We start from the raw sequence: 278,480 nt of genomic DNA on the forward strand, positions 1-278,480 counted from the left end.
TATTAACATAAGTGTGCAGATGTGAGTGCGGGTTAAAGTCTTGTAAATAAGAAGTTAGGGTGTTTATGTTTGTATTATATTGAATACAAATACTTTCTGTTATAATGCCCACTAATTTTTATTTTCCCCTAACATTTCAAATGCCTGATGCTGTACATCCAAATGGTAGTAACCCATCATAAAGGAACGTACAAGCCTTTTAAAAACAAACTGTAATTCAGTGTGGCCTGTAGTGAAACACTCACGTCGATGGTTTTGTCACTGAAGTACTTGATGTACTCGGGACCCATGTAGAGTGGAGGCTTACAGGTCATGGTGAAAGCTGAAGAGAAGGCACAGAGAGAGAGACTGATAAGTTAACATTACACAGGCTTGTGGTAAAAGAAAGAATTATTAAATGTAAGTTTTACATTTATTAAAACTATGAAAATATCAGCTAAGGTTAATAAATTGCATTTAAACCCTATAAGCTTCGTTTGACACTAAACATGTAATGCAATTTAGCAAAAAAAGTGATGTGCCAATCTACAAGACTTCAGTGGAAGAGTAGTATAAAATAAATAAAACACTGGAATCAGAATTCATTTAAACTTTAGACACGGTGTCCTGAGGAATATCCACGTTGTGTTAAGAAATGGGTATCTACTGCAATTTGCTGCTATTTTTTTTTGTAGTCACATAAGTCAATTTCCCCTAATGTTGGATGACATTACGGATATCTACCAGTAATTCTATAGAAACTCTAATGTTGGATGACTTTACGGATATCTCCCAGTAATTCTATAGAAACTGTAGGGAATATATAGCTCCAAGTCAATATGAAGCCTTAGAAGCCCTATTTAGAGGGTCTCCTGTAGTGTTCTTAAGTTTCATTATACTCAAACATTATTAATACTTATACACGTTTATCGGAAAAAGAGCAGATGTGCTACTTTGATTAGCGCATGTTACATTTTGAGTTTTCTAATGTTTATTTACAAAAAAAAAGCAGATTAAACACCAATACGTGTGAGAAGGTGTAATGTGACCTTTATGATAGACTGCTTATAATTAATATCCCTTCAAATAACTTCAATATGTTGTGGGTGGGGCAGAAGTTTTAAGACCACTGACCAACACACAATATGAGGTAAAAGATGCCGAGCCGGATGTCCAGTCTGAAGAAGAGGATGACGTTGGCCACTTTACTGAACATGAACAAGTTGCCCACGTGCTGCTCCATTGTGACTGAGGAACAGGGAGAGAAGAGAGGAGGAACAATGAATGGAGCACATGGAAAACCTTCAGGTTGTGGAAACAATGTCAAAAGAAGGTGGGGTCACACTGCATGTTTATACAACAAAGCAATGTTTTGGGGGAAGCACTTCCTGTATGGCTTGCTGCAAAGCTTCTTCTCTGGTTTCAGGTTAACAATTAGAAAATAGTTACACATTAAGTCATACATAGCTATTGAGTAAAAGTTTGAAAGTTACACATTATAAGATAAAAATACATCAAAGAATGTATTCGGAAATTAGGACCAACAAAACAAGACAATAAAATACATCACAACACCAGGTTGATTTGAGGGGCAGGAATGAATATTTTTCACAATTCTCTGACATTTTCAGACCAAAATATTTATATTTAAAAATAATTGTTCGATTAATCAATTGTGGAAATAAGAGTTAGTTGTAGCCCTAGATAACTGTGTATACCGTTTGTATACAGTACAACTTTAATAAGAAGACACATTTCTCATGTTGGTCCACCCCTCCTCCCAAATTGAGTATCTCATCTGCTTAATCCATGGGGCCCCCTTTGAGATGTTTACAATGTAAACAATATAAATAGTTGGTTTACACATAAACAAAGGGGGTTGTGCGTGCGTGTGTGCGTGCGCGCGCGCGCGTGCGTGTGTGTGTGTGTGTGTGTGTGTGTGTGTGTGTGTGTATATACTTACTTGCTCTTCTGTTCTTCATCATCACTATTGCACCCAGAAACATAAGAATCTCCAGTTCTCTCTATAACATAAAATACAATATTAAAAGAGTAAATTAACTTTCTCCTGTAGCAGGGCCGTCCATATTTAGCAGCAGCATGTCTGCAACACTATCCCCAGCATGCTCACCCAGTCAAAGTCGCAGGAGTTGCCGTCCTCGCGCTGGGTCGACAGGTGCTCGCACAGACCTGGAGCCTTTCGGATCAGCAGAAAGGCGACAGTCATAATAACCGAGGCGATATAATACGGTTTTAGCAGCCATTTGTAAATCTGAGGTAAGTGGTACAAGAAAGAGAAAAGTCCTGTGATAAGACCCATGTTGGCAAAGACTACAGTCCACCTCGAGGGGTATGAGGGGCAATGACAGCTGAGCCTGAGGAACAACTGGCAAGACTTCTACTACATCCGCGCATGCGCAAAACAAAACCGAGTTCGTATGTTTTGGGCTCAGCGTTTCTCCGTAGATTTGGCGGGTACTGCAAAAAACGTAAATAGACGAAGCTGAAAATGGAGGAAATTGCAGACCCAACAAAAAAGCTGTTTGAAACTCAAAGTAATGAATCTAAAGGAAACCTTTCCTCAAATCTGCCCGAGACTGAATCAGTTGATTCAACTTCCGACGAGCCGGTAGCTCGTTATAACAGGCTGAAGCTGTTCGACAAAGTAATTCAGAAAAGCCTGGAAAAGTTCATCGAGCAGGCCAGGTAACGTAAAGAGTAATTTGTGTTTATTGTGGAAACATGTCCCAAAACGACAGTAAAAAGCCTTGTATGCAATATTTAAAGTTTTTAGCGCTCTTCGAGATCATTATTTTTCGCTAATTTACAGTGTAAGGTATAAAATGAGATGAGTGAGAGAGGTATGCTTCTGAAGTTGCAACGAAGCTAACATGAAGACAGATGAGCGACGAAAACAGTGTGTAAGTGCAAATGATGATCATGGCTGTGTAGCATTCTTTGAAACAATTGTCATTTGAGTTGCCCAAGATTAAATACTTTATTGTCATACAACTTAATTATGAGGGACCTTTCTCGGTGTGTTTCTGACCAAAAGAAAAGTCAAAACTACAATACAAAGAATCCCCAAACCTTGTAGAAAATACCTGCTTTTTAGAAGTTATTTTACTCGAGTTAATGCAAGACTTGTGTTTATTGATTGACAAGATTAGACTTTTAATTGTTTGTAAATAATAACTGCTTAATTTTTTTTAATGGAAATAGTATGGCATCAAAAATTCAGTATATTTTCATTATGTCAGCGTTATTTTAGTTAATCCATCAATAGATATTTTGTCTTTTTGTTTTTATTTCATTTAAAGAAATATCCGAAAATAGTGAAATATGCTCAGAAAGGTTCCTTAAGTCCAAGGGTACTTTTATTAAGTTGATATGTCAAATGTACAATGCAACACCCAGATATATATGCCTTGAATTATATAATAAAGAAAAGCAAAAAATCCTCACATCCGAGGCCATGTAAAAAGTTGTAACTTTCTCTTGATAAAATAATTGAAAAGTACTCGGTAAATGGAACTGCTGTCATGAATAATGTTCTGTCTATCAATAATAGATTAATATATCCTTTCAGTACTTGATTAGTTAGGTGAGAAAATGTTTGTTGTTTTGGAAAAGCCACTGTTCGCTGACACTGCTTCCACTCACAGTTTCAACAGATTCGCCAGCACGTTTCGCCCGTTGTACAAGAAGAACCCGCAGAAGATGGAACGCATTCACAAGCAGTTCATTGAGGAGTTGAGGAAAAATATACAGGTATGTAGCACATCACATTTATGAAAATAATTATAACAAATGTAAGATGTACTGTCTTGTTGTTTGTATTAAACATGTGTATGCACTTGCTTACCTGCCTGTGTATCATGTGTAGGAGGACATCAGCAGATTGATTGAAGAAGGCCGCTTAGAGTTCAAAATGAATGAGCTAGACGAACTGGAGAGCGCCGCCCAGAACAATACAGCTCCTGCATGGTGAGTAAAAAGCATTAATCTTCACCTTCCAGCACCTTCTGCAGACAACAAGCAAGTAGTGAGTCAGTGGGTAATCCAGACCTTCTGAGCTGCATTTTGATCTGATGTGTTTCTGAATGCAACAGCTTATAAAACATGTATATGTAAACTGTAGTTAAATAAAAATATCTAACTGATGATTGTTGTAAGATTGGAAATATAGTCATGATTGAAATGTTAAGAATTCCTAAAAGTAGATACATAAAGGTGGATACAAAGGGTAACAGTACAAAGTATTTGCCCCAGCATTGTTGTGTTAACCAGTATGGATTAGGTTATTGTCTAGGCACTTGTATACACTGTATTTGAGGCTTTTTGTCCTCACCAAAAGGACCTGTAATTAAGGTACATTGATTCTATGCATTGTGCATCACCTCTGTAATATTTCCATTTTGCAATGTGATTCAAATGCAAATGTTAATTTTTAACCCTGTCCCTTGTTCATTCAGGCGGCCGAGCGGGGTTCCTGAGAAGGACTTTTGCAGCTTTTTGATGCCATTCTATAAAAAGCAGGAGGCCTACATGCGACTGGAGCTGAAAAAGATTCAAGCCGAGAATGCTGCCCTGGCACAGAAGGTTCTGGCTGGCAGAGAGAGCATTTCTCAGACTGGACAACTTGCTTCTACCGCTGTGGATGAGTGGAAGGTGAGAGAGAAAGACAATATAGCTGTACAGGATAATACTCAGGAAAAAACATAATCAAGATGTTTGTTTTTACACTCAAAAAGAGGATGCATGAGTAGGAAATGCTAAATTACTTACTCTAAAATGTATATTTAAATAAAATATGTACATTTGTATAGATTAAACTATATATTTTCAACATGAGTATCATCAATTATAAAAGCTGCATAATTGGAAAGTATTTATCAAGACGCATAAATGTTTTGTAAATAGGACTGATGTGTTTTAAAATGATGTTGCAACTGCTCACAGACGAAATGTGCACTATGAAAAATGTAGGATTATAAAATGGAAGTTTGCTTTAAGTCTTCTTTTCTCTCTTCCTTTTAGGCGACGGTCACAGAGTTTGAAAGGTTGACATCTTCTCTTGGCCCTGCTGATGTCTTCGATGTGTGATCATCTAATTCATTGACCTGAATGTATATTTTTTAAATTAGCTGTACATACTACATATATATTGTTTATTACTGTTTTCTGAAAATAAACTTAATATCGTCAAAACTAAAACCATTTGGTGAGCTCATTGATTATTTCCATGAGGGCCACCGTACAACAATCATTATGGTAACGTGCGTGTTGTCGACTGGTATTACGGTAATCGGGCCATGAAAAATAATGCCACAAAGAAGTGAAGAGTCGAGTAGTTCTCTGGTTGAACCACAGATGGATTTGTCGTGAACATCTCAGCAAACAACAGAGCACTTGCTTGTAGAAACGTGGTATAGATATGACGGAAATGTTTTCAACTCTGTTCGGGCAAAATGAAGCCCAGGGACCGCCCGGCTCTTCGTCTCTGGGTTTCGGACCGGGGAAACCTCCGCCGCCTCTGCCGCAAAACCAAGCCTCTATGACGGGGCAGATGCCACCGCAGCTCGGGGATGAAGGGCCTGCTCTGCGGAAGCCCGGAGCCATGAATGAACCTTTCTACTTACTGCGGGAGCTTCCTGGTACTGGCATACAGTTATATCTGTTTTATACTTTGTATTATGTTTGTCTGTTTATTAGAACACATAGTTTAGCTGTCACCAAAGGTTGCCAAGCAGTGAGTAAACAATGCTAGCTAATGTTAGCCAACAAGAGTGAAACCTAAAATAGTGAGTTAGCTCTTTAACAGAACAGGTATTAGCCTAACTGTTTTAATAGGTATTCTTATTTTATGTCTTATGTTACACTAAAACATCCACTTGAGATTTCTACGCATTACTTTGCATCTGTGTTTAACGTAATATAAGTCATTATATATGTGGCTAGCCGAGGTTTTAAAAGTACAAATATCTTGTACTTGAGTAAAAGTAAAGGTAGAAGTGCCAGTGTGTCCTGCTATCAAAAATGTTACTCAAGTAAAGGTACAAAAGTATTGTCATCAGAATATTCTTAAAGTACCAAAAGTAAAAGTACTCAATATGCAGATTGGCCCATTTCAGAATCATATATCATATGTTTTGATTATAATTATTGATGCATTAAAGTTTTATCAAAGATTACAAAGGTGCATCTAGTTTGAATGACTTACTGACTTTTAGGTAAAACTAAAGTTTGATTTAATATTTAACATAATTATTGCCTCTGAATTTTTATTGGGTAGAAATAAAAACTCAAGCAGAGTACCAAGCTCTCAAAAGTCATTACTTGAGTAAATGTATTTAGTGGATAGACCTAGGAATATTTTTTGCTGATACTTATTACGAAGAAAATGAATTACATATTACATGATTTGTTGTTTTTGCTTAAATGACCGTGATATCCATCTGTGTGTTTAGTGGGAAACGAGTTAACGGGCAACACCAACCTCATCACACACTACAACCTAGAGCACGCATACAACAAATTCTGTGGAAAGAAAGTGAAGGAGAAGCTCAGCAACTTCCTGCCAGAGTTACCAGGTGGGTTATGGTCTGACTGTCAAGGGTTGATGATAAATGCTGCCCAAACCTTAAAGTAAATGATATTCCATAAGTAGATATTGTATAATAATTTAGGATCCATCATTGTTCTGATCTATAAACTCGCCACATAAACAGGTGTAGAGAAAATTATATCAGCTTTCATGTCGCTCAAAGCCACCGATTATAATAATCAGTATTCCTATACAATCTACGCATGTCATTCAACACACATTAATTACATATCTGTAATACTGTCCATTTATTGGACTTTTGCTGGTGATGTTTAGTTGTATTTGATGTTTTTGTTATATTATTCATTTTTATGAATTGCACATCTTGTCTTTGCCATGTTGAAAAATAAATCTGGAAATCCTTTATACGTTACAACTTAGTTGCTCACGTTCCAAATGAAGGACAAACTTGCTCTTTTATTGCTTATATTTTGATGTTTCTCACATTAAATCCAACCTGTCCTTTTTCTCTTCTGCTCTGCAGGTATGATCGACTGTCCGGGCGCTCAGGAGGGCAGCTCGTTGCGCTCTCTGATTGATAAGCCTCCAGTGTGTGGGAACTCCTTCAGCCCGCTGACAGGCGCCCTGCTTACAGGCTTCAGACTACACACAGGACCGGTACTTACTGCATATATTAACAACATTATGGCAAAGTTTATTTAATTTGCAAACCCTGGCCTACAGGTTTCTTTAATCTCTTAATTATAGTGTTCAGATCATTCTTATATGCATCCATGTTTTCGTGTTTCTTTTCCCCAGCTACCAGAACAGTACAGATTGATGCACATACAGCCTCCAAAGAAGAAGAGCAAACACAAGCACAAACACCATCGACAACAGGACCCATTACCGCAAGGTATAACATCAATTATACATTTTTACACCAAGGCAAAGGAATGTTTTTCAGTCGACTAAGCTGCTTCTTTCTTGCCTTCACAGAAACTCCATCAGACACCGATCCCAAGAAGAAGAAGAAGAAGAGGGACGACGATCCGGACCGCAAGAAAAAGAAAAAAGACAAGAAAAAGAAGAAGGTAAGAAAAATATATCAAGCACCCAGTAACTATAAAGTTGACCCATAGGTTTTGTTGTGGGTCTTTATGTTTATGGACAGAGACATAGTGCGCTGACCCTAACCAAACCAAACCCATAATTAAACTTAATTTAAAAACGTATATCAAATACCAAGTTTTTCAGCAAATACATTTTTAGGTATTTTCAGGTTTCAGGATGGTAAAAGAGCTAAAAAAAAATGTTGCTGGCAGACAACAGCATCTTACTGAATATGGCTTTATAGAGGTATGCCTTACCTGTTCACAAACCGTTTCCAACACATCCAAAGCCTTAATCGGATATCTAAAACCATATTATTGACTTTGTGATCGAAACATTTGCATTTGAGTTTTTTTTTTAACGCCCGGGTGCATAGTAGTCGCTGGGGAACGACAGTTCACATCCCCCTAATATATTAAATTGTCACAATGTCAGATTTTCACCACAAGATGAATATTTGGATAAAAGCATCTAACAAGTGACATGTGATCTAATTATTGCCCATAACGTATTATTAAAGCAATATGTATGGATAGTTGGTCAGTTTAACTCATCTCTAATCTAAAGCAAATTTTTTCCCCTAAATATGGTACTAAACGGTAAACTAGATCCTGCTCTAATGTCAATTCCCACATCAGCCAGAGACAGTGAACACAACAGCTGTGTGCTTGGCTCAGTCTTGTTTAAATAAGCATGTAAACAGTGTGTTGCTGCTCTCTGTCTCCCTCCAGAACCGCCACAGTCCCGACCACCCCGGCCTCGCTGGATCACAACCCAACAGCAACAGCCTCAGATAGACCGGAGCCCACTGTGTGCACGAGTGTGTGTGTGTGTGTGTGTGTGTGTGTGTGAGACTGTGCATTTTGTAAGAGGATGCGTGTGTGTGTTTTTCAGATAATTGTATTATTGGGAGTATGTTTAATGAGAGAGGGGATGCAATGATGTTTGGGTGAATGAAAGGAGCAGTGGTTTTGTGTGATGAAGAAAGTCAACGTTACAGAACAGTGTCAAACGCAGAAAGATGCTGATGTTATGGATGACTGAGCGAGCTGGCACTGTATGAATGTCCCTCTTTGATTTTGTTGCGATATCTTTTGACCATAATGCCAAAATCCAATAAACTTTGGTTATTATCTTTGCTTGTGCTTCCTTGTAGGGCATCTTGTGGGCATTTAGATGTGATCAGGTTCATAGATACATGGTTTACTCTGCAACAGCAACAACAGTCATTCAATGGAAAGCAAAACGATATGTTTACAATTATTATTTTATTTGTTTAACAAATGCAGAAGCTGGATATAGTTATGGAAGGAAAGAAGACACACTTTTACACTTCAACCCCCAAGGGTAAGGAAATAAGATACGCCACTTTATGTGTTGGTCTTAATACAGACAAGGCAAAGGATGTTTTGTTGTTGTAGTAGAGGATATCAGAGATGTTGACTAAACTTCAACCCAAGGATTCAGACAGCAAATTACTGTTGTCTGACAAATTATTTATTGACCTTTATGGAAACTTGCAGAGGTACAGACAAGTCAGTAGTTGCTGGAATTGCTGGTTCATATGTTTCAAACATTACAAAATACTGTACAAGAGGAAAGTAATGACATAAGCCAAACTGGAGAACCTCACCAACTCTTATTGTAATGCACTCAACATATCAAGCTACTCATTGGCTTTGGTTCACCTAGAAAGATGTTTGGCAGAGGCATTCATCTTACATTCAAATCTGTTGAAATAAAGGCAAGATAGGAGCAAAGGCACAGGGTTAAAACAAAACACAATCTCCTTCATGGCAAGTGAGCAGGAATTCAAAAAGCTAAAACGTTTTATGTACGACAAAAAAATCAGGAAAGAAATGCATCAGACCAGGACGAAAAACATCCAAAGCACACTTCACACTGAAAATAATAGTCAAAACATTTAAAATTGTACAATTGATTCAATAACTCTACACTTTACTGTTGCTGTGTTCAGATCAAACATGTATACACACATTTGTTGTCACTTTGGGATAATATATATTTTCTGTTTTGATCTACTGCTGGCTGAAACAGTGTCCTTTTGATGTGACTTTGGGAATCCAAGCAGAACAATCAAATTTAAAAAGCATGTTAAACCAAAGCCATCGGTTGATATACTGTACACACCCATATATAGTAAAGCAAGCAGAATATGTGATAAAATACAAGGCGCACCTCAGTTATATTTACAAAAAACTATTTGATGGAGGTTTGTTTACAAAAAAAGGCGAACGCAGAATACACAATCAATCATCTAAGCTTCATTTATGATAAGCACACTACAAAAATAACTGTTGATGAAACAAACGCTTCCCTTTTAAAGCTAATGCAGCTAGAGTAAAAAAATACACTTAAATACATATTTTATACACACACTAGTTCATTTCTGTGCATAAAGCAGTACGAAGTGATCAAAAACATTGACACTGTGTGCCAGAATTTTAAGTCAGTCATATTATTCCTTGTGAATGTTCCATAAAACAAACTTTTCCTTTATATAAAAAAACATTTAAATATAAAAATCCAGAAATGCAAGGGCTGACTAAGCAATACCTCTGTGATGAATGCACAATAAGAAATGATGTACTTGGTTCATTTTTCATTTCAGGTATTTAACAATAATATGATTAATTGTTCCTAATGCGAACAAAACATTGATGAACAGATGAGGGGGTCGGTTGCAGAGAGACAGTACAAAAAAAATGAAACAGAGGAGGTAGATATGGTGTCTCTACAACCAGCCTATCTGTGCGTTTGCGTGGTGTGTGTGTGTGTGTGTGTGTGTGTGTGTGTGTGTGTGTGTGTGTGTGTGTGTGTGTGTGTGTGTGTGTGTGTGTGTGTGTGTGTGTGTGTGTGTGTGTGTGTGTGTGAATAACTTGTGCTCTGAAATGACCTCAAATGCTTCTTTACATGTACAGAAGTCTGGTATTTAGATGTTCAAACGCTTTATATTGTCTTTGATACGCTTATGATCTGTTTTACACATATATAAGTATAGTTTTCTTTAACCGGAGGGTGTACAGTAGAAACAGCACAATACACAAAAAGTTTGCTTCATTAAGCACACTTTTGAAACAATACTGAAGTAAAAAGTGCAACTTTCCAAGTATTTTCAAGCTGTTCTTTGGTTTTAGCGAGGATTGTAATGATTATCAGGCGATTTCTAAAACTATATTATAGAATTTCAAGTACCATGATATTCACAACCTAACACACAGTCTGTCAAAGGGCGTGTGCACGTTTCTTTGTGTGTGGTAGATATTGAAATCTATGGCTTAAAATCACAGTAATTTGGCTATTCGACACTTATTTCCAAAATAAATAAATAAATGATGATGACACATCTACCGAAATCACAAGGAACTGAAAGACATAATGAAACATGAGGATTCCTATTTTCTCTGTGGTTTGGTTTGTAGTGAGCTAAATGTACACCAGCAGTGACCAAAACACAACTAGAACAACGAAATATACACTCACCGGCCACTATTTAGGTACACATTGCTAGTTCCTGGTTGGACCCCCTTTTGCCTTCAGAACTGCATACATTCTTTGTGGAATAGACTCAACAAGGTGCTGGAAACGTTCCTCAGAGATGTTGGTCCAGATTGACATGATAGCATCACGCAGTTGCGACAGATCGGTCGGCTGCACATCCATGATGTGAATCTCTCGTTCCACCACAAAGGTGCTCTATAGGATTAAGATCTGGTGACTGTGGAGGTCATTTGAGTAAAGTGAACTCATTGTCGTGTTCAAGAAACCAGTTGGAGATGATTTGATATTTGTGACATGGCGCGTTATCCTGCTAGAAATAGAAACTAGAAGACTGGCACACTGTGGTCATAAAGGGATGGACATGGTCAGAAACAATACTCAGGTAGGCTGTGGCGTTTAAACGATGCTCAATTCTATCATTTTTAACCAGTCTGGCCATTCTCCTCTGACCTCTGGCATCCTTCGAGAACTGCCGCCACTGTTCTTTTCTCTTTTTCTGAGCATTCTCTGTTAACCCTAGAGATGGTTGTGCGTGAAAATCCCAGTTGATCAGCAGTTGCTGAAATTACTCCAAGACCAGCCTGTCTAGCACCAACAACCATGCCACAATCAAAGTCACTTAAATCACCTTTCCTCCCAATTCTGATGCTCTGTTTGAACTTCACCAGGTCATCTTGACCATGTCATGTATACATGCCTAAAAGCATTGAGTTGCTGCCGTTTAATTGGCTGATTCGATATTTGCGTTAATGAGCAGGTGTACCAAATAAAGTGGCCAGTGAGTGTATATGGATGCGTAGATTACTGGTGCTCATTCTGAAGGCACCTACAAGGCCCTCTGTGCTCTGTGTGGCCGCTCTAAGCCTCTGCAGCATGGAGCCCGTTAGTGTGAGGTTTGTATCCGTTGGTCTCATTCTCGTTGAGCGCCTGCATCTCCTGTCCGGCCGCCTTCTTGTCGTTGGCCTTCTTTTCCCTGATCAGCTGTCTGCGGTGGTAGTACAGATAGCCCGGTAACAGGAAGCCAGCCAAGGAGAAGAGGATCAGGCCCAGGTTTATCTGATGGAAGAAAGTTACAGTTTCAGTCACAAAGTTCATTTATTTTGTAACTCGCTGCAAGTGTGTGGAGTTAGAGAAGAGCGAATGTCCTCACCCAGTAGGGGTCTCCTTTCAGTGGTCCGACCATGGCGATAAAGAGCGGCTGCTGCAGGAGAGCAAACAAAGCGCTGATCATGGATTGGAGGCCTGTCAGCGTGCCGAAGTGGTTGGACGGGTATCTGTGGGAGAGAATCACGTGGTTACCAAGAGTTTGAAGCACCTAATTAAATGAGCCCCAATTTACAAAAGAAAAGGTTAAGTAACAAAGACACTCCATTAAAGAAGTTTACCTTTTTAATGCCATACTTTCCTAATTGTTGTCAAAATAATATGTTTCAGTGGTGTGAATGTTTGACACATATAATGCAGCATCCCCTTTGTCAAGACATGTGGCTCAAATATCATTTAATAGAAATATCTTAAATTGTAAGCCACTTAGAACTATTTCGTTTGGCGTGCACTTTGTGAAACATCCCCCCCTAAGGTTTGCTTTTCAACTTCTTTTTGGCTGTGAATGTGTTTAACAGGGAGTTAGATGTAGTAGCTTGATGAATTAGCAGTGCTGCACTCACACAGCAGCATAAAGTCCTCCGCAGCAGGAGTGGATGAAGCCTCGGACCATCGTGTGGAGGATGAAGGTCAGGATCTGAGGTAGAGAAGGAGAAAAGAAGCCACACAATCAACGGGGACTGTTTATCTTTACTTGTTTACTCTGTCTACCATAATGTGTAATTATGGCACTGGACCGCAGACACAGACTTTGTAGTGGTTTTTTAGTTTTAGAGATAATCCAGTGTCTTTATAATAGTGTTCTGTACATGGACAGTAATGTGTGTCTTGGTAGATGTTTGGTGGCTCACTTTTTGGTTAATTTGTGATTTTATGGTGTAGTTTGGTGTCTCTGTAGTTATATTATACCACTGTAGTTTTTATATGTCTCTAAAAGTAACATTTCTTATGTCTGACACTATGGGCCCATAGGTTAGTGCCCAGTAAGCCATCCATGATGTGTTTTGAGGTGTTTGTGCTACCTGTAGAGGCATGTTGTCGATGAGGCAGCAGATTCCGAAGGCGAGCAGCAGCAGGTTGGTTAAAATGAAAGCCCTCATGGCGTTGGTCACTTTCTGGATCTTACGGTCTCTCGTGGGTAAACTAGTCTGCCTGATGGGGAACAGACAGAGAGGGGTTTTAACATTATTGTTATTCTCGAAGACACCATCCAATATATATCGTTGAGAATACAAACTAAAGAATAGGAGGTTGACTACCAAAGATGTCAATGTATTTCTCTTTTGAAAAGGGCATTCTCAATTGTTAGTCACCTTTGTGTTTTCTGTTGGTAATTATTAGTTTGATTTGATCTCAAACATGTACCTCTGCTCTGTGCCTGGGGGGACAGTCTTCTCATCGGTGCAATCCTTCATCCTCCAGTCCATGATGTATCCAATCAGAGGACATGTGAGCAGGCACAGCAGCTGCAGTGTGCCGAAGATGGACGAGTAGAAACTCACTGAAGAACAAGACATTCAAGCAAATAAGAATAAAGAAAATAGAAGGATATGCCGGAGAAATTATACAAATTAAAGCCGTAGCATTCCATTACTAACCTTTCTCTTCTTTCGCGAGCTTGTCAGATGCTGAAATGTAAAAATAAACACCACTCTGTCAGTAAATGTTTTTTTTTGTTCTTGATAACAATAAAATGGCTGGGAAAGTGCTTAGCGGTTCGAAACTCACAAGACTCTTCACCGTGGGAGACCATGAACTCCAGCATCTTGTTCATCGCTCCCATGAAGAAGATGATCCTCAACTGGGACATCCCCATCGTCACCAGACTCCACAGGAAGATGGGCGAGAACACAGACCGGCGGAAGGGAGGAGACTCTGACAGACGAGACGCAAGTACATTTATTTACATTTATATGCATATTAGAGATTACCTTTCTTATCAGAGTGTAAACGTTGTAAAACATTGAGTCTGTCAGTCTTTCAGGAAAGCAGTTTTATCATACAGTATAAATTGGTGGTTCCCATCTTAGGGGTCACATCCCGACGAGGGGAACAGCCTTCCTTTCTTAGTGACCCCTTCTCAGATATATCTTTAGATCAAAGGTCAAAGGGTCTAATGTAGGGCTGCTCAATTAATCCTATTTTAATCACAATTACGATTTTGGCTTGCAACGATTATGAAAACAACATAATTGAAATAAAATTATTTTTTTTAATTATTTTTAAAATATTTTTTTTATTGGTTTTTCAGTTGAATTATACTTAACGTTCAGGGTAATCCACTGTTAAAAACACACTGTTGACAATAAATTGATGTTTTCAAAGTAAATGGATAATCGTTTTTAATAATCGTGACATCAATTATTGATCCAAATAATCGAGATTATGATTTTTGCCATAATTGAGCAGCCCTAGTCTAATGATATATCAGAGGGATAACTAAATGATTAACAATGTAGACAGAAGTAACTTAAGAAACCTTCTGTAAGAACTTTTATTATAAATGGCCATGTGAGCCTCTAAAACGTATTTTAAAGAAAATCTGAAGGGAAACAAGCACCTAATTTTACATCCATATGTAAAATATATGGGCTGTCTTGACTCTGGACAGTCTTTGTATCCAGATGTAGTATGTTCTTTTGACAAGCAGAGGGCAGAGAGCTGCTTTGTGTGAGCCGGGGAACACAGACTCCGTGAACTGTTCCTGCCCCTGGCTTTGCACACACTTCTCTCTCTCCCCACGAAGCAGACTCATTAAAGAAAAATTTGTTTCCATGTCGTGAGGGAACAAGAAACAAAGCCATGACCCCGGTTGTGTCCTCAGTGACCCTGTCGCTCAAACACAGACTAAGCTACCGTCTTTCTTCTAGCATTTTCTTTGAGCTAGGATTAAAAATGTGGGAGCTAATCTACACCCAGTTTTGATGTGAAGGAGAAATCATGAGGACTTAGGACTTCTTTGATTGTACTTTTACTAGGCTACATATTATGCTGCTAGAAGGAACTGTGGGACGGCATTATCTTCTTACCTTGTTACAGAGATTCAGAATGGAAACACTAAGGCAATAATTAAGTATCTGGAAAATTCAACCAGCTCTTATCTTAGCTACAAATGTGATATTTCCAGGTCATATTACTCACTAAAGAACCTTCATAAGTAAAACCACAAATTTGACCACAGACTGGCAGGCGCTGATATAAAAGCAGAGAGAATATTAGTTGTGTTTGTTGACTTACTGGGTGCAGAATCAAAGTCAGTTCCATTAGGGAGTTTCTCTGTGGAGCGTCGGATATCTCCATTTTTCTCGCTGAGTCTCTCTGCGACAATCTTCTGGTCAGAAGAAGGCGTCTCTTGCAGTGTGAGGATCTTACTGTTATTATTAACACACAAACACACACACATTGAGGTTGAAGTAAAGGTCCGCTCTTCTGATGTACATGCTTGTGCCTTGGTATCTCCAAGAGATAAGGCGATCAACTGGCGTTCACACTCACCTGTAGTCTACCTCGTCGGGGGTTGGGAAGCCTTCAGTGGGCCAGTTGAGGAAACAGTTGAAGAAGACAAACCCGGCAAGGCCTGCCCAAACCCACATGATCACGCTGAAGGACACACCTGCATCGTAGATGAGCTGGTAAAAAGAGAGTGGAAGGGTCGTCAGATTGTTTAAGCATCTGGAATTTGCTTTGAGTTGTTTTTGTTATGTTTGCTTGTTAGGTAATGGGGAAAGTGTGAATGTAGCATTCACATGGTTAATTCACTGAAAAACACTTAAAGCAACATGTAGAGCTAAGGGGAGTGGCAGTCATGAGATTTGTATCTGTGGTTTTATCACTACAAAAGACCCTTTTCAATTCGACAAGTGTTAATGCTAATGTCTTAATTTAAGCAGCTGTGAAATGTAAAGGCACAGAGATTTACATTGTGTTTGACTTCAAGGAAACATCTAAGAATGTCAGAACAAGAAGTAATACAAATAAATGTGATAATTTGTCTTTATATTGCAATAATGCTCTAAAATGTTATACATCCCAAAATGCTCTTCAATGTATTCTTAAGGGTCAATACAAGTGTCCATTTATGTTGTACAAAGTGATCTTTAACATATGCTTTGTAATTTACCTTGACTCCAGGGAAGGTGACAGCAGAGGAGGCGTAGGAGCCGATCATCAGAGACAGGATGGTGGAGCTCAGAGAACCAAACATGTTGGGCAGCTGCAGGGGAAACATATGTTAGTTATTGATCAATCATATTCACCTCACAATAGGAAATACAATACTGTGGTATGCAACATTGATGGGCTGACGCAGTATGTTATTTTGACCAGCAGAGGGCAGAAAGCTGCTTTGTGTGAGCAGGATGAAGCAGGCGGGAGTTCCTCTTGAAGGGTTCCTGCCTCTGGCGTTTGCACCTTGTCACACTTCTCTCGCCCCACAGAGCAGACTCATTAAAGAAATATTAGTTTCCATGTCGTGAGGGAACAAGAACCAAAACCATGACCCAGGTTTTGTTCTCACTGACCCTATAATTCAAACGCAGACTAAGCTTTACTTAGACACCCTTCCATCGTTTTTATTCCTGCTTTTTCAACCCATTCTTTGAGTTGGGATTAAACACTTGGAAGCCGATCTATAGGCAGCTATCAAAGAACTTCTGAGGGTTCAGTGGACCCAGCCAGGGGGCACGCATGACACACAGCAAAGGAAACAAGGTGGTGGGCACCAGGCACTAACGCATCATATATTAGGTCGACCTATTTACAGTATTAAGAAGCTTAACAATGTAACAATGACCTATTGTGCTGGCGGCCCACTCAGTGTCCTTTGATTCGAGTTGTAAAAGGGTCAATCACGATTATAAAATCACATGTATGGGATTTTTGGTGCGCTGCATGACAAGCTCACTATTCTCTCTCAACACTGACCAGGTTTTTACAAACGTCTACTGACGTCACCTAATCTCCCCGCTGGGTCAGAGTTCATCCTGTAGGGTCAGTGTGCCTCATTTGTCCTCCCAGTCTGCCCTTTCCTCACTTACTGACGCTGGACCACATGATGGCAAGTCAGAGTTGGGAAATTGGGAACGCTGTGACAATAATACACTTTAAACTAATTTAATTAACTAAAACATGGGGAAAGAGGAATTCAGCCGCAGCATAAATCTGCAGCTTGCTGGTATGCATCCTGACCCCAAGGTCACCAGGACACAAGTCTCTGGGGAGCCACAAACCATTAAAATAACTTACAATAAAGGCTTTCCAGGAATTGTATAACCCCTTAAGGATTTCTAGAGTTGTTCTGCCTCCTACGTCCAGTAAGATCTTAAGTGTTAAATGACGGTGAGAACTAATGTGTACTTTTCTTTGTAGAAGTTTTGGTGTGTGGTGTCCATGCTGTTGTTTGGAGATTAGGCTGTGGTGACTGTTTGTGGCTGGCAGACTAATATGTTCGTGTGTGTGTTTTTGTCGCAGGCGGAAGAAAGATCTACTCTTAAGTCTGACACAAAGAGGTCTGCAGGTAAACAGGAAAAAAAAAAAAGAAGCTTTCCTGAGGATGTTCAAAAGCGAGCCCAACTGTCAGGGTGAGATGAGAAAAACATCCCGCTGAACACCCGTCCCTTTCAGCGCTTCTGAGAATCCAAATACTTCACGGTCTAACTGTGACCATGAGATGTAAAGCGCTGGACTCTCTGGCTGCGGAGGTTTATTGAACGTAGCCGAGAGGAGCCTCTGAGCACACAGGACAGTATACATATCTTAAAGCAAAGATGTTCTGGCCATGTGAAATGTCAGATAAGTGATATTTGCTTTCAGAGGTGCAGTAGTGTGTCTGAGAAATCTGTATGTGAGGTGGAAAGTAAAGAAAAAGTGTGAAATGTGCGTCTGCATGTGTGTTTGCACGTGTAGTGTGCATGTGCCAGCAGCAGGCGGGACTGTCACCACTGGTGTTTGGGCAGTTTTCAATAAATATATTTTTCAAAAAGAGCCTTGCAGCACATGTTCTGCATGCTAATGCCAACGAGACAAACACGTGGCCTTTGTGGAGGCAACAATAGGGTCAACCGAAGTCAGGAAGTCACACACAACTGGAGATTTGGCCTTTCGCTTGTCACGACAAATCAGTTCAGGCTCTACTCCTGCTGTGCTCGCTCACTTGGGTGTTGTAAGACTTTGACATCGGGTTTAATTAAGACTTTAATCGCTGAGAGAACAGGCCAAATGGTAGCTTAATGAGCAGTGAGATTTTGATATGGGGAATGGGAAGAGAAAGGGAACAGGAGAGAGTGAGAAAGAAGAAGAGCCGTGCATGAAAATAAGCAAGGATAGAAATAGCAAAAAACAGAGGTAGTGGGAGAACATTTTTGTAGATTTGACTGATCTCCCCAAGCTGCAGCTGCACCCCCTCTCTCTATGGAGATCCCAGCATGAAACACTCAACCACAGCTGATTAGCACATGCTTCTTCTCTCCACCTCAATCCTCTGCAGCCCTTTCACACTGTTCATGGATTCAAACCCTTATTCTTCACAGCGCTGGCGGAGTGTCCAGCTGCAATACACTTATATAACACAAAATATAATAGTCCAATGTAAAGATGGCGGTGGTTCAACTGCCCTGTCTGGAAACTTCAAACTACAACGTGGGACTCATGTTTGACTGGTTTCTTGTATTTGTCCCAAACTAGTATACCAAATTCCCGGTAATGGGCTCCATTTGTCGAGTACATTTAAAAAGAGCCTCTCTTTCTAGCTTAGACCAAAGTTAGCATGCAGACGACTGACAGCCCTCGTAACAAGCAGTGAGAAATAGCCTAGAGCACTTTTCTCACTAGCATGTGATCAGACAGGCCCCAATGCAGATGAAGGGCAACCCTAAATCATTTAGAGTAAGAGCAGGAAGACTGTCCACCTTCCTTCATTGACAAAGGGAAATACACGATAAAAGATGTACCGTACATAGTTAACATGCACCATTAAGGGTAGTTAAGGGCTGTGTGTGACAAGGAAACCACAAGGGTGTGTTCGCACAGGTGAATGAGTCTAGCACAAGATTTGGACATGTATCAAAGGTTTTTTTCAGAATTTCCAGTTAAGGAACGCCTTTTAAATTGCCATTTCCAGTAGATTGAACATCACTGCGCCTGCATCAAAGTCTCTGATCCCTCTTTCAGTTAGAGACTGTCAGTGTAAGAATTTACAATTATATGGACCTTTAACAAGATGATAATTGCATCTTATTAACATTTATAAAAAATGTAACCCTCTATTATGTTGTTCTATTTAACATTTTTACTTTCAAATTTTTTCATCCATTCCTTCACAAAAGCACACAAAATAGTTTTTAAATCGTGTCACAAACTGAACTTCTGTATGATTTTAAAGAGGGCTATTTGAGCTCTCTAGAAATGTTTCGTTGTGTCCCCTGTTCAGCTGAACTGCTGGTGTGTTATTCATTTAACATTTTCATCACTGCCTTATTTCAGTAAAACCCTTCGGCCTTTTTGCTGTAATTCATTTCGAAATATATATTTCTCTGCCAATTAGTTACAACATAATTTGATATGTTATTATTAGTACACACAAATGAATGTGCACATAACACCAGTGCTCTGTAGGGTAAGGAGGAGTTGACTACCTTGATCAAGGTCACACAGGCAGATTAATTCATTATCAACATTCAAAACTTTCCTTTAAGCAAAAGCAATCATGATGTGTGATTTCTGCCGGAATTGGAAAAAGATTATGATTGTTCAAATTGTATTGTTCTATATTATAAAGTGCTACATTCTACCGAAACAGATATCATAGCATCTGAATCGGGAGGTTTGCCCTCATTAACTGACTTGGGAAAGTGTTGTCCTTATGCAGTAACAGAGATTATTGTGTTCTGAGCTATTTCTGTAAAGCATATGATTTTAATGATGAGGGTATGTGTGCGTATATCTCTCAGACTTTAAACCATGCCATCATTTGTTTCAGAGCAACAACAACAACAGTGTGGAGGTCAGTCAATGCCGGTACACCAAACCCAATTAGAGATACAGAGGTCGTACAGGGACACAGAGGAGGGAGGAGTTGGAAATTACTCAAGTGTGTGTGTGGGTGTGTGTGTGTCACATGGTGTGTGTGTCACATGGTGTGTTTGCCTATGAAAATGTACTGGTATCAATACAACCTTTGTAGAACTCTTACAAGCCAATTGTTGGTGGAAAAGGCACCACCTGGATAAATATATACAGAACATATGATCCACTTGGTAAAGCTATGAACTTAATTCCATCAACATGCCATTTTTCCATCCTTGACATTTATGTGAGATTGCACTAATAAACATGAATACATTGTTGAGTAAGCCCATAAAGTTTGTGAGCTCCCAGTGACCTCGACCTTTGAAGCCATCTTTTCTAAACAGATCATCCGTGAGTTTAAGTAAATTTTTGCACCAAATCTAAAGAAATTGTCTTCCTTAGCGATAATGTTTGAAGAGATGGAACGCACGGACAGACAGATGGATAACCCAACATAACGCCTTGGCAAATTATTTCGTTTAACAACGTTGTTGGGATTTCAATTCTCTCAAATAAAAAAACTAACATAACTTGTGACACGGTGCAAACAATTCCTTATATGTTTCTTTAGTTAAACAGCCCTTTCAGATTCACATTGAAAACCGTCTCAGTGAGATATATGGTAACAGTTGAAAGGAGCAGAATATTTATTTAAAGGTATCCCCAGACTGAGAGCCTTGCTTTCTTTTCCACAGAGCGAGGCTACAGGGGGGAAAGTCACCGGCAAGGGTCATCTGTCTATACTCAGCTTCCTTATCTAAACATGTTTCATGTCCGTCTCCTGTATGTACATAACCAAGCCACCACGTGTGTACATACGCACAGTCATGCAGAGTTGAAAAGGTTCTGCATTGATTTTCTGCTGACTGCTGTGCAGAACAGTGGAATATAAGAGAGTGGGAACATGGGAAAAAAGAACAAAGGAATAAGAGAGAGGTAACTGAGGAGACTACAGAAAGCATGTCCTTGAGTGTTTTGAATAGAGGTGCAGGGGCCGAGCTTCGGGGAGGGTGTGTTATCATTAACGGGCCGTTATTGGTGGAAACACAACTGGGAGTTTCCATTTTGGAAAGGTCGTGTGCTGGGACTCTGGGACATGCACACACATACCGGAATACCTGCCATGACACAGGAGGCGGCAGCAACAATAAAAACACTTGATAATGTTGGTACCAGCTGACACATCACACACAAACACACATGCCTGGCGTGAGTGTAAACAAACACAGCTCCCAGTCGCAGCATATAATGTTTCCTCAGCTGACACAAATATAGGCTCCAACCACGCTGAGACTCTCAGCTACTAAAACTTTCCTGCTCATTTATTCCTGGAACACAAATTACTACTTTCTCAGAATATGAGTTACGTAACTACAGCAAAAGAGAAAGGAAAAGGCTAATTATGGAACAAATTGTGATTTATATCCTTTAAAATAACCCTCTCACGCAGGGCCGGCTCTAGATAATTTGCAGCCCTAGGCGAGATTTGAGTTGGCGCCCCAGCCAGAGAATCGTACAATAGAAAAGATAAAGATCAATAGAGTATCCAAGGAATACACAATAGAATGGGGGGTGGACGTCACATCCTCTAGGGGGGTCCGGAGGTATTCCCCCCAGGGAAGATTTTTTTTAACATTTTAAAGGTCACATGTCATGCTTTTTCGGTTATTGCCCGTCCCCTTGTGTTTTATGAAGGTTTTTCTGCATGTAAACGGTGTGCAGAGTCAAAACCCTCAAAGTACACCCTGTAGCGAGTAACACTCTAAAACAGAAAATACCTCCCCAAAACGCCTCGTTGGTGAAACTTCATCATGACGTCATCATCCATTTAATTATTCCGGGTACGTGCTTACGAAAGCACGTACCCGGAACTAAATGGGCCAATCCGTGGAGCCGTTACGTTACGTCCGCGGAGCCGTTACGTTAAGCCCCCGCTGATTGGTCCAAATTGACCAATCCACACACACACACTCAGTGCAGGCAGCCCTGCTGATTTCTGCTCGTGCTGCAGGCTGATAAAAGACAGTTGGGATCGCGCGAAATTTTCTCTGCAGACCCATTCTCACAGCGTTTCTCAACCTATAAACCTTTTTCTTACTCAATATCAAGCCACACTTATTGTTTTTATTTCGGCTGTGACTTTGTGTGTGTTCAGGTTGAGTTTGGCTGTGTTTGGCTCTGTATCGCTAAACAAGGAAATCAGGGAGGGGCGGGGGGGGGGGGGGAGTGAGGAGCTGCAATGAGCCGTTTAGTGGAGAAAGTGAATACTGCTGAATACACATACTTTACAGAGATGCTGTATGCGAAACCAATGTGAGTTTGGAAAATTGCACAGTATTTTTCTATTTTAGTATACCTCAACAATGGAATTATGATCAGTGGAAATGGCCATGACATGTGACCTTTAAAGTAAAATGCTTCAATCTGGTGCACTTTAAGCAGAATTACTACTAGATCTAGGGGGTACAACTCTAAACACCCATATGAAAAAGATTGGTTTACATTTTATTATCAAATAAGTATGTGAACATAACCAATAACCTACCATAGCAATAACAAATAAATGTAACTTATTTTATTTTTGTTGTTCATTCATATCTTATTTGACCTATTACCATTTATTTATTCGTGCTTTTTTTTTAATCTCTCCAGTTTAAAACAATATTTTTGGTTTACTGTCCTATAGTATAAATTGAAATGATTTCAAACCTGTTTTATTCCAATAATTATAAAGGAGTGCCTTGTAAATATTTGTTTACATAAATTGTGACCAAACCGTTTGAGACCCACTGAGATAACTTAGACTAAAGTGAACTATCTAAACACTCAGAGTCCTTTACCTCACTGAGCTGTAGTCATCAGCCTCTCAGTCTGACTGGAGAGGACTCTCCCTCCACATAAGAATTATGTAAGTAGAAACGTCTTCTTCTAATATCCTTTAGAGCAGCTAGCACCAGATTCTAATAACAACAGCGCCGGTACCGGTCAGGTACCGGTGCACCCTCCCTCTCTCCCTCATTCGCTCCCAAGCTCACTCGCACTTTGGCTGTGAGCTGCGGGCGCCAGATAAGCCAACATCCCCCATTTTCATCACTTACAGCGCCCATCGTACAGGGCAAATGAAAAGTGTAACCGGGGTCAAAAAAGGGTGTTACATTTACTTAATTATGAATGTTGTTACATCAAGGCCGAAAATTAGGATGAGCACCAACGGTCAAAAATGTTTTTCTACCAGCGCAGCGCCTCCCCAGATCTTGCGCCCTAGGCGAAAATCTATAACGCCAGTGCTGCGGGCCGGCCCTGCTCTCACGGTGCTGATATCTGGAATTGTTTATATATTCTTGATCAAATAGACGAGTTCACATTTTCTCACACGCGATGGTTTGTATGTTTAGCAACTCAAACATTGACAGATGGAGGAACAGACAGATATTGACGTGTTTCCTTTTGGCTAAGAGTCTGGAATTATTATTACGTTTAAAGATTTAAACCCTGGAGCCAATTAAAGCACCTTTAACGACTGTCCGTGTTCTTTTGTGGCAGCTTTTCAAGGACAGAAATAAGACACACTCACAACATTACTGAAATTGGTCAGGGACACATACAGTACATACTGTAGTGTAAAAACATGTGCAGCCTCTGAGTCTGAGACGACCGTGTAATGTTGTTTTCCTGAAATACAATCCATCCTAGAGGTTAATGTAATTTCCTTTTCTTTTTTTCCTCTCTATCTCATCTCTATCTTTCTTTACAATGTCAGCAAAGGTCCCAACAGCCGTCAAAATACAGGTATCAATGAGCAGGACCTTGTCTACCAAAACAATGTGAGCGAACACAGATGAGCGACTGTCTCTTCCAAAATTCACAAGAAATATGTTTACTATCAAAACAAGATAGACACATTGATAGAAGCCAGCTTTTGATTGTTCTTGAAAAAACAACAACACCGGATCTGTTTTAGCAACAACTAACAGTAGTTATAGTTAGAAAGGATCAGATTTGTACCACAGGTGAAGAATATAATTTAACTCTATGCAGTGTACATATACAATGATGAATCTTGAGGATCTGAAAGAATTTGCTACTGATTATGTAATCCATCTCATTTTAAAACATTGGTCTTATAAGTATCGGTCTATTATTGTGTCTCACCGTGAGTGATGTGAAGGTCAGACAGATGCCTCCGAAGCCATTAAAGGAGAGAGCCAAGAAAATGAGCGCTGACAGGTCTGCGTTAAAAAATAAAACAGAAACACGGAAGAGTTCAAATCAACTCTCTCAAAATAAAATCAGGACATGTCTTCAACCTCATCCACCGAAGTTTTTAAAATCCTTTTATTGACTGCACTTGAAGATTAAGCAAGAAGTTGAAGTCACAATTAAGGTAAAAGTAAGCATTTTTTTTTTCCTGCTATATTTTTGCTTGTTTATGTTATGTTTGTACAACCGCCCTTCAAAGTCCATCTTTATGAACTACCTGGTTTAGTTATAGGACATTTAATAATAGCTTCAAGAAAAGACATGTGACACTACAGTATCAGTTTGAGTTAAATAAATAGGCTTCAGGAAGTAAATATAGCATTTTTCGGTAGCTCACGGGCACTTCCTGGTGTGTATTTAATACCAGCTGAGTAACTTAGTTTTATAATGTGTATAGTGTGGTAAACCTGATTGAACCTGATCCTGATTTCAATCACATCTGAAACTTAACTACCTGGTTTCCATTGCAGCCGGAGGCATCGGTTAGATCAAACAGTGAGATGGACATTTGTGAAGAAAGGAGTGTAAAGAATGTGGATAAAATGAAATATGGATTGTTTGGTCTATTTTTACATCTGTCCAATTACACCTGCTGTAAGTGCTCAATTGCCTTGTTGAAGTTTACTAATGGGTAACTTTGACCACACACAGATCACACTTTTTGACCTTTTGTGTCACTGCTGAGAAAATGTTTGTGGTAATATATATGGAAATGTAATACCCTGTATATACTCTTCTTCCTGTATGTTCTCAGTGCTTTATTTCTTATATTCTTATCACATTCCTGCTTGTCATTACACTTGTGAGATAATGTTGGATCAACTTGTACCTTACTCTTGGACTAATACATATGTTCTATGTATGTAGCGTTACGCTGCTAAATATTATACTTTATTTATACCTCACTATCATTTTTGTCATTTCTTTTTCAAAAATGGCACCACTTATATCAGTTTTATTTGTTTTTTAATGTTTTTATTTAGGGCATGCTTCATGTAGCCCTTATTGTCTTAGCTGTGAGTGAGTTGTTTTATTTATTAATAATTTGTAAACGTGAAGATGTTGCTCTTCAAGACAAGCAGCATGTAATCATGACCACAGATGGTGTGCTAAAAGCTGACACTCAACTGAAAGATAACTGAAATAGATCTAAACATTTCTTACTTCACATTTTGGATCTGATTCATCGATATCCGGCACATGCATTTTTCACTCTATGTGTTTGTACTCACCCTGAGGATTGTAGACAGACCCTGCCATTATAACACAGGACAGGCCGAAACAGAAACTGTAACAAAAGTAAAAAAAAAGAACATAATAAGCTCTTACATAGCACATCTTATTTTCATTAAGTTGCATTTAATTATTTTAAGGAACAATGTAGGACGTATAAAAACTCCCAGAGGGCCGTGTTGGAAATACCACAGATTACTCAGCACTATCTGTTGGAGTAAGTGTCTTCAGTCATACAACTGCTACGCTATTTAGTGAAAGTATGATTCAAAATAGACACTGTTCAGTATGACAAAGAGAAAAAAAAGATAAAGATAAAAAAGATAGACTGGAATACACTTTACCATATTTCCATACATGGAAAACATTAAAAGTAGGATTCACAGAACAGCAGTTATTTTGTTAGTTATCTGCCAAAGACTAAACTGTCTGTGGTTAAACCGATAAACTTATCTTCTACCACATTTCATCTGCTCTCAACTTATTATCAAAGCATATGGCTACTAAATTCCATTCATAGCTGCCGAAACAGAGAATGAGTGAAGGAGGAAGTGAATGTGTGTTTGCGCGTTTAACATTTTACAGTAACACTTTGAAGATACCGAGGGCAAATTATTCTGAAAGTTTATGTAAGGTCGGACGTTTCCACACTCGACACACCCACACCCACACCCACACCCCTACACACACAACTAAATGTATTCATTCTCGCACAACATTTTAGGAATGTGAGCCGTCAACTTTTTTCTCAGTCTATCACCTCAGTAGTAGTTGAGGAATTTACTCTCCTTCCAGATTTCAGTATCGCAGAAATGTATAAAGGAAATCGGAAGTTGTCAAAAGGACAAATTCAACACCTTTTCAATAAGCAATTGTGAAAAAACGGATTTAGGTTTTTTATCAATTATAATGAAACAAGTTAACATGGTGAAATGTCTCTGACTATTTTACAATCATTACCTGCCCACCAGGCGAATTGGGCGTGGCCCAAACCTGTCCATCAGGATCCCGAGTGGCAGGGTGGTGGCACTGAGCAAGAAGGACCCAATAGTGAAGCCCAGATTCAGCATCTCTTCCTGGTCCAAGCAGTAGAGCCACTCAACGTCACCTTCAGAAGAGTTACCCAAAGGCACGACTAAGGACTCATTCACTGTGGGGGCGAGATAAGACAGGGGAAAGTTAGAATATGAAAAGAGAAAGACCATGCGTTGGGTCTACAGACGGTGTAGAAGAAAGTAATCAGGTACCAGATTTGCTACCAAAAAATGTTTCCTCCAGACTTTTCTCTAACCTTTGCCCTTTATTGGGTATTGGAAGAATTGTCTATCTCATGTCTCTAAAGAGCTACAACAGGTAGACATATGCAATCAGTGTCACAGAGTTTCCAAGTAACGCTGCTTCCAAACTGAGGGATCACAAGCCATACACGTTGGAAATCACAGTTGACATTAGCTTTAAATAGTCATTATGTAGGGTCACAGAGACTCTGAGTGCAGTGTACATTGAACAAATATAAATAATAATTGCAAATTGCCATTTCAAAACAAATTAAATACATGGAAAATAGCCTTTTTCTTTGAATTAGCTTGCACATTTGATAAAGATATCAAAATATAGAAAAGCTAAGACAACCTTTTAATGATTAACAAGATATAATGGCTACCTATAAACAAAAATATACTCCTTTGAGTTGCTCAAGTCATTCACTTGTATTCAAATGTCCAGTATGTTATCTTAATAATAGTATTACTCATGTTTGAGGTCAACTAGACCCAAGTTAACAAAACTCTAAAAAAGACTTGCAGCATACAAATGACTATAAACACCAACACAGATATACAAAATATAACATTCCTCTGTAATTCTTCTGTAAATCAAAAAGTGTCACAGTGATTTAAGTATGACGAGTATGCTTTGGGAGCTGTTTAAGAGAAACACATCGAGGGTTAAGTAATGGACAGCTGCTGGTTTTACCTGAGCACAGGTGAGAGTAGAAGCCCTCTCGCTTCAGCATGATGAGCAGCGAGCCCCATCCCAGCAGCACGGCCGAACACAGCAGGTTCTCCAGCACCGCCGTCACCGCCATCCACCAGCGCCTCCTGTACGCCTGCAGGAGAGAGGGCGCCATCGCTGCTGCTCTGCGAGGAAACACATGTGAGAATTCATTTAATGTAGAACAAGCATTTTCCGATGTAAGGCCATTTTAGTGGGTAAATGATTGTCCAGCAACAAAGTATATAAAATGTATCACTTCCACATAGGCTCCTAGATTAGCTTTTATCCAAATACACAAAACTCAACAAGAAACTATTTATAATCAGCAATCTATCCATTTCTATTCAACTATTGTAAATAAAATCCGTCAGTCAAATATACCATTTAATTTAAAGGTCCCATGTCATGCTTTTCCAGTTATTACCCGTCCCCTTGTTTATTATGTAGCTTTTTATGCATGTAAACGGTCTGCAGTCACAAACCCTCAAAGTACACCCTGCAGCGAGTAAAACTCTAACACAGAAAAAAACCTGTCCATACTGCCCCAGGACGCCTCGTTGGAGATTTTTATTTTTCCATTTTTTTCTTCCGGGAACCAAGTGACGTAACGACGACCCAATGGACCAATTGGTCCAAATGGACCAATCCGTGGAGCTCCTGCATAACACGACAATCCCTTGGTGTCACTATCAAACTCAGTGGGGGGACCTTTAGCGTACATTTTCAACTATCAGGGAGTCCCATTGACTTGCATAGAGCTTTTCTCAGCCGCAGCTACGTGGATCTCCACTCACAGTACACCACCAACGTGCTCAGGCTAAGTTCAGGCTGAGTTTTGCCGTGTCTCGCAGACCCCACGTAGAAACCAGGAAACGACACCAGGAAACGACACAGCTCACACTGTCGGCTCCTCGAGTCTCAAAGGGCGGAGCAGCAAGCCCCGCAACGTCCCGCCAACACGGCACCCAGACCCCACGCAGCATTCTCATCTTTTTGTCATTACTGGTGTATTTTTCTGGTTGCTAACAAACGCCGTTGTAACACATAAACACACATCAGAGCACAGTGGGCTCATAGGGAGGGGGGGGCAGGAGCTCCAACAAGGCGTGTAGGACAGAGAGTGAATACACATACTATACAGAGATGCTGTATGAGAAACCAATGTGAGTTTGGAACATTGAACAATGTAAATATATTGTAGTAGACCTCAACAATGGAATTATGATCAATCGAAATGGCCATGACTTGAGACCTTTAATAAACATTCATAAAAAAAACAAGAAAAACTATGAAACGTAAACGTTTTGCTACTTTTGATTAACACATGCTTAGTTCTGCCTATTTTGTTGTTGATTGACTTATGATTGAACCTCAAGAACAAACAGAACAGTAAACAAACAATATTGCCAACAAAATAAAAGGAAGCATTAGATAATTCATGACGATCCTCTTTATGAGAAGTTGATACAACTTGAGTTTAAAAGGATCCATTTTGAGTAAGACGCTCCACATATATGACAAAAACAAAGATTTACAAAACAGCATCTATTTACTCTCCATTGAAAATCTGACATAATTATTATGTTTACTTCCCTGGGGAGACCTAATGAAGCCCCTTGAGACGGGACATTCTTCTCTCGGTTTGCCTAATGAGTGCCCATGTGACCAGTCATTGTTTTGTAAATCCCAGTTGGGTACCTGACACCTTGCACTGCATTGTCCTCAGAAATACTCTCACTGTGCTCTCAGCAGACCAGCTATTTCTCCCAGAAGAAACAATGCCGAGTGCTCAATGTGTCTGCTTTTGTTCTAGAAATAGGGATAGCATCTTAAAAGGACGACATTTCAATCTGAAAGTTGGATTCAAGGAGTCTTTAAACAGCATGTAACCACAGCTTAGTTTAGGGGATTAACTGCCTGGGATTAATGGGTAAAAGGTGAGTGGTGAGGCAGTTTATAGAAAAACCGACCGCATTGATACTACAAACAGACAAACACAGACACATACATGTATAGACATAAAGACACAGGTCAGGTCATTGGTCACTGTAACCTTGGACTCGGGTGACCAAAACACAGAGTGAAGTCATGCCCACTACCCTGACAGGATCATAGACTGTATAAATCAAATAACACACACACACACACACACACACACACACACACACACACACACACACACACACACACACACACACACACACACACACACACACACACACCACACACACACACCACACACACAGACACACAGACACACACACACACACACACACACACACACACACACACACACACACACACACACACACACACACACACACACACACACACACACACACACACACACACACACAGTAACCAGCAATTCCATTTGGCGGGAACCAGAGAAGAGGTGGAGAGAAGCAGTGCAGGGGCGGATCTAGAAAAATATTCATGGTGTGGCAAGAGGGTGGCAGGAGAATTTGAGGGGTGGCATCCCCTGGCAGAAGTATATGCTGATTTAATCGCAGTCATATCAATCAATGTTAACTTGGAAAGCCACAATATTTATTTTAACTGAATAACATTTGGTGACATTATTGTGGCACATCAGTAAAGCCTTAAATATAAATATATAAGGTGGCAGACTTAATTTAATGAATTTTAACTGAACAATAACTGAATGAGTTTTTTTCACTCTTAGACCAGCAGACTGCTGCAATAAGTACATTAATTAACTGTCTCATCGATGTTTGTCTGAATGAATATGATACTATTAACAATCATATTATTCCTATCAGCTGTCAATCACTGTTATCATTCACATATTCAGTGTTATTATTAAATAAACTATATTTTTTGGAGGAGTTAATGATGAATGTTCCTCAAGATGCTTGCTCAGCCTCCTTAGTAAGTAATGACTATCATATATCAAAAGATTCAAAGGAACAGTTCAGCGCCCCACAACTTCATTGCAAACAGTTACAACCTGGACTTTACATCAGAAAGAACAAACATTAAAGAAGCGACTAACTGCATCAGTTAGGGTTAAAAAACGTGTATTCAACTAAAACATATACATCGCTGCAGTAAGTTATTATCCAGTGGAAAGCCCTTACCTACTGGCCTAGTTCAATCAAAGTGGTTACTTTTTTTTGGCTGGGCAGTGAAGTTTTACGTCTTATTTGACTTTCTCAGGACTTAAAACTGTTTTTTGGGGGCAGACCCCCACAAAGAAAAAAATATATGAACACACGTAAGGTCATCATCTAAACAGTTTGTTATGTTCATCGAGTCACCCGTGAGCAGAGCATCAAGTTGGCATGCCTATAACAGCTGAATGTGGCGATTACCATCTTGTTCAGCAAAACGCCTCACAAACTTATTAAGATTTAAAGCTATGGTGCGTTTTGATTCAATGCTGAGTTCAGCCTGAAGAACATATAGAGGATTAAAAAACTAATGTCACAACAGGACTTAGAAAAGCTTGTCCATGCTTTTTAATAGACTCGACTACTGCAATATAGTGTATTCACAGGGCTGACACAAAAATCCATCAGAAAACTGCAGCTGATTCAGAACGCTGCTGCACGTGTCCTCACTTACATTAAAAGAGTGGATCACATCAGTCCGGTTCTGAAATCTTTACATTGGCTTCCAGTCGGCCAAATAATTGATTTTAAAGTACTATTGCTAGTTTTTAAATCATTACATGGTTTAGGACCAAAGTATATTGTTGAACTCCTACATAATTACGAGCCATCAAGGTGCCTCAGGTCTTCTGGGACGGGTCTGCTATCGGTTCCGAAAGTAAAAACAAAACATGGAGAGGCAGCATTTAGCTATTATGCCCCGACAATCTGGAACAAACTACCCAAATCATGCACGTCGGCAGAAACGCTTCCTATTTTTAAATCGAGCCTAAAAACATTTCTCTTTGGCTGCTTTTAATTGAGCTGCTCATATTCACACTACAGTAGGCCTATGCCTTTTAAACATGTATTGTATACCTGTGGTGTTTATTTTTATTATTTTATTATTTTTGCTTTGTAATGCCTGTTGTAAAATTCCATTATATATGCCAATGTGTTTTTACTGTATGTATTCCTAAAAAGTATTTTCAATTGTTTTGTAAAGCACTTTGAATTGTCGCGTACAGAAAAGTGCTATATAAATAATCTTGCCTTGCCTTGCCTTACAGCCAAACTTGACAGGCTCTTCTCTGTCATTGTAGACCGCAAATACCTCATTCCTTCCGTCTACTTGGATCCAAAAGGCTTCTGGTTTTGCGCTGTCCCCCCGTTCAAATGAAATCGCCGCCAATCATATTTCCAGGCTCGTGCCAGGGCCAGGGGAGGGGTTACAAGGCTCGCGTCTTGTGCTGCATTCACTTGCACTCGGACATCAGATATTTTCTCTCATAAATGTCCGATGAGCCACAACTTTTCTTTCAAAACGAAGCTGCCAACTGGGGTGGCAAAGTATTTTTCTGAGGTGGCAGCTGCCACCCCGTGCCACCCCGTAGGACTGCCACTGGTGGGAGGTAAAGTCAAACCACTGGATTTGAAGAGAGACGGGGGGAAGGGCTGCAAATCAAGGCCTCAAACAGGAAACACAAAGTAGTTACTAATGAGGGTGCCTCTTTGGTGTCTGTGTGTGTATCTGTGTGTTTGTGTGTGTGTGTTGTACGGAAGAAGTCAGGAGGATCTACTGGGACAGATTTGTCTCTGCGTGTGTCTACCAGTCTATGTGCTCGCGCTGGTAATGCGATTATCTAAAGCACACTGAACTGCCTTTGTGCTGAAAACAGAGTTTGAAAAGGGGGGATTTCTGTGTAACTGACACCCAAGTCTGGAAACCCCTTTAGTACACACACAACTCCCCAACTCTCAATGAGGCGACAGAGCAAGGCGGCGCTCATTCAGTCCTGTGAATGCTTAATCCACAAATGAACCTGATCATTAAACCACAAGAGTAGATTTGCACAGTAAACAGGCTAACTTGTGGCCCATGGGTGTCTGAAATCAGGGCTAAGGCTATAGCCGATAAGGACAAGTAACGATTGTCTTCATGATGGATTACAATTCTCAAATAAATGTTTGGCCTTTAATAAATCAGAAAACCTTGACAAATGGCAGAATAAGTGACTATGAAAATTGTAAAAAAAAGTGAATTTATTCAATTCGCTTTTGAGATTGCTTTTTGAGCATTTCTTAAGAAAAGTGCAGAGGTGTAGTAATGTAAAGAAAGACATGACATGCAACAAAGGTCCCACGGCTAAACGCTTGGAGGCCTGAAGCAGAAAACAAGCCACAGAAGATGCATCAATCAGAAAACTGCAAGAAATTGATTGATTTTATGTTTTGTATCTGTTTGTTTTGATCTGTTTTGTGTTTAGCTTTTTATCTTATTTATTGATGTGTGTCTTGTCTTTTTGTATGTGATATGGACCTTGAGTCTGAAATAAAGATTGAATATAGAAATATAGAGCATTAAAATGTCTGATGCTGCCATAAGATTCAAAAAGTGCACAGATTTGAGGGTGCGGATGCTCTTTCATCGGGTTGATAAACTGTCTTTTTTCACTTTGAGTAAATGCAGCAGAACGGTTGGACAGACCAGGATTTCAAACATGAACAGACACAGTCTACTGAAGACCTAAGTAGAGGCTACTGTCACATGGATTTGGATTTGCTTTGCTGTGGCTGCAACACACAATAAACACACATAACATTCACACTTATAGCACAGAGAGTCAACATATTAAATTCAATATGGAGCAATGGCTACTTGGTGTCACAACAACAGAGCATTGGTCTGCATGTAAGGTATCAGTTGCTCCTTTCTATTATGGTTACCCAGAGATTCCTTCGCTCTGTTTACCTGAGCACCAGTAGCTGATGCAATGTTGCCATGAGTGACTCCACTGTCTGAGGAAAGTTTTTGTAGGCTATGTGTAGAGCTTTTACAATAAAGGCTATGGTGGATAAGGACGATTTCTTTTTAACTTCTTCTGTATACCAATTTGGCTTAAACATGATAGTCTTCAGTCATTACGTGAACTGCTTTCTTTCAAGTCTTTCTGTTAATGCCCCCATCCTGAGTTGCTCTTTTTTCCCTGCAGGGATGTTTCTGACCTTGACCAGTTGTGTTTATCAACCTCTGCCGGACATAAAGGACTGCAGGGCAAACTCTTTACTCTCACAAGTTTCCAAGAAAATAAACCACGCGCCCTGGGAGCCTCTGTTCCTCGTGGAGTCCAGCAACGAGGCTGCCCGGCCGGCGAGCAGCTGTCTCTCCGCGGGCATGACCTCAGCCCGGGCTCTGGTTACCGGGAGGACTGCTGAAAAGACCTGTCAGTGTCCCGGAGCAAGCCCCCCCCCCCCCCCCCCCCAAACAAAGTGGTGGATATAACTACGTGTTTCCAGTTTGCAGGTGACAGTGAAAGAGGCATGGAATCAAATGGGATTGGTAGTAGTGCTGGGAACAAGAACGCGACGATGTCCATTTATGTAAATTATCACAAAATATAGTTGCCACAAGGAAAAATTATGTCACAAAACACCTTTCAAATGTTTAGTTGTTGTTGAAGTGATTCATCAAAATGAAAAAAAAAATCTGTTTTGTATTTTATATATTTTTTTTTTATCTGACTTTAAGGGGCATCCATTTATCTAACCCAAACACTCCTGCGATCACTGCTTCTGGTAATTACCTTTAAATGATAGGCTATAATGAAACATGTGTCTAATTTACTAAGTGCACTTTATAGGATTACACATGAGTAAACATGACAGCATTTGAGGTTTTCCACTCAATGAAAGGTAAACACAGAAACAGTCATTTGGATGGTCACTTCCCGAAACATCTTCAGGTATGCTACTACTTCTAATTTCCTGTTTTCTAATGACACTCTCGCTTTCTGTGAACGCGCCAAAAATTGAATCAGCCTTATCAGCTTTAATGTCTACAGACTGTGTAGGCAAACGGACTGTTTTATACTATCTAACGTGGGCTAAAAGTTTCAGTTTCATGCCACGTGTGTGTTACTGCCTGTTCGTCATGCTGCCGCGTCACTCCCCGAAAACGCACACACACGTTACTACAGTTTATAAGCCTTATATAGACACATTATTGACCAACATACCAACAAAGTGTAAAAACTCATATGGGCTACTTACGTCAGTTGTGGGTCTTCTCAGAGGGAAAAAAGTAAAAGTGTTTGTTGCTCACTGAGAGGAGAAAATAAGGAAGACAAAGTGCTCTCAGATGAGTGTTGTTCTTGTAGGCAGTGAATTAAAGCGTTGCCTCTCTCTGCTTCCCTTTTTTGTGGAGGAGGATCCCTTGTAGTCTTTAAGAACTTCCACACTTCTTTCTCTAGTTTTACGCAGACTCCCCCTCTTTTTCTAATTTGACTTTTAATTCCCTCCCTCTTTCAACGGGTGGAGTGGAGTCATTCCCCACCTAATGGGACAGGACTGAAGTCGTTTTTACTCCAAATGTGAAACATGAAACAAATGATAGAAATAAAACGTTTGCTATCTATTACAAAATTAACTTTAATATGTAATAACATTACTAAACAAGGAAGCAGTAGTAGAATAATAATTCAGATATTTTACTTACTGCCAAGTAAGTTAAAGTGTAAAATAGATATTTTATTCAAAAGGAACTTTTTTGAATCTGAATTGGGGTGGAGTCTACATATTAAGTAACAAATAAAGGAAATAAGATTATAAAAAGTCATAAATAAAAAGCTTTGAAGCCAACATTGAAATCTGGCGATTTGCCATTGCATCAAGACCCTCAGATTTATGAGGGTTTTGCATGATATTTGGCATCCAAGATTCCCAATTCACAACACCCTCCAGCTCATAAAATACATAATTGATAGAGGCTGTTGTTAATAAAGCACAACATATCTAGAAAATGATTTCCTGAAAAGTGAAGGTACAAAAAGAGAAGATCCAGCTTAACTTCACGTATGAGTAAGACTTTCAAGCATGTAAGCATGTATGTGCAGCTCAGCTCTTGTAATTCTGGTTCCCACACAAAAGCATTAGTCTTTTCATTCACTCTCACTGTGCTCCCTCCGCAAAGGGAAATCTGCTCCCTGCTGGGCTCTACAGGGAACTGTCCAGTTTTCCATGTCTAAGATAAAGAGCATTTGCCATAGTTGGCTCCTGACAGTCACACCTTTACAGTTAGTCATGAAAAATGTGTTCCAGCTGCGGGGACAAATTTAGGAACTCTGGGCCCCAATTTCTTAATAAAATAATCCCTTTGGAATTTGTGTGAGCCCTCTCCAGCTGCGGACACCTGGAAATGTCCTCTCTGACCCCACCTGCAAACTGAAATGCAGTCAGTCAGGTCAACTTACACTCAGGTTGATAATGTTGTTCTGCACATACCTCAGAGCAGGGAAGTCGGGTAGAAATGTTTAGCTGAGCAATTTTAGAGTACAGAGTAGAGTAGACACGATGCAGAAAAAACCCTTGTGAAACTCTCATGTACAACTTTTGACATCATCATGGATATAAAGTAGAGACAATAAACACTACGGACTCAGGGCTATTACTAAGTGTTTTAACTAGTGAAAAAGATTCAAAGCTCAATTATAAGATTATGAAGATTTTTACTTCATAATTGTTGCAGTTTTGGGATGTTACTACACATTTCAACACCTTTTATACGTTACCAGCTAATTATTCCGATCCAAACTAGCTTAAGTTCCATGGATCTATTTATTAGGTGCAACGGTTCATCAAGATATTGTCTTTATAGCATTCTCCCAGTGTGAAATGAATCCTTATGTTAATATAGGGCTTAGAGTAGTGACTGCGTGCTGAACTGACCGAAGTCTCAGCATTAATGAACGTTTTCTTCACACAGGATCCTCTGCTTTTATCCAAATTTGGTTTGTTAGGTTCCACTGTGTACAAAGATGGTAACTCAAGAATCCATGCTTCAAAACATGACGTCAGTCCATTTCTAACTACAGTCAGTTCAGTCAGATAGTGCAGACAAGGCCTTACTGCTACAACAGATCATAGTACAGATATTAATATTTTGGTAATGTTCCTCTTTTTGGTTTGTAAGTGCCAAAACTGATTCTTCACACTTTTCTTTTTATCATTTCTTCATCTACATATCAAAATACTTACCACACATTAAAATAAGAACAAGGAGTGACGACAGTGCATCGGTTTTCTTTACATGTAAGAAAAAGTTCTGTATGTATTCAGAGACCGATCTGTTAAAATACTTCATATTCATAGTAGAAAATGTGCAAAGGATGCCACATTTGGACTCCTGGTCGAGAGCTCCACCTACTGGACTGGCAGCGGTACTGGAGAGGGATTCAGGCAACAACCAGAAGATAACATTTTGTGAACCATGAACACATATCCAGTTTACTTTTAGTTATGGAACAGCCTGAAGACTACATGGTAAATGGTTAATGGACTGTATTTAAAAAACTCCTTAAATCGCTTTACATCTACAATTCATCACTCATCCATTCACCCCTCATTCATACAGAGCAAAGTGCCATTTCCTCAACTACGCTAACATTCACACCATGCCATCATGAGCAATTTAGGGTTAGGTATATTGCCAGAGGAAACATTGACATGTTGACTGCAAGGGCTGGGATCGAACCCCCAACCATCTCGTTGAAAGTGATGTTTTTGTTGGCATGATTTTTTTCTTTTTTGCCTACATAAAAAAAAGTTAAGTTACACAGCCACTGAGAGGAGTCAGAGCAGAACTTTAAATTCTTTAAATAACTTAGCTAATAGATAACACATTCAGGAAAAAGAAAAGGAAATAAATGTAATTCAAAATATATTAATTAAAGTCTCTAAAGCCATCGGTATTTAACTCAGACATTCAGAAATGTTTATCTCAAACAGTTAGGGTGAGCAAATGGAGAATATTGTTATGATTACATTTATATTCGTATTAAAACAATACATCAAAGTGGGCTCATCAAAGACAATTGTTTCCTGATATTTAGTCTGCCTGCACGGCCATGGAAACACTTTCATTCTTCTCAAAGACGTCTCATTAAAGAGATTAAATAAATTGTTTTGTCACCATTAGCGACGGGCAAACTTTGGACAAACAGTACACAGTCGGATGAGTTCAATGAAGACATCTGATTACCATGAATGACAATAGGGAGATGGACTTTTCCGAGAGAGCATGTTTATGATTTGAATCAAAGACACAATTACATTACATTACAAGCTGGAGTACTGGGACAGTACAAGCTGGAGTACTGGGACAGTACTCCAGCTGTGGGAGAAAACACACTTAGTAATAAAGTGGGCAAGTATTGCAAATATATATCAAAAAGTACTTTGCAAACGAAGAAAGGAATCTCATGGCTCAAACAAAATGTGTGCATCTTCAACCCAAATGTACAATAAAATAGCTGGTATTAAGAAATGTCTCTGCCAGGGGTGTCCAAACTTTTTTCACTGAGGGCCACATACAGAACAATATACGAAGGGCTGTGCCGCTCACTAGAGGTGAGGTATATTGCCTCATCAGTTAAGTTATAAGTTAGCAAAATCAATCAAATAAATTATGCTTGATACTTGAAAATGCTTAAGAAACACAACAGCCTATTCATCACAGCTTACCACAGGGTTTCATTTATTTTGTTGTCAGCTCATTATTTAAAACAGAAGATTCAGGTTGCTTATAAAAAGAGGAAATATGAAGGGTAGATTTCAAGCTTGTTATGTAATTAAGTTATTGGGATTTTTTATCAACTAAGATTTGTAAGAATTTTTTTTCAACTTCAATAGGCTGAATTTATTTGAAAAGTGGGCTTATTAACACATGAATACTGTATTATATATTTTTGTTGGTTTAATTTGTGGGCCATATTTCGTTATTCTTTTTGAATTAGATGAGGGCCGTTTCAAAATGGGCTGCGGGCCGTAGTTTGGACACCCATGGTCTATCTATGCCACAACATTATCACTTCTCCACATCATAACCAATGCCCTACATTCAATCTTCAAGTGTGTGTCACGATCTGTCTGTGTTGTGTTTTTTCTTGTCTAGATCTGTCTTTTGTTTTCTGTCTGCGTTGTGTTTTGTCTTGTTTAGATCTTTCCTTGGTTTCCTGTCTGGAGAGGTTTCTCAATACTCAAATTTCCCCTCCTCGACTCCTATCCTCGACTCCTCTTCTCGAGACTTGGTGCCGCCCACAGGAGATGCGAGCGGAGGACTGAGGAGGGGAACCGAGGAGAGAGGAGTAGAAGCAGCAAGCGGTTAGAGAAATGAGAACTCCTTTCCTCTGAGCGGTCATTTTAAAGAGACGTCCATTAATGATGACAGGAGGCACAGCAGCACTCTGATGGACAGATGTGTTCATGACAACTTATATATATTTACTTTTAATTCATTGACAGTGCGGTATAATGAGACAATAACAGGCTACAGATGCGGACATATACACACACACATATATTTATATAAATATATACAATTTCAGAATCAAACAAGTATGAGAGCACTCTCATAATAACGTAACACCCCCCCCCCCCCCCTCTCTCTCCACACACACACGTACACACTGTAGGCTACCACACACACCTACAGCTCCTAAAGCATAATCAGGCTACAGCCGTTGTGTATTTTATTATGTGAAGCACTAAATGCTCTTAGAAAAATATCGACTCTTTGTTTGTAGATATCTACTAAACTACATACAAATACAGAGAGTAATGTAGGCCTGTTATACTGAGTGATATATATTTTACACACTGCTCTGCTTTCTGCACAGACCTCACAGCTGTTATCACTGTAAACATCGCGGAGAGCAGTTACTAAAATAATATCCAAGGGATGCATGCAGAGCTGTCATTGGCTGAGATAAGTCCGGCCGTGCGTCATGCCTCCACCGTTCCCGGAAATGCATCCGTGGAGGACCCATCATTGTCTCCTCGGTTAGAGCTCCTCCAGAGAGCCTCCTCGATGCTCGATGCTCGGTCCTCGAAGTGCATTTAGAGAAATGAGATGTCCTTCAACATGGCGCGCTGAAATTCATTTCCGGGTCACTACCGGAGGACCGAGGAGTCGAGGAGTCGAGGAGGGGAAATTTGAGTATTGAGAAACCTCTTGTGTGTGTTCCCTCCTACATGTACCTCCTACCTGTTTACTTGATTGTGTTCACCTGGTGCCTCTGTGTTTTCTCATCCCTTCTCACCTGTCTCTTGTTTCGTTGATTAGTCTTGTGTGTATTTAAGTTATGTTTTTGCTGTCTGTCATTGTTGGTTTCTTGTTTATCTGTGACTGTGTTCACAGGGTAGTGTTCTGTTTGTCTGCGTTAAATCTTGAAATAAAGGTATTTTCTCTGTTCAATCTGCATTTGGGTCCTGCCTGTTTCACTCACCCTAACAGAAGAAACCAACCAAGGATGGGCCCAGCAGATCCTTTTGAGCTGGAATTACTCTGGTTTTCCTTTTCTTTGGCTGGCTGCTCTGATAAGTGGAGGGGAGCGTCCGGAGTTCAGCAGCGAGAGGCTGCTCTGTCTGAGGCGCACCAGATGGCTATGGAGAAACCAGGTTTAGTGAAATTCTTACCTGGCTGGATTTTAGACTTCCTCTCATTGTGTGATTCCCAGCCTGCTAGCCCCAGGCATGCTAGCTCCCTGCCTCCCAATTCCCAACCTGACACCATACGCCTCGGTGTGTTCCGTCTGGAGTCAACCTCTGCTTCTTCCCCAGTTCCTGCTCCTTTCCAGGAGCCGTTCTCTGGAACTCGTCTGGCTTTTGGAGGTCCACGGAGCCTCCAAAAGGCTCCTAAGAGAGGGAGTCGCAAGTCCAGGCTAGCAGCCCGAGCCCCAAGAGCCATGGTTCCAGCCTCAGTTCTGGCCCCAGCAGCCATGGTTCCGGCTGTGCTCCTGGGCTGTCAGCCCAAAACCCGTCCTCCAGACCCCCTCCACCCACCCTGGTGGCCCTAGTTTCTTGTTTATCTGTGACTGTGTTCACAGGGTAGTGTTCTGTTTGTCCGTGTTAAACCTTGAAATAAAGGTATTTTCTCTGTTCAATCTGCATTTGGGTCCTGCCTGTTTCACTCACCCTAACAGTGTGATTTTTTTTTTCAATGAGAGACCTAGGAAATGAAATCAGTTCCTGATCAAATATGACAACTTTTGACTTTGCCTACCTCTAAAAAGCACAATGAAGTGACAAACTAAGGATGTTTTCTTTAAATCTAGTGCCTGATACAGTATGTTCATCTGCAAAATGCCTTGTCTCTTATGGATGTCAAACAATAACCTATCATTTTATCCAAAAATGACTATCATCCCATTTCAGGATAACCGTTGCAGCCAAAAACGTTCTCCATCTCATGCCTTCTCACAGTGAGAATTCCTCAATGGGGTCTCAGAGAATGAGATGCTTGTTTTATTGACCTCCATTTTAGTGAATATGACAAGGTCTGTTAACACCATACATTTTCACTCATCATAGCAGGAAAAACATGGGTGAAACACATTTATGTGAACCATATCTATTAATTTTAGGTTCAATACCATTTACATATTTATTTAGTTTTATTGCACTTCTGTATTAGTAGGCTTGTCGCAAATCCAGAGGCTATATCAGAACATCTCCACCCAAAAAGATCCAAGATGTTATTGAAATTTAGAAGTTTACATGAACAAAGCAGAGTTTTTATCAGCTCCAATATCTGCAGTAACAAATACTGTGCTTTGATAATAGCCCATTACCTCATAAGCAGTTGTAGATGTCTATAAAAGCTACTTAATCCTTTGCAAAAACTTCTGCTTTTCTAACTGCGCGAATAATAAACAACTCTATTGATAACAACAAACTTGAAAACTGAGTTAATAAACTAGGAAGATACATTCTTAAAAAGATGACTTTTAGACTTTCTGTTCAGCTTAACACAAGCCTGCTGAATCCAAATTCATTGACAATTCAGCAAACAATAAAGATATTTCTCAACATCATTTGTAATGCCATAAACAGCAGGGCTTGGGTTATGAACGTTATGAAGCATACTGTATGTGTGTTTGCCAAAAAGCTTTAAGATCACTGAAGTTTTTTGGCCAAATATAGACAAGCTTTCATTTTTCTTCCCATGGAGCAGTGATTTCTGTCTTGGTACTCTGCCATGAATCTCCTTTTTTTTGGTGGACTCATGAACAGTGACTGAAGCCAAGGACAAAAGGATCTTGTAAACCTCTGGACATTGAAATAGGCGTTCTGTTTGACCTTCTCATTTTTTATACTTTGCTTTAAGAGATATCTTGGCAGGATGATCACTTCTTATAAGATTCACTACTGTCTCACAGTTTCTCCATTTGTAAAACATGCAGTTGGATTGGATTCAGAGGAGCCCTGGAGCTTTTGGCACGACTTTGGAAGAATTTAAAGACTGACAGGCATCAACATCCCATCTCTAGAGACGTTGATGGATTGTGTTTGATCCCGACGTGGCACTGTTTTCTCTCATGGCCAACTTTTCTCAGAGGTGTCAGTTCTGCTCCAAATCAGACAGGATTTAGCTGCCACGTTTGAGAACTGAGAGACTGCACTAACAATATAGAAAAGAAGCAATGAATAATGTTATATTTTCAACAACTCCCACTGATCTCACAATGTGAGAAAGTGCTGAGAAAATGATATTACTATTTTCACACCTGGCTGTTAAACTTGAGGCTAATGCAAACAGATAGGAAGCTTACATTAGCATGAAGAATGGAAACAAGCTTCAAAGTTAGCCCACTAATGAACATGTTATATCTTGTTTGTAAAATGACTTTTGGCTTCTTTTATGAGAGGTTTTTACTTTGTTTATAAAGTGAGCATTCTCTTTTTGGACTCTGCAGCCAAAATAAAGGTCCAAATGTTCTTAATTTGACCAACGTAATGTAACACGGTAAATAGAGAGCTTGAGAGGTGCTGGCCGATTGTGTTACCTTTAAGCTGTATGCCTCTGCTTCCAATCTTTGAGCAAAGCCAAGTAACCCGGCCGGTATACTTTAGTTTCATATTTACCATAGAAAGACTTGAGACTGGTATCGATTTCCTCATCTAACTTTCCTTCAGCTATAATAACCATATTCCCAACAACATATTTCTCTTCCCCAACTGCTCCTAGCACTAGCACGGGTTAAATGCAGAGGTCAAATGTCACTGTGTGTGCTGTGTGCATGTATGTGTGACAATTAAAGAGGGTTTCATCCTCCAATTCTAAATAAACTTAGCATAAAGTTGGGGGAAAAACTTGCCTCGGAGCACCCATCAAAGTCAATATTTATTACATAATTATTATCTTGATTGTTTAATCTGTAGGCCTACTAAAACTATACAAGTCAATTAACAAGTTATGTTTTTAGAGGGAGTTATGTTAGACTATTTCTTGGTTAAGCGCATTGACTTTGTGACGTGCTGGTACGCAGGCTAGCTGTTTCCCCTGAATCCAGTCTTTGTGCAAGGCTAAGCTAACCCAACACAGTCTCACGGAATTTCGTGTTCACCAACACGATTTTTAATCTAATGATTCATGTTCACCAACACGATTTCCCCCCTTTTTTTTGTGTTGCACAGCACGATTTTAAAACCAATGTAAATGATAACAAATTAGAAGGAAAAAGAGATACAAAAAAATACAGATTTCAGTATTCTGACACAGAACGATTTTAGAAGCAATGTATTTCTATTGGTAACTACATGTTTCGTGCCTGCACCAAATAATAACAACTTAGAAGGAAACAAATATGACAAAAAATACAGATTTCAGTATTCTGAGGCTCTGAGCCATTTATTTTCCTCGCGCAAGGCAAAAAAACTCAGACATTATACAATTTAAAATAAAAGGGTTAGGCTTAGAGTAAGATATTGAGTAAGAATATGTTTTTATGAACCACACAGCTTCTAGTATTCCAAGACCCGACGTGACAAAAAGACGTGGTGCACACGAAACATACTACCAATAGAAATACATTGCTTTTAAAATCGTTCTGTGTGACACGAAAAAAATGCGAAAATCGTGTTGGTGAACACGAATCAATAGATTGCATTAATTTCGTGACTATAACACAAAATGCCGTGAGACTGGGCTGGCTAACCAGCTGCTGAATGTTGCTTCACATTAACCGTTCACTGATATGGAATCAATCTTATTATTAATAGTTTTTTAATGAAGAAAATATCTCGCCCAAATGTTGAACTACTGCCTGAGGTTGACATAACATAAAACAGTTTACATAAAAAACTATTTTACGATGGAGAAGATGACAGCAGAAAAAGGCCTCATATCCTCATATGACGTTTTGTGCTAAGGATAGTGTGTATGTGTGTGTGTGTGTGTGTGTGCGCGTGCGTGCGTGCGTGCGTGCGTGCGTGTGTGTGTGTGTGTGTGTGTGTATGTATGTGTGTGCGTGTGTGTGTGTGTGTGTGTGGTTCCAATTGACCTGAATTTCCTTTAAAAGCAACCCTGTGATGCGGCTGCTGTTTGACATAGTTAGGGAAATTCCATCTTATTAGACCTAATTATCATTCTTCAATCTGTTTCTACTTAAATAAGGTCCAGACAGCAATCAGCGAATGCACACACACCCTCACAAACTCAATGTGGTCTTAATTTTCATTAATGTGAGGACGCTTGTTGGGTTGGCAGGGGAGAGGGCGAGTCTCACGGTACCTGAAACATATCTAATCCTGTGATTCCATTAGCAGGAGACCTTAACACATCGCTCTTCTCAGCTCAAAACTACACACAGGTGGTTGAACACACTCACAGCTCCTGAAGCGTCATGATCCACTAATAGTAATGCTTACTGCCTGCCACAGGAGGGCAACAGAGCCCAATAAAACAGCATGGGGCTACTTTTTACAAGAGAAGTCTATTTAACCTTTTTAACTACTGGCCAATCATTTAGGAAACTGTTCTGTGGGCTGAAACAAAAGACTTTCCAGTGAGGTTATTTACCCTCTGGTAAGATTTAGAGCAGGAGCTTTTTCCTTAATGTAATCCAGTGCTGTGTTCAAGAAAAACAGAGCGTGAATACATCTTTCGCCTTGTTTCCAGCCTTTTGTTCCCTTGTGTTACTCTGTGGCTTTTCTACTTCTTTTCATTCCTAAAGCCATCTATTACTATTGCATTATTCAACTTGGAAAGTATTTCCCCATTAACCGTCATTGAACTTATTCTGCCCAACAACTCATCAGACGCTGTCTCATCTTCCCTCAAGTGGCTGCGGCCAGTTATCCTGTATATGAATGGATTTACAAAAAATAAAATCCTACTAGCAGCCCCAGCAGTGTTTTCAACACCTTGAAGCCCACCTGTTATTCATTTGTTTAGTCAATAATGAGCAAGGAAACAAGAAAACGGTATTAGGAACAGATTAAAGGATGTGGCCTTGCTGTTTGTTTTGACTTAAATCCATTATAATCAGAAAACTTCATATTATTTATTTATCTGATGTGATTACAATCTTATAGACAATTTCTGTACTGGAAGTTTGATTATAGGTTGCCACTATAGTTACACTTTTCTTTGTTTCCAACCGCCAAGGCAGTAAACCTGAAGTTGCCACTTTCATGTACTGCTGTTTAAACTTTCATTACAAGCAGCAGAGTTGGAAAAACAGAATTTCTGATATTTCACTCTTGGCTGCAAAACAACCACCATTGGCAAAATCAAATATTGGCACTGATACATTAGATTCCCTTGGAGCTATCTGCTGTTTGTGTCTGGTTTCACTTGCTAATAAATCACTACAAACACAACAAGGACAGTCAATTTAGGCTATTTATTTGGTGTGACTACAAGTGCCTCACAGGTCACCACCACAGGTTAACATATGAGGTGCTACAAAACGCTGAGTGGGGCTCCCACCACATCAAGAGACCCCTTTCTTTGCATAAACCATACTTTATATTAACTTAATGTGCAAGAGGCTTAACATGGCACTCAGCAGGAGATGAAATAACGAAAGGTAATGTCCAGTGGGAATCAGGCTAATTTGGAAGCCAGTGGAAGTTATCAGAAATACAAGCTTGGTCCTCCAGAATGTTGAATGTTGTACAGGCTATTTGGTAAAGGAGAGGGAAAAATTAAAAATCGACTACAGGGCTATGACTGTAGTGGGCTAGTGTACCACTTGTGGGGGAAACTTCTGAAGCAATTGGAGTCAGGACTCAAAGAGAGACACGATGGAGAGCTGGAGCTTTGATGGCAAACACTGACGGTTTATTGGGAGCTTCGGCCAGAGATTTCACAAGACATGTCACTGGCCACGGGTTGACCACACGGTTGAGATGCCACAATCAATTCTGAAGAACTCTACCCCAGACCCATGTATTTAGCTAGTTCAGAGAGAATAATTAACATTCTGCATAACAAGATAGAATCATAACACCTCTATCAGCTGACGCCAACAGGCAGGAACAGGGAGACAAACCACTGAGAGCACAGCAGCCAAAGTTGCAGGTGGGTGTGCTCAGTCAGGACAGTATGAACTGATAAACTGGGTCAAAGTTATGGGCCTTGGAAAATATATCCCCAACACCGCTGACATCATGTCTCCTTGCAATGTTAGACATAAGATGTCACTCTGCTGCAAAACTAAACCAAGGCTTAAAGTGTAGCAACTACTAACGTACAACTTCAACGTTTATTTCCAAAAAACAGGTTTATTCTCTTTTGAAAAATCACACAATAGCTGCATAATAGATTCCTTATTCAAAAATTGAAAACCTTTCTGCATTATCCATCATTAAAGCACAAGCAGACCCTGGGAGTTTTTTTGGAACGAAGAGCCAGGCATTCTGGCAAAGAAAGATGTACTAAGATTTATTATAAGCAAATAAGACTTTGGTCAGAATTGAAAGAAGATGTGAAAATGGAGTCCAGGTTGAACATGGCCTGAGCCACAGTATGCTTTCGGGAGGCTTTTGGAGCTTCAGGGCATCGGGTGTAGTTTGTGATTACCCTGCCTGCTGTTTCTGTGCACGCTCCTGCTCTGAAGCTCATGGGCAGAGCATGGCACCAGCCGTGCTGTGGTTATGGGTTAGACTCCCAGCGTGGCTCCTCAAATTGAAACTGTATGTTTTCACAGTACGGAAAGACCAATAATAAATTGTATCCTCCGGATTGCTTGTGGTGCATTTATGCCCTGTTAGGCGAATAGATGCCTATAAGTAATTTAGCACATTCATTGTTTGTCTGAAAATGACAGCCCCCACTGGGAGTGGTGAAAAATCAAAGAGATCCCGCTGTGCCGTTGGGCCTGTGGGCCAATCAAACGTCTCCTTCTGGCTTGAATTATGACATGAAGCTTTTAAAGCCAAGGGCATGGAGTCAAAGGAACCCTGAGTGTGCATAAAACCAAGCAGCACTAGTACAGAACAAGCATATTCACATAAATATGATAATTACACGACAGCATCACAACCGCTGGCGACAGCACATGATGGATGAGCCAGGGAAAGAAAACATGAACAAGCGACAGGGCTACTGGTGTAACACAAACTGTGGACGGAGGGATGGGAGTGAAAGGCAAAACAAAAGATGGATTGAGGGAGGAGGAGAGAAGAGTGGAGGTCTTACAGTCTCAGGCCTCAAGTATTGCCCCTCTTCTATTTCTGCCTTTTAAGGAACTCCATAACTTCAAGTAGATAATGAGTGCCTTGAAGCAGGCTGAGTAAATCAGACAGAGGGAGAGAAAAGGTGTGTGAGGGGGGGTGAGGGTGGACTGAGCAAGGCAGTGGGAAACGGTGGAAGGAAGAAGAAGATTAGAAGTGATAACAAGTGAAGCGAGAGAGGAGCTGAGCTGAGTGGAGATGCGTGATAAGATCTTGCATTAACTTAAAAGCATACTTTAATGAAACTTCCCAGAGAGCTTTGGAGACTGGGAAGCAAAGATAGGTCCCACGTAGGTTAAGAAAATACATGTTTGTGATAGAAGTTTTTGAGTTCCTGATTTTGCATTTAACTCCCGATGCCCTTCAGACAATTATTTACTATCCTCATGTTCTCTTTTTACCTAGCCACAGTTCCGATCTTCCTTTACCGCATTATAAAACAAATTGCAGCAAAGAGAACACTTTTTTTAAATCCCAAGCTTCAGTGTCTTTGTAGAAATGTTGTGACTCGTGAGGAGCCACGAGAGGGCAAAGCAAATTCAGGAAGAGGCCGCAACCTCAGCCCTGTGTTCAAATCAACAGTGATTGAGTCAACTTTAAAGTCTTCTTTGACCCTTATTGGAATCATATGTGCCAGAGAAGGGCTTCAAACACAGTGCTTGTCAGGCTGTCTTTTCCAGCCTTTAAACATGTATGTCTACATCCAACAAATAAAGTTCAGAAAGTTCAGTATACACAAAATACAAATGTGTCTGAAAGCGCTTCAAGATACGATGACTTGGTTTGGATACTGAAAGAAAACCCTTATAAAATCACTTAAAAAGCAGAAACAAAGAAATCTTAGGCAGGGCAACAAAGTGGAACCCCTCTTCCTGTACAAACAAGACTACACACATGTTGTATGTACTACTGTCACCTTTTGTGTGTACATCCAAGTCCAAAACAATTAGATGGTGAGAATTGTCTTTGCTGTTATCCCAATTTGTAAGATTCACTATGTCAAGGCTACAGAGACGCACAACATATTCAGAATGAAAAAGAGCAGGGAGGCAGTGTGATGTAGCCGGGCAGACGCTACGATGTCCTGCCTTTGAGTTTGACCAGTATCAAGACTTTTGTATTTAAACGCGGTTTAACGTTATTCAACATGGTTTGTTTCAACCAAACTGAGTTCTTAAAGTTGCTCTTATCTATATTTTGTATGTCAACAATGGATCCGATGATGTGTAATGTTAAAGGGGGTCACTTCCCCTCATCTTTACACACAGTTTTAGTGTATTTTAGCTCATTGTTGTGCTTTTTGTGTCGGTGCTTCACATACGCTTCTTCACATGGGATCTGAAACTACGAGCACAACCTGTTACATATTCATGTAAAAAAAGAGAATAGACACAAAACTCCTTTCTTGCAGGCTTGGATGACTGTAGCTGCTGTGGATTGTGAGACTCTTATCGATAAGAGCATCCTGTGGTAATGTTCAATTTCCCATTTTTCAGTCACTCTTCCTGTTAAAACAACGACAACAGTCAGATTACAAATAGCATCCTAGCTCTGAATTATAATCTCATGTGACGTCAAGAAAAATAATAATTCCTATTTCAAGCTCTGTCTCTGTTTTACTCGGTTCCTCTGTATTTTGCTTTCCCATTCGTTCGGTTTTCTGTCCCTAAACCACAACAGTTGTGGGAAATCAGTCCCAGCTGTCCGCACTTTGATTTGATTGTAGAAAGTGTCAATCACGTCGGGGCACGTTGCGCAAAATCTAATTCTTGTCATTCGTTACTTCAGCTCCCACTGAGATATTTGCCCAGGGACAAACATCGACTGTCACACAGAACCGAGGAACCCAGGGTGAAACTGACCAGCGCCACTGATCTTTGTTCCATCTACCAAGCAAACCCAACATGAAAGCACAAACTTATTCAAAGCAACTTGTTCTGGATCCTTTTGAATGTTCTTGCTCCTAGCAGTAAATACTTGCATGGCAGCTGTGAGGTTTTTCTTTCATTCAAACTGCCAGCACTGAGAGAAACAGAGACTGTGGGAATCTCTCCTTTGGATATCTGTGCAGTGGTTCTGCAGGTTTTATATCTCTGTCAAACATCAAACTATTGCCACAAATAGAATGTGAATCAAAGCCGCTCAGAGTCATTCATCCATCTGGTCAGGAAGACAAAGAATCCAGACTGTCTTTATTTCTCTAAACGTTCTTCCTTGCTCATCATTGTCTGTCCTTCCAGGCAAACACAAAAAAGCCTTGGTGGGTTGTTTTTGGTCCAGTCTTGTCTTAATGTGCTCAAATTGTGAAAGACCAGAAAGGAATTAAAGAAAAGAAAACTCAGACAGCGTGACGGAATGAAGAAGTAGCATCGTATTACCTAGGGTCCTTAAGAGGACCGTAAAAAGATATGCACTGTGTACTTTCCAGGCTTGGAACGAGGACATATTTGGTTCTGCCATTTCCTATGCTTTTGAAATGGTGAACTGTGGGTCAGGAATAGGAAAAAAAAGTCCAGCGTTTGTGAGAATTTTCGGAAAAAAGAACAGGGAAGCCTTGAACGAGTCTTGTGAGTCTGAGGGAAATGTGTGTTGTGTATTCAGGAGTGTACAAGTGAAGGGGGTGGGTAATCTGCTTATGAATCTCTTTCTGCGTATTCCTTTATGCCATTTTTTGTTGGAACAAAATAAGGTTTCTTGCAACTTTAACAAAAGTGAAAATATAATTTGTTTTTCTGCCCTGAATTTCGGGTTCTGTTCCAAACGTAAATGCATTCTAATTTTAATGCATTCTTCCTTGTCCATGGCCCCAAGTTTAATAAAAATCAGGCCATTAGATTTTTCTGTAATCCTGTTGACAAACAAAACAATCCTGGAGGGATTGTAACGAACATTTATGTACATTTATTTGGTTTAGGTTTCTGGTTAAAAGACTTGCAATATTTTGTATTTTATTGTTGTCTTCAAAGCCCATGAAAATACCAGAAATCAACAGAGAACTAACTGTCTGGCTCCCCAAGCCCGGATGGTCGCTCCCAAATATGCAAATGTTTTTTTTAAGTTGTCTCAAAATATACGTTTTAAAGATTTGAATACATTTCTTCGACTTGCATTTGTAGGTTGTTTTATTTAATTTCCGTTAACAAAACCGACAGCCCATGTTCATCATAATAAAGGAACCCAACGCAACAGTGGCGGATGGATGCTTGTTATTATTTTTTTATTGGAAGGTTAAATATATAGTTTATTGACAATGAGAAAAATATCATTATACTTATCTTTTAGGTTTAAGGTGGGGTTGTGGAATGTAGGGTAAAGATGATAGGGTAGGTCTCCAAGAAATGAATATAAGTCAACGTCTCTTACTAAGTGACAATAACAAGTGTGTGGATGTGTGTGTGTGTGTGTGTGTGTGTGTGTGTGTGTGTGGGTGTGTGTGTGTGTGTGTGTGTGTGTGTGTGTGTGTGTGTGTGTGTGTGTGTGTGTGTGTGTGTGTGTGTGTGTGTGTGTGGGTGTGGGTGTGGGTGTGGGTGTGGGTGTGTGTGTGTGTGTGTGTGTGTGTGTGTGTGTGTGTGTGTGTGTGGGTGTGGGTGTGGGTGTGGGTGTGTGTGTGTGTGTGTGTGTGTGTGTGTGTGTGTGTGTGTGTGTGTGTGTGTGTGTGTGTGTGTGTGTGTGTGTGTGTGTGACAGAGAGAGAGATTGTCGGTAGTTCTTCTATAATCTCCTGCCTTTGTGTGTCCCGCAGACAGTTTAAAAGCTTTCTATTTACCTTTCACACCATTCTCCCATTTTCAGGTCACAGAGTGGGATGAAGGTGAGTGTGTGTGAGAGAGAGAGAGACAGACAAAGAGTGAGACAGAGCTCTGTAAGTCCTCCTGTGTGGGTGGACAGCTGGTCCAAAACAGGCGTTTTAGTCTCTAACAAACCGTGACACGTCAAACATGTAATGTAGACTGCTACACAGCAACATGTAAAATGCCTCATTGACTCCCACCCAAGGCCTTGGGGAAAAGAAGAGAGAACAAAAACCGTCTTTGCTCACTCACAAGGGATGGGGAGGAATATGATTGTCATAAATTGAGCAAAAATAAATGCACAGAGGCAAGTTCCTGGCTTTAAAAACCGGAATCACCTCAGGATAGCTTGGCTTGTGGAACAAAGGTGCAGAGATGTAACCTGTGATGGATGAATGTGTTTACCTCGCTCTGTCTCGCTTCCCCCTCTGTTTTGAATTTATTCTTCTGGGCTTTTGCCAGGATGCATGTCAGTTATCAGACTTTCTAGATGCCATCATACGTCTGCTCTTTCATATGTCTGTCATCTGGATCTTCTTTCCCTCTGTGTTTCCCTTTAGTAGCTTGCCTGTTTTCTCTTTCATCACTTTCTCCCCAGCATAGGTTGAACGCAAACATTGGCAAGACTGACAAGCAGAAAAAAAGAGAAACGGTGAGTGCGGGGGAAAGAAAAGCACAAGGAAAGAAAAACAAATGTTTTTCTGAAGCTATAATGCCTGATTTGAAAGATTAGACGCTGAAGTCTTCTTCTTGGTCTTGTAATATATAGGGGATTTAGGTTTGAGCCTGGTAACCGGGCCTCAGAAAAAACTGAGCCTTAACAATTTCATCAGCTTTTCTTTAGTCCAATTTTAACATGATAGGAACGTTTTAGGTGATAAAAGAGGGACATCTCCACTCTTGTCCTACACATTAATTTGTAATCATATTTTACATTATCTCTCATCATCATATTGGGCAAAGTTTCAAAGGGCGAAAAGCATCAATGCAGTGGGATGTTACTGCGAGTTTGCTGGCAGTGTGTGAGTGATGTTCGAAAGTTGTCTGCTGTCACATCCACCATGTGAAGATGATAAGTTGACACAGCAAAACAAGGCTTGAGTTTGTTTCCGAGGCCAACATTTTAAAACCTCTAGCGCCATGTCACTACTTTCCATGGACAGGTAATACTTTTGTGAGATACGCACACAAACATACTCAACCATACAACCCATTCAACCATCAGATGAATGAACACCCGGCCCCTTTTTCTCCCTAATTGCTTTTGAAAACATGTCAGGGAGCTGAGCAACATGGGGAATGACAGCTCCCAGTGTTTTCCTAAGGGACTAAGTCAACATGATGAGACAGTGACATGAAAGAGCTCACACACCTCTGCGGTTTTGCTCACTCACACGGACGACCGATTGATTAACTCATAAATCAAACTCATCCCAGGCCCCGGGCCCTGGAGTGCCTCCCCACTAACCCCCCCCAAAATAAAAAACAACGCTGAGAAGCTGCAGCCCAACCCTGCACCCTCCAGCTAAGTAAGTGGAGGCGGGATGTTTCAGCTCATGGCAGAAACCCAGCAGCAGGGAGAGGCCAGGTGGGGCAGGTAAAGTGGGCGCTATGGAGTCAAAAAAAAGGGTGGGTCATGGAAACGACAGCAATAGGATTAGTATGTGTTATTATAAAGACAGTGAGGGATAGAGAAAGAAAACATAGAGGGGCTTAAAGAGGGATACAAATGTGTTAAAAAGACAAAAGAGAAGATCTGAATCAAACGTTGTGTAGTGCTGCCAAAACCGAGAGAAACACAGAGAGACAGATATGGAGAGAAAGAGGGAGAGAAAGCATAGAGGAATGCAGTAAATCCCTAAGAGACTGAACAATCCTCTGGAGAAAGAAAAGAGGAATTTTTATGTGCTGCAGGTGAGCAGAACAGAGAGGGAGGGAGGGGAGAGGGAAGAGGAGACGAGGAGATAGACAGATGGAAAAAGGCAGAGGGAACACGGGGGTGGCCGAGGGAATTTGAGGAAAGCGTGAAAGGGTTTGATTGTAGCAGAGAAAAGGGGACACATGGGGAGAAAATGAAGCAAAAGTGACACAAAATGGCTACTCGTGCAGTTTGAGACAGGATGGACACGGTGAAGGAAGTCAGAGAGACATATGGGAAAAAGATTGGGAGACAGAGTGTGACCGAAAAAATGATAAATAGGAGAGTGTAGTGAGAGACAGACAGAGAGGAAGAGGAGGTCCATAATGACCCGACAAGAGCATCTGCCGATCTTAAAGGCATACACAGGTTTTTGGGAGATTGGTCCGCCATTAGATCGCACACACACAAATCCTCAAATGACACATATAATGTTAAATATTATAGAAAGATAACGTTTCATAGTTTTAGGTTTGTAATAGGAAAATATTTTTACGGCGGATGTTACTGCATTGAAACAAGGCAACACTCATATAATTTTGACAGATTTGTAACTTTCTATATATTTGGTATAGATATTTTCTTGAGTTACTTGAACAAAGAACAACAGCAAGAGGAAGTGTTAACAGGTGTTTTACACCTCACATCATGTACAAGCATAACTGCTTTTAGCAACCTATTTAAGGATTCTTTTAAGGGATATCTTCAGTGTTCAGTGTTAGTTTAAAGTGAAGCTTAACGACAGTATTTACATTATGGCCATCATTCTTAATTATATATATTTTAAAAGATTTCCCTTCAGGAAAGAAGCCATTCAGTGGCATGAATCAGAGCTGTAACCAATTTAAAATATTTAATTGCTGCAATTAAAAAAATAAAACTCTTTGACACCGTTGCTGAATTCATCCAAAATGGACTCAGTGAACTGCTGCTCAATTCAGTTCAGTCACTTTATTATTCCAGATGGAAAAATTGCATCCAGGTGAACAACATTCAAAATGGTTTTATGAGCGAGTCCAAACATATAAGAGATCTGAAGATGTGATACAGTGGGTGAAGACACAGGCTCATCATTGCTATAGAGCTGGAGCATCCCAATAGTTCTGTGTTCATACATGTATAAACACAGTTAAATTGGACACAAAATGTGTATACGAACACCATTTTCCTTGTTTTCCAGGAACAATTACTATTTGTCATTACTACGATTGGTTACAACCATCGCAATACACATCTATCAGATCCAAAAAGGTGCTCTCTGAAAGGAAATCAAAGTTTTTCAACAAGTCGTAGGTCGAAGGTCTTATAATCGGTTGGCGCCTTGCTAGATGGCAGCTTTTCATATTTTTTTACCACTTTATTCTATTATTTGTGCATTTCCTTTCGCAATTGTTCATTCTCTTTTCCACTTTTTAAAGTATTTTAAATATTTGTATTTTCTGAACACACATCTGCTTCTGTAACGAAATCATTTCCCAAATTGGGATCAATAAAGTATCATCACGGCCTGCCAGTCGAACATAGCTCTTTCTGCCAGCAGCTGCCTGATAAATCGAACAAGCCAATAATGTTGATGCTTGTCACTCACAGTATCAGTTATATCAAAGACGTAGCCGTCTGACTCATTCAAACAGGGCTCAGCAATCCTGTTACGTATTAGTTACAGCAATTTGTCTCTGCTTCGCTGGAAGAGAGAGAGAGACAGAAAGAGAAAACGAGAGGTGACGCTGAGTGATGGCTGTTACATAGCTACGCATGACGAGGCTAATTCCAACAAACTTCTGAAACATAGAGATAATGATTCACACACGAGCTGCACTTGCGAGCCCACACTCGGGCAAACAATACACACACACACATACACACACACACCACAAACACACACAGACCATACAAAGCTTCCTTTGTTGACTACTCGCGGACCCTCAGTCTTTGCTTACTGAATGTAAAAAACATACAGCATCTTGTGTATGTGTGTCAGCGTTAACCCTTTCCCCCACTTAGTGAGAGTGTGTGTGATGTGTCAGTGTTGACTACATCGACATCCCATAAAGGTCACATCCTGCTCAGCTCATGCTGTGTTTTAAGGTGTGCACTTATTTGTCAGCATATGGTCCACATTTGTGTGTGTGTGTGTGTGTGTGTGTGTGTGTGTGTGTGTGTGTGTGTGTGTGTGTGTGTGTGTGTGTGTGTGTGTGTGTGTGTGTGTTCATGGCGGGCGGTGTGTCGTTGTGTGCAGGTGTGTACCTCGGAGGTAATGGAGGGGATATTCTCATTGATCCTTTAATATCTGGCCTGGGGCAAGAAGGGGAGCCAGGGAGCTGCAGAGTATGTGGGAAAAAAGCGTATTCGGGAGCAATAAAACCAAAATAAAAAAAGAGTGAAAAATGATAACAGGTAAAGAAGCTGAACAAAGAGTATGACACAAGAGTACACATTATAAGAGTGACAAAGATTGAAGACACAACAAGAGAGCCGGCGGTCGGGGGGATTATGATGGGCTGTGTTTTACCTGTGCTTGTTTCATGTAAGTCCCTCACTGTCACAGGTCAGAGGGATGTTTTTTTGGGGAAGAGGATCTTCGTGAGATAGCGTGATGAGAAAAGAAAGCTAAGTAGGAGGAGGGTTGATGCAGTGGGAGGTGGGAAGACAGAGATAAAAGGAAAAATGAGAGATCGTAAATTTTCACCAGGGCAGACAAATAAAAACTCTCTCATACCCCGCCTCTCTCGCTCTATTTTTTTGTCACGAATGTAAGCTGTCCTTTGTTTTCCGCCCCAACCCCAAACTCCTCTCCCCTTGTGCCAATCACCCGAAACCATCCCCATAAAACTGAAACCATTGCAAACTAAAATCCCATAAGTATTTCTTTTTTTCCCTCCTCCCAATGGGCCCCCCAATGACCAATAACACTGCGCTCTGTACAAAAGCTATATTTATTCTCTCTTGAGTTACAATACAGTATATTCACAGTGGAGAAAAATAAATAAACATCTTTTTCAATAAATATTATAAAGATATAACCTTTAGCCACATCATCTAAGGCACATTGTAAAGACAGAACAATATATTGTTTCTGAAAAACTAATTAAGCAAGCTGTAATTAACCAACAGAAAAAGTAACCGGTTTCATGTTTTAAAAAGGAACAAAAACTACACATCTAATGCTTGGTATCTAGAGTGTGGATTTACTTGTGGAGGACAAGTTTGAGACTTTTGCTTTATTTCTGAGAATCGGAAAAGATCAATTCCAATTATAATTGATATATATTCCGTACACAAACATAAATGCAAAAAATATATTTTGTTTAGGAAATCTCATGCCACCTGCCCACCGCAAGTGTAAATGACCACATATTCAAAGTTTCATGGTTGTATGTGGCCGACGTTAATTTTACATGACTTTTGTGTGCTTTACATTTTTTGACATTATGTGGTAAATAATTATCTTTAGAGATGCTGGGAGGTGGATTCTGCCTCCTTTGGAATGAGCTGAGCTAGCAGTTTCCCTCTGTTTCCAGTCTTTGTGCTATGCTAAGCTAACGTTCTCCTGCTCTAAATTTTTAGTGAGTGATCTCTATCTGTTCTCAGCAATAAAGCAAATAAGTGTATTTCCCAATGTATGTCAAACTATTTCCTTATAAACTGAACACAGCAAGTGTTATTTTCTTACTGAAATGTATTCTATTCTATAAGACTTTAAGACTGTATTAAATATGTGTTGCTATGGACTGAATTCAATAAAAAAGTGTACAAATAAGTGAGCACTTAATCAGAAGCAGCATAAAAGTGAATGGTTTGTTAAGGCACAAAATACAAAAGTAAGTGTGTGTGTGTGTGTGTGTGTGTGTGTGTGTGTGTGTGTGTGTGTGTGTGTGTGTGTGTGTGTGTGTGTGTGTGTGTGTGTGTGTGTGTGTGTGTGTGTGTGTGTGTGTGTGTGTGTGTGTGTGTGTGTGTGTGTGTGTGTGTGTCGCTGTTGTACAGTTACTGTAACTGACCGGCTGACATCAGATTACTCAGCAATACTCCTCAGTCAGCTTTTTCCAGCGCTCATCCCCTGCCTGACTCACGTCTCATCCCGTCTTCCTCTCTTTTTCTTGCCCTTTTGTCTCCTCCTCTTCATCGCTCTGGTCATTTCCTCCTCTCCCTTTGTCTTTTACCCGTTCCGAAAAGTTCTTCCTTTCGAGAAAATGAATGTTTGCTGATTCATACATCTGGTGGTCACCGAATCCGGTTTCCCTCAATGCACTGTTTGTCTCTCTGCCCGTCACCCGGTGTATCTGTGTGAGTGTGTGTGTGAGTGTGTGTGAGTGAGTGTATCCACCTACAGTGGTATTTCTGTTGATCTGTTTCTGTCCGGTAACCCAGCTCAGTCTCAGTGTGTCTCGCTCAATGAGCTGTTGTATATCAGGCGGGTGACAGTGCTGGTAATGTGTTGGCTTTGTGTGTGTTATATTCCATTAGCGCCTCTGGAGACCTGCCAAATAGTGCTTCATTGACTTATTCCAGTACAGTATGAATGAATGTGTTAACCATGAATGTGTTTATGTGCTTTTGCCTGTTAAAGGAACGCTTCAGCCTCAAAATGATTATTTGAATGTCAGTTACTTTTCCCGTGTGCATGCCTCTAGACTGAACATAGAATCCAAAAATGGTTTCAAAGTCTCAGAGAACTTGTGCAGAATACATTTCCAGTTTTAGTTGGATACAAGAAAATGTGATTAAACTGTATGAATTTTGTGAGAGTTTGTAAATGAATGGTTTGATATAGTTTTGCTGTTGTTAAACACAGTCCCAGTTTAACTCAATTCATCAAGATTTTTCTCATTTTTTTTAGATTCTGCTTTCAGCATAAAGGCATGCAAGAAGAACTAGGTTTTCTTCAAGTATTTAAGGTACGGGGTAAGTTATTAATTACAAATGGTCATTGGAGTAGTCCTTTAAAGCTCTCGATGTGGATCCACTCAGACGTTGGGCAAACAACAGATCTCTTAATGTACTTCTGTGTCTCATTGTCTCAGCCTCTGAGTCTCCTCTTGAGGCGGTTAAAGTCCTTCGCCGACCGCCACAACCAACTCTGCAGCTCTCTCAATATCCAAAACCCCTCCACCTTCCTGGCAAAGTCGTTCATCGTGGGCCGCACCGACAAGAGGGAAGCGGAGGCAGAGGAGGTGGAGGAAAGGAGCGGGGTCAGAGGAGGCGAGAGGAGGGACGTGCCCCTTTGTAACGAGAGAGGGACAGGCTGGGAGAGGAGGGTGTGCTCCTCACCCGCTCCGAACTGGTAGAGCAAGGAGAGGGTGGACAGGGGAGGTTGGAGGGAGGGGGAGAGGAGAGAGCGAGGAGGCCGACGCTGATGATGGATGGTGGAGGAGTACGAGATAGCCTCCATGTTTGTTTGCTTCTCCTCCTCCGCCGTTGCTCCTCTGCTTCTCTCTACAATAAAGCCATCCTCCTTCCTGAGTGTGTCCATGTGAGGAGAGTTCATGTTGTAGCTGTATTGATGGTCAGTGTTTTCTGTGCCAGGCGACTCTTCCCCCCTGGGTTCAGACTTCCAGTCCTCTCCATCCTCATTGACACTCAGCAACCTTCTCGTCCCCCATCTCTCCTCACCTCCGTCCTGCTCCACCTCGTCCACTTCCTCACTGTCGATCTTTTTCCCGTTCTCCGGCTCTTCCCTCCTCCCTCTCCTCCCTCTTCCTCCTCTTCCCCTCTCCCTTGATCCACCACTTCTTCCTCCAGCGGCGGTCGTCTCTGCTCTCCTCCCCTCTTTGCTTCTCCTTTTCCCTACCAGGTCTACGGTGACGCCATCCTCCCTCTCTGCTGTCACCGCTCTTGTCCCGCTTCTTCTCTGGTTGTTACCACGACTAGACTCTGTCCTGGTCCCGACTCTGGCCCTGTAGAGGCTCTGGCTCATCAGTGGAGCAGGTCGGGAGCCCGCCCTCTGAGGAAGCCCCAGCTCTCCAGCATTAATATCCATGTTTGCAGACGAAGGAGGTAGTGCGTAACCGAGGGTGGTCATCAGTGCGGATATGGAGCCCAGCAGACCATCCAGGCCGGTGCAAAAGTGCAGCAGGGAGGTCTTGAGGGAGGGGCAGAGGGTGGAGCGGGCCAGCTCCCTGACGGCTGCCAGCAGCACAGAGTAAGCCCTCTGGTTCTGGGCCAGCCGGGCCTGGTTCTCCAGGCCGTGCCACAGTTCCAGGCGGGTGGCTGCGCTGGGCAGGGTCAGAGCGGTGCTGTTGGGACGGGGGGGGGAGAAGTCCTTCTCGTTGAATGGAGGGCCTAGGTAGGTCAGCTGGAGGAGGTACACCAACAATCAGAAGAAGGAAGAGAAGTTTTAACAGATGAATGACACTTTATACAGCTTCAGTGCTACAGTGACGTATAACAAACCAAGTAACATAACATGGATAAGGCTGTGAACAAGCCAAAGGTTAGAATACTTCATTTTATTTGGAAGTTAAATGAGTGCTGATGTTGTTTCATTGATACTCTCTCAACAGACAGGGAAAATGTCTGTGCACAAAGTCGAGTAAAAAATGTGAAATTTGAACCAGGAGGTAAACTTTTGAATTATCATTGTAACAAAAATCACTGTTTGGCTTTGATTCTTCTTACAAATTGGTTTGGCTAGGTTAAAAATGCACTCTTTTCTTGCTTTCTACCAAACTCTGAGGGGATTATCTAGCTCTTTGGATGCTAAAGGCTGCTCTCTGTTCCCCTGTTAGTGTCTGACTATACAAATAAGGTTCTCTAAACAACTGCATATCCACTTTCAACACTAGGTCTTCAAGAAGAATAAATGTTTAATATCATTTTAGCTGTAGAGTGCCTTGATTTGTCAGCACTTTAAAAAGGTTTCTCGGTCCTGTTGTATTATTACCTGCCCTGCAGCGCTTCCTTTTTCTATTGTAATCTGTCTCTCAGCTTAGTATAGTCAGTTCTTATAGCTTCTTCTCATAAAACAACTTCCTGCTGCAGTCAAAAACGATACTCTGAGAGCGCTGAGAGTCAAGTTGACAGAACTCACAAGCCCCATGAATTCGACTGAAGTTGCCGATTCAGGGGATAACTCTCCGTAGGTTGACCAGGAAGGACCTTTCAAATTGTCAAATCGTTTTTTACGTTTGCCACAGTGATAGCTATTCTTATAAATATTGCTGTTTATAGTTTTTATGATAACCTTTGTTGCAGTGAGACATCATACCGAAACAAAATCACATAGAAAGACTCACATATATGTCTTTGATTTCTTTGAGCTGGTACTCCAGGTACTTGGTCAGCTCGTAGGTGCTTTCAATCGAACTCCTCTCATTGGCCAGGTTGTGTGAAGAATCAAGGGCCGTCGCCAAGGCAGCAGCCAATAGCAGGACAAGCTGGTGTTGATGGACTGTGGAGACATTATAAAGTTAGTTCACACCGACAGTTTGAGGTATTTCTTTAGGGACACACAACATGGATGTCCAAGTGATAATCAACACACCGCCCCGAGGTATTTGTAATCATAACAATGAGGTGAAATCAATCTCCGACATTATTTTCTCAGACATTTTGTGATTATTTAACTTGGATGCTTGGTTTTTAATGAATCTGATGATGTGAGAGCTCAACAGACTGAAATCACCTCCAGCTACAGTTTCCAGTCAGTGCACCTTTACACTGTTTATAGTATTTCTTTTTACAATATTCTGGTTTATTTCTTTGTCTCTATGGCGATGGCCTCGTCTGTTTACATATTGCCAGGTCAGAGTCATCTGACACTGCCAATAAAGCTTTTTCCGTTTCCAATCTAATTTTAGAGGTTTCTGGCTGTCGGAGGTTTATTCTGGCTTCAAATAAAACCTCTCTTAATAGCTTCAGACAGGCAGACAAATGGCTCCTATGTTCAATGCACCAGCCGCTTTAACACACACACACATACACACGCACGCACATACACACACACACACACACACGTTCAGCACCGACATCCCACAAACAAAGACATGTGGCTTTACAATCACAAACATTAATGTGTTTGTATCAGTTGTATGTTTGCTGTGGACTTCTTGTTTAGGTTTCAGCGTGTTTGTGTAGGTGTTTTATGTTACTGTGTGAGTGTTTGTGAGAATGTTTGTAGTCTTAATTATATATGTGGATAAAATTCACATTGCTGTGAGTGTATACAATCATTTTGTAGTGTGTGTGTGTGTGTGTGTGTGTGTGTGTGTGTGTGTGTGTGTGTGTGTGTGTGTGTGTGTGTGTGTGTGTGTGTGTGTGTGTGTGTGTGAGAGAGAGAGGGGGGTGTAACACTGAGAACCTTTTAGTGCCCCTGTCTCTGGTTTCAAACAGAGAAAATTGGAGCTGAAAGGTGGTTTTCAACATTAAGGAACTTCATGTACGTCCACTTCTCTTCGTCCCATGCTTGCTGTCTCTGCACGCTTATGCTTTCAAAGCCTCTCCAGACAAATCTACAGCACTTCGCCCGAGTGCGGCACACATTTCTTTCGTTGTCTCTGCTCTCCGTCATCCTTTTCCATCCTCTCTCATCCTCTTGACACACAGACGGTAGGCAGTGATTCATGCTCGCAATTATGGGCAAAGCATGCTGCTGTTTAGCAGGAGTGAATTATGTATTGCACAATGTGTCAACTTTCTATCTGTCTTTCTCTGACTCACCTCGGCATCGCATTGCTCCAACAATGTTATCCCTTTTTCCTCTTAAAACTAATCACACTGCACTTAAACTTGCCTTGCTTTCCCAGCATACCTTTCTCTTTCCCACTTGTCCTCCTTCTCTCAACACTCTTATCTCTTTTCTGCCTCGGGTCAAAATAACAGCAGCCAATTAACCCCGATTAGCTCTCCTTCTCCCCTTCTGTTGCTTTTTCTTTTTTCTTTCATCTATCCATCATGACAGGCCCCACAGGATGGTTTAAACACTCACAAAACATTACCCTCACATGTTTTTGGTGGTTTTAAGAAAACAAGTTCTGACCTAAAACAGTCAACACCTTTTTTCCTCTGACTCAACCGCTTACGTATTGGTATGCACTCCCCAACAAGGGTTGGGTAGAAACCTAACGATGTTATCCACTCTATACTCAACACACACAAATGTGAAGTTTGCTGTGAAACCATAGTCTGCTTAAAAAAATAATATGCTATAATTGCAGTGACATTTGTTGAAATATGTATTTATTTTTTGTTTTCTGTGCCTAACCCAAACATGTGAAACAGAAATCAAATCATTGGAAAACACTGACAAGTAAAGTTCATTCCTTACAAATTGCAGCAGTAAATCAAAATGTCTTTTTAAACTAGCCTCACAAGCTCCGGCTTGCCGAAAAAGTTGTTCAAATTAATTAGCTTGAGTTTTAGAGACAGATTGAGTGACAGATTGGGAAACTGTTTGAAATATAAACTGGATTAAAACTGCTTGTCATCAGAGTGATAGAAAACAACCTAACAAACAACTGCTTATTTTAAAGGGAAAACCCCCCTTCTTGATTGCTGGTAACTCTTCCACGGTTGACCCTGAGTTGTCGGCTACATCAAAGCTTCTTCCCATTTTCTAAAGCACTGTAGTTGGGTCCAGGCAACTCCCACTTGCTCCCACACACACCTTGAAATCAGTCAACTAGAATAACCCCCGTCAGCCAAGCCTTTCGATCTCATCAACCGCTAAAGCCTCATCACCTGTCAGAAGCAATAAGCATCTCTCAGCGACGCGTGAACATTTGGAGCTCATCAAGCCACGGGCACCTCCCACCGTACATCCCCCATTAGCATCAAAACACTACGAAATCAACACGACATCGCTGAGTAAACAACCCTGAAGGAAAAGGACACACAGCTTGTAAAAAGGGTTGCATTCAGAAGGAATAAACAGGTATTAAGAAAAAATGAGCTTGAGACGGAGGAAGAAAAGTCTCCATGGCAAAAATCTGACGGTTCCAAACCGTTTTTCTTTTGTCTGCAGCCATATGCTCGAAGATGATTGCCAGACGTAAGAGCCTCTTGTTGTTTTTGATTGAGCGCTGACACATCTAAAAGCATCCTCCGCACAGCCGCTCGATCTCTTCTACACGTAAACTGAGATAACTCAAACCCAGAGTCATGTTGTTGTTATATAATATTACATTGAGCAACTATACACCAAAGTCGGCGTATAGCTCAACTTCAAGGGAAGCCCTGTAGGCTCGGGGCTGCGTACCTGGCAGTGGAAGCACACGCCGCAGGGCAGGGTTGCAACCAGAACATTCTCTGTGGGAGGATTGCATTACAGCAACACAGGGGTTCCCTGCAACGGCCGACCATGACCTGCCCCTGTGCACGCATGTGTCTGTGAATTTCTACATATTAAAGCACGTATTAAGGTTACACATATGCACACACAGGGGAGCTCCATTATTCACAACAGATCATATTTTTATCTATGGTTTGTTCGCTGGTGTAAAGTCAGATGTGGCACTCAGGAGTCTGGCTGCCATGTGGAGCGCAGAGCTCAACGCGAGGTTCATCGGGCGCCAGAGCTCTGAGCTCGTAATATAGGTCGGAAATAAAAATAAGCACAGGGTCAGGGTGCAGAGTTGAATTTGAGGCCGCAAGGTTGTGTTCAGGGGCATAAAGAGCGTCTTAACACACTTGGCATTTGCACTCCAGACAGTGTTTTGGTAAACCAGTGACCCAGTGTTTGTGGGTGTAGCGCTACATCCATCCAAGGACTAATATTTCATCTTTCCCAACATGCACCACGCACTTGAGGTTTTGAACAAGCACTTAAACTGAATATGGTATTGTAGGAAAACCATGTGCGAGTTAATCTCTCCGGTCTGGTCCAGGAAAAACTCGCTCCAGTGCCAGAAGAGATTGCCCTTCATTGCTCCAACCACTTGAAAGAGGTCTTAAACAGAAAAGATGTTTGAAACTGCTCCAAATTAGATGTTTATTTATACGACTTTTGTTCCAGTGCAACATTGATTAGAATGACTACATTATATTTTGATGCCATAGGTTGGGTAAGCATAAGACTTTGACAATATTTAAAATGAATCAAGCCAAATTTTGGAACAAAATGTTGAAACATAATCCAGGGTGGGTTTCTCAGAAAAGGAACAACATTCTGCAGGCTACATCCTCCCACTTTTATTATTTTATTTGATAACATTAGGCAGAGAGGAGACTAGTGTATCTAGCCAGGATTCATGCTACGTGCATGCAATTTGTCATGCTGTTAGTGGTTTCAAATGCATTTAAATTCAATGTTAGAGTCTGTAAACACATTTCTATATGTTACATTTCAATGGGCTCAACAAGTCACGGCCTGATCAACCGTGGCTGGGTCGCCAGTCATGGTATGATGTTGAAAGACCCGAAACACCCGATGACCCCTGGTTACATCACTGATGATGTGTTTAGGAGCATCAAAAGATGTATTTGATCAAAAAGCAACCAACACCTAAATCTGATTTAATCTGATTCATGTGTTTTTTTTCTATCCAGACTTGATGAAATTTGATTACCATTCTGGATTTTAACAGTCTCAATTCAGTTCATAATATGAGTCCATTTTGAGGTTATTGTGATGAAAAACCTCAAGTAGCCCATTTAGGCTGATTAAATAATGGCACTTCAGGGTTTTCAGTGTGTTTTACTGAGTTTAAGATTCTACCAACACTGTGTGATTCCACCAAAAGGTCAAGGTTCACCTACGAATTTTAAATGCCAGAGTCTTCTTCAGCGATTGAACCCACCAAGTGTGGCACCGACACCTGACGACACCTCTAAATGTTTGGTTTAATGAAGAAGACTGTGGGAAGCAGTTTCAGATATTTGTATCAAAAATGTGTGTTACTTATTGTAACTTAGCCGTTTCATTGAGTTGGCTACTTTTAGTTTTCTATTAACATTTATGTAACTACATTAAGTCACATTTGTATTAAAAATGTTCTCCCATCTTCTGACTATTCTTCCATGTTTTTTTGGTGATAAAGCCAACCTGTCAGAGATGGAGCTGGAGGCTTATTGTGGCTTTGTTGACAAAAAAGACTCACACTTGTGCAGCATGCCAGGGGCAACAACTATGCACACGTCATCAGGCCGATGGACGATGGACGGAGACACGCGTTGGGTGAGGGGGGTCTGACTTTCAGGGGTCAGGGTCGGTGTTGTGTGTCTGTGTACAGTTAAAGACAAGATTTATGTGCAGTCTGTACTGGATCAAAAGTGCATTCCTTTACTAACTCAACACACACATACACATGCATCCAGATTCTGCAATGGAGATCTGTGTACACACACGGACATTATTCTGAATAAATACATATAAACATGCACACATACAAACAAATAAAATAAACGTTTCTCATCTCTTGTCCCATGAGAATCCTTCCTCTGGAGCTTTTTCATGCTGAATACCAAATTGGTCCCCTTTGGCACGGACACAGATTGGGGTTTGCCAAAAAAACATCAATGACCCAAAAACAAAGGCAAAAGAAAACAACTTGAAAAACCCAATAAAATTGTTGTTTATACCCAGAAACTCTTTAAAACTATTCCTCAATAGTCGTAAACTCCCTCTCTTTTCACCTTATAAGTCAATCCATGGCCTTAAAAATAAAAAGATTTAATATGGGGATTACAGTTGCTTTGAGCTTCTTTTGTTGCCATGTTTGGTTTCAATTTCGTTGTAGCTTCATCTGAGCCCCGCTCTCTAAATCTTTGTGAAACATCAAACCTTCATTTCAAACTCTCCTTCCTTTCTCTCCCTAATTACCGCTCCCCTCTCTTCCTTTCACTAATTGGCTCCATCTCCTTCACTCCCTCCTTCCCCTTTTTCAGACCTCCGGGTTTTAATGCAACCCCCCTCCTAATCATTTCCACCTCATGGTTTCCTCTTAAATAACCTCAAAATAAATAAAAAAAACGTGCTAATTAAATAAAGTCCATGCTCCGCCACTACTAGAAAGTAAGGAAGCAGAAGGGAAAAGTAACAACGTGATGTAATTAGTTACAGCGCTGACATCTCTGAGATATTATATACAATAGATCTAAAATGATCACTCAATTATAGCAAATCGAGAGAAAAGGAATGGTATGGCATTTCAGATAATGGATTTAGTGTTAAGACATTTGAGTATTTGTCGATTTGTTCCGCTATCATTTAATACAACTTTGAAGATATTTGAAATGTTTACTTTTTGGTTGACAAAACAAGTGATTTGTACATTTTAGACCACTGTAGTTTGTTATGTAGTCAATTACAACCTTTTGTTTGCTTTAATTAATTAATATGTATCACCTTTTTTAATGTTGATTTTATTTAGGGGACTCACTTTTTTTAAATTATTTGATTCCATCATAATATTTACTTTTAATTCAGTGGCTACATTATATAATGGTACCATGTGGCAGTGTGTCTTTTATACGCTGTCTGCTGTGAGCTGTTTCCCCTTAAATTAATGAAGTTATCTTCTAATCATTCTTGTCATTATTATGATGATTTGCTTTTTACTTCAACCACATTTAAGCAGTAAGCATTTTACTGTTCACTCTATTATTTAAAGCTTGTCACATTGCGTATGAAAATATATTGGAATAGATCCATTTACACCAAGAATATACAAATTAAAACAAGCTGCCTGACTTGCCACAACATAAAAAAAGACTGGTTATATTTTGATCCATCAGTGAAAATAATCCAGTAATTTAATCAATATTTACAGGCGCCATTTTTCTTGATAAATTACTTTTAATGTTTTAATATGTTTTAACTGATGATTCAATATACTTTTTCTAAAGTAACATTTTAACTGAGGGACTTTTAACAGTAGTATCTACACTTCTTGTCTATTATGGTATTATGGATCTTAATCTGGAGAGTGAGAACAAATATTTGAGGGTCTTGAAGGATAGAGACAGAGGTGAAGGAGGAAGAGAGGATTAGAAATGAAGGAGGGAGAGGAAAAGGAGAAAGAGGGAGAGAGAGAGAGTTTTCTGAAGCGAGGGGCCATGTTAATTTGAGAAAAATGTAAACAGCATGTGTAACTGTTCAAAGCGTGACCGTCTCATTTTATATCATTCCCCCCTACTCTCCTCTCTCTCTTCCCCTCTGGGTGCTGCTAACTTCTGTCAATCGGGAATCTGCACCGCATTAACCCCTCTACCGCCAGTTCCTCTCTCTTTCTCTCTTATTTACTTTTATCCGGCTCTACCTCTCTTTACTCCCCAACAGACACAACCTCCCCCCAACTCCTCCACAAATCCTCTTGACATCCATATATATACCGTGAAGAATTGAGGATGGCGCTGAGCGAATCAAAATATGTGAAAGGTTCACTTTCTCCTCTCTTCTCCACTTCCCCGTCCCTCCCTCTCTTCTCTTCCTTTGTTTTTTCCTATTGCCGGGTGTGTTTAAGCTCACTGGTCCAACACACACTGACGCTTTTATCTGAAACACACCGACACTAATTCAACCCTCCCAGCAATAACAAGCCTTGTCTTTGTGTGTGCACGTGTGTGTGTGTGTGTGTGTGTGTGTGTGTGTGTGTGTGTGTGTGTGTGTGTGTGTGTGTGTGTGTGTGTATGTGTGTATGTGTGTTAGAGATAGAGAGATATAATAGGTTGCGTATGAAAGGGACAACAAATAAAAGTGTTAACAAGTATTGTTTTGTGTGTGTCTACCTAGGGAGGTCAGTGTGTGTGTCCATGTATGTGCATGTGTGCGTGTGTGTGCGTGTGCACGCGCGCGTGTGTGTGTGTGTGTGTGTGTGTGTGTGTGTGTGTGTGTGTGTGTGTGTGTGTGTGTGTGTGTTTGGGGTTTCTTTGTATTTATTTGCTCTGAGTATCAGAGGGAGCAACAGTTCTTTCTGCACTCAGCTCTCCTCTTCTCTTCTGTCTAGGTGGTCACATGTGTGAACCCCCCGGCGAACCGTCAGCAAATTTGAACTCACGGCGTGACCACCTAGAGGGGATAATGAGGGTGAGGAAGAGAGGGTGGCAGGAGTGGAGAGTGGAAGAGGAAGAGAGAGAGAGAGAGGAATTGCTGGGGATCTTTGGTTCAGCGCATCATTTCATCACACAGCCATCTTTCTGTCGCCTTCTTTTCCTTCTTTTTATAGACAAGGAGCAGCAGCCGCACCAGTCATAGGGGGAACAGTGTGTGTGTGTGTGTGTGTGTGTGTGTGTGTGTGTGTGTGTGTGTGTGTGTGTGTGTGTGTGTGTGTGTGTGTGTGTGTGTGTGTGTGTGTGTGTGTGTGTGTGTGTGTGTGTGTGTAAGCCCTCACACCCTGACTAACGTGAATCATGTACTTTCTCATATCGGTGACAGCTAACTAGACAGGGGCTTTAGCTGTCTCTGACCCCCTCAACCCCTGCCATTTTTTACTGTGAAGAAGAGAGCCCCCCTTTTCCTTTACACACACACACACACACACACACACACACACACACACACACACACACACACACACACACACACACACACACACACACGCACACACACACACACACACACACACACACACACACACACACACACACGCACACACACACACACACACACACACACACACACACACACACACACACACACACACACTCACACTTTAAACTCACTCTCTGTTGGGTCTGTTAACCCAACAGTCCTCTGCATTGACATCATTTGAAAATATATATATATTTAAATCTCTTAAACGATTACAAAGTTTGCCTTTGTGTTAGAAAAGTCTGCTTGATGTGTAATAGTTTGTTGTCTATTATTTCTTTAAAAACGTTTGAGGCTTGTCAATGAGCAACAAATCCAGTGTTTCTTTATCATACATCTTAAAGACATGATTTACAACCACGTTAAGAAATAATTTTGGTTGTTAACATTAATTAATAAAAACCTATGATTTACTTTCTTTCTTTCCAGAACTTTTTTTAAATGTGTAATTAAATTACAAAGATTACCCTACAAAATGAAACCACAAGAAAGAATAATATTAGCAATTTTTGCAAAAACAGCACGGCTTGATCTGAAACCAAAATGTTCACATTTTTCAATTCTAATTGGATTTGAAAGAGAATGCTTCCAATTATGAACGACAAGACAATTGCAACCGAATCAATTCCCAATTAGAGATTATAATTCGAGAAGGAAAGATGATATGAAAGTATAGTCCAGGTCCTATAGGCTACGTGTTTATGTTTGTTTTCAAAAGTTAAATATGATGTTTGCCTACTTACCTCCGCAAAGTCTTTTCATTTTCTCCCAATTCCGGAATTCCGTTCACTTTGCTCCCACAAGTTTATCCACTGGTGAATTTAAAAGCTGAAATAAACCTATAATAATGTCCTCTTGTGGAAAACTTCGCCCCTAAAAACTTTTCATAAATCACTCTCCTCTCTCTGGACAAAAAATAAGGAAAATGCGGGTGATGTCGATGTAATCCTATAAATGAAAGTATCGATTATATGAAATGATGGAGGTTGAATATTGACGCTCCGCTGGCTGGGTGTGTGTGGTCTATGTGACAGACTGAATGACGGCGGAGCCTTTTTGTAGCTACCTCCTCCTTTTTTTTTTTACCCCTTTCTCCTTTTCCTCCCCTCCTTCCCATCCCTGTCTCTCCTTGTGTCGGTATCCTCCTCCCCGGTGCTGCGGGTGATTCATCGGGTTGACGCATCACAGCTCAGGCGGACGGAGCGGCTGAACCTCGGGACTTGTCACCGCTCATATCGCTCCTCGTCCAGTTGAACACGGACTGACCGCGGCCCTCTGATCTTAATCTGCTTCCCCGTAATATACAGGGGATCAGGTCAGGAGGACCGGGCACCCCTAAGACCCTCAAATCATCCAGGAAATAAGGAATTACTTTCCTCTCAAATGCATTTATATGCATCAGCATGTTCCTATATAATTTGTCTGTGTTTATTATTCTTATCCATTTTTTTGTTGTTGTGGTAATTTAGTTGTTATGGTTTTTGGTTAGGGTGGGTTAGGTTTTTGGGTTGTAATGTTTCTGTATAATACATGAACTCTCTCAGTTCTATCGGCCTATGTATTGATGAATGTTATGTTTATTTTCTGGCCCCCTATTCTCAAGCGTTTTATAGCTTATTGGGGTGTCCCATTTCACATGTCTCCATTATATCTTATGATTATTGTATATTTAAACTTGTGAATAAATAAATGAAATAATAAGTGCATTACAGGTTCTCTCTGGTCTTGTGTTTTCTAGCCTTATTTTTATTATATAAAATTGTTTGTAACTTTCCACTGGCTTATACTTAATTGTTCGTGTGCCTTTCTTTGAATTGGCCTTACAAAGTTAACAATTAAAAAAAATCTTTTTACCACGCCTTCACGCAAAAAAGGCCCAACGTAATCTTTAAATAATTTATATTGATATACATTTACACTTTCGAATACCATGGGACTTTGTATGACGAAAAAATCACGGTTAAAAACCGAGGTAAGATTTCATTGAGCAGCCTATGATGTGAATAGTTGTCGACAGGAATATTATAAGAACATGGGGCCTGTAAATGTTGAGGCCTCCCATTAACTGCGATACAATCAATGGAGCATAACACACTGAGTCCCAATGAGGAAATATGTCGTCGGTTTTCTCTGGCTGATACGCAGAGGGATCGGGAAGAGGGTTTGCCAGCTCCACTGCATTTCGTTGTTCTCCCTTCATTCCTCGGGTTTTAGTTGTTGGATTACGGTGATCTTCGTCTCTCACCTCCAGCTGTCACTCAGCATACCAGCAGCAGCCCACAGCGTGTCGCGCGCATGTGTGTGTGTGTTCAGGTGGAAGCATCACTGCTGATTTTCAATTGGACCTCGATCCACCTTAAATACTTTCTTAAATTTAACTAGATTTCACCTAACATTCTTTTAATGGGTCTTAATTCATTCTTAGCTTTTTTAAAGTTTAAATTCTTATTTTGTCGTATAAACCTCTTTATTGTTATTGTGTTGCCTCTTATTTGTTTCTTTGTGATGCTGGCTAGACCTACATTTCCCCTCTCAAAACCAAATAATACTTTTATCTTATCTTGTTTTGAATGCTAAAGACATTACATGGACCCTTATGTAGTATACAAATGCACTGTTTATTTGTATTTTTGTGTTTTTACTTTACGTCACATTTTCTTAAATCCATAAAGTCAACGCAATATATGGGGTTTATAGGGGGAAAACTGTTTAATGTGTTCAAAGGTTCAGTACACAAACAGGTAAATCTATCTGTATAATATTTTGAGTTTGATTTGATCAGGGCTTTCAGTCACATCTAGTCTGCTCTGTATCATTCAGCTGCAAAATCTCAACAGTTTTGCCTATTTCAACGTGTTGTATGTAATATTCTCCTTCACTAGTATTTTTAAGAAAGTATTCCAACTGTACTGATGTATATTCTGTGCTAAGTACTGTTTTATATTACAACTTCGACGTTAGAATAAAATACTGTAGAATACGCGATTTCTCTGGATGAGTTGTGCCCCACCCAGTGGTGGTGGGTGTTCACTGCAGTCAGCTCTACCATGCACAGACTCTGCAACAATTTCAAACAGGAGTTGTCATGATTATCTCGATAACTCATGCAACGTTTATACACTAACAGTGTAATCGAAATCAAGTCTTATTGTTTTTTCCCCTCAATTATATGTCTTTAACACAAAAAAATACATATTTTCGCCAAACCGGAAGAACATACATTCAGCTCACGATTCTTTCCTGTGACGTAGTGCTAGCTCCCGATGCTACACGCGGGAAACAGGCGAGGCATCTCATCACACTGACAGTAAGACATGAAGTTTTCAAATCGTATTTTATTGCTTTTTTAGATCTTCCTTTTGAGATATGTGTAAGTAGCGAGGCAATTTATATCACCTACGTGCGTAATGCTGAGCTATTTTGTTTGCACATGAACTGTGAATATCACTTTATGTATTTGCACTGGCCTAGCTCTGCTGGAGCGCTCGATTTGATGTACGCGGTGTCTTTGCAGGAGCGGTGTTGTAGCGCGACACGACTGTGACTGTTAAAATGGAGCACTCACTCGAACTCATTGCAACAACGTATTAAAAAGAAGCGCACCTAGTGCAGTTGAAGTTAGCTTAGCTATTGTTAGTGCCGCAGCGTGGGTTTTAGTTATCGATTTTATTCGTAAATGGTGTTACCGAAACGTTACTAAGCGGTTTGTGTCTAAAGAAAATAACGAAGTAACGAGGCTCAAGATACAGCTAGCTAACAGCTAAGGCTAACTATTGGCCAGCGTTAGCTCACAACTCTGCTCTGTGCTTTAAACTGAGAGCACAGTTACGTTAGCTAGCATCAGTCGGAAATGTGATGAACCTTATCACAAAGAAAACCAAAAGCTACAAGACAGAAATACAATACTGAGTCTAGTATTTTTATTATTATTATTAATCTAAATCTGCAAAAGTAGTTCAAGGTCTCAAATAAATGTAATAGATTAAAGATGTGCAATATTTTTCGTCCAAAATGTAGTGGAGAGCAAGAATAAAGAAGCATAACAAGTCATTTGTCTTATCTTATTCATTTTGTTTTGTCTGTAGAGCATCAGTCGTTGCCTGTAGCCGAGATGGGGGACACACTGGAGTTCAGCGACATCTACCAGGAGCATAAAGGTTCCTGGGTCAGTATCCTCATCAAACATCACTGCTCTTTAAACTGATATATAGACAGGAACTGTACTGGGAATCGGCTCAGAATAATATCCACTCAAAGGTGGATATTGACTTATTTAAAAAAAAAAAGAAAAAAGAAGCTAGCCCAGCAATGTTTTAACTCCAAATGTCTGTGCAGTAAAAATGTGTTATCCTGAGTATTGCTTGGACATAGGTAAGAATACAATTCGCTGACATTAAATTAAAGATAACGTCACAACCGTACTGTGTAAAAGCAAGGGTCTGAAATTAAAAATGTGCTTTATATGCACCGAAACTCGTACTGGGGTTTAAAGTTGATTATCTAGAATAAGGGCTCTCAGTTTATGGATCTATGGTTCTGCAAACACCTTTATGCTGATTTTAAAAGTACATTTATCAACTTTTGGCAAAAATGTGTTTGTGTTAAAAATAAACAATGTAATTCTTGTTAAGAAGTTTTACACAGTCTGCAATAAACAGATTTTTTTAAACAAGAATCAATTAATTTGCAGATTTATTTCATTTGATCAGTTGTCTATTAAATGTCAGAAAAAGACGAATATGAAGTTGCATTTTCTCAGAGCCCCACATTTTCATTCTGCTTGTTTTTTCTGACCGACAGTCCAAATCCAAAGTTAAGTTTATTATAACTAAAGACATATAATATTTGCTTGTTAAAAAAAGACGTAATTTAAATCTATCATCAAAATGTAATTTTAGTTTTTTCGCCAATCAATGTCTTTCTTTTGGGGCTTAAAATCACAGCATTTCAACCCAAGTCCTGTGTCTTCTTGTGTTTGTATCTGTATCTCTTTTGTCTCTGTAGAATGATGGGCGGTTGCGTTTCAGCAAGCAAACTGTGGTTTATAAGAGCAGCAAGACGGGGAAGGTGGACAGCATCCCGGCTGCCGAGCTCAACCTGGCCCACTGGAGGCGAGTGTGTTTAGGTCATGGCATCAAGCTGGGCACCAACTCGGGACATGTCTACAAATACGACGGCTTCAGGGACACGGTGAGAACGTTTAAAAAAAATAAAAAGGCAGGTTTTTTTTATAGTGTTTGATATTTAGACGTCTGTTCCGACCCTCAAGCTTGTGACCGATGCCAACTTCATTTTTCCTTTTGGGATACATAAACAGACTCTAAATCTCCCTGGTTGTATTTTTCTCTTTCTGCGAAATAATTGTTACCTTACTCGGAGGAGAACAAGGCCGTAGTGGAATATTACATTCAGACACACACTGCTGGTTTGTTTAGCGCTGTGTTTATGACAAGGGATGTAACAAAAGCCGATAAACAACTTCCATCCCGTGTCTTGACATTTCCATGGAAAAATGCTACCATCTTGCAAAAAGGCTGCCACTTGTGTATGTGTGTGTGTGTCTTGTTATCAAAAGTATGTGAATGATTGGCCCTTTTCTCCAAAGCTCCTAATGGGATTAATGAGGGAAACCAGCGCTAGCATGTGTGTTCTATAAACATTGTAATCATCGGCTCATGTGAGTCAGTGTTTATATCAATCCATTTGAACAATTTGGCTCAGAAGACAGACGTGAACAAAAATGTGGTTGTGTTTGTTTTTTATCACCCTCAGTTTTTGTATTTCCCCTGCTGCTCTGAGTGTATGGGGAATGTCAGCACGCAAGTGAAATACTGGCATGGAGGAGCGGGTATAGCCTGCAGTCTGGCTGCGAGCGGTGGGGTCTCCTGGGGTTAATCAGCGTACTTCTTTGGAGATGGATCCTCTTGTCCCTGAGCGAAGGGCGTGATGTCATTGTTTATTATCCCACAGCCAGTGTCAGTAATCGAGAGTTGGCTGGAGCTGAAGCCGCTGGCGAGCTTTACAGGAGCCTCGTTACATTTGTCCTTTTGAAGAGTCAAGAGAACGAGCCTTTGTCAGAGAGGCTGTAACTGTCTACCTGATGACCAAGGGATCTAGAATCCTATCCATCTATTCTGTTAGTGCTGCTTACAAATGTCGTTTTTTTATTGGCCCAACACATCTTGCATTGAATGTATGCAGCTGCCTGTTGTGGTTGCAACTTGTAGTAAGGTCAGGTAGACTTTTTGATACCAGAACTTTATATTAAGTTTAGGGCAAAAGCGGTTATTCACCTGTACAAAACAAGATAAGAGTGCTTCAAGTCCGTTAATCGAGGAAGCGTTTGTAATGCTTTTTTTCAATGCATGTCTACTACGTTAAACAGACTGTAAGTTGACTTAAATGTATTTAGTAGAAGACGGCCCACAGCAAAAGCTTTACCCAGTTTTCTCAATGCCTCAAATGTTGTTGGGAGAGACTGGATGAAAACTGTATAATAAAAGACAGACGGTTATGTTGGGTAAGACTGTGTGTGTGGGTCTGTGTGTGTGGGTCTGTGGTGGGTAGTGGGGGGTCTGTGTTTATTATGATTAAATGAGCGGAGCAACAACAAATCTGCCAAAACTATAATGAGGAGTAGAGAAACACTCAACAGCAGGCCTGATGAGCACACTGGGAGTGAACACACACACATTCACCCATCGACACAAACAGGCCTCTTCTGCACAAACTCTCAATTTGTTTTTCATGCATTTACACATCTGCTCACACATGCTCTCCTATCTAAACAATGCCTTAATCCAGGCTAACAAACAGGCTGATGAACGCACACTGGCTCTAATTGGCTGTAATAACCTTATGGACAGGCAGATATCCAGGTGCATAAACCCTGTTTCCCACAGAGTCGCTACACTGCACTAACTCGCACACCACAATCACTTCCACATGTGTGTGCACTATGAGGACACTGGCTGTGTGTGTGATTGAGCATGTGTTTGTCACTGTGTGGGTCCTTCCCAGTTGTAAGCGGGCCTGCAGGATAAATAAACAGGCTGATTGTCAGCGGCGGAGGGGAGGGCAGATGGATTACATTCACCTCCAGTGTTCCCAGGAGGCCTCGGCGGCGGGCGCGGTTAAAATGACGTCTTGATTAATTAGCCCTCCATCGCTTCAATCTTTTTGGAGGGTGTTTTTAGGCTTTGACCCATGCAGTGCCAGTGTGTTACCCCCTTACTAACATGTTGCATTTCCTCCTTTTTCTTTTTATCACTCCCTTGCTTCGGGTGTCACCCCCTCCTCTCTGCTCCCCTTCTTACTGCTTTCCCATCAGGATTTAGAGAAGATCTCTGAGTTTTTCAAGACCAACTACAAGCTGGAAGTGATGGAGAAGGACATGTGTGTGAAAGGATGGAACTGGGGAACAACCAAGTTCTCAGGTAAAAAATAAAATGCACTCGACAACCAAAACATCCTGTCCAGTGAAGTTGCAGCAGGATTTGTTTTTACAGGGTCGCTGAATACTCAATTAACTATTTTGTCAGTTGAAAATAGAGCAACCAATAGTCATAAGATACTCAGTTTAATGTTAACCAAATAGAAGGATCTAAGCTATTTGTATGTTTCATCAGATTTGAATGAGATACAGTACACTTCATAATGGCAGTACAACAAAGGATGAGTCCATCCAGAATGCACACATTTCCATAAGACACCATAAACATAGCTTCTAATTAAAAGTATCTACTACTACAGCGCCTCAGTGTAAACACGTAGATAAATGACATGTTCCTGTTTCTCTCTCCCAATGCAGGTCCACTGTTGGCATTTGAGATAAACGACAATGCTGCGTTCGAGGTCCCACTGTCCAACGTGTCCCAGTGCGCCACGGGGAAGAACGAGGTCACTCTGGAGTTCCACCAGAACGACGACACCGAGGTCTCCCTCATGGAGGTCCGATTCTACGTCCCACCCAGCCAGTCTGATGAACGCCAAGACCCCGTGGAGGTGAGGAAGGATGTGCTTCTACTTTAAGTGCATTTTTTTTTTTACATTTGTGTTGATAATAGTGCTAATAAGTGTGTGTGTGTTTTCCTTCAGGCATTTGCTGAGAATGTGTTATCTAAGGCTGATGTGATCCAGGCCACAGGAGACGCTGTGTGTGTCTTCAAAGAGCTGCAGTGTCTCACACCCAGAGGAAGGTAGGAGATCAACACAGCTTTCCTTATTTATTGTTATCCAATCCATGAACTACTTTCATGAATGAATGCATTGTTGGCTCGGGAAGCTACACAAGTTGTAAGAAGACAAAAGGTGAATTCCTAACTCACTCGTCCACAGTGCTGTTGTTCACCTTAGATTAAGGATATATTGATCTCACCTTTCTCTTTTCCCTCACTCAGATACGATATCCGTATCTACCCGACTTTCCTTCACCTCCACGGTAAGACCTTTGATTACAAGATTCCCTACACCACGGTCCTCCGTCTATTCCTGCTGCCACACAAGGACCAGAGGCAGATGTTCTTTGTGGTGAGTGGACTTTCTTTTCTGTCTCTCTTTTTCTTCCACTTGTTTTTTTTTCTCTCGATCTTCCTCCCTCAATGTCTCCCTGTTGTCCTTTCTGTGTCGTCTGAACAGATCAGTCTGGATCCTCCCATCAAGCAGGGTCAGACGCGTTATCACTTTCTCATCTTGCTCTTCTCCAAGGAAGAGGAACTCAGCCTCACCCTCAACATGAGCGAGTGAGTAACTGGCAGTAAAGCAGACCCTGAGTTAAGGGGCTGCATCGAGCAGAGTGCAAACTGAGCTTTGGTTGTGTTGGGGGGCTCGTATGAAAGTTCTGTTACCTTGGTTACTGAAGACCGCTTATTACCTTGATGAAGTGGTAAAGCATGTGTCCACTAGAGGGAAGCAAAGGTCTGGAAGAGTAATTCACTTGACATGAATGTAACACCAGTAACTTCACCGTTTCTTTGCTTTGTTTTTAACAGGGAGGATGTGGAGCGCCGTTTTGAAGGCAAACTCAGTAAAAACATGTCGGGGTCTCTGTATGAGATGGTCAGCCGGGTGATGAAGTCCCTGGTCAACCGCAAGATCACTGTGCCCGGAAACTTCCAGGGGTAAGCGCCCGATAGACACACTCAAACCACGTTTACTTACAGACTCGGTCAATCCTAATAATGTGCCTCATTGCTCCGCAGTCACTCTGGGGCTCAGTGCATTACCTGCTCCTACAAGGCGTCCTCAGGCCTCCTCTATCCCCTGGAGAGGGGCTTCATCTACGTCCACAAGCCCCCCGTGCACCTGCGCTTCGAGGAGATCTCCTGCGTCAACTTCGCCCGAGGAACCACCACAACACGCTCCTTTGACTTTGAGATCGAGACAAAGCAGGGAAACCAGTTCACCTTCAGCAGCATTGAGAGGTGAGGACTGCTCTAGTGTTTTATCATATTTAGTATTCTGGTATCTTTTATAAACCACTTTTAGTTGACCAAAAGTCTGATCATTGAAGTCTTTTAGTCAAAGAAAACCGTAGCTTTTTCATTATACTTTTAGTCATGCCATAGGATCATCTTGTTTTTTTCTCCCAAGCCTAATAGGTGTTTGCACTGATAACCCTTTTTAAGTGACTGAGTCCTTCTAGCTGTGCTCATTGTTTGCAGCCGCTGTAGTCCTGATATGACGCGAGCAGCGCAGTTTTAGCCCTGTTTATTTTGTCCAGTAAAGATTTTGTTAAACTTTTCAAAGACTTTTCGTCGTGTTATCGTATTAGTCATGGAACAAATGGAACAATCCGCTACACACAGCCCTCTGTCACCCAGAAACAAGTTCAGCATACAAATTGGTCCAAAGTAAAGTCCAGTATCTTAAGGTGTAAATAATACATACAAACAATTAAAAGCTAATCAAGCATGAGAACAGAAATGTCATGTAGTTGTGTATTTAAAATGACTTTTGTTTAAGTCAAAAATAACCCCGGTCTTTATATTTTCCTTACAGAGAAGAGTACGGCAAACTGTTTGACTTTGTAAATGCCAAGAAGCTCAACATCAAGAACAGAGGCTTCAAAGAGGTAAGTCATATACACACCTCACAGTTTGTTGGCAAATACATTCCACAAGTTTTGTCAGAACTTCATCCCAGATATTCATCCCTGTTGCCCTTCTCCTGTGTGTCTGTCCGTGTGCCCTGTAGAAGAAGGTGGGTATGGTCATGGGCGTCATGTGTGTGAACTCTACGCTTGATTTTGATCGGAGTGATTTCTGCTTGCATGGCGTGCCGCTGCGTGTGTGTGTGTGTGTGTGTTACTGAGGAAGATTTCCCATTATCCTGATTTTGGTTAGGGAATACCAATACAATTGCTAAGTGATTTATGACTAATCAATGGGCTTGGATGGTGAAGGAGTGTGAGACTGATATCTAAGTGTGCGTGTGTGTGTGTGTGTGTGAGAGAGTTGGTTTGCATCGTGCTGACTAATGTGTGGCCCGGGGGCTTTTGGTGTGCTTTAACACTCAACAAAGATGCCTAACGGAAGTCTTGGTGATTGCCTTGAGGCCTTCCTTTTGACCTAAACGAGTTCCTGGTTGGTCTGACGTCAGATAAAGCAGTGACTCTGTTTCTCTGTGGAAGAGACCATCTATTGTCATGGAGACGGGGTCAGCAGAGAAGGTCAATGAAAATGAATGGGGCCTGCCCTCCATTTCCTGTTGGTTTCTAATAAGAGCCTCCCTGACTGGTGGTCTGCCCCCCTGGAGGATACAGCTTTTGATGCATGGAGAATGAGATGTGACTGAAGAACACCGTTTGGTTTGGTCTACTACAGTTACATGCCCACTAATATCCCAACTGTTGTTTCAAGGTCGATCCAGGTCGTATAAACGTCATATTACATTTTGAGTTCCAAACTTAAGACATTTAGTCTCCATTTGGGGGTTATCGTCAGTGTGGGACACTCGGAAAATAAAATAGTTCCTTCATTCATACCTGGAGTGGATGTAGGGGAGTTGTTGCATTCATTCACAGACAAGTGACACACACCCATACTTTCTGCATACGCTCGCTCGCTTTATCGTTCCCTAGAATCGCCGACCGCACAATGGCTTTTGGCTGAATGGAGATCATTCCTGGGGGCAGATGTGCAACATCGTTATTGCTGAATAGCAGTCGCACACATACACTCAAACTCTTTCGGCCTTACTCGCTAGTGTTAAACACAACCTGCGCACCAAGTTACTTCTTAGTTTAAGAAACATTTAAAAACATTGAAGAGCAAACCCTTCACCAGAAACACCAACACACGCCACAGGCCCTTTTTAACGGCAATCATTTTAGGAGGTCGTTGAAGGAGTGAAAGAGGGTGGCTCGATTTTATTGACTGGAAATCTAATTCTGAAACCTGAAAATAGGGCCCCTTTAAGTTTCCTGAATCTAACCGGGATCCATCCTGTGAGCGAACATTACTTCAAACAGTAAGAGTGAAGGATCAAACACCCTCTCTCGTGAGGCAGGTGTTTGTGAAGCGTAACCCAACATTGTGGGTTTTTTTTCATTGTCAATAAATCAAGTAAATTGTTTCAATCTTTGGTTTCATAAAAATAATTGGAGTAATAATCATTGGTGGTTTGGACGGTTGGAGAGGTTTTTAAATGATAATCATTGTTTTTTCTTTTCTTTGTGACATTTCTCAGTATCTTTCTAAACTCTTTTCTCAAGTGATTATTGGACAAATAAAATAATGGTTGATTGCGGCCCTGAAAGAAGTTTATTTTATCGAGATGAGCTTTTACGCCCTGCTTGTGGGTCATGGAGGACTCTTCTTTGCTGATGCTGTATTGTGGGTTGTGTTTGTTTGTTTGTTTTTGTTGCTGACTGTGAAGTTTACTTTCAGGGCATGAAGGGTAAGATCGACGAGTACAGCGACTCGGACGAAGACCAGCACGATGCCTACCTGGAGAGGATGAAGGCCGAGGGAAAGATCCGAGAGGAGGGCAACGACAGCGCCGACTCGGATGGCGAGAGCGGTGAGTGACGTCTCCGTGCGACAGGTACAACATGTCTGCTTAAGGAGACCTGAAGTTCTGATTGTCTGTCCTGTTTAGATGAGTCGTTTAACCCCGGAGAAGAAGATGATGACATTGCAGAAGAGTAAGTGACTTTATCTTGAACTTGCTGTCTCTCTTTGGAATCTTTTTTTCTTTCTTTCTTTCTGTCACTGACTTCTTAAACGTTTTTCCACTTCCGTCAATCAGGTACGACAGCAATGCCTCAGCGAGCGAGAGCGGCAGTGAAGATGGCGACGATAGTGATGAAACAAAGAAGAAGAAGAAGAAGGAGAAGACGGTCAAAGTGGTGAAGGAGAAGAAAGAGAGGAAACCCCGCAAAGAGGTGAGAGAGCACTTGGGACGGGAAGAAAAACACGAGAGAAAGAAGACGAGTTCAAGCAAGGCATTAACCCTCCTGTCTTTGTTCCATGCGAGTAGAAGAAGAGGAGGCCGAAGGAGGTCGGCGCGCCCAAGAGGCCGATGAGCGCCTACATGCTGTGGCTCAACGCCAGCCGAGAGAGAATCAAGTCTGAGAACCCCGGCATCTCCATCACAGAGATCTCCAAGAAGGCCGGAGAGATGTGGAGGACGCTGTCCAAAGAGGACAAGGAGGTGAGGCAGGATACTCAGGAAGGAGGGAGGAAGGGAGAGGGAGGAGTTTAGCTCCCCTCCTCTGTTCTCTAACCCTGGTGAATGCATCACCATTGTGTGAGAGAACAACATAAAAGCAAAGTGTGCAAGTTTTATGAAAAATCATTTGGATTTTGAAGTACTCTGCAATCATTCAATATGATGGTTTATGGTCTCTCAATGAAATCCTTTCGTAATTGAATCATATAATATCATGATACGCAATAACATCTTTTATTTTGATAATGACACATTCAAACAAACGTATCTGAAAATCTGATTAAATTAGAAAAATAATTATTACTTTTTATTTGTCAACTCAAACGGGAAGATTCAAAAAAAGGCTTTAGCATGCGAGTTATTCCATGTTGACTTGGATTGGGTTTATAAAATGTTATATTGTCAGAGATATGAAAATAAACCCAATTAAATATTTTTCACATTTGTTAGGACGCCTACGTTTATCTAAGATAATGTGGAACATGTGGCATTTTTATACATTTAGTTTACAAAAAGAATGACGATATCAAACCGCTTTGAAGTAAAATAATTGAAATCACATCCAGATGTGTTTCATTGTCATTGCATCTGTGCCACATTACAGACATTACCGAGCCTCTAGCTGACGCTGTTATCCAAAGCAACTTACAATATCTGCAATAATCCAGTAAAGATTCAAACTAAGGACATTTTGTAAGGATTCTTCTCCAAGGCATAAGCCAAACAGGCGGGTCCTCAGTTTGCAACAGAAGACTCTGCGCTCCTGATATCAGCTCGTCCACCATCTAGCACAGCGGTTCCCAACCTTCCCCCCCCCCCCCCACACACACACACACACACACATACACACACACACACACACAAAAGGGGGGGGGGGGGCAACAGTGGTAATTAAAGTTTAAAAGTCACAAAGGGATTAAACTGTTTAAAACACATGCTCAAAGTAAGCCGTTTTTTTTTCGATGTGTTTATGTGGATTCAAAAGTCGTAAATAATATACAAAATGGAGGAGACCGATCTGATCGGAGCAACTGTGACAAATAATCCAACTGAAACCGGCATGGACAATGACTATGTTTTTAAAAATGCGCTTATCCAGAAAAGCCTGGTTTGGACACTTTACGGGCAGAAGAAACATTTCTATTAAAGAAAGTATTTTTATGCCTTTAATACTAACTTGAATTTTTATTAAAATTAATTAGTCAATAATTTTTTATATTTTACTGCAATGTAGAGACAAGGCTTTTAGTGACAATCATGTAATGCCATACAATTATATGTAAAAAAAAAAAAAAGTCTAAATATGATATTTGGCCTCAAATCATCTGAGGCCTGGCGCCCCCCGTTGCGATCTTTGGCGCCCCCCAAGGGGGGCGTGCCCCCCAGGTTGAGAACCACTGATCTAGCAGGACAACATTGATCTTGTGCTGAGCAGAGCATTGTTTCCACAAACCCACTCTGTATGACTTCCTCCTGTGATGTTTTATCCATTCCTCTGCTTTACACATACTTCTATCTTTGCGTCAGGAGTGGGACATAAAGGCAGTGGAGGCGAAGAAGCAGTATGAAATCGCCAAACAAGAGTTCAAAGACAGCGGAGGAGGAGGAGGAGCAGCAGCAACAGCAGCAGCAGCAGCAGAGTCCTCCAGTCCTAAGAAGTGAGGCTCGCACCACAGAAACTCATCTCTGTCTTTAATACATCGCTCTCTAACATATGTGACTCTTCTCCTAAGGGAAACTAAAAAAGCTGGCGTTAAGAAGGAGGAGAAGAAGAGGAAGTCCGCCGGGGGAGACAAGGAGAAGGATCGCACCATCAACGACAGCTTCAAGAGTAAAGAGTTCATCGAGACCAGCGAGGACTCATCGGACTCTGACAAGAAGAGCAAGTCCAAGAAGAAGAAGAAGAAGAAGAAGGTAAAGCCAGTAGAGATCCAGGATCAGATTCCTCCTCTGGTCACCACAGCATTCAGACCTCTCTCTTTGTAGTGGGTCTGTGTCTGCATTCATCATATGTTGTTATGATAAACACATTAGGGGGCAACTTTGTTTTCCACCGCCTCCAAGTGAGCATTAAAGTTTAATGCAGATTGTTTTGAGTTGAGGAGATGACATAGTAACAGTTGCTGTTATACCATGGCCACTGAAACGTCTTTATTCGGTCTGACTAGCAGGTGTATGAGTTTCTAGATACTGGACCATATATCCAAAGGCATTACTAGATCTAGTTAAGGAAAACAATGGCCATACATCATGGAATTATCTGCGTGTTATTTTTCAAACACCGATTAGAATAACTTTCAGTGAGAAGTGAGAGCTAGACACATTTATTTTTAAATAAGGCAGGAGTGTTAACGGGTGTCTGCTGCAGACGAAGAGGAAAGGACCAGACAGGAAGTGGCAGGTAAGAGCTAGAGCGAGAAAAAGCCATTTAAGAAGTTCATCATGTGATAGACGGGTGAGTGCTAGCTATTTACGCTATGTTGTGTACTGAAATGCACCGTTTGTATATCGTAGATAGGGGGATTTAAGTTAGTGGAATGCAGCCCTAACCAGGCTACTGATACTGATGTTGAAAATACAATCTTATATGTGTATATACAACATTACATACAATGACTTCCTGAGTTAGATGGGAAATCTGCCAATGAATAAAGCAATTGTTGGGAAAAATCCTCATTGAGACACGGTTTATAAATGAACACAGACATCGTGTGGCTTGTCTGCATGAACGCTTTCCTCAGTCTAACGCCAGCCTGATTTGAAACCTTGTCAGAACAGGAAATCAATAAACTAGCTTCCTCTTTATGTTTTTCATCACATTTTAAATGAAGAAGTGAGATTGAAAGTATTTATACAAGTCAGTGAGTGACAGATATTTGATTGCACCTGGCATTTCATTGGGAGGTAGCCATGGTAACAAGAATACAATATTCAACATGTTGTCTTTATTACACATGCAAATGAACCCACCTTTTTGTTTTTATTCGTTAAGGAGGAATCTGAGGAAGAGGAGGAAGCGGCTGCGTCCACACCTGCCAGCTCTGAGGCAGACTCTGATTAAAGTTGCACATTTTTACCCATCCAACACACAAACCAAGGACCAAGGATTTATACTCTTCATGATAATCTCACCCAAAAGGACAGACCGACAAATCAACAGACTTGAGTTGTATTCGTTTCTCTTTTACATGTTTTACTGAAGAGTATCAACTCTTCTTGTGACTCTCAAAGCTCATGTAATATTTGATATTCGAGTAGGTTTGCCTTCTGACAGCTGAACGGTGGTGTACAGGTGAACCATTTTTCCAAGAAGGGTTTGTTTCATCTCACCCACTGGGATGGTTTTAGTTTATTAGCGCCGAGGAGTGTAGTTATAATTTGATGTGGATCAGGCAGAGGGAGCAGATGCAACACCTTTGTGTCCTTCCTGTGTGTAGAGCATTTACAGCAGTTAAGTGTTTTTTTTTGTTGTGTTTGACTGTCATGTTTTCTGGCTTGAATAAATAAACAATTTTTAATAAACCTGCACTTGGTTGTACACAAGTCTTTTTTCTATCATGCTGCCAGGTGGTAATACCAACAAAGTGCTTTAAATACATCCAATTTCAGTTTAGGGCCCTGCGTAACCAGTGTTCATCCACATGTTAGACTTGTTTTCCCTGTAGGTCTGTTCAGAACTCACTGTTATAAAATGCTTTTTCTTTCCAACATGGCAGCTCGTTGTAGGAAAAGTAATCCAAATAGGCAAGGAGGTTTTTGCTGAACCCCTGCAACCCAAACACTTCTTCCCCTTTTCTTCTGGAGCTGATTCCTCGTGTTTGAGTTCTTATCTTATAATTGTACAACAGCCTAATAATTAATAAATAAAATGGGTGAAAGTTGATAAAAATGACAATTAACTCATGAGTTTCTGGTCAAATATTTTTTGACTAAAAACATAACCAATAAGTAGCTGTGCACTTTTTATTGAGCCACTTGTAACCAACAAACCTATCATGGGCACATATTTGTATACCGGTTAACTGCAAAGTAATAGAAAATGTTATATATTTAAAATATATCCAAATGACTATCTACAGTACAAAAAAAAGCAAATACTTTAAACCTAACATTTTCAGCCATCATGGAAAAGGCCCATTTAAGTTCCTTGTCATAGTTCAGAATTGGTATTTGTTTCCACCTATCCATTGAAGACAAGGCACTGTGGTTTAGAGACATCTTGGCTCTTACTGTACTCAGCAAATTACCCAAATAATTTCTATCCGTTGCGGTGTACATCAGAACCATTTAACCAGGCTGGCGGTTTGAGCTGTGTTATTCCGTAAAGTCAAAAGGCGACCCTCTTAAATGTTGGGGAGAGAGTGGTCAGAAACGGAGGGCTACGGCCTAAGTACATGGCGGTTTGTAAAAGGTCTGCTATATCAGGGTCTAACGGGGTGGTTTTTAAAAGCCAAACATTCCCGGATGCGTGGTTCACCTCCACTTGGGACAGTCTTGGTTTTGATAAGATACTCTTCCTGCACATCCTGCTGCAGTAACACTGACTGGATGTCCACAAAATACCACCCCCCCCCCCCCCCATGTTTATCAGTGACATATTGAGATATGTTTTGCCAAACTCCTTATCCACTGAGCTTCTTCAAATCATTTTTGCAAAAACTTCACTTTGTTTTCTACATTTTTGTCGCTTCAAATCATAGTTTCTGTTAATTTCGCTGCACCTTCATTTCTTATTCTTAGGTAGTGAAATCAGAGGATTCAAATGAAATCCTCCTCATCGTCACACACATGTACGAAGCACCGCTCACATAGTGAATTGTATACTTTGCAATGAACCCAATCCTCGTATTAGCAGTTTGAAGCATGGTGGTTGATGAGAAGTCGCGATCACTAAGCAGACATATCAAAACCGGGTTACATGGATATTTCATTCAACACTTTAAATGTCAATGGATTACAGTCATTAGGATTCATTAGATGTTAAGTCATTAACACATTGAACTACGTCACCAACATGTGATCCATTCTTCCATTGGGAAACATGTCTGTACATACATGAAGATCCATTACCAAAGTTGTTGAGTTATTTCAGTTTGGAACAAAGTGATGGACTGACCATCTTTGCCATCCCGAGAGTTGAAAATAAGCAATGTCCAAGTTCATTTCTAAGGTGTTTTTCACAAGACTTTGGGATGTTTGTGTGCTGGCATGTAAAATAGTTGCGGTTAAACACAAACGTGAATGTGTTAACATAGATCCCTTCCTGTTGAGTTATCACTTTCATTATGGTTTTCTCTTTCACGAAGAAATCCATCGAACAATCATACTCATCTGTGTCCGCGCCTACGATCTGACAAATGGTGTCTCATATTTGTAGATGCAGTATATGTTTCACAGTGTTGTCGTCCATTACAGGAATGCTTAGAGCCTTGGTGATACACGGTACAGTCACATGCAGCCTGAGAGCCTGTGCATGTGTGTTTATCCTAGCTTGTATTCTGTTACCATTAATTGACCACAAACATAATGGACCCACTTAAGAAATGACAATGTCTCCTTGCACATACATCTACACAACCTCACACGCACACTGTCCTTGAATCATTACATTATCTCCCTGATGTGAGTGCCAATAATGCTGCTGGTGCTCGTGAGTGTATTGAGAAGTGGTCGTATCATATGTCCCAATTATCGCAAAGTTGTCAATAACACTGTTTGTAATTTATTACAGTACATCAAGCCTCCTATAGGAGTCTGTAAGTATTGAATCAGACCGTTTTTTGATATTCTGTCGAAGAACAGGAATTAGGAATGATATTTAATGGAGAACATTTGGATTTGAGTGATTACATTAAAAGTTCTGGCACTTTCAGGTGTTTGGAGTTACTTTCAGGGCACAGTGAATGCATCTTGGATACACTTGAACTGATCAACTTCTGTCCTGTCCGTCCATCAAAAAAAAACAACGTTTATTTCCATGTATTTGTAAAACATGGCACTTTTTTAAAAACATAATCGGAAACATTTTCTCATCTAGGATTATACAGATTTAAATCGTTAAATCATTTAAAATCGTTTTTGAGCTCTATTACTATCCATGAGTATATACCATAATTAATACAAACAATTGAATTCATACATAGGTTGAGGTTAGACTGTCCTTTTCTTGTTAGAACGTAGGTAACAGCTGAGGGTCGCAGGCGGCAGGATTATTCTCCTGTCGGAGCCGAGTCATAAACAAAGCACTCTCTCATTAATAAAAAGTGTACTTTAAGAGGCAGGGGTCAGAAAGTCAGAGACAGTGAGGTATGGCTGTTTTTCTAACAATTAGTAGACCGGACGAGCCTTCGAAATCACTCATCTTTAGATAAAGAAGTTGACTGCATGCACAGTTTGGGATGTGGAAGGAATGGTCGTTCTTGAAACTGGAAGGTGGCGTGCAATGTGACTGCGTACTTGTATTTTATTGAATTGTTCATCTTCCGTTTTCCTGTAAAGCTTTGAGTTAACCTGCAGTGTTGGTAGGACATCAGTTTCAGTCTCCTGCAGCTGTATTCAAGTCTGTGGTTGAACATAATTTCAACTAAAGATATATTTCTGTTAATATAAGTCAAAGTCAACTTTAATGTCAATCTTACTCATTTTGTGTTTACAGACAGAGAGATCGAAATGACGTTTCCAACAATCTCGAATGTACAATTATACAGTATACAGATATGTATACAAATATGTATAAAGTATGTATATCCTATATACACAATCAACAGATACATTTACACATATGAGATAAAAAACACAACAATCAATATATACAAAATAACAGTCACTTCGATATAATAATATAAATAATAATGATATAATAATAATAATATAATATAAATGCATAAACATACGATAAGTATCCCTTGAGTTGGGGTTTTAAACTGCAGAACTGATAAGGAAGTGGGGATCTATGTATACTGCATTGTTGTGCATTATACCATGTGATTATGGTCCTTATTCAAATGAATAAACCAAATTAAAGAAAAACAGGCACAAAAACAATAAAATCCCATTTACACTTTGGGAGAGGATACGTTTAGATCCAAGGCCCATTTTTTTACTTGACTATAAATGATGAGCAAAACCAAAGTCAACCTCATGAAACAGAACAGCTTCCTATTTTCTTGTGTCCTGTCTTTAGAAAGGCTGGGTAACATCTGACAGTCTTGACAGATTTCACTAACTTATTCCAATTGATATGTATTGCTTTTTATAGAGCTTCACTCCTTCAATACAATAGACGCATTGCAGAAATGTTGCCTTTTTATACATCTGTTATTTATGGATCTGTGAGTGAAATGTGTAGGTTTGGTGGTTATTTTCCGTCTGAACCACTTATACCAAGATATCAACTTAGTGACTGTAGTGAATTTGAAAAACTCACTGAAAGGATTACAGAAATGTGGCTCCAGCAAATGAAAATGAATGTAGAGTGTGTGTGTGTGTGCGTGCGTGTGTGTGTGTGTGTGTGTGTGTGTGTGTGTGTGTGTGTGTGTGTGTGTGTGTGTGTGTGTGTGTGTGTGTGTGTGTGTGTGTGTGTGTGTGTGTGTGTGTGTGTGTGTGTGTGTGTGTGTGTGTGTGTGTGTGTGTGGAATTAGCCAGAGATGCTGAGGCCAAAGGATGCATGGGAGATGGGGATTTGTGGTGAAGAAAGACAGAGAAAGAGGGAGGGCCAGCAGGACACTTACACATTTCCTCTCGCTCATTTGACAAAAGGAAAGGGAGGTTCTGTTTGTGTCATAAACCAATGAAATAAGAGGAGAGAGGCAGTGAGGTTTAATGATCATGTATGCAATGAAACAGATGAACAAGGGCCACACCAAGTGAGTGAAGGACAGGAGCAGCTTGAACATTACAACCACATTTCTCTCACTGGAGTCAGGTGTGAGCTACAGATCCACCACCTCACTTCTCTGAAGGCACCTGTTGAGACGGGACAGTGTGTGGCACTTTCCTCTCGGACCCCGACCAATCTTCTGTTGCTCTCTATCTTCAACCATTCGTTCCATGATGTGGGGCTGCGTCACTGACTTCTTCACCTACGAGACCACCAAGTCTGTGGTGGTGAAGAGCTGGTCTGTGGGCATCATCAACCGGGTCGTGCAGCTTGTCATCATCTCATATTTTGTCGGGTCAGTAATGTGTGATTTTCTCAGTATCTGTCATACTCATGTTGCATTCTGTGGGAAAGGAAAAGCTTGATTCAACAATTGGTTTACCCTGATTACAAAAAGGCATACATTATCATTCACCTCTTGATATGTGATACCCGTGCAGATCATTTTGCTTGCATTTAGTCAAGTTATGAGATATAACTGTTTTCCCTGGAACCACAGCTTCCAACATTTGTTTGTATCATGTCCAACTCCAAACACCCCCTCTAATCCAAAGAACAGCTTAATTAAGAGAAGCAATACAACAATGTTAAAATACTCTGTGACAAGTAAATTCCAGCCTTATAAGTTGTTATAGGGTAAAAAGAAATGATGAATTATCAGCAAAATGCTATTAAAGCCTCACAATTAAAAATCATTGTGCAGCAACATGGCCCATATCAGTGTTGCATTAGGTTACATTGAATTATTTGAGGATAATTGTTGATGCATGATGCTGCATTTTATTCTTGAATCTGGTTAAAAAAGATCATTAAAAGTATAATCTTACTGAAGTGGACATTTGTAAAACTATTATCAAATGTTTTTTCCGCTAAAGAGGGTAGCCAGGAAATGACATATTCCCTTGAGTGAATCAGAGAAGTTTAATATCACTTTGACTTCTTTCTACCAGTTTACATGCTGCTATCCATGCTTTTATACTTGAGTTGTAGTCCTACTTAAAAGAGAGAACATACGTAGTTTTAGCTCACTGGATAGGGGTACAGTTGAAACTCGAGAAACAAACTGAATATTAATTTCAGATGTTTGGAGTTTTTAGTCTTATGGAAACACAAATATGGATCAGCTGTTTTGTTTAAAGAAACATCTTTTTTGGGAAACTTGGAATCTTAGCGCTGTCCCTCGAATGTAATGCACTAGTCCCAAAATGTAGCTATTTTATTGTTAAAAAAAGTAAAAAGAGCACAAGCAATAAAAAAACAGTGAAACCAGCAATAGAGATTTGAAAGTTGTTGTATCACACAGGAGAGATTTTAGACTTATGATCTGTTCTGCCACCTACTGCCAAAGCATGAAGTATGCATTATACAGAGGTGAATAAACCAGATATAACATGACATTTAGACTTGCTCACTTATTTATAAAAACATGTCTTTGTTCCCTGATCACACATTATAAAAGGCAATTGTATTTGATTATTTGTTATAAGCTGAATTTGATCTACAAAGCCAGTTCATTGTGTCCCAGACCTCCTGGAATTAACTCTTGACCTGCTGTTAAATCTTTTGTTTTTTGCAGATGGGTTTTCATCCACGAGAAAGCTTATCAGGTGACGGAAAACAGCGTTGAGTCCTCCGTGATGACCAAAGTGAAAGGATTTGGTTACCAAAACAACTATGTTATGGATGTGGCTGACTATGTCATACCCCAACAGGTGTGTGAACCTGATCACAGGTGAAACCCACCTGATCTTTGACATATAGATATTCTTTCAAATAACTTCCCCCATCAGACAGAGCACACACACACACACACACACACACACACACACACACACACACATAATGATGGTTTGGTGGCGGTTTCAGATGCATGTAAATAACTCTATTTTGCCATTATTGCTAAGGAAAATATGTTGTTATGGTTATTTTCTATCTGCGGCACATTTTGACCAGTTTAATGCATAACACAGCAGTAAACCATCAATGTTCTTCTGTGTTTCAGGGTGCAGCTATCTTCTGCATCTTGACCAAAGTCATCATCACCGAAAATCAGTTTCAAGGAACATGTCCAGAGGTGAGGACACATTCAAAACATGATCCATTATCATCCGCATTATAAAACTTTCTTTATCCCCGCTGAGGACACAATGTGTATTTTTCAGTCAGAGCCCTTGGCTTGCCGTCTCGGGACATCTTTTTAAAGCTGTTAACTAATAAAGATTGAAATTCGACAAACCACCTCCTTGAGTTTCAAATCCACAGTCAATCGTAGAAATAGAGTCCATAGACAGTTCAATCAGGAAAGACTTCATTTTTTTTTTTAAAAGAACATTTATTGACACGTGCCATATGATAAATGTTAAAAGTCTTTGGCGATTAGACCCCGATCCTGAAATTGTTTTCATTTATTTAAGTGTTTATAAAATGATAATATATTGACTTTTTGTGTGTGTGTGTGTGTGTGTGTGTGTTTGCGTGTGTGTGTTTCAGTATAGTAAAAAGTATAGCTGTGTAAAAGATGAAGACTGCGTCGAGCTCATTGGCGACATCCTCAGCAATGGTAGGTCTAACTTCTTATAGATACCGTTTTATTCATTTTTTACCTAATGTGCAAAAAGACTACAACGTCTCCCAGAATACCCTGACTACCTGTCTAGATATGTGCAGAGACTTATATGCTATTGTTAAACCTTCTGTATAATTCAATCATAAAGAAATGTGTTATTTTAAAATCCTAAACATAGTGTTAGGGGTAGGGTTAAGGTTTCTTTAACTGTACTGTATAGCAACATTTCATGTATCTTTTTAGACATTTCAGTTACATTGGATAGTGATAGTGATGAAACAATTGAAATCAAAGAGGAGTATCTAGTAACAGCACGAATAAAATCTTTCAAGATTATGTTAGTGATGCACAAATGACTGATAATAACGGCAAGTACAGTAGTAACCAAAACTAAACCATTAAGTCTACCTTTAAATCAGAAGTTGGTAACTGTGCTCTGATTGGATATTTTCCTTTGGGAATGCTGTAAGAGGTAGAGGAATATCATTTTCAGTGATTATCTGTCTGATGCACTACTATCAGGATATCGGGACAGGTTCAGCAATAAAGATACCAACTGAAGCTTTAGCTGAGGTCTCTCTGTCTGTTTCACACACCAGGAGTAATAACAGGTGTTTGCCTAAATTCGACCATTGGAACTAAGACAGTGGGTCGATGTGAGAGTGAAGGATGGTGTCCAGCCGAGAATGACCATGTTGAAGTGTAAGATTTACACACACACATTCACACATGCTTGTGTAGTCGAAGACCCTTTATTAAATGACTTGATTGTGATCCTTACGCTTCTTTCTCTGTTAACATCTTGACCAGTAAACCGATGCTCGACGTGATAAACTTCACCATCTTTATCAAAAACAGTGTTCGCTTTCCTCTCTTCGATGTCACCAGGTGGGTAACACAGGCATGCATACACACACGTACAGCTGAAAACAAATGTGTGAAACATTTTGTTTCTTAACACAAGTTTGAAACACTTTTCTCTCAGAGGGAACTTTCTCTCCACAATGAGTCGCAATGAAATCATGAAATGCAACTACCACCCGGTGGATAGCCCCTTCTGCCCCATCTTTAGCGTGGGAGACATTCTGAACTACACCAACCAGGACCTGGAAACCCTGGCAAACAAGGTCCTACATTTCTCCTTCCCTCCAAAATTATCTTGACTCTTTATTCTCGAAGCTAAAATGTTGAAATGGCACGGGAGAACTTCACACAAAGGGACAGTTTTGTGTAAGATAAACCCAATTAACATTAAAAAAAAGGACAATTAGTGAAGGTCAACAGAGCATTAATGCGCTCTAAGGATGGTTCAGTTGTTCAAGCTAAGAAGTCTGTGTTTTTATTTTAGTACTGGTCATGTGATTTATTTAGTACTGGTCATGTGATTTATTTAGTACTGGTCATGTGATTTATTTAGTACTGGTCATGTGATTAGTTGATACACCACAGAGCTTGTAGAAACAGATTTTCTTCAAATGTACAGATTATTTGTACTTATTGGTGTGACCAAACCCTGCTTATTAAAAGCCAGAGGTTGATCCAATAAAAGTCATGTTACATTCTGAAAACTAACACTAAGATTAAGATATACTTTATCAAGTAAGTCAACTGGGGTTACCCTTTTATGAACTACAGACTTACAGGTGTAGATCCTTAAAGACTGTTTCTCCTTTACTCATCTTTCTCTTTCAGGGTGGAGAAATAGGAATAAACATTCAGTGGAAGTGTAATCTAGACTATGACATTGAAAACTGTGTACCGAGGTACTCGTTCACCCGACTGGACAAACCATTTGAGAAGAATGCCATCTCCAATGGCTACAACTTCAGGTAATAAGGCTGATTGCACTCTTGATGACTGCTTTCTATTCCTGTACATCCTTTGGTCACTTTTGTTTCTTTTCTCTAATGCAGATTTGCCAAATATTACATGACAGAAAATGGAACTGAGTTCCGGACACTTCACAAAGCATATGCCATCCGCTTTGATGTTATGGTCACTGGCAAAGTAATGTATTTCTTTTATAGATCTCACTTGACATTTACTGCAACATCTTTCACTGAAAACATGTAAGGGCACCCTTTATCAGATCTCTTCCAACATTTAATGTGGCACGTGGTACACCCATTCACGTAGTTATCTTCTACGATAAAGTAGTTCAACCACAATCCTGCTGACCATCAAACCAACGAACCAAACCAAGAAAACACAACATCTTTGGGGGGGGGGGGAATTTCCTTTAAAGTTATATAATTGTTTCAAACAGCAACATAACAGATGACTTTCTGCAAGGCTAATTGCTTTAAAATCTCCATTGATGACTGTCAATAAGTACTGTTAACTGTCATCTTTAAGAACATATGCACTTTTCACCCAAAAAGGTGTTTAATAACTTTTAACTGTAAATATTCTAGAGAGGGCAAATCTCTTGGAATGTTTTTACATAATTTGTTTTCCCATGAACTGACTCCATCTCTTGCAGGCAGGAAAGTTTGACACAATCCCAACGCTGATCAACCTGGTTGCTGCCTTCACCTCTGTTGGACTGGTAGGAATATCAGATCAGGCAAAAGATGATTAAAATGCATTGTTCTTGTTGCTTTAAGATATGATGACATTTCTTTCTTTGTCGACAGGGTACGGTTCTTTGTGACATTATCTTGCTGAACTGTTTGAAAGGGGCAGAGCAGTACAAAGCCAAGAAGTTTGAAGAGGTAATGCATGTTTCTATAAAAAACACGTGCAAGCAATTTGACTATCAAATACGTATAGGCTGTGTGACTTTCCCCAAAGAGTCCAGCTGAGCTGTCGCGTTAAAGCTCCATCACAGACGTTCTTCATTGTTTTCTTCATCCAGGTGTCGGACGCTCAGATAGAAGCTTCCCTTGCTCATAGTCCAGTAAGCCAGCTGTCACTCAAAGGAGGTATCAAGAGCTCCTATGACTCTGGAGCCATTTCCCTCGCTACTTCTGACCAAGCTATGTGACTGACGACAACAACAGCAACTATCTGAAGACTTTCCCCTCTCTTTCTCCTTTATAAACATATACAAAGGACTCATTATGCCTTTCTTTAGCAGGCTTGCAGTTTGAGTTTGAAATGTTTATGGAATTGGGTTAAGAAGGACAATGTTGTTAACATCTGTGTCATTTTGCTTCATAAAAAGTCAGAATATAATAACTATTGCCTTTACCTCATAACAATAACTTTAACTACCTGGATGGCAAAACTCAAGCAAACATTCAATATGAATGGCTAACTTTTAGAATTTAGAAAAAGCTTGTTTAAAACTACAGCCATTAAACTCAGAGGAAAACATACAGTAGTAAACATGTTATTTAATTGTAATGTTTTGCTTTTACCAAACATTTTACAGCTACACTTAAATGCAAAATGAATAAACACACTTTACATGTATTGCTGGCATTATTTGTATGAGCTTTTACTCGAAGAACACATTTGTCACAAAATAAAACCAGTAATGAAAATAAACAAACAAAAATGTACATTTTGGAGAATTTCTCTTTCTTGTCCTCTTCACAAACTCATTACCCTTCTTCTCTGTCCTGCACAACTAAAGAGACTGCTAATGGTGTAAAGACATAGTTCCTAATGTGTGTGTGCGTGTGCGTGCGTGTGTGGGTGGTCTGAGGTTTACAAATGGTCCATTATTAGCCCACTTCTGGGTGATGACGCACAGTAGATGTTATTCATCAGACTAATGGACTAATATAATTCATATTTTTCCTTTTTCCAATCCAAAATTACATTATGATTCCATTTCATTGTTTATTTATTCGGTTTATTCCTACATTTCGAGTCAGACATTCATGAAATTCTCCTTGTCACACACGTACTGTACCTTTAAGTTCTCTGAGACCCCCCCCTTGTCTCACTATCAACTGTGTCCAGGGAAGTGGTCAATGAGCTAAAGAGCCTCTTAATGGCTCTGACAGAGATGTACGAGAGAAGATAGCTGTGAACGGATGCCGTAGGAATTGACAGCAGTTAGCCACAAACTTTGATGTACCAATTTAATCACAAAAATCTATTTAATGCATGGAATGGAAATGACAGAATATGATACACAGCGCCATAAAGTACTCTATCTTCTCAATGTGGTCACTCTTTGAAGCAACGCTCAGACAGAATTAACTACTAACTTTCCGACAATCACAACAGCACTTAAGGCTGAGCAAGTTTGGAGAAGTGTGTCAATCCTAGTTCTGCTTTAATTAAACTTGAAAAAAGCAAATAATGTACCTTCTTAAGATGATAAATAATATTTAATGTATAGGCTAACTTGGATAATCAGGTAACTAAGGGTGTTTTCTTGTTAAATATATTCTTTCACGCATTTCCAGCTAAATTACTGCTTGCAGCTTACCTAACACACAAACTGTAAATGGGAAAACAGCTACCATGGCTCTGACCAAAGCTAACATCTAAAGTTCACTAAATATCATATTATATGTTTTTAAGAATACAAAAACATGTGTACCAATAATGTATGGGGGTTTATTAGCGGACTATTGGATAAATAAGCAATTAATCGTGAACCCAACAGCCCTTTTGCTTGTCTTTATCTCTGCTGTCTGTGTTACCTCTGTGTTTGTATCTCTGTTGTGTTTCTGACCATCACCATGAATGATTCAGAGCTCCAATATGATCTTAGCTGATCTGGTGGATCAGTAAGAAGTTGATAATGTGATCAGAAGTCTTGATGAGCTGAAGGATGAGGAGGCAGCAGCCCCGTGGACGACAACTGAACCAACTGTGAGGTAGAAAAAGAGGGACCTTGATGGACAAATCAGGGTCCGGAGATATTTTGAAGATCCTAATTCTTCAGACACTAATGAGTGAATAAAATCAATGAATAGTACAATCAAACTTAAACCAATGATACACATTTTTGACATTTACATTTTATTCATAATGATTATAGGACTTGGCCTGAATATTCCTCATTAGATTGTGTGTGTTGTTGTGTAGGTAAAGGCAACAAGAACATGTTATTGTTATTCATGTCCAGTTATTTCCGGCACAGCTGGTCCTATTCAGAAGACTCCCTTAGATGCTCTGGACACTAACAGTGACGTGGCCTTTGCTGCAGAGACTGCTGTATGTTTTTTGTGTGTCCATTAGCCCAACGCAGCATGTTTATATACTTGTATCTGTACAATCTACACATGTATGTATATTCAATATATTCAAATGTATATTCCACGTTTGTACATTAAATAATCATAAACAAAATAATAAACAGAGCTGATAAACATATTGAAACCACACATATCCATGCAGTACACTTTGTACTTCACGCAGTACACTTCCTCCTCTGGGGTTAATTACCCTGGGTGGCTGGACAGGGAGCCATTACCCAGAGACAGTCTGGTGCTGGTCAGTGCAACACTGAAGGGGCGGTGAGAGGAGGAGGACAATGCAGCATTTCTCAGAAAAGCTTTCAAAGAATATTCATTTCAGCAACCAAATCCAATAAACACTTTTGCAGATGATGTGACACAGTGTCTGAGACAGAGAGGAGGGCCTGGGTAAACAGGGATATTTTGTATTGTTTCAAGTGTGGCTATATGAGGGAACTGATATGGACTGATCCATAGTCAGTGTATTACCTACTATAGATGATGATCAGCCTGCCCCTAGTTTTGGAGAAGACAACAGGAAACAGCAAATCACTGATGTTGGAGAAGGCAGCAGCCAAACATTTATTGGCCGCCAACAGAAAACCTAATATCAATTTAAGAATACGCTATATTTAAAATGTATTGACTTCTTTGCCTTGCTGTCATGAAGCTCTTTCCAATGTGGATCTGAAACCATTATCTATGCTCTCTTCAAAGTCACCAGACTAAAAACATTAAATCATAATGTTGCCTTCAACACATGACAGATGCAGGTCTAGTGTTGACTCGATTGGTTATTTAGTTTGTGTAATGGACTGAATTTGGTTTAACTACTGCCCCCCTTTATAGCAGAACAATGCTTAGTTTATACTATAGATCAGTGTTTTTCAAAGTGGGGGCCCCGACCCCCCGGGGGGCCGCCAGGGGGCACCAGGGGGGTCACGCAAAGTTTGAGGGAAACAGGATTTTTTTTTTTTGGAGCAAGTGAGAGCTAGTGAATATTTCGCTCTGCAAATGTCGCAGAACTAACTTTGTTGAGGAAATATTATTTTTCAAAGCACTGGAAGGTACGACCACATGAAGAGACATTTTCCAAGTTTTAGATGAGTACATCATCTCAAATGGACTTGACTGGTCTCGTTGTGTGGGTGTGTGTTCAGATGGGGCAGTGGGGCTATGACAGGCAAAACAAGCAAAGTGACAGCTTTGATCAGGCAGAAGGCCCCAAATGTAGTGGCAACCCACTGCATGCTCTATCGCGAGGCACTTGTACACATCATTTAAAAAAAAAATTGCAACAGGGGGGTCCCCGTCAGAGGATAATGCTATATGGGGGTCCTTGGCATGGCAAAGTTTGGGAACCCCTGCTATAGGTAATACACTAACTGTATATTAGAAAGTACCTCACACAACTCAACACTTCAAAATATCCCTTCGTGCAAGGTACAAAAAGAACATTCTGGTTTAGTTGACAAGCCTTGAAAGAAGCTTCTCTTATCATACAATCAAACATAATTTTGAGCATTGTTTGTTTGGGGAGGGGGACAAGAAGAAGGCACACAGAGGTACTTTCAATGTCCAGCGATAACTCAAGAAATGATTTTAGTTTTATAGACTGAGTCCTTCTTCTGGCAGCTTTCCAGGCCCTATCTGTGCTTCCACCCTGAGTTCCTCTTCAGAGCCAGTATCCAGGCAGGGAGAGCATGTCGTCGTGCGGGTGCCTCCTCCTCTGCTGCTGCTGCCGGCTCCTCCTCACACTCCTGGTCGGTCACAGAGTCTTCCTCGGCTCCTGAATTCTCCTCGGAGTTTGAAGCGTCCAGGCCCCTTTCCGGGGGCTCGATGGTCACAACCTCTTCTGAGAAACGAACCCGCCTGTCTTCCTCGACTCGCCTCTGATCAATAGAATAGGGGGAAAGGAAGTATGAACATAAATGTGTAAAGAAAGAAGTAGTTGGATAACATTTCATATTCACTTTTAAGGTAAAGTTAGTTCTAATAGTTTCAATAAAAAACGTGTAATATAAGAAGATTTGCAGCAGTGTTAAGTAGGTACATTGTAAATGAATAAATAAAGAGTTATTGTCTCAATTCAGGTAAGCTACACATCAAAAAAAGTGATACATGTCTAAAGGCAAACAGTGAGTGGGTGGGTTTAATTAGGGATAATTTCTTTAAAAAAAACGAATTATTTCCTTTTTATTTTACAAAAGTATATTGTTCTTTGCAAGACACGTCTTGGATAATGATTCTTTTTAAATCAGAAAGTACTACTGAGCTGTTGCCAACGTAAAAGAACAATTCATCTATAAATACTTGCTGTTTCACAGACAAAGATACTGTATATGAACATGTCTATGAAGTGTCCTATAGCGTTGTGTATCAACAAAGCTTTTCCAAAAGAAATCTTTAAGATCAACAGTCCATGACCTCTTCAATTTCATCCAGCTTCAAAATATGAAAACTCACAGTACCTACACTTCTTACTATCAAGTAAAAATGTATATATATTATACTATTTTCTGAGGTTAACTTATAATAAAATAAATCAACATACAATCACCATGCAAAGGCAATCAAACTACAACTTTGTCTCTTTGTAACTTAACAAAAGAAACAACAACATAATATCCCAAATACTTTTATTTTATTTTATTACTGGTGTTTTCCAGCTCTCAGCAGATTCTCAATTTGCTTTGTGCAATGCATTGTGGGAGAACAGCACACTAAAAGCTGTATTTTCAAATCGACACAGTGACTATTTTGAGTGTACTATTATATCACAGTCCATAATCAAGCCTGCTTAGATGTATGATGTATTCTTCACCACAGGGAGGCAGTGTGATACACAATCACTATTTTCACTTACCCTTTTTGTCAGCGTTTCTGTTGACTGTGAATCCTGGGATATTGAGTGTTTGAGAACACCGCGGGGCGCAGGAGCAAAAGGAGTAAACGGAGAGAGAGGTGGAGCAGGAGACTTCATGGTGTGTAAAGGGCAAGGCATCATGTTGACATCATGTTGGAACTCTCCCGTCTCCTCCATCAAGTGGCTGCTTGTGAGGCTTCCCTCTGTGCGATGATAGACAAGAAGATAATTGAGTTTCCAACTTCTTAAAAACAGAAATTCAGCTACAACTGACAACATCTAACCTCTTTCAACTCAAAACAGTGAACAGTTGCTCTGACCTTTGCCCGTCATATTTCCGTCACGTCTATTCTCTGTTTGAAACCTGTCATTTCCTATTTCTGTCGACTGGTGCTGTCTCTTTCTGTTGAGGTGGGCTCTGATCTTTTGTGCTGAGTTGTCTGTAATATCTGCAGCCTGCAAATAAAAACCACAGGTTGAACGACTAACATGTGAAAGTAAAACTCTTCAAAGTTTAGGAATTTAGCTTATTGGTGTTTTAATCCAGGTTTCATTGAGAAACAAATGTGCAATCAAATGATTAAAAACAGCTAAATATGCATTATAACGTATACCAAACCTCTAAAAATGCAGCAGGTCCACGGGTCTGTCCATATTCCATTGGTATTAGTTGATCAGGTGCACTGTGGAACTCCTGTGCTGCAGGCTGTTTTTCCTCTGAAACGTCCATGCTGACTGGGTGGGAAGCGTCAGGTGATATTTGTGCCATGCTGAAATCTGAACCTGGTGATGTCTCAGTTCCCTGGAAGCTCCACGGGTTGTTCACTCCCCCTTGTTGGTTCAAAATCAGAGTCGATTGACCATTATCATGAGAATTTGATAGGATTTTGAGTTCTGCTGGTCTCTGATTGGTCGAGGATGCTGATTGGCTGGGGTTTAGGAACTTGGCCCACTCTTGACCCGTAACAATTTCATCCAGCAAGCTAAAGGAGCCCAGGCCAAACTCAAAGTCTCTGTTCGACCTGGAATAAGAGAAGAGATCTGGTCAATTAGATCCTGCACTGATCTACCTCAGACTCCAAATCAGGAATTACCATCTAATCAATCCCACCAATGTATCAACCAATGACAAGTGTGTAATGTGCAGGTTATGAAATAATCAAACCAAACCACTCTGCCATATAAAATAATCCCAAACAGATGCTCTATCTATTTAATCCGTTTTAAGTAATGTTTCCTAAAAATCTACAATGTCCAGACAAAATGAATGAGTCTTTTAAAATAATAAACTATGTTTTATCTTTGCATCCCAAGCCTGACAAAGCTTTTTTCCTCTGTGTCATAAACCCTTATGGTTTAATTGTTTAATCTAGCCCCACTGTTGCACTGCCGGACATGCTTCTTCTTTAGAATAAACATTGGGACTGTGCTTTGTTTATAGTCAATCCAACATACAACATAAAGCTGCTGTAAATACTCAATAGTGTACAACATGTGTTTTAATCAACGGCTGAAAATAGTCACAAAAAATAAACTATGCATTTGTGACTACAGTTTAAAGACGTATGTATTGAGTTGGAAGGAAAGGCCTTGGTATAAAAGGCCTGACATATTGAAAGACTGACAACAGCAAGAAAAACACAGAACAACTCCGGTCTCATCATTTATCCACTGTCAAGAACCATCTTTTCAAGGAGATTGAGAAAGTCTGTGTGTATGTAAACATTGATCTGTTTCATGATGTTTCTTTTTGAGGTGTTATGAACAAGACAAGAGATTTATCGCATCACGAGAGTGATCGAAGTGGCTGATGACTGATGTTGTCAGTGACAGAGGTGTGTTTGGCACATCACACAATACATATCTCCCCAAACTAATATAACTTCTATGTTTGGAAATGTCTCAAGAATACCTTACATATCTTACTAGTGTCGTAGCAGAGACAAATAAATAAAACCTGACCTTGAAAACGTTTGCCTGTGTCATGCTATCTTCAGTACTGGTTGCAGTGTATTTATTCTAGATGTTGAGTACAGTTTGTTGGTAGATTACCTCATATATTCTTCGTCTTCTGTGTGTGTGGGAGGGGGGTTACTTGGATCTCTGCTGTCAAATGGAAAGAGGGTCCTTTCTTCCTCCTTATTTGAAGGGGTGAGATGTACTGCTTTCGGCAGCTGGCTTTGAGGTGAAATCTGTGAAGTAAACAGCTGCACTTTCACTTTTTAGTTCATAGATTTGAATTTAGAAATAAGAAAATATCAAAATGCTCTACTCACTTCAGTTCCTTCCTCACTATGCAAGTCTACTGTCACTCCTCCTTTTCCCTTTCTGCCAAAACTCCCCGACCGGACCCATTTCTCCTTGATCTTCTGAGTCCATCTCCTCGTTTTATTCTCCGATAATCGAGGTTTCCTTCTCGAGCTGCTGTTTAGCGGCACAATCTGCAAGTCTTTACTTTGTGCCAAATCTCCTAATCCTCCATTTCTTGTATGCAGCACTTCATTCTCTTGACTTTTAACATCTGCATCTGTTGGCTTCGAAGACCAGAAATAAACTTTGGGTTTAAAACTCTGGTCCTGGTTTTGATTCTGTCCCATGCCTGTGAAAGCATCTATATTGCTAGGCATTGTCGCTGCAAAACTACCCTCCCACGGCCCGTCAGTCCTCTCAAAGGAAGCGATATCAGCATCCTTAAGTGATCCAGCAGGAAACAGCTGCCCTGTTCCTGTCGGGGTAACCGCAGGCTGACTGTCCTCACCATCAATGTTATCTTTTTGGGAGGGTAAGGAAATGAGAACACTGTCCACTACACAGCCATGACCTGGACTCTGTATTTCACCTTTGAATCCAAAGTGACTGCCTGCAGCAGAGTTCCCACACTCCTTTGAGGGGATACCATTGGGACTGAACCGAAAGCCATTTCCAGGACTGTTGTTCACTTTCTGGAGGTTGAAGGTTCCCCTCTTTCCGTCTTGCCCCCATGATACAGCAGCTGTGGTGGGTACAGGTGTGTGCAGGTATGCCTGGCCATCTTTTCCCGGCTGGAGCTTCAGTTTCTGCAGCATGGACTGCAGCAGGGCCTGACTGTCTTTGGGATTAGGTGACTGAGACATCTAGAAACAGAACTGATGTGCATCAAATCCAGAAATCCCCCCAAAGTATCTCAACAATGAGTGCATGTTATCACAACAATATAGTCCACTAAACGCATGGATTCCACAGTCTTATGTAATGTGTTCAATAACAGACTGAAGACCATGACATAAGAGATTAGCTGTGTGTGAATCACGTCACCTCCTGAGATTCCTGTGTTGGTTGTTTCTCTGTTTTTTTATAATCCAATCTTTTTTATGATCTTCTTTCTCAGTCCAAAATTCAAGATAGGTCCATCCCTTACGGTTCAACTTCCTTAGCTAGGTTAGAAATTCATCTTTTTCTCTGCGGCTGCTTCTCCTCATGGACGTTTCACTGTCATACTGTATCCACTCCTCCATAATCCAAAAAAAGTTTCAGCAGCAGTCTCTCTTTTTGTGTTATTTTGGCAAAAAGCTGAACCAGACTCAAAACTATTCCCGACTTTCGTCCTCTGGTGTCTTTTAAAAGTCTCTCTCTTTCTCCAAACGTCCGTGGTTTCACTCCACAAATGTTGTTTTAGTCACACCTCTTCAGCAACAGCCATATCAACTGGGATGGGAGGAGATACGGAGCAGAGCAGCGTTCCTCACACACTGAAGCAGACAAACGAGAAAGACCAGTGAGGTGAGATAATTACGCATTGACAGTGACTCTCCCTCTCTCTGTCTCTGCCCATCTTTCTGTTTGCCCTTCCTTCCTTCCCATTTCCCTTCCTGGATCTCTAGCTCCACACATGTGCACACTCCCGCTTTCTTCCCACCATGCATGACCCTTGAGTTGTAATTACAGGGCATTTTTAGTGAGCTGCTGCTATTTATATCTTCAGAATGAAAGAAATAAGAAAATGCAAGCTTGACCTTTGGACTTTCCCTTTTGAAACTAATTGTTTTGACTTTTCTGTGAACCTAAAATATAAAAAGCAGGCCTGTATTTCATTGTAGGAACAAAGTATAATAGTTTGAGTGGAATCCCATATGATATACTCTGAGTTGTGTTGTTGTGTTTTTCCATTATTAAATTCTCCATTTAAATAATTATTGATTATATTACGAAAGAACAGATATGCATAATAATAATATTAATAATAATATTAAAGGATCCTTTTTTAATTAGGCCTACCTGACTAAATAATTTAATGTATTTCTTACTCTTATTATTATTATAATATATTTACATTTCAGATGTAAGTAAAATACAAACAATATTGTTAATGTTTTATTTTGTTATAATAATATTATTGTTCTGCAAAGTAACCTCTACATATAACTAAATATGTCAGATAAATGCCTGTAATGTAATGTAAAAATTATTTAGTCAGGTACAAGTTGGCCTACCTAAGAAAGATGCCTTACTATTATTATTATTAATAATAATAATTGGAGGCGTGGGGCGCAGTGGAATAGTGCGCTGGTGTTCGGATCAAGGGGTCACAAATTCCCCTGTGGGGATTGCCCACAGTATTGAGTATGTAAGTCGCTTTGGATAAAAGCGTCTAACAAGTAACATGTAATGTAATGTAATGTAATGTTAATTCAATTCAATTATTATTATTATTTATTATCAATTGAACAATTATCAATTTTCATGCGCATGCACATTGCGCATGCGCTAAGTCAACCACGCTGAGTTTCAGCCTCTCTGATTGGTCAACCGTCAGGAAGCGAGTAATGGCGGCGTAAACAACCCACAGATCTGTGCAGGATTGTCAAACCGCGGCTGAAAGTAAAAAATAAAGCTACAACTAAACGGAATATGTTTTCGGCACTACCAGGATTACTAATCTGTGTGCAAACCAATAAACCCTCGTTAAGTGAGTACTTGGTGGTGTTTCGGCTAACTTTTAGCCAACTCTGCTAACTAAACAGAAAAGCCTGGTTTACAGAGATGGACTGCGTCGTGACGGGAGGCAACGTCAAAGGTACCACACAATTTGAACCATAGCTAGAGTATTACTACAGGACGCCAGGTTGCTGTTTATAGTAATGTGTGTGTGTGTGTGTGTGTGTGTGTGTGTGTGTGTGTGTGTGTGTGTGTGTGTGTGTGTGTGTGTGTGTGTGTGTGTGTGTGTGTGTGTGTGTGTGTGTGTGTGTGTGTGTGTGTGTGTGTGTGTGTGTGTGTGTGTGTGTGTGTGTGTGTGTGTGTGTGTGTGTGTGTGTGTGTGTGTGTGTGTGTGTGTGTGTACCGTCCAGTGCTGGCCAAAGCCATCCACTCTCTGTCCAGGATCGGTGATGAGCTCTATGTGGAGCCTCAGGAAGATGGGGTGAGCTGCTCTGATAAACTGTCTTATACAACAACACTTCCTCCTTACATGCAGCTTCCTGTTGGTACACTGTTTGCGTCGATGACTGGTGATGATTTGTTTTTTTCTCTTGTAGCTGGCTCTGCGGTCTGTGAACTCTTCTCGGTCGGCATATGCTTGCTTCCTGTTCGCACCACTCTTCTTCAGCAGGTGCAGACTGTGTGTGTGTGTTTGTGTGTGTGTGAGAAAGTTAACACATGTGTGAGTGTCGTTAAAAGGAGCTTTAAACCTCCCATTTCTTGTGCAGGTATACCATCCCCATTGGGCTCGCCTTCCGCTGCAAGATGGCAATTAAGGTGTGGTCTGAGAAAGAGATGACCTTACTTTCATGAAATGCTTTTAGTCACCAATTCAGTGATTCCCACACTTCTTTTGTATGACATACACCTCTTAAAAGCCCTTTCAAATGAGTGTAGCTTAGTAATATTGGCATAGAAAAAAAAGCATTCATAATATTAACACAGACATAGTGATCCTGGATGAGTCAATGTTTAGTCCTGGTCTAGGTTTGCCTATGGTTGGGAATCACTGATCCCATGACACGAATCAGATCTGAGCCAGCTCAAAGGTGGAACAAATACTCCCCCCCCTGTCAGTGATGCTTCAGAATGTTAGAATGTGTCAGATGTACCGTCCCTCTCGCTGCTGCTTTGTTTGTTTCCCATTCACACAGCCAGGTTTTACACCAGATATTTTTTCAGTGCACACATGTAAACATTTAGCCAGGCGACCATGAGGACATATTCACTGATATTGACAAAACGTGGTTAGAATAAGTATTGCAGACTGTACCTTCTATATAATTAGAGTTTCCTTTCTGGGCTTGGCTACCAACACTATCTTTCCTGTCTACTTGATAATTAGGTATAGCCAGTTTTACATGGCAGTAATTGTTATAAAATACAATTATGAATATGAGCTTATTTGGGTTAATAGCAGAATATTCCTGTGCATATGAACATAAGCAAGCATCCTGTCCCCTTGTTTATATACGTGTTTCCCCTTCTTATGTTCATCTGTGTGAGTCAGAGTGTGCAGGCCGTATTCAGGTCTATTGCCACGTTGGAGAAGACCGTGGAAAAGTGTCACATTGAGCTGGACGAGCAGAACAACCTCCTCACCTTCACCCTGCACTGCAAACACGGTATCTGCTTCCACTACAGTGACTCACATTGTTCTACGTGGACGATTCCAAAGGGATTACATCTGATTTATACTGACACATATTTTACTCAGCATAGCACCTCATGCATTCATCAGATAGTATTCGACGTGCTTGTGTACTTAACGTGTTTGTGTTGGTATTTTATCTGCAGGCCTCGTGAAGACACATAACCTGTCTTTCCAAGACAGTGAAAGCTTACAGGCAGTGTTCGATAAAGACAGCTACTCCAATGTATTCAGATCCCATCCCAGGTCTGTCAAATCTCCTTTTTTTCTTATTCAAAATAACAGACATCACATTTTCATGTTTACGTATGCCTTGAGCCCCTTTGTGATGTTTACATTTCCTCTTGCCTTGTTATATCGCAATAAAGTGAACTAATGTTGCTGTCAAAGAAGAACCTGCATTAAGACACATGTTGACTCACCACATTAGAAAACGGTTACATTGACCCAGCCCTACCAATAGCACCTTTCTTTGCCTCCCTTCTTCTTTTTTGTTCCTGATCCACTGCTCACTCGTTGTCGTCCCTTGCTCTCAGGCTGCTGGTGGACGCAGTCGTGCACTTTCCCCCGTCTCTGGAAGAAGTGACCGTGTCAGTGAGTGATGATCGAATGTGGGTCAAAAACCATGTGGAGGACGAAACAGGTGAATACTTTTTCACCCAAAGGTTACAGATCACTTAAATAACTGAATACAACTCGTCAACTTTGTTTTACAAAGTCACAACACACTGTTTATTTATACTTCTCTTTGTAACATTACATAGGTACTTTATGTTTGAAGTGATGAGTACGAGTTTCAATTGGTGTTTTCAGTGAATACTACAATAAAAAAACACTTTAGATGATACAAGAATGATAGAAAATAAACATAGCTTGATATTGTATACTAACCCACAGCCCCAATCTGTCATTGTGTCTTTAAGGTTGCTATAAATTAAATGCAACAAATATATTTAAGCCAGTACTGCCCTCCTGTGGTAGACAGGCAGAACAGCAGTATTACAGTGTGTGGTCTGTTATGAGCCATTCAACTCTGCAACATTACAGCTTCAATGAACTCCTGTCTTTCTTTATGTTTCTCTTTTTGCCCGTTTCCCTCCCAGACCGGTCCAAGGCCATGCTGACGGAGCTGTGTCTGGCTTCAGACGAGTTTGAGCATTTTTCCGTCCAAGTTCAAAACAGCGTCACCTTTTGTCTAAAGGAGTTACGGGTGAGACAAATGGAGGAGTGATGGAGTAACGGAATAAGAGAATTAGTCAGAAGGGCGAATATTACTTCATTTTTCACAGTGGAAAAGTTGCAGAGGGCAATTCTTACATTTATTTAGCTGACTCTTCTATCCTAAGCAAACTACAATAGGTTCCTTTAGCCATGTGGATACGCCAGGAATAAAAAATATGATTATTTTTTCTTTTAAAATAAAAACTTATTGCATTGATGTTTTTTAATCCAGATTTTCTAAGTGAGTTTTTTTTCATCTTTCCTCCAGGGTTTGTTAGTGTTTGCAGAGTCGACTGGTCTCCCAATTTCTATGTACTTTGATGAACCTGGCAGGTAAACAAACTTGCACACATAGTTCATTAATCCTTTGTGTAACTCCAATGGACTTACAATAATGCTTTTTGTGTGTGTCAGCCCTGTAGTGCTTTCGGTAACAGACAGTGTCCTGGAGGGGAATTTTGTGCTGGCAACGCTTTCTGATGACTCCAACCTACGTAAGAACAACACTAAACGGTAATGCTGAAACTAAATTAGTGCTTAAAAAACAGTGGTGAAAACTTTTTAGTAGACTGCAATTTTCAAAGGCAGAGCTAATTAAAAATCCAACTGTGTTGCCATTTGGTTCTTACGACTGAGGGGAATTGTCAGCATTTACTCTGCAGAGATGCCACAACAACTCTTTCAAGAGATGCCTTTGGTATCAAAGTCAGCTGACTCAAATCTGCAGACAACAAATAGTAGAGTCTAATAAAAGTCTCAATGAAATGCCGAAAAAAGCTATGTTGTCTTCAAAATGTATAATAAGATGAAATCTAACAAGAAACAGGAGCCATCAATGTAGCATGTGTAATGCATTTGGACATGAGTGAGAGGAATGTTAACACTTGTTTCCCTGGCCATTAATGCAGCACAGTTTAGTAATATACTCATACAGTACCGTTTTTGTTGGTCTTGGGTTTACCAAAGATCTGCCCATGAGTTTCTTAACAATAGGTCATTCAGCATGAAAATAAATAAAAGAAATGACTCATCCTACCAGAAACCTACAATAAATGGTTATCAAATAAGACCACATTTACCAATTAGTATACAAATAGTCAAAGAGGGAGCAGCCTCGTAGTTTGAGATATAGAAATCTCACACTGGACTGATTGGCATTTTCATGTTTCTTGGCAATTTAAAGCCTCTTCTGCTACATACATTTCTCTTCCTGGGTAAGAGGGACATAACTTGTAGAACCCCCATGTTCTTATATGCAAGATAAAAACATTAGATTTTCTAAATGTCTAAAGAAGCAATTGGATAAAAAGTGAAACCTTAATCTTCACAATACAGTAACAAGATCATAAGATATACTCTCTTCAGTCATGACTACTATGACCTTGCATCTCAGTGTGCTGAATGTCAGAATGAATCCAGGGAGAGGCGTACCTCTCACTTCCTCATTCATGGCATATTTCCCTCCATTGTGTCTCCTCAGAGCGTGCACACCTCCACCGCCTCCTGATGACTTCATGAATGACGACATGGACTCCTACCTCATCGCCATGGATACCAGTGTAATGCCAGGTCCCTCAGCTTCACGTCCACCCTCACCCCCGTTAACTAATTCCACAAGTTTAAAACAGACTGCCACAGCCAATCACAGGACAAGGCTTCCCAGTGAGGAAGAGGAGGAGGAGGAAGAAGAAGAAGAAGCAGTCGATTCAAGCGGACCCCCAAACAAGAAGGTATAGTTTGGTTTTCAAATGAATACATTAACTATTAGGCTCACAATCAAATGGCCTGTAGATAAATGTATAAGCAGGGTCCTTACAAAGTCATGAAGAGTTTGGAAAGTGCTTGATTTAAAATGTTTTTTTAGGGTTAAGAATATGAGTTTCAAATATATTCCTTAAAAATACTTGCTCTTCAACATTATGTGATGTTTTTATCTGGACAAGTCTTTGACATGAAACGATCCCACCGTCATACTTTATCATATCATGATCAAAACAGTGGTTGAAATAAACAGTGTCCAAATACATTGATTGCTGTGGATACAAAGGAATTCTGTCAACTTCTTGGGGTTTTTTTGTAACATAAATTACATTTATTGGAACAATTTGTATCCTAACGTCTTTGTTTACTAAGATAATTTGGAAATACATGTTTTAAGCTACTTTGAAATTGCTTAAATGCTACTCCTAGAAGCTGTTTAAAGCCTGTTTACTGTCAGAAGCTCACATTATATTACAGTTCACTTATAAATAATATTCATCACTTTTTTTCCTTTCGTAGTTCTGTTCCTTGTTCTTCGGCTCGGTTCTTCCCCCCTCCTCTCAGATGACCACTCAGCCGCTGACAGGTCAAGAAGTGTTGGCCAGTGACAGTGAGGACGACGAACAATAGAGCCACACTGGACCGATGGAAAAGAGACGAAGAGGAAAGAGACAGACTTTTCATTTAACCCACAAACCACCTGCAGCGCTTGAAACGAAATGGAAACCATGAACCTTTATTTGCCATTTCCTCTGACCCGTACAAGAGTTCTACTTGGATTTCTTTTGTGCAAAAATATGGAAAGACTAACGGACTATAACGTTAATGGTGGACTTCAAATTAGAGGATTATGTGACAATGAACATGAAGCACTTCTCAGTTTTGTTTTTTTCATCCAATGTCTGTTCTGTTTGTGATCAAAGTGCAACAAAGAGCTCCTCTAAATAAAAGAATCATATTTTTGAAGTATGTTTACATTATTTATTTACATGTCAAAAGGTTCAAGTATAAGAAAGATGATCTCCAAAGAAAGAGGATCTCTGAAGCACTCAGAAATCTTGCCTCCAGATCCAGTTACGATTTGTTTTGTCAGAAGTAAGACTCAGCGTAAGAAACAGAATGTCTATGAGTCTGTGATCCAGTGTTTGCACGTTGCGTCACCTCACTACTCTCTTTCTCTTTTTGCACCTGGAAACCTTTCCTCTTCTCTCGCTCTCTCTCCTTCGCCATCTCCTTCTCTCTCTTCTTCCTCGACCTCTCCTCGTCTTTCTCCCTTCTCTCTTGCTCCCTCCGCCTCCTCCTCCTCTCCCTGGAGCTCAGTTGACCCTCCTCTTCTTCCTCTACAGGTGTCTCCAGCCCTGCTCCGTCACTGAAGTCCTGGATCAAGATTTTGGGGACTTGCAGTTTGGGTGCCTTTTTTGGCTGCTCTCCTCTCAGTCTGCGGAAGAGACCAAAGCGTTTAGGGGGGTCGGGCAGCGGCTGTACCACTGCCCTCTCAGTCGCTGCAGACAGAGTATTTTGGGTTGTGTGTGCAGCACTGTCTTTTGCTTCTGGTTGACGAGGAGTAAGCTTTGATTGGCTTGTTTTCTCTGGCATGATGAAGAGGTCTTCAGAGAGCCTTCGGGCTAACCTGGGACCTCGAGAACTCGACGCCTTGCGGACGCACAAATCCCCAGAAGACTTGCTGCTGCGATTCCCCGAGGCTTCTGTCCCGCCACTATTACCCGGCTCAGTCTGCTCTTTCACGGGGTGAGAATCGGGGACTTGTGAGATGCTCTTGATATTAGAAGAGTCTATAGGTTCAGTCGAAAGGAAGACGTCGCCCTCTCCTACAGTGTTTTCATGGACAGATTCTGGACTTCCTTCCTGCTCCACGGCACCTATAGCGACGCCGACCTGGATCTCTGGCTGTTCAGGTTCCTCTGAGGGACTAGTTTCTTCTGGACTTCCTTCCTCCTCCACGTCGCCGATAGCGACCTGGATCTCTGGCTGTTCAGGTTCCTCTGAGGGACTAGTTTCTTCTGGACTTCCTTCCTCCTCCACGTTGCCCATAGCGACCTGGATCTCTGGCTGTTCAGGTTCCTCTTCTGGACTCGTTTCTTCTGGACTTCCTTCCTCCTCCACGGGACCTATAGCGACCTGGATCTCTAGCTGTTCAGGTACAGGTTCCTCTGAGGGACTCGTTTCTTCTGGACTCAACTTCCAATCAGGCTCAACGGGGAGAGTCTCAGCCTCAAAAGGTTCTTTAGAGTCAGTAGTCTCTGTTTGTGTTTCTCCTGCTTGTGTCAGATCATTGTCAACCTGCGCCTCTGAGTTTGCCATCAAACAGCTTTCCTCTTCCTCCTGTGTACATTCTGCATCACACTCTTTCTCCAATCCTTCACTTGACTCCATCACTATTTTGTTTGCACCGGCTACTTCTTCCTCAGTGTCTGTTTCAGCTAACACGTCAGTGCCTTCTGTTGGTTGAATGCAGTCAGGGGAACATGATATTACTGTTTCTGCTTCAGTCTTTGAATCTATGTGTTGTACTGAATCGTTTTGTACCTTTTCAGCCTCTAATCCCTGTGTGGCTGCATTTCCCTCTTGACTCTGCGCCTGTTCTTCAGTGTATGTCTCTGTTTGGGTGTGGGACTCTTCTTCATTGTGTGTCTCTACTAATGACTCGGTGTTATGGTATTTCCCTTCACGTGCATCTCCCTGTGAGCTGATGTCTGTCTCTGTGATCACTTCTTGTTGTTGTGTCACTGTCTCTACTGTTGAAGCTTCATCTTCACTCTTTATCTCTGTGTCCTCCTGCATCTGGCGCTCAGATTCTGTGCTCTCCTGTGGTTTCACGTCAGCCTGAATCATCTGTTCCTCGCCTGGGTACAGACTTCCTTGTGTCTCTTCCTCTGTGATTGTATCTTCATCAGCATCTTTCTGTATCTCAGTCAGATTTCCCTCTGTATGTTCGATTTCTTCCACTGGTTTTTCTGTCTCGTCATTTGTTTCCTTCACCTCAATTTCGAGCTGCTTGCTTTCATGACTCTGCTGCTCCAGGACTTGTGATTGGCTGTCAGAGTCCAGCTCCTCTCCCTGTTTCTGTTCAGCTGGATGAAGAATATCTTCAACAGTCTGATCTTTGGTTTGATCTGTTTCCACTGTTGTTTCTTCCATCTGTTCAGAAAACATTTCACTCTCCTCTGTCTCTTTGATTTCTGTTTCCTCCTTTTCAGCGATTTCCACTTGTTCTTTTATGACTGTTTCTTCTACATGCTCTGTTGGCATGTTTCTGATTTCTATCTTTTCAGGCTCTTCCGGGAGTTTTTTCTGTTCAGTACTTCCTGTCAGTTTGTTTGGTTCCTCGAACACCGTGTCCTCCTCTTCCTGTACGCCCTGCACCTTTTTGAATTTGAGCTCAGCCCAGCTCCTGCAGTCCTCCTTTGCTCCCATTGAGAGATGCCTCACAACTTTGCCCCCACTTTCCCATTCACGTGTGTTCGTCTTTGCCCCTCTACCCCACCTCTTGCTAAGGAGGGCGGGAGAGAGCGAGAGAGTGGAGGCAGAGCGAGCAAGAGGGACGGACAGGTTTCCTTTCGCTCTCTCTTTCATGTCCCGCTCTTCCTCGTTCAGTCGACCACTCGCCCACGCCATCCTGTATCCCTGGCAGCGACCTCTGGGGTCAAAAGTGGATGAGGGTCTGTCAGTCCTCCACTTTTTCAACTCCTTCTCCGTCTGCTTCTCCAGATCTCTTGCTGAGATCTGCACCGAGCACACCTGAGGAAGTAAAGAAAACACTGGTCTCACTTTTATGTTTATTTTTGAAATGTTCAATAAGATATTGCGTCATTTTGTGTGGATATTGATACTTTCTAACACCAACATTCTTCACAGGTGTTTAGTTCAGGTGACTTACCTCTGCAATGAAAGGATCATCTTCCTCCTGGACCTCCTCCCTGACGCCCCTCAGCCTCTCCAGGGTCTCCATCTGACCCGGGCACTGCTTCCTCTGCTCGGCCCGGCCCAGCACCCGCCGCACCAGGACCACCGCCACCTGGAGCAGCACCCGCACCCCTGCTCAGAAGAGAGGAGAGGGAGGAGTTTATCACAACATATGCTGTAAATATTTACTCCACACTTTATCATTTTAAAAATCTTTTTTTTTTATATTTTAAGAAAATATTCACAAAGCATACATAACAAAATAAACACATCTAGGTACATAGATTAACTACATAACAGATGACAAATCCGAAAAGAAATAATAAATGAATTGTAATAATACCAGAAATAGGTAGGATCATTTCACATATCACTCTTTAAATCACACCCATTTCACTTGATGTGTGAAGTGTTACTTGCAGCTAATTGCATTAGTGTAAGTTGCATTGTTTTATGGATATTCTATGTTGAGATGAGGTAAACAGTAATACATGTTTAATATCTTTAGGATGACATTTCTTTTGTGTTGTTTTTTTACATAACTAAGACAACAGAAACATAGAAAAACAGGCTCTGTCCAATTATCTGAGGAGACAAACGTTTGATGGTACCAGTCGCTAATCTTGTTGGAGATCCTTTATTGAAAAACAATTGAGACACATTGAAATGTACCATAAAAAATAATATGATGATTATTGTGTCTAAGATATTACTATTTTGTTAACATTGCCTTACTTTCAGGACATCATTTGAGTTGTTTTGACCCATAGCAGCCTATGTGGAGGACGTACCATGGCAGAAGAAAAGGTCCCAGACTCGGAGCAGTGTGTTGAAGGGCAGGTGACGTGTAAAGAGACACATCAGCCAGTCCGTGGCGAACATGAGGGGCTCCACCCCGTGGTACTGCAGGTGTTTGTGAGCAGCTGGACACGTCCTCTTCAACACCCAGGTCAGCATGGCCGCATCAAACAGGACTCCCTCCTACAAAGGTGCACATTTAGACCGTTCAGGAATACAGATCTGAGTAATACCTGTTAGTAATTTCATGATAAGTGGATGTTTTCTTGAAAAACTATCTACAGAACGTTACAGTAGAGTAATATGTTGTGTGTGACATACATAAGTGCAGTGCCAGGGACATTATGTAATATGTACTGTATGCATGTGTGCAGGACCTCACCAGCAGAGGGCTGTAATATCCAGGCAGGTACTGATCACTGATCTGCACCAGACACCAGAAGGCCTCCTGCAGGGATCACATCAGGTGAAATGGAATATAAAATCATAATAAGTCAACATCAAATCACAATCTTTAATAAAGTATACATCATTTTGTCAAGCATCTCTGTGTGGGACAGAATGCTAAAAAGCTAGTATGTTAAAACGATCAAACTTAAATTAGTACAGACTCAATTCCTGAGAAGGGCTTTAGCTGTCCACAAAAAATAATTCCTGTTTTTTAAGATGCATGTACAAGTTCTATGGACATAAGGGTATACTGTGTGTGTTATTGACTGTTACCTCAGCAGGCATGTTCATCAGCAGCACCGCAGCCACAGGCCCCTGAGCCTGGCAGTAACCCTCTTCTGGTTTGTGCTGAGTGTAGGCTTTCAACACCCGGAACAAACCACGCTGCCTACACACAAACACACCACAGCAATCAGCCACACAAACAATCAACGGTAAACAAAATGTTAATCTCATCATTATGTTGTTTAGATAAATTGACAAAGTAAAAATGTAGACAGGTCAACATCACTATCTCATTTCTTAACTTTGTGCAACAGAAAGACCAACAAGGAAGGACTTTAAATATGAAGTGGTAACAGCTAAGGCTGATTGAAAAATATGGATTTTCAGAAGTGAAATGCTTGTCAACAGAAACAATTAGAAGTGGGAATGTTTCTTACCCGTGTCCATCCTTGGAGAGGAACATTTCATGGAAAGGGAACTGTCGGTCCAGGTCTCTCTCGATCACATCCACCCAGCTCTGCAGAGCCAGCTGCGAGTCCAGGGTCTGCCACAGAGACATGGAGGGTTTAATTCAAACATATGTTTCCACTTCAAATGGCAAACTCATTAACCCTTGTGAGGGTGTTTAATGTTCCTGCCTGGTAGAGGTTTTTGGTTTGTTTCATCTTGTCAGTGGCTCCACACAACAGAGGCCAGCACTTAGCTCTGAGTGAGGCTGGGATGCCTTTCTGACACTGCACTTTGACCTGCAGGGACGGTGGTAACAGACACACGAACAGCAAAAACCAGTTACTACAATCATTTTTGATCAGGGTAAATGTGCAACACATTTTCAATCATAGCAGGAAAAGGACTGGTGTGACTAATAACATGAACAATGGCTCTTAGAAAAGACACACCTTACTGGTCTTCTTCAACAAGATGCGATCCCATTGGCTGATAATATTTATCCACTTGGTCTCCCTCTGCCGGACCAACTCAGGGGGTGGGCCCACAGTCCTGACACAAAACAGTGTATAAAATAACACACCCAGTAAGTGTTTTCAACATCAGGAAGGAGCAATACTTCAAACATCTATTTAATAAGACAAGGGCATTGTTTTGCACACTATCTTATTTTCACAGATAGATTTAGCTGTGATGTTTCAAAAATAGCCTTTCATCATGCAAACGGTTTGTGACAATGAGAAGCTATTTTAAATAGGGAGTGGCTCTGCAACCAAACACACATTACATTCACCACATGCAATAAGAACGCATACATACCAAACATTAGTTTACTTTAATAACAGTCACCAGCATCATACATCAAGCCAGTAAATATTAACAATCCTTAATGTGCTCCTAAATGCTCAGAAAGAATACGTGATGTCTTATCAGATGAATGCTTAAAGTCCAAAAGGCTAAACAGCATTTTGATTAAGGCACATGCCCAAAAACTGCAGCAACCTGTATGGAAATATTCACATGGCACATAACACATGTGCATCAATACATAAATATAAACTCTCATAATAAATACTTTTTTATATATTTTTTGCAGTGTGCAGAAGTTTGTTTGCAACTTTGAAAAATATTTCCAAACACTTACTATTCACCATAAGACCTAGAGCCTATGTGTCTCATTCAGTGACTGGACAGCACTAAGGCTCTCCTTAAACTGCAGGCCTTTAAGTCAGAGTGCAGAGCTGCTACTGCATGCACCTTTTTGTGTTGTCATTATAGAGAGACTGTGCACCAAAAAAACAAGACAGGAAACAGGAAAACCACACGGTAGCAGTGTGATGTCTCCATGGCAACAGGTCAGGATGTTATGAATGGGGAAAGCGTCAAGTCGGCAGGTAGCAGTTTGTTCAGCTTTACTGATCCTGAAGCTAAATTCTTCATCTGGTCCACTGCCAAGAAGTGAAGTTTCATTGTTTAATGTATTCTTAATTAAATGAATCTGAAATATAAAACATTTTTCACTATACTTCATGTTTACTTTTTATGGTATGAACTCTTTCATACGTGGATTTTACACCTTTATACAGAACTATAATTATCAGCATTATTGTAGCCCCCCTGTAAGTAAGATTAGGTCTTTTTCTACCTTTCTGATGTTCAATTGTGTTTAACTCTGACAACTGGAGATTAGGACTTCCTGCACGTCAAACTGGCTGATAGCTGGTTTTTAAAGTCAGTCATCAAAATTAATCCTTTTCCTCACCAATTAAAGTCTAACATGCTCCTGCAAAAAGAGTAGTATTTTTGTAGGTGAGCATGTAAAAATGACCACTAAATATTTACATCTAGGTTTTATGCACTGGTTGCACCTTTCATGTGGCTGTCCCTCATTTATGCTCTATATAAACTTCAAATGTTACTTTCTGTATACAAATGTATTAGCAGAACATTTCTGATGTACCCTACTTATAACAAACTGTCCACAACTAAACATCAAATGTCATTTCAAATGTTTACCTTGATTTTAAAGCTCATTAGATTCTCATAGCTGCTTCAACTGATTCCAAAGTCCGCATACAGATATTTGGTGGTGCTCCCTTAAGCCATAATGCACTAGAACAATTATGGAATAATAGGATTGGAACAGTCCCATTTAAATATTAGACTTGATGAATTTTTAGAGGACATTTAACTTTTTAATATAGCCAATATCTAGCAGGTCTTTTTTTTTTTATAAACTAATGATCTCCCTTTCTTGTTGTATAGTGCTTGAACTTGAGCATTTCACTTATTGGAGCACTATTTTGTTAGCCCAGTTGGATGTGTCTTAGATGCAGAGCCACTTCTGTCGTATGAAAGTGTTGGATTAAAATGCTGGTTGTCAGATGCTTGCTTTGTAAGAAGATTACTTAGTTTGTGAAAATCTCTTCAGCATACATCCCACGATCTCTTAAACTAATTATCCTACGATATACTTAAGGGATAGTTTCTCAGCATCCAGGGGAACAACTTGTTTTGAATGTACAACAAGTATTCCTGATAAGAGAATTAAAACAGAGAACTAGTATACAGCACAAATGTGGAAGTGCTCACCCAGCTGTGGATCCATTAGTCAGAATGAAGCCAAAGCGGTCAGTCTCAGGTTCAGGGCCGACCTCTGACCCTGCATCAGATCCAGAGCTGTCCTCTTCACTGACGTTCTTTTGACTCTTTGGACTCAGCATCTTACTGAAGAAAGAAATATCTCATAATTCATCTGACCTTATGTAGTCATCATGACTATGTGAAGCTGAAGTGGTTTTAAACTGTCTCCTACATGTGGATGTATCAAAGACGTTCAGCACAAAATCTCTGCTCTGGATAGGGTTTGTCCAGGTTGTTATTCTTCGAAGAACGTGCCTTCTTGCTACACTTAAGAACATTTTACAAGCTTTACAACATCCCTTCCTTTCAAGCCACGCTTATGACTTGTTTATGGCGTTTTCTTTAGCATCAGCGTGGAGCAGTTTAGGTCTACTTCCTTGTTTCTACACAAAAACGTAACCAACACCCAAGGACTGTTGTTGAGTATCCGAATATGCATTTTAAAGTACTTACCTTTTGTATTTCGGTCATGTTTATCACTCGGTAGAAGAGGTGAAGTGTGAGATCTTCCAGTGACAAGGAAGGAAAAACTTCCTCTCTCTCTCTCTCTGTCCCTCTCGCTCGCTCTCTGTCTCTCTCTCTCTCTCTCTGTCTCGCTCTGTCTCTCTCTTACTCTCTCTCTCTGTCTGTCTCTCTCTCTGTCTGTCTGTCTGTCTCTCTCTCTTTCTCTCTCTCTCTCTCTCTCTGTCACTCTCTCTATGCCTCTCTCTCTGAATGACTATTCCATGATGCCCCTAAACAACTTCCCCTTTGGCTATTAAAGCACTAAAATTGGCTGTATATGGAATACATTATTTGTTAAAATGACATTTAAGGAAGTTAAATTTAGTTTGACAAATATGATTATTCAAACATGACATCAGAGTGATAAATACGCTCATATTATTATATGATTTAAAATGTGCCATCTTTACTGTACAATATGCTGCTCACATACTGTATAAGGGAATTCTGCAATTAATCGTGTTCAAATGTATTATAACATTTACCAAGAGTAGGCCTACTAATCGAGTATGGGAATCTAACGAGGAGCACTTGAATGTAGCTTTAATACACTACACTTGCGCAGTTCAGGGACCGCTGTCTGTCTGCTGTTGCCCACTGGTTGTTCAACTAAAACGTCCCTGAGCAAAAGGTTAGTAGGCTATTATACGTGTGGACTGGTAACAGTCGACAATAAGGCTTTCGGGATAGAGACAATGTTAAGTACCTGCTAAATTGAGTAGATATTAGGCTATGACATTGGAGTTGGGGGACGACGTAATTTCAGTGTAATTTCAAATCAGGGATCAATAATTGCTAGGCTAACCAACATGTAACGCTAGAATCGGTGGAAGTAAATTACAAAAACGTAATAAATTAAACTGCATCGACCTGTTAAGCATTTTTGCTAACGTTATTTTACTTTGTAATGAGGCGTTCATGTAGTATCGTAAATACCATACACGCGGTTTAAATAGAGCTTTTACGTCAAACGTTTGCCTAAATGCATTCAAAGCAGTCGCAAAACTGATAGATAGTAGACAAGTGTGGGGGGATTCACGTGTACAGTTCTTTAATTTAATTTCACATGTGAACAAACGCTTACCAATATATTACATTACATTGTAATTGATGCTACTTTTACCTTGTATATTGCCTGATCGCTGATTTAGCAATATGTGTAACCATTTTTTAATTGTTTCTTCAAATGCTCCAAATTAAATCGTATGGAGTAAATTAGTTCCTATTCTTCCGATTATGCCGGACTCCCATGAATGTGGCACATCGTTTACATAACAGCAGGGATTTGGGGAGCCAGATTAGAGTATGCACTTTCCACGAGCTACATGTGGAACATTAACTTTACATTTGAATGGGCATTTGGTTAAGAAAAGAGTCTTGAAGAGAGACTCATACATATTTTAATTACATATGATTAGAATTATATTTCTGGCTAAATCAATTATTTGTTTTGTAAGAAACCACTAGATTTTTTCTATACAGTCAGTGTCTAACCCATTTTGTAACAAAACAACCCCAGGGCTAAGAAAAAAAAAATGTCAACAAGGTAATCACTCATATGACGGTTTTTCTGAGATATTACTATTCAATTCAACCTACAACAACGTTCTCAAGACACTGAATACTTGTGTTTTATAAAATTGTTGTCTATAGTTTGACAATGCCACGTTTTTTGTTCTATTTGTTCACTATCCCCTTTGTACTCAAACTGTTATAAGTTATTTTGTTTAATAAAAATAATAAAAGTTGAATGTTCTCAGTCAGCATCCAGTCTCCTTCACTCACTCCTCCCTTGTTTCAGAGGGGAGCTTTTGTCTGGGTTGCATTAATGGAGGTCTACAACATGTTTAGTTCCTCCTGTTCAAAAATATTTCAATATTCTTTCCTCAGTCTTCTCTTCTCAGATGTCTACTGCTCAGAGTCTGCGTCTTTTCCAATGTTGCTCTAAGCCAGGTACTATACTGAACCAGGTATCAATGAAACAATAACATAACATTTGGCATCATCAACATCATTTTATCACATTTGTATTTATCTCCAGGCACCTTTGGATATGGGCCTGGTGCCATTCGCCAATTCAGTCTCAGTGTGCTGAGAGAGGGCTACAGTAAGTATTGCTACAAATCATAAGCTCAAATGTGGCAGAATAACCATTTGTGACTGATATTTGAAATTATCCAACCATTCTGTCTCCATTTATTCTCCTTGTAGAGTTCGTAAATGCTCAGGAACTGCCAACAGACATGAAGTCCATCACTGACCGGGCCGCCACCACCCTCCTGTGGACAGAACTCTTTAGAGGTACTGGGATTGCTATGAAATCAATGTAGTGCATTTGGTTGAAGACTTAATGTTATTCTACATTTTTCTTATTGAAGAAGTGCTGTCACATTATCAGATTTTCCCTGCATTAATAATCATTGACTAAATAATTCCCGATTATGAGGTTATGTGATGTCTTCAGAAAAATTAAAGAACAAAAAACAATGTTATCAGTTGTCATCTTTAACTTTGTTTATTGTCTGTTTTTTCTCTTTTTTAGCAAAAATAATAAATACACTCAAAATAGAAAGGTGGAGAGAGAGTCTGGTATATTTACACAATATTATCATATGTGTAGTTTTTAATATATAAAGGTTCAAATCATCAATACTGGTATATGGCGCCACCCTTAGTGTCAACCAACCATTAATTGCCTGATACAGGTTATGGTTCTCAACAAATGTATCAAAATACATAAATGAGTCCAACAATTGTATTAATTGTTGCACAGCACAGTCTAGCATAAGTCAGTTCAACATACACAATATGTATTAATTTAAAGTGGACCTATCATGCTATATTTGAATAATACCGTATAGTGTAGGACCATACCTACATAAGGCATATTTATACTTTTTATTTTTCAAAATACCAAACAGATCATGCATTTTAGCCATTCCTCATTTCGCTCAATTTAACACTGTCTTTGCATGGGCTGATTCTGTGAGAACAGCACCATCTACAGGCCTGGCATATGTACTACAGCGTCTCCAGCGCTTTCGAACGGCAATGTCCGTGTCTGTCTCCTCCTGATAGGTGGAGTTGGCCCAATAGCCGTAGCGCCACTTCTGTGACGTCATAGAAGTGTTCAAATCTGGATCAGTCTTTATCAGATCCGTTGCAGCCCCTTTTTAAGAGATTTGGGTATGGAGGAAAATAGAGAGGGTCGTGTTTTCTGACACTTGGTGAGTTCCCTGGAACACCGGAGACACATATTCATGTATAAAAGACGTACAAAAGTGCATTTTGCATGAGAGGTCACCTTTAAGACTGAAAATAGTTGTTATATTTGATTTGATTTTATGAGAGAGACAATCAAATCGCAAAACTACTAAATGTCAATAATAACACAGTAAAATCGAAGTCAGTCTTTATATCAATGTAAAGAGGGTTAAGGAGAAGTCCATGTTAATTGGTAGCAACAATTAATACCTGGACTGCTATGATGAATAATACTCCAACATTAAAAAACTTAATAAAATACCACATACATTTAACATAAAAGTCTCTAATACATGCACGTTTCCTTCAGTTTGAGTACAATTGTTAAAATGCGTAGCCCCTAGCTCCTTTTTAAAAAATGGCGCAACATATGAAGGAATGAGCTTAGTGCTTTGTGCCACAGACAGGGTAGGGAAGTCAGAATATATCAAGAAACATAGAAGTGCTTTGGCAACAATAATAGTTAAGGGAGTCATAACCCTCACCTTCTTGCAGGTTTGGGGATGACCATGAGTTACCTGTTCCGTGAACCTGCCACCATCAACTACCCGTTTGAGAAGGGCCCTCTGTCCCCCCGCTTCCGTGGAGAGCACGCCCTCCGCCGCTACCCCAATGGAGAGGAGCGCTGCATCGCCTGCAAGTTGTGTGAGGCTGTCTGCCCTGCTCAGGTGAGCACCAGCACACTCAGGACCTGCTAAAAGAAAGAAAGCATTATTATAGGGACTATCATTCCTTATTAGCAGCTATTTGGTGTTTTCTTGCTTCTTTTTAGTATTCACTCTCTGTTAGGGGATACATAATCTATCAGTGTCCACAAGCAGCAGCAGCTCAACAAATATGGGATACGTGAAGGCACATTTAGGGAAATCCCCTCCTGAAGTAATCTATGTTTTGTAAGCATTTGGATATTTTTGGGCTGAATTTTCTTTCCTTATAAAAACCTTTTTAGTTTACTGTAATGAAAAAAACTTAAAATCCTTGTTTGGCTATATTTATATTGTTGAAGAGGACCCATCAAGTACTTGAATGCTACACACTATTCTCATCATAGCACATCCTGCATTCTGTTAATGGTGTGATTTGATTTCTACAGACTTAGCACATGTATTCTCAAGGCCCATGCTCAATTAATATCACAATACCTGCTGCTTTTGCTGTGTCAATTTAAAAATATTTGTCTACATGGAAAGACCTTTATCAACAGCGGTAATAGCGATGGTAGATATCAATTATTGTTTGCTGACTAGTTAGAATTCCAAGCCAACATGTCTATAATAGCTTATTTTATCTAACCCTTCCACTATAGTGAAATTGTTCTTGCTACTAGTCAGCCATACTAATTAAATATAAAAAATGGTCGCCATGGTGCCCGTTGACTGTTTGACCTACGTTTTGTCTCTTTCCTTCTCTCCATATACGGAACACAGGCCATTACCATTGAAGCTGAGACTCGAGCGGATGGTAGCAGGAGAACTACACGCTATGACATTGATATGACCAAATGTATCTACTGCGGCTTCTGCCAGGAAGCCTGCCCTGTTGATGCCATTGTTGAGGTAAAAATATGCAGCTTATCCTGTTTACTGAAAAGGGTGGAACCAATGTGAAGTAAAACTGTATTTAGTCACTTGCAAAGTATCTAATTAATAGGATTTTAGACCATTGTTTAAGGGAATCATTTTGGAAAATAAGATCCTTATCTGTTTCACATTTAACATGTTTTTTTCATCAATCATTCCCTCAGGGTCCAAACTTTGAGTTCTCCACAGAGACTCATGAGGAGCTGCTGTACAACAAAGAGAAGCTGCTCAACAATGGAGACCGCTGGGAGGCGGAGATAGCAGCCAACATACAGGCAGACTACCTGTACAGATAGATATGTACACTGCACGCAAATATGTGTTACATGAAAAGGATAAAGTCCTCCTGTGCAATAAAGACATTTTTTTTAGCTTTAAGATATTCATGTGAGTTACAAACAAACAGTGAAGCCTTGCAGCCTTAAGATCGTGTCGGCAGAAAACAGATAAAATGTAAACACGCACAAATCATATATCTTGCGTTGTAAAGATGGATGATAATGTACTTTATGATGTTGACTTTATAGTGTGTATCCTTAGTAGCCTCCACAGTCCATGATGGACTATTTTCTGTTGCACTTTATTTGATGTAAGTAGGAGTTTTCTGAAAGAGTTTAGTTATGTACTAACATTTAATATACTGAAATAAATCATATTTTAAACAATCCGTGTATCTACCGTCCAATTGTTTTTCTTTATTAAACACGTAAAGGGAAGAGCGTTTGAGAGGCCTTTTTGCTTTTTGCTTTTTACCTTACTAAATGGTCTAATGGTCATTGGAGCGAGGGGCGGGGTGAAACTCACGGAAGTGATTTCAAAACAAAAGCGGTGATAATATTATAAACAAAGGGAAACAAGGTGAATTTAGCAATCACAACGAAAACGACCAAGACACACATTGAGCCCAGAAAATGGATGTTATTAAGGGCTGTAAATATAATAAGCCTCTGTCTAAAATGGACAACATTGTTAGGATATTTAAACTATACAGCGATTCTGCACTGCGGTCAACTCAGCCGTCCCTCGCGTTTGTTTTTTCAAATCAGCTGCTCTTCATTGTTCCTTATATTTGACGAATGATACAAATATGTTTTACCACAAGTTCTTAAGAAAACTGACACTGTTGGACTCGGTTTTAGTTTGACTTCTACCAGAAATAAAATGAAGTAGCCTACTTTTGCTGTGTACTTGTGAGTAATCCTCTTTCAAAGTCCCCTCCTTAGTACGTAATGCATGTTTTTCTGCTATATTTGATGAATGATGAAAATTTGATGAATGATGAAAATATAATTTCAGCATTAGTTCTTAATGAAATTGATACTGTTTGACTTTGTATTAGTTAACCTATACTTACAATACATTGAAGTACTTTTACTGTGTATTTTTTGAAAAATTCTCCGTCAAAGTCCCCTGCTGAGAACAAAATCAAGCCACTTCTGCTAAGTTTGATGAGGGAATTCCTTTTTGTTGCCATTAGTTCTTCGTGAGATCGATCCTGTTGGACTCAGTACTACTGAAACTACCCCCACAACTACTATGAAGTACTTAATGCATACTTTTCCAGTACTCCTCTGTCAATGTCCCCTCCTGAGAACAAGAATGCATGTTTCTCTGCTATTTTGAATAAGCGTTAAAAAACCTTTCTTCATGAGACTGATATTGTTGGACAGAGTATTTTAAGAGGATGGTAGACTGCACACTGACACACTCTGTCACTCTTGTTGGCCTCTTATGATGTTACTGTCTTTTAATATATGATTATTTCTCAGCTGCTAGTTTGTCACAGATTCTTCAGTCTCATCAATCATCAGTCCCAGTCAACGCCTCCAGCACACTTCCAGTGTCTGACTCCATATGATATTGTCCTGATGCTGTAAGGGTGATGCCCCATTATCACAAAATGACCCCTCTAGAGTGCCAAGGACCTCATATTATGTCTGTCATTAATGTTACATCACCCATTAAAACAATTTGCTTTCCTTTTTCTCTTCTCTTAACTGAATAGCCCTGTCTTTAAGTATAATACAATGTAAAGTCCTTTTCCTGAACCATTTGAAGGCTTCAAAACAGGCATTTTTACTGTATGTGTTTGGAGAAATGACACAATCAATGGCCCAGAATTGTACTTTATAAGATATGAATCTTGTGGTGCTTGAAGAATTACACACTGGCTAAGCCGGCCAAGTTATATATGTGCCTTTTTTGGAGCCCTTTTTTGCAATATTTATTAAAATGTCAGTAGTTATTTAAACAAACCACTATCTTAGGATAATACAAGCAACCATAAAAACCCTTTACTAGAGCCATTGAAGCCCATGAAGAATTTATCCTTTCAAACATCTTTTCAACTGCGGGCACTCTCTGTGCAGAAAATGTAAAATATTCTTCTACTCAGTCCAACAATATAAGTCTCATTAAAAAAAAAAAAGTGCTCAGAAAGACTGCATCAATTATATATTATGTATGTACTATCATGTATATATATATATATATATATATATATATATATAATATCAATATTTGTATTAACTAACCAAAGTCAATTTAAATAGCGGGCAAAAATGGGTTAATCGCCATGCATGTGGCAAAAAAAGTGCTCAGAAAAACTGCATCAATTATACAGGACTGTCTCAGAAAATTAGAATATTGTGATAAAGTTCTTTATTTTCTGTAATGCAATTAAAAAAACAAAAATGTCATACATTCTGGATTCATTACAAATCAACTGAAATATTGCAAGCCTTTTATTATTTTAATATTGCTGATTATGGCATACAGCTTAAGAAAACTCAAAAATCCTATCTCAAAAAATTAGAATAGTTCCTCAGACCAAGTAAAAAAAAAAGATTTATAACAGCAAAACACAATCAAACATTTGAAAATGTCCATTAATGCACTCAGTACTTGGTTGGGAATCCTTTTGCACGGATTACTGCATCAATGCGGCGTGGCATGGAGGCAATCAGCCTGTTGCATTGCTGAGGTGTTATGGATGCCCAGGATGCTTCAATAGCGGCCTTTAGCTCATTAGCATTGTTGGGTCTGGTGTCTTTCAGCTTCTTCTTCACAATACCCCACATATTCTCTATGGGGTTCAGGTCAGGGGAATTTGCAGGCCAATCGAGGACAGTAATGCCATGGTCAGTACACCAGTTACTGGTGGTTTTGGCACTGTGGGCAGGTGCCAGATCATGCTGGAAAATGAATTCCTCATCTCCATAGAGCTTTTCAGCAGACGGAAGCATGTAGTGCTCTAAAATCTCTTGGTACACAGCTGCATTTACTCTGGGCTTGATGAAACACAGTGGACCAACACCAGCAGCTGACATGGCTCCCCAAACCATCGCTGACTGCGGGAACTTCACACTGGATTTCAAGCAACTTGGATTTTGCTCCTCTCCAGCCTTTCTCCAGACTCTGGCGCCTTGACTTCCAAATGAAATACAAAACTTGCTTTCGTCTGAAAAGAGGACTTTGGACCACTGTGCAACTGTCCAGTGCTTCTTTTCCTTAGCCCAAGTCAGACGCCTCTTCCGTTGTCTTGAGTTCAGAAGTGGCTTGACCATGGGAATACGGCTATTGTAGCCCATTTCCCGGACACGTCTGTGAACAGTGACTTTTGATACCTGGACTCCAGCTTCAGTCCACTGTCTTTGAAGCTCCCCCAAATTCTGGAAGCGACTCTTCTTCACAATGCTGTTAAGGCTGCGGTCATCTCTCTTGGTTGTGCAGCGTTTCCTGCCACATTTCCCCCTTCCAACAGACTTTTTGTGGATGTGCTTTGAAACTGCACTCTGTGAACAGCTTGCTCTTTGAGAAATTTCTTTTTGTGTCTTACCCTCCTGATGGAGGGTGTCAATGACGGTCCTCTGGACAGCAGTCAGATCAGCAGTCTTCCCCATACTTGTGATTTACTTTACTGAACCAAGCTGAGTGTTTTTCAAGGCTCAGGAAACCCTTGCAGGTGTTTCGAGTTAATTAGACGATTCAAGTGATTCGTTGAACACCCTACTAGTATACTTTTTCATGATATTCTAATATTTAGAGATAGGATATGAGTTTTCTTAAGCTGTATGCCATAATCAGCAATATTAAAATAATAAAAGGCTTGCAATATTTCAGTTGATTTGTAATGAATCCAGAATGTATGACATTTTTGTTTTTTTAATTGCATTACAGAAAATAAAGAACTTTATCACAATATTCTAATTTTCTGAGACAGTCCTGTATATTATGTATGTACTATCATGTATATATATATATATATATATATATATATATATATATATATATATATAATATCAATATTTGTATTAACTAACCAAAGTCAATTTAAATAGCGGGCAAAAATTGGTTAATCGCCATGCATGTGGCGTTTGATATAGTTTACGTTCAATTGAAACTATTTTAGGCAGAAAAACGTATATTGACCAACACTTTTTTAATAGTTTACTATAATTTAGAAAGGTTTTTGTGAGAAATAATTTCAAAAGTAAACTTATTTTTCAATTTATATTTAAATTTGAAATGTTTGCACACAACATTATTAATTTATACATTTGTATCAATTTTTAAAAATTATGAATCCATTTATTTTATTGTATTTCCTTGAGGCTGGGGAAGATATCATTTAGAAATGCAAGTAAGTAAGTATAAAATATGTTTCATAGGAGGATGTGGATTTATTTTCTCTCACCTTGTAATTACACAATCAAACAATCTATAATTTAGCTCTGGTCTACTCACAAACATTTTTTTTTGTTGAATTGGACAAATTTTTCAAAGCTCTACTGACTGACATGTGGGACTGATGGAAGAATCTGCGAGGAATGAACTAGGAGTAGAGAAATAATAATATTTTAAAAGACAGCAGCTTCATAAGGGGCCAACAAGAGTGATAAAGCGTGTCAGTGTGCAGGCCAGACTCTAGACTTTCCAAGGGGTAAAAATGCTGCTGCCGGAGTACTGACTGGAAATATTGCTGATAGGCTATCAAGTCTACCATCCTCTTAAAAATACTCAGTCCAACAATATAAGTCTCATGAAGAAAGTTTTTTTTTTTTTTGTAACGTTTATTCAAAATAGCAGCTCAGGAGGGGACATTGACAGAGGATTACTGGAAAAGTACACAGTAAGTACTTCATAGTACTTGCGGGGGTAGTTTCACTAGTACTGAGTCCAACAGGATCAATCTCACGAAGAACTAATGACAACAAATAATTCCCTCTTCAAATTTAGCAGAAGTGGCTTGATTTTGTTCTCAGCAGGGGACTCTGACAGAGTATTTCTCCAAAAATACACAGTAAAAGTACTTTAATGTATTGTAAGTAGTAGGCTAACTAATACAAAGTTAAACAGTATCAATCTCATTAAGAACTTATGGTAAAATTATTTTTGTATCATTCATCAAAGATAGCAGAAAAACATGCATTATGTAGCCTACTATGGAGGGGACTCTGACAGAGGATTACTCACAAAGTACACAGCAAAAGTACTTCCTTTTATTTCTGGTAGAAGTCAAACTCGAACCGAGTCCAACAGTGTCCGTTTTCTTAAGAACTTGTGGTAAAACATATTTGTATCACTCGTCAAATATAGCAGGAATAATGAAGAGCAGCTGATTTGAAAAAACAAACGCGAGAGGCGGCTGAGTTGACCGCAGTGCAGAATCGCTGTATAGTTTAAATCTCCTAACAATGTTGTCCATTTTAGACAGAGGCTTATTATATTTACAGCCCTGAGTAACATCCATTTTCTGGGCTCAATATGTGTCTTGGCCGTTTTCGTTGTGATCGCTAAATTCCCCGTGTTTATACCGGTCCTTCAGCAGGATACTATAGTGATTTAAAGTGTGATTTTAGCAAACGAGTGCCTTTGTTTTGAAATCACTTCCGTTAATTTCGCCCCGCCCCTCGCTCCAAGGACCATTTGACCATTTAGTAAGGTAAAAAGCTAAAAGTAAAAAGGCCTCTCAGACGCTCTTCAGTTTACGTGTTTAATAAAGAAAAACAATTGGACGGTAGATACACGGATTTTAAACCTTTAAGTGTTCCTTTTGCAGTTTCATTAGAGCTGATGCTGAATGTGTTTGGATCACAGTTAGCATTTTCCGGGTAATTGTATGTGAACAAAAGAAACCCATGAAAATAACACACAACATGATAAAACAAAGTTTTGGTTATTAAAGATTCAGATTAAAAGGTTTTATGTCATAACATATACAAAACAACGGTGTAATTATGTAATGTATGAACAACTTAGATTGAAGGTTCCTTAGCAGTGCAATTTAAAAGACAAACCAAATTAATATAAAAAACAATATATTGGAATCTGGGAACTTTTCATTTCGTATTTCACTATTTTTTACACGCAGTTTGTCTTATGATATGATTATTTGTATTCGTTATTTGTAAATAAAACGTTTTGCTTAACTCTTTCCCTTTCATTGATAAGGCTCGACTAGCGTCTTAAGGCTGGAGTTTCTTTGTTTTTGTTTTTTTCCGACGAGGGAAGGGGGGTCGGAGGGCCTGGTATAAAACTCACCGCTCGCCACTGCTCAGAGCATTTTTACCGCTGCGTGGATCACATGACATGGGCGGAAACTGACTCATATGTGCACCCTGAATCTCCCGCGAACGCAGTCATTTACCTCCTTTCTCTCTAGGCAGTGACACCGGTGAGTCTCTACAATCTTCTCTCTTTGCGGGCCATCCCATATTTCAAGTATGTGTTTTTGGGAAAGTAAGTTAAAGCAACGGGGAACGTTATGATGTGATTTGGGCTCATTTGGCGTGTCGAGTATCAACCTGCGAGGCTTGAGTAACTACATAAGGCCCTTTGATTTCGCGTGCTAACTTAGCCGTTAGCTCGGTGAAAATAATGGCTTCCATGCTGTGCTAGCTAACAGGCTAGCAAGCACCGCTCTGCACTCCCTCATTTCCCTGCTTTGTTTTTGAGAGCCACTTTAATTAGTCATATAACGTGTGGTCAGCATTATTGATTACATAACAGACGATAAAGAAGGCCTTAAGACTGTTTTTATCTGTGTGTTTTTTGTTTTATTTAAGTTGCCCATCGGAACACATTAGCTGGTCTTACCGTCTGATTGTTCCAGCCGAACAAGAAAAAGTGCGGTCGTATCAGTATGGCGCACTCTAACTAACGTCATTGGCTTGTTAGCTCACAAGCTAGCAACCGCCTGAGCTGAAATACGGATGGGAGAAGCGCGCATATCATGTTTTACATCTAAAGTCAGTATGCTATGATGCATGTATTAGTTTCAAGTGCAGTAAAATGTGAGCCTATTCAGACGTTGCGTGTTAACGGGTTGGAACCTTAACCTGGATCGAAAATGCTAGAATAGGGTGTCGCTTGGTTACAGGCGGTATAGTATTCACGTTTTTTAAACTGCGTCAAAATAGCATTTTAACAAACCGCAAATGTATCCCCCTAATTTAACCTGAAAACGGCTACCACTGCTAGTTTTACGTAGCTGATTACTATCTAACAAAGTGCAACGTTGGCAGAGAGGAGTACAACGTGCTAACCATCCCGCCTTGTCTTGTTTAACTTAGATACATCGCAACCATGGCGGACTCAATGGCACAGTGTGTTCCAGTGGCCACGTTTAAGGTGAGTGCTCACTATATCTTCTAATGTCTGCTAGTTTGTCTTCTAAGTGTGTAGACTATTGTGCTGGTGATATTAGGCCAGCTGTGCTAACTTCCAGTGTGTCGAACCAGTACAATCCAGTCTAAACGTAATGTACTCGGTTTCTTCAGCTCGTCCTGGTAGGAGATGGAGGCACAGGAAAAACGACTTTTGTGAAAAGGCACATCACAGGAGAGTTTGAGAAGAAATATGTTGGTGAGTACCTCCAATGCTAAGATGTTAGGCACACATCAGTATGTTTACAGGTGAAGAGTTAAATATGTAGAACTAACTTTGAATCTCGAGTTTGCTGCCTCAATTGCAGTAAACAGCTTGTGCATCAATAAGCAGGGTCATACTAGTGGGCTTTGGGTTAAACCATTACCTTTAGGCCTCTATTGGGCCTATTCTTCTTATATATTAGTAATAGTCACCATGTAAGTTACAATACATTGCAGTACAGAGGCCGAACTTGGTTTGAGTTCATCAAGTTGGTTGCATCAAGTATCCACCAGGGAGCACTACAAAGTCAACTTTTCCATTCATAAATGTCCTGCTTAGTATGTTTCTTGGTCACGCTATGAATGGGGATTCTTTTTTCTCTCCCAAATCTGGTTTGGGAAGGTTTTGCAGTACATTGTCCAATCTATATATTTTAGCAAATATTTTTGGAAGAAAATCTAATTTAAGAAGGCAATCCAAAAATTCTAATTTCTGCAGATTATGGTTTTAAATCGGCAAGTGCCATCAAGAAATTGTCAACAGTTCTATCCTTTATGATATATGAATCCTCCAATTGCCGTAACACGTGCATTGCCTTCCACCCCCCCAATATCATAATAAAACCATGTTTTTGAGTGCATCCTTTTCAACTTTCCTATCCTAACGCATCTTGTCTTTGCTTGTTTTACAGCAACTCTGGGAGTAGAGGTTCACCCACTGATGTTCCACACCAACAGAGGACCCATCAAGTACAATGTGTGGGACACAGCTGGTCAGGAGAAGTTCGGAGGCCTGAGAGACGGCTATTACATTCAAGGTGCTTTTCAAAATCTTTAACTTGCTGTTCTGGTTATTATACCTACAACAGTCACTACTAAATCCCCATAGACTTGCATTTAAACAGTTAAATTGAACAGTGTGTTAAAACTTCTCTGCTACCTCAACAGCTCAGTGTGCTATCATCATGTTTGACGTCACCTCTCGAGTCACCTATAAGAACGTGCCCAACTGGCATCGTGATCTGGTCCGTGTCTGTGAGAACATTCCCATCGTCCTTTGCGGCAACAAAGTTGACATCAAAGACAGGAAAGTCAAAGCCAAGAGCATTGTGTTTCATCGTAAGAAGAACCTGCAGGTAATAACTGAGCTCACAAAATGAACATCACTTGTGTTGGAATTGAAGAATGATTGGTTTGAGTCTTCGGTGGAAACTATCATTTCTAATTGCCACAACTCTTCTGTCCCCAGTACTACGATATTTCAGCCAAGAGTAACTACAACTTCGAGAAACCTTTCCTGTGGTTAGCAAGGAAGTTAATCGGTGACCCCAACCTGGAGTTTGTGGCCATGCCCGCCCTCGCTCCCCCAGAGGTCCAAATGGACCCCAACCTTGCTGCGAAGTACGAAGAAGAGCTTCAAGTAAGTATAAATGTGCAGTGTCTGTTTAGATTGTCGACTGATATTCTAATCCAGCTACCTCTTAACACAAGAGAACTGAATTAAAAAAAAAACACTCTTAATTGCACCGTCAATCTAAAAGTCTGTCTTCTGTCCAGGTTGCATCACAAACAGCGCTCCCAGACGAAGAAGATGACCTTTAACCTGTTACCTGCATTTTCCCTCTCTCACCCCCCCAATGTGGACAGAAAGTTGTTGGAGTTTTGCGCCCTTAACTGTAAAATCCCTTTTCAGATTTTTTATTTTTGAATTTTTTTGTTTGTTTGAAAACTAAGAAAAGAAAAAACTTGATGGAAAAGTCGTGGTTTTAAATTCACTGTATGAGACACAACCACCCTAGTGTTGTTGGCATGGCAACGTGCTACTCTTCATCATCGAGCACCCTCCGCTGCACTGACCTGGCTCTCATAATGCTGTTGTAAGGTGTACTGGAAACACTTCGGGGAGTAAACTTTGAATAAAAACATTCTCAATATAACATGTTGGTTTGTATTTTCTTTTCTTGGACAATAGTGACCCCAGAGTCAAAGGGGAACACGATAATAACATATTTAATGTGTTATAGTAGAAAAAAGAGGTGTTGTAAATAAAGACAAACCAAGTGTCAGAGCTAGTAAGCATTTGGTTAAAAGAAACTAGCCAGGAAGGTCCCATTTAGAGATGTGATTCTTTTTTGGCAATTATAATTATATAAGATTTTCCTACGACGTGTGTGAATATTTACATATAATTTAAAGCTACAGCTGAAATGCATACTTTGCACGACAGGCAACAGCTATGGGTTTTGGTCGATTTTGTAAGTAAAATATCAATTTAGCTTATCTTGCACTCTGGGCCGATTCTTGGCCCTACATAGCAAGATGTTAGTTGACTTGTATTGTGTCTATCTGATAACTATTAACTCACTCATCACAAAGCCTTGGTATTATAACTTTAGGGACAGGATGTAATAATCCAGGTAGGCTTAAGGACCACTGGGTGGTTATTTAAGCATCAGATATAGCTGCTATGTGTAGTCTGCAGCGCCAATATTTTAGATGGAGATTTTGAAAGACCGTGTAGTAGACACACAAGTGGGGGTGTAGGACACAACGACGAGGCTTTTAATTAAAAATATTTCCAACGGTATTCCGAATAATTTGACTTCCTATAACGTGTCCATGGCCACCAGGTGTCAGTCACCTTCTTTCATTCAGGGCACAGGCGAAGATCTCTACATGATTGAGAAAGTCTACAGAGTTATTGTGCACGTTCATTGGGACTTGTGTCTTCTACCTGGCTATTATGACCTGAACAGGGTTATAAAGCCTATAGTAATAGATCCTTGAGATCCCAGCAAATATTCCTCAAATGTTACAATTGTTGAGAGAATCAGAAGTCAGTTGTAAATTATACCTTTTTCAGATTCAAAGGTTTTATTGTCATACCTGAGCTCCTCCAACATATAATAAAATACAAGATAAGGTAGTGCAACACGTCTATATTGTGGAGAGCCCAGAGGTCTTGCCCAAGTAACATTTCATAACATTCATCTGCTACTTAGTAATTATTTATCTATATCTAATATATAATTCTAATAACTTGTACATAGACTCGTATTCCACTATTCCACTTTTTTTCTCTCACTTTTTTAAAACTTTTTTTCTTTTTGTATTACTTTTAATATAGTATATTTTAATATTGTTTTAATATTGTCTGCTTATCTGTATTATTGTGTTGCATTGTTTGAGAAGCCTGTGACCTAAGATTTTCAACGACATAATTACTCTGTAGCTATGTTAGTTTGACAATAAAGAACCTTGAAGTATTAAAAAACGTAAATACATAAATTCCACAGATGTATCCATTGTTGACAGAACATTCATAGATGTTAATCTGTTTGTAGAGGGTACATAAAGAAGTCAATACTTAACAAGACAAAGCAGAACAAATTAGACATAGTTAGGCTATTAAAAATAAGGAAGACATTACAGGTGGTACCAGAACATACTTGGTTTATTGATTTAAAAAAATGTAACATTTAAATCAGTGGATTAAATTATTGGTTATTGTTTCTAGTATGAGGTGGTTTAAGAGAGGTGTAATTCCTACCATACCTGAATGCATCACTGCTGCAGGTGGCCCAGGGCGTGGCTTCATCTCAGAGGACATGGATTTCTCTGCGCATGCGTCAAGCAGAAAAGTGCGTTTCAGAATGATTAGTTGCCAGCAGAGAGGCAGATTATACGGCTCTACACAACTGTTGTTTTAATCCCCTGGGCGAGGAGATTTAGCTGAGGAAAAAAACACTGGTTTTAAACCCAGCAGCCATATTGTATGGAAAAACGACGGAAAGACTCCTCTTATCTGAAAAAGTCATTTTTTCCCAGACTCCTCTGTCAAGACTTCTGGGGAGTTTTAAGTGTTTTTCTTACTGGCGGTGGGTTTCTGTCGGAAAGCTAGTTTGCCAGCTGGTTGAAGAATTCAGAGACTGGGACTAGTTTTTGAGCTATTTGACACATTACTGTGGTCCTCTCTTTGGTCTAAAGGTGTTAAATATACCGTCTAAAACATGAAGGACCGATTGGAGCAACTCAAAGCGGTAAGTAGTGTCCAGGAAATATTAAGTGTCCTTTTCTCTTCAGTATACGCTCTGTACACTTGACTGCACCGGAAAAAGGCTTCTGAGAAAAATCTGTAAATGTTAGGTTATGAAAGACATTTTCTCCTCTTTCCATTTCTACTTTAACTTTTGGTAATTGATACATTTGAACCAACTGTGTACCATGTGATGACATAACTATTATGAAGGAACACTGTTGGTTGAAAAAGCTATTTTAAAACAAGTGGAAGATATGTAAAACATATTTTCTTCTCTATATTCAGCCATGTTGTATGTTGTGCAGCTGAAGTATTTACTGCAATGTAGAGGAATTCATAGTGCAATTGTTATTAATTGAACTGCATCACCAGATTTCATTTTATAAGTCTTATAGCTCAACAGGTGAGCTTAATTCCCATAATATGATGTTGTCCTTGACATTTAGATAATCAACACAGACTTGGGCAGAAGTAATCTTTCTGTTTTCATTGACTGTCGCCATTAAAGATGAAATGTTTTGTGGATTATTCACTTGGTCAAAAATTCATCGACTAATTGGTAACCAATCAATCGTTCATGCAAAACGATAAACATACTCTGGTCTCAGCAGAACATGTGTGGCTTTTATCTATGTAGCCTGAACGTTAAGTGGAAATCTTCTGGTTTAAGAAATGTTTGGGAGACAAATAAGCAATCTTGGATTTGGGATGGATTTCAAAATTGTTCTTGAAACTATTGATTATTATACAGTGGATAAATAGGCTAATCCACTCTACATTTGTTTGTTACTTGCAGTCATAGTTGCCATACATTCTAAAAACATGTTAAGCTGTCACAAATATATTATAGAAAATATTATAGAAATAAAACCATGTCATGATTTTTCCTATCTGAAAATCACAATATAATCCTAATAATCATCAGAATATGCCTACATTTGCATTTTTAAATAAACTGGAATCCCTTTTTTAAAGAAAAAAATATTTGTAATGCATCACAAAAAGTACAATTATCTCTTTTTAACAAGGTCATTACACATTATAAGGTCCACCTGCATGCACAAAGTATAAAGAAATAAAAAACAGCAAGTGAATCTTTTCATAATAATCTGCATAATAATACCTGTATTTTACAGCTGCGATAAAATCCTATATCTTCCCATCCCTAGTTGTAAAACTGATGAAGGATCAGTTGGGATGGATTTAACCAAAATCCTCTTTACCTTTTTATATTTAGCTATCACAGCCAGATTACAAACCTACACAGCAGCAAACATCCATCGTTGAGTTAATGACACTAAATACAGTTTCTGCTCATGGGAGTCGGGCCATGATCCAAATTGTAACCCTAGTCTGGATGTGTTGCCATAGCTACCTAAAACTGCTGGCCAAATATTTGCTGTGTTTAAAGCTGCGGCATCCCCCCCAGGCGTCTCTAATCTCCCACAGCTGGCTCCTTTTGAGGGAAAGGAAGTAGGTAGCAGGTGAAGTAGGCAAGTCAACCTCTTTTCCCTTTCTTACGTGTGTGTGTGTGTGTGTGTGTGTGTGTGTGTGTGTGTGTGTGTGTGTGTGTGTGTGTGTGTGTGTGTGTGTGTGTGTGTGTGTGTGTGTGTGTGTGTGTGTGTGTGTGTGTGTGTGTGTGTGTGTGTGTGTGTGTGTGTGTGTGTGTGTGTGTGTGTGTGTGTGTGTGTGTGTGTGTGTGTGTGTGTGTGTGTGTGTGTGTGTGTGTGTGTGTGTGTGTGTGTGTGTGTGTGTGTGTGTGTGTGTGTGTGTGTGTGTGTGTGTGTGTGTGTGTGTGTGTGTGTGTGTGTGTGTGTGTGTGTGTGATATCACGATCACATCACCTGATGACTGTAGCCTTTTGGAAAAGAAGAGCAACAAGAAAATGCTGCGTTGTAGTTTCACCTGGAGCTATGTTCACAGGTGATAGATCATACGGCACACTGTAAGAGAGCTTGGAGTACTTTTGCTTGCTCAAGCTATAAAACAAATGGCAACAAAATAAGTAAATACTTTAGCAATGTATATCAAATCAAGTTTTATTTATATAGCACATTTTTTTTAAACGATTTTTGGTCGAGCCAAAGTGTTGTACATGCAATAAAAACACTTAACAATAAAATAACTTTACAACAAATTCAACAGCAAAAATTAAAAAATCACACGCAGGGAAATGTCAGAAGTCGTGCTCCGCTCAGACTAGAAGGCCAGAGAGAAGAAGTGAGTTTTAAGTCTAGATTTAAAAACCCCTAGGGTGTGGGCCGACCTCACATGGAGGGGCACTATCAGCAGCAGCTGGTCAGCCGACCTTAAAGCTCTGGCTGGGGTGTAGCGATGGAGGAGTTCTGCTATATAGGTCGGAGCCAGCCCATTTAGTGCTTTAAAAACAAATAAAAGGAGTTTACAATCAATTCGGAACCGAATTGCAAGCCAGTGCAGTGAGGCCAGAATTGGGGTGATGTGGTCGCGCTTTTTATGGCTAGTGAGAAGACGTGCAGCTGTGTTTCGGACTAGCTGTAGGCGTCTAATTGAGGCCTGATCCATACCCACATACAGAGCGTTGCAGTAATCCAGTCTTGAGTTAACAAAGGCGTTAATAACCCTTTCTAGGTCTTTAAAAGATAAAAACGACTTGGTCTTGGCCAATAGTCGTATTTAAAAAAACAAACAAAAATCAAAGCAGGTCCTGACTACGGTGCTGACCTGCTTATCACATTTTAAAAGCGCTATTGAAGGTCACTCCAAGGTTCATGACAGAGGGGAGGATGTTTTTATTGAGCGAGCCCAGAATATCAACCGGAGAGGCTGGAGGTTGGGGTCGAAAAAAGAGGACCTCGGTCTTGCTCTCGTTGAGGTTGAGGACATTTTGGCTCAGCCAGGATTTTATCTCTGTTAAGCAACTGCTGTAGTGAGTTGACATTTGAATTGAGAGGCAGATAGATCTGTACATCGTCGGCGTAACCATGGAAGGGGATGTTGTGTTATGTGAGAATTGAACCTAGGGGCAGTATGTACAGTAGAAAAAGGATGGGGCCCAGAATCGAGCCTTGGGGAACACCCACAGGTAAGAGGGGCTTTAGCAGAGGTGAAGCTACCTAGCTGCTCTGAGAAGCTACGGTCTGTCAGGTAGGACCTGAACCATGCAAGGGCAGAGCCTGTGATGCCTGCGGACTGTTCGAGCCGCGACAACAGGATGCTATGGTCCACAGTGTCAAAGGCAGCTGTCAGGTCTAACAGCACCAGGACAGCTTGGCTACCTGAGTCGGCGGCTAGGAGCAGAGCATTAAAAACTCTTAAAAGGGCTGTTTCAGTGCTGTGCATGGGTTTGAAGCCAACCCAGACTGAAACTTTTCATGGATGCCATGCGTGGTTAAGAAAGACTGCAGCTGGGCGTAGACTACTCGCTCCAGGACTTTAGATAAAAAAGGTAGCTGGGAGATGGGCCTAAAATTTGCGAGAACGGAGGGTTCGAGATTTTTCTTTTTAAGTAGTGGCTGGACCACGGCATGTTTGAAGGCAGCTGGGACACATCCTGAGCTAAGAGAGGTGTTTATAAGTAATAACATATTTTCTCCAACTGATTCGAAAACATCTCTGAGAAGGCGAGAGGGAATGCAATCAGTCGAGTAATTGATAATTGGATTGTCTGAAAACATTTTTGACAACTGTTTTGATAATGGTATTGTTAGAGGTAATTTGTATACAATAATGCTGTTTTCACCCTCACAAAAACAGGGATTACCTCCTCTCTCGGATTTATTTTATATCAATCTAAATAAATATGTTTTTTGGACTGCCAAAAATACATTTAAATGCATAACCATAGGCTTTTAAAAAGACTAGGATGGATCATTTTCTGACATTTTAAAAACCAAACATCCAACAGAACAATCTAAAAATCATCTTCAGATTAACCGATAATACAAAAATATTTGTTGTTGGATTTTTGTAGCCATGTTTCCCATGTTTCATTAAAGGCTGATGTTAATATGGCAGAATGATTAGCATTGTAGTCTTTCTGTTCCATTTCCCTCCCGGTATTTGCCTTCAGTGAAAGCCATATCCTCTTCAGCTCTGAGAAGTGTTTCTCTAAACTGACTGTCCTACAAGCCTGGTGTGCCTCTGTCACGTGACTTCCCCACCGGGCTCAGATACGCTCAGATATGCTCAGATACCAGCACGATGAATGGGGAAATGTACTTCAGTACTAACATGGCTTCTTTTGTGGCATGTTGAGTATTTAAATCCCTTGTCAGATTTGAGCGTTGAATTAAGTCCTGTTGGAGCTTCTGACCCCTGGCCCCCGTCCTGCTGCTGTGGGGGTTATTAGTGGCTCATTTACTAAATTGTCCCATACTCAAATCTAGTGTATTGGGTTTCAACTAACAATACATTGAACACTTGATACATTTCCAGATTAATTTTGGATAGTTGTTTTGCAATTTGTCTGTTTTTCCTCTAAATATGTTTATTGTATGCCCTAAACACCAAGGATAATTCTTTGTAAGGGAACAACCTTTTTGTCTAGAAATCCAGAAAACAGGAAATATAAAACATCATATATTTTTTAAGTCTTATTGTTTTGTATTACACACTCCAAACATACTGACATACGATGCAACACATTTGCAGATATGACTTGCTCAAACCTGCGTTTTAGTTTTTGTTTAATGATTTAATTATTAAGAATGATCCCAATCGCTGCGGATGATTTGTTATTGATTAATTGTCTTGTTTTTGCAGCTGTACAACACTATTATTATTCTATATATCAAATAAAATCAGGTTTTATTTATATAGCACATTTTTGAAATGATTTTTGGCCGAGCCAAAGTGCTGTACATACAGTAAAAATACTTTACAATAAGGACACTTTACAACAAATACAACAGCACCGTTTGTGCAGAATATCAGTATGAGAAAACGATAACCTCTGTCCTTAGACCCTTGCATCGTACAAGGAAAAACTTCCAGAGAAAAACCTACAGTTTAAAGGGGAACATGGGAGAAACCTTAGGGAGAGCAACATGTTTATGTGAGCATATATCTGTCTATTCAGCTCAGTATAGTCTCTGAACGCCCTCATATTCCTGAACCATCCTATTTTTCCACCTCAAAGTAAGGTTTATTGTCTGCTACTATTACGTCATTTATAATCTTAGAGGACAAAGTCTGAAAGTTAATTACCTCCCAGTTTCTTATGAGGGAGCCCTTTGTTGTCATTGCAGTCGGTTTGATTATTCTTTACTCTGTTGCACATTTAATCTGACTTTCAGAAAGAGCTAAACAAATACAGTCATAATTGAGGCTCCATTGAAATTGTGTGAAAGAGCCGGGCTGTTTGTTCTGTTCAAGAGGCAGAGAGGATCATATTGTCTGCATCAGAGTAAAACCTCTGTCTGTAATGGCCTTATTGAGCTGAGTTATGCAACATGACATATGGTGCTTTGAATGCACAACAAGCATAATTAAGTGATTTGAATAGAAATAACATGAAAGCATCCAAGCTAACATGTCAATCACTCATGATGTGCAGCGTGTGCTCTATTGTTCTTTATAAAACGGACAAGTAAAATCAAGCAATCTGATTGGTTCTTAGCCGTGATATAATGAGCGTATATCACTGGTAGAATTGTAGTTACTTTTCACAAGTCATGTATCCCTCCGCTTCTGAGAAAAGCTACAACTGTTACATTACGTCCGTTACGATACTAACTAACTAACTAACTAACTAACTAACTAACAAGGCTTAAGATGGAAACATTTAAGGTTAACTTCGACCTCCGGGGTGGCCTTACTATGGAGGAGTGGATGGAGCAGTGCCTATCTCCAGAAAAAAAAGTACCTAAACGACGACATGGAGAGCTACGTGAAGAGCAGGTAGCTGGAAAAGTACCACCATTCAAAAGCTTGCTAATGCGGGTCTTGAAACAAAGCAGAGCAATGATGACCGTTAGTGGCCACAGGTGCGAAAGGTCTCTCCAGAGCTACTGGAAGCCGAAATCTCGGGGACCGGAGAAAGTGGAGCAATATTCTCGCCACGCCAAGCAACAGCCTAGTTAGTACAACCTCAACCTATACAAGTAACCACATAAACCATTCTACTGAGTGATGCTGGACAGTTTTTCCACTGACTGCACAATAAACGGCAATACGTATGTAAATAAATAGCCAAATAATGGATCAACGCTCTCTGTCTAATATGTTCGCTAGCTGTTAGTGTTGTTGCATAGCAACCACCTCGCTCTACGTTTCTTGCAGAAGGCAACGGAGGGACTATTTTATTTTGAACATCATTATTTACAAATTAAATATATTTAAATTAGAGTGTGTGTATTCTTCTTTCATATTGCCACAATTGGTAACCGTTTTATAAAAGCAATAGCGCACTTCAGGCCGTGATATATGGTCATTATATCTCAGTTAAGGGGGTTGTCGACCCTCCGCTTCACGTTGGGCCGAACCACGCCCCCTAACTTTGATATAATGACCATATACCACGGCTTGTCGTGAGCTATTGCTTAAATCTAATGTATTACACAATCTTGATGCAACTAAGCTCAAGATTATAGCGTTTTTTTGGACTTCGTTCACAAAAACGGAGTGAAAATTAAATTTGTTGCTGCATGGTTCACTCTGTCTGTCAGCATTTTGGCACAAAATGGCAATACATGTAGTTGATTCACTATTCATTTATTTCTCTTAGATAGTGGATGGGTGTTATTTTCCATGAGCATTATAGACAAATGTTGTCAGAAATGTTTTAAAATAGTGGTTAACGTGAATCTATTTCCACAGTACACAAATAGCTAATTAAAGTTGCAGCTCCAGCTATAAGGCGACTAAGCATTTATTTGTAAGACAAATCGCAAATTATTTGGATAGTCAATTAATTGTTAAATTAACGGCAAAAAATGATGTGTTTGATCCCTCAAATATGGATATTTTCTGCTTTCCTGCTCTTTTTTGTATCCAATTGAATATATTTGTGTTTTGTACTGACAACCAGATTAATCGATATTAAAAGAATTTCTTGCTTCAGCCCTACTTTTATATTCTCTGTCTCACTGCTTTTTCAAGACTTCAACTACTCATGGAGGGTTGCACTGTGCATTGCACTTCTAACCCTAATGTGGTCACCAGAAACAATGCAGGGTTACAGCATGTCTCATGAACTCTCACTGTAACAGCTGTCTCCAGGTTGGATCATATGATGAGCAAGTGTGTTTAACGAGGAATGTTGTAAAAGTTTTCTCCCTGACTTGGCTACATTTTCTTCAGTATCAAACTGTTGTCATATTGATGTGAGTGCCCGTGTGGCCTTGGTCTGTTCGGTTTGTTTAAGCCTTGGTTGCACACGTCCGTCCCTTTCCTCTTGATTTTTGCTGAATGAGAGACACTGGAAGGAAGTGAGTGCGTTCTTATCTTGCTGCTGCAGAAAGGCAGTGTGAGGGAGCATAATGTGTAGAGCAGAGGGCTACAGCAGTGTGTAGGATGAATAACTCGCAGAGAGCAGGTCTAAAAACAACTATCAGTGTGTGCAAGAGTGTGTGTCCAGGGATCTCTGCATTCACAATTGTTGTTAGTTACAGCCGGATAAACCAAATAGCTACATTTGCAATTCAAATGTCATTAGGGGTAGAAGGTGAAAGTGAAACTCAGTTCCACAGCCGTATGTTTGTGTAAAAACTCTAAAACAAATAAGTGAACTATTAAATGACAAAGGCAAGCAGAAAATGTTAACAGTTTTGCCTAAATAACGATAGAAATAAATTACGATAAATCTACTGCAAACAGACAACTAAAGTTATTATTTATTTTTGACAGAAAGCACTGAGTTCCTTTCATAAAATATTGTATTGTGCATCGTATAAACTCGAACATATGAATGTATATAACTTCATGTGGAAGTCTAAAATAATATATGTTAGTCATTCAAGTACAACATTAATAATGTGTTATATCTATTCAGATAACTAGATAAGAGATTGAGGCAGAGTGATACGAGCGAGCAGGGAAGTCCACAGCTGCGTTGGCTAACATTTTCCAAGCCTTGACTTTGATCCAGGCTGACTTTCTCAGGGAAAGTCAAGTGTCCAGACGTCAGACTCTCTGTCACCCATTACCAAACACAAACCACATGTGTAAAACGTTAAGTTTGACAGCACCAGTCTGTAGGTGCTCCGTGAAAACACATTTGTCTGTAAAATGCAGAAGCTTATGAAAGAGAAGGAACAAAGTGAGCTTCCAATTAATTGTTTCACTCCTATTTCCTCCACCTATCTCCGTCATAGCACGGCCCTGTGATGTCTGTTTACTCTGTTCCTCAGCTGTGGTTTCTTTGAGTCAGTGAAAAACAGGTTGAGTTCCTGGAGCCCGGCCCTAGTCCCTCACCGTGTAAATATTCACCAGCAGTGCTCAGCGATCTGCGGGTAACCTGCGGCACCTCCCTGTGTTTACTGATTGTACCGTGTGACGTATTTATGGCTCCAGGAGAGGGACACTTTCTGAGTATTGGGTGCCTGCTGATTAGGGTCGGACGGATATTTCTGGCTCATATATCACGCCGACCAACTCAACAGGAAGCAATTGAATTAGTGAATTATTATTAGATCAAGGTCTAAATGCTGTTCAGGGTCTTTTACTCTGACAAAAAACATCTATGGAGCATACCTCTGTAATATTTGGATGTTAAATTAGATTTTAAAAAATGGCAGTATTTTCACAAGTCATAATTCACAGCATCCCAAATATTGATATTGGCAAATAAAACTCTTGCTTTATCTCAAATTGGAAACTTTCATTAGTCGACTTCTCCTTTATACTAGGTACTTTATTGCATAGTGCGTGAATTTGGAAAGGGTAGTGTTGTCTCAAATGAAATACGTCTGTTATCACTTGCATAAAATGATGATCCAGCAATCGGATTACCTTTTTATCAGTACCAAATTAATACAGACTGCTAAATTAACCCAAAACACATCCCCAAGATGGCCACTGTTGAGGCAGAAGTGTGCAGCGCTTGCATTAAATGGTTTGTCAGAGTCTTAGTTTACTTGTTCTTTGAATTACTCTTGCTCTATGATTTGAACCGAGTCATGGATTTGGACCATCAATACACCCCAACACAACTTTAAGTTGTACATAGCCCTATAATGGAAAATAGGGCTTTCACCAAGCATTAAAATACACAGAAGGCATCAGGATCGCATGCTATCTGGAGAGAGTACGCAGAGGGTTTTGAATGGCAGAGATGGTTTGGAGGCATGTTTTGGCCTCAGGTGATTTTGTATGTATCTATAATTGCTAACAACATAGGGTGTGTTTTATCTGGGCACTGAAAGTAACAACTTCAGTCCAGCTGATGGAGTGTTATCTGTTTCTCTTTAGGCCATGCAATTTGTGTGTAGGGCTCATTAAAACCAACTATATGATTAAGTGCTGTCCATATTACCTCAAAAAGGGCATAAAACACAAGGTCATACAGTGAGAAAAGACACATGACAAAGAGGAGTGAAATAAGATGTTTGTTGTTGAACATCTGAATAAACCTTTAATCCCAAAGTGTTGATGAGATGCTTTATACTTTGAGCTGTAGGACAACATGTAATACCCTCCACACGTTCTCTAGCCAGCTGGAAACGGCTACTTCTCTGATGCAACCTTTGCTTCATTCTGTTAGACGTGTGATCAAGATGACGACGAGGTGGAGATCTCTATGGACAATGCAGCCTTCATGGATGAGTTCTTCTGTCAGGTCAGTGTTACTATCGGTGTGTGTCGAGACGCACAACTATTATTGTTCGCCTTCTTGACCTTTATGGTTTTTGTGTTTGTTTCAGATTGAAGACATCAGGAGTAGTATCGACAAAATTGACGATAACGTGGCTGAAGTCAAAAAGCTTTACTCTGTCATCCTGTCTGCTCCCACATCAGATCAGAGTAAGATAACCCTTCCTGTACCTGAACCTTAACTCTTACTGTTTCTTCATTGTAAGATGCATTTACGTTGACAAATGCAAAAATGGCAGACCATGACGAACTGATGTTTCTTTCAAGTTCAAGCACACAACTAAACTGTCAGCAGTGGAGCTTTTTTTGAATAAACACTAACAGAAAAGCTGTCTTCAACCATAACCAGCTGCCTAATAACATATTTGTACGTCAACTTACATGCATAGTAGGCATGAGTGCATTTACAAATTGCACTTTCATTGTTGGGAGATGTCAGATAATTGCTTTTTCATGAAGTCGAGTCAAATGTATTTGCCCTGAGTTCACAAGTAGAAACCTTAACCTCTAGTGATTCCTTTTACTTTTCTCTACGCTCTAGCTGTTTATTGTAACATGTCCTTCCCTTTTTAGAAACGCAGGATGACTTGGAGGCAATCACCAATGACATAAAGAAGATGGCCAACAATGCAAGAAACAAACTTAAGAGTGAGTCTGCCCACCACACACATGCTTATCAGTGTGTAATAACATGGGGATATTTTTTGGATTTAATGAGAATTTCTGCTGATGTGAAGTTGATTTGAAAGCTGAGTCATAAATGAGTTGTTTGGATTGCTTCTCAGCCATCGAGAGGAATCTGGAGTCAGAGGAGCAGGAGAGGGTGTCGGCTGACATTCGGATACGTAAATCACAGGTAGATTATATCCATCTGAAGTTTCCTCCACAGGCATCTCTACTGTACATTCAGATCATGCACTGAATCAATACTCAATGAATATATAATGTCGTTTTTTACAAAAAAAATACACATTTTTAAGAGTGAGAGAAAACAAAAATGAACCAACATGCATGTAACATTACGAAAATCGGAAAATAGAGCTTTTAAAACCGTGGCAACAGCTATCGACCAAGGCTACTTTTATGCTAATTTTCCTTGGCTTGTTGTCCCCCAGCATGCAGTGCTGTCCAGGAAGTTTGTGGAGGTAATGACAAAGTATAATGAAGCCCAGGTGGACTTCAGGGAGAGGAGTAAAGGACGTATTCAGAGACAACTAGAGATCAGTGAGTGCCGGCTCTAATGTCATGTGACGGACCAGAGATCTGATTCGTCAGTAACATTTACCTTTCCCCTCCAGCTGGAAAAGCAACAACAGATGACGAACTGGAGGAGATGTTGGAGAGCGGCAATTCTGCGGTGTTTGCTGCAGGGGTAAGTATGTGTGTGCATATGCATCTCCATTTTGTTATACAGTATCATAACGTCCACTTGGCCTTGACATGATCATAATGCAGTTGAAGCTAGCAGTCAGGAGTTCAGTCAAACTTGAAGCCTCAGATCACCTAGTTAAAGATTAGCTGTTCATGTGATTTAGCCTGCTGCACAGTCAGTTTGCTCTCTTGGGCCTTCTTGAGTACTCCAAACATGCTAACTTACAGCCAATGGGCAAAGACTGAAGCCTTATTAAGATGCATGAAACAGCTGAGATATTAAGCACCAGTGTGTAGCTACTGATCAGACCTGTGCTCTATGCACTTCATCAGCTGGGGGTTCCTCTCTGTGTCTGCTTTGCTGAGAAGGTGGTTGATGTCCCGTGCAGTTTGGGAAGATTTTTTTCTTTCACAAGGATAAACAACTTGTATTTCCCACATACCTTTCAAACAAAGCTGATCACGTGCTGTAGTTTTTATAATGACGGTACAACATCTTTATGTCGTAACCTAAGAGATTGTCTTTTTGTCCTAATGCAGTCAAGTGAGTACTAATGCTAACCATCTCAAAGTTGAGGTTTATAACATCATAAAGTGTGGGATTTTCTACTGCATTGGGTAAAATAATCATATATGGTGAGGTGAAATGTATGAGAAACACTCACTTGTTATTGTTAATGACATTATAGAAACAAATGATAAAAAAACATAACCTGACCTGAATTCGAACTGAGCGGCAACTTTGTATAAAAAGAAAGGAACACAGTAATACGTAATTAATCAGTTTCAATTAACATATTCCTAAATAATGAAATCCATACATTTAAAACACTTCATTAGGTCTAGTTTCTCATTATTCACCAATGTAGCACCTTTACTGTTAGCTCTCTGAATGTCCAGTGTCTTACTCAAGTTAACTTCACTTACTCACTTTACATTGTACCTGCTGAGCCACAGCCAGCCCCTTTAGTCTACATCTTCTTGAGCTGAAACAGGTTGCCAGGTTTGAAATAAATGAATTGTCGTTTCTATTTAAAGGAAGTAGTTTCACCTCTTTTAAATATTTCTCTGAATCACCATGAGTCACTCATTTGAACTCTTCCTGTTTTTAACGAGCTGCCTTTACAGCAAACCTCTATCAGCCAGGATGTTCAGAAAAGAACACAAATACAGTTCTTAATTTAGGCAGATTATTGTGCCGTTTGTTTGCTATTAACAATAAACCTCTCCTCTCACAGATTGTGGATGCTGGGGTCTCTAAACAAGCTCTGAGTGAGATTGAAGCCAGACACAAAGACATTGTCCGTCTGGAAAGTAGCATCAAGGAGCTGCACGATATGTTTGTAGACATCGCCATGCTGGTGGAGAGCCAGGTACACTCCTCAAAATCCACCTGCCCATCATTTCATCCACCCGTGAAGTACTTTAGGAACCTCCATTTCATTCTTTGTTCACTCATTCTGAATCTTTCCCCTTATCTTTATTTTCAGTCCTGACTGTATTCAACTCTATCTTCCTGTCTCTTCTGTGGTCTTACTATCAATCTCCATCTGTTTCCTCTTTTCCAGCTCCATGCCTCTCTTACTCCTCTCTTTATTCTCTTCTGCCACCTCATCTCATCACCAAACATTGATGGAATCTACCTGAATGCATTTAGTAAGATGTACAAATAAAGCATCATTGTACACGTCATCAGAGCACACTATAATGAAAACACACATATCGTCAATTGGTCAGTCACTGTATGCATATGGATTAATAAGTCTAACCACATATCTCTTACTGCTTGAACCATGCTTTCTGAGGGAAAAGCTTGTTTGAGGTAAGGGCTTCCCTCCTGCTGTTTGTTTTGTGTATTTTGTAAGATACGTTGAACTCAAAAATGTGTTTATGTTGGATCTTGTCTGTGCACTTCACTAAAATATGAAATTCAAGCGTACCCGGGGCAAGCTAGATGAAATACATCACACATTTGGAAATGCTAAACACTGTCCATGCAAACTCTTGACACAAATAGACAGGGAAACCGTCTTCCTCACATCACCGGCCAGAGCAAGAGTTTTCATTAGCATAGTTTATGTTTTGACGGCATACATGGTAGGGTGTTTGGTGTTTTTTTGGAAGTAAACTGAAACCCGCAACTTCATGTATATCTACCCACTTGAAGATCTCCCACTTGGTGTGTGAATCACACGTGCTGCCGCCGTATCAGCTACTGCCATTAACAGCCTAACAGTCTACCAAACAACATCAACAAATAAAATATGCTAACTACTCTTACCATGCTGATATGTCTGCTAGTCGCTGAATATGGAGAACAACAGACTCCGCATCTGTGTAAAACATGTATGGCTGAATCTCTTCCAATGAGGGAGCAATTATTAAATCTGCATCAAGACCCTTTTTATGTGGGGAAAAACCTATTATGCAAAATATTAATTGATAGCAGCGTACTTCAATTGAACTGTAAAACATGGCTGGAAGCTGAATTGAACACATTTTATTTGAAGGTTAATTTGTTTGTTTTTAAAATAAATTCAGCATTAACGGAATCTTTCTCCTCAATATTTAAAACAAAAATCCTTATGGAGTCACAATTAACAGTATATGTTTTTAACAGTATAATCAGTCTTGTAAGGTGTGATACCAGATGTATTACTGTATGTATTCAAACCAATTCTGCCTGTGAAGTGTTGCTCTGTAACTTATTGATTGTTTTGTGTTTTTCAGGGTGACAGTATTGACAACATAGAGCAGAATGTAGCCAAGTCAGAGGACCATATAACAGAGGCTAGGGAACAGACCAAGAAGGCTATAAGGCATCAGGGCAAAGCACGCAAGGTAATGTCATTTAACCGACCGCTGCACCAGTCTGCTGCCGGTGACCTCTTCCCTGTTTCTTCTGCCTAGACACATTTTGAAACATTTAAACCACAAAGCACAGTACGTACACATCACACTCCCTCGTCCTGCAGACACATCGCCGCTCACACGCAACCGTTGCAATCTGTTTGCTTCGCTTTTTGTTTCTCTCTCTCTCTCGTTGTTTAATTCATCTTCTTTTGTTGCTTTTCGTCACCTCTGACACCGTGCCCCATGTTAGGGTGGGATGATTGAAAGGATTGAGAACAACATGGACCAGTCAGTGGGCTTTGTGGAGCGAGCCGTAGCGGACACAAAGAAAGCTGCAAAGTTTCAGCAAGAGGCTCGCCGTGTGAGTGACCGCAGTCAGGAGGAGCGGTCAGGTTCCCCAAAAGCAACGGAAATAGTTTTAGTTTACCGATTTTACAATATGACATCATGAGATAAATGCTATTGAAATTTTAAATACAAGCTTAAGGATGTATTTGTTGCTCTATAATGTTGTACAGAGAAAAGAGAGTAATATATTGCTACAGGCCAAAGACTGAGTCAGATTCAAGTGCCATGCCCTTGTATCAAATCATGATTTAGTCATGTAATCCGTGTTGTTCATATGACCTTGCACCAATGTAAACAGTGTGCAGTGTTGAAGCATCTGATAATTCCCCAAACCTATAGACCTTAATTCAAACCCGTCGTCCTGGATCACATTTGATTATGTAATCGGTACCTAAAAGAACAACAGGACTTCTATCCCAGGGTTTTTTTGTTATTTAAATGCCCAATCGTTTTTTTTGCTTTTGGGAAGCCTGCCTGAAAACATGGAGACCATCCCCCACCATCAAGACCCTGAGCTTCACCTTTGATCATTTGCCCCTCAACATCCTACCGGCTCTGTTCTGAGCCTCCACCCTGTCGCCTGTGGACCCCTTGTGCTTTTAAAACCAGTGACCAGCCCAACACCAGACCACCCCTCCCACCTGCATATACAAACACACACTCACACACATACTCAACCGCACAGCTTCAACACTCTTCTCTCTCTGTTCTCTCTTTAACCTTAACTTTGTCTTTGTTTACAGTTGCTGCATTACTCTTTTCGTTTTGCGTGTGTTTGAAGATGTTCCTCTTCTTCCTCAGGCTTTTAACGTATATGTGTTTATACTTTTGCCAACAGAAAAGTAAACACTGTTGCACCAAGACGAAACTGGTTTGTCAGACTTTAGCTAGATTGAAACTCTGAGAGGTTACCCAACACCACAGCGTGCATTTGTGATATTTGATATGGCCATTGTTAACATATATTGTACTGTACATATTCCCCAATTCAACTCAGTGGTGGAAAGGAAATAAGTGCATTTACTCAAGTATTGTACAAAGTTGTTTGCTTTACCTAAGTATCTCCATTTTATGCAACTTTATACTTCTGCTCTCATAAAAGTACAACATAGAATCAACTTGTAAATGAGGATGATCTAGCAGTATATTAAGTAATAACATTTACTTCCTGTTTTACACATTCTGTGGTATTACTACTTCCTCTTAAATTATTTGGAAGTACTTCTTCCATATATTATATACGTTGCAGTAGTACATTTTGTAACAAAGTAAGGATACACTTATTGTTGTTTCCCACTGAGCCCTGACGGTACTGTCTGTTACTTGGTTGTTCCCAACAGAAAATGGTGATTATAGTGGTGGTTGTGGTGGTCTTGCTGGCCCTACTAGCTCTCATAATCGGGTTGTCAGTTGGATTGAAGACAAGCTGATGAGCTGTTTGAGTAAGAGGAGAGCTGAGGGTGAGTAACTCTGGAGCAAATAAGCTCTGTTGGGTGTAGCGCGCTTTGGAAAAAGGGTTTGCATGCTCTTTTCCTCTAGCTCTGTTTGTTTTCTTTTTATCCACAGGGCTTACTTGAGGTGTGTTTGTGTGTTTCCAAAGTTCCTGGGTGTGTATCTTTCTCATTTCTGCAGCACTTGCCTCTGGTTACTGCTGAACAAACAAAGCAGAGCTATAAATGAGTTTCAGTTGAAGCTGGTGTTGGTTTGCGGGCTTCTTTCAATGCTCATGTTCCCCGCCATTAACATCAGTCTCTCTTTTATTGTCTCCCTCTCTGTAGAAGATGATCATAATTGGTGTTGTCTGTGCTGTGGTCCTTGTCATCCTCCTCATCATCATCCTCACACAGACAGTGTAAAAGGACTGCTGCCATCATCAGTTCATTCGTCCTCCATCAACTGGCCCAACAAAGAGAAGGCTAATGCTGATCACTCTATAATGGATAAGATAATATTTATAAAAACAGAAGGACAAGTGTTATATTTGACCTCTGGAAAAAAGAAGATCTACAAGACTTGTTATAATTATGCAGACTTTTTAGCCAATCAGAACCCCCCTTTCTGTCAGTGAGGGTCTGTTTGACCCCACTCTGCTTTGGCAGTTTGAGGATGCTCTGTTGCACATGAGGAAATAAGACTGACGCTGACATGAGGTGTAATAGCTGTTGTAACTCTATGGAGGAGAAAGGAGAATTGAAAATTAACTGATCACTTTAGCGTCACTAAACATTTCATTGTCCAACATTTGATTTGTTCCTCATCTGAAATTGATTTTAAACGTCCAGTAGGTTGGACCCATGTGAAGCCCTGTAGAAGCACATCACCTCCCTTATCATCATTTCTTGCCTTTTTATGAGCCTTGACACATTTTGTGATTTAAAAAAATAGCTACTGTATGTTCACTGTATTGGGTTTGGGGGGGGTTCCAGCACTTTCACATTTCAAAATATGTTTATTTTTCTGTAATGAAGCTCAGATGATCATGTGAATAATAATAATTATTATTATTTGTGTTGTTTATATGTAGCCCTTTATTTGGCTAGTTTCTTTAACTTGAAGAGGATCGGCGTGCTCACTTGTGATTCTTCAGTTTGTAGAGCCCAGTGGTTCTGGTGTTTTTAAATGAAGGATGATGCTTGTACAAACAAATGTTATGCTTAGGTGAAGCTAAGATGAGCAAATAAAATACAGGTTAGGTAGATAAACACACATCCAGTGCTTTAAGACTTATCCAAACCCTGCTGCGTCTTGGAGAAATGCCTGAATATTCGTGTATTTTTGTTAACCCGCTACAATGTTGACCATCTTGACCTCCTACATAGAGAGCTGATTCTCTCCAGTTGAAGAGCTGTAAAAACGTTTGTTTTAATGCCAATGAGACTTATAGTGACCCTAGATATTTCCATTTCAGTGCAGAATAGTCTTATAAGTAAATCATAGTAATATATTTATTATACTATTTAATGGTGTGAATGGTCAGTTAGGCCTCCCTGACTGGTCGCACTTCACCAGTGGGATTAGCATTTCCTGGCATATTCTAGGTTTCCATATATTTCTGCTGTAAAACCACACGTCAGTTGCCAACATTTCAAACTATTGCATTCCAATACAACAGCCCTGTGATCAATCCTATTCTCGTGAACTTTTAAACAAGTCTGACTTCATTGATACAAAGAGACTAAACTACATTTCTGAGCAACTGAACCCAACCTTGAAAGAGACCATTAGGTTGAGTCCACACATATCTGCAACAGTTCAAAGCGAACCTATACATAACTAGAAGGGCATTTGGAGAACTCAGACCTCTGCCAAGGCCAAATGTCCTACATAGCAATGTTAACCAAAAAAAGAAAATTATTTGTATGTCTGATTTTTTACTTTTTCTTTTTTTTTTACCAATGTCCAAGCCTTTTACTAAGTTTCCTGAACATCCAGCCAGCACTTTTTCCATTGTCTTACTGACAAACAGACAAAGAAGCTTGGTGAGATGATGAAAATCAGTACTTATCTAAACCAAATGAAGTTGAGATTTATTACAGGGCTGTCGAATGCATTACTTTTAGCTGAGTGTACCTTAAAACTGGCAACATATTGTATTTCTGGTTTGTCACAATCATTTCATTAGGTGTTTTTATCTCGGTAGAGTGTCTAACAGTGAGTTTATTGAACCACCATGCGCATGTAATCACCCAGAGCTTTAATATGGCAGTTACAGCAGGTGATTCAGGCTGTGCACACAGACCATCAGAGACACAGTTTCCACTCACTAAAGAGGATGTTATCAACAGGTATTGACCACATGCAGGGGTAAATGTCCTACGCATTATGAGGGCTGGCATTCATGAGGGAAGTCTTTGTTTCTGTTGCCTGAATGGTTCCTTTTAATTCTGGTGGTGCAGGGACGTAGCTCTTGAGAGTGAGAGGCCTCCCCAGCTTGGTCTTTTGACCGAGCAGTCTGCTCTTTTGGCTTCTGCCCTCGACTGTTAAATCCTACTGCTCCGACTGCTCGAGCCTTTTTATTCCCACACCACTTTACCCATCAGCATGGGCTGCAATAAGAGCAAGAGGAGAAAACTAAAGCCGTTGTTCACTATGTTAAATTAAAGTGCCACAGATTTTATTCAAAATTAAAGATTTTATGTTTTTTAATGGTTGACTTGTGTTTCCTTGCTATATCATGCATGTCCCTTTGTGATTGATAGAAGGTTAATATTTAACAATGTCTAAACATTCTTGATGACTGCATGTTATGGAAGAGCAGTGTATGTTTATGATGAGTTGTAGTTGCTGTTGTCAGCAGATTGTCGATACAACATGTTAACCATTTTGATGCAAAGTACAGTTTTTAAAGGTGCAAAACAAGTCTACAACAGGAGGTAAGTTTTTCACCCTTCCTCTCTCTACACACAAACACAGCCAAATATCTGTGTCCCTTTGTTCTCCTTTGGCTCAACCATTTTTTCAAACCAGTTTTCCCATGAATGTGAACAATAAGTGTAATTTAAAACCTTATTCTTGGGGCTGCAGCTGTCTGATAAATGTGTATTTCTTATTAACTCTACAGAAAAAGATGATGATAACATTGTGCTGTACCATCATTGGAATCGTTGGGTTCTCCTATCTCTACAGCTTCTTCTCATAAAAGCTTGTACACAGGTAACAAACTTACATCAGCATTGACCCTATAAAGACACACTAAAAGTTGAAATTGAAGTGTTTTCTTTGTTCTTTGTGAAGTGTTTCTAGGTAAGAGATTGTCAAGAAAAAGCAAGTTTCCTGAGGTGGTCCCCTATTTTTTACCCCGTCCATTATTTGAATCTCTCTAAAAAATCAAATAAAGTATTAGAAAAAAAGAGAAATTGAACCTACCAGCCCTGTGCACTTACCCTTTTTCTTAATCATTTGAATTTAAATAGTTTTCTCGCTGTATGAAGTGTTTGAAAACGTGTGGTAAGTGTGTAGAATTTTCTCAAGTCTGCCTGTGTATAACCTGATGGCTGAACATGTGACTTATAATCATTTTGGACCATTATGGTTGACTTTAGTCTTCCGCCTCCTGGTGGTGCAAAAATATTTATATATTATCTGAAAGTTATTTCTAAGGATTCAGTCAAATGTGCAGGATTCAGTCCACATTGTTTTTTGTAGTGGCTTTATTTGGCACCAAAATGTAATGAATGCTTATGCATAATCAATTGGGTAGTATTATTTGTTGTCATAATTTGAATAGATTGTGTGTGTGATTTCGTTGTGTGTGATCTGTCTGTATGAGTCTGCTGCTGAAATGCTTGTACTGATTGTGTTTCTGTAACAGCGTCTGCCACTCGCTCACTGGCTGTGTGTAAACCCAGTAAAGCCTGTTATGTAATAAAAGATTTCCTTGCGTGTCGGTGTCTGCTTCACTTCTTCTGTTGGAGGTTTGCACTCAGCCTTTATGCATGGTTTCCTCTCCCCCAACACCATTCAGAGCATATTTTACTTTATGTGATAAGCTACAGGAAATGTATGGCGATGCAAGACATAACGTGCATGAACGGCTTCCCTGACCTAATTTCATCCCCCATCTCACTGTTCCTCCAAACCAGATGCAGGCTTGGTGCACCGTGGGGGCGGGGTCTACTGCAGGGTGCGCTTGTTTTCCTGCTTCTCGTGTGGAGGATAACTAGGATTGGAAAACAGTGATACATTTAGATTAAATCGTCAACGGTGATCCACAGAAGGAACATAAGCATTACATCAGGACATGAACAGACAAGAAGGGTAGGTAATTAAAAACACAACAGTGCACATATGAATCCTAGTACATTAATTTTGTGAAATATGCATTTGTTTTTATTATGCATTTATGTACCCAGAAATAATATGTGGAAATTCATAAGAACAAATATGAAGAAATAATATTATCTTCTAATGGCTCTAATGATAAGTTAACATAATTACAAATTGAACCTACGCACAAATCTACAATTGGGCTATATTTGTCAATATAAATGTAAAGAAATAGCAGCCAGGTACAACATTAAGATAAGCCAACATCTAGAAATACACTGTAGAAAAGCAGCTCAAGGGTAAAAAAAAAGCGAAGAAAAAACATGGACAGTGATCAATTAAAATGAAACAAGATTAAACATGATAAAATCAAAAAAAAATCCACATTCACTATAAAACGTTTCACATATGTTAATGATGGAGGTTCAGTACAGTACAATAGCACCCATTATTTTAATACACACATGGTGTGAAGCATTTTTCTAGAAAAATAAATAGGCCTAGGCGTAGCCTACATGATAAAAAAAAATTCCAGGGTACAAGCAAGAAATTGCTTAATTGCTTACAATGGCTATTTTTAACTATCCAATAACACAGAAAAGGAAGTTCTGATATTTCAAGTATCCTACATTATATTGCAAATACAATCTGAAGGCCTACTGAATGCAGTACCTTGAAGTGGAGTATATTCATAGTTATTAAATAGTGAATATGTATTCCATTAATAGAGTTATAATTTAATCAATATCACCCCACTCTTGAACCACCAGACAGTGGAAGATAAAACAAGTACACTTGTATACATTATAATCATGTTTAAATAGCACATGTTCTGTCCAATGAGAGTGTCCCTATGCTAATTTTTGTAGCAGTGAGGAAAATAGGGGGGTGGGCCATGAGCTTTTTTTTTTTACTTAGTGTGTATGTGTATGTGTGTTTTCTGACCAGCTGAAAATGGCGGCTCGAAGCGTCGAATCGTTCTAACTTTATCGCACAATAATAAACACAACAGTATACTCGGCCGTTATCGAATAACATGGGGAGAGACTTTGCTGAAGGGCTGCCGACCCTTTAGCTGGGACACATTACTTTCACCACTAACGGGAGTTGGAACGCAGAGGTAACGATAAAGAAGCCACCAACTGCCGTATAGAGGCTAACGTCAGCTAGCTAGCTATCGTTAGCCGAAGACTTAAGAAAGGGCTTGTCAACTGTTCTAGTTTATGTTAGTGGAATAACGTTATTATTTACATGGACACATTAGTGGAGAATATCCCAGTTTAAAGGTTGTTGCTATATTTGGCACTTGTCTTCATACTGAAATGCAAGTTTAACGTAAATATGTTGTGCTGCTACCATTAGCTTAGCACCTCTCTCGGCTAACGGCTAACTAGCTTCTCAGAGAGAGAGAGAGAGGTGTGTGTTTCTGTCCGACAATACGTAAAACACAGGAAAACTTTTGAACGCTGATTGACCATCGGTGTAATTTAACGTCATTATGTTTCTCTTCCAGAGATCATGGAGGACCCTCATACACGGTACAGCAAACGCCTGGTGAGTAACTTAACCACACTGTTAGCTTTCCGGAACACTTGTTCTGTGTTTACAATGTTGTGTGTGGTTTTCATCATCATGTGTGAAAGGATACCCTATTTAATATGGCTACATGAAGTAAGTCTAGTGGATGTAAACCATTGTATTTGATTGTGTGGACTAATTTATTTTGGCACATTGGGTAATGACAGTAGTGGTCCCTTTTTTGTTTTGTGTGCCACCCTAATAACAACAGTAATGAACCTGTCTAAAGAGTTCAACAGAAGGTCAAGTTCACTGTTTAACTGTGCTGTGATACCCTGTTTCACCTCCTTACTATCTTTTCCCATGGTTGTAAAGTCATTAAGTCAGTGCTTTAAAACGACCTACTGTGTACTCTGAGAAATATGATTGATAGTAGTGGTGTGGGGGGAAATTATGCATATCTAAATATAATAAAGCTAATTCTACCAGTGTGGATTTAGTTATGGAAATCATTTCTAGGCTTATTTGTTGAACACACAGAAGCCTAATAAAAGCCAACATAAAGTGTTCCTTAATTGCATTTTTTTGATTTCCTTTGACAGTTTTATTACTTTATATGGAAACATCAGCATTGGTGGCTTTAATCTTATAAAACAGTTTTCAGTTGCATCTTATTGTCTTTCCGCTCAGTTATGATAGTGAGGAGTATCTGAGTTTAGATAATACCACATTTGTGCTATGGGGGTGGGGAGATGTGAGAGCGGGGGTGTTGTCCTTTATCCATCTGTCTAGCCAAGCAGTGCTGCATAGGGTGAATGGCAGGCGGGCAGAAGAGGGGGGTCAATGTGTGGAAGATTAACCCGTGCTATTGTGATGCTGTATTGTTTGGTTACCACATGAGCTGATTTGGTATTCTGGCTGAATGATCTGTTTGGATGTATTATTTGTGACTTGTGAAAGCATTAGTTTATCACTCATTTGAGATCCCTTTTACCACTGAGATATTGAGGGCAGCTCCCTTGGGTGTCACCTCATATCTAACCAATTAAACAAGAACATTTAAAAAAAAATGCATTAAGGGTCATTCCATACCATTTCAGTTTTTTGTAATTAATTATTAAATGATGACAGTCATATCATATATTAATTAAAAGCAGCTAACCCATGCAATGAATTTTAACACATTTCCACACAAAAAATGTCAAGGACATTTGATAATCCTTTTTAGCAAAATTTATACAAATATCTTTAAAAAACCTGCAGCTCAAACCTACCTTTTTTTAAAAATGTAATTCAAAATAATCTTTCTAGAAAGTGGATGCCAGAGAACATTCGCCTTTTTTTTTTTTAAATGAAGAATCCATTGTTCGGGTTAAGAATAATTTATTTGTATTATTTAGTTATGTATATATTATATAATCACTGTAAGCTTCTATTAACCAAAATACATGTTCAACATTATTTTCTCAGTTAGGATGTTCAGTAAAAATAGCCCAGTGAAAAGTAAACCATTTATGAGGCTTATATATCACAAAAGTCACTCATTAGTTTTTCATTGAATACTGGTTGATATTAGTTGTTTGTTTTCCTTCCCAAGAAAATCATTACGTCTTTAGTCTGTTACTTCACATATTTGTGATCTACATATCAGCATTGCTGTGTGTCTGGTTGTCTTCTTTAATCAAGCTGGACCTGAATGATCTTTTTTGCAATAAAACATCCAACATGTCTCCCTGCCAGTTATTCCTGTCCTCTTATCTTGTTCTCTTTCTGTTGCTCACTATTGTTTCTCATGTCTAATCTAGAGGTTAACAGAATCTGTGTTTTGTCCTCAGCGTACAGGGACGCGGCGCCGCTACCAAGACGATGGAATCTCGGACGATGAAATTGAAGGGAAGCGGATGTTCGATCTGGACGAGAAGCTGCAGTGCAGCAGGTTTAACTCTGAATTGATCAAACACATGGAGGGAAAAGGTGAGAGGTTCAAACTAATCCAAGATATTCTTGGGATATCATTTCAATAAAAACCATGTCTGATTAAATGTAAAGATGATGCATGCTAACTGTTTGTTTTACATACTCTGTTGCTTGGTTTTTCTAGATTTCACATTTGAGTACATCCAGAGGGAAGGGCTCAGGGAGCCCATTATCTTTGAGGCAGCCAACGGCCTTGGCATACAGTAAGCCACATTGTTTGTCTCTAAACATATTTCTTTGTTGTTAGTTTTCTTACATAAAGGTATTCTAGCTGATTGTGAGTTATTTCAAAGCTAATGCTAATAACCCACTTAACCTGTTTGTGTTTGGAGATTCTTCTTTTTTTTTTAATAACACGCTTTTTGATTTGCTTCTCTTGCAGAATGCCAGACTCTGATTTCAGTGTGAGTGATGTCAAGTTGTTTGTCGGTAAGTTCCCATTTTATTGGCTTTCATCGTTGTAGACAACGGGCTGGACCTATAGAACAATTGGAACACTTTTTATATATATCTTTGAGCAAGTATCAAGATATAAATGAAGGAAATGCTAAACTAACTGTAAAGTGGCAATCACAGCTCCCAATATTCAGGCTGTAATTTCTAGACATTCAAACCAATATAAAAGTAATACACACAATGGCAATGAGTATTTTAGGATAATACATTTTTGCACTGTTACTGAACTCCAATGAATTATTTTGCAGGAAGTCGACGAATTGTTGACGTGATGGATGTGAACACCCAGAAAGGAATCGAGATGTCGATGGCTCAGTGGAGACGCTACTATGACACGCCGCCATCAGAGAGAGAAAAACTTTACAACGTCATCAGTCTGGAGTTCAGCCACACCAAGCTGGAGAATCTGGTCAAACGGCCGGCTTCGGTGAGAATACACACATGAACTTGTTAGTGTTTTACAACAGTCCCGATGTGCACGTTAGGGCTGTGCGATTATAGCAAAAATCATAATCACGATTATTTGGGTCAATAATTGATATCACAATTATTAAAAACATCCATTTATTGAAAAAAGAAATTGAACAGTATGTTTTTAACAGTTGATTACCCTGAGCTTTAAGTATAATTCAACTGAAAAACCAATACAAATAAAAAAACAATTTTAAAAATAATAATCGTTTTATTTCGATTACTTTGTTTTCGTAATCGTTGCCAGCCAAAATCGTAATCGAGATTAAAATAAGATTAATTGCACAGCCCTAGTGCACATTGACAATGTCGTTTTGGAACTCTGACACCTTTAAGTCACAAAAAGATGATTTTACCAGAAAATTCTCTGTTAAGAAAGAAGAGCTATTTATCCCAATCATTTCTCCTCTGTTTTAAAGCCTGCATGCATAAAGCAGAGTCACTTATCACAGTCTGAGTTTGGTGCACACACATTGAATGTGTTTGTTTTATACTATTTTCCTTTTTCCCTTTTGTCCAGGTGGACCTCATTGACTGGGTGGACAACATGTGGCCTCGCCATCTCAAGGAGAGACAGAGAGACTCCACTAACGCCATCATAGACATGCATTATCCCAAAGTGCAGAAGTGAGTAAACCAGAGGCTTAAAACATATAACATGTGCTCGCCTTTAGTTGGGATACATTACTCATATCATATCCTACAGCAGGCATAGTCTTGATTCAATTCATTGTCTCTTAATGCCTGTTTTTATTTTCAACACTTTATCCTGTTATTCAAATCCACCTTGTGTGTCCTTGTTTCCTCCACTCCTCTCAGGTACTGTCTCATGAGTGTGCAGGGCTGCTTCACAGATTTCCACATCGACTTTGGAGGCACTTCCGTCTGGTACCACATCCTGCGAGGAGGAAAGGTCAGTCCGGGTGTCACGGCACACAAATCATACATTTCAGTTTTGGCTGCCTGTGGTGACCCAACGGACTTTGAGTTTTCGGATAAATACTGTCACACACGACTTGAATATTACATGGTGAAAGGAAGCAATGTTTTTTTACTCCTGAATGACGTACATTTTTCGGGGCTTTTCACACACTAGGAAAAAAGCCGTTTACCATTCACCCTGCTCAGAATTTTGATGCTAAATAATCCTAGTCTAGTAGTATTTAGCATCTTCATTTCATTTCACTCTATATTAACTTTAATATCTGTTACACAGATTTAAATGCACACGAGTGCCCCGGCGGTGTCTTTATGTAAATGTTGACCGAAGACAATCAACGTGACCTTTTTACCTGGAACCCCTACAGGTGTTCTGGCTGATTCCACCCACACCCCAGAACCTGGAGATGTACGAGAACTGGGTGTTATCAGGAAAACAGGGAGACATCTTCTTGGGGGACAAGTGCTTTGACTGTCAGAGGATAGAACTCAAGCAAGGAAACACCTTCATAATCCCATCAGGTATGTAAAGAAAATACGGGAGCCGTATACAGACCCCTAAAAGCAAACACACACTTGAGCACTACGCAGCTACAGCGTCTCGTGTGTTGTTTGTTGCAGGGTGGATCCATGCTGTGTACACCCCAGAGGACACGTTGGTGTTTGGGGGGAATTTCCTCCACAGCTTTAACATCCCCATGCAGCTCAACATCTACAGCATCGAGGACCGCACACGGGTGAGCAGCGCCTCACATCAGCTGTGGTCTTTTTATTCTGCTGTGGATACACAAACACCATGACACACATTTTGTGATTATGCAAGACGTGATTCAGAGTCTTCTGTGGAAAAACACTTTTGATATAATTCTTTCAACATGACTAGGTTTTCATCACCCATCAAGCTAAGGGTACACCGATTTGTACTTATTTCTCTCAACACATTTTGAATCATAAGTTTAGGACATCTGCCAACACTGAGTAACAATCCGATAGCAGTAGCACTAACACACCATTTCACAATCTTTATACTTTGGTAAGTGGAACTCATTATAATAATTAGAGTAAGTTACTAAGACTTAATGTAGCTGATAAAAATGAAGAACGACACTCACGAAACATGTGGATTTGTCATGCATGTTGACAATCGTGGGAGACAAAACAAGAATATTTTCAGAATTGGGTTAGAACACAAGTTTTTTGTGATCGACAACTAAAAGAATCAGCTGGAGCACCACCCGCTTCTTAAGAGTAACTTGATTTGTAGTTATATAGCAGCTAACAAACATAGTTTACATTTACATTTCTGTCATTGGTATTTGACGAGACATGGAAAACATTTGAGACATTTCTGTTTCTCTCCTCCTCCTCTAGGTGCCAGCAAAGTTCCGCTACCCTTTTTACTATGAGATGTGCTGGTACGTCCTGGAGAGATACCTCTACTGTCAGACCAACATCTCCCATCTCACTCCTGAGTTCAAAAAATACTCCCTGGGCGTAGGTGAGGACGGAGGAACACAAGAAAACACAACTACCCTCATTTAGTTCTCTTTGTCACACAGACCTAGTCATGAATCGCTCACTGACATAAACTTCAACCATTGTGTCTTCTCTGTTTTCAGGACTGACCAAGGCTGACATGGAAAACATCGACTCCAACAAGAATGGCACCTCTAATGGAGTCGACAGCGACACTGAGAACAAGGAGATAAAGGAAGAGGCGGTCAAAGAACAGGACGAAGAGGAAGCTAAAGAGACAGAAGCTCAACACCTGCTGACTCCCTTTGAGCTGGAGGGGCTGTGGAACCTCTTGGGGAAGCTGGAGGGGCTGCCGGAGCAGAAGAAGTGCGTCCCTGTGGGCATCCTGAACCCCGACGCCCTGCTCGATGACGTGAAGGTGAGAGCCGTGTTCCTCTCTCAATCAACTCGCGCTGGATGCTACTACTTTTCTAATGTGGACCTTTAGATATATTTGATTTTGTCGTCTTAAAACGTCTTTTCTCCTTTGCACTTTTTCAGACTCTTCTAAAGGAGCATGTCAATGATGACGCCAAACTGTCCTACACTGGAGAGCCCATTGTTAAGTGGCCCAAAAGGGTGAGTACAGAACACATGTTTACACACTTCGAGGTAGCTGGAAGTACAAAGTATGTCATAATATATTGTTTCTTTTTCACATTCAAGTATAAGTCTAAATTGTTGAATAATATATTCCTGCCTGCTATTTGTTATCAAATGAGTCAGGAGAAAATGGCACTTTACTTTTTTTAAATTCTGAAAGCAGTATAAAGCAGAAACCATCTTTATATTAAAGTATTAGTGTTATGTAACGTGTTCTGAAAGTCCATATTTCCCTTGTATAGTGCTTCCATAATTCTAACCTACCTTCCTTACTTTCTCACTGATGTCCCTCATTCAGCCTTCATGGTACCAACCCCCCACTCCCCCTCCCCCCGTCATTTACCGTCCTCGCTTGGGCACCAAGCCCCTGAGGTCCATCAAGCGCTCCTCCATCTCCGCCCTGCGGCGCCGGCGGGTCAGGTGTAAGCGCTGCGCCGCCTGCTGCAGGAAAGAGTGCGGCACCTGCCAGTTCTGCCACGACATGAGGAAGTTTGGTGGTCCGGGGCGCATGAAGAAGGGCTGCATCATGAGACGGTGTCTCGCGGTGAGTTGTCTGTGTGTATGTTCAATGTCAGGCTAGTTAAATAGGGTAAATTAAATGCTGTCAAAAGTAGTGGTAATCATAATTACCTTAAAATAGAATCTGAATTCATAGTAATGTTTATCATCATCATATCTAAAAGGACTATATTATGTTTAACCTTGGAGTAAATAACATTTATCTCCTCCTCAGCCCGCCTTACCGAACACAGCGCGATGTGCCATATGTGTAGAAGGGGAATCTGACGAATCAAATCCCAGCACTCACTCCCTGATGGAGTGCTCTGTGTGCTCGCAGATAGTCCATCGTCAATGCAATAAGGTAATCTGCTTCTAACAGTGAGGCTATGAACTGAGTGCACTGCCAAATTATGGCATGATCTGTTTTGCTCCCTATAAAGCTGCATGCGCATTGCGCAGGTCTGAAGAGCTGATTCTGGGTGTTTCTCAATCTCGAGTAAAGCTGCTCCAGAGACACTATTTCAAGCATACTACGTCATCGAGTGCCACCGAAGTACTGTTCCAATGTCCAGCATACTTGGAATTCTACCGAGCCCGGCCTACTTCGTCTGGAGAAATTTCGAGGCTGCACATGTGTAGACTCCGCGGTCTTAAAATCCCCACAATGCTTTGCGCACGGACCAATTTCCCCAAATGTGTGGCGGAAAATGTAAGGCGGGGCTTCTCATGTGATGCACACCTGCACACTTGCTAGCCTGTTCCACTCTTTGGCCGTTTCTCAATCACGAGTAAACATGCTGCAGAGCAACTATTTCAAGTATACTACGTCATCGGGTTGCGCCAAAGGACTGTTTAAATGCCCAGCATTCTGCGCCACTCGATGACGTAGTATACTTGAAATAGTTGCTCTGCAGCATGTGTACTCACGATTGAGAAACGACCTCAGTTTTCCGAATGCCAGGAAGTATTCTTGCCTCGCTTCTGAAGCAAGTGACTCGGAAGACATGTGCTACCAAGCAAGCGTCCTCGAGATTGAGAAACACCCTCAGACATTTGAACTGTTTGCTGTTTCAGGAGCCTGGTGAAGGGAAAATCAATAAAGATCTACCCAGCTGCTGGGAGTGTCCCAAATGTTACCATGGAAAAGACTCGGGCTCAGAGGTAAGCATATCCTCTCTCTCACTCTCACTCTCACTCTCACTCTCACTCTCTCACTCTCACTCTCACTCTCTCACTCTCACTCTCTCACTCTCACTCACTCACTCACACCATGTGTTCATATGTTTCATATTCATACTCACCTATCTTCTCTCCCTGCCCCCCCACTCCAGTCTACCAGCGATGAGGAGAGTGGAGAGTCGGAGGGCTCAACCGCTCTGCCACCGATCAAACGCGCCTACCGGGAAGGCATCGGCGTAGGGGCGAGACGAGGGACACGGAGCAGTTCCTCCTCCCGACCCACAGCTCCCCCACCGTCTCAGAAGCTGCTCCTGCAGCATCAACAGAACCGACAAAGAGCAAATGCACTGGAGCTCCGACTGAAGAAGAGGGTAAGTTGGTGTTTTAATGATCAAAAGCTAGCTAAATCTATCGAGTCATATTGTTTACATGTGGTTTAACCCTGACGCTGGGTGGACAGATGCTGCAGACACAAGTCACCTCCTTTGACTTAACAGCAGTTACAAATATGTGAATGTGTTTCTTTTCTTTGTTTGACATTGTTTAATGTCCCAACCCCTTTTTTGTTCACTGCAGATAAAACTAGAGCGCAGCAAAATCTTAACGGTAAGCAGTGCACTTCTATCGTCATGTTGCATATTATAGTTTAATCCCACAGTACTGTTCTATGACCTCGTTACATCACAATAAAATCCTTTGTCCAAGAAGTTTATTTAAATGTCCTAAAGATTTTCAGTTTAATAAGATTTCAATCCGAGTTAAGCAGGAAATCTCTGGGTTCTTCGCCGGTGAACATGTGGTGATTGTCTGCCAGTATTGCATGACAAACTATTTTAAAGATGATTTGATTATCAAAATACTTTTAGGTAATTTGTCTGCTTCGTCAACTCTGCAGTTAGCACTGTGAAATTGAACATCATTGCAGCACTTGGTTATTTCCAGGTGCTGAGGGTCATTGTGAACAGAGACAATACTGCTGAGCAGATTCTATTATTGAATTAAAGACCCAGTGAAGTGCATGTTTTTGCACCAAAATGAAATGGCAGTTTCATTCCTTACATATCATTGTGCCTGTTCATGGCTAAAATAATTTTTAATAATTCATAATGAATGAATGAATGAATTATTAATTTTGCCGTCTGAGCCTAACGGAAGTTGCAGACGATAGTGGCTGTGACGTCACAAGATGTACCCAGTTGCGATTGTAAACATGGCGGAGACTTTGGAAAGTGATACTAGTGTGAGAGAAATGATTGATTTGGACAGCTTTTCGGACAGGATAGATGAGGAAAGTGATCAATCTGGTGCACTTTGAGGGCAACATTAAGAGATTTATGGATACAGCTCTCAACACTCATATGAAACATATATTTCAATAATCAAAAAACATTGGAAGGATTTCTTAACCTATTTTATACAACTAATATTACATAGATGGAAATATATGTTTACATAGATGACCAAACCCACTGAGATAACTTAGGCTACAGTTTACCTCCCTGAGCTGACGTTATCTCTCTCAGTCCCACAGGAGAGCACTCTCCCTCTCCTTATTGTTGAAACAGCTAATCTCCGTTAGCTCCGAGCTAGCACCAGATGCTAACGACAACCCTGTAACTCTCTCAGTCTCTCTCTTTCTCTCTCTCGAATCGACCAGTGGCCTTTATTTATCATGATCAATCAAAGAATCTACGAAACAATGACACCAGCCAGGCTCACCTTCATCTTTTGGGAACAGAAACATCGCCACTTCGGCAGACTTGACATTACTACAGCCAGCGGCAATGCATCGTTTCCCCTGTGTTTTTCATCCCTCTTTCTTCACTGTCGCCTCCATTGTCAGGTTTTCTCGATTGGCAATCACTTCCAGTCGACTCCGACACACTTTCCAGGAAAATACTAGCTCAAAAACGTTGAGAAATTCGACTTTGAAAAAGAGAAAAAACGAACGGTGGTGAATGTAAACAGTGCGGCGGCGTCCATCTCGTGACGTCATGCAGTAGATCGCAAGCCACGCCCACGAAGGCGAAAGTCGACTGCAGATTTCCCCGGCAAATTCAAAACTCGTCAAATTCGTTGCTATTCCAAGATCCTTTGATATGGGTTCCAATGGACAATTTTGCTCATTACTATACGTATTAGCATAACAGATCATGCACAGGTGCACACTTCACAGGGTCTTTAAGTGTTTGAAGTAGGGATGCTCCGATCGCCAATTTTGGGGTCGATCGCCGGAATCAGTATCGGCCGATCCGATCGAGTGGGCGGGGCCTAAATGGATAGATGTGTTTGGTCTAACTCTTGTGTGTTTCGCTCCGCTCACCGGTCCGGCGGACGGAGCTGCAGGATTTCTGCTTCACACACGTTGCATTCCGCTATTTTACTGTCTTTTTCAGACACCTTCAAATAATGCCAGACCGGTGAAGCCATTTTGGCGAGCTTGTTTTGCCGCGCACAGAGAAAAGTGTCATGTATTTTAGGTCATGCGATCGGCTCTCACGATCGGCATGTTTAGAGAGCACCGATCGATCGGTAGAGAGTGAGTATCGGCCGATCTCAATCGGTGACCGATCGATCGGAGTGTCCCTAGTTTGAAGCATATTCTACCTTGTTCTCATCTGTTGTCCTTTTTGGTTTCCCCAACAGAAGCAGTCGTCTCAGGAGCGTTCCTTCCGCCCGCTGTGCTCCAGGTTGCCGACCAGGCTGCGCTCCACCACCAGCAGACTCTCTCAGGGCCGAGGCCGGGGCTCCACCTGGGCCGGAGCGCCTCCTCACCCCAGCTCTCCAGGGGGGACGGGGTCTTTCCAGCAACAGCAGCAGCAGCAGCAGCAGCAGCAGCAGCAGCAGCAGCAGCAGCAGCAGCAGCAGCAGCAGCAACAGCAGCAGCAGCAACAGCAGTCTTCCCTCGGTCTGGCACTTGAGCCCAAGGGAGAGGCTTGCCGAGGGAGGGGGAGAGGGGTGAGGCTGCGGGGGGGAGGAGCGGGGAGAGGCATGAGAAGTGGTAGAAGCCATGAAGAGTTGGAGACGGAGGAGAGCAGCAGCAGCAGCAGCAGCAGCAACAGCAGCAGCTCCAGCAGCGACGAGGAAGAGGGGCAGAACAGCGGGAGGGGGCTGGATAAGGAGAACCAGCCACAGTCGAGGCGAGAGGCAGCCAAAGAGAGAGAGGAGGATCTGAGCGAGGCGGCCAACCAAAACGGAGCAGAGGAGGACGAGGAGGAGAGCGAGCAGGACGGTGAGACGGTGAGGAGAAAAGTTAAACTCCAAAATCCCAGAACCAGAGCCCAGCGGGACCCGTCGGCCATCGAAGCCATCTCCCCTCAAGCTCCCCCTTCCACAATACACAACCAAAGCAGAGTCCTCGCCAGACCCCCCATTAGGAACCGCGGTCCTGATCCACACTCCAGTAAGCACGCACGCCCACACACACCGAGCGGACACACAGACACTCGAGAGAGGCTGGAGGACTCTCAGAAAACCAGGCCGGCTAAACTGAGCAACGGCGCCTCCTCTTCGTCGACCCCCGATCTTCCACATCTGCGCATCCCTCTGTCCGCCCTGCAGGAGGGGGGGGGCGAGGCAGAGAGGGAGAACGGAGCCAGCGGGCCGGGCTGCGAGAGGGAGGTCTGGGTCTCTGTCTTCCGTTACTTGAGTCGAGCAGATCTCTGCGTCTGCATGGCCGTCTGCAAGAACTGGTACAAATGGTAAGACCTGTTGGATGATAGGGGTTTATTCGGAAGGGGGTTCAGTGTTTCCCCTACCATTGACTTGGCGGGGCGCTGCGCCCTGCCAACGGAGCCCCGCGCCCTGCCTGAAGTTTAAAAAAATATATATATATATATATATAGCACCCAATCTAAACTGAAGTAATCTATCTACGGTCACTTTTCAGATTGAACATGTGCTCTTTTATTAAATAAACTAAACGCCATGTTATTTATCCAATGTGTTCATGTTTCAGTGTCCACTGCTTTGCGTATTCACATTCTCCCTCCGCTCTGTTTCTGAAGGGCGGGGCTCACACACACACACACACACACACACACGAATGCACACACTCACGCTCACAATCAGAGACAAGAGCAGAGGAAAGGAGGAGAACAAAGTGTAAAAAAGTCAAACAAATCTGCTTTATTGCCCCGAGCTCTGCTGTCCGCCCGTTTGTCCCCCCCCCCCCCCAAGTTTCAAATTCGTTTATTATTATTTTTTAACCGCCAGCCGTTATCGTCACGGGAGAAGGACACACACATCCTGCCCAGGTGGACGCGCGCGAACGCGACAACGAACGTAGCGCGCGCATTCTAAAAATAGCTCACAGATGGAGCAGGTACCGCGGTTTTGAACTGCAGTATTGAGATGTGAGTTTGTTTATTCAGTAAATTAGCTCAGGATAATTGGATGTTCTGTCTACACCTGTTGATGTGAGGCTAATGCAGGATTTGCTAGCTTGATGCTACCGGCATTTAGCGGCAGTGACTCAACACATTGCCTCTAAAGATGTATTGTCAGCAATGTATGACAAGCAGACTGCTTGTTTAATGTTAGACTCACACCAATAGCTCAATATGATCATAACACGATTGCTTTCATATCAGAGATCAGATGAGGTGGAGCTGCCTCCAGCAATAGAGGATGAGGCAGAGAGAAGCAGCAGCAGCACAGGGTTGCAGCAGTTATGTTATGCTGTAGTCAGGTGATTGAAATGTATCAATGAAAGGAAGAAGTGTAGGCTACATGATAAGAAGGGAATACAGTTTGAATTAAAGTAATACAGTACAGTGTAACACTGTATTTTATTACTTTTTAATGTACAAATACTTTGTTACTGTACAATATCAATAACAATAATCCACAGCTCCTCTGCTCCAGAGGATAACAAAAATGTGGGCGCCCCGACATTTTTTTTCGAGCAGCACCCTGCCAGGGCAGTAAACCTAGGGGAAACACTGGGGTTATAATATCTGATTCTCTGCATCGTGTTCCTGTTTGGCAAAATATCCGTTTTCTTTAAGCTCCAATGCTAATTATTTTATCTTCTTTTTCATGAGAAATGGAAACATCATTTCACAGATTTCTCCTTCAGGTCGTAGTTTGAGGTTTAGGTTGGCTGTCATTAAAACAGCCATCTGAAGGCGATCAGATTGTTCTGAGTTGCGGTTATTTTTACCGTTAGTTTCATGCAGACGTTGAATGTCAAAAGGTTTTTTAAAGTATTTGAATTAGATAAGTGGATTTCAGTTGTCACAAACTTCTTTCCTAATTGTTTTCAATATCTTTTCTAATGCAAACTCCGTGGTGACATGGTGTGTATCCGCATTAATAACCAAGTAGTGTCAGTAGGTCATATTGCTTTGCAGATAAATAACTTGAAATGAATGTGTCCTAAATCTGTGTGTGCTTGTTCGTAGGTGTTTAGACAAGCGGCTATGGGCCCGGATCGACCTGAGCATCAAACGCACCGTGACTCCTCAGGCTCTGACGGGCATCATAAAGAGACAGCCAATCACACTCGATCTCTCTTGGACCAACATCTCTAAAAAACAGCTCAACTGGCTCGTTGGCCGACTTCCTGGTACGTCAAATACACTCTCTTGATTTTCAACCAATGGTAACAAACATTTTTTTAAATCGCATATTTACTTTTTTATTTGATAAAATCTGGTTTGCAACCGCATGCATTTTGAATGAGTTTATTTTGTAGTTAGCCCTACCTCCACCGTATTTGATCATTTCCTTTGTTTTGCAGGGCTGAAGGATCTGATGCTGGCCGGGTGTTCATGGTTATCTATTTCCGCTCTCTGCTCGTCTGGGTGCCCTCTCCTCCGCTCTCTTGACCTGCGGTATGCAGACGGAGTCAAAGACTCTCAGATCAGGGATCTAGTCACCCCTCCAGGTGAGGAAAGCCTCTGAAACTCTTGCATCCTATTATCCCCTACGTTATACTCTTTCTTCTCATTTTTCCCTTTTCTTTATAAAAAACTCAGCCTTTCTTCTTCTCTTCTTCCAGGTTGTGACAATCGCAGTCAGTTGCGCAGCATGCAGTGTCTGCGTCTAGCCGGCCTGGACATCAGCGACTCCACCCTGCGCCTGGTGATCCGCCACATGCCACATTTAACAAAACTGGACATCTCCCACTGCAACAACCTCACGGACAACTCCATCAACCTGCTGACTGCAGTGGGCTCCTCCACCCGGAACACCGTCACAGAACTCAACCTGGGAGGTGAGAGATTCATGAGGATGGATCATATTAAAGAAGCAAAACTATGAACTAAACTACAGATGCACCAATTGTCATTTTCTTGGCCAACTAAAATGTTGTTTGCAAGTCTCCTCTTTAGTCAAATGAAAAGTCTGATATGAAACTGTTGATGATCATTTTGAATGGCCCTGTGTTCTTGTCTCTTCCCCAGGTTGCAGTAAACTGTCAGATACGTGTCTAAAGTACCTCCGCCGCCTCGCCTGCATCTCGCTGCTCGACCTGCGAGGCTGTAACGGCGTCTCCCGAAACGCCTGTGAGGCCTTCATCTCCGAGCTGTCAGTCAACATGCTCTACTTCCTATCAGATGAGAAACTGATCCAGAGGATATCCTAGGCTCTGGTCCTGTGACTGCAGAGGCAATACGAGTTGCACAGGCAGCAGGTCCTGATGTGATTCTGTTTGACAGAAAGGACACAGACATGCAGGGAAGTTACCAAGCACCTGTTTCACATCAGAGGGCTGGGGTCTAAAGTCACTAAACTGGTGTTGGCGAGAGGCTCGTCAAAGCTGAAACAAAGTTTCTTTAACTTTCTATACATTTGTTCCATATACCCTTAACAGTAAACTCAGCTTTTTTCAGTTATTTTTGGAAATAATGTTGCGTTGGAAAAGTAAAATGACTATTTTTGCCAGGAGTGGGATCACAATTCATGTTCTGTATTGAATTGCTCATAACAAAGAGTTTAACTCTTCTTTGGACAGACGCCATCTTGATTCCTATTTGGGAAATACTTTTTAGTTTCACCTTTGGGGTATAACCGCATTGTTACGTTTGGATGATGCCCATTAAGTCTTATTTATGATGTCATTTATCATTTTAACTCATCAGCTGCATCTGGGTGCTCTAAATAGATGGTTATTTTTGTCAGATTCAAAGAGAGCAAATGTTTAGAAGTTTTATGACGTCCGCTTCATGCACAGCCACTATGCGTTGAGAGTTTTTATTTTCAAGAAGACTTAAGGTGACAGTTCTTTGTGATTTATAAAGTGAGTGACTGCAATGCCTTGTTTGTATGTTCAGCTTAGAAAGGCATTTGGGTGCAGCAGGAGTTCAGAGGTATACATGGTGAGTGCACATGCACATCGAGTGGATGTGCTTTTGTAAAAAGGGTAAAAAGACTGTGAGAAGGCAATCGACATGGCAACAACACCTCCCCCAGCAAAGGGCAGGTTGCATTAAATAGTGAGCCAAGGGTTAGGTGTTGGATAAACGGTGCAACAAACGTTAGACTTCAGGTGCTATTATTTCCAAACTTGCTTTGTTTTTGTACAGAGACAACCTTTACAGTCACATGTTATTATTCTAGATAAATCTGCTCCCCATCCCTCTTTGATACATTTATTTTCTTTCATTGATGAAAATGTCCAAGTATCTACTTTTCTCTGAACTTCATGACCTTGTCCAATTCAGTGTAAGGATGTACAATTTAGTTTGGGGGCTTGGGTTGCTCATTTTTTGGTTCCGTTATAAAGTGTAGTGGTTCTGTATCAAAAGGCCTCGTTCCAGACTGCTCTCCAGGCCATATCCCTTCAAATGAAAATAAGTATATCAAAATATACTTGTGTAAATGTGTGTTCCTCTTTTCGATTATCAAAACGGGATTCCTGTAGCATTGTAATTATTTTCAGAATACTTTTTTTCACTTTATGTTATTTGTGTTATTTTTCAATAAAAAAAAAAAGAGAAACATCTGGTCGGTCTTATCACAAAAATGCGGTGGTGGAAGAAGAACTATATATGTTTCTTAGATAAAAAGTAATAACAGTGTAGAAGTTGTTACAACTCGACTTCCTGCAATCAAAAATATGTACCACTTTACAATAAGACCCTTATAAAGGATTCATAAACTGTTTATCATTAGTTTATGAATTAGGTTGTAAACACTTTATTAATCATTAAGAACCATTTTAAAATCAGTTCTAACATAGTTTTCATACGTCAACACAGGCTCACTATTTGGCAAGACGACTAAGCCTTATATTGGCTACTTAGCGAGAATCAACTCAGTGAGCAACAGATACAAAGGATGCTGGCTGATGAAGAAGGCGAATTAAGCGAAGTAGCCAATATAAGACTTGGCAGTACTGATGCTTGTGGGCTCACTATTTGGCAAGCAACCGGTCACAGTTGCCCTGTTTATCTCGTGTCTTATAAAAGCTTAATGATTTATAAAGTGTTCACGACACAACCTAATTAATAAATGAATTACAAACTATTCGTAAACCCTTTATAAGGGTAGCCTTATTGTAAAGTGGTACCCAAAAATCTTAAGTAAAAGTTCCAAAGTATTTGCATCCAAATGTACTTCAAACACTTCATGTAGTAAAGTAAATGCAGAATGTTGATTTGAAGATAATGGTATGTTATATTTTTGAATAATTATTGATGCAATAATGTGTTAATATAAGGACTATTTCTTAGTCCTTCTGGTATGTAGTGGAGTAGAAGTAGGCTAGCATAACATGGCATCATTCCTCCAGCTAAATTAGTAAAAATAAAAGTAGCTTTTTCACGATTGAAATGTAAAATTACACTCCAATTCTTGCTCGATGTTCACTGGTTTATTTGCCCTGTCAGATCAGAATGAGCCCCTCCTCTGCTCCCCCCAGCGTCTCTCCAGAACCTGGAAATAAAGCGACGCCCACGTAAATAAATAAATAAATAGCGCTGATGCAGCTTTAAATAGACTTCATCGATGCAGCTAGATGAGTTAGTGATCGGGACTGGTCTCTATCTGCAGCTACTGTCACCTGCACCATATGGGATGGCTTCAGCTCGGGTGACCTGGATGTGAAAGTGGAATAAAGGCCGAATCTGGATTTATTTTTGACACACCGTGCGTGACATCCCTGCTATATAAACAGGGGTGGTTGCAGTGACAGCGGGGGAGCTAGCTAACTTTATCAGCTGGCGATTTCACCCATATTTATTTCTTAAACCCAGCGTGAAAGAGAGATGGACGGACTGGGGAGGTACATTTCTGCTCGGCTGCATTAGTTGTCTTGCTTTGTGAATAATGGAAAGCAGGTGTCAAGTGGAGAAGGAAACAATGTTGTTATTAGCCAGTTAGCCACCATTAGCTCAGCTAGCTGTCAGTTAACTACAGCAAATTAGTGGGCTGAGTTAGGTGAGCTAACTCAGCCCACTCATTTAAATAGGCACGCACATAACTCTACTTTGTTGATGCCCAACGTTATTGGATAAACTGCCTAGTGACAGTCTTTCCTGTAAAGTATTTCAGCCTTCACCCATTTTCTAGCCAGCTAGCCAGCCAGTTGTGGCGATCAGCTGGTCTGGTGTGGTGTCAGTGCAATCAGTCGGCTGCAGGAGTCATATTGCACACATAGCTTTTATACTGTGTTAACTATCAACCATGGCACAAGAAGGGTTTCCTCTGCATGCTCTGGTGTGGAACAATCAGTACCTGGAGCTCGATCGAGAGCTGCAGAAGAAAGAGGTAAGGAGGTGTATTTCTGCAGCTGATGTGTGTGCAGTGCACGGATGCTATTGTTATAGTATGCACTGCATTGCGCTGAGGCTGCTTGTGTGTTTGGTTCTGCAGCAGGATGTGGAACGCCTGGATCCGAGAGGGCGCACCCCGCTGGAGCTGGCGGTGTGTCTGGGCCACTTGGAGTCTGCCCGGGTGCTGCTGGGAGGTTCTGCAGACCCCACACACCACAACTCACAGGGTTGGACCAGTGAGTGTGTGGCTGCTGGATTCATGTCCTCAGGTTGCTTAGATATTTAAGAAGCACCTACTGCAATTACATGTGGATGTGTGTTTCAGTTCTGCAGGAGGCAGTGAGCACCGGAGACCCAGAGCTGGTCCAGCTGGTGCTTCAGTACCGAGACTACAAACGGGCCACTGAGAGACTGGCGGGCATCCCAGAGCTGCTCAGCAAACTAAGACAGGTAAACCGCTTTCATTTGGCCATTTCTTTCAAATATGTAAGCCTCCAGGTCTTGAAGTCTTGCCTGTTGCACAGAGCACATAAACCACGCCTTAGAGCTATATTTGTATAATTCTAAAACAATAATGTATATCATAATATTGAATCATCAAACCAAACAAAAGACACACTTAATATAACTATTTACAAAATAAATGCATTAAAAACATAGAGTTAAGGAGGTGGTTAAACATGGTGAGATAAAACAAATAACATAATTATATGTTATTATATTATTTTATACAAGTGCCACTCCGTACAGGTGGGTTTTTAAAAATCTCTTTGAACTGAGGCACTGTTCCATCATGTTCACAACTAAACCAGAAAGCTTTAACATTTCTTCTTTTCCAGGCGAGAGACTTCTATGTGGAGATGAAGTGGGAATTCACCAGTTGGGGTGAGTGTGTTTCACAGAGGTCAGGTTCAGCACCACACTGCAGGGACAGCTCCGAGACAGCAGCTGTCAGTCACTTTGAAACATTGGTACACACGAGACAGGGCAGGATCATTTTAAGCTTTAAAACAATACAGATGACTGATAACTCTTCGAAAGTGTTATCTGTAATTAGTTTTTATTATAAAGATATTTACCAGCATTATTAAGTCATGTAATGTGTTTTGTCGAGTTTGATTACTTTGCCTCTTCTAATCTGCAGAAGATGCAGCAGTTACAATTCTTACATTGTAGTACTATTGTGATTCAGTAATTGCAAGAAAGATCATACATATATGCAATGTGGTATTGTACTACACATATATTCTTTAATAAATTAGAGCAAGACATTTAAAGACTGTACTGTTGATGATTTCACCATACTCAAGTCCCAGTCAGTTTGCTTTAATAAAGCAGTATAGAGCTAGTTGACATACACATCCATTCAATGGCAAAGAATTTCAGTTCTACATTTGATCTTTGCTTACTTTTATGTGTTTTTAATCATTATAGGTTGTAAAATACTTTGTGTATCCATGGTACTACAAGAATGAAGGTCTACCTCTTGTGGTAACCGCTAGAAACCCAGAGTTCCCAACACAAACCAAGCCAAGGGTGAAGGACTTAAAAAGGGCGTCTTACAATATAAAAGCATGATGTTTTTACACCACACAATTTCCAGAAAACTTTGGCATGTAAATCTCTTTTCTTTTGCACTGTACTTCACCCATTCCCGGTTTGTTACCTCACTGTTTGCCTCTTTGTTTCTAAACCGCTTCGCCTCTTCTTTGATCTCCCTCTCAGTGCCTTTGGTGTCGAAGGTGTGTCCTAGTGACGTGTACCGGGTGTGGAAGAGCGGCTCGTGCCTCCGAGTGGACACCACTCTCCTGGGCTTTGAACACATGACCTGGCTGAAAGGACGACGCAGCTACATCTTCAAGGGAGAAGGTGCCCTCCTTCATTTTTTTCATGGAAACTTGCCATCCTGAAAGCTGTAGAAACCTGTTGGAGGTTTAAATGTGTCTGTTGTGTGCTCCTCTTAGATGAAGGTGCCGTGGTGATGGAGGTGGACCACGAGAAGCAGGTGGTGTACACTGAGCCGCTGGTGTTGTCTCCCCGTGACGCCACCTCCCTCCTGGCAGCCATGCAGCCGTCGCAGGAGAACACAGCGCAGAGAATCACATCGCCCATCGTCTCCACGCACCTCAACACTCGCAACATTGCCTTTGAACGGTAACAAGATCAAACTGTGTTCATATCTACAAACTAGAATTGTTACAGCCACAAAACCTGATATCAGCCTGGAAACAGCCCATTACCGTCCACATTACACCATGTCCCCACAAATATTGACTTTGTGAGCCCTTACTATGATCTCTTTGCTTGTTTAGGAACAAGTCTGGGATCTGGGGCTGGCGTTCTGAGAAGAGTGAGTCGGTCAGCGGGTACGAAGCCAAGGTAAGTCACTGCAGAGCCAATTTGATGAAAACTTGCTTAAGCTTGATACTGTATGTTCGCCAGAAACCATTTTTATCCAGGATGATGACAAGACTGCACCCTAGTTATTAAACAATAATATTGACTGTCAACATTAATTCGTCAGCATTGTAGGCAAAACAAAACTCAATTAAAATGCATTCAAAAAAATAAAACTTCACCATTATTTTAATCTATTTTCCTTGACATAAAAGGGAGGAAAATATTACAAAGGGAGAAGGAAACAAAGTAATACATTTTGGCCAGAATATTAGTCTCATTTACCCTTACTCACACAAATATGTTAATATGAACTTAACTTGAACAATATGTAAAAGGAAATGTGTTCGAGAGTGTTTTCTATCTTTGTGTCCAGGTGTACAGTGCCACCAATGTGGAGCTGGTGACTCGGTCCAGGACAGAGCATCTATCAGACCAGGATAAGTCGAGGAGCAAAGGTGAACACACACTGTCAAGTCAAATTAGTGTTATCAGGTCCCAAACTAAGTGCAGAGAAAATCAAACTAAGCCTCAGTACATGAAAGGTAATGTGGAAAACATTCCTGCCCACTGCAATAACTCTCCATAGCTTCTCTTGGACTCAAAATCACACTGTACATTTTACATTTTTAAATTCAGTTTAATATTTAATATTCCATCCCTCAACTACTTATGTATATATAATAACTTGCTTTATATTTTTGTGTTGTTAATTTGTAAATTGAACATGTATATTTCTACTTTCTTGTTTATTTCTAGTCTTTGTCATTTCTATTGTAAAATGCCATTTTTTTTTAAGTTGCTGCAACACAAAGATTTCCCAATTTGGAATCAATAAAGTACTATCTGATCTTATCTTATCTTAAATCAAACAAAATCGATAACTGAGTATTTCTATTTGACTCATAGAACAAATGAAATGTTCTCTTCATGACTGACTATTTTATTCTAGACGTACCCCTTGCCGTCCTTGTTGAGTCTAAAGTGAATAAGCAGAGCAGAGTGAAGATGATTTCCCTTCTGTATTCCCACTCAGGCTCAAAGACTCCTCTGCAGTCCTTCCTGGGGATTGCTGAACAACATACAGCTCAAAATGGGGTAAGAGTCTCGACTGCACCTGTGCATCTCACACACACCTCCTGCAGTCTTCTTTGATGAACACAACGTCACTTCTAACTCTCTCTGTGTTTCTGTCAGAGTAATGTGTTGCAGTGTGCCAGCCCCCACAACCCCACCGCCATCACAGCCGAGGAGTACTTCGACCAGGAGTTCAACCTGAACGACCGCGACATCGGACGTCCCGTCGAGCTCACCAGCAAAGTCCAGCGGTACGATGCAACCCTGGAAACACGTGGCAGTAATGTTCATCACCAATAGCAACAGGCCTTAAAGCTCTCTTGTGTGTCTCCGTGTCCTCTCCAGATTTAAAGCGACGCTGTGGCTGAGTGAGAGTCACCCTCTGTCCCTGGCCGAGCAGGTGACACCCATCATCGACCTCATGGCCATCTCCAACGCCCACTTCGCCAAACTCCGTGACTTCATCACCCTGCGCCTTCCGCCAGGCTTCCCTGTCAAGATAGGTGGGTATGACAGGTCACACAGTAGGGTTAGGAGATGTGTTTGAAAGCTAAGTCTCTTCGATTTTTTAAGTGAAATAAATAAATAAAATAAACTCACAAATTATCAAAAGAGAATATTTATTCACAGAAATCAGAAAAATTAAATTAATCTTCTGAATTAAAGTGTTTCTCTTTCACAGAGCTAGGATGATCTTTATTATCTTGTTAACTCATCAAGGAGACAGAACTTGCAAAATAAACCATAATTCACCAAATTCAATACGAACATACGCTAGCTATAAATACTGTTTTCCCTTGCTGCCTGTCTCTGCTGTTTCTGGCCTCTTCGTGCTTCTTTGTGATGCTCCAGTTAGTCTGAGCAGTCTCCTATTTAAGTATATGCAGTTTTGCATAGTCAGCCTTATCTCCACACTTTGGACAGCGCTGTTCCAGGTGTAGCTCTCGACACGTGAGAACTAAAATGGTGAGAACTAGATCTTAATTCTGGGCTCATTTGTAAGCGTGGTTCATGCTTTTGTGTGTGCCATCTGACGCCTCCTCATTCATGATTATAACTGTGTGTTTGTATTTTCACTTCCCTCTTGTGCTACTGGAATAATCAGCCATTTAAATCCTTCGTCGATTTCTATCTGTCCTCCAGAGATTCCCCTGTTTCACGTGTTGAATGCCAGAGTGACGTTCAGTAACCTGTGTGGGTGCGACGAGCCGGTCAGCTCTGTGACGCTTCACACACCGGAGACCCCTGAAGAAGCTGGTAAATACACACTAGTTATGATCTCATAAAAAAAAACCAACTTAAACAAATAAAATAAGGTTGTAGTTGTTTCCAAAACATAGCACAGGTTTGAAAGTGCTTTTATAAATTGGACATATATTTACTTGCACGTGCAGTGATGTTGTAACCTGTCTTCCCCCAGGTGAGGCTCCCCCTCCCTTCCAATGCGAGGTGGACCCCTCAGTGTTTGAGCCCCCCGCAGACTACGCTACTCTTGGTCCCGGCCGCAGCGAGCCAATGAGGGACGAGGATGATAACCTGCTGCAGTTTGCCATCCAGCAGAGCCTGCTGGACGCCGGCACAGAGAGCGACCAGGTTAGAATGATCAGACTCAGAGTTACGTGTGTGACGGGGGATTGATTCTTCCCTTTTTATATTTAAAGGCAGGCTTTCATTATCTAAGTGTGCTTCTTAGGTGACCATCTGGGAGGCCCTGACCAACACTCGCCCTGTGCCCCCGTCTCCGCTGTACGAAGGCGACTCTCAGCTGGAGAGGTGAGCTGACTCAGAATTCAACTCTCTCATTTGATATAGCCACGATTAATTGATTACATTTTGTGCCTCAAGTACAAAAACAATGAAAAGATATTTAGACTTTTTTCAAATGATTGATACCCAGTGAATATGTGGATAGGTGTTAATTATTTAACAGAGTCTGTGCTATAATTCAGGTAACTTAATGGATCAGCTCAGTACAGATATCTACTTTCTTTGGTCTTTCAGTGTAAATATGAACATTTGTATTTGTCACTGAACTCATGTCTGTTCATAATTCCTTCGTATTATTGGAAACCCCTTGCTGGTGGAGTCATTTAATTAAACGTCTCTAAATAGAGGTCGGTGATTAATTCGTTCTTCCTCCTTCTCTTGGGAACAGTACCTCCCATTCATACTGTAATGGAGCTCCGCAGTGAACCTTCACTGTTAAGCTATCTTTGTTCTTTGTTTAATTACACTTCACTTCAAGTCTTTATATCTTTATTTTTTTTCTCTCAGGGCGATCCAGGAGTCTCTGTCCATCTCACTGTCCAGCAGAGAGGGAGAGGACACGGCGGAACCCAGCCAGCCAGCCCCCGTCTCCCCGTCCGACCCCCCCACCGACTCCCACCTCTCCTACAGCACAGTGACCAACCCACGGCTGTCCGGACATATCGGCATGGCAACCAGCTTTGACGAGCAGCTGCGCCTCGCCATGGAGATATCGTGCCGGGAACAGGAGGAGATAGACAGGTGAGGCAGGAGGGAAACAAAGAGAAGGGCATGTGCATTATATTACCTGAGATAAAGCACACCTTCATGCAGGACATTTACCGGTCCATCACAGGACTAACGTACAGTATGTGGACCGGGGTAACACAAATAAGCAGTTTTTCTTCGTAAAATAGATACAAACAATGTCTTTTAAGAAAAACTACCACAATATATCCGTGTTTAGATACGATAAGAACAGATATGATAGGACTTTATTCATCGCGAAGGAAATTGTTGTGCCAGAGTTACAAAAACACAATAAACACAGCAGAATAATAATAATAATATAACTTTACACTAACAGTGCAGTAAAAAGAGCAATTCAATAACTACAGGAAACATAAATGGTCACATAATTAATGTAAATATTTACAGCATTTAGTAGTGCAAAAACCGTAATGGTCGTTACGTAATTGCACGTTATTTATCAAACATTATTACTAATAATAATAGTAATATTGTACATGTTATATAGCAGAGAGTGTTTTGTAATGATGGTAATGGTATTTATATTGCACATAGTGGTGGTGTGGAAGTTCTCAGTTCCCTTTACTGAAGGGTGAAGAGTTATAAACCAATTTAAAATAAACATAAATGTAATATTTGTTTAAGTTTTTAAAGCTATAATCACTACTGAAACACGAGTAAGCATGAATATCTGTCACCTTGAATAACAGAAACTGAACAGAGGTTTCAGGAGATCAGCATGTCCAACAATTGTTTCCCAGTTCATTCCTTTGTATTTCACATGCAGTCTGCTCTTGCATATGCACAGACATTATGTAAAAGTTGTTCAGATGTCCAATGAGTATATTTTTTGTCTATGTGTATTTTCATTCTTTGAGACATTATACAATACCATAACGGAAAAGCAACTAAAACGAATCAAAGCCACTCAAAACGAACTACAAACGAGTGTTCCCACATCGAGAGTGCAGCAATCTGCTCTTCCATCTCAGACTCCCAGCTTGGCGCATATGGTGGCAAACAGCGTCTGCGACTCAGCGGGGTGTCCAAATCTGTTCTTTTCCTCGGTCCCATGTTCAAAGTTGTGCACATTAATACAGAGATGGCAAAAATAGTAACAAATATTGTTAAGACAAGGTTGTATAGTGGGAACAGTCCTTTTTGTTATTGCTGTTTGGTGGTCATACGTGAGCCTTGGCTGACTTATTACTGTCTGCTTGAAGAAAGTACACTTTACATTTTTTATAAACATTTCAAAACACCTTCATGGATATTTTGACCCCACCCTTCTACATTCATGATAGTTTTGCCTTAGCACACTTTTAATCTGTGACCAGAGTTAACTTTTAAACTGAGACTGTTGTATCTACAGGGAGTTCTTTTAAAATATCTACTCCTTTTTCTCTTGAAACCCAATGTTTACAACTGTCTGTTCTTGTGTCTGTTTACTGAAACCCGACCTCAGCAACAACAACCGAAATGTTGATGGTTACGGTGTAGCCAGTGGCCATATTGTCATTATACAAGCAGAACATAATTGCAGTTGCGTCAGCTTAAAATAATGAATTTTAATAAAACTATTTTATAAAATATAATTTAGGCAGATTGTCAAATAAAATAATGATAAAATATCAAACATGTGCAAAACGTTAGCAGGAGCGACAAAAGACTAGTAAAAGTACATGGCAGTGACACATAAGTATAACCACAAGTATATATGTGTCTTATTTGTGTCACAGGGAGCAGAAGGAGGAGGAGACTGAGCTGGAGAGGATCCTGCAGCTGTCACTCACCGAGAAGTAATGTCACAACAACAACAACAACAACAACAATGGAGGCATTTCTTCATTGGAGAACAATCTTCTTTATTTATTCAGTTTTTATCTTTTAAATCCTAAGGTGTTAAGTTATTACAGATATTTGATGGCTGCTACGAGAGAGTGTGAGAAGTGTGAGATGAATGAGGAGAGGTGGATTCTCTGAAACACTCTGCAGTGAAGGAGGAGACAAAAGGGAGTTTCTTTTCTTTTGTTATTGAATATTTTTCACAGTCTTGCTGTCTTTACTGAGTGATGAATGATTCCTTTAAGACTTTAAACTACAACATGTTCCATGACAATTATTAAAAATAAGAATCTCAATCTAAATGGAATAACTTGTACAAATATATGATTATATTATTCAAAACAGTTATGTTGGCTTATGTGTGGAAAAATAAAGAATAATGATCATCCTGGATCATGTTTTTTTAATTCTGTGCTTTTGAACAAAAGAAAGAAACGTAAGATTCACCGGTATGTGCAGTTTTGTATTTTACAGTTTGATCATTCTTTCATATCAAAAATGTACAATCGTTCTGATCTGATGTAATGTTCATTTTTACACTTTTAAAACACAATTTAATGAGCAAAAAAGAAAGCATGATAACCTTCCAAACTGTGAGACAAAAAAACATCCGTATCACATGTAACTGATCCATTGCTTTCAGTTGTTAATAATAAATATAACAATTAATCGTTAGCCTTGAACTCCTATTCTCATCTTTACAAATCTGTTTGCTATTTTCTCGCATATACCCAACTACTGTATCGAAATGGCGAGGGTCTCAAACGAATGGCTCGAGGTCCAGATTCAAAATACATGTGTTTAGAATGATTTGTTTTTGTTATCCAGACATTTGGATAACTCACGCAACCATGAGTTTAACATGTTTGTATTGCAGTATCTCTAAAATACTGGAGAGATGTTAAAATGTATCTACCTATAAAACATTTGGTATGTTCATCTACTCCAAAGCACAAGGTGTAATAATGTTGTTTCCCTGTTTCTATATAGCGCAATCACATGTTTTAGAAACGACTATTACCACTTTTACTTATGACCAAAGCCAAACTAATGTAATTCCCATCGGCCAATGTTGTACTTGCGTGTTTAGTGCCAACATTTGAGTTTGAGACCCCTGCGTTAAGAGATTGAGAACATTTTGATTTTGTACGGTACAATTTCTGAAAGTGACTAAAGGTGGAAGGAGCGTGCATTCTCCCAGCTGACGTTACAGGTTAAACATTAAATGAGCCTTTTATGAGGTCTATGAGCTCAGCGGACTATTGCTCAGATGGTTGAACTGTTTCCGCTCCACTGCACAGCGGCTGACGGAGGTTTCTCACTGCTCTGATTCTTGTTCGTGTTGACTTCCTCAGTCTTAGTGTACAGGTTTCCTCTCCGTAACTTTAAAACCGCCTCCAGCTCTCTATCCATCTGAACTGTGTTAGATAGAAAACATACAAAAAAAATGTTTTCCCACTTTTCAAGCTATAAAAAACATTTCCATATACAGCGTAGGAAAAGAAACAGGAATAACAGTCTAGTTTACATTCATGTCTGATGAAGTCATCACTTCATCATTTTGTCCGATAAGACATTTACTTGAAACTTTCTAAATAAGCTGATGAATACTGATTTATGGCCAAAAATGTGTTTTTGAGGTTAGAGTGATTTTGACTTTTGACCAAAACATCCTAAGCAGTTCATCCTTGAGTCTAACAGGATTCAACAGAAATGCTAACCGTTCCTGAGATTTCTCATTCACAAGAAAGGGACGGATGGGAGGTCAGAGTGACATGACTTTTACAATTTGACTCCAATAATTAGTTAATCTTATAGTCAATGTGGAAGTGTATGCCAAAGGCGTTCCTATAGTGCTACCAGCTCACCTGTTGTGGGATTGAGACTGCATTTCTTGGTCATGTACACTTAAGTGCTTTTCTATTACTAATGTTAAAACCAATATTCATTCATTCTCACCTGACTTTAGGTTGGTATCATGATCATCTGGCATCACGTATTCTCCGCCGTCTTGGTTTGTTGGAGGCGGCGGAAGTTCTTCTTTGGTCTCTGAACGCAGCATAGGGGCCACTTTTGCTTTGGGTACTGTTTTAAGTATAGCTGAGGAGATGCCGACACACTTTGGGACAGGAGACATGTCTGTTGAACACAGATAAACACCGTTAGGGGTTGTGTACTTGTCACGGAAGTCTTCTCACAGCAGAGTTCCACTCACCGATGCAAGTGTCGTAGGGCTGAGATGCCATGTAGGGGTGAAGCCGGTACTCAGTCTTTTCAAGGAAGTATTTCAGAACCTCATTCAAGGAGGAGACTGTCACCTACAGAGGAGAGGACACATGAAGACAAGCCACGAAAAAGAAAAACGTAATTTTACAAAGTTTGGTACTTACTGCTGTGTCCAGTTCAATGACAAACCCCACGTTTGTGGAGGTCAGTCTGAAGTTCTTCAGGATGGGTCCACTGAAAGACAACAAGTGGAGGATAATTTGCTTAATGGTGCCTTTAATAAACAACAACACATGGATTCTTTGTATATTTGGTAGCAAATGTGACAAAAACAGGGATTCATTCATCTCATATTGTGCCTAACAAATCAGGTATGGCATTATTAATCTGCAGATGATCCAGGTTCAAAACAAGACCAAACTTTCTATGGTTGTACGTTTAAAAGCTGAAATGAGGCCTGAAAGGCATTATGAAAGGCTTGATTAGAGCTGATTGCTGTAAATGCCTTTGGCTAATGACGCAGCTGCTGATCACTGAGTGAAAGGTCAGCAGCCATAGACAGTTGATCACAAAAATAATAATGCTAAAGGGTCTGACATCGTACACCTCCCTTCAGGCTTACGCAGAGAACATGACAAAATCAACAACCACTTTTACATGTATTCATCCTTTGATCAGCTGTAGCATCTCATGGTTAAATATGATCATGATAATAACATGAAAGTAGTGAGAAAGATCCATAATGCTATTGTGGGTCTTTGTTAAGAAGACACTGTTGATTCTAGTAACATTTAGTTGTGTAGAAAAACACGTACTTAAGACTTATTTTACAAAGTTGTAAAGTTGAGTTGTAATTATTTCCTGGTAGACACTTCTCTTCCTGTACATATGCCATTTGACTCACACAAGCATAATACAAGTGATACAGTATACGAAATATAAAACCAAAGATTCATGTTCTCTTTTAAGCTTTCCATAAGTCGAGAAGTCAGAGTCATTTTGTGAGAATAGAATAGAGGAAATTCCTGCATATTCCTGTAGGTTCATTTCAGACCTGGACGTCTGTTGTCTGAGGGTCAGGGCGTAGTTGTTGGCCAGGGTGGACGGGCGGAGGATGATGCTTCCACACTCGGGGTTCACCTTCAACATGTGCTCAGCCTCTTTTCGAGACACATCGAAAAAACACCTGCCGATGCCAAAGAAAAAAACATACACACTTCCTTATTACCAGTGAAGGTTACAAAGGTCCCCGTGTGAGCTATTAGAGGGCAAGGGACGAGAAGTTGTTTATCAGTTCAAGATTAGCAGTAACGGGAAGGGATTTACTCTGGGCCATCAACAATGAACCAAACCCTGTTGCATAATGTTTTATATCGTGTAAAAAAGGTTCAACATTTTAATGTATGAATAGGCAAACTTCCCCCAGATGATTGCTTACATGTGTAATACACGTTTTCCTAAATTCGATGTGTAAATATGCAAATTAGGTTAAACAATTTGGTATTAAATATGGGCTAATTTACATACATACATACTTGTTATTTATGTTGAATTATCACAGTCAAAGTTTCACAAAGATTCACTTTTAGACATTTCTTTATGACTCCATTAATCACAATATACTTTCAACAGCCATAGATTATATAAAAAAACAACTATTTGCCTTGTTTTTAGTAGTAAAATGTTCCATAAATGACACTATAAATGGTACATAAACATACCCCTGTGTTAAAAACTCCAAAATGTAGATAGGAAAGAAAGTGTGGTGCTGCTGAAGTGGTAACTTTTGGCTAAGTCTATTAAAGAACTTTAACTAATACTTATTCACTAGTCTGAGTCTCACTGTTGTGTCCCATGCGGACTGCTAACTGTTTCTGGAGAAAGACTGAAACTTACGCAGGAATCTCAGGGCTGTTGTCAGTCTTGTCTTTGGGCGGTGTGGAGGAGGGGGAGGCAGATGCTTGGGGGGATCGGAAGGGGGAGGGTGTGCAGAGGAAGAGTGGGCGGGGTGGAAGTTCTGGCCGCTGCGTGGTGGGATTCCTTTGCCTCTCCTGATCCAGAGCATCCTGCAGCTGCAACATCTGGCCAGGCAGCAGCTGCAGCTTACTGGGAATCTCTCTCTGCAGAGAAACAGAGATCATCTGTAATAACAATAACTTTTATTTTTCGGTCTGCAGACATTGCTTCCTCCTTCTATTTATCCTTCCCCTCACTATAGCCTAAGTATTGAGGGGAGAGTGTTCCTAGTATTACTATTTACTTAATATTTATTCATATTTTAAATATTTACGTCCAATAGATCAGATTATAAATACTTAATTGATGCCAAATTGTGAATGTAAACCCACCAGAGTGTCTTTAGGTTTGTATGTTTTTCTTACTTTAACCACAGTCAGGATGTAGCCTCTCCACTCCTCTCCTGTGTCAGAGTTGTCCATCTGTACAGTCACACAAACAGCCGACATGTTGGTAATATGTCACAGTCCATATCTCTTTGTTAATTTAAATGTTTTTATGTATTCAATTGAGTTTTTGAGTTGCAAGGAGATAACAAAATCCCACCTGTAGTTGCACCTCCTCTGTCTGCAGCGTGAGTGTGAAGATGGTTGGGGTCTTCTTCTGATACGGAGAATTTAACTGCATGGACTTCAGCTTCCCCAGGTCCAGCTTCTCTGTGTACTGAGAAAGTACACAAACTATTACTTGTTGTGAGACACATAATAATCAACAACACATGTATACATTGATCTAAAATAGGAGTGAGTTATGATGTGAATATAAGAAAAACGAATGTTTGCACCCTGGCCTCTGTGTCTCCTTCTTTGAATTTGATTGTAAAGCTTAACAATCTATTCTCTAATAATTGTTAAATTCACAGTTTTTATGAACTACTGTTTATTTACTTGTTTTTATGTACATCACAATTCTGCTTCCACTTGTCAAATCTACATGTTGCTTACTGTATCCTGAGTGTCATCTTTGTACAGAAACAGAGTGGCTCCTCGGAGCTCTCCGTAGTATTTCTTGAAATCCTGAAAATCAAAAAACAGCGTTTTGAATACTTGGCAGCAAAATGTAACAGTTGTAAAACATTATCATTTATTAGTCCTCTCTTCTCACACACACATTTTCCTGCCTGAATCCCCCCCCCCCCCTTGCTCTCACCTTCTCTTTGCTGAGTTTCTTGCTCAGGTGTCCGGAGTAGTAGAGAGGCAGATCTGTGATGGTCGCCCTCCTCTTGTGGACGACTCTGTTAAACATCGTCCAGAGAAATCTGTTTGCTTATCCTGGCCTGGTTTTCTTCAGGTTGGGCTCACTGTACCTCTGTTTGTCATCAGTGTTGAATAAACAGCTCAGTTGGGTCCTGATAAAGGTCCTTGTTGTTTCCTCGTGCAGCTCTCAAAGCAGTGATGGATTCACGATGAGTATTCAGTATATCTCAGACTGTTATTGGTCTATAAACCTGCACTGATAAGATCGTCATTACCTTCAATCTTTGACCTGATTTGACTCTGAACATAAGGAAACACTGCAGTGATTTATGAAGAAGGAAGTAGATGTAGAAACTATCCCAATGATATATTCACTTTTGTACTTTGAACCGAGGCGGAACTAAGTTAAAAATCAGTGTTAATGTGCAAGCCAGATTAATGATTTCCATTTAAAACATGGTGCAGACAGGAGGCTCAATGTCAGCGTGATGCATTCTTGGACATTTTCTAAAAATGTGATATTAAATACCCTTTGTTATAGTTTTTAAATGTACAAGGTGTCTTTGTTTCTGTAAGAAACAAAGCAGACAATTAGATGCATATTGCTTACTTTCTATTATTATTGTTGATGTTTTAACGTATTTATGTAATCATAAATAGTGTGTATTTATATTAAGTCACATGAATAAAAAAAACACACACATCTAAAGTGCATTAGATAAGAAGTTGTGCGGTAAAAAGGTTATTGCATATATCTTGTAAATACGTAAAATAATTAAGAATATTCTTGTATGTAAAGTATTACCTAATATACTGATATAGCCTACATTATTAATGTATCTGTCTCCAAATGTAGCTTTTTCTGAATAGATGCCATTGTGGTCACAAGTGACGATTATTTGAATTGCTTAAACCTATTGAAGTTGTGTAAGGCTAGCCCAAGGAGAGAGGAGCCATCAAGTTATCAAGCTGACTCACTGTTTGTTTGACTCAGCAAAACCTCTCCAATGTTTGCTAACATTAGCAACCACATGCTATCTATTAAATAAATAGAGAGATAGATAGAACGATAGGTGATTTATTGATCCCAAATTGGGAAATTATTTAGTTACAGTAGCAGCAGTGTGTTCAGGCATTACAATCTTTAAAATCTTTATACATTTATAAATATAATAAAATAAAGTGGAATAAAATAAAAATAATAAACAGCAACAAGTCTACATGCATAACTACAGTAGAAGGGACATGGACCACAGGAATACTCAATCTAAAAGGTTAGACATTTTAGAAAAAAAGGTTTTAAAATGTATGCATATGATATATAAATTACATATTGTAAGAGTTGGTGAGGTCCTGATAATTTATTCCGGGAAATTACTCTGACCTACTAATTGACCTAACCGAAGTTATTGAGTCTATGTAAGTTTACTGCTTGGCTCAGATCCACCAAAGTCAGCAAGATCTCCCCTCTATTAACTCCCCGAAGAACCAGGTTCAATTAACTGCTGTTTCAATTCAGACAACTCTCTGTTTAAGCGATCCCGAAGGATTTTGATATCAGTAAATGAGGTGTGGCCCTACCTAAGTGTGAGTGTGGCAGGGTGCAATCTTACCTTTGAAGCAGGAGAAGATTGCACAGATGTCTTTTAAGTTGTCCCAATCCAAAAGGTGGGATCAGTTTATTTGAAGAAAAATAGATCCAAACTAATACAGGGTTTTTACCTTCTCTCTTTGCAACATTATAATGAAACTAAACCTATCATGCTGTGATCATTTTCTAATATGAAACTTTAATTCACAGTTTTACATTTATTACCATAATTTGTCATTTCAACTGGCCAATTCAGTTGTGATTTTTATAACATTTTAGAGGTCTTATCTCATAAAAGACCGGTGTTAATAAAAAGCTCATTGAAACTTTAATTCACCAAAACAGTTCATTTTCTCATTTCGACATTCGTATACTTCAACTAGTCCCACATGAATTCGGAGGACCCGTCCTCACAGGTGGCAGGGTACTAACTTTCAACAAACATAAATTAACTATACAAGTCACATTCGTATACTTCAACTAGTCCTGCATGAATTTAGAGGACCCGTCCTCACAGGTGGCAGGGTACTAACTTTCAACAAACATCAATTCATTCCACTCATTTCACAAAGAAATTCACTCAGCATTCAGCCAAGAAATTCGAGAGATATTTACCAAGTCTGAGAGAACCTTACCAAGAGCTATTAACCCAGCTCTGAGGGACAGAGCTTTTACCGGGAGAGAGTATACCAGGGGAAACCCCCCTCTCTCTCTCAGCTTGCTCCCAAAAAGCCAGTGTCTTTATGCTCAACAACAGGATATAAAAACCTAAAGATTTGTGGAAACTGGGCATGGCCTCTGATGTACAGGACTGGACATGACCAGACATATTCTATGGCCATAAGACACACCTTCCCATGTTGGTGTAAAAAGGACATGACCCCTACTCTGCAGGACTTGCAAAATATTATTCTCGGCTATGACATAACCACCTTTTTGGGGCCTCTTAGTTTTTCTCCTTAAGTCAGGAGCCCCTCTCCCTGTGTACTGCTGTGAGAGGAGAGGGAAGAAACTGCCTTCTCCCTTATCAGTGACACCCATAAATCATTATAGGCCTTACACTCAACTTAACAAACCACTTGTGTTTTGTTTATACTGTAAATGTAGAAAAACCTAAAATATGAAGCATTTTCATTGTGGGTTATACAAGAATATCATTGATTATAGTTGATTATAACTAACTGTCGTTTTAATTATTCTACCTGATATGGAGATCTCAACACCCTCTTTTTAAAACGCAAAGTTATCAAAACAGCAACAAATAAAATTGTAAGCATACATGCATATTCAAAAACCATCAAGAAGCATTCTCATTATGGGTTTATACAAGAATATGATTGATCATATTTGATTTATAATTAACTTTCGTTTTAAGTATTCACTTGATACTATGATCTCAACAATATGTATACTGTATAAAGATGATCTACTTCAGATTTTAAAACATTGATTTCAGCTTTCACCTGGTGAAAAAGTACAGCGAAATGGCAACACTGAGAAGCATGCCATACACATACATAGGACTGGTGGTTGCATAAAACACAGCTTCACATGTGTAATGCAGCAGCAGCAGAACGCAGGACAGGAGGAAGGAGGCGCAGCGACACAGCGGGGACGCAGTAACAGAGATGAACCACAGCAGGCCTTTGATCAACAAGAGGAACATCTGGAGGAGACGGAGGAGTAACCAAAGAGTCCAGAACAGCAGACAGCCGAACAGCCACAGAGCTTTGGACGGGAGGAAGACATCAGCATCCTAGAATACAGCAAGATAGAGTCTTTTTGTCTCGTATCAGGAAGTTGTGGATGTTTTACAGAGGGATGGGGTTAATGTGGGCTTACATAGTCTTGTGCATTGTTGTCTTCTCGGCCCACTGATCCCACTTGAGAAAGAAAGAGACAAACAAGTAGAAATATGACTGCAAGGAAGAGAAAATGTGGATATAACAGTTGCATTAATAATTCATTTATCTAATAAAAGATCCCCTTCGCAAACTCTACTATTGTTTGGCACATTAGGACATTTGGCTGTACACTTCATTCATTCAGCACATGCATGATCAACCTTTATGTCACTTACTGAAGAATGTGAAAGCCAGGAAGGCAAGTAGCACACAGATAATTGTCAGCATTTTCACCATATATCGGCTCCTTCTCTGTGCTCCAACCTGTTTATAGCAAAAGAAAAAAATACTTCTCTTACTTTTTACCTCATACACAACAAGTGATCTGTTGTCAAATTGTAAAATAAATATTAATTGTAATATAACTCGTATATTGTGATTTTGTTATTGGTTATATATAGACTGCCTACTTTCTTTGATATGGTTTTATCCCAAGTCACAGTTCAAGTCACATCTACTAGTACTAATGCAAAACTACTGTTGTCATGCAATGAAACTAACATCAGTATGAAAAAGGACTCTCTTGAGAAAGCAATTTTTAATCTCAAAGAGACCTATCCTGGTTAAATAAAGGTCAAATAAAAAAAAATAAATAAAAAAAGTGTATTTGTTGCACCACCAGCTACAATATCTAACAATAACTATAATCTCAGCAGCAGTAGAAGCCCTTTCACTTTAACTCACCTGTGAGCAGAAGAGGCCCTCTGCTGCCTGCTTCTGATTCCTGCAGATGATGATCATGTTTGGAAGAGAGTGGTGGTCTTTCAACTCTTCAGAACCTCTGAGTGATGGTGATGCCGAGTGCCAAACATCATCACCCTCGCTGCCATCGGAGCTCCTCAGGTGGCTGAGACGGCTGATGGGGGATAGAGAGCGGCTGCTCATGGTTCCTGCTGTGGGTCGTCCAGGAGTCACTGAGCAGGTTTGTCCCGTGTGTGCCAACAGGGTGTGACGCTGAAAATAACCCCCGGCTCGCAGACGCACTGCTGTACCACACTCAACCTCAACATGCTGCTTTTGTTGGATTGTGTCAACATTTATTCACTTTTATACATGAATAAAAGATTTAAAAGCCATTTCTTCTTTCTATTCTAATGTTTGTCATAAATATTATCGACAAAGACTTATAAATCAAACTTAATGCCATCTGTGTCAAATGCTTTTTGTTATTTAACTGATATTAGACCGTTTTAGTTGCTGTTCATATTTGGTAAGTTCATATTTTATACATTATCCAATTTTCAAATAAATAGCTCACTGTCTAAGGCCATCATTTCCCTTTTTTGAAAGGCGATGCCCTGAGGTGAGTAAAGCTAAATGCTGTTAATCAATTCAAGATGTGGTTTTCATGCCTTTTAAGCTGCTGCACCTACACCAACATACCAACACTGAGTGAAAACATTTCAATCTCTCCTCTTCCTGTAACAGCATTCAGTAAATAACTCCTGTGTGGAGGAATGACTCAGTACGACGAATATTTTCTCATTAAATAAAATGATGCTGAAAGTCTCTATGTGCCAAGTTGCCAACCATATACAGTATTTATGTCTCCCTCTCAGGACTAATTCGTTAAGGATTCAAGCATCTTCTGAAGCCATGTGAAAGAAAATTAAAAGAACATGATATCAACTTTTAAATGCCTATACTGTACACATGGTAATTAAACGTAGACTTCTACAGGCCTAGCTTATATCACAGAACAGAGCCTGAAGTCTTTCGTACCCTATGGGTTTTGTTGTCTAGACCAAAAATAACCCCTTCACACTTGTGTCACTGTTCACTTAGCAACCGCAGCTTGTCTCATGAAGTCCACCAGAGAGTTGGCTGCAGGAAAACTGATGCCTCAAAACAGCTCATTACTGTGAGACTGTTGGAGGTGGTGAGCAGCCAGTCAAGTGGTGTTTTAGATAAAAGTCAATCAGGGGACGTTTTTTCTTTTAATTAGTTTAAGCAAGTGTCAGCTCTGTGCAAACTTGCTGATATTATTTCCTATAACCAAGCAAAGCACTGAGAACTACTGCCCCCTAATGATGCAATTCTCTACTACACGTGTTAATGGACTGTAAAGGCCCTCGAGTAAATAGCAAGGGATTTTGGGCTTCAGGGGTAAAAGGTGTTTGACTTTACTTTAAGAAGTTTGAACATAAAACCCTACCCTAGTAGTTGTAGATTAGATTAATGGTCGATCAGATTTACTTTTAACATTATAACATTCAAATCACTAATGTTGAACCTAACTATTCTAACTCTCCTACCCAGAAAGACCACACTCAACCAAATCAAACAACAATGAAGTATTCAAAACAAAATAAGAACAATTCAATCAAAATAAAAAAATAAAAAAACAGATAAAAAACAAGCCACAAAGGCTGTACCCTGTTTTACTGTCAGTTCCCCTCTTCATCCATTTCAGATCCATTTAATATTGTGTTTTGAAAAATGTGTTAATACTTACAAAATGTTCTACATGTTATCATTGTATCACTTTTTATGTTTTCAAAATGAAAATATTTTTTGAATTGGACCTCACTAATAGTTTCTTGAACATTCTGATTACTCTCATTTGAAACCTTGAATGAATCCTCTAAGGTAAACTTGAATTTTAATCCGTGCTTTGAATGTAATAAATAGTAGGTTTGCTGATTATATCCAGTGTGTATATAAACACAGTAAAAACAATGTGCCCCCACCAGGCATCTGCTCTCTAGATGCTTCCTTCAGACTGATGCCCGCTGCTGGCCACAGATTTCTTTCTCAGCGGTGTGCTTTGACCTCGCTGCTGCCTGTGGCATCTCCCACCTCCTCCCTAAATCCCTCATGCTGGCGAGGAGGCCAGGGAGACGCTCACTAAGGAGAGAAAAGATTCAGCCTTCTCCATCATGGGGCCCCTAATGATGCCCCCCTCAACCACTCACTGAGGAGAAAAGGGCCACAGGGGTGACAGAGAAAAGGGATAATATGTTGGACTGATGAAGCCTCTGAAACAACAGCATACTGTATGTAATTTGACTCTAAATAATGTAAATAAAACATGACACGTGAAGTCATTTCATATTTATTTCAAAATGTTTGTAAATGATGTTTCTATCATGTCATTCATTTTGTAATCTTACAATTTCAGTAAATTCAGTTTTGAAATCATCCTATTTGAGGAGGAATGACTTTCGTCTGAGCTGCCCTGATCAGCTGTAAGGACACGGAGGCCCTGAAAGAGAAGACAGAACACATTAAAACTGAACTCATATCAGACAAAAGTCATCATATGTTGATGCAAACTCACCTAAGTGGTCTGGATTATGGTTAGCTGGCAGGCCAGGGTAAAAGGTGAGGCAGGGGTCGGACCATCCCCAGGCATCATCACAGGATCGTGGCTGCTTGTGGTAAACGCCGCAGGGGGCGTCACCTCCTTGGAAACAAACCAGTTTCTGTCCGGGATCACTTTCATTTGTCTTCAATGCAATTGTCACTTGTTCTAGTTAGTGAATTGAAAAATGACATGCATGTCTGTGTTCCTAGCTCTTAGTATGCATGTATATCTATGTCATCTCCTATTCTAATGGTTGAAGTGATGGAGGAGTGGAGGAGTAAGTGGGCTTGTAATGAGAGGTGGAGGTGGGGGGGAGGCGCGGGGGAGCAGAGAGCCTGCTGGCTGAGAGGACAGAAGCCTGGGGAGGAGGGGTGGATCTCCTGCTGCGGAGGTTGTTTCAGTCAGAGTAATGTTTACACCGGCTTTACTCATCATTGTGTGGTCTGGAACTAATGTCTGTGTCTGCTCTGCAAAAACATCCATCTACACTTGTGCTTCTTTTACAGTGGCATGATAACATCTTATGTGAAAAAGGCCTATTAAGCAAAAACAAATAAATGTATCACCAGAGTTAGAAGAAGAAACCTATACTGATCTTGTTATTTAGTAAAAAAAAAAGAACAGTATTGAAATACTCTGTAACAAGTAAAAGAACAACTATTGCCATCAAAATATACTTAAAAGTTAACCACTAGGCGGAACAAGTCATTTTAAATCTGTTCATTATGTTGATTTAGAAAATAAAAAGCTTCAATATTTTTATTTAGTAAATCTGCAACATAACATCTGACAAAAGTTATGAAAAAAAGTTGGTTGAGTAAAATTAACAACATTTGCCTCTTAAATGAAAATAATGTACTCTTACACCACTGCTGTTACCTTCTTTGTGTTTGCTGCACTTCCTGATTCCCAGAATCCCACTGATGGAATAGGTGGATTCAGAGGAATAAGCGGTTCCCGTGGAAACAGATGAAGCTGATGACACTGCAGGGTCAGAGGTCATCGTCAGGAAACATCAGAGATGCACAAGTTAGGCCAAGAGAGAAAAGATGACTAAGACACAAATGACTTACCAACTTCGCAAGATTCCGAGTTGACTTTGTTTCTGATGATCCTGTAAAGACAGAGGGACTTCACTCAACACTTGTTCTGATGATCTGCGTAGTCAAGCACACATAAGGTCTTCTGTTACCTGTTGATGGAGCTGATGCTGGGCACGCTGTCATGGTCGCACACTCGCTCCAGCAGCAGCTTGTCTCGGATCTCCCAGGCGAACATGCTGGGGTTGGTGTGTTTCAGACGCACGATCATTTGCACAACGCAGGGAGTGGCGACTTTGGGCTTAGAGCCTCCAATCAATCCTGGTCTAATGCTGCCTGTCTCATTGTACCTAAACTCACAATAATGAGCTGTCAGCAGGGGAAACATTTTACCTGAGAAAAAAGTTTCATAAATACAGGCGCTGATGTGACTTAGGTATCTATACTTCTCTATTTGAAATAAAGTGAGATAAACCACAGGTAATCAGTATACTCAAAGTACAGATGGATAGTCTTGAGATGCATCTTTATGAAAAATCATTATTTCTAAAAAATGCTTACTGGGTTGAAAAACATATAAATATTGAATTTAATTAAAATGTGAGGATCGGCACATATAAGCCATGCAAATAAAAATGAAATACAGTTTCAACATATTACGAAACATTTCCAAATGATGTAGATTTAAGTGGTGTGTATTGCATTTTTAAATAAAGATAGGTTATCATCATTAAGGGCACACACAATCTGCTTCAATACAAATAACTATTTATATAGCCTATTAGCCAATACAATGTTGAAAAGGCTATTGACCACAAAGAGTTTACCTGGCCAGTATTTTGCTGACACAGCCGTGGCTGACGCGCAGGCGGCGGGAGATTTCACAGGGACGCACGCCCTGCAGAGCGAGCTCCACGATCCGCTGTCTCACCGCATGCGGCAGCGGGCGGCCGTTAATGAACACTCCGCCGAGCTGGTTCACCCCGCCGAGCCCTGAGCACCGGTACGGTTCGGAGAAACACCAATCAGAAGGTATGGCTACACAGCATTACAACTTAATTTACTGAACGTAGGCTAAGTGGATAAAAGAAGGTCCATACGCTATGATTGACTAGAGGAGGCAACTTTAATGTATATGAAAAATTGTTACTCACTGTGCGTAATGTTGAGGGGCACCTGTCCAAAGCGCGCGTCCATCACAGACTGACTGTAGTCCTAAATTCTACAAGCTGTTCGGACTAAAGTTTATTTGTTTTCGAGGACGACATTTCCCACTCATTTGAAAAATAAATCTGAGATAAGAAGTTTGTCCGGGTGGTTTATCGTCTGTGGTGCGCAAGGACTCTGTGACTTCAGCACCTGAGCGGTGGATAGCTGCACGAGTCTTTGATTGGGTACACACGCAAGGGTGCACGCGCTCCATTATCTTTTTGCTTTTTGTAGTGAAGGAACTACAGTCAGTTCTTGTGATCAGGACTTAACTGTAGATTTGAGTTGTTTTGTCTGTTGTTTTGTCCACCAGTCTAACAGTTATCGATTTATCTTAAAACTGCTGTAAAAAATAAAAATGTTAGCGTTAGTGGTCAACTGTAAAGAAGAAGGCATACATTTAAAGTTTGAAAAACGCGACAAATACATTATCGCTTGCCCAATGTTTAACAAGCTGCCATCGTCAACTTAGTGATTTATAACAGTTTTATCTATAAATAATAATTTCCGTAAATGAATGAGTCCTTTCTGATAAATGGAGACAAACATTACAAATGACATACTACACTACGAGGGAACTTGTAGTCAAACTCCGTTTTTTTTCTAACGCTATAGGCAGTTTTGGTTGTCCCACATTTTACATTCCGGAAACGCCGGTAAAGTGCTTCATAATATTGTAAACAAGAATGCAAGTCATAACCCTTTCATTTGTATGGAGAGAAATATCCATATTTTCAATTGTGTGAACTCGAAAGTGACGTGTTAGGTATTGAAACGGTAAGCGCCATTTGAAGTGCCATTATAGATTTGATTTCACTTGGTTCTGAACGCTAACTTAGCTACATTAGCTGCCTGGGCTACTACAGAGCTAATGTTAGCTCACTTTAGCAAAGCGCCGGTTAGTCTGATGTTAAGCCACGTGTCGGTGTATTTAGAATGATTACAATCTGAAATCACCATTACATGTCTTAGTAGTATAGAAACACAACCACTAAGTTGGACTATCCCAAGTGCTAATTCGTTTTTTAAGAAAAGGAAGTGGTAAATGAGCCTTTATCCACCGCCGTTTGTAGCAGTGCAGAGAGCCGCCCGTTGGTGGTGCTGTTGTTCAGCTGCTGTTTTAAGGTTGTTGCACTATGCACTACAGCCAGGGAAATGGAGGTAATGGTGGTAAAGACAGCAAAGACGACTTTTTCTTTATTGAGGACTCCAATAGTTCAGATGGAGAACAACAGATGAAGTTCAGTCGCCAGAAACAACACAGTACCCGTAAACAAGTTGCACGGATCAGCAGGGAGAGCTCTCCCTCCCTCATCCTCTTCAACATCACCTCTAGACGGACCCTGAAGCCCAGAAACCTGAGTCCTGCTTCCAGTTTAAATGTACACGAGGAGGAAGAGAAGGACATTGATCAGCCCGTCGAGGAGTGGATGATGCTGGGAGGAGAGGAGCAGGTGGGAGACTCAAGCATCCATCTCAACCTGAGCTACTGCAACAGCCCTCAGGATGACTCTGGAGATGAAGGTTAGGATACTTGATCTCACGCTGTGTTAATATTGTGATGCTGTCCATACTCCTATTTCAATACTATTTGCAACGGCTTGAATTTAAATATAAATAATTGTGGAATACAGTTAGCTCTACAAAAGTTGAGGTTCTTCTTGCTTATTTTTTGCTCATAGATCACACTGTGAAATCAGTGAAGGATACCTGGGCTGTTTCAGAGAAAGACAAGGTAACTTGGGATATTAAAATGCAACTTTCCACTGTTTAAATTATATTAATTGTTAAGAATGAATAAACTGTGAATATAATCTCTGAGGAATACATTCTTAGTGTTAATATAGAAATCTGTGTCGAAAGAAAGAAATACATTTCTTCTGTTTGCCTGTCTGGTGTATTATTGCATTTGAAATCAGAATTATGATCCTACAAGACTGCTTTTTAAACATGATCTGTTATGTTTTTGTCCTCTCGCATTATCAAGTGTGGGGCGGGTCAGTCTCTGCCCAGTCGATATTTTGGAGCTGGTCGTGCTCTGACCTGTAACATCTGCAACAGGACGGGACACCTTGCCAAAAGCTGCTACTACCACAGGGTAAAGAAACACACTCTTCCACCCTTTTTTATTTATGTACGCATAATAAACATTCATACTGCGGCTAAGAGTTGGAGTTCAGCTGATATCCTACCACTTACCCTGCGTCTGCTCAAATGTTGAAAATATTGCTGTGTCCTTCAACCAAATTATGCTGTCAAATTTAGAAATGCATATCAAAACATGGATGTTTTATATTAATATAATCCATTTTCCCTGTATGTTTCTAATGATATCTGCTTTAATGTTTCTTTGTTTTATAAACTGCCAAACATTGCACCAGGGACACTTGTTGATTGTTGACCTGTTGACTGAAAAGATCCTAAAACCCATATTTATTTTGTCTTTGTGTCAGCAGAAATGTCCCACCTGTATCCTTTGTGGGATCCAGGGCCACACCCAGAGGGACTGTCCTGGCCGCCCCTGCCCCAGCTGTGGACTCCCTTCCCATGGCCTCAGGTGCTGTGAAAGGCCCCCGCTGTGGAACCAACACTGCCAGCGCTGTGGGACGTCGGGTCACCTCTCTGATGTGAGTTTGTCCATTAGCCCACCGGTCTGACTCCTGTAAATCTGTTAGTCAGGGTCTCTACCGGGTCTTAGAAGTCTTAATTCAATTTTCTGAAAACATGGGAATAATTGATGTTTGATGCTTAAAGTATCTTGTATTAAGGAAAATGTGTATTGATGAAATGAGTCACGATACAAACGGGTATTAAATGTAATTCGATGTGGTTTGAAAATGTCTAAAATGTATCTTGTTGAAACCTGCAGAAGGCTTGATTGGTGAGTTTCTGTGTTGAAGGAAACTTTGAAAGGATTTGCCCATTGTGTGTTGATAATCTGTAGCCTCAGGTGTGTGTGGGCCTCTTTTACGAAGTGTTAGTTGACCTCTGCAGATTCTCAGCTGCAAAATACATCTTTCTGTATTCTTCCTCAAAAGTGTAATTGTGTCTCTTGTTTTCTTGGTTTCCCAAGGTCTGCCCTGACACATGGAGACAAAACCACCTGACCGTGAGTTGAAGTGTATACTTCAATGCATGTTTTTCTTCATCTGGCCTTCTATACTAAAACAAGATGCATTACACTACTTTAAATAAGAATGATAAATAACTTAAACAGGGAGTAGGTGGTAGAGGACCATCATCATCATCATGCTTTTATTAGGCTGTTGAAACTATAGGACTTGAATGCTTGGGTGTTTATTTTGTTAAATCAACTAATGTCTTTTTTTCCACTTTTAAAATGTGCTTTTCTTCCAGATCCGGCTCGAGCTTCCTGTCAGGCCATGGACAGTTCACACCCTCAAACATAAGAAATGCCCCGCTTTCTGTTACAACTGCTCCATGAGGGGACATTATGGCTATGTGAGTGGCCAATTCAAATAATAATGTTCTTACTTTTACCCCCTATCCGTTCCTTCTTGCCTGCTTTAAAATGGTATCCCTGCCTTCCTGTTCATTCTGTTGTTTCGCTCTGCTTTCGTATATTTTTTGTCTTGGACTTTACTGTACTTGCTATTCTTACTTTCAATTGTATATAATCTACTCTTTGTAATCAGGAATGCGCTAAAAGGAGGATGATCAGTGGGACTTTCCCTTCCCTGCCCTATGTTTGCCACTATGACACCATGAAGGATGTCCTCCAACTTCATACCAGGAAGCAGAAAAGAGCCAAAGGTAACAAAATAATTGTTATACATTCCATAATGTAAACAATCACATATAATTGTGTATGTTTATCTGTAATTTAACGTTATATAAATGTATATATGCAAATTGATTATACTGTTGAATCAACAGATTAAGTTTCATTATGATAACTTTGATAAAAATTGAATTTACTGCAGGACTGATGTATTAGAAAGTGTATGTTTTAGCTTTTCAAACATCAGACACTGAATTCCTGGCTGTTTAGCTACCATTTGGTTCCATTTCTGCTGCAGCTTTAGTGAGAGCAGTGAGTACGTTTTGTTAAACAAACACAACGAGTTGAAGAACCAATTCATAATTTGCTGAGTTTTTCTTGGTAAGCAAATCCTCTTGAATTACATTCAACCTATCATTTATATAAAATAATATATATTTGTTGGGAGGCAAAGAACATCATCTTTTCACTTATTCTTCAACTTTGTGATTGCCTTGTTTTCAGGACTTTTGAGCGCGGGACCCCTGGCCCTCTCAGACCAGAGGCCCTCGTCTGAAGCAACAGGCAAGAGCAGTGAGGAGAATCAGCCGGTCCAGGGGGGGAGCAGGGAGAGGCAGGAGGCATGTGGCCGGGCGAGCGGGAGTAAGAAGTGGCCAGAGAGGCGCAGGGAGAGACGGGAGGTGAAGAAGCTCAGGAGAGAGGCTCAAATCAGACGAGAGAGAGGACTACTGGTGACATCTGGGAGGAACTTTGACCGAGAAGTTTGTCCTGCAAACCCTTCCGGGGCTGCACTCCACAGTCCCAAGCAGACCAAACCCTCTCCACAAAAAAAGAGGAGGGATGAGGAAGGAGGAAGGAGCAAGAAGAGCAGAGAGACAGAGAGGTGGAAGAAGAGAGGAGGAATAAAACGGGGGGATGTATATCCTCATGCTGACACAGATATTGGTGCTGAAAACCTTCTTTCTCCAAAACAAAGAGTACGCCACAGACGTAGATAAAGTGGGATTCTTTTGATATATTTTTTAAATGTTTCTCAAGGAGTTACTCCTGAAACTGAAAAAAAAAACATTGTAATTTTCTTTCATGTATTTATTGTCAAATAAAACAAATTAAAGGTGCTTATCTTCAGTTTAGCTAGTATGAATGTAATATTTTACTTCAACATTGTTTTCCAAGCTCATCTGCTACTTCTTTATACTAGCTGGGCCACATTTTGTGTAAAGATAGATTTCAACACACTGTATTTTGTAATGTATGTATGTTTACATGCTATGCCTGCTTTCTTTGCTCATATATCATGTGGTAGGGGCTTATATGTTATCACACTAGTTTTTTTGTTATATAATTTCAGTCATTAAAATATTTGAAATCAGGTCAAAGGAATAAAACTGTGATTGGTATTTATAAAGAGTGATAGTTGTATGGAAAATACCAGGACAATAAACATGGATTTCCATATAATTTGTTTTAAAAAATAGAGGGTTATTGTATGACGTCTGATATGTACAGCCATATAAGGACGGGGGTTTATTTGTATATGCTTAATCGGAGAAGGCTTGTATGCAACAACATATGAAGAGATCGTCTACCTGAAAAGCCGTATGAAGCCAGTAGCTTTCAAAGCGTTGTCTTATAGTATTTCTGGTATGAAGCTGCTGAATTATTAATGAACTGAGCAGCTGCCCTGGGTTTGCCAGACCAAAGTAGTCAAGTTTAATAACAAGCTGCTACTAAAATTGACGTTATCTGCTGATAATCAAACACATTTTTATCTTACTGGTGTTTAGCGACTTTTAACGTTTCCACACTTGTTTGTTTGTGTTATTTACTGACAAGCACATCGCGGATCAGGCCTGTGTGGAGCGCCATGTTAATCTGTGATCGATTAGTGTGGCCTTGACAGAGATGTGAAACTCCCATTGATTGATCTTCACACACTCCCCGCTGACCAGAGAAAACACTCGATAGCGAATGCGAGAGGGGATTTAAATTGGACAAATATTGTCCTCGCTACTTGACGGATAAGGTAGCTATTTGTTTTCTCATGTGGTCCGAGATAATCCGCTATTAGCATTGTGCACGGACTATCCTAACAGCGACCCAATGCGACGTTAGCTAGCTTGTAATGTCGACACTGTTGGACTTGTTTTCCCCACTAGACCCCGCTTCCTGTTAGCCTTGGCTAACTGGAAAATCGAAATTATGCTAATGAACGAGCAGGTATAGTTAACCAACGCAAAGGGGTGTAACGTTAATGCTCACCCTAGGATACCCGTGGAAATTTAGTTGGAATTTATGGGCAAATCTATGCTAATAACTTTGTTTAGCTGCCAGCTACCGGGGCAGCTGGTTTCCTTTTAGTTTGCTAGCGCACGTCTGCTAGCCATCTTTGCTTTTGTTGGGGGATTTAAGTATTAAACTTGACAAGCTTTTGGAGGCACAGGGCAAGCTATATTAACTTCAGCTGCATGTTATTATATGTGTCGGCAATGGGCTCACTCGTGTAGGACTCAACTGCGTGCGACTAATGCCATAACATACTTTATTTTCTTGGGGTGTTTTGCTGAGAAAAGACAATAGAGAACCCGAGACTCGTTCAGCTGCTAAAAGCCACAGATAACTATCTTCGAGGCAATGCTATTTTTTATAACCGCTTTGTTATACCGAATCCTAATATAAGTACAATATTTTTCTATACTTGTGTACATTTATAATCGACAGTTATAAATAAATAAGCGGTTTCTCTTCAGTTGACCCGCACAGATTGCTGCGACATATGAGGGTTGTGCTTCCCTGAACCTTCAAGTATCTCCACTCATTAGACCCGAACAACAGCTTTAAATGCCTCAGAAAACACTCGCAGTAGCCAGTGGTCATCAGAGGTAACTAGGCGGATAGAGAGACGCGTAGAAGCGGTGTGAAGAGGGAGGCTCCTGCCCGTCTCTGGACGTCCATCTCTCCGCTTCATCACGTCCATTCAGCGCCACCCTCCCCAGCCATGGACCCCCCGAGGACTCGCTCGCGGTCTCGGTCTGGCTTCTATCATTTCGGTATGAACGGTAACGTTGGCAGTGGAAACGCGGTGGGAAACGGGAGCATGATGAACGCCAGCGGAGGAGGGGTGAACTACCCGCCGCAGAGCAACCCCGGCTGGGCGCCGCACCACGGAGGTCGGAGCTATCCGGAGAGCCAGCAGCAGCAGCAGCACGCGCAGGGGAGCTACCTGTCCGCGGGGGCGCAGCGCCACTCTGCACACGGAGCCCACAGACACCCCGGAGCCGGTAAGCGAGCTCCAGTAAAAACAGGGCCTGCAGCCGGGCTAGATGCATCATTACACACACAGGATACACCCCCTGAGGGTTGAAGGCAGACCAATAGCAGCTTAACAGGCTTTGAGATATTTAACTAAAAGGCTTGGTGCTTTCACTGCCAGCTGTTGCTTGAAAGGCCAGCTATATGTCATGTCGGGTGGTGTCTCTACTTCAGAGGTTTGAATAGCATTTACTCGGGTAAATAGGGCAAGCCATGTCTACTAACTTTGTCTTACAAGTATTCAGCGCTGGAAGCAGTTCTGCATATGTGTAAGTACTTGCATAGTACCTGCAGTTTTTGGGTTGCATCAAAATAGTTAAACTTCTTCCAAAGTCGCTTTAGAATATAAATGTTCTGTTGAATGATTGTATTTTTACTGAATGAGTGGAGGGATAGAAGACACTACATTAAACATGACGAAAATGCACTTTAGAATATAAATGTAATTTAAATAAATGTAATGTAGTGTAGGTCATAGCATGGTGCAAATTCTACAGGCCATCAGTAGGAATTTAACACTGCAGAATTTTCCTTTGGATAGTCCAGGCAGGGTGGTGCTGAGGGCCTGCCGGTCATATTATGTTACTCCTGTGGATGTAGTCAAGGCATGAGGAGAGAAACATTAGACAATCATTTAAGTAGCTCAATAAAATAATACTTTTTTATTCTTAGTACAATGATGTGTTGAGTAATATTCTATAATAATGAAATAAAATAAATCTAATATTTCAGTGCAAGTGTTGTGTATTCAGACTGTAATATTGCTGGCTAGTTTGAATATGTTTTCACTTCATCATCAGATCAGAGACCTGAATTCGCCTGGTGGTTTAGACATCCTACACACTCTGCTTCAGACTTCACACAACCTACAATATGCATGAGAGGAGCCTGATTTAAAAGAACAGTTTGGAGCCTTGAAATAGTTTGAAAATGAAATGCCTTTATCTAGCATTTGTATCTTTTGGTTTGAGATTGCTTACTGCTGCAATGCAGCCTGGCATAGTACAAGCTTACTTGTATTTCCCCATCGACCCTTTCATCCATAAGCCTCTATTTCATTCAACTTCGATTTAAGCCTGTGCAAAGCTCTATATTGTCCTAAAGTAGTCAAACATGTTTCTTAGCTAATGTTTCAGGAGAGAGTAAAGATAGAGAAGGTGTCATAGTTTCACAGCGCTTTCCAAACACAAAGAAACTGAGGAATGGAAAAAAAACAAAAAAAAAACGGTGTGTTGGCATGATGTTGGTTCATTCACTTTATGAAGTAAATCTTATTTTATTTCCCCAGTATCATTTACACGGTAGTGTAAGTTAAGTAGGCTTTTAATGCATACCACGTCAAAAGTTCTTCTGCCATCCCAAACTCAATAAAAAGACAATAAAACATCAACCTAAAAACCTTTTGAGGAAAAAAGGAGACAAATGAGAATCAAATGAAGCTGCTAGGGAAATTCAGAGTGAGGCTGCACCCCCGCCTCCTTTCATTGAATTGACACCAGCCTGTTTAGTGTTCAGCAGGTTTCCAGCACTGAGTATTGGAAAAGTAACTGGAGAAACCTTCAGTAATACCAGATTGGATTCCCTGAAAAGCAAAATAAGTGCTGTGAATGAACGAAAGCTGGCTTTTAATGGGTCTCTGTCGTAATGCTAGCACTGTTGCCAAAATAACCGGCTCAGAGGGGACTAAAAAAACACATGCTTCCCAAATTGAGAGACTACAGCTGTGTGGTCTGCCTTCCTCTTTACAGCTGCACACGTCCCTTCTGAGTCTGTGTATAACATGTATGTAAAAATGCAAAACAGTACTGTGCATGTTTAAGTGCACAATAACTCTCTCTCTTTTGTCTTGTCTCTCTGAAACAATGCTTTAGGTCTTTGTTTAAGAACGTGGGCAAATTACGACTTGATTCCAGCTGATGCTCTTAAGTTCACCATCAGGCTTTCTGCCTTGTTTGTCAATCGTAAAATAATTGGTGTCAGTCTTCCCCAGCTGCCGTGCTCGGAGGAAACAAGGTTGTATCTGCTCGCCAACAGCACACGTCCAGTCTGGCTCACCATACCCTATCGCCCCCGGGGTGTATCAGCATTAACAGACCTAGTTTTCTGGCTGAGGCTCAGAACGGTATGAGGTCTGTAGAAAGAGGCAAGGTGGATGAATAAAGATGTAAGCCAGCGTGTTGGCCCTACTGTCAGCTAGTCGGTTAACTCACTGTCCCGCTTTTTCTCCACAGCCACTAGCAGGGCGTCTTTGAGCTGTCACTATCGGCAGGCTTCACATGGCACTGGAGTGGTGTCGCAAAGACAAGAAAGGGGTGGGGGGTAGCCTTTAGATGTGTTTTCTTTCTGGGTAGACAGTAAGGGCTGTTTGTATGAGGGAGGCATAGAAGAATACATATAATGGGATGAGTGGAAGAGAGTTTTTTGCCCTCCCCTCTTTTTGTGATTTAAAGGTTTTTGGGGGACTGCTTAGAGGAAACTCTCGCCAGCCGAGTTCAAGGACATCCTTCTTAAGCTGCTGAAATGTCTGTGAGCACATGCTGCATCCAGATTGCACATGTGGTCTGTCAGATAAACAGCTGGGAGAGCATTGTGTTTTTCTGAGATTGTGTCTATGGCATCTATTTTTACACATAATAATCTCCTGTCATTGAAGAGTCTGTTCTGTTGATCTTTTTAGAGATCTGTATCTCTTGTCCACTAAAAACAGGAAAAAGAATGATGGTGCTGAGATGTTTTTGCTGAGCTAATAATTGTTCACTCTCATTATGGACACAAATGCATGTCAACACAAATACTTGAAATTGGTCTTTCTAATGATGGTTTGTTTCCAAAGGGAGTGCTCTACAGTCACTCCAGTTAATGAACATATTTCATTATCAATCAACTTTTGATTATTTTTCTTATGAATCTATCAAGTGAATGTCGGAAAACTGTAAAAATAAAGCATTTCACAAATTCTCAGATCACAAGGTGCTCTTCAAATATCTGGTGTTATCAGCCAACACTTCAAAACTCAAATGATATTCAATTTATAAGGGTGTATATAAGAGAATAATGCAACAATATTCACATTTGAAAGCTGAAACAATCCAACAGATTCAGTTATTGCTTTACAAATGACGTAAACTATTGTGGATTAACTATTTTCCTTAACAGTAATTTAGAAAAAAGTGACAGCGAAGCTAATCTGATAACTGGAGACGAAAGTCATTACATGCATTCAAACAAAGTGCAAAACCAACCACATCAGAAATGAGAAACAGGTCGATTGCCAAATATGTTAACCAATACCAGGCATTTGCTGTGGTGTGCATGCATCTCATGCTCTGCTCTGTTTCTGCGAGTCTGCTCCGACTCTCCTTAGATCAGAGGGAACGATTTGCTCAGTGTTGCGTCTTCCAGGGAAGTATTCATCCTTTGTCCGCTTGTTGAAAGCAGGACATTCAAAAGCTGGTTTAGAAGAGAGACCCTTGCTGAGGAGGGAGATCTGTAAATCTTGTTAGTCAAGCCAAAGGGTAGAATGTACTTTCTTTGCTATCACTTGTTGATTTTGAAGTGTTGTAAACCTGTTGAGACACCAGCCAGGCTTCATAAGGATGCAGTGGGTACAAAATCAAAGGCAACCAGTGTTGTTGCTGTTGTTGTTATGTTTCTGTTGGGTTACCAAGCGTATGTCCATGTTTCTTGTGATGTGGATATTATCCTCCGCCCTATCTTATCTAATCCTTTTTCCCCCTGTTTGTGGCCTGCAGGAGGATTGCTTCATTTTCATCCAGATAATGTGTGCAGTGAGGATCGGGATAAAGTAAGTCTGAAACATGAGCACGGCTCTGCTTTGCTCCTGGTTTGAATAGGATTTGTTTGTCATTGTTTGCTTGTATTATCCATTCTTTCCTTTTTTAGTCCTTCTCTTTATTTTCCTGACCAACCATCGCCCTAACCCCCCCCTCATTTAACTCTTTGTGCAGATGGAAGACAGCCCAAGCCCGAAGAGGCAGCGTCTCTCCCAGCAGACCATGTTGGATCTAAACTCCGCCCCTCCCTCCACTCCTTCCTCCCCCATTCGTCCCTGGGAGCTGCCCCCCAGCCGCAGACCACACCCCCACTACATGCCAGAGAGATGCCACACGCCTGTACGCAACAGACGAAGGTAAATGTGTGTGTGTGTGTGTGCGAGCGACACAGAAACATATTGCCATTATCTTTATTAATTATTTGAAGCGAGTAAAATGTCAAAAGTAATGACAAGATCCATAGTGTATTTGTTTATATATGTAGCTTTTTTGTTTATTGAAATAATTGACATATAGAAGAAATAATCAGTTGTAGAAATGGCTGTTTATTTAGTTTAATCAAAAGCAATAGTTGAGTTGTGTGTTAAAATGACCGGTCCACAGCAGGCAATGTTTTCAAATCATCTTTTTGAATATATTTGGATTGTGGAATATTGGTTGCACAAAAAAAGATATTTAATGATTGGGCTTTAGAAAATGTTCACAGGTATCCCACAATTGTCTGCCGTTTTATAGCACACATGATTAACTGATTCATCAAGAAATAATTGTTAGATTTATTGATAAAGAAAATAAATAATCCATCAGTCCTGCATTGGTCTTAAACCAGCCTGAGCTAACACGAAAACAAACGCTTAAATATATTAAAACATCATCATCATGCTAGTACTACCGATGCTCCTGTGGCTAACGTTTGCTGCTCTTTCACCCCCCTCAGCCCTCCAATAAGACGCCAGCGCGGCCGGAGAGACCGCCCGACCCACCACCACCACCACCATGCCCACAACAACCACCACCACTACAACAGCAACAACAACAACAACCACCACCACCACCATCACCACCCCAACCCACACCACCATCACCACCACCACCTGCACTCCCACCACGGCCTGTCGCCAGGCCACCAGGATGAGAACTACCGTCACCAGGCCCCCCAGGGCTACCCCCCCTACAGCCAGCAACCTCCCCGAGGGCTGGGGCCCGGGCTGGACGAGCGCCCAGGTCACCATCCCCCAAATCCGTCCCCCAGGCCCCTCCACCAGTCTCCCAACCTGTCTCCCAGGATGCTGCACCCTGCGGCCCATCCACAGCACCCACACCCCCACCCCCACCCACACCCACACCCATCCCAGCAGAGCAGTATGGTGCTGGACCTCCATGAGCAGGTGACTTTATGGGGTTATGTGGCCTTTTTGTTGGGGTGAAACAGAAAAAAACCGAGAACAGACTGAAATGATTCTAATAGACTTTTCTAAATAACATAATTTGACTGGCAGTGTGACACTTTTTTTAAAAATTAAAAACAAATTAAAACCAGCTGCTAATGGGTGTATTACAATGTGTAGTTGTCAGAAGGCATAGAGAATTAATTTTTCTTTGTTACTGTGCTCAGTTTGATCCTGGAAGCAGTTATTTCATTTCCTGTCTTTTCGCAAGGAAATAAATCAACCAATTGTAAATGAAAAATGTTTAAAATTCAAACAGAGACTTCAACAATGCTATTGAAGCTTGGATAATAACTCAACCAAGTTCACAACAATTCATATTCACACCAGATGCAACACAGAAAGTCATTGCTCTGTTATTTTGCAACAATGTGGACCATCAACTTCTGTCCCCAGCTGCTCACCTTAAAATCACACTGTGTTCGCAGAGTTGCCTCTTACCCTCTGTTGTTCATGTTTAGGGTTCAGTTCCTGTATCGTATCCTGTGTCTCCTCCGGGACCACCGGGCCTGCCGCCTCGCTCCGCCCCTCAGCAGATCCCAGCATGCTCGGTGGTCTTCAGTGGACAGCACTATCCCGTCTGCAGCGTCCCTCCTCCTGTGAGTGTGTTTGACTTTTCTGTTACTGATGAGTTTTCAAAATACAGTTTGCAGCATCCCTTACTAAATTAAATGTTTCTTTTTCCCTGCCAGGTCCTTCAGACTTGTTCTGTGCAGCACATACCCATGCCCTACCCGTTCCCCTCACTGCTGTCCAGTGACCCGGCCTTCCTGCTCCCCCCTCCTCACCTCACCCACCCCCAAGCACACCTTTCTCACCACCCTCCTCACCTGGCCCAGCCGGGACAATTTGGACCTTATCCGACACAGCAGGCCCGATCTGTGAGTAGCAATTATTTCATGCTTGTTTTTTTAAAAATGTGATTGGCTATCTGATGCAGCTGACGTGGACTTTAATTAAAGTCTGATCGACAAGATTTGATTGTCATCTGATCAATTGAATATATATACTTTTTTTAATTCTTTGAATCTCTAAAAAGTACAGAGTGGTAATTCTGTGTGGTTTTGATATTGATGAATATTTACTGCTAATTAAAAAAGGATGTTGAAGAATTAAATTAAATAAATGCCAGAAGTGAAGTAGATAATGAAGTACAAAAGTTTGATTAATCCAATTCCAATGGTTGTTTATTATAAAAAATATTTGTACAGTTTGATAATATTTCTCTAGCCTGTGTCCTAAGCACTCATTAACAGGATTGGATCTCTTCTCTTCCTCCACCTCGCCTTCTTCTTCTTCATGTTCCTCTGTTCTAGTGTATGAAATGTTCCTTATTGCTCCTGTGATTATTTACGATAGTAACATGTGTCTGTCCTCCTGTTCTTCTCCACCCTCGCAGCCGTTACAGAGGATAGAGAATGACGTGGAGCTGCTCGGAGAACATCTGTCTCTGGGTGCGGGCCTCCACTACCCCCCCGCCACCCACCCCGCCCTCACGCCACACTCCACCCAGCTTCACTTCCTCTCCCATGACCCCCTGCCACAGGAGTTCTTCGGAGTGGTGAGCGAATACGAATATTTCAACAAATGAGTTTTCCTTTAGAGGAAGTTATATGTGACTGATTTGTTCCCGTATGTTCTTTGTACATTTCCTCTAGTCCTATCCAAACTTTATTCCTCGGCGTCTCCCGGGGCGACGGTACCGTTCGCAACAGCCACTGCCACCTTCGCCTTACCACCCCAGCCTCCTGCCTTACTTCCTGTAAGTAGATCAGGCCATTAACCTACTAAGATAAGAACAGTTTCAACTTTTTATTAATCACACAACAGATGACCTGATATTTATTATTTTCAATATGGGTCACTAATATTACTGCAAACATAGTAGAAATAAGAAATAATTATAATAAGAATAAGATAAGAATCTCCCCCGCAACCAACCCCACACCTCCTTTGTAATCATCAGGATACATTTGACCTATTTGATACCTGCCCTTTGGATGAGTTATACCTGGAGAATGCAAGAGACGGCCATTTGAAATCACTAAGAATGATATATTCCCTGGTATTAAGAAGAGAACAGTACAATTTATTTCATTTAAACTACAGAATAAGAGTACATTGAAAAGGATATTGGATATATTCTTCAAGATGAGGGATTTCTGAGAGGTCTTACTTATTTAGACATAAGTTTAACCTCGAAAGAAAACGTAAAAGGTTAGAGCAAGAGATATATTGCACGAAAGGTTTGACTACAGCTATTTAACTTGAATATGCCTGTGGTAAAAGAAAGTTATCTACGATTGCACAATGTAGTTGCTTCTTAGATAAATTGAACCTAAATCTTCTCCTCTGCAGTTCAATGCTGCCAGTCCAGCCCACAGGTCCTGCGATCAGTCTAGAGCTGGATGTAGACGATGGAGAAGTGGAAAATTATGAGGTGCGTCTTTATTTCCTTTCTTTCTTCTCTTGTCTGTGTGTTTGCCGGATACAGACTCTGATTCTCATATTGTTACTGATGGTTTTATTTCCCCTCATAGGCCCTCCTGAACCTCGCTGAGCGTCTGGGAGAGGCTAAACTCCGAGGACTGACTAAGGGAGACATCGAACAGCTTCCTTCCTATCGGTTCAATCCAAACAACCATCAGTCTGAACAAACACTGTGAGTGCCGTCATTCTGCAGACACCAGCTCATCACTGGTTGGTACGGTGAATTAGGAACCTCAGGAACCTGACAGAGGCTAATGTTAATCAGTGTGTGAAGTTGTTCATCATATTTGTGCTTTTCCAGCAACAGAAAGCCTAAAACTTCTTTAACTCAACTTAACATTGTTTACTTATAAAGCACCTTTTTAAAAGAAAGAATAATACATAATATTTGCTAGAGTTAATGTTACAATAATTAATTAATATATCTAATAGCCGGGGATACAAAAATGTAAAAAAAAACAGCAATTAAATTGATTTAAACAAAGTATTACGTGAAAAGCCATAGCAAAGAAAGAGACGGATTAATGAGATGGGTATTTCATTTCCTTTTAGAAATACCAAAAGAGCTAACCATTCTGATATATGGAGGAAGTGGGCTCCACAGTTTATGAACAATAAAGCAGAAAGCTCTCTCACTGATACTTTTATGAGACACATAAGGAACATCAGGAAAGGCCTTTAGTGATCGGGTCGAAACGTTACAGAGTCAGGTCATTAAAAGCTTTATAAACAAGTCAAATAACTTGGAAATCAATTTTAAAAGATCCAGTATTTGCAGTGTCTTCGACAGAGAGGTCATGATACATTTTCCATGTTTTGGTCAAGACGCTGGCTGCAGCGTTTTCAACTAGCTGTCATTCATCATCGATAATCCAGTGAAAACATAATTGCAAAACTCGAAATGGCTAGTTATAAAAGCTCAACTAGGTTTTTAAAAGAGTGTCAAATTGAAGGCATATACAACCAATATATACATTCTGTTTGTTTGGGTTAGCCATTGTAAGAAATGCATTCAAAGGTTTGGTAAACATATTGGTGAACATCCAACAGCAATTCCAAGTTTCCCTAATCGTGCGTGAGAGTATATGTGTGAGGAAACACATGGAGTGTATCAGTAATTACAGCGTTGAGGGCCTTGAACAGCATCTCTCTTGTGTTGTCGTGCATCACATGCTGATACATGTTGTGTTGCAGGTGTGTGGTGTGCATGAGTGATTTCGAGTCCCGCCAACTGCTACGAGTCCTGCCCTGCAGCCACGAATTCCACGGGAAGTGTGTCGACAAGTGGCTGAGGGTAAGTACACTTGCCATTAGTCTCCGTACTTTTGGTGCTATCAAAAATCTAGAATTTTGGTATCGACTTTGTACAGAAGTATCCGTTACCGTGCCACCCCTAGCTGTAAGCGCTCTGCTGATGCTGCTTTTATAGACCCACTCTGGCACCTCTTAATTATAGAAGTGTAGTGAGAATCTCCCGCTTCGAGACATCTGTTTGATAACAGAAAGAAGAAGCAGGCTTGTGTCTACATGTAAATCCAGCACAGAACAGTCGGTACACCACAGCAAACCCAAAGACTGGAACATCTGAGGAGCTGTACACATACTTCAACATTTTATTTCCCACAGAAAATGCAAAAAAAAAATGCTCTCGAACACTAAGTTCTTGCATTAATCACAATACAGTCTTATGTTTTAGAGGCATGGCAGCATCGCCCCAAAGCCTTAGTCTAAATCCAGTTATAGTGTTTACAGATTGAAACAAATCTAACAAAGACATGAATTACTGTCCAAATATGCAGCTTTAGAATTGTCAGTGTGATTGATAGGCTGCCTGAAGATGTGACTGCCTTTGAAACCCTAACCAGATCTTTCTGTTTCCTCTCCCGTCCTCAGGCCAACAGGACGTGTCCCATTTGTCGGGCGGACGCCTCGGAGGTCCAGAGAGACTCGGAGTGACCACACGAGGGAGCCACATGCTCTTATTGTCTGTTAAACACGTTCAGCACTACCTGCTCCTGATGTATTGATACACATGTACGTGCTTACACACACTCACACACACACACCACTTCCTTGTGTTTCTGTGCAGCACGATTGGCTCGTTTGATAACCTTTCAATCTTCATCCCTTCTCCCTGACATTTTATCTGACTTTCATCAGAGTCCCTCTTCATTTTACTCTCTGTTCACATTCATTCAGGCCTGTTCTTTTCACCAAGCCTGACCACTATACTGCTGTGGTGTGTGTGTGTGTGTGTGTGTGTGTGTGTGTGTGTGTGTGTGTGTGTGTGTGTGTGTGTGTGTGTGTGTACACGTGCATGCACCACGACTGTGCAAGCGTTGTTTGGTCAGCCCTGTAATGCCGGGCTGTGGTACATGACTGTGTGTCTGAGTGAGAGAGTGTGTGTGTTTAGAATGTGTGTGTGTGTGTGTGTGTATGTTTGTTAGAGAGAGAGAGAGATTTTTAGCTGTCTTGGAGCATGCCTGAGTTGCTGTTGTGTATTGAGTAACGACATGGGAGAGTTTTTGCTCTCAGTGACTGACTCTACTTCCTGTTTGTATGTTAATGCACTGTCTGTCTGTATGCATACTCTGTGTGTATGTATGTTATAGACTTAAATCTTTTTTCTCTAGTTTGACACTAAGGGTCCATGCTGCCACTATATTTTCTCGGTTGCCTCTTTGATCCATTTGTTTCAGTAGATTATTATTGTCGTTATTATTGTTATTACTCTACCATTATAAGTGATTGTTTTCCTGCCTGGCAGTTACCTCATCATTCCGGTTTTGATCATCTTTCATTAAAGCGCTTCACGGCACTCCTTTTGAAATTAAGCACATTATATATTTTTCTTTTCTTAGTGGAAATAAGTTTGTCTGTGACTTTGCGGTGGCACATGTGTTACATATATACATATATCTATATATACTGTATAAATCTATGAATATCTGTATACCAAATAAAAGGCTTGATATGAACTTTTTAAACTTAGCTTTTTGTATATGTATTTTTCATTTTATTTTTTTAAACGGCACATTAAGAGCTAGTGATAAGGTTTGGTTGTGCTCTGTTTTAGGTTTGAAGTGGTGGTATTATTAAAAATGACACTGACTGCCGAGTGCTGCTTTGGGTGGCTCCATCTTTTCAGATTTTGGTCTGGAGGTGCAATGACTACAAGCGGCCACTGGGCGGCGTTACTGTTCTTCTCTAGACCACCATCCCTCCCTCCACATGCCCAGGTTGTGGTCCGCCCTTGTATTATATTATTTCTACCGTAACCTACTCTTTGTTTCATGTGTAGACAAATGCAACCAAGACATTTCACTAAATATTGTTATAATGTTTAACAAATCATGTACAGAATCGTCAGCAACTCTTGAGTGACTGTTACTCAAAACGCTAACTTCCTGTAACTCTAAATTCTTAATGTGTAGCATTTTTCAGTCACTCTGGGCTGTGTATCAAAAGTGGGATTTCCTTGAATCACTGCCGACATGGTAAAACAGTAAACAAACGCAACTTCGCTCTCATGGGTTCCCCTCAAACTCTTGACTCTGCTGCTGATAGACCTGTTATTGTTCTGTCAAACTCAATCGAAGGTCACCGGCCAAGGCTGTTTCCCTAAGAGAAAGATAATGGATGTATTCCCCTGGTCATTCAGTTCAGCTCTGAAATGTAATGGGTTCTTCCTCTATCCACCTACCTGAAATGCACTGACAAAAAGGCCAAACAAACAAACAAACAAACAACTATCTCCTCTAAAACAAGGACAGGTAGGTGCTAAAATGACTCTGAAGCAATAGAGTATGGATGATTGATGAAATAACACTGAAAAAGTAATTATCCTATAAATGAATTCATGAAATAAACAAAATATATTCTACAGCAGTCCAAAACAATGTGAGTAACTGAGGTTTGAATATAAATCTGAAACTGAGAGAACTTAAGTTATAAGAACTAACAATCAATCAGATAAAGACCAAAGTAATTAAATGAACCAATAATTAATCTACCCCCCCCCCCCCCCCCCCCTTACAGCACACGTCTGTTTCCCTCTCTGCACTCATCTGTTTCCCTAGCAGCACACGCCTGTTGTCTAGCGCCGTCTGTTACTGTACATGCTAACACAGTATCCATGTTTGAAGGTTCAAAGGCAAACGTCACTTATGGTTTGCCGCTCAAATGGTTTTAGCGATCGTCTTAATGGAGCTGCTTGAGGTGCAGAGAACAAAACGTGTCTTTGTTTTTCACCGGAGAAAGTTCACACAGCCTGTTCACAAAGAATGAGACGAAGAGGGCACAAACCCCCGAGGACAGTTTTCATATTCTTCAACTTTATCGGACATCGTGAAATCATAAAGGTTTTGGAAGGACTTCTAATTAACGCTTCGCTGTTTGTGTCATTATTCGATGATCATTGTGATGAAAAGCTATAAAAGGCTCATTGAATACTGACTTTAATCGTTACAATTCACCATGCTGTTTATTTCCTCTTTCCCTCTTAGCCTCTCAACCTTAAAAACCTCACATTTGCTTTTAACATGAAACTGCATGTTGGAGGTTTGCATGTGTTGATCCGACCAATAGATTAGAGGAAACATGCCATGTAAGTATAACCAGTTCAAAATATGCTCCCAACTCATCTTAAAGAACAGTTTGATCCTTTTTGAGTTAAAGTGTAGAAAACCACACATGTGATGCAGGGTTATTCCATCCAAAGCCTCCAATAACGGCTTCCCTTTTAAGGGCAGAGAGGATGTATTCATGTTTGGAGTTCATCTTTAATTAAATGAAAAACCTCCTGGCAGAGGCCTGATGACGCACTTAGCCTCCATCCTTGTCTCTTGTGCTGTCCAAAATTTGCTTCTACTGTTTTTTTTAGTTTTCTACCCCATCCACTAACTCACTGCGTTACCCCCTCCCTTTTTTCTGTAATACGCATCTCAGTCCCCTGACCTGAAGTCTATCACCTGCCTTTTTTTATATTTGTCCATGTCCTCTGCAACTTTTGTCCTTCAGTGACTTTGCTTCTCTTTGTTCACCCTCCTTGTGCACTGTCCTCTGTTTACTCCCTCTTTCCGTTTTCTCCTGTCTTTTTACTTTGCATCTTCTCTTCCACTCTCCTCCTCTTCCTCTTTGCCTTTGCATTGATCACCACCCACTCATTTAACCCGCTTCCGCTGCAGAGCAGTGAGGTGGAAGGGATGGGGGATTTCTGCCTAAAACTGTCGACCCAGTTACTTAACAGTCACATTTCATAACCAGTGTTTTACGAGGCCACAAGTTGCCCTTTTTTCATGGCAGGTGAGCCATATTGATATTGTAAATTCACATTAAGATCGAACGCATAAAGGAAGCTGCAGTGGCTTTTTTTGATCTCACATGTACTTCCTGACTGCTTTGTAAGTCACTTTAACATTTGTACAAACAGATAATGTTTTCTTGGAGTGTCATTATAGCTGCTCAATAGGAGTCCAGTGGTTACATTTGAGTGTGAATGTCCTCCTCTTTATTTACACTCCAGTCACTTGTTTGTGACTGGCTGTCCCGTCTTTCACCTGTCCCCAGACTGTTGACAAGACAGCTTGATCCTACCGAGTGGCTGTGAAGAAGAACATCTTTAATTGGAGTCTGTCAGTTGCAGGTCAATAAGAGCGGAAGAAGAAAACAACTTGCAAGAAGAAGGTAAAGCAAAAAAAAAATGCATTTTTCAACTTCTTCAATTTATATTATGTACACATAGCCTCCTGAAAACAACGTGTGTTCACAATACATGGTTGCATGTGAGTGTATATTTAGGATGCAGAAGTTCCTTTAAAAAGAATCAGAGCTCGAAGACATCACTTGCTGCCTCAAACTGAGCCGTCTGCGCAGGTACATGTTTGTGTTTGGATGTGTGTGTCTGTCCTCTTGCAAGGACAAAGTAATATTGATTTTTATTTTTTAGATTATTTATAAAGGACACTGCAAATACACATGGTGACATTGAAAAGCAGCGTTGTATGTGGCGTCCAGCTAAAGCTAGTTGACGTTTGAAGTTGTTAGGACATTTTGGCCATCTGTGCTTTTCCCCAGTGTTTTCATCGTAGGACAAAACAAATGTCTTCTTCATTCATTTTCATTCTTTCCTATCTCTGAGAGGAAGAGAGGAAAGGCTTTTACACCTCTGCTGCCTCCAGCACTCTTCTTCAGGCAGCCCACACTTTTAATATGCAGTTGCAAGAATGGGTGTGTGTGTGTGTGTGTGTGTTGTGCACTGTCCCAAGCTGACAGGGTACATGGATTCTCCATCCTGTTGGTATATAAAAAGAAAGTGAGGCCACTGAGATCAGCCTGCTTCACTTATATTCACACTCAAACACACAAAGGCTCACACACTTGCAGACACTCTCTTTCTTTCTCCCATGTTCCCTCTCTTCACTCACTCTCGTATCCTTCCCTCTCCACGAGGCACTCAGCAGTGCGAGGGTTAATAAATGTTGAAGCATCGACGGGGCATGTTGTTCCCTGCTCATCTCTGCAGTGAAGTGTGTGTGTAACATTGACTTCATAGGGATTTCCCCCACTGCATACAGGATAGCTGCTGCTGACCATATCATCATGTGCTGAGCTGTAGGCAGACATCACTGTCAAGATGTGTGTGTGTGTGTGTGTGTGTGTGTGTGTGTGTGTGTGTGTGTGTGTGTGTGTGTGTGTGTGTGTGTGTGTGTGTGTGTGTGTGTGTGTGTGTGTGTGTGTGTGTGTGTGTGTGTGTGTGTGTGTGTGTGTGTGTGTGTGTGTGTGTGTGTGTGTGTGTGAGACACAGAAACAGAAAAATATTGCCATTATCTTTATTAATTATTTGAAGCTAGTAAAATGTCAAAAGCTGGACAATGAGTCGTAGTTTGTTCGTTAAGATTGCATATGTATTTTCAAGTATTGAATAATGGAAATTGAGATACACTTTATTCTGAGAATTCATTATGAAAGCTAGCAGTTCTGATATTTCTAATTTGTTACACATCTATTCTTACTATGATGACCATTTTCCATTAAATGACTTCAAGAAACCCTGACATTTTTCATTGGACATTTAAAGGTTTTTCTGTTTTGATGTGTCCGTTTTTTAGGAAGCTATTTGTGTTTAATTGAACAGGGAAGGAGAGAGGACACATGCAGTTAAGGGTTGGAAGTCAGATTTGGAATTATTATTATTATTATTATTATAACTTTTCTCTAGGATTGTTCTTCACTCCTGACAATTAACGTTGTACTTATGGGGACTCAAATGCAAAACTGGCCTGTCCCAAAGTCATAGAAAAAGGAATATAGTTTTTGATAAATATTTTGATAACACAAAATTGGACTTGCAGACCCATGAAGTAGACTTTTAGTGGTGCAATACATATGACTGATGTTCAAATAGACGGATTATGTTTCGATATAAACAACATTGGCCATATTTGCCATCGCTTTATTGCGTTGTTCCCTTCTCCCTCCCGTTGGTTATTATTTTATATCAACTATGGTGATGGTGTTACATCAGTTCTCTCCACTGATGTAATTTTATTCTGATGCAAGCTGGCTTGGGGATTTTCCTTGAGGGGGCAATTTTTTATTCAGGCGTTTAATGTCAGCCTTTGCCAGTCGGACAGGTCAGGTCATGGAAATAAGATTCATTGCTGTATCCAGGTGACTGTTTCTAAACAAAGACAATTGAAAAGTATTGCTTTCTGTTAGAAATAAGGGTTGACCAACAGGTCAGAGTATAAATGGGTGAATATGAGTCACATAAGTCACCCTTTGACAGTCATGTGCCATAACTTAGCAGTGGTCTGTGAGATGTTTGGTCCAACTGCTATTTTGTATTATCTGATGCAGTAAACTCACAAAATGCACATCCATATTTAAGTCGGGTCATGAAAAGTTACACGAAAAGGAGTGATAGACTAAGCTTTTCAGCTTTTTCTTTTTTAGCTCCAAAGCAGTTAAAACATTATTTATAGATAGTGATTTTAATATTCAGAAATGAATAATCAAATGTGGTTATTTACCGAAAGAAATGTCAACTGGTACCACTTTCAAACCGTTCTTTGCCAAAACACAACTAAGGATGACTAAGAAATATGTTGCACTTTACACAAAATGATATTTTAATTTGAAAAGGAAAATAGAGTGTGTACGAGTAGCACTGATGGACCTTTGAAAAGGTATTAATTTAGTAAATGGTAATGTGGTTGGTGGTATGGCATGGCTTCCTAAGTCTATGAATGCTCTCAAACTGTATGTTTTGAGTGGCGTCTTCAACAAGATGTCACTTAATCACATATTAATGGTAGCTAATTAAGAATTACAGGAACAAAATGGGTTAGAGGTGATTTCATGTAAGAAAGTTCCCTGGATAGATTAACCACGGACATTGCAGTATTTACATTTTTATTTACAGGAAACACTTCTGCTTTCTACCACGTATTTATATAAGAAATGCTACCATATAAATGCCCATTTAAAAAAACAAAACAGCTTTTTGTGTCCATATTATTGTACTCTTTCTTTATGTGTGTGTGTATGATGTGTGTGCAATGCTTGTTTATCTGTTTGTTTATGTGTTGATTCAGGATGAGGTGTTGACTACCGCCTGTGCAGCCGCCTGAGTCAGGTGTGAGGTCAGCCATGGACTGAGTCATGGTGACATAACACTTAACGGAGTGCTAACCTCTCAGTCACACACACATTCACACACGTCTGTTCAGTGACTTGTGTCTGATTTGTTGGCCAAAAAAGAACTAATTTGCCCTCGGTTGCAATCTCCTTTGAGGGTTGGAGCTCAATCTCTGTCGAATTACATTACATGACATGTTACTTGTTAGATGCTTTTATCCAAAGGGACTTACATACTCAATACTGTGGGTAATCCCCACAGGAGCAAATTGGGGTGAAGTGTCTTGCCCAGGGACACAACGACATGCTGACTGCAGTGGGGTTTGAACCTGTGACCCCCTGATCCCAACACCAACCACATCCGCCTGAATGCTTCTGTTTTTTCCTCCACTGTACAATGTGTGTCAGTCGTTCCTTGGTATGGAAAGACACTTGTAGTTTAACCATATTCTTAGATACAAAGTAGTCGAAGTGCATTTATATTTCGGCTGTCATTATTATTATCTATTCGTTTATTATTTTATATTTACTGTTATTTCATGTTTGGATTTAGATTTAGGTGATCTAAACTGTAGCTTGCCCCAGCTAGAATTTCATTGATTTCATTGAGATTCATTGATTTTGTTTTATTGCCAAAATGCCTGTGTGCTTTATAAGTATCTAGTACTAAAGAATGATTTACATTAAGCTGCGAGTATCTTATAAAAAGCTTCTTACAATTGTACTAAAAGGGCAACAGTCGGCTGATACTGTGAATATGAGATCGTTTATCATTCCCAGTATCATAAAACCCCCAAAGCCTAGCACCATAAGTCTCCCTGACGCTTTGGGCTGCAGCAACCTTTTCATGCTCCAGATCTGACCTATTCCATAGGGCTCATGTGTTCAACAACACATTGTATGTTCTGCCCCAGATACGTACTTCACATCTTGTTCTTTACGCTGCGATGCAAGCTTAGTCCACCCTATAGGGACTGTGTGGGGTAACAGGAGGTTTGAATTAGGCCATGTCTTTGTTTGTTTTTCATTCCCCTTCTGTTCAATCAATGAGAGAAGACTGGCTAGTGATATAGTGCAATGTATAACTTCATCCAAACTGTTGACACAGTGGATTGAAGTGAGCTCTGTTGAGTGTGGCAGCCAATTCAATTACTTTATTCTGCAGAAGCAAACACAAGAACATTTGAACTTGACAAAACAACTTGCCTCCAGGTCGATTAACTATTTGTTTTGGAGCATTTCGTGGTATAACATCCTCAATAGTGAATGGCTTTGCCAATTAATTATTAATGACACTAGTCAGATTATCATTCAAATGCAGGGAGAGTTTTAACCACATTTTGATAAAAAACGATTTTTTCTCAAGACAAAAATAATTTCTTAACATGAATGCCAATACACTCTTTATTAAGTTCACATTCATACTGTTTAAAATGTGTTATCCTAACGTCAAGGATCTCTTTACTGTTGTAACAGCTGTTGCTCATTTAAAATCCAAGCATTGCAAATGAGAGGTGAAATGTTGCTGGAAGCTATTTCTATACTGTCATCTCCTATTTAAGCAAATTATTAACGTGTGAGTAACAAACCTACCAGTGACGACAGATCCAGCTTCACCTTGGTTCCATCTGTTGAAAGTGAGAGGGACGAAAGTCATTCCAGGAGACACGCTACAGTATAAACCATTTTATTATTCATGAGTGTTCATGTTCATGGGAGTGCACCTCCAAATATAAAAGCCAGACCTGCCTTTCAAGCTAACTACAAGTGCGTCTGATACACTGACACAAAAAATGTATGTGTGGAAATAGTGTTTTCAAGCTTTTGAGCATTTATCTTCTTCCATACGACATATTTCATCTGTCAAATGAAATACAGACTTACTCAGTTTATGAATTTGTTTTGCAACCTTTTGACCGATCACTGAACACAAAACACTGACCTGCATAAGGGCTGAATAACATTATAGTAATCAATTAAAGCATGGAAACTGAATATGATATCAAAAGAGTTACATTGTTTGGATGTCAGTGTCAGATATTTGCTGGTTTCATGGGCACGCTGTCAGTCAGCGTTCCCTGATATTTACGGGGTCCTATTAATGTTCCACTGGCCACAGTCTAAGTAACAGTGATGTGCACACAAGATGTGCCCCTTTCATTTAAAATCTAAAGTCACAAAAGTTGTGTTTTTTCTTTCTCAACAGTCTTATTTGTGGTTTATAATTGCTGATTATTTTAGAACTCTTTTAAATGTCAGTGTGTAAATTGCACTTCTGTGTGCTTTACAGGTAACTTTCAGAGTTGAGGAGAACACAGGTGAATGAAAGAAGTTATGTGTGAAGGGAATCACATTGTTATACACATCACTCAAAAACTGTACGTGACTTGTTTTCTAAAATCGCCAGCTTGAATCGTAGCTGTGAATGAGTCTTTTTGTAAATATTTGCAGTTTAATATTTTTTATAAAATCCATTAAATAACATTGTCTTTATTAATTTCAACGAATCTCTCTCTGGTCTCTGAACAGGAAACGTGACTGTGTCACAGCAACATGCTGGATTGTGTAACGCTGTCATATTTCCCCAACAGAACATGTGTGTTGGGTCCCGGCTGTCAGATTGCTGTTTCCTCAGGATTATGTGCTGAATCTTCTTGGCCTGTAGCTAAGATGACATGAGAGGCTTTATGTGGAGAGGGGCTAACATAGAGACAGCACAGCCATGCATGTACACACCGCCCTGTACACACGTTCGTGTGAAATCCTGAAACTTAGAACATACTTGAGTTTGCTCACTTCCTCGACTTCCAGAAATGATTTAGAGGGCAAACTTGGGGCTTCCACAAAAACCCACCTTCCTTCCAATGTTACAGAAAACCAAATGAGCCAGGGTGTAGCAGAGCAGCAGGGAGACTCAGAAGCAGCATGGAGACATGCTCTGAGGCTGTGGGCTCCGACAGAACATTTAATTGAGTTCAGCCTTTGATAAGAATCCTGCCATTTTCCTAACATTTCCATCTGGGAGCCCATCAGGGTTTATATGCCTGTTTGGTTCAAGAGGGATGAGAGGAGAGCGATAGGGTATGAGGAGGACTCCAGCAGCAAGAGCAAAAGCAGAAAGAGAAGAACTGGGAGCAGATAAGAGAAGGTGAAAAAAGGAGCACATGAATGGAAAAAAAGAACTTAAAGGTCACCTATTATGCAAAATCCACTTTTTCATGTATTTTCTGCATAAACATGTGTAAACATACTCTGTGTAAAGAGATTCTGAAAGTTTCAGGAAAAAAGATTCTCTCTCTTTTTGTCCTGATCCATTTATATATAAACCTGTCTGAAAATTAGCTTTTGGCCACTTTATGATGTCATAACGATTTTTTGGCTTGTGTAACTATTAACCAATCACCAACCAAGGTACCCCCCCCCCCCCCCCTTATCACCTGAATCTCCTCCTAGAGCACCATTGTGTTCTTTTTAAACAAATATCTTGCAGAGGGGCGTGGGGAGGGGCTCCTTATTTTCATCTAAAGTACCAGACAGAGAATCAGCACTTTTGAAACAGGGCTGAAACAGAGGGGATTATGGGATGCTGTAATGATCTGTTTGGTGTTTGGAGCCAAACACTTCAGAGACATGTTTTGTATAAAACTGAGACCTATATTGATGAACAAGAGTATAATGGGACCTTTAAGTGGAGTTAGATTTCAAATAAAGGAGACAAAGACTGAAGGCACAGATAAAGAAAGATTAGAAATAGATAGAGGATGAGATGAGTTCATCACTGGCACATCCGGGACGTCCCATCAGGGTGTTGTCATTGCTCCAACAGAGCACGGCAGACAATGACCAGCTGTGACAGGCTACTAGTCTGGAATTGAGAAAGCCAAATCTCATACTGTCAGCCTAAGACACAAATGTCCCCCAGACCCAGTAATATGAATTTATGACAACAATAATGCCGACCTGGAATCGTCCACTTCATTGGGGCGCAATGTCTGTGACTGCTGCCTGGAGGCAAACACACACAATGTTAGATGGGTGGGAGGCTCCTTGGAGAGGAGGAAACAAAACAATGTTAACCCACTGAGATGATATGCAATGAGATGCTGCAGCTGCTGGGAAACATATGCAGATGTTGTGAGTTTGTTGTGATGCAGAGTGTGTGGAGGACGAGAAGTCTGGTGTGTGTGTGTGTGTGTGTGTGTGTGTGTGTGTGTGTGTGTGTGTGTGTGTGTGTGTGTGTGTGTGTGAGAGAGTTTGTTACACACACATAAGGAGCTGTGTACAATATGAGGTTTATTAGATTGAGCTCTAGCGTTGGTTGGTTTCAGACTAATATGATGCAGAAAGTGAATTCATGAATGATTATTGAAATGAAACACTGAACTAACAGTATGCATTTCACGAGGAACACATGTGACCAAATTACAAAAAAACAGCTCATGGTTTTATGGTTTATTCGTGTTTTCAAAGTTTGGATCAAGGATTTAATTGTGGTTTTATCTACAAATAGATTTTTTTAATGAATATCTTATCTTTCTAGGGAACCTGTATCTGAGTGTGATCTACTGTATTTGTAGAGGATTTGAAAGGATAGCAGATATCATTATTATGTACAGATTTTATTGGATTTTACACAAATGCCCTATACACTCACAGGTGTTTCCCCTTACTTTGATTTAGTCCGAAGTCTTTAAAACATGGTCTCGTTTGATGCATGGTAAAGGTGAACACTATTTCCTTTATTATGACTTTAGGATTTACATCATGAGACAATTCAATATGTATGTGTGATCGCAGAGGTCATTGTGCAACGGGTTATGATATTACCAACAATGTAGTGCTATATACATTACCTTTGGACTTGACTGACATAGGGCATGTGTTGCTGACTTGCCCATATTATTAAAAGAGAGAAAAGTAAAGCCCTTCTATGAGGCCATGTTTATGTATGTGTCTTTTGGTGTGTTTGCGGGTATTCATATCATGTTACTAATCATACAGCTATCAGTTACAAACACAGGAACAAAGTGTTCATAGATTGTATCCTTTGAGTGTGTGTGTGTGTGTGTGTGTGTGTGTGTGTGTGTGTGTGTGTGTGTGTGTGTGTGTGTGTGTTTGCCTGCTCTTCAGATCCCCAGCAGACCCCACAGCGAGCTCTAAGTAGATTTGATTACATTTGGACTCCCTCTGTTCCTCTCAGTTGCTTTTAGGATGCAGAGATAATGGTCATTAGCGGAGACGGGCGGGGACTTTGGGAGGCGGATGTTCGCATGTTGCGAAAGTGTGGCTTTAATGGGAAGTGATGGGAGGGTAATACAATTTGGTTGCATTTGGAGCTGTGACCAGAGGTTAATTTGAAAGAGCATGTGTGTGCCTGAATGGATACACCGTGACATGCCTCTGTTGAAGGGAAGTGAGGCAAAAGTTAGACACCGCGTTCCTGCGTCTTCTCTTGATTGCACGTGTGAAAAGTCACATATTACGCAACGTGTGTGTGTGTGTGCGATTGTTTAGAAGTCGGTTAGTCTATTTATTTTTCCAACTCTCAGTAACAATGCCTGTGTGAGGTTTAAATGACTCATTTTGGAGGAGTTATGGAAATACCCGTACATACTTTTGGGAACAAGATAAGCTATCCATCTCCTCATAAGTCTTGGTAACGCAGTGAAAGCATTATGATCTTTTCCTCCTCAGTCTCTTCATTCTTTTTTCCACATGTATCTACTTTCCCCAAAAAGGAGCACTTAAAAAATGTTTTAAGTACATTTTCGATGGGCAACCTCACGTTATTTCAGCTTTGTGCTGAATTCCTCTTTGCTTCCTCCTCCTTTTGAAGCACATTTAAGGCCATGTCTCCCTCCTGCCCTCTCTCTTCTGCTCACAGCACCACACACACACACACACACACACACACACACACACACACACACACACACACACACACACACACACACACACACACACACACACACACACACACACACACACACACACACACACACACACACACACACACACACACACACACACACACACACACACACACACACACACACACACACACACACACACACACACACACACACACACACGGTCATGGCTCCCCTACCTCCCACCTGTCACGGCTCATATGGAGCGAAAACTGATATTGGTCTGCGTCAGAAGCGCAGATTTCCAAGCATTTATTGTCTTTCTCCGTTTATTGTTTTTGCCATGCCCTCTTTTGTGTTCTGATGAATTTAAACAAATGTTGTGCAATGACTAGTGGGGGTATAGCTATCAGCTTTTGGTATCCTCTTGATTACAAGACTGTTTCTGTCTTTGCTGCTGCAGTGTCAAGACACTGATTTTCACCAGCTCCATGGTTGTCCTCTAGCTAACCCTGACCTTTGACCTCGATGATGGTGGTTAGGAAACACAGTGGACCAATGCCCCACTAGGATCAATAAAACATTACCTTCGCTGATTTTTTCTATTTCATACAGCAGCTGCTAACACCTTAAGGTATTCATATACAACGCCATGACCTCCACTCTCCTTCCTGCAGCCTCGGTGAAGGAACAAACAACCAAACAATGTGCTTAATGCAGATAAAACCTTGGTGGCAGCCTGTTTGGAAAAAAACTTCAGTTCCTGGGTTTGATTATTTTATTTTCTCATAAGTTAATGTGCATAATTTAAAGAGATCAATGTTTTCTTGCCATGGCCCAACCCCCAAAACACTGATTTGGTTTCCTGTTGCTGCTCCCTTCTGAGCTTCTTAAAAGTGTGTTTTAATTAACTTACATTTCATTTTTAATGAGAGGATTTCACCTGATTGTTGAAGATAAGGTTGGTTTCATCGGCTTCTGAGAATAAATGTTTTCCCTAGGGGGGTTTTCTCACTGTAATTGCTTCCTTTTTGTTGTCATGTCACACTGTGTCGATCAAGGGGGCTGGGAGTGAAACTGACGCCCGTTGGGGGAGCGCACAGGGCGGGCAGGGCGAAGTGAGAGGACCCGGTTGCTTAAATCTTTTATCTCAGGAATGGCCGATTAGGCGATAACAGGATTGGCGTATCTCCACTAGCTCCTGACCCATATTCCCAAAGAAAACTTTGTTTACAGAAGAATTAAGGGAGACTGTGCTCTCTACAGCCGCTTTCCACTGCGCGCAATCTCAGCTCCAGCAGCAGCGGAGGAGTCGGTGCGATCTGGCAGAAAGCACCCAGCCTCCTCCTCTCTGAACGCAGTCAGTGCTGCTCTCATGCCTCCGAGACCCAGCCACCCGCCGTCATTAGCGGACGCCTTTGCAATGAAACCGCTATAATCCAGCCTGCCTTTTCTACTTTGTCTCACCCTTGACTCGATTCACAACGGGGGAAGAAAAAGAAGAGAAACACGAGACGCACTCTTCAATCTGTAAGTTTTCGCGTGTGTCGCACTGGAGGGGAGGAAACGATGGCAGCCCCGGTGAAAGCAGCTTTGGCTCTTCTGGTTCTCACCGTGGCAAGTAAGTAATCCTTTTAAATCCTCCTACAACGGGACGGGACAGGGGGGCTTCTGCTCTGCGTATGGGACTTTAATCATTACGGTCTCGTACATTAGAAAATAGCACACTCTCTCTGGGCTCTCAGCATGCCAATGACTATAATAGGTATTGGAAGTGTTATGAATATCATGAATTTGAAGGTAATACCAGGCTTATTCGCAGAAACACCATCACTCAGCTCATTTGGGGTACATCGTAATTCTCAGACGTGAGTTCTTCAGTTTTGGGGAGATGTTAAAGCCACATTTTGACTTAACAGAAGCACGTGATACCGGAAAGCAGGCCGGTGGGGAAAATAGTTGCATGTCCTTGCCTGAGACCGTTAAGCACGTGATTTTAAAGAACACCTCAATTAACTTACTTGCTGATCCTTTAAACAACAAACCCACGAAGTCATGATATGATTGCTTTTTACGTACATGGTTTTGATGTGGGTGACTGGTACATTGCTTTTGTACACATTTCCTCTTTCAATCTCGGATGATTTGGCTCTGACCACGAACACTTGATGAAATCTCGTGATGATATTTTGTGTCCACCACGTGCGTTAATGGCCTGCAGTGTGTGCCAAGGTGATGTGATGATAATACCAGGGACATAATGAAGAGGCTCTGTACAGAGAACGTCAACGCTTCTATCAGATTATGTACCGTACACGTTTTTTCACTTCAGTTTCTTTAAATCGAGGAGCTGTCCATGGCCCTAAATCAGGCCCTGAAGGGGAATCCCATTCAGGAGCTGTCCAGGGTGATGAAATGGGATCTCAATAAACTTGTCAGTGCATGATCTGCTGCATCGCTCAACAATTCAGAGCCCCAGCACCCATTGCGTAGGTGGGTAGGTGGACCACAATGCAATAAACAGGACTTGTTTTATTGTAATAAAAGCCTATTGTTTGCAATGTTGTTAGAAATATTAAGTAGTATAGGGGAATAGCCAAAGTTAGATGCATTCTAATAAAAACTTGATGGTTAAGAGCAATGGGGGGTGGGGGACGTGCAGCAGTCGGTCAATGATTACTTGTTACTTGTTGTCCATTTTTAAATTTTTGCTTCAGAATTTTAAGCACTTTATGTATGCATCTACATCTTGCATCTATAATCTCACTCAACATCATCATATAAGCCTAAGTAAATCTCTCATTTGTAATACTTTCTTTTCCCCCCTTCTGCCCTCCTTTAAAACAGATCCAACACTGTCTCTGTTTTATGACTTTACCACCATCACCTGTTTACAGCTGAGGCACTGCCTGACTCTGACTCTCTCACTCCTGTAAAACTTCTCCCTGGCTGCTACTGTAAGGACCACTCAATCCAGGCAGCAACTTTATCTCTCGTTCTGTCACACTGCGCCACTCTGCCACATTTATTTCTTCATTTTATCTTGTGTTTTTCTCCTCCTTTGCTGTAACTTATCCGACGTATTGAGTTCCTCATCACACACTCCTCTGTCTCTCCAAGTATCAGCTACTTGATGTTGGTGATGTGCCAATGTGTGCTATACACTTACAGCTGATTAGATGTTTTTGCTCATTAAAAGCATGAAAAATGCGTAGGAGTGGAAAAGGGGGAATCACACACTATCTGTATGTGACAACTCTGACTCTCTGTGGATGATGCTTTACATGTGGGCGGGCAAACATATGGAGCTCTACGTTTCGTCCTTGGGTTCTTTCCAAGAAGGTTGTTTCTCACAACTTCAAAGCTGCTTTCTCATAACTGGAAATGTGTGTCCTGTAAAGTGGGCTCTGCATCAATGAGTCAACACTTCATAGTAAACTATTAGTCATTACTTTGGCACATTTGTTTGGATGTTGCTCTTTGAATGAGAGAAGTACGTCAGATGAGGTGAGATGTATGTGCAGTTTTTAAGCCAGGGAACTGCATTCAATTTATTTAGAAGAAATATCAGCAGCAATGCATGTAAGGGTAAGACTGAGGGAGGACAGAAGAAAACCACTTTGGAGACTGCCATTGTCTCTCCTCTAGACAAATAATAAGAATTAATTAATTTGTTTAACATCTTTCATACAAGACATGGAAAACAGAGTGCTACTCAAAACACAACCGACACGAACTGAACATAAAAACAGGGATGGAATACCGTCATAAATGTATAATAACAATCGAAAACATAGTAACATTAAAAAAAAAAAACATTTACAAATGCATGCATAAGATGAAAAATGAAACAAACTAAATGAAAAACAATAATGATAAAAATCAGCATCCATATTTGAGGCATTCTCATATCAATCAATAAACACTATCTCATCCAAAGGTTCTCTTCTACTTTGTTCCACTTCAGTGGTGAAGGTTTTCATTTTTAAAAAGAAAACTCTATCGAGAAGAGCAAAGCAGAATAAAAGGGCAAGACGGATTGGTTGGGACAGATAAAGACTATCATTGTAGTCAAAGTGTATTTTATTCTATCCTCACCCATTAAAGATACATCCACTGTCTGTGATGATAGAATGTTTGATGGGAAACAACCAACAGAAATCTCAGGTCAAGTCTCTGGCAGTAGACACACTGTGAGCTAAGTGTCAGAAGCTGTTGTAGCAGATTGCTATGAGTGGCTTTCTCTTACAACATGCCTGATATGGGCAGTGAACTTAGCAAAGCCAAAGACAGCTGAATTCAATTGTTTTGGCCTCAGTAAGACCGCCCCTGATAGCAAGGCATTTAATCATTTACAACCCTAAAAGAGAATCTGCAGGAGGGAGAGTTTGGATGCTTTCCTCTCTGTACACTGGACTGATGACACAGCCCATCGATCCATCTGTGTTACGAACACAGCAGAGACACGGCAGTTGGTCCAGATGTTTGTGTTGTGGCACGATTCAAAAACATTCTGCATGCTGCGGTGGAGACGATGTGTTAAGTTGAACTGGTTTAGAAAGAGTATGAGAATAATCTTTGATTGAGGTTGAGAATCTGCTTGTGAGATGATGGCATTTTTATTTTAGAGCCAATGAATTATTGAAGTGTGTAAAGTGCAGCGAGGTGCACAGGACTGTGTGCGTGTGTGTGTGTGTGTGTCTGTGTGTGTCTGTGTGTGTGTGTGTGTGTGTGTGTGTGTGTGTGTGTGTGTGTGTGTGTGTGTGTGTGTGTGTGTGTGTGTGTGTGTGTGTGTGTGTGTGTGTGTGTGTGTGTGTGTGTGTGTGTGTGTGTGTGTGTGTGTGTGTGTGTGTGTGTGTGTGTGTGATGGGACCTGCTGGTAGACTCCTTAATGCTCCGTCTCTACTTACATCCACATCTCATTTTAACCCCAACATCTTTTTTTATCCTTTACTGTCAGAGCCCTTACATCACTCTATACAGCCCATGCTGCGCTGCCTCCTCAGTCCTCTCCACTGGTGCCATCAAGTCATTTATCTCTCACAGTTTAGCAGCTTCTTGTGCCAGGTTTAGCTTTATGCCAACCTCTTTAACTTTTTAAGGCAATACGACATTTGTATTCCTCTCTGGCAGAAATCAATGCGCAGCCAGAGAAAAGCTGAAGCCTCTTCAGTACAGACAAGTTAGCGGGTCATAATGGTTTTAATATTGGTTTGATAAGTTGGAGTTTTTCGCAATATATGTGACTTATTTTGTTTTAAACTAAACCAAGCATCCAACAGTGTCTGCTGTGTGATAATGTTAAAGGACTACTCCAATGATATACTATTTCACATTTCTAAAGTGAGGTGAATCAATGGTGAATGTGGTGCAGGGGGTAAAATACGTGGGTACCAATCAGAGGATCACCAATTCGATCGTAGCCCCAATTGTAGCGCCTGCAGTCAACATGTGAAAGGGCCCATGGGCAAGATACTGTATCCCAAATGACTCCCATATGCATGTTATTCTAAGTTGCTTTGGATAAAAGCATTAGCTAAATTACATGTCATGTGAACTGATGCAGCATCCAAAATGTCCTTATTTAAAGTCCCTATGGGTGAGAAACTTAGATAATATCATTATTTCTTTTTTTAATCTCTGCCCGGTCGTTGCCTGTGCCTTTCAAACTCCATTAACCCGATGCTAATGTAGACTCTCTGCAAGCCATCAATGTCATAGAGGTTTCTTTCCCTGAGTTCAGACACAGAAGACTTTTGGCTGCCAGTTTAAAATCAACTTCATCTGAGCGTCTCAGATGAAAAGTCTGATTATTCAAAACTTAAAAAGGAGGAAGTTTCTTTTCCACGTTTGTTTTTTGTTTCCTTAACCAGCGTAATTACTGATTGTAATTGAATAACTAATTAGGTTCCTGACAATTTGGTAAACTGTGTGGCTAACTATTTGCTTGCCACTGATAGGCTGATTTAGCAGCTATTGCTTTTTATTGAGGCTTTAATCGTATTAACCAAAGCACAATGACACATAATGCTGAAACAATGAGCTGGACTAACAGGATTTATAGAGTGTGACCTCAAATCCCAGTCAACCAAAATCACACTAGTTGCAATACAAGAAATCGGTGTGCCATTGTGCAGCGGTTTGCACCCTCGTTGCATATAAACAATGATGTGTTGCCAGGCTGTCATCCCCTTAAATGACTCAATGATTTCCCATGAACCCCCACCATAATACGGCATGATCCTATTGCCTTTTATCAGATGATTATACTAATCTGGGAATTGTTTTGTCTCCCACTCTGTGCAGTTGTTTGTTGTTTATTGTGTGTGTCTTTTGTCCTCTTCTCCCCTCATGTGTCGTCGCCTCTTCTCTCTGGCTAATCCTGACAGACAGAGCTCTGGGCTTCAGAGCTCTCTTAAGACATATACCCTTGAGGTTTATTGTCATGGTTGCTCATATGTCGGACACTCCTCTTATCTCCTCTTCAGATAGAAGCCTGCAGGAGCTTAATGTGGACTGACCGAGTGGAGAATATCTCTCTCTTTCCTGCACCTGCCTTTAAAGCTCAGCGCCTCTTGCATCAAGTTTTATATGACAGAAATAAAATTGCAGTTGGCAGTGTTGCTTAAAACAAAGCAACAATGCTAAGTGCCAACATAATACATATTCTTGAGATACTCAGATATATTGTCAGTTCAGAAGTGTTTGCACATTTGTTTCTGTATGAACGATTGAGTATAACACAATATCTTATACAGCTATACAGCCATACAACTGTATAGCTGTCACATGCTAGGCTGGTTCAGTGTCAAACTCTACAGCATGGACTATTTGAAGCATTCAGTTGATATTTATTTTGGTTCGAGGGGATTTTGCCATGACCAGACAAAGGCTGACCACAACTTTGTCTGTGCTCGTTGGGCTCAGGACAGATGTCCCTTCGAGTAGGCTACATAATAGATGACTGACAGTTCTAATCTTTCACTGCGACATCAAAACAAGCTCTTCTCAGACACCTGTGTGGACACTTGCTGACTCATCTGTCTTCTGAATCTGAAATGGTTGCTTCCAGATGTAGGTCTCCATAGAGTCCTGCTGTGTGAGGCTTAGGTCTCTAACAAATAGATATCCTGGTGAAACCACTCACACAATGCCAGCAAAAAAGCTAATTCTTTTTATTTTTCATTCTTGAAATGTTGTTCTTGATCGCTCTTTGTGAGGTTTCTTCCAGTTGTCCTTGTTAAATGATTTTTTGGTGGATATTTGCGTTTTTGGACTCAAAGGGTCTAAGGACAGAGGTTGGTTGTACATCTTGTTAGGAGGCAGACAGAGAGAAAAAGTAAAAAAAAACAGGAGGTAAAGGTAGAACAATATCCCAGAACAACAAATGCCAAAGTACAAGAACAAGGAGCCACTGAATAAACTGTTGCTTGAAGACAGCCCAGACAACAGGAGATATAATGACTATTAAACAGTGGAAGAATATTAATTCACTGCGTCAGTGACACATATTATTACTACAGTGCTTAGCTAAATGTAAAGGTCCGGAGAAAAGTCTCTGTACGTATGGAGATTAGGTATTTTTCTGGTTTAGTTGTGATGTATTCATATTCCCAAGACACCTACAAATTAAGATTCATCTCAATCATCATACCGTACTGCCATTATGCAGACTATAGTCCTTTTATGTAATCCACCTCCCACTATTTTCTTTCTTGTCACCCTCTAATTTATATTGTCCCGTTAGCAGGAAAGCCGTAGCCAACAGTCATTTCAAGATAAGTGCACTCATGGAGCACAAACAAGGCGGTCACAAAAGCCTCCCAGAGAAAATGGGACAAAAAAACAGATAAAAGAAAACAGGAAAGAACAGAAAGAAGACAAAACACAAGAGAAAAGGCTTTTAAATGAAAGCAGCTGTGACAGGGAGTGCTTTTTGGGTTGTACCTGAGCACAAAGAAAGCAAGTTTAGTGTTTCAACTTTCATCAGAGGGACAGCAGAAAAGGAAATATGGTGGAAATCAGAGTCGCTCAGTTCTAATGTAACATTTCCAAAGCAAGGGACTTTGATATTTTCACAAGTTTAAATAAAAAGTCTGGCGACGTTCGTGTTTGAAAGCAGCCACCATCACTGAAGCTCTTCGACCCACTGAGACATCCAGCTTTGTTGATTCAATGAGTGAAATCAACTGTGGCTCTGTGTGTGTGTGTGTGTGTGTGTGTGTGTGTGTGTGTGTGTGTGTGTGTGTGTGTGTGTGTGTGTGTGTGTGTGTGTGTGTGTGTGTGTGTGTGTGTGTGTGTGTGTGTGTGTGTGTGACTCAAATATGAGTCACTACTATTGTAAAATGTAGATTAAGTGTGTTGTTAACATCCAATGTTTTCACTATAGGTACACTATTGCTTCCTGTGATCTTACAAACATATCCAAGTAACACTTGCTGTTACACATACACTTACAAAATGACTTGTAATTTGCTAACTTTTATTTATGCTCAAAACAAGCGGAAGTCTAAAGTCTGCTAAACTTCTTCACCTAACTTCTATTTGTTTATCTCCTAATTATGCTTTAGACGCGCCCTGTATGGCATTGTGCAAATTATTTTCACACCCCAGCTACTTTAACCTGTTCCCTCCAACAACATCACACCTCTCTCCGATATACTCTCCTCATATTGTAAAGCGTCTTTGAGTTGTGAAAAGCGCTATATAAATCAAATGCATTATTATTATTATTCATCCCAGCAGGCTGTAGAGCTGGATAGATGAACTAAAGGTTGCATCAACTTCAAGGTTTTACTAACTTGACTTCTACACTCGTCTCTCAAATCAAACTGAGCCCATCTCTGAGACCCCCCCCCCTGGACTTGGCCCCAGGTGTCTGGTCACCATAACTGATGGTTCAGGACATGCACATTGTTCAATGTGGGGCAACATCAACTATCCGTGCATCATCTCCATACTCACTCCACTGACATGATGAAATTAGAGAAGGCATTGCAGGCAGTTGTGCACAGCTGTAGTTTTACATTTTTGGCAAGGTGTCCAACAGATTAGAGGCCAGGGGTGTCAAACTCAATTTCATCTCGGGCCACATTCGCATCATGGTTGCACTCAAAGGGCCAGTTTTATATATAAGACTATATAAAAATACATATATAAATATTTAATATATATAAAATAATGTATTATTATCGGATAGGGTAATAACTTCATAAGTCTCTTCAGAGACATTTTGAAAAAAAAGTAACATTTTGAAAAAAGTCAGATTCTGAGAAAAAGTCAGATTCTAGGGAAAAATGCATATTTTGAAGAAAAAAAGTCAAATTCTGAGAAAAAAGTCAAATTTGAGATGCATTGTGCGACATGTAGTTTATGGGCAACGTGCTTCTGTAAAGCGGCATGTAACCGTATAATAAACATATTATATTCTTTGCAAGCTCTTGTGGGGCCGCATGAAATGAAGTCACGGGACAGATTTGGTCCCCGGGCCTTGAGTTTGACACCCCTGTGTTAGACCAATGGATTAGTTAACAGTCACTCATCATCATAATTTAAGTTTCTAATTGCTGTGTGTGTGTGTGTGTGTGTGTGTGTGTGTGTGTGTGTGTGTGTGTGTGTGTGTGTGTGTGTGTGTGTGTGTGTGTGTGTGTGTGTGTGTGTGTGTGTGTGTGTGTGTGTGTGTGTGTGTGTGTGTGTGTGTGCAGCTGCCTTGTGTGCGGAGGTGGAGGAGCGTCTAGTGAGTCACCTGTTGTCAGCAGATCGCTACAACAAGCTGATCCGACCAGCTGTCAACAACAGCCAGCAGGTCACCATCTACATCCAGGTGTCTCTGGCCCAGCTGATCAATGTGGTGAGGAAACACACACTCAATGCAAATCCACAAATGCTGTTATCATACAGGCATATCCTGCTGATTTAGGATTCTTCAAGGGCGCACATGGTGGAGATTATTGCACTGAAATGAGTTCACCCTCTTCCTGTCCGTGTTTCAGAACGAGAGGGAGCAGATCATGACCACCAACTGTTGGCTCAGTCAGGTTTGTGTCTTTTTGTGCTTGTTTGTATCCAGATGTTTAAAATGAAATAAGAAAATCCTTTATTAGTCCCACAGCAGGGAAGATGGCTGTGATATAGCAAAGGAGATAGTGAAAAACAAGAGGCATCAGTTTAGAAAATGTCATTTCATAAATAAGTAAAGGTGGAAAGTTATATATAACATACACATACTGAACGGTTGAATTCACAAAAAGCATTTTTCTTTTGCCAGATAATGGCTGACTGAACCACTATGTTGATTGTGCCACAGTGAAATGTTTGCTTCTGGTTGCAAATATATTTATGTGTGTGATTTTTGATAAATGTCTGTCTTTGTGTGTGTGTGTGTGTGTGTGTGTGTGTGTGTGTGTGTGTGTGTGTGTGTGTGTGTGTGTGTGTCTTGTGTGTGTGTGTGTGTGTGTGTGTGTGTGTGTGTGTGTGTGTGTGTGTGTGTGTGTGTGTGTGTGTGTGTGTGTGTGTGTGTGTGTGTGACTTTTGAATGAATCATATTTCTTCTCTTTTTCATCAGGTGTGGAATGACTACAGATTAATGTGGGATCCTGAAGAGTACCAGGGAATCAAGAAAATCCGACTCCCGTCACAACACATCTGGCTGCCAGACATCGTCCTCTACAACAAGTGAGTCTGATTTGTTAATACTGTCTAGACTGTATGATGCAGACAGTCTCATGACGATGAGTGCTCTTTTTGGGGATGAGAGATTACAGGTTTTAAAAAGAGGGAGAGGACATAGTCTTGTGGTCTTATTCACCCCACGCTGCATCTCTTATTCATACATTCATCAACTTTTTCTTTCCTCTTTTCCATTATGTTGTCTTTTGCTCGTTGTCCTATGCTTGCTCCCCCCCTGTGTTGTCCTTTGCCTGTTCATGTAATGTTCATGTTCAATTTTCTTGTCCAATAGGTTGTCTTCTGCCTGTTCACCCCCTTTCTGTACTTTTAATTTTTTTTGTAAGCGACTTTGGGTTATTGAAAAGCGCTATATAAATAAAAGTTATTATTATTATTATTATAGTCAAGTTATAAAACCTGCAGTTTAGACTTTCATTTCCATTTGCATGCAGTCACGCCTTTGATGACTGAAGCCCACGTCAAGTGATTACATTTACATGTGTGGAAGAAATAAAAAAGATGGACAGAAAATTGCACACACCTTGCAGCAACTAAGCAAACATCCAAATATGGTTCAGATTCATTTAACAATTTACATTTTATCAACACAATATATCATTAACAATAAACTGCTTATGGAAACCAGTGCACTATAATGTCCTTAATACACATTTCTCTGCACATCCCTTTACATTATTATTTGTTTTGCAGATTAAGCAGGAATGCACAAAACATAAAATCATCTTGCAGCTGTAAGAAATAGCTGCAAGGAAAAATCAATCCATGAGAACGCTGCGTTAAGTTCACCCAAGGAGAAATGATCCCCACGGCCTTTATCCATGGAGTGTAGCTGGCAGACACAAAGGCATCCCCTATCACCATAGAGGTCGCCACGAGGGTCTATTTGACATCTGATAGTTTACTGTGTTACATTACCATTTACAAAATAAATAAAATATAGTTAAGAGTCTTTGATCTTGTGTCTAATCACATTAATGTAACACATTAACTTTTACATTTTACTTTGGCATTGATGAATTTATTCGGGTCAAATGTGGCTAATATGTTAACTTTAGATTTTCTTTTTATATTTTTGCCCTTTAAATTAAGCTTCCATACAAAATCGCATTTTCAATTACTTTGTGAGGAAAACATATTTTTTACAACATTAAGTTTAATTTTACTGTATGACAAATATGTTTTTAACAAAGCCTGCTTGGTACATGAATCAAACACACTTACTTTACTGACTTTTACCCAGGAGGTGCTTGTGATCCTTGTGAAACAACAAGCCCTGTTTGATTAATGAATTAAACTCCTTGGCTCTGATAAGGTCACAGACATACTTATTGTAAGCTCAACAAGCTTTACAACGTGAACGACAGGTTTAAAATCACGTCCGTAATCTGGGAGAAAATAAGATTCGCTCTTTACATAATGAGAATGTATTTTAGTATTTCCTGAATGTTATTTGTGATGGCAAAGGGTTGCTAGAACATATAAACACAGCTGTGTGGACGTGTAGCTTTTGGTCAGCAGAGTTACCCTACAGTTTATACAGAAGTGGTAATCATTCAACTTTTATGAAGCAGATTGCTGTCAGCTAAAGACCACATAAAGAGCATTAAGAGGCAGAATGATAGCAGAGGATCAGCACTACTTTAAAGCATCAGGTCCAGGTCTCTGGCCAAGTTAGGGGGACACTGGGTTGCAGGGAGCAGGTGGAGCCTCTGCATTTTTAATTAGTCTGCATATTCACAGAAGGCCCGAAAGCATTAGAGACCGAGTGTGATGGTTGGATTCCTGACCTGCTTTATAATTGATAAGCCACTTATCTATAATGCATCAACTTGAGCCTTGAAAAAAGACAGTCTCAGCAGATTTGAGGTGGGGGGCAGCAGTTGTAAAGTTGCTGGGATGTCTCCCACTTTGAGTTCCTCCTTTGAGATGATTGTCACCCATCCTTTAAGGGTTAACTGTTGCACGCGTCAGCTCGGCAAATAATTTTGTCATTGCGCCACCAGCCAGCGCAGCAAATCATTTTACTCATCACTTGACTCTTGATGATATTGCTGTAAAACTTCTGTTTCTGTCAACATGTACACGGGTGCCCTGATACATTGGGCCATCCCAAGATGAAATCATTGAAAGATGACATCATGGATTTAAAAAAAGACAAACAGTAGAGTGGTTATCGTTTAAGAGGTTTATGTGTTAAAGTCACACTAGCTGATCAGCTGCCCCATCACAACTAGGGTTGCAAAGGGGCGGAACGAAATTTCCGGTAAATTTCCCGAAAGTTTCCATCGGAATTTAAGCTGGGGAATTTTGGAAATATTCAATGCAAAATTAAACAAAAAACATGAAATTTCAACAGATTTTTTTTTTTTAAGTAGAACAGAACACGTTTGAATTATTTTATTGAACAATTATTTGTTTCATTGAAGAACGAAAACAGGAATGTTAAATATTACTCATCCCCCCCAACCCCACTCATTAAAAAAATGAACAAAAGTGCACCCCCTATCCAAAAATCCCCACAAAGTCCCATTCAAAATGTTAAATGAAAAGAGCCCTTCTCCCTCCAAAAAGTCCCATTAAACATTCAAATCTTCCTTCAAGCAATCCTCTGCATTTTGGCTAAACTCTTTCAGTCAACGGACTCTTCCTGAGCCTCATCAACATCACACTCTGTGTCTTCCTCTTCAGTGTCACTGTCCAGCCTTGTGTAGGATGGCTCTGTGTCCGGCTCAGAGAGCCTTAGGTTTGCCCGAATGGCAACCAGTTTTTCCACTCTCACATTTGTGAGCCTGTTGCGAACCTTTGTGTGGTCTCAATAGCCATGCAGTAAGCAGTTTGCTATGGCTATGGATATTCAAGTGTACTTGATTGGCATCTGTTTGTTTTAGTCAAGATTACGCTAAAATATACTTTCCCCAACTATATTTAAGTTCCCTATGAAGAGCCAACCTTCAATTTGGAAAATTCCCAGTTTATTCCCGTTAATTCCCGTGGAAAGTTTCCATCTTTGAAAATTCCTGGAATTTTGTAACCCTAATCACAACCACCTCTTTTTAAGCTAACCTGTTGGTATTATTCATTTAACCAAAACTAAATATATGTGTTGAGGTGGATTTGTTCCGTGAGTGATGAAAGAAGTATTCTAGCAGTTCTACTCTGACTTCTCCTTGTTCCTAAACCTTCCATGAACTTGTAAAGACGTGTTTGTGTTTCAATGTGTGAGAGACATTCTTTACATTTGAGTGCCTTGACTTAATCTTTCTCCTTTATTTTGCTCACCTCCCACACGTTCCTCCTCTCAGTGCTGATGGGACCTATGAAGTCTCCTTCTACTCCAATGCAGTGGTCTCCAACAACGGCGAAGTGGCCTGGCTCCCACCAGCTATCTACAAGTCGGCCTGCAAAATTGAAGTCCGTGATTTCCCTTTCGACCAGCAGAACTGCACCCTCAAGTTTCGCTCCTGGACCTACGACCACACTGAGATAGACCTCATCCTCCTCAGTGATTTCGCCTCACGTGACGACTTCAAACCCAGCGGTGAGTGGGATATTGTTTCCCTGCCTGGCCGCAAGAACGAAGACCCCAACGACATCAGGTACCTGGACATCACCTATGACTTTATTATCAAAAGAAAGCCTCTCTTCTACACCATCAACCTGATCATTCCCTGCATCCTGATCACGTCTCTGGCTATCCTGGTGTTCTACCTCCCGTCAGACTGTGGTGAGAAGATGACGCTCACTATCTCCGTCCTCCTGGCTCTCACTGTGTTTCTACTCCTTATCTCCAAAATTGTGCCTCCCACGTCTTTGGCAGTGCCTCTTATCGGAAAGTACCTGATGTTTTCTATGGTACTGGTCACCTTCTCCATCGTCACCAGCGTTTGCGTGCTCAACGTGCACCATCGGTCCCCCAGTACGCACACCATGCCTCCGTGGGTGAAGCGTGTCTTCCTGTACCGGCTCCCCTCTTACCTCTTCATGCGGAGACCCGGCAGCTCCAACATCCGTGAGAAGTTCAGGAGAAAACACCAACAGAGATCCTACTCCGACCAGAAGATGTGCGATGGAGGCCATGCAGGAATGGCCGATTCCTCCTCATCCTTCTTCGTCAACGAGGAGTCGGCCAAACGCTACGGCTGGAGAATCAGCGACATGTCAGACAACACAGAGTTCAGGAAGAGGATGACGCTCAAGAGCAACATTGACGTGGAAGATGCAGTAGATGGAGTACGCTACATCGCTGACAAAATGAAGAGAGAGGATGATGATGAAGGGGTAGGTTTATCTGCATTTGCATTTATGTCAGAACTTAAAATATGTGCAACATGCTTTGAAGGCCTTTCCTTCACCTGCTTGTTGTTGGTCTGCACATATTGATTTCCAAGGTTTCATGTTTTTTGTACCACTTGTGCTACGTGATGGGTTACTTGATGTAATCTATGTGGTATGGAAATAATTATGTTGGCGTGTTTGCCTTTCTTTCAATTGCTCAATTAAAGACTGTTATTGTGCATTACTGTAGGAATAACACATGTTGTGCATTGGTAGTGATTTATTTGCACTTCATGTGATTAAACGGCACATGTATTACATTATTGCGCATGAGAAAAAAAGCCACAACATTGGTAAATACCTAATCCGCTCTGGTATACAATGCTTGCCCTCAGAGCAAATCCATCAACAGCTTCAATTCAGTTATTTGTGATTTGTGTGCCCTTCATATCATGTCAAAGCAACTTTACTGTTGTGTCAGCCAAAAATAATTATATGTGATATTAGATATGAGCAGCACCAGAGACAAAACATATTATTCAAAATAAACAAAATAAACAATTCACAGTTCACCTAATTTCATGGCATTAATCTATAGCAGCATTCAAAATCTTTCTCTCTCCACAGATCATTGAAGACTGGAAGTACGTGGCCATGGTGATCGACCGTCTCTTCCTGTGGATCTTCGTGTTTGTGTGTGTGGTCGGGACGCTGGGTCTCTTCATGCAGCCTCTGTTCCAGAACTACTACACTCCCCTTGTTGATGAGTAGGACAATACATGAAAGCTGAAACGTCATTATGAACTAACTTCACCCCTCGCCCCTCTGAACAGAGCTCGGACAACATTTTAAAACATAAACCTGTCCGTCTTGCACCACACGCTCACTGGACAAATGATAATGATGCACTTTAGACCTCTTCCACCACCTTCTCCCCTCCTTACTTCCACTCTGACATCCTCTATGTGTCCTGCCATCCTCTGCTCCACTCTGCTAGGCAAAGGCAAACAGTACATGTATAACCAGATGGACTTACTTTTGGACCACCTTAGTTGTTTTTCATGATATCATAATAAAAAAACACAATGGAGAGCTATAAAAACAAGAACCAGGTTATTATTAACCAGAATGATTGTTTAATTCAAACAAAAAATAAAGCAGTCTTTCATCACTATGCTCTTCCTTGGGGATCATTACAGGTCCAATGACTGAAATATAGCAGCATGGATACATAAAGGTGTGCTGACCCACATTGGAGTTCAAAAAGGTTTACTGGACAACAGCAACGTTTCAATTTAAAACAGATTTTGTTTAGCTATGTCTCTCTGTTTAAATATCAGACACCATGCCATTATGGGGGCCTGAATGCATTCAAAAAGGTTTTTTTTTTTTCTCAAAGACAGACGAAGATCACCTCTCATGGAGCTTTTGCCAATAGCACACATACTATATACAAACGTTTGCCTTTAAAATTGGAGCGAGACGGCACACAAACTGTTGGACTGCTCAAATAACAATAACAATGGATGTGTGTGCGACGTGCTTTTACCCTCACACAAACCTCACTGTGAGACTGATCCAATGTAAGCTGCTGCTGTCATGTTTAAAAGCAGCTTTGTTTTTAAATAAAGGAGGGACGTTACAATAACAAGCAACACTTTAAACCAATGACCATTAGGCTGTTGATACTCACCATGCTCCTTTTTAAAGGTACATTACTCTCATTTTATCAAAGTTGTTCTTGTCAGAATCCACAATCAAGGAAACCAGCAGCAATAACATTGTACAGTATTTTATACAGCTTGCTTTATCCTTCATCATATTGTAAGCCCTCGCAGTCTGCTCTCAGAGACATTACTTGAATATGTGTTCAGTGATTATTTCCAAGAGCTATTATATAACTAGTCACCGTCTTAATGCACTCGTCTGTCACTGCTTCCAATGTTGGCAGAGAAGACGTGTACTGTACTGATCCGTTGATTTCTTCCAACTTGGATTTTTGATGGAATGAAACACACTTATTTATTTTATTCCCATAGGTACAGTCATGTTGTTGAGTTTTCTATGTGCAGACAATACATGTTGAGATTTACAGGAAGGGACTGTGATGACTTAATAACTGGATCAATAAAGCGAAATGACAGCAACAAGCAAACCTGATGAATCATATGAACATTAATGGGTTATTCTATCCTGCAATCTTTCATTCAGAATTATAAACATGTCTGAGTTTCTTTATTACATTTAAGTTGTTACTCCTTCCATCTCTCCTCTAGCTTCAATTAACAGTTCATTTGAGAATCAGCATGTTTAGGACAAGACAAAGTAAAGGCTTGAATATCCCCCAGGCTCTTTTTTCCCACAACACACAATTTTAGCAATGGTTAGAAGATTCAAAACCAAGAACAATCTCCGGCAGGTTGGCATTTTGGACAGAGCTTCGGAAGTGTATGTCCTCTTGTAAGTGTACACTCCGAGGCCACAGGTAAGTCAGCTGACAGAGACCTCATTAGACAGTATTTCATATACAATATTTTTAATCACAATTATAAAAATCATATGTGATTGCAGTTTCTGTGTCTTCATTTTTTAAGGTTGGTTTTTCCAGGAAACAAATGTTTATGAATTCATTTTAAAATAACGCTTTATCCAGTCTGTACGACTCTTCAAAGCGCTTTACATATACAAGTCATCAATCACCTATTCACATCCCATTCATACAGAGGCAGGGGCCTCCATTATAGCTTACATTACACACACACACACACACACACACACACACACACACACACACACACACACACACACACACACACACACACACACACACACACACACACACACACACACACACACACACACACACACACACACACACACACACACACACACACACACACACACACACACACACACACACACACACACACACACACACACACACACACACACACACACACACACACACACACACACACACACACACACACACACACACACACACACACACACACACACACACACACACACACACACACACACACACACACGTGACATAATCCGACAAATGTTGTGACAGCCCGTGAATTGGAGCTGGGTTCAGTAATTACAGCCCATAGTACTAACCTCATCCTCGCCTTGTATGGCTCATAAATGAGATACGTAACATCTGCATTCATTTCCATTTAGAGAGTATCCACTCGAGGGTGAGAGGTGCTGAGTGGAGCTGTTCTTGGTGTTAATATGTCCTTTTCTGGTTTCTGAACATCATACACATTTCATTTGGATTGGTCTCATTGCAAATCATGTATTATACAACCTGGGCAGTGGTCATAATTCACCTGCATCCAGGGGACGTCTCGCTCGGGTCCTTCAAGGGATGTTAGGCAATGTACAACATCGTGACATGTTATAAATGAGTCATCAGTTACATTAAAATACAATTAGGTGAAATGACTCTTAAGTCTAGAAGGAATCCATTCATTGTACCAAAAGGGCCAATTTCTCATGTCTTCAATCATTTAAGGTAAAAAGAGAAAATGCAGCCACAGAGTCATTGTTATGGTCTCCAGGTCTAATCATGGAGCGTGACGGAGGAGATGAAACTGAATGAGTGAGGGAGGAGGGCTTCCAGCAGAGTGGGAGGGAAGAAGAGGGACAGGTGTGATGAAGGGAGGCTATAAACAAGAGACACTGGACATCTGCAGTTTGTTAGGGCGGCAGAAGAGCCGACATTAAAGACCGCTTCATGCTGCAGATAGAGATCGATAAGCATTTATTCTTCTCTGCAAGACAAACCCATATGCGTACTACTGACATATATAATGTTTGCCTTACAGAAAGTCAATCAGAGGCAGTCAAGCAATCACATGCTAAGGTGTATTTATTGCATATTTTATAGTAGATTTCTCCAAAATATCAGATGTTTCATAGGGATATGTGCAATGGCACTTTTTGTAAGTTTGACTTTAAAATGTCAGTCACAAAAGTTAAAGCTGGTTCATCTTAGTTTCCTTTAAAGGAGAGAAGTAAATGAGGACTTGTTGTGGAGTTTAATTGTATGCAGTGTAGTTCCAGTAATCCAAGATTCGATTCACAGGTAGCAAATAAGCTTGACTCGGACAAGATACGTCTCAGGATAGTTTGTTTGACTCTTTACTTAGACAAAAGGTATCAAATACAAACACATATTTTCTCAGGTCAAAAAACTCTCTGTTGCTCTGTGGTTCCTTCCCTTTCTCACACACGCCAATCACCAGCAGCTGCCGTCGGCCATAACATCTCGTAATCACGAACAGCTGCGGTCGTCTATGCCGTTAATTTCACACGGCTGGTTCAAATAAATGATATAATGTCACAAACAACAAGGGATTATAATATTGAAATATATCAAACTAAATATTTTAACATATGGCTCCTACATGTAGTTTATTGCAAAATGGAGCAAAGCCTGCGAGCTTATGGAGCATTCGACTCGAGCCACAATGACACAAATAGCCTCACCCCTTATACCACCAACCAAACACCTTCTTCTAAATTTGGCGCTCTTTTTGATCTGCAAGATTTGCCATCCCTCCCTCTGCTTCTCCAATGCTGCCCTGCCTCTGCACCGCTCAGCGCGCCCCTCAAGGAGTAATGAGTAGGTTTAAGGCCATGCACAAACACATGTGGTTACCAGTGTTATTATAGTAACCACAGTAAATAAGTTACTCAAGGTAAAGAACCAGACTGTGAACATCGTCCATTACCAGTGGAGGTCTTGCATTAACAATCGTAGCGCTGTGAAAGTAGGAAAATAGTATCAACAAAATGTACTCAAAGTATTGAGTACTCATTCTGCAGAAAAAAGGGTGCTTATCAGTGTTTTTACTTTATATGGAATAACCTTATTGCTTAGTTTATGTGTGTGTTGCATTTTACAATTTAATTAAATTAAATGTCTTTATATACCATTGAGTAGTTTCAACCTATTCTAAAACATTCATCACATTTCTGCTGTAATGTTTATCCCAGCTGATTTAAGAGTGGTTTTAAAGGGTTTATCTATAAGTGAACAATATTCTCAAACCATAAGGAACAATTAATTATCAATCAAAAAAATTAATTAAAATCCCCTGATTTAGAGATACATGACAATGGCAGGAAATGTGTGAAAACAAAATCTGAAGTAATATCCAAAGCTGTCAGACAAATAGTTGAGTAAAACGTAAAGTATTTGTTTTTTTAAGCTATACCTCACATCTTTACTTATGTACGTGAGTTAATAGTTACATTTCAGCAATGCCAGCTACGTACAACTCTGTCTTCACTGACATGTTTCTATTCTTTTCCATTCTCTCCGTCGACCTGCTGTTATCAGAGTCTTGATCCTTCGCTGCAGCATGGGGACTGCAGCAGTTTGATCTGTTTCCTGTACTGCGCTGTAACCCTCCATCTTTCCCATTATGCTCCTCTAGGATTTATATCTGCCATTTCAGCTCTGTGGTCAATATTTATGAACTGCATTACTGCATTACAGGATGTGTAGCTGCTGTGCATTGGAGTCTAGGGGCCATCGATCCTTCCCGTTGAGCCTCTGAGCTGAGGGGATAGACTGTGGTCCTAACACTTTACAGGGTTTTAAACGGGCCTCGGAGGACATAAATATGTCCTCAGGTCTGCTGCCTGCTGACAGATCAGGGTGCCTGTTGCTGCTCGCTAGTGGTCAAAAGAGACAGTGCAGAGGAGCAGCCCTGTCACTCAGTTCCACAACAGACATTGCAATAAATACTCAGAATGTTTAAAGTATATTTTTGGAATAATCAGTTATATCACTTTTAGTGTGAATCCTATTTTGAACTTGTTTGTGGCATTTAGTCCATGCTTATGCGTTGAAGGCAAAGCCGTTAGATTTGAATCTAATAAGAAACTAAAAACCCTATTGTGAATTTTAACTACTGGTTATTTAATGTAACAGCTTGATATTTAACCACTGAATGTACAGTACTTTACAAACCATCACTTTAAATGTATGCAATTTGAATTCCCCCCTTTAGGTTATAGCAAGTTATGCAATCTCCAAACTTTTATTCTGGGTCATACATTTGGATTTTCCAACCAATTTATTATCGTCTAGTTTGGTTTCTGAAATGCCTCAATCTTATTTTAGCAACCTGATATTTTGAGTTAACTTACATTTTCAGAGGGATATTATTGGACCATTATATGAGCAACTCGAAAAGTGTTCAAATTATTGTTGCTGTACTTTGCTTATATACAACATAGTATTTGTATAACATCATCATCTCCTGACTGAAATCTCTGAAGTTAATCAGATGCACATTTTAGGGCCAAAGAAAAGCTAGGTTTAATATTAAAGCCATCCAAACACATTTCAATTACATGAATGTGTTTCTAAGGAATACCAGATATCTTGTTAAATGCTGATAAGAGTCATAAAAGGGAAACAGATTACATTTCCCCCTCGGACACATGCCCAAAGACACAGATGAAGATTGCAAGGGCTATTAACAAAATGTTTCTACCACTTTTTAAATGGATTAAAAATAACTTAAAGCGATGACGAGTAGATCATCTGTGATGTCTGGAATACTTTCAGACAATCTTTCAGATATCATTTTTAGTAAAAACATGAGTGGACCAGATAAGCTTTTTGTGGCTGTTTGACCCCTTGGGCTGCAGTTAAAATGACGCTGCTGTAATCAGAGAACAAGAAGGACAGGAGAATAAATACATAAAGCAATGTTGCTGTTTTATACGATGCGTGTGTGTGTGTGTGTGTGTGTGTGTGTGTGTGTGTGTGTGTGTGTGTGTGTGTGTGTGTGTGTGTGTGTGTGTGTGTGTGTGTGTGTGTGTGTGTGTGTGTGTGTGTGTGTGTGTGTGTGTGTGTGTGAGAGAGAGAGAGGGAGGGTTTGTGGGAAAAACATGGTGCAGAGAAATGTCAGTTTAATTAGCAGCAAGGGGCTTTAATCAGATAACTGTGATTTGAGCAGTGAAGGGGCTTTAATTAGTTGCTTTTGGCTGCAAAAGGCCACAGCATGACCAAGCTCTCTGCGTATAGTGGACACTGGATAAATGGAAAACAGGAAGTAAAAATCTCTGTGGTGTTAATGGGTCTGCTGGAGTGAGAAGGAGGAGGGAGGAGGAGGGAGACGAGGAGAAGAGGAGAGGAAGGCTGGGTAAATGCTGCAGGGTTGAGGGGGGGTCAGTGAGGGTAGCATGACAGTGCGATGTAGGAGGAAAGGGGCTGCTCAGAGCTTTTTAAAAAGAGTTGTCGACGAGTGGTTACAGTGGAAGGGTGGGATGAGGCGGAGCAGAAAGAAGAAGGGATCATGGGAGGAAGACTAAGCAGTTTAGATTGGGTTAGAGGGTAAGGAACAAAAGGTGGAGAGGGGTCAAGAGCACACGTCCCCTCAGTTAGGACATTTGAGATTATATTTTAATCATATCGAAAATGTACACAGTGTCAGTCAAGTATTAATTACTTGAGATAAATGCATCAATTGTAACTGTAAGAGGTTGTGTTTAATGTCAACGAACAAGATGCATCTCAAATCAAAGCAGACTTTCTTTTATCATACCACACATTGATCTCTTCCTAATGCAAACCAAGTGCTATGACTTTCCAACATGCACTCATGACAATAACATGGTTAATATAAGGCACATAATGTTTGGCAAGATTTGAGAGTATTAACTATTATGGTAACTTGCCAGAAATGTTAATTAACTGCTTGTTTATTTCCTCATTATGTTAAATTAAGACGTTATCTTCTAAGCATTGCGTTTAATCCAAAAATGTATTGGTTGTTGCAAATGAGTTGTATATAAATGTAATATCCAGGAGACAGGGTTGCACCAGCTATGGACTTGATGCTGTCTGGTGCTGGGCAGTCTGCACAGTCTGTTTATCAGAGCTCTTTCACTGAAGAAAGCTGTGGCTGATAACAAGGCTAAGGAGAGCAGTGATACTGAATCAAAACAGTGTTAGCAGTCAAACTGAAATGCGAAGCTCGTATTAATCGTATTAATGCAGTATAGATTCAAGATGCAAAGGTTTTAATGTCATAATGCACATACGTAAGCTATAGAAATGGCAATGACAATCGTATGACCAAAGCTCCTCCAACAATGCAAAATATATATATAATAAAATACAAAAAAAAAGAAAAATTGGTGCAAGAAGTCTTAAATGTACCTATGATGGAAAAGAGGTGAACTTTATATCAAACGGTTAAGTGAATGTTAAATGTGCCAGACACTACATGTTCAATAATACAGGTTACTCCTCAGACCTGCTGCAACACTAGACTAGTGTGAGTGACAAGTAACACATTGATACTGTGACCAGAGAGAAAGAAGGGAAACAACAGCAATGCACCTGATTTTAAGAAGAAAAGATTGAACACAATTGATCTCTGTTATCTTAAGGCCACCAACATATAATAGGACAAATCTAAACCAAAGTCAGGAAAATGTGTGATTTATAAAGACAGACAAAGTGATAAAGGAAGGTGGAAAGAAAGAAGGCAGAGAGAGAGAGAGAGAGATACCCACGCAGACTCATGAGAGAAACAGTGAACAAGGTTGATGTGGATAAGCCGGGACAGTCCTCTCTGACACACACTCTGTTAAAACCCTTTTCCTTTTGCTCTGCATCAGGCCCTCAAGGTCCTTCTGCTTTGTATGAGCTGTCCCACCAGATGCCTGTTGTTATTTAACAGTGTGTCTACTAGGTGGTGGGCAAGACACGACAAAAGAAGGAGGGACAGAGAAGCAGCGGAATGAAGAAATAAAAAAGAGTGTGATGAAGAAGAAGGGAGAGTATTTTAGTCTGTTAGCTTGCTCTGCTTGCTAGATCACCAGCGGGCTGATTGTGACACTTCAGGGCAACAGCCTCCACCTGTGAAGCTGACTTTCATTATTTTATATCCCTAAATAGTAAATATTAAGTAAATGCACCACACACTTTACAGTCTTCAGATTGCTTCACAACTCCTTTTATGAATTCACATGTTTAGTTTTTATTGCATGTATAAGCAGTTCTAGTTATCATATCTCACTCCAATCATATGACTTGAACGCTCTTGCCTTGAGGAGGTTTGTAAATCCAGGTGAAGCCATTATCCAGTTTTACTTCCTTAATTACGTAAATCGAAACTTATCACAAAGAGCTGCAGATAAGGAGCTGTTGAGCAGAGGGACCAACGCTTTTAAACCATCATAGCCAGGAGATCAGCACATTACACAGTTCTGCTATGTTTGTTCCCCTTAAAAACCCATTTTAATCTAAGTTAATTAAATATGACTGAAAAGACGGGTTATTACGGAACAATTCAAGTAGCATTCAGGCAAATGCACACTTTTAAAACCAACATTTAGTTATTTACAGGGAAATATATTCAAATAAACAACAAAGGTCACAGGTTGACGTTTTAGCTTGTAAGCTAACTCCATGGAGAAATACCTGCACATTTTTGTTTTTAAGTGTTAATTGTTACGAAGGCTTGTTTAAATGTCTGTCACTATCTTGTTGGCGAAGAGGTAAAAGAAGAGCAACATTGTAATAGTGGGGGCATAAAATAAAAGTAACACAGTGTGAATAATAATAATCTGTTCCTCCATACTCCTTGCCTGTGGGTGGAGACTCTTCCTCAGCTTTTCTCAGCATCACTGAACCAAAACATCTGCAAATAGATTCACTGGCTCTGTCACACTGAAGCACATCAAGCAGCCAAAGTGCATCCCTGTTTTTCTGCTCTTCTGGTGACGCTCTCTAACTACATCACATCACTTCTGGAGCTTTTAACATTTCATGCTCAGCTGTGTATCTCTCCCTCCCTATTAGCTGTCCATATGCCGTTATCTTCATCCATCAAGCCCTCTCTGCATCCTTAGCTCCTATAAAACCTCTCTTTACACCCTTATACCTTACATTCCTCTTTCTTTTTTGTCTGTTTTCTTCTTTTGGATGTTGCTACCGGCCCATTAGAGACATTTAATCACGACAGCTTCCAGCCTTTGAGACTCAACATCAAGCTCGGTTGGCTTCACTAACCCAAACGACAAAACTAATTGAGCTTAAAATTGAGGACCAGGACGTCCACTTGTCTCTGGCCGTTTTGCTTCTGAGCCGGCAGCTGCTTACATGCAAGACCCTTTGTACATGTATGTAGTTATTTGATACAGTAGCTGACTGCAGCAGGGAAAACAACATCTAACATGACAAAAGAGGTCATTAAATAAGAAAGCTATATTTGTATCTTTCTATTTAGTCTTACTCTTATAAAGCTATATAAAGATATATGTCAGCACACCCCCACACAGATATATATTTTTGTTAGTATATGTATAAACTCCATGTTCTTTTTTTCGTGCCAGGTGAGAGGGTAAAGAAGAGTGACTGAGTAGACAAAAACATCTTATGATGCAGAAAACTAAAATAGGTATAGATACGCATATAGACATGCAGGTGAATTTGTTCCATATCGGCATAAGATTCATAAATTATTAACATAGAAATCAACTAAAAGCTATCTCTGTCCATCCTGTTATGTCTTGGTTTAACAAAAGTAAGAAATACAACTTCAAACTAAAAGTGAAGCGCAGAGAGAAACTTCATATACACATTGTTTCAGTAAATTAATTATAATGTTTACCTGTGACTGCAATTTTTTTTTTCAAGAATATATATGTAGTTGTCAGTCTGGACTTACATGCTCGACAGTGCAGTGTGCAGATATGCATTATGCTTAGCTTTCTGTTATTTGAATTGGGCAGACTCTGCATCCCTCAACACTCTATTATAGAGCAGCTAATGCTTTAAGCTGCCTGAGCATTGTTATGCATACAAAATCAATTAAGTGACTAAATAGGTCATTTACAGCTCAGCAGGGAAAATGTGTGATTATTGTGTGGGTGCTGCATCTTTCTCTAGAGCTGTATTGAGTAGATGTGAGGATAGGTCTTTGAGCTTGATTTACAGTATGTAGGCCTACGCATTTTCAGAAAGTGTAAACTATCAGACAAGTGAAAATACAGTTACATTTGAATAATTTAAGGAAAAAGGATTGCAAAAAAACAAGGGTTCAAATAGACATTTTAGCAGTGGGACCCCTGGCGGTATAGCTATTTAAAAACGTTTCCTTATTCCAAAATTAACACCTGTGAGTCACCGTGAGTCAGGTCGCTAGGTTTGGCACTTTGGCTGAGTGGGTGGGTGAGAGTAATGCGGGGACGGAGGGAGGGGGAGGCGGGACGAGAGAAGTTGCTCATGTCGGCAGAGCGCACCGCGAGTCCAACCTCTCCACGCACCGGAGCGCAAAGACAACATGATGCTTGAATCTTAGGCTACTCAGACGTTTATAGTGGGTTACTGAGCAGACTTCAACTCTAAGTATCTTCTTTATCTGCATAAAGAACCGTCAAGGACCGATGTATCGATGAATTTCCTCGGGAAACTAACAAGCGTCCTCCTGCTGGTGCTCCTCGCAGCTCAAGGTAAGAGACACTGCGCCGTAACTCGGTGCTGAGCTCGAAAAAAGTAGCATTATACTCCTTACTTTATGACTAGGATGTGAATGGTCAGTGAACTTTCTCGATATATTACTTTTTAGTGGTCATAAACCAAAATCCCACCTCGAGCTATACCTCCCTTAGTGCGCGTTGTAGTTCAAATCCGTAGCCTACAAACAAACCAAAGCATGCAGTTATATCAAAGCACCTAAAACGATTAGTAAATCGGGAAAAGTGATGTTTAAACGACATTAGAGAGAGATAATGACACATGCACACATGTTTTATAGCTGCAACTGCGGTTAAAGCGAAATGCTCATCATACTTCAATTATTCAGTCTCTGAACGCCCAGAAGCAAATCAAGAGCTTATTTGAAAATAGTCTCCCCCCACATTTCAATGTGTGCGTCCTGCTGGCTGGCATATGCCTCAAACCAAAGAAGAACGGAGACAACGTTTTCCATTCTGAGTATTCGTGCTCACTTCATAACAAACCCCACGTGCCTGTGCATTATAATATCTTGTATTCTCCAGAAATGTGTGGAGTCACTGTCTCATCTCATGGGAGGGTCTCAGGTCATAGTTTCCTTTGGAGATGATGATCTGTAATCGTGTCATGACTCATTACATCGTATGCACCTCATCCCCCCGAGCAACTGAGAGGCAGCCATCCATGCACAAAACGAGCCAATGCATGGATGATACGTTTCTCCAGCAGCTGCAGCTCAATGACTGTCAATGTAGATTTCACCCATTGGTCCTCCAGATGTGGATGGCTGTGCGCTGCCTCAGAGCTCAGGGTCATGGTTAGGTACAGCTGTACGGGTTCATTTATGTGCTTTAGGGCATTTCTGTAGGTGGAAAGCTGCCAGTGAAGGACAAAACCACTCATAGATCCGGATGCTACAGCCACAACTTAAATGCGAGACCCATTTCCTCTGTGTTTTGATATAATGTCTGTAGTGACATTAAATCACAGCCGGATCACTCTGCAAGGTTGTCTGTGGTTTGTTTTGCTCTTTGGGAGATCCATTTCTTTCTTTTACTTTTATTTTCAAATCCGTTCTACACATACTTTTTACTTTCTTACTTCTCTGGTTCGTGTAAGGCTGCCAGACTCCTTTGTGCTTTAAAATCAAAATGTTGAAATAGGGTCCTTGAGTGACTCCCAGGGGACCCAGAGCAGAACAAAGATGAGATAAATGCTTTAATGCTGCTTTCACAAGGAACAGAAAAGGTATTTTAATCTTGAATTTCATCTCGTTGCGACTAGATGCAGGTTTCTTGGGAGGGTGTCCTTATCGATGGTAACATTACATTACACTTGTTAGATGCTTTTATCCAAAGCGACCTACATACTCAATACTGTGGACACAGGAGCAATTTGGGGTGAAGTGTCTTGCCCAGGGACACAACGACTTGCTGACTGCAGTGGGGTTTGAATCCCCCAACATCAACGCACAACCGTTTGGCAGCATCTTTGTTCCAAGTGTTAACTGATGTTTTTGTGTCTAAATGTTAATCAGTCTGTCAGTCATAGTTTTTTCAGTTTCTGAATTTTGAGTTTATTCTGCCCACAAAGGCAGACAGCCAGAACAAAAAAGATGTTTGACATTTGCCCTTGGTCACTTCAAAAAAAGGTTAGCAATTCCAGCTTGCTTGAGCCTTTAAACTTAATTTGATCATTTCAGTTTAATTCAAAGGATGTAAACAATTTCCTTTTAGCTAGGTGTCTGCCTTTCTTCTTCTTTCTAATATTTATATCAACATAACTTCAATAAATCGACCTACAGTTTAAGGGTTAAAGGTAGCTTAACTTAATTTTTTTTACATTTAAATTCTTCTATAAAGTCAAAAGCTGGGAAAGCAGGTTAGCAAAGAGTAAGCACACTGAATTGTGTGTTCAGTTTAGATGGGATTAGATGAATAAAATCAGGTCAGGTAATCTTTGTTTTTAGCTCTAGTTAGGCTGGCTGTGACCACTTAACCAGCAAGCTTTTAGGCATGTAGTACGTGAGCTGTTAAAAGGTCAAATTCACATCTTAACTTAATTCCTCACTAAGAGTTTAGTTACTCTGTTTTGACTTTTTAAGGCTGCACACAGTATATTACACTATTGTCTTGGTTTATTTACCAGTGGTGGATAAAGCTCATTCTACAAGGCAAGGCACGTTTATTTATATAGCACCTTTCAGCACGCGACAAATTCAAAGTGCTTTACAAAATAAAATACACGACGTTTAAGAATAAATACAGCAGAAACACATTATATAATGGCATTTTACAACAGGCATTTAAAAAGCAAAGATAATCAATTAAACACAACAGTTATACAATACATGAATAAAAGGCATACTGCAGTGCGCATATGATCAGCTCAATTAAAAGCAGCGGCAAAAATATATGTTTTCAGTCTCGATTTGAAAATACTAAGAGTCTCTGCAGATGTGCATGTTTCGGGCAGTTTGTTCCAGATTGTCGGGGCATGTTTTGTTCTTACTCTCGGAACCGAGAGCAGACCCGTCCCAGAAGGCCTGAGAGCCCTTGATGGTTCATAATTATGCAGGAGATTAATATACTTTGGTCCTAAACCATTTTGTGATTTAAAAACTAGCAATAGTACTTTAAAATCAAGTATTTGCCCGACTGGAAGCCAGTGTAAAGATTTCAGAACCGGACTGATGTGATCCACTCTTTTAATGTTAGTGAGGACTCGACCAGCAGCGTTCTGAATCAGCTGCAGCTTTCTGATAAAAATGTTTGTCAGCCCTGTGAATACACTATTGCAGTAGTCGAGTCTACTGAAGATAAAAGCAAAGCTTTTCTAAATCCTGTTGTGACATTAGTTTTTTTATCCTAGATATGTTCTTCAGGTGATAGTATGCAGACCTAATAACTGTTGTGATGTGACTGTTGAAATTCAGGTCCAGTCCATCACTACACCTAGATTTCTTGCTTCATGAGTTGTTTTGTAGTCTACTGACTGAAGCTCTACGATACAAGTCTTTTTCGGTTGGTTCCATTCAACACAGTGTGCTTTTAACAAAATGTGGTAGGGTAATTATTCTGGCTATAGGTTGAAGCCCTGCCATGTTATCAACAACTTCAAAGCCCTGAGTGCAGCAGTGAGTTTGTCCCAGATGTGGTACCACGAGTCCTCCCGTGGGAGCACCACTAAGTGCCTTCGTGTTGTTACGCTCCGGTCGACATGCGAAAGACAGTGGCTTCAAACATCCTGTAACCTGATGCAGACTCAGTGTTGAGGGGAAAGGGATGCTACTCTCTGTCATGCTCTTCAGTTGGGGAGATTTGCTACAGCCGACTGCTTTGTAGCTTCGCCCTTGAACTTGGCACATTTCAAAAGGAACAAGAAAGCGGTGCTGAAAAGCGATGGCAGTGTCAATACCCTCCTCAGTAGAACATCATTTGCTCAAGTGAAAGGAAATCTGCTCAGTCCTGGCTTGTTAGAGATAGTTCACTTGGCCTTTGGAGGTAAACCCCCAGAAAATGAAAGGATTTTGCCCTAACCTTCCTCAATCCTCCGCTCCCTCATCCTTCCCTCAATCCCCTATTGGCTGTGTGGGCTTTTTTATGATTCTGTACAGGGGCTGTGTATGCAGATAAGTGGCTGGAAAACACACACACACACACACACACACACACACACACACACACACACACACACACACACACACACACACACACACACACACACACACACACACACACACACACACACACACACACTCCCATTGGGGGTCCGATCAGCAGGCTACAGAAGGTATTGTCTCATGCCAACAGAGGAAAGGCTGATGCTGCAGACCTCAGGATTGGGGTATTTTAGATTAATCTAAAAGGCGCTTGGAGGTAAGAGCAGTGTTGAAAGTGTGCCGGTCCTACCCGGTCCTTAGTACCGGTAAGAGATTTCCAGGCGGTCCGGAGGACCGGGAAGAATTGATAGCTCCACCCGTGGAATTTATACTACGAAGGGCAGATATTTTGGTTTGGATTACTGGTCTGGGGGAAGCTCGCGAGTGTGTGTGTTTTTGTATACGTGTGTGTCTATGTGTATTTTTGCGTTTGTGCGTATTGTGTTTGTGTCCCGGGGAAAACACTAACGAGAAACACCGGCTGCTGTTATGCCTGCTGTGACCTCAAGTTACTCCGTTCTCCGCTTGTAATTATGCCGTTACAAGCTTCTAAGTTGTATTTATCATCTGAATTTGCCGAAACAAGTTTCATATTCTGAAAGCCAAGACTTTGTTTATTTAAAATCAAACAAAACACCCGAACAACTATTTTTTTACGCAAATCCACGTTTATTTTGAAATGAGCCGTTGCGACTTCCGACTGATTTCGATAGAGCGGGTCACATATTAGCTTTTTCCCACTTGATCAGAATAGCGGGAGGAGAAAAGAATGGAGTGACTGAATGACAGCTAGAAAATTAGGCTACGTGGTAATTAAAGCAAAAATGCAAACGACGACTCTTCAGATGTTTAAGAGAAAGGAGAGAGATGAAGAAACTCAGAATGTGCTTAAAATTTGAAAAACAACGCCCACAGATGACACAGGTGATGATGCTTATTTAGCCCAGAGAATGGACATGAACATGGCCATGATGAATATAATAAGTTAGCTAACTAGCAAACTGTATATCTCTATATGGGGTGCCCAACCAGTCGATCCCCAGTCGATCTCGAGATGTCTAAAAGTAGAACAACAATATTCTGTTTTATCGTTAATGTCCTACAACAGGGGTGGCCAAACTTTTTGGTTCAGGGGCCACAATGATGTATCAATGTGACAGCCGGGCCGGGGGGCATTGTTTGGTTCCGTCTTGATTCATGTCGGGCTGAGGGTTGTTTTAATCTCATTCTCCCGCGCGCGGGGTGACGTCCACGCGCAGCTGCGACGACCAGGGAGGAAGGGACTTTTCGCGGCGCGCGCGGCGTGTGGACAGTGGGGGATAACATAAATAAAAATTGGATCGTTGTATTTTAGACTTTAAGGCTTTTTAAGATCAGCGCGGGAACCCTGGCTCATTTATACCAATATTGGACGGGCCACATTAAACACATCAACGGGGCGCATGTGGCCCGCGGGCCGTAGTTTGGCCACCTCCAGGCCCGGTTCTACGGGGGTGCATAAGGGTCCCAGTTGAATGTTAAGCACCCTCACTTGAAAAAGAGAAGGGAGTGAAAAATATTACATATACAATAACAATAATAATAATAATAATAATAGTAGTAGTAGTAATATGAAGAAGAAGAAGAAGAATATAGTTGAAAATAAAATAAACTGTAATTGTGTTCAAATATTGTGGTCAAATAACTATAGTTAATAACCCCCCCCCCCCCGGCAACGATCGCCGCCGTCTTGGTTCAAAAAAGGTTGGGCACCCCTGCTCTATATAGTCAATGGCTATTTTACTCAGAACACAACATGTACACAGCATACTATTTTAACATTAAATATTTTGCTTTGATATCTTCTATTTTAATCTGCACATTTTGGCATACATTTTATTTTATTAGTATTTTAATTTATGTAACCAATATTCTGAAAATTCAAAGAAAGACAGAGACTTGTACATTTTTGACTGTCTGCTGAATTTAGTTATACATCTTTATTCTAATTTATAACAGTTGAGGCCCAGAGGGAGGAAGAGGAGACTCAGCCAGAAGAAGTGGCAGCAGGTCCCTCAGAAGCCACCACAGGTGATGCTAGCCCTACTGCATACCCTTCTATATGGAAAGAAGAACAATATGAACAGTTCAAACAGAAAAATGAATGGATGTATGCTCACAATGGAAGGCTAGGCTGTACCTCATGCCATGATGTGAAGGATCTGGGTGTCATGGCATCCCGTGGTGTTAATATTGCTATTCAGTGGGCTGATGGAAAGATAATCCCAGCTGGTCAATCAAGGGATGTCCAGCTTTCATCACTGCGCAAAAAAATCCGTGAGCACAAGAACTCTGCAGCACATAATGAAGCAGTCAAGATTCTTCAGACAGCAAATAAAGATATTCTTCTGAGAATGAACGTGAGTAGTCAGGAGTCTGTGTTTGAGTCTACTGCCAAGGTAATTCACGACAACCTATTATGTGGCCAAGAACAACAAGCCTTTCACAGACTTTGAGAGTCTGATTGACCTGCAGCATGCAAATTCTGCTGATTTAGGGCGTGTTTTGCATAGCAAAACTGTCTGTGTTGACATAATTGAGCATGTGTCATCACAGATGAAAAAGGAACTTCTAAAAAAGATAATAGAGACCAAGAGCAAAATCACAGTATTGGCTGATGAGTCAACCAGTGTTGGGCACAAATCAACACTAATTGTGTTCCTGAAGGCTAGTGTTGATGGAGACATGGAGCCCATTGCCTTTCCGTTGGACCTGGTTGAGCTGGATAGTATGTCTGCTGCTCATATCAAGGAACAGATTATGGGTTGCTTGCTTAAAAATGGCTTCACTGTTGAGTTGCTGAGAGAAATCCTCATTGGATTTTGCAGTGATGGGGCCAGTGTCATGCTGGGAGTGAAGTCAGGTGTTGGGAAGTTGCTCCAGGATGACTTCCCAGGGATCATACTATGGCACTGCCTTAATCACAGACTGGAGCTTGCTGTTGACCAGGCACTGGCTGTGACAGGGGGAACAAAGGACTTCCAGGCATTCATGGACAGCCTATATTCATTATATAGCCAGTCACCAAAAAACATGCGGCAGCTGATTGAATGTGCTCACAACCTGGACATCGCCCTCAGGAGGATTGGAAAAGTGTTCAGTGTTCGCTGGGTAGCTTCTTCATGGAGGGCAGTCTCTGCAGTTTGGCAGTCTTATCCAGCCTTGGCACAACATTTCCGTGAGGCATCAGAGGATGATACAAGGGACAGCAGAGAGAGGGCCAAATTCAAAGGTCTGCTTTCTAAGTTGTGCTACATCAACTTCCTGAAAAGTCTTGCACTGATGGCAGATGTTCTGACTGAACTTAAGAACTTGTCTGAAATTCTTCAGAACAGGAAGACCACACTCCCAAAGGCCCATGACATCATGACGACGTATGTCAAACGCATAGAAAGTTTCAATCGCTACCCAGGACAACATGCAGTTGATGCCAGTCAGGCAGAGGAAGTGATGGAATTCAAGGGAGAGGAGTTAAGAGTTGGCAGGTCTCCCATCATTGACTCTGCTCAGTTCATCCGAGCAGTGGCAGACAATATGAAAGAAAGACTCTTCACAACCACAGCAAACAGAGCACAGGCCAGTGTTGCAGCCAACCGAAAAGAGGCTTATAACAGCCTTATCAATCAAATGGCAGTCCTCAACCCTGACAACTGGGACCATGACAATCCTCGATTTTGAGATAATGAGGTGAGGGCTTTGTGTGATGTCCTACATGTGAACCAACAAGAGGGCCATCTTGGATTCACAGAATACAAGGCCAGTGGAGGAAGAAACATTCCCAACAAAATGAAGAAGTTGCTCATGGCAGTGGCACTGTCTCCAAGCAATGCTGACTGTGAACGGGGGTTCAGCACAATGAATAACATCATAACTGAGTATAGGAGCAAACTTACAGCAAAAAATGCAGCAAATCTCCTCTTCATCAGCTCTGTGGGACCACCATGCAGACAGTGGGATCCACTGCCTTATGTGAAGACCTGGCTGGGCAAAGGAAGAAGAGCAGCCCACTCAACAAGCTGCATGGCTCGCTGGTACACAGAAGAGGAGAGCTACTTCAGCCCTCTGTGGAAAATGTGGAAAAGTGTGTAGTTTACGTCCCTCAACATGCCTTGCTAATGGTCTGTTAAGTTTTGACACAAGTTGTATGCACAATTGAAAATAAATAATTGACTATACATATTGTCAAGTGTTTCTAATTTCTACCCCATAAAGACATTACAAATGTGAAGTTTGTGTTCAGGGATGCATGAAGCTGGGGGCGGGAGGAGAACAATATGAACCAATGAAGGTCGGGGTAGCATTATAGTACCTGCAAGAAATTCAAACCACTTTCACCCCTGGGTAAGAGTGAGAGTTCTGCGCAGCGTTGGGCTGTTATCTGGAGGTATGACATTCAGAGTAAAGTCACAGCCTGTTTGTTAGATTTTAATACACATCAGAACATTTCAGCATAAGATAGTTTCCATAAAGCTTCAGATAGAGTGATTCAAATGAGTGAGCGTGCATTTCTCCGCAGCCCGGATCACCCCTTGCAGAAATAGGCTGAGAGAGTTGTCCAGCCATGCCTGCATTATACTGATCTGACCCGCATTAAGTTTCAGGCTTGACCCTTTATCTCACTTTACAGTGCTCTTTAATAGCTGCTGCGTGTTGTCAGCGAGAAGAGGATCTGCCTATTTAACAAGTTCGGCCCCTGATGGCAGCAAATGCATTGCTAATAATTCATAGCATACTCCAATAAAAGAAAGCCTTCACTACTAAGTCTTTACAATGATGGTTGTAGTATGGCCAACAATCAAATGCTCTCTATTGCACCAGCCTTTGAAATGGTTTACGTTAAGCCCCTGTTTAAGTCTGCTTGCATGGAGTTCTCTGCTTGCAACACAGCGTCATCAAACATATTTCCTTTCTGCCAGACTTATATGCTCCTTTGAGCTTGGAGTTACAGAACAGCTCTTTGCTTACTCTCTCAGAAGATATATATTTGCATTAAAGTCTGAAAGGCAATCAGTGTGTATATGTGTGTTCCTGAGTGTGTATGTGGCTTGAGGATCCGCTTAACGCGATTGTCGTATGATTATTGCAACTGAACCCCCCTCCTGCACACATGGTTTAACCACCACAGGCAGAGGACTTATTTCAGCCCCCTATGGATTGGCTTAAACCATCATCTCCCCTCCAACCAACACCACACACACACACACACACACACACACACACACACACACACACACACACACACACACACACACACACACACACACACACACACACACACACACACACACACACACACACACACACACACACACACACACACACACACACATGTCCTCCAGACAGCCCCATTGCCTGATTCCTTTGGGACATCCTGCTTTTTAGTGCTGGCAATGAACTGAGTCACGCTTTAGGATGGAGAGAGAGAGAGAAAGAGAGAGAGAGGTTGAGCAAGACAACAGATGCTTCAGATGGAGGACGGTCTGGATTTTTGACAGTGTTTCCCCCACTTTTCTCCTTATTACCTGTTTACGTTTTCTATTGACACTCAATCACTTCATTCAGGCTAATTACACTCCCAGGTCACTGCCTCACATATCATGGCATAAGTTGCCCAAAATATGTTTTAGCTTCTTTATTGGTGTGTTTGGCTGTAGCTCAGAAGGGTTACCCTAATTGAGACTGGGCTAAAGAAATGTTTGCCGAGCTGAGTTGTAGCATGTATTAAAAAACAGATAAACTATATGCTTCATTGTGAGTCCACAGACATGATGTAGAATTGAACTATGACGTTTCTTCTGCCTAAGTTTTTCACTTTACCCAGAAAAATAACTACAGCTACCCATTCATATGATCTACTGTGTCCTTCATCTCAATACTTTCCCACTACTCAGTGCTTGAAGCTGTCTGTAAAGGTGGGTCAGGTCAAGAGAAGATCATTTTATTACACCTAATTCTTGTAGGGCAGTTGAGTGGGTCAGAAAGCTTTTTAAATGATTTCTGGTTACTTGAACTAGAAGAAAAAACTAGTTCTCTGTGCAGCAGCATCACTTCACATCCAAGAGACTATTTTTATCCCGGATAATTTTCCCTTAATCTTACATGTGATGTGGTTTATTTTATGACACCTGAGTAACTACTGTATACGGTTGGGTGTTAGACTTGTGTGGTAGGAAATAATTTTTTTCGCAATAGTTTGAAACCCCAAACTGATTCACTCAACCGCTGCTGGCATGCATGATCAACAGGCAGCAGAATTTCTCAATTAGTTGCAACTGCTGCGCGATAAAACCACCACGACCTACTAGGGCTGCTCGATTATTGCAAAAATCATAATCTCGATTATTTTGGTCAATAATTGATGTCACGATTATTAAAAACGATTATCCATTTACTTTTAAAACATCCATTTATTGAAAAAAAATGTTAACAGTATGTTTTTAACAGTCGATTACCCTTGACTTTAAGTATAATTCAACTGAAATACCAATTAATCGTTTTATTTCAATGATGTTGTTTTCATAATGTTTCAAGCCAAAGTCATAATTGCGATTTAAAATATGATTGAATTGAGCAGGCCCATGACCTCCCACTCCAGACACAGCTCCCAAACTGTGTTTCTGCAGCAGTGCGGCTGTTTTCAGCTCCGGCTGCAATAAGAGCCCAGATAAATGTGACAGACTGTAGCTACCTTTTATTCTTAAACTTTTGGTAAACCCTGCTGTAAATGCTGATAATGGCTCACATTGAAAATCCTGCTCTGTTATTCTCATTTTAAGTAACATATTGTTGAGGGTAGTATTGAGTTGTATCTCCTTAAGGAGCTCTCCCCTTTCTTTCCCTTCTACGTATTTCCCTGGCTGTCTATGTGCTCACTTCATTCATCAGTATTTTGGATACATTCACTGGATGAGTTCAAGTGACATAAAGAGTCTGTATTTGTTGTCCCTGTTTATCACATTTCTATTTTTGGTGTCTGTGTTTACTCTTTGCAAAAGCTATAAGCATCTTTGTAAGGACATGAACATCCCTTTGCTGTAAAGACAATATTTAGTTTTGTTTCATGTTTCATTTTGTGTTTTTCTCTTTTGGTTCCCAACGCTCCTAGCCTGTCAAGTACAAGTGTGTAATTGAGGAATTGTTATCTTTTAAAAGTGACTTTACTTACAACACGCCGCAATACAAGCAGAACATCTGACCTCAAAACTCGCACATCTTCTCCCCATCATGAAAGCATGGATGCAAAGGGCCATTGAATTACACGCATCAGGGAAAACAAATCATATGCTGTTCAGAGAGAGTTAATCAAAGGTGAGCGGACATACTCTACATACATAGTAACATGTGTGTCCACACAGGCGCACAAACAGTTTCATATATACGCGAGCCCTGATACATGGAGACACACATTGAAAAACATGAACCATTTTCTTCATGGGATGGTCACAGCACACTCAATGATCACTGTGATGTCACAGTCAGGCCATCAGAAACCCTGGAGAGCAAAGACACACTATCTACTTCTCTGTGCTGCTTGCTGTCACTTTCCTATCTCTTCTCTCCGCTGTTCCTCTCTCTCTCTTTGTATCTCTTTTCCACTCACACTCACACACACTGTCAGCAGTGTATTATTGGAGGGTAATTAGTGTCCACCACTCGCTCCCAGGCTCATCCCGTTAAGCACATGCCTGATCAAAGAGCCCCCACAGGCCACGGCTTTCTGCAGCTTTAGGCTCCTGTAGCCACGAGAGACAGGGACAGAGTCACTGGGTGCCTTGCTAATTCTAAATCAATGTGGTTATTTAAGGGTGAAATGCATGTTTGCTTGACTTGACTTCATCCACGTCAGAACGAAGCCTCATCACTTTGGTAGTAAGTCAGAAAAAGACGGGATGGAAAAAAGAACGCCTGGTAAAATGAAGCGCATCTGTCGAGCTGATTTAATGTGATGTTCATCATCAGAGGCGAAGACAGTTCTGTCCACAGTGATTAACAACTCTATTCTGAAGCTTGAGAAAAGTTAATCGATCCAAGAAAAGACATTTGGTTGGTAGCTAGCAGCGTGGCTCAACAGGAGGGAAATCAGTGTTGATTGATTCCTCACTTTTGCCCATTTCTAAAATGTAAACTACTAGGAATTTGCTTTTTTTCTTTGCTTTTTTTTTGGATACAGGTATTAATTATGCCAAGATAATAATAATAATAATAATCTTTATCTGTTTAGCACCTTTCATACAACAAGTGCAGTCCAAAGTGCTTCACATAGACATTTCACAGAAAATGTATATATCACACAGAATACAGACCAGTAAAAGACATAAAAACAAACTAAAAATTGCATAGAGTAGACATATATATAAAAAAATACAATTAGATTAAAGGTAAAACAATACAATTGTGCATTAAAAGGAGAATAGTGCAAATTCAACACACAATCAGGTGATAGGTTAAAATCAGGTTAAAAAAATGATATATAAAGTCTATGGTTAAAATGCATCGCAATGCATTTAGAAAGTGCAGCATAGAGCAGGAGTCGTCTTCTTAAAAGGCTAACTTATACAAATGTGTTTTGAGTTTCTTTTTTTTAAACTTCCACCGAGCTGGCTTCCCTGATGTCTACAGGTATTTTGTTCCATTGCTTTGGGGCATAGTTAGAAGATGAAGATGATTTATCCTAATGACTTTGTTGAACTAGCTAATAAACAGGATTACCATACCCCCTTCAGAATAAATTGTAATAGTTTAAGTGATGCCTTAACCTTTAATTTAGCTACTTTTCATGTCAAAATTCCTCTTAATTTAATTTGTATTACTTTTAATTATTACCAAATACCTGTCAAACTAATGACATCATCGACATCTGCATTTTTATTTACTGCAAATGTGAGCATATTAACACTTTAAACTAAGATGTTGAACATGTTCAACAGTACATGCTTAAACTCGGTATGTTAGCATTGCCATAATAGCGTGTTCGCATACTAACACTAGTATTTAGCTCAACGCAACACAGTGCCCATTAACTTTAAGGTTAATTACGCAGTCACTGCCTTGTATTTTCACACCTAAACTTATAAAGGCTCCATGTGCCACACAAGTTACATCCTTGCATTCAATGCCAAGAGAGTGTGTGTGCTTAAAATCATGTGAGGTGAAAGGGCAAAGGTTATAATGAACTTCCTTTTTAAATTAAGTCTCTTCTTTGGAGGAACAAAGTAGGGAATTAGAGGAGTGACTGCCAACAGAGAAAAAAAATATTGGCTTAATTTTTTCTGGCCTTAGTGAACAAAAGGTCCAATTAATTGACTGATTATAATTGCCCTGGTTTCCCCTCAGCCAATTAGAGGCTTAGACAACTTTATATGAGTGCAGCGAATTGCAGAGTAGCGGGGAGTTTTCAAGGCAGGTACCAAGAGCTGAAATTACACAAGCGTCTCAGGAGAGAGGCCTTTTCATTAAGCTTTAAAACTCAACTCCATGTTACTGACCTCAGAAAACTTCTTGAGAGTTTTGAAGCCACTAAAGTAAAATGCAAATGCCTACCCGTAGAGAATTAGATCTGACAGGTCATTCATTTTTAGTCAGTTCACTTATTATATTAATCCTGCCTGTTACTAAAGTAAGATAACAATCCCCAAATTGTTCATGCTACATTATCTTCATCATAATGGGGAGACTGATCGTGATGGTGAAAGAAAGCTTTGCAGTGAAAATGTTTGAGGGAATAAACATGATGAGGGAAAAAGCTGTGCGGCCTGATTTCCATTTACCTCTGCGCTTTGATGAATAACTTATGCCTCGGCTGGTATGCACCCTGCAGTGTCTGAACTCCAAATATGAAGTAATAATAATTTAAATGTAGGTGCATGTGTAATATATGATACATCAGGTGAGTGAGTATTAGTGCCCTGACTAAATATTGTCCGGACTGTGTTAAGTCAGTGTTTTATCTGCACCAGATGTTGCGATTGTGTAAGTGTTGTGGGTGTTTTTGAATTTTAAGCTGTAAAATGAGTCTACCCCTGAGCTGTGTTGGTCCCCTAGTGAGAGGTAGATAAAAATGGTTGTTAAAATCAGTCAACTGTAAAAATAAAGTGTGTTCACTGCATTTCTATATCAATGCTATACAGTACATGTTTTAGATTCAGACTGCTCTTAAAATAAACTAACAAGGGATACACTTTAATTACATTTTTATTTCCCCAGACCGGGCAAGTGTGATTTTGTAAACATGAGCAAATGAACGAGGTCTCTTAAAATGAGAAACCAGACAGACTGTGATCTGAGTTGTCTGCAATATATTAATCTATGTGTATTCCCAATGGCAATACATGGACCAACAGCTTTATGACTTCACTGTATGGAAACTTATTATTACATATTCGTTTCAGTATATAGGTTTTTCAAAAAAGTCACATCTTACTGGAAGTCCATTTTTATAGAGTGTGTGGGTTTAGTGTCTTATGAGAGTGGAATACATATTACCAATAGTACATTACTCGTAGTAAATAAATGCTATCTTCAGTCACAGGAAAAACATTGGAGGGTAAGGTTTTGAACCATCTTTTAAAAAGTGAACTGACCTGTGCAGAGAGAAAGTTTCCCATTAAAGGAGCATGTTTTATTTAGTTGTTGCAAAGGAAGAAAACCTTTTCACTGAATGTGGCTGTGTGTGTCTAAATGCTCTGTGACCCATTTGATGGTTCGCACGGCTCTGAAAGCGCAGTTTGATGGTTCGGGAATTTGTTGAATAGTGTCTGCGTCACTTCATAGATTTGAAAGCTGTGATCTGAGTGGTTGGCCTCCGTCTTTAACAAACAAACCTCTCAGCTGGAAATCCAACAGCATACAGTTGGACAGACGATGTTTGAAGGGCGGACATGGAAATGCCAAACTTACCAGTCACTCAGAATAAACACCTAACAGAGAAAGGAGGCTATTCAAGAATTAAAATCAAACAAAGAGGAACATGAAATATTGGATGAACACAGAGAAACTGAAAGGAAGATAAAATATCTTCTATGATAACATACTGAATAGAGTTGGTATTGCTGATTTTATTCTGGTGGAGGGTGAGAGCGCGTGCTGTCCCAAGTGAGGAAACGTTTTCTGCTCGGACAGGCGTGGGTCAATGTGCCATCTCAGGCACCTGTGTTACTAGAGGCAGTTTTCCACACATGACCTTCAGAACTGCCTTATCAAGCCTCCAAACCACTTCTTCAGACACACACTGGCCATTGGCCCACCTTCTTGTTTAGCTATAAGTAACTCGTGTTTGGAGATTTTGTAAAAGCTTCCAGGCTTTGTCTTTCTTCTGCAAACAGGCAGTAAAAACACCTCTCAAAATACCCTTTGAATCACAGCCCTCAGTCCATCCAGAACAAAGAGGTTTGATTAAACAGTTAAAGGGTTGTTTCATCTAAATCAAACTTAAATATTTGTTCCATTTCCCCACAACCCACAGTGGTATCTAGATGCAGCTTCATACAGTATGCCTAGGACCTCCACTACCACTGTGTTGTTGCTTAGTGTGTCTGCGGTAGCTACAAAGTGATATGAACAGGGCAACAAGTTAAAAACACATCTTTACATCCGTTAACAGAGTATCTAGAATTGCAAAAAATATTTAATAAATAATGTATATGTAAGCAAGTGCGTATAAAGTATATGAACAAACTGACCTTAACATCACTTAGAAACATTGATTTTTCAAATATCACTAAATACTCCTTTAAATGAAACATCTTATTGAAAGAAGTCTGTGCCTTTTTTAATATGCTGTAAGTACAGTCTGAGATATTTTGTAGTTGGCATCTGGTGCCATAAGAGAACTAAAAGTTAAGTAACTTCTGCATTTGATTGATGAACCTCGTTAACATTTTTCCCTTCTCTCATTGTCTCTAAACATCCAAGGTATGTAGGGGTTTCAAAATCAAAGCCATATATTTAGCTGTTTAACTCTGTTTTCTCATTTCTTTCATTAGGCTGTTTTTCATCTAAGGGGGAGGACAGATTATTTCGGAGATTGTTCAGGAGGTACAACCAGTTCATCCGACCAGTGGAGAATGTATCTGATCCAGTCACCGTGGAGTTTGAGGTCTCCATGTCCCAGCTGGTCAAAGTGGTAAGAGTAGAGAATAAATTCTTGATTTCTCACTTTAAAACATTCAAATGTTCTCTTGTTACCAATTCTCCCTTTATGTTTATTCAGGATGAAGTGAATCAGATTATGGAGACCAATCTGTGGCTGAGACATGTGAGTAATATTTATCCTTTGTGTGACATCATTACTGGTATATTACATAATGTTTTTTTACTCATGCTACATTGTGTTGGTCTTTTAGGTCTGGAACGACTACAAGCTGAAATGGGCCCCTATTGAGTACGATGGGATTGAGTTCATACGAGTTCCATCCAATAAAATTTGGAGGCCAGATATTGTTTTGTATAACAAGTACGTTTGAGTGTATTTATCTATGCTCTACATCTTCTGACCTTTTCTGTTAAATGTTGTAATGGCCTCTAAGTGAAATGATATTTACATCTCTCAAAGTGCTGTAGGTGACTTTCTTGTGGAAGACAAGACCAAGGCTCTGCTGAAGTTTGATGGCACCATCACCTGGGTTCCTCCAGCTATTTTTAAATCCTCCTGCCCCATGGACATCACCTACTTCCCCTTTGACTACCAGAACTGCTCCATGAAGTTTGGCTCCTGGACATACGACAAGGCCAAGATCGACCTGGTGCTGATTGGCTCAAAGGTTAGTGACAGGGGACAGATCAGGGTCATTTATGTTCTACATGGCATGTTTATAACACAATGCGCTTTGCTTTTGTGAGGACTCAAAGACATTAAAAGGTAGGTTTCAGTACTGAGTCACACCTACGCTTTTATCTGCTCATATGATCTAGTGAGACAAAATGGGAACAACTTCTATCAAATCCTTTCACTTTAATGCCAAAATATATGAACCAGTTAAGCCTCATGCCCCCGGTACCTGAATGTGTCATACCCACTTAACGGGAAGAAACTCAGCTATCAGACAATATTAACCATTTTTAGCAAAACATAAGGGCAATAACAAAGGCTCTGAATTAGCCCTGAGCGAAAAAATGCTAACACAGTTAGCACAGAACTCAAGGTAAAATACCCTTATTACTTATCGGATCTGCACAACCAAGATATCGATTAGCAAGCGGAGATTCCACAGATTCCAGACATATAAGTATCATCACTGAGCGATCAGAACTTGCGACAGGGGAAGCAAAAACAGACAACACAACACGTAGCTTCACGGAGGAAACACGGAGATATTCTTACCTTAAATGTTGTTTTGATCAAAAGTTGTGTTCAATGGCATCAAAACGATAAAAATGCTGCTGAAGGTTAATCCAATGGTTAATCCAACGTGTCTGTGTCACTTCACAGACACATGATTACTGATAATCCATCTTCATATTTACTAGTTTGAGCATAGGTTTCAGTTTTCAGAGCGTAACATAGCTTTCGAATGCATGTGCGTCACACTCACTCCTCAATGGTAACGTGTGTGTGTATGTGGAACTTCCCCTTCGATTCTATTGGCTCTAACAGTTCAAAAGAGATGTCAATGACCAAAATTGACCAATGGGTTCCAGAGAAATGGCAAATCCACCCAAATGACCCCAAAGGTGGGTTCTTTTTTGCTAAACCTCTCTAAAAAGGTCAAATGTCACTTATTTTGCATCAATCTTGATACAGGGTACTTATTATATGTTATATATCATTCATCATTCAAGGGTGGTTTTCACTATAAGTAATGTTTTTCTTTTGGACGGACACAATAATTTACATTTTGTTAATGTGTTCAATCTGAATTTACTTTCAAATAAAAAAATGCTATATTGATTCTGACTGTTCTACATTCAAAAAAGATTATTAATGTACCCCTTTTAGAAGTGAAGATATGGTCATTTGTTCTGGGAATGTCATTTTCGAGCCTGAGGCCTGAAAAACAGGCTCGGGGCTTAACTGGTTTTAAGAGAGATATTACAATTTCTAGACCCCTTTTGAATATTTATGCTATCCACTTCTTATGTCTTTTTAAACTGATTTATTGTAGTCTTGAAAAAACTAAAATCTTTGTTTTTAAAATGAAGTTTTCCTCCAAATATCTGCCATTCACATCCCATTTGCATTTCCTCAGGTCAACTTGAAAGACTTCTGGGAAAGTGGAGAGTGGGAGATCATCGACGCTCCGGGCTACAAACATGACATCAAGTACAACTGCTGCGAGGAGATCTACCCGGACATCACCTACTCCTTCTACATCCGCCGCCTGCCTCTCTTCTACACCATCAACCTGATCATCCCCTGTCTCCTCATCTCCTTCCTCACGGTGCTGGTCTTCTACCTCCCGTCTGACTGCGGCGAGAAGGTCACCCTCTGCATCTCCGTCCTCCTCTCCCTCACTGTGTTCCTGCTCGTCATCACCGAGACCATCCCTTCCACGTCCCTCGTCATCCCTCTGATCGGCGAGTACCTCCTCTTCACCATGATTTTTGTCACGCTCAGCATTGTCATCACTGTCTTTGTGCTGAACGTCCACTACCGCACCCCCATGACTCACACGATGCCGGACTGGGTGAGGTCCGTGTTCCTCGGGGTGTTGCCCAGGGTGATGCTGATGAGGAGGCCAATCGACCAGGGCTGCTCCACCACTGCCAATATTGCGGTAACAGGAGGAGGAAGGAAGAAGAGAAAGACCAGCATAGGAAGTGGTTCAGGAAGTGTTATTATTGGCGGTATAACTGGGGGTGTAGCGTTTCCACCAACAGATGTTGGGGCAGGAGGCGGGGCTGCATCAGCGAGTGCTTCAATGAACTGTGTGGAGTATGGCGAGGTTAACCGAGACAAGAACCGGGACATTAACAGGAGATGTCCCTACAGAGGCAAGGAGGTACCGACTCCTGTCCCTCCCCCGATGGTGCCGCCACCTCCTCCCCCTCCTCCTCCTCCACCTCCCCCGTCTTCACAGGCGACCCCTACCCAGGCGCCCAAGGAGTCGGAGACACCCAAGGTGCCGAGGCCAGTGAAAGCCCCTTCACCTATCAGCGCTGTCGTTGCCTTCTCCGTGGTGTCGCCAGAGATCAAGCAGGCCATAGAGAGCGTGAAGTACATCGCAGAGAACATGAGGACCCGCAACAAAGCCAAAGAGGTACGAAAGCAAGCTTGAGTTTACTGTGTTGAGTATGACTTATATTGCGACAGAGGTCTAATAACCTTGATCAAATGTATCTACAAAAGCATTAAAATATACTGATTGTGTGAATGATAAATCTGTGGATTGGTAGTGTTTGCAAGTGACCGTGTGAATATGTGGTGGTGTGTGGGGTACATTTAAGATAAACAATTCAGAACAAGGAAGGTGTGGTGCAGAGGTTAGGGCAGAGTATGTATTCAACCAGAGGCCTAGATGACTAACTACAACTTGTCCTAATGCCAAAAAAGAATTTCCTAACCTTGAGTTTTTTCCCAACATTGGGGTAATCACACATTTAGTCCCCAGAATGTACAATACACACACATATATAAACATATGATAACAGAGCTTTACTGTGTATGTGTTATCTCTGCAGCATTGTGTATTTCTACCTAGCTAAAGGAAAGAGTGTAGAAAAGCATTTCCCTGTGCTATAAAGGGAGTGTAAAGCGGCTTGTTTGTTGCAGATGGATGGCTTTGCGTACGCTTCCTGCACGCTCTGCATGGCCCTGATATGTTTGTTGCTTCAGCTCCATCTTTTCTTAGCAAAGCTGGGATCTTTCTTTTATGCATGCTGAATAGCCTCCTCTATAGGACACAATGGCATTATGGTCAGGGCAGCCATCATCCTATTGTCCACACCTGGCTGATCAAAGAATACTATAACACACACACACACACACACACACACACACACACACACACACACACACACACACACACACACACACACACACACACACACACACACACACACACACACACACACACACACACACACACACACACACACACACACACACACACACGGCTGTATTGTTGATACAGGGACATCACAGCATGGTAGAGCACGATAAAAGATAATATAAATCATATTAGCCTGAAAACACAACTCTTTTTACGTATTCCATGACCAAAAAGGAGGAGGGAGAATAACTCAATCTTATTTTACCCTCACCCAAAACAAATATACGATGGAGAAAGATGGTATGACAGACATTTCATAATTACAATTAAGCAGATTTTTCAGAAGCATAGTGGAATTCAATAATATAATATACTTGTGATATTTTGTACTTTTTCGACTTACTTGCTAACATATTTGTTTCCTTATTCTCCTCAGGTGGAGGACGACTGGAAGTACGTCGCCATGGTCATCGACAGGATCTTCCTGTGGGTTTTTGTGACAGTGTGTATTCTGGGAACAGTGGGACTCTTCCTCCAGCCGCTCATCAGCTTCTTTCAATGAGACACTCGTCTTTGCCCCTTTTCTCTCTCTCTCTCTCTCTCCCTCTCTTTTTGTCTACTTCAGTCTATCTCTGTGCCCCACTTGAAATACTTTGGGAATAATCCCTCCTGCAGCTCTTTCAAATCAAACACTGAACAGTCTTCTTTTTCATTTTGCGGCGTTTTGTCCCTCCATGCTTTCCTCTGGGAGTCCAAAATCAGCCATCACTTCTAGCTCTCAGCTGTTTCCTCACATGACTTACCCTGATTTCCCCATCACATCTTTGTCTTGCCCTCTCAATGGGCCGGCAATGCTGTTATTCAGTCTCTTCTCCACAGTTTTTTCTTCTGACATGATTATCACATCTGCGCCCCTCTCTGATTTTCTCCTCTTCGGTGCCATCATTTTGACCTGCAACTGCCTACAGCTTATTTCTTCAGTAGTCTCCTGTCTCTACTTTCGTCCAATCTTCTATGCATTTCCATTGTGTGTATTTGACTGGGATTTCCACTCAGTCATTGTACAGTCTTATACAGTATGTTTAACAATGTCAGGTCTTAATGAAATACAATGTTATTATAATTGCTTTAGAATAACCTATAAACATACACATCGCTGAGAAAGAAGAACCTGAATACCTTTGTGAGTTTCACTGTAGGATTTTAAGATGTGCATTAATGACGAGACACTTATGAGAAATGTGGTACAATATGTCTATAATTAAAGTGAAAGACAAATCCTGATAGCGGTAATAATATGTTGTGATATGAAGGTCATTCGATGGCTGGCACTTTTTCTTCAGGATTTTCTTTTTCTGTTCTCTTCTGTGTTTTCCTGTAAATACATTTGTAAAATACAAAGGAGTTATGCATGGCTCCTGAGAAGGATGCTGGCTGTAGAAACTGTTTGTGTTATCCACATGTGCTCACACTAAGTATTATAATGCATCACACATTAATTCACACCTTCACTGCAATCTGTATAGAAACACGTTGAACTGAACAATGTAGATTAAAATTGTAAAAATATATAAAAAGCCAAACTGTCTTATGTTATTTAATAATAAAGAAGGTCCTGGACTCAAATCTTCCTGTATCATTGAGTGTTTCATCTGTTGCTTAAGGTTCCTATTGTACTACTGAGATTGGTCCTATCACCGTATCCCGGTCTCACAGTCTGCGTACAAATGACACGACTTTGCAAAGGCGTGCAATAGATACGCAGAAGTCCGATTTTGAGTGCATATGAAACGCTGATATGCACCTCAAACATTAAAACAAAGAGCTCTGTGGCTTCAGGCTTGATCGCCGTTCCAATGACAGTTTTAATGTTTGCGGTCCACTAAAGGACACAGCAGCATATTGGGTTATGGTTAGGGTTAGGGTTAAATAAATGGCAAAGATATGTAGAAAATAAACGCATTTAAGATACGTTCATAACAAACGTAACGTGGGAGTATCATATGCACCCCCAAAATTGGGCAAAATTGGGCTTCTGCCTTTGCAAAGTCGTGTCATTTGTACGCAGACTGAAGAAAGTGGGCTGATCACCCATAACATAGTCAGACGGTGCAAAAAGCAGATGGATGGATTTGGACATGAAAGGATGATATGTATAAAAAACATTTCTTGAAATAATTCTAAATTCTATGTATTTAAAATCAGATTTAAAATTAGTTCACCAACAGCTTTAAACACACATATGTGTATGAATCTGAACTTTTGTGTAGCGGTTGCTGTTGTTGCTTTTATACTATTTGCAAATTCAATCAAAAAGAGCATCATCTTGCAAAGCAGTAGCAGTACAGACTTTCTTTGTTGACTTCTTTCCCCTTTTGAAGTGTCGGTTTTAGCGAACAGAACAGTCAAAGATCTGTCAGTGGGAGATGGATACTGGTGTCTTTCGACTCATTATATAACAATATCATTTATATATAACAAACAATTACAAAACACAAAGATTGCGTCTACATGTTTGTGTCCAATGTCCAAATCAATGTCCAGTACAAATGAAAGAGCAAAACTTTGAATTGGAATTTTCTCTGAGAACAGATGTGTGAAGAACTGTACGACTATTGCTCAGTCACTCACACAATGCATCTTTAAAGCAAGACATTTCAACACCAGCTCCTGCAGCTGGCTCTCACAAATACAGATCATTCTTGTAGCGGGTGAATGGCTTTGTAATAGACGTAACTCAATGAGTCTGTGGCCGCTGGTCCTTGAGGAAGACAAAGACAGCAGGACCAAAGCATTAGATACGGGAGACGAGCACAGGAGACAATAGAGATGATCTTGGTTACTTTATTTCAGAAAGAAATTGCATGTAAATAATGAATGTTTTATTTTATCAAATTAAATGTAATGATCTTTAAATATATAATTATATGTTTTCTTATAGTTACGATCACTTTCTTAGCTTACTTCTTAGCAACCACTTACTGTTTGATATGTTTTACAACTATTATGTAAGAAAACAATTGCAATTCTTTTTTTATAATCATCCAGCAGGTTTAGTGTAAACTGTAGACTTTGATGTGTACTTTCAAGAAAGAGCTCGGACACACAGTCACAAATACTGGTGCACGATTGGTGAAGTGGCCAAAGCTGCGTCTCTAAAGCAAAAGCACAGCAAAGCATTTTTCCTTTGAAGCTTCTCTCTTTTTCTGACTTATCCTTCTTTCCCTGTATCAAAGGTCACGGGTGAGACTGAATGTGCCTGTCAGTACACACACACACACACACACACGCACGCACGCACGCACGCACGCACGCACGCACGCACGCACACACACACACACACACACACACACACACACACACACACACACACACACACACACACACACACACACACACACACACACACACACACACACACACACACACACACACACACAGTCCTTTGCTCTCCGGACAAATTGGAGTCTGACTCTCTGAATTGGTCCACCCTGTGGCTCCCAGCAGCCCCTCACACCTAATCCTTCTAGAAAGTACTGAATGAGCATTTTCACATTTCTGTTTGTGTGTGTTTGGTAAAGAGGAAGAGGAAGATTACACGTGTCACCTGAGGAGGTGAGAATGAGAAACAGAGCGAGAGAGTGGGATGTTGACAGTGTGTACTCAGCAGCATGGAACTTGCTATGCGGATTATGGCATGGATTTAGTCTAGTTATAAATATGGAGATGCAGCAGCAGCTGTACAGCATGGTATCCCATCAGTCTCAGTCTGCCGCCTGACAGGGTCACATCAGCGCCTGGCTCACACAGAATGAAGAGATCAGCCAGAAAAGCAGCTTCTCCAGCTATATTTGGAAAACATTTGAGTGACGCAAGCAATTTTCCTCGACGGCTCTCCACCAACGTATTGAGTTACCCTTCACACTATCAACAGGAAATGAACTGGTAAACCAGCCAACTCTCCCAATACTCCAACAAACAGTGTACAAAGACATTAATGGATGCCACTTTTAATATTATGAGAAAGAAACACCAATCAGTCACAACTAGAAAGCCTCAGCCACTTAAATCGGTATTTGTAATGTTGTGAGTTTGACACAGCTGTAGATCTTTCTTGAATGATTGAGCTTCAAGTACATGGGGCAGTTGGACCGAAGCAGGGCACAGCAAAAGCTTTGGGTGCTAAATTGAGGGATAATACATTATTGAGCCTGCCACATGTATGAATATTTTAAACGATTATTCACTGTTGACACCGACTGCTAGCATCAAGCTCCTGGATAGCACGACTCAAGAATGACCGACTTATCGCAGCACGTGTGAGTGTCGGATCTAATTTCAGTTACTATTTGGGATCATACTTTTGATAAACATATGATGTTATATGCTTGAGTTGTTTTACACATTTTTGGCAATTTTGTATACACCTTGGGTATTACGTTAAAAACCTTGTACTTTCCCCTCTCTCTTCAAACATGTCCGTTTCACTCTTTCTACAGTTGTTAGGGATCTTATCTACCAAAAAGCAAATCTGCAATATGAAGAATTCCGCAGTGGACCACAGGAGCATGCTGGGACATGTTAGGGTGGGGTTGAAGGGTGACATAGGGGCATATCACACAGGAGTGGGTGGTGACCGTAGTCTCTTATGTCGTCAGGAGGAGAATGTTACGTGCCGGCGGCCAGTCGACCGTGGATAAGTAAAAGAGACTCTCCTTTAAATAATTCATTCCAATGGGAGCCTTCTGAGCACACACACACACACACACACACACACACACACACACACACACACACACACACACACACACACACACACACACACACACACACACATACACACATACACACACACACACACACACACACACACACACACACACACACACACACACACACACACACACACACACTCACACAGAAAGAGCAGGCTTCTAATTTTACTCTATGATGAATATTTATAGTCAGATGAAGAAACATTGTCTTAAAAATAAGAAAGAGCATTTTAGTGGAACAACATAAAATGCTTCTGGCCCTTTTTCAGGGTTTAAGAGCAAACCCTTTTAGAGAAATACCTTGATAAATAAAGTAGCAATATGAATTACTTTGCTGCATGTTGATGTATCTTTCAGTATCTCTTGCCATCTTTGTGTGACCTGTGTTGTTTGAACAGGAGAGGTGGGCAGCAGGGCACAGGAAAAGAAATGCATAAGTATAGGGGAATCATTGCCCCTCTGTATCACTCTAAAATATCAGTGGGCCAGAAATATTGCAGTTTAACATTTTACGAAATAGCCTTGTTAGGTTTTTTTCTCTGTACAATAAATTCATACCATCTGCTGAATAACTAGAGAGACATTTGTTTATACAGCAACCCTGTGAGATGTTTTGCACAGCTGAGTTAAATGTTGTGTTTATTTGTGTGTGTGTGTGTGTGTGTGTGTGTGTGTGTGTGTGTGTGTGTGTGTGTGTGTGTGTGTGTGTCTGTGTGTGTGTGTGTCTGTGTGTCTGTGTCTGTGTCTGTGTGTGTGTGTGTGTGTGTGTGTGTGTGTGTGTGTGTGTGTGTGTGTGTGTGTCTGTGTGTGTGTGTGTGTGTGTGTGTGTGTGTGTGTGTGTGTGTGTGTGTGTGTGTGTGTGTGTGTGTGTGTGTGTGTGTGTGTGTGTGTGTGTGTGTGTGTGTGTGTGTGTGTGTGTGTGTGTGTGTGTGTGTGTGTGTGTGTGTGTGTGTGTGTGTGTGTGTGTGTGTGTGTGTGTGTGTTACCCTCATGGTACTACAACACACCATCAAAAAATGTCTTTAATAATACAGCTTCTCAAATTTGCTTTAAGTCTTGTTTTAACATTCAGGACTTTAACATGATCAGGTGGAGGAAAAAGCAAGGACGGAGTAAATTATGAAGAAAGAACAGACACAACATTTTGGTAAAGGAACCAAGAAAAGGTTGGTGTTGACTCAGGGATTTCATCGTACGTCTTCATATGAAACTCATGATGACCACCATTTGGATTGTTTTTTTTTGGGCCGCAACAACTGTCCCCATTACATTTGCTATTACAAATCGACAATGTGTGTTGGAAGCCAGGGTGAGGATGAACATACAATGTGAAATCTGCCAAGAGCTCAGTGGAGTCAGGACTTTTCTGATGGCATCGCAGAGATGTGAATGTGACACACTGCATATGTGGGTGCGTGACAGGAGTTGCCTCATTATCCTTCTGTCTTGTCCAGAGGCAATTGAAGGTTACACAACATTTCTGTTACTCCAGATGAGAAGAGGAGACGGATTTCTCTTGGAAGAGCAGGCACTGTGAACTCCTCATGGGCACTGACACACAGAGATAGACACCGAGAGACGAAACGCACACCCAGCCGTCCTCTCTGTTGACACCCCAAGGTGCAAAGCCATGAGCAGTGACTACTTCACTGGAGCACATATACATACATACATACATACATACATACACACACACAGATACACATAGCCATAAACCTGAAGACAGACAGACACACACACAGGTAAACTGCATGTACAGGCCGATAAAGCAAACACAGACAAAACATATGCAAATGCTGATTTACATGTCTTTACAATTTCACCAACACAGGTGAAGTCAAAATGTTGCATTGTGTGCACATCACACAAAGCACATGCACAACATAGAGACACTCATGCATATATGCATGATACAAAGGAGAGATGC

General features: G+C 40.5%; 22 protein-coding genes and 1 long non-coding RNA gene across 36 annotated transcripts in view; 15 read left to right on the forward strand and 8 right to left on the reverse strand.

The window, feature by feature from the left end:
- tmx2a (thioredoxin-related transmembrane protein 2a) overlaps positions 1–2,442 on the reverse strand; it is a 5,750-nt gene extending 3,308 nt beyond the window's left edge. Inside the window, exons 1-4 of the mRNA XM_079670910.1 lie at positions 2,111–2,442; positions 1,943–2,003; positions 1,114–1,227; positions 246–322 (exon numbers count right to left, since the gene is read on the reverse strand). Coding sequence (XP_079527036.1) covers positions 246–322; positions 1,114–1,227; positions 1,943–2,003; positions 2,111–2,299 — 441 coding nt within the window. The 5' untranslated portion in view covers positions 2,300–2,442. The remainder of the gene's footprint in view (positions 1–245; positions 323–1,113; positions 1,228–1,942; positions 2,004–2,110) is intronic.
- Positions 2,345–5,202, forward strand: pmf1 (polyamine modulated factor 1). 2 transcript variants are annotated; one of them, XM_079670913.1, is made up of 6 exons: positions 2,547–2,685; positions 2,810–2,900; positions 3,645–3,750; positions 3,866–3,966; positions 4,455–4,650; positions 5,020–5,202. In XM_079670913.1, exons 2-6 carry the CDS (start codon positions 2,881–2,883, stop codon positions 5,083–5,085), a joined length of 489 nt encoding a protein of 162 aa, XP_079527039.1. In that variant the 5' UTR covers positions 2,547–2,685; positions 2,810–2,880; the 3' UTR covers positions 5,086–5,202. The 2 variants fall into 2 exon arrangements, with proteins under 2 accessions (XP_079527038.1, XP_079527039.1); XM_079670912.1 differs by lacking the exon at positions 2,810–2,900 and having other exon boundaries at positions 2,345–2,685.
- Positions 5,203–5,276: 74 nt separating this feature from the next.
- On the forward strand, positions 5,277–8,774 carry med19a (mediator complex subunit 19a). The gene is made up of 6 exons (XM_079670911.1): positions 5,277–5,636; positions 6,450–6,572; positions 7,071–7,204; positions 7,346–7,442; positions 7,526–7,620; positions 8,371–8,774. The coding sequence occupies exons 1-6, from the start codon at positions 5,417–5,419 to the stop codon at positions 8,434–8,436; spliced, it is 735 nt and encodes a 244-aa protein (XP_079527037.1). The 5' UTR covers positions 5,277–5,416; the 3' UTR covers positions 8,437–8,774.
- A 116-nt stretch (positions 8,775–8,890) lies between these two features.
- On the reverse strand, positions 8,891–35,160 carry slc43a1a (solute carrier family 43 member 1a). 2 transcript variants are annotated; one of them, XM_079670909.1, is made up of 15 exons: positions 34,981–35,160; positions 27,797–27,955; positions 26,783–26,972; positions 25,822–25,877; positions 24,482–24,558; positions 16,386–16,478; positions 15,761–15,894; positions 15,503–15,636; positions 13,994–14,140; positions 13,864–13,893; positions 13,631–13,766; positions 13,288–13,417; positions 12,829–12,902; positions 12,312–12,435; positions 8,891–12,217 (listed from the first exon to the last, which is right to left on the reverse strand). In XM_079670909.1, the coding sequence occupies exons 2-15, from the start codon at positions 27,948–27,950 to the stop codon at positions 12,020–12,022; spliced, it is 1,677 nt and encodes a 558-aa protein (XP_079527035.1). In that variant the 5' UTR covers positions 27,951–27,955; positions 34,981–35,160; the 3' UTR covers positions 8,891–12,019. The 2 variants fall into 2 exon arrangements, with proteins under 2 accessions (XP_079527035.1, XP_079527034.1); XM_079670908.1 differs by having other exon boundaries at positions 27,797–27,960.
- Positions 35,161–39,435: 4,275 nt separating this feature from the next.
- LOC307033275 lies at positions 39,436–40,872 on the forward strand. The gene is made up of 2 exons (XR_013806445.1): positions 39,436–40,383; positions 40,546–40,872. It is a non-coding gene; the product is annotated as an uncharacterized lncRNA (long non-coding RNA).
- A 15,198-nt stretch (positions 40,873–56,070) lies between these two features.
- clcf1 (cardiotrophin-like cytokine factor 1) lies at positions 56,071–69,629 on the reverse strand. Of its 3 annotated transcripts, none has more exons than XM_079672062.1 (3): positions 69,360–69,629; positions 60,386–60,540; positions 56,071–59,445 (listed from the first exon to the last, which is right to left on the reverse strand). In XM_079672062.1, the coding sequence occupies exons 1-3, from the start codon at positions 69,376–69,378 to the stop codon at positions 58,171–58,173; spliced, it is 1,449 nt and encodes a 482-aa protein (XP_079528188.1). In that variant the 5' UTR covers positions 69,379–69,629; the 3' UTR covers positions 56,071–58,170. The 3 variants fall into 3 exon arrangements, with proteins under 3 accessions (XP_079528188.1, XP_079528187.1, XP_079528186.1); XM_079672061.1 differs by lacking the exon at positions 69,360–69,629 and adding an exon at positions 63,346–63,437; XM_079672060.1 differs by lacking the exon at positions 69,360–69,629 and adding an exon at positions 63,092–63,189.
- Positions 69,630–71,776: 2,147 nt separating this feature from the next.
- On the forward strand, positions 71,777–84,816 carry ssrp1a (structure specific recognition protein 1a). Of its 3 annotated transcripts, none has more exons than XM_079669360.1 (18): positions 71,777–71,923; positions 72,702–72,781; positions 73,621–73,806; positions 75,947–76,052; positions 76,427–76,620; positions 76,714–76,814; positions 77,016–77,145; positions 77,254–77,357; positions 77,607–77,735; positions 77,817–78,038; positions 78,616–78,688; positions 80,505–80,637; positions 80,716–80,761; positions 80,866–81,001; positions 81,097–81,270; positions 82,816–82,946; positions 83,022–83,202; positions 84,284–84,816. In XM_079669360.1, exons 2-18 carry the CDS (start codon positions 72,728–72,730, stop codon positions 84,347–84,349), a joined length of 2,166 nt encoding a protein of 721 aa, XP_079525486.1. In that variant the 5' UTR covers positions 71,777–71,923; positions 72,702–72,727; the 3' UTR covers positions 84,350–84,816. The 3 variants fall into 3 exon arrangements, with proteins under 3 accessions (XP_079525486.1, XP_079525484.1, XP_079525485.1); XM_079669358.1 differs by having other exon boundaries at positions 71,778–71,923; positions 84,281–84,816; XM_079669359.1 differs by lacking the exon at positions 71,777–71,923 and adding an exon at positions 71,941–71,986 and having other exon boundaries at positions 84,281–84,816.
- Positions 84,817–88,724: 3,908 nt separating this feature from the next.
- p2rx3a (purinergic receptor P2X, ligand-gated ion channel, 3a) lies at positions 88,725–95,239 on the forward strand. The gene is made up of 12 exons (XM_079672270.1): positions 88,725–89,462; positions 90,744–90,879; positions 91,170–91,241; positions 91,658–91,727; positions 92,333–92,435; positions 92,544–92,621; positions 92,719–92,860; positions 93,426–93,562; positions 93,647–93,740; positions 94,216–94,281; positions 94,370–94,447; positions 94,591–95,239. The coding sequence occupies exons 1-12, from the start codon at positions 89,338–89,340 to the stop codon at positions 94,717–94,719; spliced, it is 1,230 nt and encodes a 409-aa protein (XP_079528396.1). The 5' UTR covers positions 88,725–89,337; the 3' UTR covers positions 94,720–95,239.
- Positions 95,240–96,231: 992 nt separating this feature from the next.
- LOC307033718 (uncharacterized protein) lies at positions 96,232–105,179 on the reverse strand. 2 transcript variants are annotated; one of them, XM_079672269.1, is made up of 7 exons: positions 105,061–105,179; positions 102,020–103,471; positions 101,796–101,935; positions 100,363–100,765; positions 100,064–100,199; positions 99,744–99,946; positions 96,232–98,769 (listed from the first exon to the last, which is right to left on the reverse strand). In XM_079672269.1, the coding sequence occupies exons 2-7, from the start codon at positions 102,854–102,856 to the stop codon at positions 98,524–98,526; spliced, it is 1,965 nt and encodes a 654-aa protein (XP_079528395.1). In that variant the 5' UTR covers positions 102,857–103,471; positions 105,061–105,179; the 3' UTR covers positions 96,232–98,523. The 2 variants fall into 2 exon arrangements, with proteins under 2 accessions (XP_079528395.1, XP_079528394.1); XM_079672268.1 differs by having other exon boundaries at positions 101,796–101,950.
- rad9a (RAD9 checkpoint clamp component A) lies at positions 104,509–110,295 on the forward strand. Its single transcript, XM_079672271.1, has 12 exons — positions 104,509–104,796; positions 105,068–105,138; positions 105,254–105,327; positions 105,425–105,473; positions 106,207–106,321; positions 106,494–106,593; positions 106,884–106,990; positions 107,451–107,557; positions 107,837–107,901; positions 107,983–108,081; positions 109,049–109,298; positions 109,849–110,295. Exons 1-12 carry the CDS (start codon positions 104,763–104,765, stop codon positions 109,957–109,959), a joined length of 1,182 nt encoding a protein of 393 aa, XP_079528397.1. The 5' UTR covers positions 104,509–104,762; the 3' UTR covers positions 109,960–110,295.
- A 1-nt stretch (position 110,296) lies between these two features.
- On the reverse strand, positions 110,297–118,405 carry tbc1d10c (TBC1 domain family, member 10C). The gene is made up of 10 exons (XM_079672267.1): positions 118,270–118,405; positions 117,766–117,900; positions 115,626–115,725; positions 115,365–115,472; positions 115,164–115,270; positions 114,775–114,889; positions 114,434–114,499; positions 114,045–114,234; positions 113,228–113,385; positions 110,297–113,088 (listed from the first exon to the last, which is right to left on the reverse strand). The coding sequence occupies exons 2-10, from the start codon at positions 117,894–117,896 to the stop codon at positions 110,419–110,421; spliced, it is 3,645 nt and encodes a 1,214-aa protein (XP_079528393.1). The 5' UTR covers positions 117,897–117,900; positions 118,270–118,405; the 3' UTR covers positions 110,297–110,418.
- Positions 118,406–118,830: 425 nt separating this feature from the next.
- ndufs8b (NADH:ubiquinone oxidoreductase core subunit S8b) lies at positions 118,831–123,829 on the forward strand. 2 transcript variants are annotated; one of them, XM_079672276.1, is made up of 7 exons: positions 118,831–118,951; positions 120,225–120,273; positions 120,362–120,427; positions 120,532–120,621; positions 122,080–122,252; positions 123,012–123,140; positions 123,329–123,829. In XM_079672276.1, the coding sequence occupies exons 2-7, from the start codon at positions 120,225–120,227 to the stop codon at positions 123,458–123,460; spliced, it is 639 nt and encodes a 212-aa protein (XP_079528402.1). In that variant the 5' UTR covers positions 118,831–118,951; the 3' UTR covers positions 123,461–123,829. The 2 variants fall into 2 exon arrangements, with proteins under 2 accessions (XP_079528402.1, XP_079528401.1); XM_079672275.1 differs by having other exon boundaries at positions 118,832–118,951; positions 120,211–120,273.
- A 5,864-nt stretch (positions 123,830–129,693) lies between these two features.
- Positions 129,694–132,972, forward strand: ran (RAN, member RAS oncogene family). The gene is made up of 7 exons (XM_079672055.1): positions 129,694–129,840; positions 130,739–130,796; positions 130,946–131,030; positions 131,728–131,853; positions 131,984–132,171; positions 132,285–132,455; positions 132,593–132,972. Exons 2-7 carry the CDS (start codon positions 130,752–130,754, stop codon positions 132,635–132,637), a joined length of 660 nt encoding a protein of 219 aa, XP_079528181.1. The 5' UTR covers positions 129,694–129,840; positions 130,739–130,751; the 3' UTR covers positions 132,638–132,972.
- A 1,634-nt stretch (positions 132,973–134,606) lies between these two features.
- Positions 134,607–154,820, forward strand: stx3b (syntaxin 3b). 3 transcript variants are annotated; one of them, XM_079672274.1, is made up of 11 exons: positions 134,607–135,075; positions 144,757–144,831; positions 144,917–145,016; positions 145,440–145,514; positions 145,652–145,722; positions 145,982–146,090; positions 146,165–146,238; positions 147,476–147,610; positions 148,968–149,078; positions 149,341–149,451; positions 154,000–154,820. In XM_079672274.1, exons 1-11 carry the CDS (start codon positions 135,046–135,048, stop codon positions 154,075–154,077), a joined length of 969 nt encoding a protein of 322 aa, XP_079528400.1. In that variant the 5' UTR covers positions 134,607–135,045; the 3' UTR covers positions 154,078–154,820. The 3 variants fall into 3 exon arrangements, with proteins under 3 accessions (XP_079528400.1, XP_079528399.1, XP_079528398.1); XM_079672272.1 differs by lacking the exons at positions 149,341–149,451; positions 154,000–154,820 and adding exons at positions 150,779–150,898; positions 151,217–153,584 and having other exon boundaries at positions 134,611–135,075; XM_079672273.1 differs by lacking the exons at positions 149,341–149,451; positions 154,000–154,820 and adding an exon at positions 151,217–153,584 and having other exon boundaries at positions 134,608–135,075.
- A 1,313-nt stretch (positions 154,821–156,133) lies between these two features.
- Positions 156,134–172,310, forward strand: kdm2ab (lysine (K)-specific demethylase 2Ab). The gene is given in 25 exon segments (XM_079671902.1): positions 156,134–156,324; positions 156,718–156,758; positions 158,558–158,696; positions 158,824–158,902; positions 159,082–159,128; positions 159,404–159,582; positions 160,147–160,253; positions 160,446–160,539; positions 160,934–161,087; positions 161,187–161,302; positions 161,937–162,063; positions 162,185–162,459; positions 162,582–162,659; positions 162,982–163,227; positions 163,417–163,545; positions 164,259–164,345; positions 164,516–164,734; positions 164,940–164,969; positions 167,010–167,391; positions 167,394–167,412; positions 167,414–168,064; positions 169,769–169,932; positions 170,107–170,253; positions 170,368–170,583; positions 170,774–172,310. Coding segments are annotated over 24 exon segments (3,903 nt in total). The 5' UTR covers positions 156,134–156,324; positions 156,718–156,722; the 3' UTR covers positions 170,956–172,310.
- A 970-nt stretch (positions 172,311–173,280) lies between these two features.
- On the forward strand, positions 173,281–182,293 carry ankrd13d (ankyrin repeat domain 13 family, member D). The gene is made up of 16 exons (XM_079670001.1): positions 173,281–174,080; positions 174,186–174,321; positions 174,411–174,535; positions 174,925–174,970; positions 175,811–175,954; positions 176,050–176,239; positions 176,398–176,464; positions 176,859–176,940; positions 177,519–177,580; positions 177,680–177,810; positions 177,905–178,062; positions 178,703–178,816; positions 178,980–179,152; positions 179,253–179,332; positions 179,834–180,067; positions 181,795–182,293. The coding sequence occupies exons 1-16, from the start codon at positions 173,997–173,999 to the stop codon at positions 181,856–181,858; spliced, it is 1,890 nt and encodes a 629-aa protein (XP_079526127.1). The 5' UTR covers positions 173,281–173,996; the 3' UTR covers positions 181,859–182,293.
- Positions 182,294–182,350: 57 nt separating this feature from the next.
- Positions 182,351–187,648, reverse strand: LOC307032179 (signal-transducing adaptor protein 1-like). Its single transcript, XM_079670002.1, has 10 exons — positions 187,292–187,648; positions 187,087–187,158; positions 186,689–186,805; positions 186,508–186,564; positions 186,023–186,246; positions 185,181–185,312; positions 184,291–184,360; positions 184,116–184,218; positions 183,860–184,039; positions 182,351–183,318 (listed from the first exon to the last, which is right to left on the reverse strand). The coding sequence occupies exons 1-10, from the start codon at positions 187,385–187,387 to the stop codon at positions 183,167–183,169; spliced, it is 1,203 nt and encodes a 400-aa protein (XP_079526128.1). The 5' UTR covers positions 187,388–187,648; the 3' UTR covers positions 182,351–183,166.
- A 2,740-nt stretch (positions 187,649–190,388) lies between these two features.
- Positions 190,389–191,718, reverse strand: LOC307033052 (uncharacterized protein; the record flags this gene model as incomplete). Its single annotated transcript, XM_079671324.1, has 4 exons — positions 190,389–190,685; positions 190,772–190,812; positions 191,010–191,097; positions 191,518–191,718. The coding sequence occupies 4 exons, from the start codon at positions 191,716–191,718 to the stop codon at positions 190,389–190,391; spliced, it is 627 nt and encodes a 208-aa protein (XP_079527450.1).
- Positions 191,719–193,906: 2,188 nt separating this feature from the next.
- On the reverse strand, positions 193,907–197,039 carry LOC307031992 (paired box protein Pax-5-like). 2 transcript variants are annotated; one of them, XM_079669646.1, is made up of 7 exons: positions 196,335–197,039; positions 196,008–196,173; positions 195,333–195,530; positions 195,214–195,254; positions 195,020–195,124; positions 194,114–194,236; positions 193,907–194,038 (listed from the first exon to the last, which is right to left on the reverse strand). In XM_079669646.1, the coding sequence occupies exons 1-7, from the start codon at positions 196,375–196,377 to the stop codon at positions 194,016–194,018; spliced, it is 699 nt and encodes a 232-aa protein (XP_079525772.1). In that variant the 5' UTR covers positions 196,378–197,039; the 3' UTR covers positions 193,907–194,015. The 2 variants fall into 2 exon arrangements, with proteins under 2 accessions (XP_079525772.1, XP_079525771.1); XM_079669645.1 differs by having other exon boundaries at positions 194,114–194,239.
- On the forward strand, positions 197,036–201,510 carry LOC307031991 (zinc finger CCHC domain-containing protein 7-like). Of its 2 annotated transcripts, XM_079669644.1 has the most exons (9): positions 197,036–197,166; positions 197,726–197,913; positions 198,072–198,124; positions 198,377–198,487; positions 198,846–199,016; positions 199,463–199,498; positions 199,747–199,851; positions 200,046–200,163; positions 200,636–201,510. In XM_079669644.1, exons 2-9 carry the CDS (start codon positions 197,820–197,822, stop codon positions 201,127–201,129), a joined length of 1,182 nt encoding a protein of 393 aa, XP_079525770.1. In that variant the 5' UTR covers positions 197,036–197,166; positions 197,726–197,819; the 3' UTR covers positions 201,130–201,510. The 2 variants fall into 2 exon arrangements, with proteins under 2 accessions (XP_079525770.1, XP_079525769.1); XM_079669643.1 differs by having other exon boundaries at positions 197,052–197,913.
- A 545-nt stretch (positions 201,511–202,055) lies between these two features.
- Positions 202,056–214,166, forward strand: LOC307031990 (E3 ubiquitin-protein ligase RNF38-like). The gene is made up of 12 exons (XM_079669642.1): positions 202,056–203,412; positions 207,196–207,248; positions 207,412–207,593; positions 208,175–208,625; positions 209,147–209,284; positions 209,378–209,566; positions 210,085–210,246; positions 210,344–210,447; positions 211,044–211,125; positions 211,226–211,347; positions 212,370–212,469; positions 213,069–214,166. Exons 1-12 carry the CDS (start codon positions 203,130–203,132, stop codon positions 213,129–213,131), a joined length of 1,929 nt encoding a protein of 642 aa, XP_079525768.1. The 5' UTR covers positions 202,056–203,129; the 3' UTR covers positions 213,132–214,166.
- Positions 214,167–216,740: 2,574 nt separating this feature from the next.
- On the forward strand, positions 216,741–242,765 carry LOC307033835 (neuronal acetylcholine receptor subunit beta-2-like). 2 transcript variants are annotated; one of them, XM_079672470.1, is made up of 6 exons: positions 216,741–216,860; positions 235,390–235,535; positions 235,678–235,722; positions 236,250–236,359; positions 239,677–240,652; positions 241,277–242,765. In XM_079672470.1, the coding sequence occupies exons 3-6, from the start codon at positions 235,696–235,698 to the stop codon at positions 241,418–241,420; spliced, it is 1,257 nt and encodes a 418-aa protein (XP_079528596.1). In that variant the 5' UTR covers positions 216,741–216,860; positions 235,390–235,535; positions 235,678–235,695; the 3' UTR covers positions 241,421–242,765. The 2 variants fall into 2 exon arrangements, with proteins under 2 accessions (XP_079528596.1, XP_079528595.1); XM_079672469.1 differs by lacking the exon at positions 216,741–216,860 and adding an exon at positions 226,783–227,306.
- Positions 242,766–251,922: 9,157 nt separating this feature from the next.
- Positions 251,923–273,354, forward strand: LOC307033723 (neuronal acetylcholine receptor subunit alpha-3-like). Its single transcript, XM_079672277.1, has 7 exons — positions 251,923–252,148; positions 267,834–267,973; positions 268,061–268,105; positions 268,194–268,303; positions 268,403–268,610; positions 270,036–271,046; positions 272,215–273,354. Exons 1-7 carry the CDS (start codon positions 252,091–252,093, stop codon positions 272,338–272,340), a joined length of 1,698 nt encoding a protein of 565 aa, XP_079528403.1. The 5' UTR covers positions 251,923–252,090; the 3' UTR covers positions 272,341–273,354.
- The last annotated feature ends 5,126 nt before the right edge of the window (positions 273,355–278,480 follow it).

Source organism: Notothenia rossii (assembly GCF_949606895.1).
Source record: "Notothenia rossii genome assembly, chromosome: 3".
NCBI lineage: Eukaryota > Metazoa > Chordata > Actinopteri > Perciformes > Nototheniidae > Notothenia > Notothenia rossii.

Coding starts and splice junctions, on each gene's coding strand:
- LOC307032179 (XM_079670002.1), bottom strand. CDS start 187,387: ATGTTTAACAGAGTCGTCCACAAGAGGAGGGCGACCATCACAGATCTG. Junction 186,565..186,688: donor CAGAGGAGGTGCAACTACAG/GTGGGATTTTGT, acceptor GTGACTGTACAG/ATGGACAACTCTGACACAGG. Junction 184,361..185,180: donor CTCAGACAACAGACGTCCAG/GTCTGAAATGAA, acceptor GTTGTCTTTCAG/TGGACCCATCCTGAAGAACT.
- slc43a1a (XM_079670909.1), bottom strand. CDS start 27,950: ATGGCGCCCTCTCTCCTGCAGGCGTACAGGAGGCGCTGGTGGATGGCG. Junction 16,479..24,481: donor TGACCTTCACATCACTCACG/GTGAGACACAAT, acceptor TTTCCCCTGCAG/CTGCCCAACATGTTTGGTTC. Junction 15,637..15,760: donor CCCGACGAGGTAGACTACAG/GTGAGTGTGAAC, acceptor TAATAATAACAG/TAAGATCCTCACACTGCAAG.
- LOC307033723 (XM_079672277.1), top strand. CDS start 252,091: ATGAATTTCCTCGGGAAACTAACAAGCGTCCTCCTGCTGGTGCTCCTC. Junction 252,149..267,833: donor GGTGCTCCTCGCAGCTCAAG/GTAAGAGACACT, acceptor TTCTTTCATTAG/GCTGTTTTTCATCTAAGGGG. Junction 271,047..272,214: donor CCCGCAACAAAGCCAAAGAG/GTACGAAAGCAA, acceptor TATTCTCCTCAG/GTGGAGGACGACTGGAAGTA.
- LOC307031990 (XM_079669642.1), top strand. CDS start 203,130: ATGGACCCCCCGAGGACTCGCTCGCGGTCTCGGTCTGGCTTCTATCAT. Junction 208,626..209,146: donor TGCTGGACCTCCATGAGCAG/GTGACTTTATGG, acceptor GTTCATGTTTAG/GGTTCAGTTCCTGTATCGTA. Junction 210,448..211,043: donor AGCCTCCTGCCTTACTTCCT/GTAAGTAGATCA, acceptor TCTCCTCTGCAG/TTCAATGCTGCCAGTCCAGC.
- p2rx3a (XM_079672270.1), top strand. CDS start 89,338: ATGATGTGGGGCTGCGTCACTGACTTCTTCACCTACGAGACCACCAAG. Junction 89,463..90,743: donor ATCATCTCATATTTTGTCGG/GTCAGTAATGTG, acceptor TGTTTTTTGCAG/ATGGGTTTTCATCCACGAGA. Junction 90,880..91,169: donor ACTATGTCATACCCCAACAG/GTGTGTGAACCT, acceptor TCTGTGTTTCAG/GGTGCAGCTATCTTCTGCAT.
- ran (XM_079672055.1), top strand. CDS start 130,752: ATGGCGGACTCAATGGCACAGTGTGTTCCAGTGGCCACGTTTAAG. Junction 130,797..130,945: donor TTCCAGTGGCCACGTTTAAG/GTGAGTGCTCAC, acceptor CGGTTTCTTCAG/CTCGTCCTGGTAGGAGATGG. Junction 131,031..131,727: donor GTTTGAGAAGAAATATGTTG/GTGAGTACCTCC, acceptor CTTGTTTTACAG/CAACTCTGGGAGTAGAGGTT.
- LOC307033718 (XM_079672268.1), bottom strand. CDS start 102,856: ATGTCTCAGTCACCTAATCCCAAAGACAGTCAGGCCCTGCTGCAGTCC. Junction 100,766..101,795: donor GAAGACGAAGAATATATGAG/GTAATCTACCAA, acceptor CTCTTATTCCAG/GTCGAACAGAGACTTTGAGT. Junction 98,770..99,743: donor CAGAAACGCTGACAAAAAGG/GTAAGTGAAAAT, acceptor TCTATTGATCAG/AGGCGAGTCGAGGAAGACAG.
- med19a (XM_079670911.1), top strand. CDS start 5,417: ATGACGGAAATGTTTTCAACTCTGTTCGGGCAAAATGAAGCCCAGGGA. Junction 5,637..6,449: donor CTTACTGCGGGAGCTTCCTG/GTACTGGCATAC, acceptor CTGTGTGTTTAG/TGGGAAACGAGTTAACGGGC. Junction 7,443..7,525: donor ACAGGACCCATTACCGCAAG/GTATAACATCAA, acceptor TTGCCTTCACAG/AAACTCCATCAGACACCGAT.
- ankrd13d (XM_079670001.1), top strand. CDS start 173,997: ATGGCACAAGAAGGGTTTCCTCTGCATGCTCTGGTGTGGAACAATCAG. Junction 174,081..174,185: donor GAGAGCTGCAGAAGAAAGAG/GTAAGGAGGTGT, acceptor TTGGTTCTGCAG/CAGGATGTGGAACGCCTGGA. Junction 176,240..176,397: donor CGCAACATTGCCTTTGAACG/GTAACAAGATCA, acceptor TTGCTTGTTTAG/GAACAAGTCTGGGATCTGGG.
- LOC307031992 (XM_079669645.1), bottom strand. CDS start 196,377: ATGGACGCGCGCTTTGGACAGGTGCCCCTCAACATTACGCACA. Junction 196,174..196,334: donor GCCCCTCAACATTACGCACA/GTGAGTAACAAT, acceptor ACCGGTGCTCAG/GGCTCGGCGGGGTGAACCAG. Junction 195,255..195,332: donor AGCATCAGCTCCATCAACAG/GTAACAGAAGAC, acceptor CTGTCTTTACAG/GATCATCAGAAACAAAGTCA.
- LOC307033835 (XM_079672469.1), top strand. CDS start 227,255: ATGGCAGCCCCGGTGAAAGCAGCTTTGGCTCTTCTGGTTCTCACCGTG. Junction 227,307..235,389: donor TCTGGTTCTCACCGTGGCAA/GTAAGTAATCCT, acceptor GTGTGTGTGCAG/CTGCCTTGTGTGCGGAGGTG. Junction 236,360..239,676: donor GACATCGTCCTCTACAACAA/GTGAGTCTGATT, acceptor TCCTCCTCTCAG/TGCTGATGGGACCTATGAAG.
- clcf1 (XM_079672060.1), bottom strand. CDS start 63,188: ATGCTTTTAGATGTGTCAGCGCTCAATCAAAAACAACAAGAGGCTCTT. Junction 60,541..63,091: donor CTGCAGACAAAAGAAAAACG/GTTTGGAACCGT, acceptor ATGTCTCCACAG/TCCATCAACACCAGCTTGTC. Junction 59,446..60,385: donor AAGAAATCAAAGACATATAT/GTGAGTCTTTCT, acceptor TACCTCCTCCAG/CTGACCTACCTAGGCCCTCC.
- tbc1d10c (XM_079672267.1), bottom strand. CDS start 117,896: ATGCTGAGTCCAAAGAGTCAAAAGAACGTCAGTGAAGAGGACAGCTCT. Junction 115,726..117,765: donor ACTAATGGATCCACAGCTGG/GTGAGCACTTCC, acceptor GTTTTGTGTCAG/GACTGTGGGCCCACCCCCTG. Junction 115,473..115,625: donor TGTTGAAGAAGACCAGTAAG/GTGTGTCTTTTC, acceptor CCGTCCCTGCAG/GTCAAAGTGCAGTGTCAGAA.
- pmf1 (XM_079670912.1), top strand. CDS start 2,489: ATGGAGGAAATTGCAGACCCAACAAAAAAGCTGTTTGAAACTCAAAGT. Junction 2,686..3,644: donor AAGTTCATCGAGCAGGCCAG/GTAACGTAAAGA, acceptor TTCCACTCACAG/TTTCAACAGATTCGCCAGCA. Junction 3,967..4,454: donor AACAATACAGCTCCTGCATG/GTGAGTAAAAAG, acceptor TTGTTCATTCAG/GCGGCCGAGCGGGGTTCCTG.
- ndufs8b (XM_079672276.1), top strand. CDS start 120,225: ATGTCTACTGCTCAGAGTCTGCGTCTTTTCCAATGTTGCTCTAAGCCA. Junction 120,274..120,361: donor CCAATGTTGCTCTAAGCCAG/GTACTATACTGA, acceptor ATTTATCTCCAG/GCACCTTTGGATATGGGCCT. Junction 120,428..120,531: donor TGTGCTGAGAGAGGGCTACA/GTAAGTATTGCT, acceptor TTCTCCTTGTAG/AGTTCGTAAATGCTCAGGAA.
- stx3b (XM_079672274.1), top strand. CDS start 135,046: ATGAAGGACCGATTGGAGCAACTCAAAGCG. Junction 145,723..145,981: donor TTCGGATACGTAAATCACAG/GTAGATTATATC, acceptor GTTGTCCCCCAG/CATGCAGTGCTGTCCAGGAA. Junction 146,239..147,475: donor CTGCGGTGTTTGCTGCAGGG/GTAAGTATGTGT, acceptor CTCCTCTCACAG/ATTGTGGATGCTGGGGTCTC.
- LOC307031991 (XM_079669643.1), top strand. CDS start 197,526: ATGCACTACAGCCAGGGAAATGGAGGTAATGGTGGTAAAGACAGCAAA. Junction 197,914..198,071: donor GGATGACTCTGGAGATGAAG/GTTAGGATACTT, acceptor TTTTGCTCATAG/ATCACACTGTGAAATCAGTG. Junction 199,017..199,462: donor CGTCGGGTCACCTCTCTGAT/GTGAGTTTGTCC, acceptor TGGTTTCCCAAG/GTCTGCCCTGACACATGGAG.
- ssrp1a (XM_079669358.1), top strand. CDS start 72,728: ATGGGGGACACACTGGAGTTCAGCGACATCTACCAGGAGCATAAAGGT. Junction 78,039..78,615: donor ACCTTCAGCAGCATTGAGAG/GTGAGGACTGCT, acceptor TTTTCCTTACAG/AGAAGAGTACGGCAAACTGT. Junction 80,638..80,715: donor CGACTCGGATGGCGAGAGCG/GTGAGTGACGTC, acceptor TGTCCTGTTTAG/ATGAGTCGTTTAACCCCGGA.
- rad9a (XM_079672271.1), top strand. CDS start 104,763: ATGGACTGCGTCGTGACGGGAGGCAACGTCAAAG. Junction 105,474..106,206: donor GCTGCAAGATGGCAATTAAG/GTGTGGTCTGAG, acceptor TGTGTGAGTCAG/AGTGTGCAGGCCGTATTCAG. Junction 106,991..107,450: donor CCATGTGGAGGACGAAACAG/GTGAATACTTTT, acceptor TTTCCCTCCCAG/ACCGGTCCAAGGCCATGCTG.